General features: G+C 33.3%; 24 protein-coding genes, 1 long non-coding RNA gene and 1 other non-coding gene across 31 annotated transcripts in view; 13 read left to right on the top strand and 13 right to left on the bottom strand.

Annotated features, from left to right (window-relative positions):
* Window positions 1-3,050: 3,050 nt before the first annotated feature.
* LOC130653820 (uncharacterized) lies at window positions 3,051-5,580 on the top strand. The gene is made up of 4 exons (XM_057456326.1): window positions 3,051-3,057; window positions 3,171-4,417; window positions 4,517-4,678; window positions 4,751-5,580. The coding sequence occupies exons 1-4, from the start codon at window positions 3,051-3,053 to the stop codon at window positions 5,198-5,200; spliced, it is 1,866 nt and encodes a 621-aa protein (XP_057312309.1). The 3' UTR covers window positions 5,201-5,580.
* Window positions 5,581-6,697: 1,117 nt separating this feature from the next.
* Window positions 6,698-8,419, bottom strand: LOC130655389 (dnaJ homolog subfamily C member 22-like). The gene has a single exon (XM_057458140.1). The coding sequence runs from the start codon at window positions 7,813-7,815 to the stop codon at window positions 6,760-6,762; it is 1,056 nt and encodes a 351-aa protein (XP_057314123.1). The 5' UTR covers window positions 7,816-8,419; the 3' UTR covers window positions 6,698-6,759.
* A 3,175-nt stretch (window positions 8,420-11,594) lies between these two features.
* Window positions 11,595-15,328, bottom strand: LOC130655020 (thioredoxin domain-containing protein-like). Its single transcript, XM_057457722.1, has 7 exons — window positions 15,130-15,328; window positions 14,814-14,879; window positions 14,285-14,334; window positions 14,171-14,216; window positions 12,854-12,976; window positions 12,069-12,105; window positions 11,595-11,829 (listed from the first exon to the last, which is right to left on the bottom strand). The coding sequence occupies exons 1-7, from the start codon at window positions 15,285-15,287 to the stop codon at window positions 11,683-11,685; spliced, it is 627 nt and encodes a 208-aa protein (XP_057313705.1). The 5' UTR covers window positions 15,288-15,328; the 3' UTR covers window positions 11,595-11,682.
* Window positions 15,329-15,458: 130 nt separating this feature from the next.
* On the bottom strand, window positions 15,459-19,580 carry LOC130655019 (uncharacterized). Its single transcript, XM_057457721.1, has 3 exons — window positions 19,062-19,580; window positions 18,524-18,697; window positions 15,459-17,493 (listed from the first exon to the last, which is right to left on the bottom strand). The coding sequence occupies exons 1-3, from the start codon at window positions 19,521-19,523 to the stop codon at window positions 17,017-17,019; spliced, it is 1,113 nt and encodes a 370-aa protein (XP_057313704.1). The 5' UTR covers window positions 19,524-19,580; the 3' UTR covers window positions 15,459-17,016.
* A 4,827-nt stretch (window positions 19,581-24,407) lies between these two features.
* On the bottom strand, window positions 24,408-46,102 carry LOC130654308 (pre-mRNA-processing factor 40 homolog B-like). 3 transcript variants are annotated; one of them, XM_057456863.1, is made up of 26 exons: window positions 46,071-46,102; window positions 42,972-43,022; window positions 40,402-40,463; window positions 39,537-39,611; window positions 39,074-39,344; window positions 37,108-37,274; window positions 36,638-36,754; window positions 36,371-36,491; window positions 36,239-36,269; window positions 35,779-35,965; window positions 35,412-35,476; window positions 34,390-34,759; window positions 34,205-34,259; window positions 33,955-34,022; window positions 33,518-33,592; window positions 32,624-32,738; window positions 32,133-32,224; window positions 31,397-31,513; window positions 31,166-31,222; window positions 30,913-30,993; window positions 30,263-30,406; window positions 29,487-29,595; window positions 29,156-29,187; window positions 28,866-28,892; window positions 25,683-25,823; window positions 24,408-24,674 (listed from the first exon to the last, which is right to left on the bottom strand). In XM_057456863.1, the coding sequence occupies exons 3-26, from the start codon at window positions 40,402-40,404 to the stop codon at window positions 24,570-24,572; spliced, it is 2,625 nt and encodes an 874-aa protein (XP_057312846.1). In that variant the 5' UTR covers window positions 40,405-40,463; window positions 42,972-43,022; window positions 46,071-46,102; the 3' UTR covers window positions 24,408-24,569. The 3 variants fall into 3 exon arrangements, with proteins under 3 accessions (XP_057312846.1, XP_057312847.1, XP_057312848.1); XM_057456864.1 differs by lacking the exon at window positions 46,071-46,102 and having other exon boundaries at window positions 42,987-43,022; XM_057456865.1 differs by lacking the exons at window positions 40,402-40,463; window positions 46,071-46,102.
* LOC130654309 (uncharacterized) lies at window positions 43,543-45,494 on the top strand. The gene is made up of 2 exons (XR_008984392.1): window positions 43,543-43,801; window positions 45,363-45,494. It is a non-coding gene; the product is annotated as an uncharacterized LOC130654309 (long non-coding RNA).
* A 28,434-nt stretch (window positions 46,103-74,536) lies between the features above and the next one.
* Window positions 74,537-84,032, top strand: LOC130654686 (inner centromere protein A-like). The gene is made up of 4 exons (XM_057457302.1): window positions 74,537-74,780; window positions 77,899-82,386; window positions 82,776-83,213; window positions 83,412-84,032. Exons 2-4 carry the CDS (start codon window positions 77,956-77,958, stop codon window positions 83,457-83,459), a joined length of 4,917 nt encoding a protein of 1,638 aa, XP_057313285.1. The 5' UTR covers window positions 74,537-74,780; window positions 77,899-77,955; the 3' UTR covers window positions 83,460-84,032.
* A 4,955-nt stretch (window positions 84,033-88,987) lies between these two features.
* On the bottom strand, window positions 88,988-91,906 carry LOC130655031 (uncharacterized). Its single transcript, XM_057457732.1, has 2 exons — window positions 91,609-91,906; window positions 88,988-91,317 (listed from the first exon to the last, which is right to left on the bottom strand). Exon 2 carries the CDS (start codon window positions 91,182-91,184, stop codon window positions 90,816-90,818), a length of 369 nt encoding a protein of 122 aa, XP_057313715.1. The 5' UTR covers window positions 91,185-91,317; window positions 91,609-91,906; the 3' UTR covers window positions 88,988-90,815.
* Window positions 91,907-94,399: 2,493 nt separating this feature from the next.
* LOC130654987 (gastric triacylglycerol lipase-like) lies at window positions 94,400-99,715 on the top strand. 2 transcript variants are annotated; one of them, XM_057457687.1, is made up of 9 exons: window positions 94,400-94,782; window positions 96,097-96,218; window positions 96,334-96,548; window positions 97,420-97,512; window positions 97,818-97,915; window positions 97,988-98,133; window positions 98,210-98,440; window positions 98,854-98,922; window positions 99,001-99,715. In XM_057457687.1, exons 1-9 carry the CDS (start codon window positions 94,740-94,742, stop codon window positions 99,235-99,237), a joined length of 1,254 nt encoding a protein of 417 aa, XP_057313670.1. In that variant the 5' UTR covers window positions 94,400-94,739; the 3' UTR covers window positions 99,238-99,715. The 2 variants fall into 2 exon arrangements, with proteins under 2 accessions (XP_057313670.1, XP_057313671.1); XM_057457688.1 differs by having other exon boundaries at window positions 94,410-94,778; window positions 99,001-99,713.
* A 374-nt stretch (window positions 99,716-100,089) lies between these two features.
* On the bottom strand, window positions 100,090-102,149 carry LOC130654988 (dickkopf-related protein 3-like). Its single transcript, XM_057457689.1, has 4 exons — window positions 101,830-102,149; window positions 101,332-101,527; window positions 100,769-100,982; window positions 100,090-100,599 (listed from the first exon to the last, which is right to left on the bottom strand). The coding sequence occupies exons 1-4, from the start codon at window positions 101,959-101,961 to the stop codon at window positions 100,545-100,547; spliced, it is 597 nt and encodes a 198-aa protein (XP_057313672.1). The 5' UTR covers window positions 101,962-102,149; the 3' UTR covers window positions 100,090-100,544.
* Window positions 102,150-107,523: 5,374 nt separating this feature from the next.
* LOC130654896 (uncharacterized) lies at window positions 107,524-108,813 on the top strand. The gene has a single exon (XM_057457547.1). The coding sequence runs from the start codon at window positions 107,875-107,877 to the stop codon at window positions 108,517-108,519; it is 645 nt and encodes a 214-aa protein (XP_057313530.1). The 5' UTR covers window positions 107,524-107,874; the 3' UTR covers window positions 108,520-108,813.
* A 3,010-nt stretch (window positions 108,814-111,823) lies between these two features.
* On the bottom strand, window positions 111,824-118,254 carry LOC130653882 (activating signal cointegrator 1 complex subunit 2-like). The gene is made up of 12 exons (XM_057456381.1): window positions 118,108-118,254; window positions 117,712-117,876; window positions 117,240-117,298; window positions 117,056-117,164; window positions 116,294-116,457; window positions 114,558-114,800; window positions 114,002-114,163; window positions 113,603-113,674; window positions 113,381-113,522; window positions 112,748-113,115; window positions 112,385-112,475; window positions 111,824-112,167 (listed from the first exon to the last, which is right to left on the bottom strand). Exons 1-12 carry the CDS (start codon window positions 118,129-118,131, stop codon window positions 111,898-111,900), a joined length of 1,869 nt encoding a protein of 622 aa, XP_057312364.1. The 5' UTR covers window positions 118,132-118,254; the 3' UTR covers window positions 111,824-111,897.
* An 879-nt stretch (window positions 118,255-119,133) lies between these two features.
* LOC130653881 (uncharacterized) lies at window positions 119,134-134,206 on the top strand. The gene is made up of 23 exons (XM_057456380.1): window positions 119,134-119,536; window positions 121,947-122,008; window positions 122,085-122,541; window positions 125,665-125,747; window positions 125,841-125,903; window positions 125,991-126,104; window positions 126,178-126,256; window positions 126,348-126,429; window positions 126,711-126,812; window positions 127,051-127,120; window positions 127,373-127,534; window positions 127,765-127,832; window positions 128,164-128,234; window positions 129,121-129,227; window positions 129,308-129,402; window positions 129,672-129,766; window positions 130,173-130,258; window positions 130,421-130,522; window positions 130,638-130,685; window positions 130,811-131,266; window positions 132,356-132,541; window positions 132,869-133,177; window positions 133,318-134,206. Exons 1-23 carry the CDS (start codon window positions 119,401-119,403, stop codon window positions 133,864-133,866), a joined length of 3,582 nt encoding a protein of 1,193 aa, XP_057312363.1. The 5' UTR covers window positions 119,134-119,400; the 3' UTR covers window positions 133,867-134,206.
* A 536-nt stretch (window positions 134,207-134,742) lies between these two features.
* Window positions 134,743-137,632, top strand: LOC130653883 (thiamine transporter 2-like). The gene is made up of 3 exons (XM_057456382.1): window positions 134,743-136,275; window positions 136,576-136,717; window positions 137,279-137,632. Exons 1-3 carry the CDS (start codon window positions 135,155-135,157, stop codon window positions 137,423-137,425), a joined length of 1,410 nt encoding a protein of 469 aa, XP_057312365.1. The 5' UTR covers window positions 134,743-135,154; the 3' UTR covers window positions 137,426-137,632.
* Window positions 137,633-139,655: 2,023 nt separating this feature from the next.
* On the top strand, window positions 139,656-143,934 carry LOC130655616 (collagen alpha-6(VI) chain-like). The gene is made up of 4 exons (XM_057458382.1): window positions 139,656-142,405; window positions 142,551-143,255; window positions 143,372-143,656; window positions 143,761-143,934. Exons 1-4 carry the CDS (start codon window positions 142,336-142,338, stop codon window positions 143,802-143,804), a joined length of 1,104 nt encoding a protein of 367 aa, XP_057314365.1. The 5' UTR covers window positions 139,656-142,335; the 3' UTR covers window positions 143,805-143,934.
* Window positions 143,935-159,831: 15,897 nt separating this feature from the next.
* On the bottom strand, window positions 159,832-162,028 carry LOC130655236 (galaxin-like). Its single transcript, XM_057457967.1, has 3 exons — window positions 161,902-162,028; window positions 161,487-161,680; window positions 159,832-160,228 (listed from the first exon to the last, which is right to left on the bottom strand). The coding sequence occupies exons 1-3, from the start codon at window positions 161,978-161,980 to the stop codon at window positions 159,971-159,973; spliced, it is 531 nt and encodes a 176-aa protein (XP_057313950.1). The 5' UTR covers window positions 161,981-162,028; the 3' UTR covers window positions 159,832-159,970.
* Window positions 162,029-170,482: 8,454 nt separating this feature from the next.
* LOC130655994 (tRNA-splicing endonuclease subunit Sen34-like) lies at window positions 170,483-171,987 on the top strand. The gene has a single exon (XM_057458828.1). The coding sequence runs from the start codon at window positions 170,976-170,978 to the stop codon at window positions 171,975-171,977; it is 1,002 nt and encodes a 333-aa protein (XP_057314811.1). The 5' UTR covers window positions 170,483-170,975; the 3' UTR covers window positions 171,978-171,987.
* A 1,265-nt stretch (window positions 171,988-173,252) lies between these two features.
* Window positions 173,253-178,986, top strand: LOC130655993 (uncharacterized protein YqiK-like). 2 transcript variants are annotated; one of them, XM_057458827.1, is made up of 5 exons: window positions 173,253-173,421; window positions 175,045-175,283; window positions 176,163-176,247; window positions 176,391-176,488; window positions 177,833-178,986. In XM_057458827.1, the coding sequence occupies exons 1-5, from the start codon at window positions 173,418-173,420 to the stop codon at window positions 178,478-178,480; spliced, it is 1,074 nt and encodes a 357-aa protein (XP_057314810.1). In that variant the 5' UTR covers window positions 173,253-173,417; the 3' UTR covers window positions 178,481-178,986. The 2 variants fall into 2 exon arrangements, with proteins under 2 accessions (XP_057314810.1, XP_057314809.1); XM_057458826.1 differs by lacking the exon at window positions 173,253-173,421 and adding an exon at window positions 173,635-174,489.
* A 3-nt stretch (window positions 178,987-178,989) lies between these two features.
* On the bottom strand, window positions 178,990-186,011 carry LOC130655996 (uncharacterized). Its single transcript, XM_057458829.1, has 2 exons — window positions 185,571-186,011; window positions 178,990-180,627 (listed from the first exon to the last, which is right to left on the bottom strand). The coding sequence occupies exon 2, from the start codon at window positions 180,502-180,504 to the stop codon at window positions 179,629-179,631; it is 876 nt and encodes a 291-aa protein (XP_057314812.1). The 5' UTR covers window positions 180,505-180,627; window positions 185,571-186,011; the 3' UTR covers window positions 178,990-179,628.
* Window positions 186,012-186,152: 141 nt separating this feature from the next.
* On the bottom strand, window positions 186,153-199,227 carry LOC130655992 (zinc finger MYND domain-containing protein 10-like). Its single transcript, XM_057458825.1, has 16 exons — window positions 199,080-199,227; window positions 197,693-197,735; window positions 195,579-195,644; window positions 195,156-195,269; window positions 195,004-195,057; window positions 194,202-194,281; window positions 193,994-194,030; window positions 193,822-193,910; window positions 193,320-193,360; window positions 193,025-193,087; window positions 191,861-191,943; window positions 191,676-191,765; window positions 188,471-188,596; window positions 188,156-188,277; window positions 186,745-186,870; window positions 186,153-186,278 (listed from the first exon to the last, which is right to left on the bottom strand). Exons 1-16 carry the CDS (start codon window positions 199,175-199,177, stop codon window positions 186,215-186,217), a joined length of 1,296 nt encoding a protein of 431 aa, XP_057314808.1. The 5' UTR covers window positions 199,178-199,227; the 3' UTR covers window positions 186,153-186,214.
* Window position 199,228: 1 nt separating this feature from the next.
* On the top strand, window positions 199,229-213,442 carry LOC130655991 (pre-rRNA-processing protein TSR1 homolog). The gene is made up of 24 exons (XM_057458824.1): window positions 199,229-199,382; window positions 204,017-204,171; window positions 204,256-204,365; window positions 204,465-204,543; window positions 206,748-206,864; window positions 207,206-207,276; window positions 207,363-207,402; window positions 208,161-208,271; window positions 208,358-208,468; window positions 208,620-208,676; window positions 208,893-209,046; window positions 209,171-209,340; window positions 209,442-209,471; window positions 209,613-209,689; window positions 209,792-209,884; window positions 210,418-210,489; window positions 210,691-210,769; window positions 210,895-210,946; window positions 211,227-211,285; window positions 211,606-211,668; window positions 212,014-212,097; window positions 212,185-212,416; window positions 212,721-212,795; window positions 213,160-213,442. The coding sequence occupies exons 1-24, from the start codon at window positions 199,271-199,273 to the stop codon at window positions 213,333-213,335; spliced, it is 2,379 nt and encodes a 792-aa protein (XP_057314807.1). The 5' UTR covers window positions 199,229-199,270; the 3' UTR covers window positions 213,336-213,442.
* Window positions 213,443-214,600: 1,158 nt separating this feature from the next.
* Window positions 214,601-216,032, top strand: LOC130653818 (1-aminocyclopropane-1-carboxylate synthase-like protein 1). The gene has a single exon (XM_057456325.1). It carries the CDS (start codon window positions 214,601-214,603, stop codon window positions 215,843-215,845), a length of 1,245 nt encoding a protein of 414 aa, XP_057312308.1. The 3' UTR covers window positions 215,846-216,032.
* Window positions 216,033-216,284: 252 nt separating this feature from the next.
* On the top strand, window positions 216,285-223,809 carry LOC130654934 (histidine--tRNA ligase-like). Of its 2 annotated transcripts, none has more exons than XM_057457588.1 (15): window positions 216,285-216,441; window positions 218,174-218,266; window positions 218,345-218,464; window positions 218,678-218,773; window positions 219,038-219,163; window positions 219,291-219,398; window positions 219,603-219,701; window positions 220,158-220,251; window positions 220,426-220,553; window positions 220,747-220,852; window positions 220,940-221,022; window positions 222,533-222,598; window positions 222,760-222,876; window positions 223,129-223,275; window positions 223,706-223,809. In XM_057457588.1, the coding sequence occupies exons 1-15, from the start codon at window positions 216,325-216,327 to the stop codon at window positions 223,757-223,759; spliced, it is 1,554 nt and encodes a 517-aa protein (XP_057313571.1). In that variant the 5' UTR covers window positions 216,285-216,324; the 3' UTR covers window positions 223,760-223,809. The 2 variants fall into 2 exon arrangements, with proteins under 2 accessions (XP_057313571.1, XP_057313572.1); XM_057457589.1 differs by lacking the exon at window positions 216,285-216,441 and adding an exon at window positions 217,388-217,697.
* Window positions 223,810-225,367: 1,558 nt separating this feature from the next.
* On the bottom strand, window positions 225,368-225,499 carry LOC130656093 (U11 spliceosomal RNA). Its single transcript, XR_008984836.1, has one exon. It is a non-coding gene; the product is annotated as a U11 spliceosomal RNA (small nuclear RNA).
* Window positions 225,500-230,701: 5,202 nt separating this feature from the next.
* On the bottom strand, window positions 230,702-231,973 carry LOC130653817 (uncharacterized). Its single transcript, XM_057456324.1, has one exon. It carries the CDS (start codon window positions 231,971-231,973, stop codon window positions 230,702-230,704), a length of 1,272 nt encoding a protein of 423 aa, XP_057312307.1.
* Window positions 231,974-234,571: 2,598 nt separating this feature from the next.
* The window catches only part of LOC130655988 (dystroglycan 1-like), a 4,979-nt gene continuing 4,404 nt past the window's right edge, over window positions 234,572-235,146 (bottom strand). The window contains exon 3 of the mRNA XM_057458820.1: window positions 234,572-235,146. This exon is cut by the window's right edge and continues 2,008 nt beyond it. The gene's annotated coding sequence lies outside the window, so the exon portion shown is untranslated.

Genomic DNA, 235,146 nt, shown 5'->3' with positions numbered 1-235,146 from the left:
AAGAAAAAAAGAAACATAACGCAACGCGCTGTACTAATGTATCTGAGTAATGACATTCTATCCTCGTTCTCCCTGGAAAGGCAAAACGTTCTGGGGACGGGAATGATGAAATTCTTGATTATTGAGCACGAACGGGAGAGTTGAATGATACTAAATTTCGAACGCTAATCCGAAAATCGAATTTATAGTAAGTTTGATTTTCATGTTCAGGATTTGAAAAATTGATAATAAGTATATTACAAATTCAATTTTCGAACTAGCGTTCGTACCTTACGATTTAAATTTACCAAATATTGATGAAAAAAAGGCTAATATTTATTCTTCTACACCAATAAATCCTGAGAATTTAGTTGTCCTTTTTGTTGTACATTGTTCCATACCACATTAATTGTAAGTAATAAATGATATAACAAAGAGGTATAAGATCAGTGAGCTCTACAATAGCTTTTACCATACTGACTCAATCTTGGCACATTTAGGGTGGCAAGTAAATTACGTCTTTTTATCGCACATGAGAAGTTAAAAGAAGGACGAAAGTATGTAAACCTTAAATTCTTAGGTATATGGTAACTAGTTGGAAACATGTAAACATAAAATTAAAAATGTCATATATTAAATATTTTCGCAATTTTATTTGTTGTGCAAATTTCACAAGTACAGAATTTGACGTCAAATTGACGCAAGACAAGTGTCCTTTTTTGCGTCATTGTATAAAATACCGGGGGAATATAAAGGTGTTTGATACTAATGAAATTTAATACTAACTTTTTCTAAGCGTGCCTTCATGCAAAAATAATTGACCTATAATTGACCCAAGTGATCTGTTAAGACAAAACTGTTCAGGCATTGTTATGATTGCCCCTCATAACGGCGTCAGTTAAAATCATAACCTTAAACCCCCGTGTGCAGTGTTTTTTAAATGACGTATTATTTCTAAAACTTTTATAAATTTGAGTCACCTTCGTTTATGTCTTCATTCCAAACATCATCCTTTAAAGAGACCAGACGCGCATTAACCAAAGGAGTAAAGAATCACAGTTTTGGTGTATTACACATTGTAAAGTATGGCCGCTCGGCGGTTGCGTGAAGCAGTTGCGGAGACAAGAGCGGAAGAACCAACGCATACATTTATACGCGTAAAAGGTCTTGATGAAGATGACAGTTTGGAAGTAGATTCCTTGCAAGAAGCTCAAAAAGAAACGCAAGAAAGCGAGTTAGTAGTATTGATAAATGGTAAGAACAATTCTTACAATTATTTTTATTACTGTTTTAGATTTCGTTTCTGTTTTTTGTTAAGGCACAAACGAATTGTGTATCGTGTCTCATGAATCAGCACCTAGGCTTATAGTTTCAAAATTAGAATTGTTAAACGTTTAACAAGAGATGGCAAATTTGTGGCTTTAAATTCGTTGTACATCGTCACTTGTGCGGCTTTGTTGTGCATCATTCCCATAGCATAACTGTGGCTACAGCTCCCTTAAAGTGATTTATTTTTTGTCCAAAACTAGCTATGCCTTGATCTATCTTTTTACTTGTATAGACGCAAGGTTATTATTAGCAGAGGTTTGCACTAAAGCGAATTAACATTTCAACTTACTATGTGTAGTTCAAAATTTAATTTAAACGTCTTTTGCGAGTTGGTTCTCAATGATTTTCGATCGTTTAGTTTTTTGTTGTCGTATAATCTACCTCTTTGGCATTCCCTTATCAACTTTAACACTCAAAGCAACAGTTATGTAAACATTTTATTAGATATAGCTAGCTAGCTAACTTGTGAAAAACATTTCGCAACAACTATTTTGACTTAAACATTTTTGTGATGTTTTCCTTTTTTTAAAAAAATAAATAAATAAATACTTCGCTAGCTAAATACCTCGAAATCTTAAATTCTTGATTTATCTTCTTCTCTTGCTTGTCATTTTTCGCCTTAGTATCATGACAAAAACTTGATAATCCCCTTTTGCTCAGCTTTTCTGGCAACAATAGAAAAGTCTTTTCAGTATCTTCTTCGTCCATGGAATATATTTTCGCACGAAATCCGATGTTTTTGTTTAACTTCAAAAAATCTAACGTTTTGCACACAGAAAATTTGCATTTGTTTATTTTTTTGTACCTCTCACCCTTTCTAAAATTGTTTTTGATAAAATTTGAAATAAAACTTTTCTATCTTCACTGCAAAAGCTTTTGCACTTCTTAGTGGTACTTCACAGTAAAACCTTGCTTTTTTGAAAGCTAAAAAAGGATTTTCTGTTTAATTGTTTTACATTAAAACTGAAAGAAGTTCAATTATACCCCGCGATGGAGCGCATGAAATATTTTTAACAACGTTCGAAACACATTTTTTGGAAAATAGAATAATTTTAATGCTTCGATTAAATAAAATAAGGATAAATGCTTCCCTCCTCGAGTAAACAATGTCCCCCTGAAATAGTAACATAATTCTTAAGTGCTCAAGTCACTGTTTGGTTTCTTTTCTCTTGCAAATATCATTTGACTGATATACTGTACGAGTCCCTCAAATTTCACTCTATAGTATCTAAGCCAAAGAGGCCTTAATCACTATATAGAGCTCAGACTATCTCAATTTCGAAGTTATATAGAATCGCTTTTCTCGATTAAACGTCACTTAGCAACCTCATTCTCAGGATTTTTAGTTTCTCATCGGCACTGCTCTTATTGGAAAGGTCCGATATGCAAAAAGAGATAACAGGTCTTGGGATCGAGGTTGGTCCCTTAGTTAATTGGTAACCCATTTTTGGTTACTTTCCGAATGGCTGTAGAATCGCCAGTTTTCAAATACGTTTGCTAGATAAGTAAAGCGATTAAACGCACATTTTTAGCTTTATCAAAGTACTTTTCAATTCTCCCAATGTAGTATGAATCTGCAACTTGTTTTCAGCAGCGTCATTATGTACTAGCACGTAGTAGTGGAGTTTCTTACCAGTATTTTCTTTTCATATTGTAACAATCTGGTAATCTTAAATTTCAACATAGCACCTTGCCACTCACGCCGCAATGAATAGAATTTGGCCATTCACAGTTTGGTGCAGATGCTCGGTAATACATAAATTTATGAAACGAAACGTGGGACATTTTTAATCCTGTGAGCTAAGAAAACGAAAGCAAGAACCAGACTGGACTGCATCTGCAAACGATTTATTTATTTTTAGCTGTGCCAAAGCCCGAAAGACGACCCCTCCCACCTCGAGTTTTGCCACCCCTGCCACCACCCGTTAAAAAAGAGAGTAAAACTGCTGAGAAGAAGAAGCGAAAAACGAATAATCATAATATTGACTCGGAAGCTTCGAACGCGAAATTTGCTGCGATGGTGCGACGCCTGAAAAAGCTGGACAAAAATGCAACCAATAACGAACAGGGTGAACAGGAGAAGCCAGTAAAGAAAAGATTCCGAAGAATTTTCCGATGTTTACGACTGCGAAAAAAGGTTAACGAAGAAAGTTTGGAAACCCCCGAAGTAATCGCGCAAAAAGATAACAAAAAATTCAAGCTTTTTTCAAATTTTTTCAAACGAAAGAAGAAAACAGGCAAAGTCAAAGCGAAAGCAAAAGTTGTAGAAAAGAAAGGTAAATTGTTTCCGCTTAAAGGTGTGTCCAACAAGGTCCCTGGCAATTTAAAAGTCGAATGTGGATATTGCATGAGCAGAAAAGACAGAGTGCGAGAGACGTGTTACAATCTTATTGGACCATGCTTTGGAGTATTGAAAATAAACGTTGTCGATAAAAATGCACCAATTGCGATAACAGGAAAGAGTATTGCATTACATCAAGAAGATGGATCAAAGATGGTTACCAAGGGTAAGACTGGAAAGAAGAAGAAAAGAAAAGGTTTGAAACGTGCAAAGTCTTTTACAGCACTAAAGACATCAAAAAATGCCTCGGTGCATGATAACATCAATGATGAAGATCGTGCTGACAGAGAAAGTGATGATGAGACTGATAGTGAACTTCAGTTGCTTTTTGTTCAATCCCCCAACACACCTGTTGACGGCGAATCTTGCAACACATTTTCACCTGCATTAAATGTAGATTATGAGGATATTCCAACTGGTGCTAAGCGACATGTTCATTTCGAAATACCTCATTGGGACGAACATGATCGAAAGCCTGGTTCAAGGTGTGCTACACCAAAACCTAAAGAACCAAGTGCTGACCGAAGAAGAAAACAAAAGACAATCATGGAGTTACGATTGGAACAAATAAAAGCAGAGGAGGCCCGACTAAAAATGCAGCATGAGCGTATTCGACCAATCAGCGCACGAAGAGATCGCGTAAACAAAACAAAAATTGATTTGAAAGCTCTTGAAGCCGAGCGAAGAAGGGCTCAACTTGAGCATATAAAGACCAAAGAAAAGGCCATAAAGTTGAACAAAGATGTTTTAAATGATGCTAAATTGGAGGTATGGATGATATGTCTTTATGTAAACAATGGCTGTATAAGTTTAGAAGATTTATTAAAAAAATAGCTTGGTAAAAAAAGTACACATTTGTTTTTATAGAAAACGAACTTGATCAATGAACGCGCAGAAGCTGTTCGCGCTCAAAAGGAGAAAAAGGAGATTGAGGAAATGGAACGACGACATAAGCGTGCTGTAGAACTGCAAAGAAGTTTGGCTTCTAGTAAAGGTAGACGAAACAACAACCTGTCAGTCAAAGTTGAAGTATGTTCTTTAATTATTGTTGAACTTATGTATATTATTACATAGTTTAGCAAACAAATTTTGACTTCTTAGAAATTGAAAGAAAAGCATGCTCATGTGGATGCTAGACGTTGCCACAAACGGAATGACCTATCAGCTCAAGGTGCAATTCCACAAGTTCCACAAGTGGGTGTCGTTGCGGAACATGAACCAAGACCAGCTCCTATGCCACATGATGATATTGTATTGCCAGTTGTTGCAAAACGTCGAGCAAAAGACGTTGTTGCTCAAATTGCAGATAGCAAGAAACTTCGTGAAGGACAAATGCGAGGAAAAATCGACACAAGAGTAAACAGTGAACGAGATGCACTTGTACGACAACAGCCAAATCAAACCAGCGGTGGTGAGGGTGAGACTGGTCTGACTGCAGAAGTGCATGAAGAGCTTGTTGTTGGCCGACGTCGACGACGACGTCAAAAAAAACACACGACACAGGAGGGTGATGCTGAATTTGCAGCAGAGGTATTTAGATCGTTTTGTTAAGTCGTTGATTGAAGTTTATTACATCTTGTTAATTTTTATAACTTTCTTATTTTAGCCTCCAAATTTTCAATAACTTATTCAAGATTCAGTAACTTTCAAATTGGCTTTAAATACGGATTTATTTATTTATACTTGTACAGAGGACTTGATGCTGAGGCTTTGGGTTTGTTTATTTGAGTTTTTGTTTGAATATCAAATCATTTTATAGCGGCATTTAAAAAGTACGCTTGAAGTGTGTGTGTGGGGGGGGGATGGTTTAGTGGTTTGGGGTTAAGGGGAGGGGGGTCAAGATTTGGGTTATTTAAAAGCGTATAAAAACAAACTTGGAGAGGGGCATTTTGCACACGTAAGGGGAAAGGGGAATTTGCGAGGTGAGGGTGGGATGGGGGTTCTGGAATGATTATTATTTCATCAAATGTACTTTTTGAATGCAACCGGTTTTATTGATTAACAAGAATGCAAAAAAGTTAGGAAGATGTCTTGTCTTGTAACACTGTTTAGTCACTAAAAGGTACGTGATAAACCAACTTGCTAAGTACGTTACGTCGTGCGTCATTCAGCCAGCGTTTGTCCTATTTGAAAATGTAAGATCAAAAATGCAAAGTTACCATCTATAAAAAAAGATGCTGTTATAACTATTCTTGGGAAGGCGGCGCCCAATGATTTGGTTAAGACAGCGCCTCTTCAACGGGAAACAAAATATGGCGGCATATAATTTTGTTTCTTGTCTTGAAGATTTTTTATAAATTATAAAATGCATTTAAATGTTTGAAGAATACAGACAAACAAAAATGAATGATATATGACTGGAAAAAAAGGATTTTAAAAATAAAAATAGTTTTACATGACAAGATGGAAGGGTGTTAATCAGATTAAAAGTTTTTCGTCAATAAAATTAATAAGATGATTTAGAATTTTTAATGTTTATACAAAAGCTCAAATTTTCATTCCCATTGCTGATGTTGATAGGACTCTTTGTTTTTTAAAAGATATTTGCATAAAAATTAGTTGTCATTTTACATCCCTCACCTAATCCTTGGTCGCACAAGATTTGATATTCGGCTTGAGTTGGTGAGTGTGACAATCGCGTAAGTAGCGTAACCAGTCCATGCTTGGGTTAGGAATTAGCTGTCACAATTTTTTTTTTAAAAAAAGCTTGCTGATGTAAGACTTTAGCGTCCTATTTTATTTAAATTTTCAAAAATATTTTCTTTCCGCGAAAGTTAACTGACTTTAATTTGTTTTGTGTGTACCCGTGTTTAAATTATCCCGTATTAAGGATTATATGCACACAAAAAAGTGCAAACTCTTCACTTACTCAGTTTTGGACAATATTTTTGAACACTTAAAGGATGTTTTAGCACTTTGAAGATAAATGTTTTTGTAAATAATGTGACTTTTATTTTTAAATGTATATTTTGGCAATCTATCGAATAGAACAATGTCCGCCATCTCGGAATTTCACTACTTTTTATAAATAATTGATCACTAAAACAGTTCTACGAAATTAGAATTGATATTAAAATAAATACATTAAAAGGAGGTAGCTAATTACATATCTAGAATTCAGTCCTGTCCTTTGCTGTAGAGGTCTTGGATGATTTCTTTCGCTTGGTTAAGATCTCATATGCTTGTTGTATTTCTATAAAATGTTTCTGTGCAGATTCCTTATCATCCCCTTTGTATCGATCAGGATGCCATTTCACAACAAGTGTTTTATACATTCTACGAATCTCTGCCTCAGAGGCATTTGTGCTAAGTCCAAGAGTTTTATACGCGTTTGCTTCACCTGTGGGATCGAGAGATTTGATAATTTCATCGTAGAGGTTTTTCCATCCATTTTTACTGCCTTCTTCATATAACTGCCACATAGTTTGTTTAAAATTCAACCATGCTGGAGATTTAAAGAAATGATTGATCGAGTCACGTAGTTTGATTTTTTCCCCATCTTGGTACGTAATATGAGCGTTGAAATAAAAAAAGCAAGTCCAAAGTACAAAAATGACTGTTGCTCCAGTAGATAAATGCGAAACTCGAGTACAAAATGGCTTCCTGACAACTTTCTTTCGATACTGTCTATAGTAATTAAACATGGCAGCCGAAGCCATTGAGCAGTATATGTAATTAGGTTGATCGTTGGTTAAATGTGCAAGTAATGTATAACAAGCCAGTGCGGCCAAGTATGGCTTTGTGAAGGGACCCTGTTCTCTTCCAATGTTTCCAACTATGTACACACCAGCAGTAATACCCAAACACACAAGTAAGCCTGTGATAGACGCTGGCATCTCTTCTGGAATGGCGAAGATGACAAGTAAACCATAAAAATAACCTATTAACATTTCTCCAGAAAAACGCGAAGTGTTAAACGGAGGCTCCTTTCGTAGTTTCATTTTTCGCGTGAGCGTCTCCATATATTCCGGTTCTTCGTTAGCATCTTCGACATATTCTGGTATTCGCCAAAAGTCTCTTACCCATCCAATATAGAGGAAACCGCCGCATGTAGACAACCATACGAATGCCTGTTTGTCTCTCTTTAAATAAAAATGATGTGCACCTAACCAGCCGAAGAAGAACCACAACAAGTATGTTACACACAGGCTTTTGTCTCTTGCCATTGCGCCTGTCACAACAGTTTTTTTTTTCACAGTAGGAAATAAAAAAGAAAACAGTTATATATAGTGCGTCCTACAGATTCACCCATGCGAAGTGAACGATCAATCATTCTCAAAATGTAACTTGTTTTTACAAAGCACAGTATACAGAAAGCATGGTAGGTTTTGATCAGCTGTGTTGTGCTTTAAAGTAAAATATTTACACAAGTTTTGTTCAAATGTAAACAAAACTACAAATAGATAAGCTCGAAATATTTATCAAAAGCAAGAGTTTTTTCTATGAAAAATTTGAGAATAGCCTAATATTGTTAGAAGGAGTGTTCAAATCAATAAACAAGAAAACACACTTGGTTTTAAAACTCAACACTTCAGTTTAACAACGTCACTGGCGGCTTGTGTTTGCACATCTACCATAACCTACCTATACTCATTTTTAATACATTTTTTTTGTTGTAAAAATAAATTTCTTCACAAACATTTCAATTAAACAACTGAAATAGTGCTGCATAAAGTTTTGAGATTTTTAGTGTGTTTAAAACTTGAAGAATTGTTTTGCTCTACAGAATGTAAACTTTGTTCTCTTTAAATTGGCGGACAAAAAGATTGGGAAAAAGACAATCTGTTAACACTTCCCTAGGCTAAAGTCATAAAAACTAAGTGTTATCATGTAAATGAAAAATGTTGACTTTCTTGCCGAGCTGGTGATACTAGCAAAAAACATTTAATATATTAGCTATATTTTTTGCTAATTTTTTAATTTATTTTTTCAAAGAAAAATATGTATCCTGACATTTTTTTTACCAAATGATCATAACAACTTAATTTAATTGAAAGTGCGATCATATCGGCGTCTTTGAAAATAGTTAAATTCAGGAAGTCGGAAACTATGTTTCTAATGGAATTTTTTAGGCTACATTTGTCACACAGGTCTAAAAGGTATCATACGAAGTTTTAAGTTAATCTTTAAACTTAAGTAAAACATAATACTTATTTTTTCAATATAATATAATAACTCATGTCTAAAAGTATATTTATAAAAGTAAAACATTTTTTTATTCTGCAAAAGATCACAGGAAACAGTTTATCCGTTTAGCATCCCCTCGCTTTGTTCATTTACGTCACACAAGTTGGTAATTTACCGAACAGAAAGTCCTCATCGACACTATTTTCACCTTAATATTTCGAGAATCAAAACTCACAATTATAAAAAGTTTATATTCACACTTTAATAAACATTTTAAGTAGAAATTGATAGCAATCGTTAGTTCTCCTTTAAGGTGTGTCCGAGATGATACATTACCGAGTGGCTTTTGTGAAATTGCGACTGATATTTCGTAAAATTTTGGTTTCGCACGTTCCTAATATAGCAAATATTTCAATCATGAGAATTGCTTTTACTGTTTTTTACGCATGTACTTTTGTCAAAATTGACACTGTCAAAAATCCTTTATCAGCGTCCACGAAAAAGGCTAAAATAAAAAAATCAGTAATTATGATAATGGTAGAAATTCTTTCAGTCAATTTTATTAAACTGGTTTAAAAACATGCCACCACCAAGTTTCAAGTCATTATTTCAATTTCCACTGAAGTTGTATAAATTTTATTTTTAGCGAAAAGTACGATTTTCACTTTGGACTTGCTATGCACTTTTAGCTTGCATACCTCTCACATGTACTCACTTGTTTCTTGTTAATGTATCCAAATAAAACAAAAATTTTTAAAAAAAGAAAAATTACCCATCGAGAACTTTTAGGTGGGTTTTGTTTTGCGATATCCGCCATATTGAATCCTTTGTTTAGGGTGAAAAAAAAGGTTCTCATTTTGGTAAATAGATAAAAACAAACCTGTTTTAACATTGTGCAGGATTTGGTTTGCTTAGGTCAAATGGTTACCAATATATTGAAATAGGTTGATTTAACCAGGCCCGGATATACTCCAAAACAACCTTGCATGAATAAAGTTTTTATAAGCCAATGATATCGAATGTCGTCTCCTTTCCATGAAATCTTCGAAAATAATTTAAAGCAACGTATATATTCAAATATTCCACTTGGCTAGCTATCTAAGTTTCGGATATTTCGCGGACTAATATACTTGCTTTACAGCCGGTTCCTAACATTCAGTATGTATCTAGCTAGCTAGAGCCATAATGAAATTGCATTAGCTGGATATCACAAAGGATAAAAAGCTAGCTAGCTAACTGCGTTTAGTTTGGCGTGCGCTTACATTTTTATACCTTTTTTAAAAAAAACTATACACAGCCTGTTGCTTTACATCCATGTAACAGAACACGAAAATTTACTTTTATTTTCGCTCGTTGAGGTAATACACCCTCACGTTTTAATACACCTTTCCCGAATTTATATTTTGTAAAATATTGCGTGCATGAAAACGAGGCAAATCTTGGTAAACATTATTCGCGTTCATATAAACATGGAGGAAGACAATACTATGAGAGATATTTTGCTTAAAATAATTGAGGAAAATATAGATTTAGTCTACGATGAAACTCAAGAAAAAGCGTGAGGGAAAACATGGAGGGAATGCCAACGTTCACGATAAAAGAAAAAGTATCATCAATTAGTTTTTCTTTTAACATTGAATTCTCAGTTTTGATAGTTTCTAATTCATCAGGAGTGAAAAAACCAGGTTGTTCTTCAGTGATCTCAGCAGAATCAGATGAAAAACTTTCATATGTGCTTTCAGAATCTGTTTTGACTACTACTGGAAGGGCTCTTTCTTCGGACTTTTCCTTTTTTGTATTGTATTTGTTTGAACGTAAATATATTTGGCACAGAGCCATTGATTAATGTTTTCCGTTCACAACCAAAACCTAATTTTACACAGTGTACTTCAAAGTGGACTTCGCATACTTTTGTGTTCTTGTTTACTGTGAACACATCACACCTCCCCTTCTACGATATCTTGAAATGATACTTACCCATTGTTTTCTCAAACTTGGATCCGATGGAAATGAAAACATTCCAATGCCTGTTTAACTCTGGGTTTATTAAGAGTAAAACGTTTGCATAACGTTACGCAACAAAAGTTACCAGGTCGAGAGGTCGATATACCTGGATAGATTAAATTATGATAAATTTCTTGCTGACTTTTCTGATTGCTACTCGCCATCACAAATACATATTCTTCTTTTACAAGACAAGTATGTTTTTAAATACATTAAAAGTAGTTTCGTTAAGAAAAACCAGCAATCCTTTAGAAAAATACACAATAAAAGATCATTCACAACGCATAAAAGTATCACACTCACCAGTTGTATTTTTAATGTTTACAAAGTTTACTAAGAAGTGCCTCGTTTTCATGCCCATGATGTAATCGATATTTTAAATTCGGGAAAGGTGTATTGAAATGTTCATATAAATTTAATTGTGCGGATTGTTATGCATAATAGCCTTAGTTTTTAAAAATTTTCTTAGTTTTGTGTATTTTAGTAATTTTCTGTTTTGTCAAATTATAAATATTTTCCTTGTTTATTTTCTCTTTCTTTGTTTTACGGTTTGCCTTCAAAATATCGCTGCTTTATCTCCCAAAACTAAACCAAAGTGATTCGCAAATGTAGAATGTTCAGAATCCTAGCATTTCAGCCCCATTAGCAACCAATCACTGGCTGTTTAGTTTTGTTTACTGGAATATGCATTTAAACAAACGATTGGAATTATCGAATCCATAACTTGCAATGACCATAAGACACAATGCCAAAATTTAGAGAAAAAATCAAACGGCGAAAAAATCTCCCGTTAGCTTCAAACTAAAAACACACATTCAAATGTAGCCAATACTTCAAATTTTTTAAGATGATAAAAATACAAACAATAAGACGCTGCTACATATTATATATATAGAGTATATTTATCTTCGTTTTTTCTTAATTTTATCTTCTGTCTGCTTTGTTTTGGACGGTAGCATACAGCTTAACAAAACAAGACCAACAACCAAGCCAGCCAGAGTGACAAGCAAGGCGCTACGTTCTGGTAGACGACGTGCTTTCCATGCAGCCTAAAAAAATTGAACGCTAGCTGGATTTAAATGAACGCGTCAGATTTCGCATTTACGACGCCAGAATAGCAAATAAGTCAAATAGTTCTGAGCTAACAGACTAGCACTAAAAAAAATCTTCATCCAATTTTGTGACAAGTTCCTGCACAATTTTGTTTTTTAAAAACATTAAGTCAAACATGTCAAATTTAATTAGTGGTAATGGTCGAGAAAAAAAATTAAAGCAGAAATATCTTTACCTTCATTTCCTTCACGTAATCTTCTTGCCATACATCGCTAAAAAAAGTTTATAATCCATTTTATAATGCATGTTCTGATACATTGGGGTAAAGTCGTAGCTCATTCGTTTGGCAATCATTAGATCTTTCTAATTCACGTCGTATTAACAAAAATTCTTCATTCACGTCGCAAATTCTTGACGAGGCGATTTTTATATAAATTGAATGTAATCTGAACTAACAAGTTTTTCTCTTATTTTTCGTTTCGATTTAACTAATAATGTGTTTCATACCAGAGTATAAGCTGCGGTCGTGAAAAAAGATTGCATAAGGAAGGCTTCGTGCTGTCCTTCAATTTCAGACGACTTCAAGACGACTTCAAGACGACTTCAAGACGACTTCAAGACGACTTCAAGACGACTTCAAGACGACTTCAAGACGACTACAGACCGCAAACCAGTATGTATGTCAGACAAGGAAGTAATGTAACAAAGTCCGCGAGGATGAAGAACACTCGCTGGATGTTTTCATGTTTTAAAAATACTTTACACTAATGTTTTTCTTTTAATGTACGTAGAATTGCATACATTATTATATGTTGTTAATTCGAACTTCAGTAGTCTTTCTTTTATGATTTCTGCATAAGTCCTTAAAAAAGATCAACTTCTTTTTTTTTGAGAAATTCGCGAAATATAATTCTTGCAAAATATGAGTTCTCGCGAAAATTAATTTTATAAGGTTCGACAACGGCATGAAGCAATAGATGTCCAAGTTCTTTCGATCTAATAAAACTGGAAAGCACTTACAATCTGTCCAATTGTTTCGCCACTGGGTATGCATTTTCTCTAGTGTATCCTTCACTAACAAATCTGCTTATGTCTTGAGATGATATACGTTTGGTGTATCTCCATTGATAACCAAGACGGAAGCTACACGCAATAACATAATAACGGAAGATGTAAACAAAACAAAAACAAATGTGCTGGTTAATTTGGTTAATATATCTCGGTTAGGGATAGCTATGATTAACCTTAAAACATCTATATTATAATGCTCCAATACGTCAGTTTGCTTAGCCAAAGTATACCAAGTTTCTTCCCTAAAACCGGAGGATTTTTACACCTATAGTGGCAGTGATATGCCCCGTCCAGCTTTTTGAAATCCGTAGAAACATGATTGTGTGAGCCTATGTTTTTGTTGCAATCAAAACCAAAAACACTTTGTGGCCACTCTTTTTTGTCGAATGACAAATTTCAAGTATCTGGTAAAAACTAATAATTCCGAAGCGTTATAACTGATTATTGCATGTATCACATTGTATAAGAGGCTGTGTGTTTAAGTAACTTTGAAAAGTCAGTTCTTTTAGTGGATAGTTAGCTGGATTTCAAAACAAATAAAAAACTTTATAACTGTATAAAAAAACTTTAGATAAAAGTTAGCAAAAATAAATAATAACATTACTGGCTTTTGGAGAAACAAACCAGGCCTCAAAAATACTAATACCTAAATAATGTATTCGTTAAAAAATATCGCTGCACTAGGCTGTTACCGGTCGGGAGACTCACTCACTAGTCTCATAAAAAACACACAAGCCCATTTTAAAGTTCTGCTGGCTAAAGCTACAGAACAAAAATATTTAAATGACTTTTCCTATGGATAAACCATTCAAAACCAATTATAAAGGTTAGGAAATTTTGGGAAAATTTTTCAGTAAATTTTAGGGGACAGTGGAAATAGGAGAGACTTTTAGAGCGCTAAGTGTGTTGGGAAGGCTATTTAGGAGCAGGCTAAAATTACTTACTTTTGAATTGCACTTAATTTTAACCCTTTCCCTTATGTATGTTCGTTAATTTACCTTATTACTGTTTTTTATATTTTGTGGAAACATTATGTTCGTTTTAGAATAAAATCCTAAAAATTTTTAATTTTCCAATGGTATAAATATCTTCAAGGAATATTGTTTATAGTTTAACATTAAAGGGTAATCCTCTCAAGCAAGCAGCAGTCTTATTTGATAAAGATGAAAGTAGCGAGCAATTATTGTCATGTTAATAGAGATTAGTAGCATGATTAGAGAGAACTTCCTTGAATTACATAAAAAATATAAAATATATAAAACCTACAACAAAATCGTGGGTTTCTTTTGAATCTTAAATCTTCTTAACGTCACTAAAACAAATCATTTGTATCTTAGATCAATAATAAAATCCCAAACAAAAAAAAACTTTGAGACTTACATCTTGAATTTTCAGGATCTAATTTAGCAACATTCAATCGATTTCTAAATCTGAAGAATATAGTTTTGACATTAACATTGCCTTAAAGGACACATTCAGATTTCAAAACCCAATACAATTACCTGCACGTATTTCAAAGCTAAATCAAAAATAGCTGACTGGGATTGAAATTCTTACTTCAATTTTTTTGTAAATAAAAAAAAAACAAAAACGGTGAGTATGGCTGCATAGATCAGCTATCCATAAAAATATTGAAGAATAAAAAGTGTATTCTCAAAACAATTTGCCACCAAAAAAGTCTGCTAAAATACGTGTGTCCGTATCCACTTGTTTTTTTGGGAAAAATTTGCTCACAGATATGTCACAAATAAGACACGTAGAAAGTACAGGCATGTAATTTAGCCCCACCAACACAAATGCTTGGTTGTTAACAGCTTTTCTTGAAACTATCAAAATACAAAATTGTTAGTGGTTGGCTATAAATTTCATTATAAGTATTTACTACTTCAAATGAAACAATACAACTTACTCTACAGCTACTGTTTTTAATTCTTGCTCAATGTGCTCACATTCTTTGCATTTTCCACTCTTTACCCTGAAATAAAAATTACATTTGGAAAAAAAATGTTCAGCAAAAAGTTCTCACAACACAAAAGTTCTCCCACACAACAAAAATGATAAACCTTCTTTTTCGACCCAAAATATTTGCATTGCTTTTTAAGATTATAGAAAAAAGGGATCTGAAAGAAAAATCGTGCAAAAAAATCTCAATATCTGGAAGACAATAAAAGAAAACACAAAATATTGAAACACTTTATGTGCAACACAGATTGTTGAAAACTTACATGAAAACCAACCAATCACCTGTTGTTGCTCCAGTTGCAGCTTGTGTTAGATGCTCAAAGTTGTCGTCATTTAGAACAACCAAACCATCCTCATCACACAATGTGTGCAGAAGAAAGGTCAACAGCACGAACAGTAATCTGGATAGATTTTCTTTCATACTTTCTACTAGCGATGTATATAAAAAAGCATACAGTATTATGATTGTAAAAAACGTAAGTTAACCAAAACTTAATGACAAAGAGCAGAAATTTTACTATGCATCAAAATTTTCCGTTTTGTGAAATATAATTCAGCCATTCAGGGGTTAGTCACTAACTGGACTAAACTTGCTGTGTCACAGAAAACAGGAAACTTATAATAAGAAATCGATTTTCAAAATTACAATGTCAGTTTTGTGTGTAAACAGAACCTACTATAATATATACAAAGATACAAACTTTCACGCTTACAAAAATAAAAATAAATTAACACAACAAATGTTGTGGAGAAATAATTTTTTCTATCTCTACAACTATTGCACAATACGGATTTTAATGGGAACTAAGCTTTAGTTTGTTATTTCCCTGAACGATAAATAGGTATACTGAAAAAAAGTTAAGCAAATTTGTTATTGTTGTACTGTCTCGCTTGTGTGGTTGACCTGCTTAATTTTAATTTAGAACCCAAGTCTTGGCTCAGTTGCTTATAAAAATAAAACATAACTATTTAATACTAAATTCAAACTGTATTTTATACACATAAGAAATTCTCAAGAAATTCATTTTATTTGAAAATATATCTTAAAAAAAGATCTAAAAAAACTAAACAAAAAATATAATGGAATTTAAATTCACAAGCATTGAACATTATATACTATACTGTATTGTTTTACAACTACATAAACTACAAAAATCATAACACTAAAGTGGCAGAAAATGCTAAATTTTGTGATGGTCAAATTTTTCAATACATTTATAACACTATATATGTAACATTTCCCTAACATTTTTACTAGAATAACTCTACCACACAGAAGAAAAGTCCTTGTAATTTGGGTTAACCTCTATCTAGAAGCAAGTTTATGGAGAAAAATTCAGTTGTTACTTTCTCAGCACATAGATTATTGAAACGAGAATGAGAGTTTCGAAATAGGAAAAGAGTTCATAGTTCATATTCAATAGATACATGGTTTAACATAAAATTTTTGTTTTTCTCAAAAATGTTAATCAGGGTTTAAACTTTTTTAACTCAGTTTTCGGTTATTGGTGTTTACTTTAGGCAAGTCTGTTGTATTTCAAGATGCATTTACGTCAGTTGTAAGATAAATTTTGAATTTTATGTGCTTAACACACCTTCGTATTTACTTACGTTTTATATTGAAATGGTGGGAATCCTCACAAATAATTTTCATGCACTTTCAGATTGTATGTTTATACATTATGTACAATGACCCCCTCAAAAATTAAAGGTACAGTGTAAGTTTCAAATTATTTGAATATAAATTTTTTTTACTGAAATTAGAGAGTAGTTAAAGTAAAGCCAATATATACGACTTTCGGAGAAAAGTATATATACATTTTGTTTTGTTTTGAGCAGGTAAATAAATTTTATAGTCATATGTAAAAAATAAGAGATTTAAGCAATGAAAATGTGGTGTACAGTATTGCACATTGCATAAATTAAAAATATAAAACATTATATGAAAATTATGTAACAAATGGTGCCACAGAAAACAACAAACTAGTAACATAAACACAAACTGCACATAGAAAATTATATTATTTAATTTGCCTACCAAAGAGATGTTAAATAAATAAATTCTTAAATTATTTCTATTTCAGTCCCAACATAGTTTAACAGCAATAGTTGGTGATGGCCATCTTATGGAAATACAATACAGAGCTCTTTCACAAGGATTCACCATAAATTTTGTACCGTAACTCGGTAAGGCAGTAAAAACTTAAGGATCCTTCCTTGTAATCTCTATAAAGAGAAGTAATAAACAGCAACCCAAACATGGAGACTGGTCCAAACACAGTCCAAAACGTGTTTACAGTTATACTGAGTCCAACAGTAAAGAGCACTAATCCAGAAAGTAAAAAAAGCAAAAATAACAGCTGCCACCAAGATTTTTCTTTTAGTCTTTGAAAATAACCCAAAACGTTAATAGTTTGACTCCTTCCCAAAGAAGAACCATACGAGGAGCTAAGCTTTGACAGTTCCATTTCTGTAAATGCAGGTGTAATTGGAACTATTTCTTCTGTTGTCTCTTCAACAACGGTTATTCTCTCTTCAGGAGGGACAGAATAGTCCTGTGAGTCAATGATTGTGCCATATCTGATCTGTTGATGTTTCTTGACTACAGGTCTTGGATACCAAATAACCTATAGAGAAAAGACTTAGCTTAACCCTAGTAATACTTGGGAAAGGAGGGGGGAAATACCCTACCAAGCATACTTTTGTCAATAAAATCAGAACCATAAACGGCTCCTAGTAGCTGTGTTTTATCACTTTGGATCAGACATACAAAAAACACACCATTTTTGAAAGACATTGTTCTATTGTTTTTAAACAACATGATGTATGAATTATATGATGTACTGAAATTATTAACTTTTATATTTATATAGTATCTAAAATACTTTCCAAACCCATTACGCCTGTTGGCGTTGTTTTATTTTTTAGACATACCCTCTTACGCCCTTTTTTTACACTAAAACTTTGATATTTCCATTGCTAGTTGATTTTAGCCAATTTAGCATCTCATAATTTATGTAACTAAGAGCTGTAAATAAGCAAAGACGAACATAAATTCAATAGTAATTTGATTTTGAATAATATTTTGGTTACTTTGGTGTCTCAAAAAGCCTTAAATTAGGCAAAAACTAGTAAAATGCTATTTCAGTTGAAAAAATTTTTTTTTCTAATAATTATTAAAACAGAACCAAAAATATTTTAGGAAGCTAAACCAAGCCAAAATCTCAAAATCATGCTGACGTTAGCAAAAAATATTGCTGCCACTTATCATTTGAAGCATGATTTTTAGTTGCCATGTGACAGACATCATTTGTACTAAGTTTTATGACTTAAAATGCAATGCAAGTTATTGGGGTACTACACTCACAACCTATACCCCAGCATGAATAAGGAGCTTGTTTCAACATGCCATGGAAGTTTTAATTTCTATGTAGATAGGTTTCCAATTTAAAAAAATTGGTCAAATCGAACAATGTTAATCAAATGAAAAAGTTTGGTTGGCTTTCTACATTTTTATGTAAATCAATTCGACCATTTTTTTTAAAGTGGAAACCCACCTTAATTAAATTTTTAAAAGAAATAAATTTTTAAAATTTTAAATATTTTTAATAATTATATACTTTTTTAAACAATTTCTTTGAGAAAAATTCAAGGTACCTGAATAGCATTGATATATGCAAGTGACGATGATAGATAATGCATTATACGGTACTTTAAATCAACTTGCAGTAAATATGCTGATGTAAATGCAAATGATGATACCAAACAATACAAGAACACCGACATTGTTGACTGTCCAAAAGTTGTCCTTAACTGGATATTTAAAATCATCTATGATTGTACAAAAAGTAGTTAATTCATATCATGAAATTCATCACAAATATATTTATTATCAACATTTTCCATAAGGTAATAGTAAGGACAAATTAAAACATCGAAGTTAAGATTAGCAGAAGCTTTTTGGTTTATATAACCATTCTCAATGCATGAAATTTTACAATTCAACTTGTAAAATTTTATGCAATGAGAATGGTTACATAAACAGAAAAGCTTCTGCTAATTTTAACGTCTGTGTTTTTATTTGTTTTTACCATTACAAATATCTTTATTGCATGCAGGTTACACAAGTAGCCTGCAATTTTCAACTGAAGAATGTGGAAAAATGTTTAAGATGTTGTTAAAAAGATCAACTTACTTGTGGAAGTACTTTGACAGAATATATCACCACACTTATCCATTCCAATTGTTTTGGTCCATTAAGAGAGTTTACAGTTAGTTCAATCGTCAACAAACTAGCCCATAAAATAATACACATAGCAGCATATGACATCTTCCGTTGAGCATTTTTGTTGGTGAATATCCAAAACTCAATAACAAATATCATGTATAAAATAGGGTTGTAAATGGCCGTTATCTTAAAAAATGACCTGTCTTCAGTGGCAAAGATAAAGAATGCATTTGATATGGCTGCTGTTACTAATGCAGTGGGCCACAATACATGAAGTGCATCAACAGATTGGTAATTCCATATTTGGTAAATTTGTGGAAGAATAGCAGTAAATCCAATAATTTTTGAAAACAGAGCACAAATATTTCCCAAATCACAGTAGTGGTCAGACCATTCGTTGCGGCAGTTAGTTTTAAAAAAACTGCCCATTACTACAAGTCAGAATTAGTTGCATATGTTTTCCTAAAATGAAACACAAAAAGAAATAATCCATTACTAAAAACAAAGGATACAACAAAAGCTAAATTATATACAGTGCTGTCTTTAGAACATTAACACTGGGCCTGGCCGTGAATATTGTGCCATCCCACTCGACCACGCCCAGACATGCCATGATTGATGTATACAGTAGAAAGCATCACATGTATGTATTTTTAAAAATTTTTATATATATTGTATAGTATTTTGTCAAGTTGAGCATTTAGTTAATCAGTTATTACTTATTTTAACAAACGAAACACCATTCTTGACATAAAATAAGAACAAATACTTAACAAAGCATTATGTAACATGGAAGTACAAAAGGTTCTTTTATAATTTCTTAATAATTTTTTATTCATATTTATCCCAGCAATCACTGCGTGTATGATAAAATAAATTGGAGTAATGAGCAGAATATAGTCCATAGTGTTCCTTATTATTGTATTTCATTTTGATTTCATCATATTTAAGTGGCCACCTGTTCCTTGAACAATAATGTTTAACGATGGGTCAACACTTAACGATGGCTCAACGGTTACTGGCTGCCAAAATTTGACATTTCACCACCATGATACAAAAACTAACAGTCAATTTACAAAAAATGGTAGTAGCCGTAATTGAAGAAGAAAAAGTAGACAAAAAAAGAAAAAAAGGAGGAGGAGGAGGAAAAGAAGGATGAGGAAAAGAAGGAGGGATGAAGAAGAAAAAAAGGACATTGAAAAGGGGACTAAAAAATGGTCGTAGAGGGTGATAGTAATGAAGGAGAAGATAATACTGATACCGACGAACAACAGCTTGTTAAGATGTGCACAAAAATTAATCTACCAAAGACTGAGCATAAAGTTATGACAAGTTGGTAATGGTGCAATCTAAAGGCACCAGAAGAAGTCATGTATCTTTATGTTGATAAAACAACAAAATGATTTATCACAGATGAAGAGGGAGCAAAACTTTCTTTGGAAATTTACAGGGTGCATTAAAATTGATAGGAATGGACTCTACAATACCACTTTTTTAAGTCATTTAAGCCAATATGGCATGACGTCTATGCATTAGACTGGCATTTTCAAAATTATTGAAGCTATCACATTGCACTTTATTGCTTAAGGCCTAAATCTTAGAAACAGCTTGAAATAACTGACCTCATTTCTGGTGTGGGTACCTAGGAGACACCCAGGACTAAATTTGAAGTTCCCAAAAGCTGTACCACATGTTTTGGAACAGGCAGGTTGATGACATTATTAAATTACTCTTAAACCCCAATATCTTTTTAACTGTTTGTCAAAAGCATACTATTGCTTAGACCACTTTTGGTGTGACATAGTTGTTTTGATTTGATTTTGAGAACAATGGGCATGCATGCAGTTTTGTATAGGTTAAAAAGAAAGACTCACAGAGTAAAATGGCTATTAAATGAAGATTAAAGATTTTCCCAAAAGGAACTGAAATTAAAAATTAACTATATATATTTTTCTAATTCTGCTTAAAAAATTTCACTAACTTTAAGCAAAATTTCTTTTTTGTTTGGATTTCTTTAATTACTGTGGTTGTTTATATTTTTTACAGAAATGCTTGTATTACATGTGCAAAAAGAACGCAAACTTTTTAACTTTTGTAAACATTGGCAAGTCATCTATATATTAGTTTGATCAGCATTAAAGCTTTATACATTGGAAGATGTGCATAAATACTTAAGGGGCATTTTTAAGAGTACAATTGATCGTTTTTTACTATGATGATTCAAGATTGTTTGAGGAACATCTCAAAATAGGTTATAAAAACTACTGGACCAATATTATACACAAGATAGGTCTGGGACTTTTTGAATTCATTGAAGAGAATTGTTTCAGGCTATTATTTGAATCAGCCAGCTAGCTAGCTAAAAGTGTTACTGCAATCCCCATCGCAGAATGTTGTTGTAGCTAGCAGGTAGTATTCTTTTACTGCTGAGACTCTTTTTAGTTAGCTACAGCACAGAACTTCTGGGTTTATGCATTAAACATATTACTGCTGAATAAGAAAAAGATCTTAATCCTGCTGTTTAATACAAAACAACTTCTTGTTTTGTTTTGTCCTTGCTTTGTTCGCGTGTCCAAATTCCAAATCATTTTGGTTCATGTAACGTGTGCACGAAATTTTTGATTTGGCGCGCGTACTTCAATTTCCTGCAGACTAAAAACATCGAGCTAGCTCTTGGTTGCATATTTGAAAATACCTTGAAAGCCATGTTAGGGAAATTTCTGATTTCACTTCAACAGAATCTCTGAGCTAGTTGTCCACCTAATTATCGCAAAAAATCTCTCTCAAAATAATTTCGCAGGCACTAAAAAAAGGCGAACATATTTCCATCGCGAGTTTTGTGTCTATTTTAAAAAAAAACTTTCGTCGTGATCATATAGTTTAAAGTTTTAAAACCTAAATAAATTTTGCTTTTCGCAAAATGCTTTATGCCATCACTGTCGCCTTTCGCGAAAATATGTTCTCGCGAATTTTGAGGAATTCCGTCATTTCCGAAATGAAATTTTCGCATTTTTCATTTTTTAAAACCTTGTTTTTAGCAAAACTTGGGGATAAATAAATCATTGTGTTTGTGTAAATTTACCAATTTTTGATACCGTCTGTGCTTTGCTTATGTTTTTCTTTTTTCACCAGCCAGCTGGAGAAGTGAAGAGTCATCTGTCGGTGGTTTCTTATTCAGGTCCTGAGAACGACGACAATGACAGAGATGACGATTCCTCCGATGGATCTGATTCAATTTGGACAAAGACTTTAACTGTTGATGGCAGGACAAATGATTTTGATTATTTACAGTATAATAATCGTGAACTTGTGCCACGCGCCTTTTCTTTTGCAAAACATGCTTTATAAGAATATCAGGCTAGGGTTTTGAGTTAAAAACAATAGCGGTATTGTTTGTTGTATTTTTATAAAAAAAGCATGTAGAATAAAAACATTAAACATGATAATTTAGAAATAGAAATTGACCATTCGCTAAAATAAATTCTCGCGAAATTTATTGAAACTATTCATTTGCGAAATTAAATTCTGGCAAAATTTAAAAAACAACAACGAAATTTCTATTTGCGAAATGAAATTCTCGAGAAAATATATTCTATTAAAGGAGAGGCGAACAAGAAACTATTTTGTGGCAGCCAGAAAATAAATTTTAAGCGAGTGAAAAATATTTATAGATTTCTAAATCCTAAAATCTTCTAAGATAACTACTATAATACCAAATATAAAACTATATTTCACGACTAACTACCTATATATCTTTATAACAACATTTTTGCAGAAATTCCATGGCTGTATGGGGTGGAAATAAGTAGGTTTTAGATGTACTTTTTAGTAAACATCAAAAATAACATCTTTTACTTGAGATAACCAAGAATATTTCACATACTATAGTAGTAACAGCTTTTTATAACCTTCGTTTAAACTTCTTTGAACTAAAGAAATATCTGTCATAACCAACAACAATTATTTTTCATGTTTTGAGTCCCTTTTCCACAACATACTACAAATTTCGAACGATAAAGTTTATCATGAGATGGCGCCACATTTGAATAAATATACAGACCGGAAACCTTCAATAACAAGTCGAACGTGCAATATGGTGGCTATCTTTAATCGCTATTTTATTGGCAAGTTAAGTAGTGCAAAATAATAAAAATATGTTCTTTACATGTTGTTCAACATTTTTTGCCATTTTGATCTTTAACTTTTCCCTATTAAATCACTTTGTGTACATTGACCCCCCATTATATTCCATTGTTTTTTAATTTAGCCATCCGTTTCACAAATGCGTAAAAATACTCAATTATAAATAATCCAGAATACAAATGTGAGTCAAAAGCGGGAGAAAAGAACCCTTCACCCTGATGGTAGATCCACGCTACAGGAGATAGTTTACTTACCATTGAAACTATTTTTATGCTGTTTCTGTTTTTGGATACGATTGCGCAATTTTATCTTTTTTATTGTGACAGTGTCAACAATAGCAAGCCTGGTGGAGCGAGGACTAAATATTTCACATTCTCCATTTGCGTCCTAGGCTCGCTAACTCCAAATTTACCGTCAAGGTCTTCGAGGATAAAAAGTAAGATTTGAGAAATTTTTGAATGATCCAACATGGAATACATCTTAATCATGAAAAGGCGCAAGCTCCTATTGTAGGTTAGGGTTATGCCTTGTTAACTCCAAACGTTTTTAAAAGCATTTATACGACGCATATTTGCGATGACCCGTAGCTGTGGTAAAGAGTGTCTTTACCACAGCTAAACTCTATAACCACAAGGCCACGCGCCATAAAAGTTAGATGTGAGTGCGAAGAGTGTGTTCTTGAATGTTGTATTGACCGCCTATCCGTGTTTTTCTCAATGTGTAGACAAGGTAAGTTGATTTTTTTAAAAGTCATTTTTTGCACGAATCGAGATGTAAAATGTAAACTCGTAACATCGGTCCCACGAGCGAAAATTTCGCGTTACAAAATTGTACTCTGCGAAACTTTCCGTTTCCAAGTGCGCCAATTTTCTAATTCCGTAGTGCCGTGTTCTCAGAATAATTCGACTTCGAATTTAAAACTGGTTCTGGGCAAACTAAGTCCGCGTTTTGCTTGTTTTCAATGTAGTCATCGGTTTACCCATCAAACAATTCTTACACCATAAAACATCCCCGACAGTTAACTTCACTTTTCAAAACGCCATAATAGTGAAATTCTAACAAAACAAAAAATTGGTGAATTATATTTGCACAAATAAAAGTAAGTTGGCACCTTATGGAAAAATAGAAAGGGTAATCCGGAGAAGCAAGTGTTTAGATAAAACTACTATGGGATTAAAAACGTTGAATACTCCAAATAAATTCTACAACTAGAGTTTCCACTTCTTCATGGTAACACACAGCGGATATTTTACACACACACATGCTATCTCTCTGAAACTCTCAAAGCGTGTCTTTCTCTTATGGTGTTGATCTTTTCCAGTGCAGCTTTAACTAATCAGAATCAGCGTGGCTTGTCGACGCTCTTAACTTTCGTAATAATTCTTTACGACGAGATTGAAGTTCAGATTCGCTTTCGCTAGACGACTCCCACTCCTCCTAAGGTATATAACAAATTCAAGATTAAAAAAGAAATGTTCCATAGGACGTGACAGGATAATTGTGAAAACTCGTATTTTACTACCGAACAGTGACCGTATTGGGAAATCGGATCTGATTGACTGTACATGGTTTGGCAGTAACAATTGGATTTGCTCAACACTCAAACGAGTACGAACAAGTAATGGCACGGAAACTTGTAAACGAGGGAAGGTACGTCAAAGGACAAAATTATACGGAAGAAATAACTAATTCTATAATCAAAAAACTTCTGAAAGATAAGAGCATCTCAAAGCGTCACGAAAATAAATCACATAAACCATTTTTAAAAATGTTGAAATGAGGCTGAAAGAGTCAGAAGGTTAAGGTGTCTAAAGTTTACTTTTTTAAAGTTAGTTCCTTCTTCCCAGCTTATTCTAATGACAACTAGGTGGTAGGTAAGAATAGTTCTTCGTTCTTGCTGTATTTCAAAAAGAAGAAACTATTTCTGGCCAGTACATTTTCCCGCATCGGAATGTCGTGTATCATTGTTCGCCCGCCAAAAAGTAGTTTTCTTAGAAAAAAAACAAAAACATGTAAAAAACAAACTTTATGTTGTGTTTTTATTTCTTTTATTGTATGTTGTTTGCTTCTGGCGTGTTTACTCTAAGCATTTTTTTTTAAAAGATGTACAATTTATCCTATCATAATGACAGCGTCCACACATGATTTACACGTTCACAAGAACAAGATACAGAGTGAAGAAGTTTCGCAGGACAGATTTATTTTTTTTCCAAAGCACCTGGTTATTTCCTATCGGTAAGGGCACCTTTGTCAAATACGAGTTTGCACAAGCTCCCTAATATTGTTGACGCAGAGGCTTTACCCGCAACTATGACAAAAGCACATTTATTAAAGTAAAATTCGCTAGTTGTGTTGGCTTTGATGCAAACAAGATCTCATTGGCAGTTTAAATTGTTGTGCTTACAAAAAAACAACCGGAGAATTCATTTATTTTGTCTGTATAACCTTTTTTCTGTCTTTTTTTCCTTTTTTATGTGGAGGAGAGACAGTCTCTCCGTCTTCAGATTCGTCAGATTGTTCTCTTCGTTTTTCTTTTTTCTTTTTCTTTCGGCTTTCTACTTCTGATTCACCGTCGGATGGAGATGGCTATAGAAAAAAGTACTAGCAGATTAACTTCAAATGCGATTTGACTGATTCAGTGAGATTTTCAATCAGAAATATTAGAAAGTAAAATCCACCTATTACACAAAATCGCCTCGTCTACTGGTATCGAGCACGAATACATCGGCCGAAATAAACGTCCAATCAGTTTAGCATTTCTTTATCGCAAAGTTTATTTGACGAAATAAAATTTTGCTGTTTAACTACAATACCCACTACAGTCCAGTCGTTAAATGGTTTAACCAAGAAAAAAATAGTATCAAGCCAAAAATTGGCATACTGAACCAAGATGTTACCTAGAAACACCAAAAAGAAGGCCCCGCAAATCATGGGGAAACCCGATTTTTCGACTTTAATCCAAAATGGCGGACTAGGGTCATAGGGCAAATTTTTTATAACACTCAAATTACACGTTTCATAGCTCGTTGGAAAGATAATTTAAATCGATTTTAAGTAAGAACTATGCCTTGAAAATGAACCTATTTTAAGTTATGGGCTTAAAACCTGCCTTAGATGATAAGCTGTTCTCCATGCCTAGGAAGTTTTCATGTTTTTCAAATCAAGTAAAAAGTCCTAAATGCATTTAAAATGCATTTTTGAAAAGATTGTTAAGTTCTAAATGTATTTAAAATGCATTTTTATTTCTCTTTTATGATTGATGTCAGTGCATTGCATGGGAAAATCATTAAAAGAATTCTATTTGAATTTTAATAAAAACATTAAACAAGATGTATTGTTGATGAAAACATTTGTTTTGATGATGGTTATGATCTTTTTAGAGAAAAATATAACAAAATAATAATAATAACTGTTTGGGATTAGCATTGCAATATATAGGTATGTAACTGGCTTGAGGAAAATGGTGATTGTGAATTGTACACTTCAAAAGAAGCTGTAATGGAACTATCAGGTTTAACTTTGAAGTCCAGCGAACAACACATTGAAATGGGCCCTACAAGAAAAAATCATGATTATCAAGATGTTACAAAGTTTAGAGAATGGCATGAAAAGTACAATCCATTTTCATTCGAAGATGCACACCTACATTCATTGTCAACTGGATGGGTTTTAATAGTTGATGAAGATGGAGTAAACTGTGAAAAAGCTGAAGATTTGGGTCTAGTTATTCCCCAGAGGTTAGATAATGAGAAACTAGCAAAAGTCAGCATGAAACTTAAAGATAAGCTGTGCCCAATTGGGTCACTTGGAAATACTGTTAAGATTGAGAAGAAATCGATTTATATGAGTCCAACCATTCTCTTTACAAGACTTGCAGCTGTTGCACAAAGAGATGAAGATGTGGAACAGTATTTTTCTTATAAGATGACTACAGATCCTATGTCTTTGTTTAAAGGTGGTCTTACGCTCACACCAGACAAACCAGCTTTGAGAAGAGCTTTGTTGCCTGATGATGAAGCTATATATAAAGAACAATTTGATGAGACTTATATATACACAGTAGATGGAGGAGCCCTTTTACATAGAGTGCGGTGGATGAAGACATCTTCTTTCCAAGAGTTAGCACTGCTTTATGTAAATTATGTTCTCCGAAACTATGGATCTGTTTTATTAGTGTTTGATGGGTACGAAAATAAAACAACAAAATCGAACAAACATCAAAGACGAAGTGGACATGGCAAAATGTGCCAAAATGTGGAGATTGTTGAGTATAGCATTGTTCCCTGTTCTCAAGACGGTTTTTTATCAAATCAGTACAACAAAACACAATTTATCAGGCTTATTTCCAGGTACTAAAAAGACAATGGGCAGAATGTAACTAATTGTGATGGTGATGCAGATACTAAGATTGTGTCCACTGCGCTACATATTGCTTCAGATACATCAAAGATTGTTGTGGTGGTGGCAGATGACACAGACATTGCAATTATGCTGCTTGGAGATATCATCTTCTTCCAGGAGAGAATGCAGAAGGGTTGCATTATGAAGGATGCTTCTGGTAAAATAGTGCATATTCGTGAATTTCTTCTCTTTATCCGTCCATGGTCAGAGTGTCACACTGTTTCTGCACCATTCGGCAAAGGCAAAGCCAGAAATCAAAAAGTAAAGAAATCAGATGCACTGAAGCAAATAGCAATATCGATGAATGACGTTTGGGGGTAGAGCAGGATGAAATTGGTCACATGGCTATATCTATATACTGGGAAAGAAAGAAGACACATTGACTAAACTGAGGTAAGAACTGCAGCAGTTTTATACTTTAATCGTGAAAAGGCTTGTTCTTTAATACAGATAAAAATTGCATGGTTGTACTGTAAGTAAATTTGTTTTTGCTAATAAAGCCATATGATTTCGTTTTCCAATCAAAATATCTGAAAAAAATTCAAATGTTCTCGGAGCGAACTACAGGATTTCTGGTATTTGTGTGAAAATTCTATACTGTTATGTGTTATTCATTGTTGTTTGTGATACTATTTTAGATAATTGTCTTAGGTAATTTCCATTTACTATTTACTTTGTTAGATACAACAAATATATGGATATGGTGTGCAAAGGTGTGTTAGAACCCGAGAAGATGCCACCGACTGAACGTGCAGCATACTTTCATGGTCTTCGAGCTTATCTTCAGATTATAACATGGAAATTGTTAAAATCGATTCAGATTTAAATTATCTTTCTAACGAGCTATAAAACGTGTAATTTGAGTGATAATTTGCCCTATGACCCTAGTCCGCCATTTTGGATTGGGGTCGAAAAATCGTGTTTCCCCATGTCAGATTCACGAGGCTTCTTTTTTGGTGATTCTATCATCTTGGTTCAGTATGCTAAGTTTGATACTATTTTTTTTCTGGGTTAAGCCAATTTTTAAGCTTCAGCACTGGACTACTACTTCAACGTCATCCTTTACACAAAATAACTAAAAGATATACCCAAACCAACAAGTTTTCGTTTTTTTAAAAAATGAAAGAAAAACTATTTTTTCATCAGTCCTTTTGTCACAAACTATTTCTGAGTGTAAATCCGGCTTTATCCATAAAACATATAATTTGTAGGCAAAGGTCGACTTACACTTCTCTGTTTTTTTTTCTTTGACTTCTAAAAAAAAACAAAAAAAAATATTATGTTTTCTAAACAGCCATGAGTAAATTGAGCACGATTTTTAAAGTATTTTAAATTGTGAACAAGAGAAAAACACAAAAAAGGGATGAAGAGAAGCAACGACGGAAAGAGAAGTTCATAATAGTCACAGTAAAAGGTCTTTTGGACGAGAAATTGCAAAGCGGGAAAATTTTTGACAGAAAAAAGAGAGCTGGTGATGAGAAAAGGAGTTGTCAAAAAAAAAACAATAGATAACTCACCTTCTTTCTTTTCTTTTTCTTTTCTTCTTGTTCTGAAACAAAACAGCAGATACAAAAAGTAGACAACACACAACAAATTCTATTGCAAAAACAAAATAACAGAACATTACGATTCCTGTCACTTAGAACGAGTGCAGAATACTTAGTTTATTTAAAACTGCCTTAAAAGTGTTTTTTCAATTCATAGGTGGTGGCAATTTGTAGAAAAGAATCAACCAGTCTTTTTTACTTTTATTGTGTAAAAAAAAACCTCCTTGCACCACCGACATCAGAAGAACAAAATCAAGAAAAAGTATAGAAACACAAAACGCGTATTGTACAAAAAGCATACCTGGCGATTCATCTATATCTGACGGCGTACGTGATCTGGATCTAGACCTGGCTCTATGTTTCCTCTTCTTACTGCGAGACTCTCGCACTTCTTCATCTTCCTCTGAATCCTACCACACATATAAAATTTAACGTTCAGTAATTTTCTTGTATTGTAAAGTATACTTTGGGTGAAAAAGAAAATTTCGCGGGTGTAAAACGTTACTTGAGCTACGGTTCTAGTGAAAGGAGAAATCAGTTCTATTTTTATTTTATGCTACATAATCACGTTGAGGCGAAATTTTAGCTTGGGGAATAACCCATTGGCAAAACGGAAGAAGTTAAATAATCTAGTTTTGCAGGTCTTTCGAGGGTCAAAAAATTTAACACTTCGTGAGTATTAATTTTCGAAAGTAAAAATGTTTCAAAATAACTATGATAGAAAAGCTTTTTCTCAATGAAAAATTTACAGAAACACTCCTTTAATCATTAGAGTGAAATTTCCCTCCTGTTCTCTCTAGGTTAAAAATTGCCTGAAGTTGGTTTTTGTGATTTTTTTAACAGGTGTTAATTTTCGCGAATTTTATATTCAATGCTTGGCAGGACCTTAATTTCTTTAAAATTAAACGGGAAATATATATATCAAAAAAAATAAAAAAAATGACAGCTTCAAGTAACTAGTAAAAAGTCCTATTGGTTTAAAAACTTTTATAAACTGTGGCGCAGCGAAAAAAAAACATGTGGTAGAATTTTCTTCCTAGTAATGTTTTTATATCTAACGCTATGAATAAAGATTACCGAGCCAGATCTCTTCTTGTGTTTTTTCTTTTCTTTCTTCTTTCTCGTTTTATACGTTTCCATCCATTCTTTATATAACCGGACTCGTTCTGATTCCAAAACGACAGCTTGAAAGGCTTCTTCTTTCTCAAAACGCTTACGAACCTGAAGTATAGATAGAATCAAGTATTAAAGAACATCGCGCCGTATTTGAAAGCAGTCCGACAACTCTACTTCGAGTAGTGTGTTTGTCTACAGTTCTAGGGCAATATTATGTTCCAAGTAGCTCCCCAACTCTATTCGGCTTTACCATGTTCTTAATCTACATTGCTTGATATCAATATGGCAAAACAAACACACAGACCCTTTTAAAAGAAAGATTTATTGCACAGATCACACAGCGGGTTATAAAAAACAACAAAAATATCTCTGCAAGGTGCTTTTGCTATAGAATTCTATTGGGTGCGATACAATTTAAATGAATCCCCCCTTTGAGTGATGTATCTCGCGCTAATACAGTCTGTTAAGTAATGTTGATATAAATCTTTGTGACTAGTTGGTATCGCACTTTTGTTTGTCTGCAAGTAGCCCTATTGAACTGTTCAAGGTTAGTTTCCTTGTGTTTAAGATCAGTTTTGATTGGTTGCATGGGTCTCATGCGTTATACTTACATCTTCCCACTTGTCACCATTTTCCAGAGGTGGAGCAGCTTGTTTTAAAATGGCACGGAATGAACTCTCTTTGCGTCGTGACTATAAGAGAAATACGAGATATCAGAACACGCGAATGTGTGAAAGTTAAAGAGAAGTGAATAATATGCAAAATAAGTGGCGTGACCACCAGACGATGAAAAGAGTTTATTATTTATGCTGATGTCTTTATTTCACCGATAAATTAATAAAAGCAGACAGATGGAGAACAAACCTCCCGTTCTTCTTTCTTTGCTCGTTCTTTTTCGCGGGACTCGGCTTTTTCGCGCATCTAAATACAAGTTTTATGGTGAACAAACACAACCAATTGTAGAAAAATACTTTAATTACAAAAATGTAAAATCATCAGTATATTTAATAAAACACATATCCAGTGGTAATAAAAAGGCTTTGTGCGATTTTTAATAACGAGACATGTTAGATAAAATTTAACGTTTAGACTTACGCTATTAAATGCAGCCTTTATGTTGCCAGGATCTAGCGTTTCAGAGCGATGGTCACCTATTACGATGCTATTGTAATCTTCGAAGGGAGTACGGACATCGACAGCAAACTGTTTGTCCTACAAAACAAAGTCACAAGTTATGTCACTAATAATAGGTCATTTTGGAATTAGATATTATCTTGAATTTTCATCGTGGTTAGACAAGTTAAACTTCAACCCCTGTTCTTTGAAGCGAAGTATCTAAAAAGTGCTATAAGTAGAGGCTCTTTTTTGAGATTTATTGGGTATGTTGTTCACAATTGAGCATTAGTACTTAATGCTAGAATCCCTAGCCCGTGTATAGTTTTCAAATCATCTCTGATCCCACATGTCTTGAAACTAAGAGGCTTAAAATACGATAGTGAAGCATCGGGATAAACAAAAACATACCAAGGAAAGTTGTAAACCTCTCTACATTTTAACGCGTTTTGCAGTCTTCGCTATCAAAATTGGGAGAAGCACAAGAGAAATCAAGATGGTATCCAATTACGAAATCGTGTATTGTCGCAGCAGAGATTCGAAAAGTTAATCCCATCGAGGTTGAGAAAGGCTATATAAGTTAGTTAGAACATTCGAGAATAAAAACATATTGTAGAGGAAGGGCGCAGATTTACTGTTTACTGATATGATTAGAATAAAAGTCTACTATTCCACATACTGATGTATGTTAAAAAAAAAACAATGAATAAAATTTTACCTTAAGTATTTCTTTTATAATTTTCTTTTCGTCGCTGTATCGTGACTTCAAATCCTCTACAAAGAATTTGAAAAGGTCGAGTGGCGTAGAACCTGAAAAATAGCAAGGACATATTTTGATTATTACTGTCTTGTCAAATGAAGCACAAGATTGCTGGGCAAAGTTAATAGCAAGAAAGGCTTTCTTTACGTGGCACAATCTAAACTAGCTAGTTTTTTTAGAATAAAAAATCACGTGCATGATTCGGACTGTTTAAATTTTGTACTCCCCAAGTTAGTATTCTTATCTTTGCTTTTTAAAATATTCTAAAATATTTTTTGCCGTGGTTATTGAGTTTTTTGTTTACTAATATTTTAGTATATTTCGAGAAGGCTCCACTGAAAGTATTGTATTTTAAAGAAATAATCGTAATAATATGTAATAATATGTTAGGTTTACTGATTCTATCACAGTTGAAAATTAGATTGCATACAATAAAAGCAAGTAATTACCTGGTATTCCCAACATATTTGTAAAGCGGTCGTCAGAACTTATTTTAGGAAACAGATCCATCCAGCGTGACATGGAGTTGATATAACTTTTTTTATGAAGCTCATCAAGTAGAGTCTAAACATAAAAAGAAAAATGAAATAACAAATACAAATACATCAAATTTTCATCAATCTTAAATCGCTTATCAGGCAAAACGAAAATGAAAAATTACTTTTCAATATATTTTAACCACAATGTAAACTGTATTCTACTTCTACAATTTCCATCCAAAAGTTTTAATAGTTTTAACAGTTTTTTTTATGACACACGCATTCTCCACAAACTTATAAAACCTCTCCTAAGCATATTTACTTTAAATATGCTTAGGAGAGGAGCAAAATGTACACGCTTTTTTATGTTTGTTCCCTTTAGTGCTCTCCTTCAACTTGCATATTAGCACACACAATTTTCTCCAAGTATACCTTTTTATTGGAGGATTTTAGAATACTGGCTTTTGTAAGATACAAAAAATATTTTGTATTGCGTATTATAGAATTAATGTCAAAATTCTGTGACAAACTTTGGTACCGAATTAAATAATGTTGATTGTTGTTTTCACGCATACTGATTTATTTGTTATTTGTTTGTTTAATTATTTCGGCTTTCTCTTGCTGCAGCGGAATTTCATTTTAAAAAGCTTTTTTCCACTTTTAAGGTCTTTTTTAATCTCGTGCAAAAGATGACAAAGTACAAGCAAAAATAATTAAACTAAATTATTCTCGTGATTAGCAATTAATTGGCAAAAACAGAAATATAAAGACGTCATTTTTGTCACACCCTTTTTCAGACTTTAACATCACGGTATAAACACCATGGCAGCAGGAGTAGATAGTAAAAATCCATACACCACTTACGCAGAAAGCTTCTCTGTATTTCCGATGCTGACGTTTGACTCGATTTTTTTCATGAATACGTTCTTCTTCGTAATCCTATGAAGCATTATCACGGAAAATGAATTAGCATGGAAAAGGAATAGAAAAGTGTAGCATAGTTCAAACCAGACAACACCACAAAAATATTTTCAAGATGTATTTTATGTATCTGTATTTATAAAAAAACATTCTTATCAATGTTTAACATATTTGTTAAAATAAACACGAAGTTCCTTCCTTCTCATCAGGAGGTAACACCCACTGTAAATGGAGACACAACAATCCGAAAGGCAAACTTAATTTTTTGTTTGAACCTTGAGCTTCTCAAGTCGGGGTCTGGTACGTAAATATTAGTTATAAATTCAAACTAATGTTTAGGTACCAGAAATATAAACTGAAGAAAAATATTTGCACCACACCTTTTCAAGCTCTCTGATGAAATCAGCAAATGCAGCCAATGCATCCTCCTTATCTTCGATCATTATTTCTAAAATTTAAGAAAAATTAAAAATCAGTCAGGCGTAAATACATGAGATGTAAAACAAGTTTTGATTTTTAATGATAAAACCTTAGAAGGGGATGGGATTATAATTTGTGTTTGCTAAACATGCTAAAATACTCTCCATTCGTAAAGAGGTATTATGCAGGCAACAACACATGACACCATACCTTGTATTTTATCATTATTTTTGTAACGTGGGTGGTCTTTGATAAGATCTTGTGCCTGAAATAGTAAAATAAACAATAATATCCAATAAAAAAAATTCACAAGAGTTTTCATTAACTTTGCACAATAAAAAAATGCACAACCACAATCAATACACCAAAACTTTTTTTGATCAGTAATGACTTACTTCGCTCCACAAAGATCTGTAACTCAAACCCGGTATTTCAGAGAATATATCATACATATACTGCTTATTATAAATGTGCATTTTCTTTTCGTCCTCCTTTTCTCGACCAGCTAAATAATGCAGAACGTCTTGAAATAAGTCTTTGCGTTCTCTTTCTGGCACAGCGTTCCAAATTTTGTCGCTTTCAAACATATCACATGCTTTTCTATATCTAACATGAGAATGCATGCGAGGGTGTTCTTCAAGGTATATACGTAACTTTTCACGGTCTTCTTTTGCACGTTCCCTATGTTGTTCTTTTTCCTCGTTAGCTTTTTGTTGTTTGTATGTATTAAACACTTGTTTTTTCTCATTAAGTTTTTGCAAGGCCCTAAAAAACAACAATACTCTTTAAAAACGACTGCTAATTTTATTTTCCCTGCAGAATTCTAGGGTAATGTGTCACGGTATTTGAGGCTGCAGGAGCTGTTAGTAAATTATTTTTTGCTTTCAGTTGAACTTTTTTAGTTTTTAAATAAAAATTCGAACAAATATAAGAGGTCACCATGTTTATGAAGATATTTCGACAAAGAATACATAAGAGATTGAATGAACATTCAGCCCTTATGTAAATAAATACTTAGATGTGAACGTGGCTTCAACAGAACAATTCGCATAGACATTTGTCAGTAAGAAGAAGAAAAAAAGAGAATTACACAGTCAGATTCGAATAATATAGATCGCGTTGGAAAGCAAGTTAATCGATCTCTTTTTTTCCACATCAAACCTAATAATTTTATTTACTAACAAAGTAATGGAGAACCACAAAGAGCTTTCTGCAGTCATTCAAAAAAACCTGGTTCCTTTTTTGGAAAATCACAAATTGTTTCACCGAAAATAGTCAAATAACTTAGCAATGGTATAATTGTTGAGCAAATTTGGGCAGCTTTCCAAAAACATTTTTTTCTGGCTTTTAAAGATTTACATGTTAGTACTTCATTGTTAAAAATGTTGAAAAAAATGCGTTCAAGAAAAATACTCACTCAAATCTGTAATCATGCACTATCAGTTTCATCGCTTGTTCCCAAGTGGCTTGGCTAGGAACATTCTAGATACACAATAAAAAAAGGAAAAATCAGTTTATTAGTTCTTCAAGTAAAATTCAGTCAAACTATGAAGGAATCTACGAATGATAAACTTTATATTGAGGATAAAGGAGTAAAGCATATCAGTTTATTCATTCCCTTTAAGAATTCTCTGATTATTAATAACATACCAACAGACTGTATATCATTTCTTAGTTATTTTTTACCTGTTAATTTGACCTGGAAATATCACAGCTTTGTTACAAAAGAAAGTGCCATAGTAAAAAATTCAAATGAAGTTACACTATGTCGCTATAATACTCACCTTCTCTCGAAGGAGATCTTTAAAAGCTTGTTTAGCTTCTTCTTTGGATGTCCATTCTCTTTTTATAGTTTGTGCTTGTTTTGGTACTGTGTCATCTTCACCTCCTTCATCTGAGCCAGCTTTCTCCTCATCCTCACTCTCCCCATCATCAGTCACTTCTTCCTCGCTCGAAGATTCAGGTTTTTCCCTGTCAAACAGAAATTTAAATTTTTTTATGTACTGTAACATAAATTAAATAAAAAGAACAAATTATAGATATAGAATAATTTTTTTTAATAAGTTTTTATACGCTTGAACTCAATATGATCAACTAAATTTGCAGCTGGAATATGTAAAAAAATATGTTTTGCTTTTCTATTCTTGACTGTATTATAGGCTTTCTATACAAAATTTTCAACGTTACTGTAAATACTAGAAATATGTTTTTGAGTTTTAAAGATACACAGAGAAATAAACATACGCTAATACTTTCTTTTCTTCCTCTAGTCGCTCTAAAAAAATAAGAAAAGGTTTGAAAATAATTGTCCCATAAGAATTAAAAATACAAAGAAGGTGCAATAAAAAAGAAAATAAATTTAAAAAGATGCTATACTTTTTAATTCTTCTAATTCTTCAGGTATGGTCCACTTTGATTCTTTAGTTTCGGTGTTGTGATAGTAAGCTCTTCCTGAATCACTTTTATATTCTTTCCAAACACATGCATCAAGAAGTTTCTGAAGTATAACAAGTAATAATCATTACAAATGTTATGTACTAAATTCCAAGGTTACACACAGTAGAAATACTGACATTAATCAAGTGACCTTCACTAAAGCTTAAATACACAACCCTATTATTTTTTCCATTGCTACCAAATTACCTCAACTTCTGTCTTGAGATCATCCGGTTTAGTCCATAGTGAAGTTTTAGTTTCTGCATTGAAGTAGTATGTACGACCATCAGGAGCAGTATGTTCAGTCCAGGCTTTCTTTGGCTTCTAGTAAAAATACATTGTGTATTTTGGAAATTATTTGTGATTTATAACTGTACACCTTTAATTATTTGTTAATTGTTTTAGTCAGTCAGTGATAGATTTATTTAACCACTTATCATGCAAACAGCTTATGTAACAACACTGGCTTGCCACTCTTTTTATAGAACCAAATTTGAGATTTAAGGACTTTTGATGATAATGTTTTTGAAAAGATGACATTGTATTTGAGGACATTTTCAAATTCTTGATGCCATAAATAAAAAATACAAACTGTTGAGGAGATTTAATGACAGAATCCATGGGAAAATTACACAACAGAAAAAAGGTTCAAGAAAACAAATTTTTACTTTTCTTACTTTAACACGCTTTTTCTTTTTCGGTTTCTCCTTGACTTCTGCCTTTTTCTCTGCCTTTTCTTTCTTTTTGCTACTCGATTTGTCAACAAAACCCATGTGACTCATGATTGGTTGTTGCATTGCCACAGGAGGCATCATTGGGGCACCCATTGGCATCATAGGCATTCCTAAATAGTTTTGTGTTAATAAAAACTAAACTACAAAAGGTTAAAACCACCAGATTTCAGTTTTAGAAAACGAGAAAAATAATATTTGTTTGTTCCACATGATTACTTTACAAAATAGGATCAGCTTGGCATTCTTTATTGATAAAACTATAATATACGGCAAAACATAGCCTCAAACATCATTAGCTCTTGATTCAAGAACATTAAAATATAATTAATGTCTAATATTGATTAAAACCTTTAAAATTCTAAATAAATTGTTATTTTTCTCTCCATGGTGGTCATCATTTGCATATAAAAACAATCAATATGGTTTTGAATAAATTTTTATGTCACTCTACAAAACTGGGAGAAAAAATGGTAAATCATGGCTGGTACAAGCCACGAAAATTAGAAAAAAGCTATTAATGCTATTTATATTTGAAAGTTTGTTCATTATCATTTTATAGCTTCAAACAGAAATCCGGGTGTAGTACATATGCAGATATTTTGCAAATAATAAGGTATAACAGTCTTTTATAACCTATTCGGAATTTCAAATATAAATGGCCTAATATATAGTGACATAGCTAATCATTTTCTTATTTTTTCTGTTTATTTAAAAAACTGAAGGAAAATTTATTTTATGCATTTTGAGCTGTTAACAACAAGAGTTTCAAATCATAAATTATTTGAAAGTTGCATACTTATTCATTTTGTTTAAATGACTCTCCTTCATTGACTGTTTTTATTGTATGATAACTAACTAACATTAAAAACAAACAAAACCTCAGTTGGAAAACACAGAGAATTTCGAGACACATGCGAACACATGCGCTTGCTTCCACACACGCGCAAATGCAATATCCAGGTGTGCAAACTATTGCACGCTTAAAAAGTACACATTGTTCTTGAAAAATTGCAATGTTCACCTGCAAAAATATTTCAAAACATTTATCTTCTTTACTGAACAATTCAAAAAAATGAGCATTCTATTCATTAAAGCTTGGTTTGTGTCTTCTTGTCGTTTCACAACCTTGAATATTATTCTTGAGTTTGATTCTTATGTTATCTTTTTTACACAAATTCATAGAAAGTTCAAATTTTCAATTGTATAAAAAATGCTCCCATGAGAATTATTTTTTTTCTTCTTTTTGATAGAGAAATTTTACCAATAATCATATGCAAATAATGTTTTGACATTGCTCATTTGCAATTAAATTTTTGCCACAAGCTCTTGAGGGACCTGTTTTATTTTTAATACAATGTAAACACATGCTATACTATTAAATGAATCTTCTGCACATTCTCATTTGTTTTTTGTTGCTAAACTTTCATGAAAGCCTTTTTGTTCATGCAAAGCAAGTATCAGTTGGCAGTCAATTTGACTGTTCATTTTGTGAAATGTATACATACAGCAACCACATGCAAATGGCAGTGACTGTGAACCCTTAGGACTAACATTCACACTAGGGTAATTTTAAAGGTATTCTTTACAATAATTAAAAAAAAAAATTATGATGTTTGTTTGCCTTTACAAAAGGCAAAGGTTTTTTTCCAAATTTTTTAAATGAAAACAAAAATATATTGGTGCAACACTATTGACTCTGACTGACAGAAAGAACAAAAAGCAAGTAAAATTTATGCCCTGCAAGACCCTTGCTTGTAAGTTTACATATCGCATCTGTCACATAAAAAAATATAAAAAAGTAATGAAAATATTTCCTTAATTCAATTCCTGCACTGTATGATATCATCTGGCTTTTTTCTCATTGACTTATGGATACTTTTTATTCCTTGTTTAGACAAATTTATCTTACCTGGCATTGTACCCATTGGTAACGGAGGATTCATTGCAGATGGCATTGGTTGAAACGGCATATGTGGCATGTTTGGAGGCATTCCAGGAGGTACGCCTCCCATTTGTGGTGCTCCAACCATTTGTGGTCCAGCACCCATATGACCTGTGAACATTGGAGGCATTTGTCCACCTGGAGGCATCATTGACATTGAATTCTGTTGCTGTTGAGAGAAGAATCCACCCATGCTAGCAGGAGGCATGCCAGTCGGCAGTGCAGGTGGTTGTCCAGGCTAGAATTGAAAATGGTAGATGAAGTCTAATTTTAATCATTTTTCAGTTACATCAACGTAAATTATACTCATTGGATACAAATGATAGAACAGCAAGGAAATTGTTCAAAGAACAATTTATTAAATATAAAAATTTAAGGCAAAAAATAATGAAATTAATCACACATATCAATTTCAAGAAAAAAGTGTTACTTGGAAACCAGGAAACATAGGTCGAGGTGGTCCTTGAGCCCCGCCTGGAGGACGCATGGGACTAAAATTTCCAGCCTATATAAAACACAAAACAAGTTTAGTTACTGTTTACTATATTGTTATGTATCTTTAAAATGTAAAGTATATACCTTTTTGTTAATCTGAAAAGTATGCAAGTTTTAATAAGTTTTAATATTATATTAATTATTTCGCCCCCCCCCCCCCCCCCGACAGTTTTTTTTTAATAACTCCTTATTGCTATGTTATACGGCTATAAAACTTACCGAGTTTAATATTTATCTATTAGACACCTGCAAGCCAAATTTTTAGATTCCATACCTTTCACAGGCCTTAATATTGGCCATTACTCGAAACTACCCCTAAAAATTTCTATGAAATCCTTATAATGGGGGAAATTTAATAACTCCTGTTAGCATTATCTTTAGAACTTGAAACTTGCAACACAACTTTGTTTTATTAAGAAAAATCATTTCGCATCATTTGGACACGTGATTAATCCATTACCCAATTTTGTCGGATTTTACCCGATAGTATGTTCAAGAAGAAAAACCCCGGACCGAATAGGGTTAATAAGGCGAAAAGAATCTCAAAATAATTTATACTGATCTAGAAACATTTTTTTTAAAAAAAAGAACTTTAACAAGTGATTTTTTTAAGCTAGTTGCAATGAATCTTTACCACATGATAAAAAATATGTTTTTTATATAAAGAAAATTCAAATTCGAATTAGTTACAGTATATATACTCAAATTTCTGTGCATTTTCATTTCACCCTTAACAAAGTAAGTTGCCAAAAAAGCCAATTTCAAGGATTGTAAATGGAACAATCAAAGTGTATACATACCATTATGTGTTGCAGCTTACTAGCATAAAATATGTAATGTTAAGTGTTTATGGGTGACAATTCTAAAATAGAGAGACCATAGAAAAAATATAGCTAGTAATATGTAAGTAAGAACAGCTGCAAATGTGAAACTGTTGCCAATATTTGAAGGTGTGTAAAACCTCTTTAATTTTGCTTCAAAATATTTATCTCATCGCATTAGTTTAAACAAGGTCTTATCTATATATACATACACATTTTTACAAGCAATGAAGCTACTAAAGGAGATTAAGATTTGGGTCAAAGGTTAACCCTTAGACTTCAAATCATTTTATTTTTGTGTGGAAAAACTCGAAATATCCATGGTTTTTCAAAAACAACATTTCGTCTTTAAACCTGAATTCTGACGATTTGTTACTTCAGCGTTGAGCAATGCTGAATGGGAAAATTTATTCTCTTTTATATGGGCATTTATCTTGATATAAGTTCAGTGATTAGAAGTTATGGCTAATAGTATTCAGTATTCCGACCTTGGGTCTAGTTGAAGGGCTAAACATTTAGGAAGTTGAACAACCAAAGCTTAAACCTTGACAAATTAATAAGTAATCTATAAAACAGTTTTCTGATTGATTATTTGAGTAGCTATAAGATACCAAAAAACATTGCAGATAAAGATCTGAACAAGGTATCATCAGGCAGATATTTGTTCAATTTTCATGAGCTCTGCAGGTTGCTTATTAACCCAGGGGCATTATTCTTGATTCTCATATTTCTACATCTTATATATATATATATATATATATATATACAAAAAAGAAAATGTTGTTTAAATAAACATCAGAATAAAAATGTGAGGGTTTGGCTTGAAAGAAATTGCAGAACATGCAGCAACAATTTTATTCACAGCTTTGTGCACAGAATTAAAAACATTGTAAAAGAAAAGCAATTCCTATGGTGTCATGTTGGTTACTTATCTCAATTGTTTTGTATTTATTGAACAAGGCTACTGAAGCTCAACTCTAAATGCGAATTTAAGTTCAAAAGACGCTATATATAAAGTAATGTTTTCTCAAGAATCAACTCATGATGTTTCTTGCTAAGCTGTAATTCAGCGTAATTTTTTCTTACTTGTCGTGTTATTTCACTTTACCTGTGAGAATTGTATTTCAAAATTTTGATTTTCAAATTGTTTATTCTTTTTTTACTTCAAAAGTTTGTTCTTTTTAGGGTAGCCCATCTGGTACTAAAACACTTTTTACATACACATTTTAAAATTTTCAGATAACTTTGCTTTTATTACAGTTATTTTGTACACACTTTTTCTTGATCACATTTTGTTAAGAATTTATTTTGATTTGTTGATGTGCTTATCCAATACTTAAATTTTAAGGAGTCTCAGATTAGATATGCTGAAAACTTTTTGCCTATTAAAAAGGAAAATACATATAATAATTAACACCCAGAATTTTGTAGAAAGCTTTATAATGTTAGGGCACTGTAGAGCTAGGAAGAGCATCATTTTAAGCCAGTGAGTCATTACTGAAAGGAGAGTTTTATGACCTGTTTATGTCTGTTTGTTTTGGAGGGATCCAATAACAGGTAGGGGAGAAAAACAATCACAGTTCCCACAACAAATTATAAAAGTTCCCTTCAATTCCATTAGTGTAAGGGGCAGAGGGTGGTTGAGGTGGCATAATCCAAGTAAGAGTCACGTAACACACAGAATTAATTTAACTATGGTTTAATAAAAAGCTGTACCATAGTATAAGCATACAACATTTAAGGTAAATTTTACTAAAACTTTCGTGAACTTATACAACTTGACAGTAGGGTTCCAAGACGCACAACTGGTGCTGTGCTATAACAAAAAAGGACCAACTTTAAAATACATACAGAAAAAAAAAAAATTTATATAAAAGCTGCAACACAGATACGCTCTTTTAAAGAACAAGAAATTTTGTGCATCATAAAAAGCTGTAACGCAAATATGCAGATACAATTAGTGGGTGAAATCATAATTTTTTTAGTATATATTCTAAAATTTAGCATCAAAAAGTTTATTTTGAACTTTTAAATGGATGCAGTGCTTTTTTGAGAATACATTTGAATTTTTTTGAACGCAGATCTTAAAATTGCACACACTTTTTACGGCATATGCGGATTATCGGCACCCTTAATTAGTGTAAGCTAAAGAGTCAATTTGGCCTATGTGGTCCCTCTTTTCTTGGCTGTCAGGATACATGCACATATGTGGAACTTGGAAAAGTAGGTTTGATAGCAATAAAATGTTGTATAAGAGCGATAGGCGGAAAAAACATATTAATAGTATAAAACTAATTAGGAGAAATAAATCTTAGCCTTTTCAGATTATCATAGCCTAATTTGTAATTATCCCTCTGGCTGCTCGTTATGGCTCGCTTGTCCAATTCGGTTGGATTCGGGTTGGATGGTGGCTAGCTAGCTAGCCATTTTCTTTAAAGCTGTAGCTGGTAAGCTCCTACATTTCAGGAAATTTCCAATTATACATTTCATGATTTGTAAAAAAGACAAAGAATAAGTATTATAATAAACAGTATTATATAGCTAAGTACCTTTTTGCGTTTCACCTTTTGTTTGTTCTGTTCAATCTGATCTAAAGTTTTTGCGAAGCAATTGAGCTTTGCGAGCGAAGCGAGCGAAGCGCAATTGTGGAGCACGTTTGCTACACGCGAGGCATACCAAGAGAATTATTGAGATTCTCAAAATTTCGATAGAAAAAAAATCATATAAAATCAGCGTAAAGAAATAGGACTGATATTTTTGCACATAAAGCTAGGGTATTTTTTTTTCTAATAAAACAAATAAGTTTGGACCGAGGGGTTAAAGTATAAGTTTAGTAAAAAATGCAATAAGTACGGCTCGTACCCCCCCACCCCCGGATTTTGACCCCCCCCCCGTCTTTTGGTCCGGATTATACGTCCGCCGAACTTGAACACACAAAGAGGAATATGCCGTGAACAAGAAACGGTAGTCGGCTGTTTAGACACGTATATTTTGCAGACCCAAAATATGCCTTATTTCTTTGTATTATAGCTAATTATGGTATAAATAATTAATTAATTACTGCGCAATTTTGCTTCTAATACTATTATAGTTGTATTTTATTGAAATATAATAGTATTAAAACGGTTTTCTTCTTTTGAAAAAATTTATTGCTAGTCCTGTTTCTAATCGACTTTACTTGTGTATTTTAAGCTTTTTTGTTGCTGTGCTTTTTCTGGAGATTTTAGTTGGATTGGAAAGCTCCTGTGTAAGGTACCCTTTCCTAAAGAAAAATTGAAGTAATTTGTACAGTTATAACGCGCTGTGTTTTATTTTATTGTTTCTAAGAAGATGTAAGAATACAATATTATCAATTTTAATTGGTTTTATCCAAATCAAGGTAAGGCTTAATCACACGAAAGGTAGCTAGCTAGAGCTCAGTTTTGTATAAAAGAATTGAAAGTAATTTGTAGAATACATATGGAGAAGCTGTATTACTACCTAACTGATAGCCAGATATAGGAAAACCTGTAGCTAGGGCGCAGACAAAACAAATAGCTCTGGGCGCTAGAGTGAGCTGACCAACCGTTTTTTATCATTTTTTATTTATTATATAAGTAACCTGTTACAGTAATTAAAAAAAATATCCACTTTTGCTATCAAACCAACAGCATTGTAATTGTCAATAGGAATTAGTTTTCCGTACACCCTCCCTGAGAACAAGGTTTAAAACGACATTAAAACATTAAAACTGTCATTAAACAGAACTTCAAGGATGCCCAAGCCGTACCACGTCCTCTAAACGGCGTGGGCATCTTCGAAACTGCTTGTAATTTTAGAACAAGGGTGCTGATAAGCTGCATACGCCGTATAACGTGCAGGCCTTTTTGGGCAAGTTTAGCGTTTTGCAAAAAAATTGAAGTATTCACCCGAAAAAACCTGCATATAGACCATAAAGTATATAAACTATGTGGTAGTAAAGTTCTTAAAAGAACTGTTTTTGATGGTTTTTGATAAAATTTACTTGATAAATAACTTTTAATTTTTATTAACTTCTTTCTCTTAAAGCATCTTTTTCCAACTATAGTCCACAAGGTATGTTACATGGAATTGAATTTTGAAAATGCTCCAGGCAAGTTCGAGAAAGTGCAGGCGGTTTTGGAAGACAATCACTAATTTAATTGGAAAAGTTGCCCGAACTCGCCCTTATATATGTGGCTGTTTGCAGCTTATTGACACCCTCTTATTTTAGAATATTCTCAGGAATAATAGACCAAGAGAAATTACATCACAGTTTTTTGTCCACCGTCCACGTGTGTTTGAGAACAACCCACATAACAAAGTTCATTATTTTTTAAATTATTTGTGTAAAAATTACTATTTCATTCACGATGCACCATTTGTCAGTCATTTTATTTGCCCAACAAAGAATCCTATCCAAGGTGCTTTTCTATTAGTGCTGAATTTAATAATTGACATGGTTCAGTATAGTTTTTAAAAGGGTCTGATTGCAAAATATGATTGCCAAAGTTCAGCACTTGTAATATTTGTGTATTTGTGTACTCAGCTTCTAAAACACACACAAGAGACATTATAATTTCCTCTGGGTGATTACATTAATGTTGGTTGAAAAAAAACTGAATGATGAGAAGCATATGTTTTTAAATGGGTCTAGGACAATAAACTTATTTAATTTCCCTTGGCCTTGCATCAATCAAATTCTGAAAAAATAAACACTTCTAAAATGATTTTGTCAGATTTGGAAACTGTTGGTATGGTTGGAACTTTGCGTATAAAATTAGTAAAGTTGCCAAATTGTTTAGTTTTTTTCTTTTATACTTTTCCGAATTAGCCTTAATTATTTATAAGATGAAAAACAGTGCTTTCAATTCCATTGACTTGGCCATCCCTTAAAGGCACTGGAAGCTTCACTATATGAAAATGTTTTCTTTTTCTTTTAGATTGTGTACAATGGGAGTGAGTGATGTAATCTTCTAATGCGTGTGGTGAAAAAAAGGCGAATCCGTTATTGTTTTTCTGCCCAAATTTGAAGCTATTTAATAAATCTTGATAAAGTTAAAAAACTGTTTTGATTTGTTTGTTTTTGTTTTAATTGTTTCCCGTGAGTTTTCGAAATTCGTTCCAGCAGATTCTGTGGCTTCTAGTGCCGGTATTTTTACGTGAAAAAAATACTGTTTTGTTGTGAGGTTATTTACGAAATCGTTACGTTAGGACCAACTTCTGCGGGTTGTACAACTCGATGTATCACATATCTTTCGGAATACTGCTAAAAGTGTAATTTTGTATTGCGCTCTTTACTTTTACCATTCTGTGGGAAAAGGCGGTACAAAATTTTAACACGCGTTATTCGTTTTTGTTAGTTTCGCGTAATCTAATTTTCTCGCACATTTTGAAAAGAATATCCCACGTACATCAAATACTCGCGCAGTCTATTCGCAAAAAAAACTGTTTTTGAGCAACGAATTGTTCCGCAGAGCGTTCATTTTCCTACCTCGTCCCCAGGGTTCTTCTATATGATATTCAATTTTGATGTATTTCGGAAGATGTTAGCGCCAAAGAAACAAGAAGCGCTGGGGACAAAGTATTGGATAGTTTAATTTTGCTTGCAACTTGCGAAATGCTTCGCAACCTTTTTTTTAATTTCTAGTACCATGTTGTATGGTTTTTGTCTTGTGTGCTTTCCGTCAACACGCGAAGTCAGCCTTGGAAATGAAAGCTTTTGGTCATAGTTGCGGATCTTTGCGAATCAACAAAAGTCGAAAATAAATTAATTTAATGAGTTTCATACCGCGCAGGTCTGGGCACTAGCAATTATCAGGTTTCGAGTGAATTGCTTCGCAAAAATTTCCATATTTCGCATATTTTGTCCTATTTCTCGAAATTAAGTCCCTGCGAAAATCTGGAAATTAGCCATACACGAAAATTTATATCGGCGAAATTTTTGAATAATTGTCTAATCGGCGAAATTTATATACATAACAAATTTCCCGAAAAATTTCAATGGTCGCATTTTCCACTTCCACAAGCGTTCGTACTTTCCCCTACTTCCTTTGTCACCTTTTTAACAATTAATCCTCGCAAAAATTAATGATTCAGACTGTAATGGGTTGTGGCGTGAATAAATGTTTTGATTTTGCATCCAGAACAATAATGGCGGACATATGGCGCACGCATGATGGATTTTTATAACTATATGTTTCAACTTGGAAACAAACTAACCGTGACAAAAATGAAAGCGCAAACTTTTTTTGTCATTTTTCTTACATTCCTTCATTATTATGGAGTGTTGATCACATAATCCATTTATACTACTAATGTCCAGAAGTTTATGAAAACTAATACGGAAAACGCCTATATTGCATAAAGAGTTTTGCATGAGATTTATTTGATTTCGCTTCATACATGGAGACCGGTGTATATTTTTTAGAGTACCAATTCATATAATACTAATTGACAATCTCCTTCTGACGTAGCAAGCTACTTCGCCTTTTTAGTGCGGTGCCTCTTAAAGGATATCAGTCAAGATATTTTTGACATGACTGCTAATATTTCCCTGGATATCCAATTATTGCATGAAAAGAAAAGCGGTGTATTCGAAAATAATTTCCTTTCCATTGGTTGAAGCAGTGTATTCACCTATAAGGAAAATTCTTGTTTGTCGAGTGGTAAGTTCTGATTATTCATTGGTAATGCAGATAACAATGCAGAGAGGCCATCACTACATGCTATGTCATTGGAATTCAGTTGAAATACTTCGTGCAACATTGGTTTGGAATAAAGAGACATTGGGGATATGGCTATTGTGTTGGAGATGGCACCAATACCAGCATCTTTGTTGCAGCTTTCCATTTTACTTTCAGTTATAATTACATTTTAAAGAAAAAGTGCAAAAAGCGCATTGAAAATGTGTTGGTGAATCTTGTTCAGTCTTTAAGAAAATTTCATAGTTGCTGAAGACGGTAAAAGAAAATACTTAGGAATTAAGGACTCTCTGTTACAATCAGGTCTCCAATAGAAGAGGGCAGGTGGAATAGAAGGGGATGAACTTTCCGTTAATGAAGATTTTGTTAAAAACAACAGCAACAGTAAAACAAATAAAGATAAACCTACACTGTTTTTTTTATTACAAAAAGATCACGTTGCGTAACTAATTTGACATTATTGTTTCAAATATTACCTTAACTAATCGAATTTTTATTATCAGCAGTACTGAAGTAGCTGCCATAAGTTTGTAATTCTCACTTCCCTTGTTCATTAATCTGTCGTGCCAATTTGGTCGCGATCATTCATCATTTGGTCGTGAAAATCCATTATTCATTTGTAATAATTCATCAATCGGTGGTAACAATTTGGCCGCGATCTTTCATTATTCGGTCGTGATTATTTATTATTCGGTTGTGACAGTTCCTTATCCGGTTGTGACAATTCATTATCCGGTTGTGACAATTCATAATTCGGTTGTAATAATTCAGTCGCGATCATTCATTATTCAGTCGTGAAAATTGTACATATAATAATAAAAAAGAAGAGCGTTAACAAGAAATACCGCGCAGAAAAGAAAAATACTGAAACAAACAGGAAATAGTTAGGGAACTAACCTTACCAGACTATGAGTATCTTGGTTTAACCAATCGAGCTGAAATTGTGGCTCTCAGAGTGGAATGTTCAGTCTATGATAGTGAAGATATTGCAAAATAAACAAACGTGTATGTGGCGCATCAAAATTTGTGATTCAAAAACAAATTCCTCCAAATCTTATTGAGAAGATATTTTTGATTTCTGAGATATCGAACTGTCTGCCGCCACCGAATGAATGAGTACGGCATTCACAGATCGCCTTTTTGTGATATATATGGTGAAGAATTTGACAACGAAGTACAAAAGGGTTATTTCTGAATTCCTTTATTTTAAAAAAAGTAACTGTTGTGCGAAAGTCGCAGTTTTTCTCCCTCCCGAGCTATCAAAAGACGAAAAGAGGAAAGCCTTTATCGAAGCTCTTACTGTTGCTATTTCCCGTTTATCTTATTGTTGCCCTTGAACTCCCGACACGTTTCTCTTAAACCAGTTGTGTATCTGATAATATAGCTAATAAAGCTAATACTACATTCCATCCGCTCTCCTTTAAATCTACGAAAATATTTTTCGATATATCTTCCGCCATTTTGGTATACTCCGCTTTCACGCAGAACTAAAAATTCGACAATAAGAATAGTACATAGTTATCAAATAAAATTGTTTTTTAACCAAAAGGAATTGTGTCGGTTTGAAGAAAAATGCTCCTATACAGTGAACTTGTAACTTTCCTTCGAAAAAGTAATCTTATTTCTGATTGTCTTTGCATTTCCTTTGTCGTTTCCATCCCTTACCGAGAATAGAACAAAATTTGCAATTTTTTGTGCAGAATAATGTTTTTGTCTATCCCATTAATGTAAGTATGATACTGAAAATGAGGTTGAGAATAACGGAAATTTATTTAATAATCGACGTCATACGTCTAAACCCGCAGAACATGGTTTGACATATTATTTTGTTTATTACAATGTCAGGATTTAACTAGTTTTCAAACGATTAGGTATGTTTGTAGTTAACCCTTCTCAACAAAAAAGGGAATCCAGCTCGCTCTTCTTTTTTTTTTCATTACTTGTCAGCGAGAGATATGCTATCGTGGATTTCCACAGACTTACAACTAGCTTCAAAATCTCTTTTATGAAAGTTGCTAAAAAGCGGGTTGTTGCTCTTAATATAAAAGACAAATTTAGCTTTTCGTCTCATGCTGCAACAGAAAAATTGTCTTGGAATTCTGCAGACATTTATTAGTGTAACGTTTTCTGGCTTGTTGTACTACATTTCATCCCCAGGTAGTTAGTAAACATTTTTCTCACCAAAAAACATTGTTAAAAACATAATTATAGGACGTTGTATTTTATTAATAACATTTTTTCTTTCTTGTTTCACGTAAAGAAATATTCACGTTTGTTTAAAATATTTTGCAAAAAATTATTTTCGTAAGGCTAATTAAACAGAAAATCTCACTTATGCGAAATTCCTATGAAATCTTTCCATCTTTATTCTTTCTCGGGAAACGTTCGATTATCTTCTTTGCTATTTGGATGAACTATCGATATAATCGAAGCTGGTCACGGTGTACAAATTATGTTGAAAATGCAACTTCTTATGCTCACCAACTAGAATCACCACCATCAAGGAAGACCATTTTTGTTCGCAGATATGCATTATGTATGGAGAAATTAGATGCATTATACGTGCACCAACAACAAATAAAATTTTTTTTCAGTTACCAACATTTGAAGTGCATGGGTTTAATTATGGAGAGAAAAAAATTGAATTCCGTGAAAGATACATGGCCTACGCATATACACCAGCTGCACCAAAAGAAACCAAATAGAGAAGATCTCTTGCGAGGGAAGAAAAAAGTGTTTTAACTTGTTCCATTCTTTTTTGATCATCATGTTTTTTAGGAACTACGTTTAGGCTTTGAAAAATAATCAGGTGTAAAACTGCTTGCCATATCAGTATTTCATTCGACAAATCTGTTTATGCTTGCCAGACTTATTTCAGAGTGGTTGCATGAAATTGATCTAGTGCCTTGGATTGCGTTTCCCTGTATCCCCTTTAATCGACCCTTTGGATAAATTAGCTTTTGTCTTTTTACTTTCCTCCCAAATAAAATTTTCACTCCTCAAAGTTTGCATGGAATCCTTGTTGTTTTGTAGGACGCAATACACATACACAGTATTTTTTTACGATATCAAATGTAAATGGAGCCTCATCAGTTAAGTCAGGGTGTTTGAAACTAGTTCCAATTTTAAACAAGTAGATATCGCGAGAAGTCCTATGGTAGAGTTATCATGGTCAGCCTGCCATTTCAGAAAGTTTATTGTGGAAAAGTATTTTTAACATCGGAGTAATATTGCTTGACTCCATGGTTGTAGCAAAAAGCAAATCTTGCGATATTTACCAAGTTTTATGGTTGTCTTTGGCTTGTAAAATAGACAAGCGATTTGGGAGACTCAAAATGTAATATTTCTTTTTCTAATTACTTCATTAACAAAACCCATTCACAATGAACTCATATTCACAATGAACCCATGCTTTTATCTTTCCTTCTAAACCCCTAAGCCTGATTTTGATATTCTTTAGACTTTTGAGATTCAGAAGCATGTTCAAACAATGTTTATTTCTGGTGTAGATTCTCGAACTATTTGACCAAGACCATTTGTTAAATTTTCAAGTTACAAGGACTTATTTGATTTTGGACTGTCTACTTTGTATCATCATTAGCAACATAAAATGCAAAGGTCGTCTTTTCTTTTTAAAGGCTTATACTTTTAGTCAGTCCACATTTGCACATACATCCTTATAGTTTCCAAACAACAAGTTTCTTTAATTAATCTATTATCAGCCGACGTTTTGTTTCTTATTTGTTCATGTAAGTTTGATGAGTTGGATGCAACACTCTTTGACTTAGTTCAGCATTGTTTTAATCACAAGTAACTGTTTCGATTTGCATGGCTGTGGTGATGAGCATTCCTGAATTCGCGAAAGTTTTTCACCTTGCGAAAGTTTCTCCGATTAAAGTATTATTCTTGTTGTCAAGATTCTACAATTCTTTTGTGACATTTTAGTTTTCAAAGAAAATATCAATAGTCCCGACAAGGCAATCAATAGCTTTACTGCTTTGAAGATTAACCCAGAAGGACCCAAAAGAAGGACCCAAAAGGAACTGGTACAACCAAGTTTAAATTTCTGAGATAGTAACTCCGTAACTCTATCGTATTATTTGGCTGCTATTAAATCCACTCAATCGACAAAAAAACTGAACGAGAAGTGTATTTATTAATTTTTTATTAAACTATTTTGTGAGAATCTATCAAAAATTACAAATTTCTATAAAAAGGCTGTACCGATTTTTCATCTATTTTAGACGGATGCTGGCCGGCTTTGATGTTGTACGGTGAAACATAAAGATTTAAAACACCAAAAATGACTCATCACTGCGAAAATACAAGTGTAACAATACCTTGTGTTTTATTAAAAGCCATTGATAATCTATTATTAAATTTTCTCATATCTCTTGTCTGAGAATGTTTTTGCATGTGTAATCCGTATATCAGACTGTCTGGTTTCTTCAACATACGTGCAAGCTCCCTGGCTGGTTTGTATAGAGAATCACTCGTCACCAGAAATTAGTTTTTTTTTGCAGAACAAATTGCATTGAAAGAAAACCTTTTTTTATAAAATATACAAGAATATCAAAGAAGAAATTAGAAAAAAAGTCAGGAATGTCCTACAAATACGATCATCTGAAAATTCTTCTTGAACGATTATGATCGTTCGGTTTTTTATTTTTTGTTAACTTTTGTAAACTTGTATCGTGTCATTCTCGTTACAAAATCTAGTTGTCTGTCTGTCAGTTGAATTAGAATGCTTAAACAACAACACACCAGAGGGTAATTTTTACACCAGTTTGCATTCTCAGATCTTTTGAACTTAATTGGGTTAGGAATATATTAGAGTGATTTATATTGACAAAAATAAAGACGATTCTTATATTTAAAAAAGCGTGTATTCAAATAAACTTTCTCTGGGTCTAAAACTACATGCGATTGAACATAATGACTGCATACGAGTCACATATGTATTGAAGTATAACATACATTTTCAGGCTTTATCGTTTACCGAAATTTATTTAAACTTTTGCCTTTTTTTTAAATTTTGGTCGCGTTGTTGCCTGGCAACATCATGAAGCCAGTGTTTTTTTTTTAAATGACCAAGTGCGATCGAACGAATACTATTTTTAAACGATAAAATGACCAAGTGTGATCGAACGAATACTATTTTTAAACGATAAAATGTAAGCAGAAAAGATGTATCGATCTCCAATTTTATTTAACGATAGGGTAGTTACAATTATGTTAAACAACATTCAGTCTGCCTCATAATTGGCCATCTGATATTGTTACAAGTTTGCAACGATTTTGGACTTTTTTGACGCCCACACACGCCAACATTCAAATGGCAGATTGAATTTGCCTAGGATTGTACTTTTCGTTTAGCTATCGAGGGCGCATGCATATTCAAAAACGCTCAATTTTCAAACATAGTCCTTTTTTCCATAAGGAGTATTCAGTTCAAAAATTACTGGAAACAGAGAAGTCGATAAAGCTTCTTAAACACTGACTGACGAAAAACGCCTTATATTCCACCCCTATATACTATTTTTAGCATCTTTTGCATAGATTATCGAACATTTAAACGTAGGTCTTTTTCGCATAATATTTGGAGTATAATTCAGAAAAACGTTCCACTCCTGCAATCATGGGCACGTTTATTATAAAGATAAAAATATCATATGAATATCGACATTGCCAAGAATCTTCACTCAAAGCGAAAGCGAGAAAAGTAAGGCAATTAGTGCAAATGTCAATTGGCCAATATATTTGCTGAGTGTTCAAAAAAGCAGAAAAAAATAACGAATAACATAAATAGTAATAAGCTTGTAAAGTACTTTTATTGAGGAAGAGAGAAAAAAAAACTGTTTTTAACAAAAGACTTATTTTTTTTGAATTGACCTTTCCAAAAATTTTCGCGCAGATAAATTTTCTCGAAATTTATTTTGATATATAAGAGTGTTCTTATCACATAAAAACATATGTTTGTCATTAAGTTCGATGCAAAATCAAAACAAACAAAACTGCGCATGCTCATATACAATTCGCCGTCGAATCCGCCGTTCAATTCGCTTCGTGAAAATCCCCCTTTAGTTCTTATCAAAAAAGTGTGCATAACGTGGGTAAGAACCGAAGATTATAAACCTAAATTTGTCCTTGTTACGCAACGGGAATTGACGATTACATAGAGAAAAAAACTGTGTAGATCCTTATAATACCTGTTTACTAGCAAAGTTGTTCGAAATATTTCACATTGTTAAATTAAGCTGCGTTTTTTTTCATTGACGTAAAACAACTTTAGTTTGTTTCAAAAGGTAAACATTGAAGCATGGGCTATTTGTCAACTATTATCTACTGTAATTAAATTAAAAACAATCTTATTTGCAATCCTTTCCTGATTTCTTATATTTGGGCAAGCTGCCAACATTGTTATTTTTTTGTTTCCAGTTGAATTAGAATGCTTAAACAACAACACACCAGAGGGTAATTTTTACACCAGTTTGCATTCTCAGATCTTTTGAACTTAATTGGGTTAGGAATATATTAGAGTGATTTATATTGAAAAAAATAAAGACGATTCTTATATTTAAAAAAGCGTGTATTCAAATAAACTTTCTCTGGGTCTAAAACTACATGCTATTGAACATAATGACTGCATACGTGTCACATATGTATTGAAGTATAACATATATTTTCAGGCTTTATCGTTTACCGAAATTTATTTAAACTTTTGCCTTTTTTTTAAATTTTGGTCGCGTTGTTGCCTGGCAACATCATGAAGCCAGTGTTTTTTTTTTAAATGACCAAGTGCGATCGAACGAATACTATTTTTAAACGATAAAATGACCAAGTGTGATCGAACGAATACTATTTTTAAACGATATTTTTTAAATGACCAAGTGCGATCGAACGAATACTATTTTTAAACGATAAAATGTAAACAGAAAAGATGTATCAATCTCCAACTTTATTTAACGATAGGGTAGTTACAATTATGTTAAACAACATTCGGTCTGCTTCATAATTGGTCATCTGATATTGTTACAAGTTTGCAACGATTTTGGACTTTTTTGACGCCCACACACGCCAACATTCAAATGGCAGATTGAATTTGCCTAGGATTGTACTTTTCGTTTAGCTATCGAGGGCGCATGCATATTCAAAAACGCTCAATTTTCAAACATAGTTCTTTTTTTCCATAAGGAGTATTCAGTTCAAAAATTACTGGAAACAGAGAAGTCGATGAAGCTTCTTAAACACTGACTGACCAAAAACGCCTTATATTCCACCCCTATATACTATTTTTTAACATCTTTTGCATAGATTATCGAACATTTAAACGTAGGTCTTTTTTGCATAATATTTGGAGTATAATTCAGAAAAACGTTCCACTCCTGCAATCATGGGCACGTTTGTTATAAAGATAAAAATATCATATGAATATCGATATTGCCAAGGATCTTCACTCAAAGCGAAAGCGAGAAAAGTAAGGCAATTAGTGCAAATGCCAATTGGCCAATATAATTGCTAAGTGTTGACTGAATTGACCTTTCCAAAAATTTTCGCGCAGATAAATTTTCTCGAAATTTATTTTGATATATAAGAATGTTCTTATCACATAAAAACATATGTTTGTCATTAAGATCGATGCAAAATCAAAACAAACAAAACTGCGCATGCTCAGATACAATTCGCCGTCGAATCCGCCGTTCAATTGGCTTCGTGAAAATCCCCCTTTAGTTCTTATCAAAAAAGTGTGCATAACGTGGGTAAGAACCGAAGATAATAAACCTAAATTTGTCCTTGTTACGCAACGGGAATTGACGATTACATAGAGAAAAAAACTGTGTAGATCCTTATAATACCTGTTTACTAGCAAAGTTGTTCGAAATATTTCACATTGTTAAATTAAGCTGCGTTATTTTTCATTGACGTAAAACAACTTTAGTTTGTTTCAAAAGGTAAACATTGAAGCATGGGCTATTTGTCAACTATTATCTACTGTAATTAAATTAAAAACAATCTTATTTGCAATCCTTTCCTGATTTCTTATATTTGGGCAAGCTGCCAACATTGTTATTTTTTTGTTTCCATGCAAACAGTTTGATTCTTACTCGATGATTAAGAAAACGTGAGAGAAGTCACGTGATGACCCGCGATTTATTAGATATGCAATAGAAACAGACTGAAGTGAAATTCTACAAAATAACGTCTACCAAGAAGTGCTACGGAATAAGGCGGCCGGTTTTTTGTAACATAAATATCATTGGAATATGATCTTTTGGTAAACAAACTAGCTTTCGTAAAAAAACAGTTTTTTATATACAAAGTTTAAAAATAAACTTCTGTGATCAGACTTTCACTGGTAACACGGTATATTCAGACAATCGTAGAATCATAGAAATTGAGAATACTGTAGAAAGACGCAAAGTGGGTGACACTGGGATGTATCATTTTAAACAAGAATAAAAAACAAAACAAAACCAAAACGTGGACTTTTCTAATCTTTGCGCAGGTACACAGTTAAAAATCGAACAATTGCTAATCAACTGGTGAAGCTACAGATTTGGAAATTTAAGCAATTAAAAGCCTTTTGTTTTAATAAATAAATTACATTAACTCTTTCATGTCCCGCGACGCCATATAGCACAAAACAGAGATTGTATGGCCAAAAGAGTAGCTTTCCAATGGGAGTCAAATAACTCCTGGCAGCCGTCGAAGATAAAATTTGTAGTTCAAATTTTTGGGAAGAGTTTTCCAAAAATTAAAAAAAGCCTGAGCGTTAAATTTTTGAATTTGGTTCAAATCAAAAAATTAAGTTCTGCAAACAAAAATTTAGTTATTTATTTAAGTAACTTCCGCATAACAAAGCATTTTGGGACCCTCTATCCGCAAAGATCATTTTTGCAAATAATTTGCTTGCATAGGGTACTCTCCAACGCGCTCATTAGCTACCGTCGTATTCTCAATTTTTTTTAAGATTCCCAACCATAAGAATTACAACGTTTTTTTCAAAATCATGTTTTTGTTAGTGTCAGATATAACGTTATCAAAAGAAAAAAAAGAATAAATTACACGTGCTTCATAACTAAAATCCTTTTTTCAACTCTCACATTTCTTATGATACCTATCCTTAATCTGTAAACTGTGAGTTTTTCTGCACGCTGACACATAATAAGACGTACAATATAAGATCAGTCCTGCAGTAGCTTCGTTTTCCCATTAATTTAACATCAATTTTTTTTATCAAAAAACCAATTAGTGCGGTTTCCCTATTCCTTGAATAAATTTTCAAATTATTTCTCTTTTCTAATATCATAACAGAACACCTGTCGCGATTCGTATTATTTCTCGTTCGAATTTGTAGCAACCTTTTCCCGCAATTTCTAATGATACCAAGAAATAACTCTCCATATTGAATATAAAGTAAACCTGTTTCCCGGCTTTTTCTGAATCAATAATTTTCTGCTGACATCATCATCATCTCTTTGCATGATGTATCGATTATGTTATCGTAACTAGCTACATTATGTATATTTACTGATATTATTAAAATGCGGTGTCACAGAGCGATCACCTCGACCACATTTGCATTCTATTCACTGGACTATACATACTAACAGAAAAAAGGCTCCATCCTTTAGACAAAATATTTCATATACAAAAAAAGTTTCAATATTTAATGATTATAATTTATCGAAAAATTGATATACCGAAGGTTCAGTTTTATTTATCTTGAAAAATATCAAAAACGCGTTTGTACTCCTTAATATTTCCTGAGATATTTAGTACTCTGGATATAGTCAGTAAAGCTTAGTTCCCACTAAGCGTCTATCGCAACCTCAGTTTAAATAAAGACACAGGAAACATCCTGTCGTTAACACAGGACTGAGCGCTTAGTACAACCAAGTTAACCAAGTTGCACATCCGTATAGGCATATTACCCCCCCCCCAAAAAAAAAAAAAAAAGTTTAGATAGGAACACATCCCGTTGTTACCCCGTCTAGATTTTGTTAATTGGTGTTACTTTTTTTTAAAAAAAATCATCATAATTACTGTATTAGGTATTAAATAAAATGCCATAAAATAAAGTAATGTAATAAAAGTAAAGAAATCAACCCCCCGTTTTTCAATAAGTTTGCGGCAAGATTACAGAAATATAAGCTACCATTTTGAACACAGACAAAATACGGGCATTATATTTATAGAGACTAGTTGATAACCCGTGACAAAATCCATGAGGTTACCCGTCTTTAAATAACGCACTATTTCGTGTGACAGTTTTCTTGTAGACAGACAGACAAAATACGGCTATTATTAAAGAGACTAGTTGTTAGTCCGTGAAAACCACGGGAATTTGTCTGTTACAACAAGTCGATAAAAATGCATCTCATTTTTTATTTGAAGCTCGAGAATTCCGTGCACGGTTTAGCATGGACCAGTTATGTCCGGCAGATAAAATACGGCTATTATAAAGAGAGTGGTTTGGAAATGATATTTATAGTTGTTTGTTTGGTTGATTGTATAAAAATTATTCGAAACTACAAATCAAAGTCTATAAATGTTATGGAATTTCTAAATAGATCCTCTGATTTGACGAAAATTCTTTTCCAATTCTCTCCTCTTGGCGGATGCGACAATGACGACAAATTAAGTTATGTGAGCTGTTTGTGGGTATGGTTCATATTGACTTGTCTTTTCGTGTTTTGTTTCGTTTAAAAAATCGTCATACTTCATAGGAAAAGATTTATTTGGAGGAACTGTTAAAATAACATATGAGCTGTAGCTTAGGTCAAGGTTACATAGAAAAAAAAGTAATGTAATGAAGACATTTTTTTTCGTGGTTTTTGAAACAAAGAATAGAATAAAATTAAAAAAAAAGTTTCATTTCTCTCTCTCTCTCTATATATATATATACCCACTCCAGTGCATAATCGCACAAAATTGTATATACTTTCTAAAAGTAAAAGCGCTTTTATTTGTACAGGCGGGGTCAGAAATTGTTTTTTTTTTTAAAAAAACACTGAGCCTATTGACGTAATCTCTTAATTTATGGTTTGCATGACGTCAAAGCTGTCACGAATATTAAATAACATGTCAAGCGTACGCAAACAGTTTCAGATTATCTGTCAAGAGATGCATTCTTCACTGAATAAAACCAGACGATATGTGACACCATATTGAGTAAAATCAACAACATGCATGCAGGCACTGTGCCATAAGTTACAGACCCGTAAAAAAAACAGCACGACTTTATATCTTACATTACGAGTTAGCAACCCTTTAAATAATACAATCTCGACACAGTAACTCCTTTGGTTAAAAAAATCATAAACACCATGTTTATTTTAATTTTTTAAATTTAAATGATCAATCCCTTTCAGGTTAGATGGCAGAAACCAAAAAAAATTAGTAGGGCTAATAACATAGGAATCATTTAGAAAACAAAATTCACATTCAAGTCAATCTAATCAGCTCATAATGGTCCACAGTGAAAACATGTGTTTTTATCAGAATGATGATTTTGTCCCCACCAATAAATTCCATTTATGCTAATTATATTTCTACTGAGTTTCAACAATATAGCTAAAGACATTTAAAAGGTTATTTGCAGTGGTTAAATTCACCCTCATCTCTTAGAATGTGATAAAAAAAACACAGTATAAATAGGGTTAATATCGGTGAAACCGAGACCAAAGAGGTACTTACCATGCATGGTCCGATGTCCGAATCTTTACATACTGGCATAGAAGAATTGAGTAAAATGATTATTTATTTGAAGTGAAATGACAATCTTTTAATCTTCCATCGATTGCAGATATTGAAATACCATTATCAGAAAAAATATTTCGTGTGAAAAACGCGATATTTCTTCATTTTAGCGGAATTTATTTTCACAGATGATCAAAAAAAATTTATCTACATTTATCATAAAACAGGCTTTTGAACACGAGTGTATAGACCTATTTTAAGTTCAGAGACAATTCTAATTTGCCAGCGAAGTGATGCACATATAGTCCGTTTACCTTTATTGTTTCTCAAATTAACTTGTCAAATTGGCAAATTATGAGCTTTTGGTAAAAGAAATAGAAAATGGCATTTATTTTATACCCATTGGGCTTATTAAAGTTGCTGTTTTACATTTTATAATTAGCTACACTAGCACATGCCTTCTCAATAAGTAGTATTTCTATAAGTATTGCTAGATTGTTATTCCACGTCAGTTGTAACTATGGGTTTTGTAATATATTTGTACCTAAAAGCAAAGATCAACAACTTATGTAAAAAAAAATTTAAAACGTGCTCCTCTTAGACAAATCTGATAGAATTAACATAAAAATTTTCTGTATTATAGTTCTTAAGTTTCCCAATTTAGGCTAGCAGGAGAGTGCGACAAAAATAACGAACGTGCTGGGCAGCACATCATCCCTGTGTACATAGCTAGCTATAACATCCTACCTGTAATATCTGGCTAGGATGAAAAGCTAGGTAACTATTTTAGGAAAATAATTATAACCTATATAATTATAATATATATAAATTATAATTATATAAGTTCTATGAAGTTTCAGTAAACTAGGTAAACATTTTAAACCTTACAGTATAGAATATAAACTTTTCGGAGGAGTAAGGAACAAGATGTTTAGCTATAGCTAGCTAGCCAAAATTAAAGTTGCCATAAATACACACTTAATATCAATAAATATTCATAATTTTTGTCACACTCATAATTTTTGTCACCACTAATACCCTCGATATACTTTTATCCACTACGATTCTTTTAATATGGCAGTTAAAAATTATTGATAACTAAGGTCAGGACAGTAAACAACTCAGCGTTCTAAACTAACCTCGTTTTCATGCAATGTTTTGATTTTTCGCCATCACGGCTGATCATGAAAAGGCGATATTGAAAAAGGCTTATTGGCAAAGGCTTATTGACAAAGGCTTATTGAGAAAGTCTTATGTTTTCAAGCATTGGACTCTTTTGCGTGGCAAAGAACAGTTTATAGATGCTAAAAACCTGGCCATAACTTTTGCAAAAATAGCGAATTGATGATTTAGCGCTTTTTCATGCTTGTTTCTCAACAAAAGTTATGTTTTCAAACCTTCAGTCACAACTAGCTGAGAATTGAAAACTATTCTTTTATATCCTACATGCATCACAATTTGTTTCCATTTCTGTTTTGTATTAGCTCATACATGGGCTGTAATCAGCTTGCTATCACTAAAAAATTACAGAAATTGACCCGCCGCTACCGTGTTTGGTTTACAAACAGAAAGTCGGACATTATAATATAGATTCAAAAATTACAGCCACCAAGACAGTAATATACAAAACATCAAAATGTATATCAAAACCTTCACCTAGAAATTAACTTTGTAAATGTTATGATCGTTTGATATTAATACAAGATGAACAATGAATTTATTCAGACTTAATTAAATATGTATGTAGACCATCAATAGTCATCTGTATAGACATTCTCTATCAAGAATGGTTTAACCACATCGGAACTATATATGTGCAATCCAACCAGGTAAGATATCCGCATTCGTCATCAGCATATTGTTGCTAGTTTGTTTGACTGCGGTTTAAAGATCGGCGTCCAACTGCTACTCATTGTCAGACAGTTTTCTGACGATGCACAAAGTTGTAATGTTTTAATTTCATTAATCGTTGCTGTTTAAATTGACGTCAATAAGAATCTAATTTAATTAAACTTGTTAAATAAAAAATACAGTTCAATTGAATGCTAATTTTCAATAAGGTATAGGATAGCCCTGATGCACGTTCAAGTTGATAAGATGTCACCATGGGTTACTCGAGTTGCTATTGATGTGTTGTTTATGTGATTCCACTTTTTACTTCAAGTAAAATAAACACTCCGGCTAATAGTACCGTACAAATATATCACACAGCTTTTGCAGATTCTTCCATCACAATTCTATCGAACCTGTTTTTGAAAACGAATCATGGAATGTTAAACAAGATAATATAAGTTGAATTAAATTAAAATTTTGTATAAATGGCAAACAAATCAACAAACCTGTTACTCATTCCACTTCTAATTATTGTTTACTGCATGAAAGATTATGGCCTGAGATTATCTATCAAAAACATCATTAATTATTATAACTTGCAAAAAATGTACGAGATTTTAAGCGATTGTAATGATAGAGATAATTGGATTAAATCTAGAGCTATATTTGTATATGTATGATGATGCAGCGTACGTTTGTCAAGAACACGTGATGCAATGCACGTAACCTCTTTCTTCTAATCCTTGGAATTTCTTTTGGTAGGTGCGTGTGTTTGTGTGGGAGGGGGTATGAGTTCTTATAACCTGTAAAATCTTACAATTAAAGCAGACTATAGAAAACAAAGGATAAAAGGGAAAATCATGTATTATGAAATTTAATTTCAAATCTCAATTATGATAAATAACCTAATCATAGCTTGCTTTCCAAAATTACATACAGTACAACAGGATAAATAAAGAAAAACTACATTTAGCTATGGTCCAGGACAATAACTCTGGTAAAAATATTGATATTGACTCAATATTACTATGGTGTGTCTTCAGACCTGTCTGGTATTATTAATTAAAAAAATAATTTTGCATTAGCTATACCTTTTGAGTTTCAGAATGTAGGCATTTTAAAAGAGGATTCAACAGTGACAAATAGGTAAACTACCTTTTTATAAAACAGTTGTTGAGAAACTTATGTACATCTCAAAAAAATTAAACATGAAATGAACCACTTACTTTTTAAGTCAAATCCCTTTTGGCACGCAAAGCGTTTTTAGAATCTTTTAAAGAAAGAGATGGAATACACTTAGAAACAAAAAACATAATCAAATGTTGTTGATATAGTCGGAAAGGTTGAAAAACTGGATTAAGAAATTTATGGTCACTAAATCTCACTAATTAATTACCGATAAGCAAATTAAAATTTAGGAAAAATGGGTAGTACAATCCAAAAGCTGAGTTCAGTTGGTTAATTTGAACTAAAACTTCTGCGATTTTTTGGTAGCTAGCTACCAACGTTAATGTAGCTCTGCAACTAGTCAAGGCAGGCAGACTTGCAACAGGTATCCAGCATATCTACTGGCTTGCTATTGAATCTTTACCTGATAATTCTCAGTAATCAAGCGACACAGTCTTTACAAATCAATCAAGTTCCTCTCATGGGAGTCTTACATTGTGTGCTTTTAACCACGGAACTTTCCGGGCGCTTGATTGATATGCTTTATTCGTAAGAGGCCGTGAAATTTAGATCATTTTAGATTGGTTTAAAAAGATACGAGGCATTCTCATTGGTTGCTTTAAAAATTTAAAAAAGTCCACCCTGAACGCTCTAAACATTTAAAAATGCGAGAATCTAATATAAAAATAGCCAATTTTAAAGAATCTGCTCCGCGTAAATCTATCAAGCGCAGGTACATATTCTCATTAGGGAATCCTTACTGATGAAAATCATTGATGCAGATGAGAAAGTCCCAAGTCGCTGTTATTAGCAGAGCAAACATGCCAAAGCAGAAAAATGTAAAAAAGGTGATTGCTTTCGATATCTGCTTATTTTCGTACAAGATAAGCGATTACTAATGGGCCACACGGAGAATCTTCATGCAAAAATGTATTTTTGTTTACTGATAACCAAAAACAAACAGTCTGTTTGAAGAGGGCTTAACTGAGAAATACATGCAAATCCGAGAGTCCAGAGTTCAACCAATGTTAAACTATATAAAACCTTTCACATTGTGCAACAAATATTTATTTAGGTGAGAAAGGCTAGACGAGGGTTTAGCCGTTCTATATCTTGACGTCAAACTTAAACGAATTCATAGATTTTGAGAAACATTTTTGATATCTTAAACATAATTCACGTAGAGAATCAAAAAGTCTCCACGGCTGACCTGCTACATTATGGTGTAACACAATTAGCTTATAAGTCCAGAAAGCGGTTGAGAGTAAAGGTTTCTGATCAGCAAACACAAATCTACCACATCAAAAACAATACAAAACTAGCTACATGTTACATGTTTCAACAAACACCCTCTTGACATTTGTGGTTGTAAATATTTTCCGCAAAAGCTGCATAGGGAGGCTTTCAATATGTTAATCTACGATAACTTGCTATTCTAATGGTAGCAACGATGCTTTGACTCCACTTTTGATTTAATAGCACAACTTGAATTCGCTATTATTTATCTCGCTAAGCGACCATCTAGTTTTTTTTTGAGAAAACACATATAAACGGAATATAGCTAGTTGTTTTAGATTTTCTTATGTTTTAAATATTTACTATCACAAGAATATTCACAACAGAACATCTAACAAAAACTATTTCGTTAAGATTTGAAAGATACTTGTCATTGGCTCATGTGTGTTTCCTTCTATGTCATAAATAGAAAGACAATATAATCTAATGTTTTAATCTTTTTCTTTTGATCTTTTCTATGGCCATTCAAGATCTTGCCGTTTATTGCAAACGAAGTCACCGCCAGTAAAAAGTATTATCGTATCGTTTAATAATACAGCTAGTTGTATTAAAATACAGAATTAGTAGAGATACATAAAAGCATCAATATAAAAAAAAGGATTTTGGCTTCTCTATTCATCAAATGACAATAAGGCTGATCTATACAAGTTTACTACGAACAAAAACAAAGTTATATACCTGAACAAAACAACCACAAATATTTAACTTTTTTGTTTTCTAAAATAATATAAGTATAATATTTTAATTACAACTATTTTTTTAACATTCCATTTACATTTTTTTTTATTCAGCAAAGGTTACAAGTCTATTATACGATAGTAGCTAGCACATAAGCAACCTTATCAATTACGGAGACATAATTTAATGCTTTCACCAATTAAGTTTATTATGATGCAGTAGTCCGATTTTTTCCTGCCGATAAAGACAGCCATGCTGGCAGCTGTTTTTGTAAATACGTATCAATTCTATTTCGACATCTTATATTCTTTTATTAAGCTTCTTTTTATTCTGTGGACTATTCGCCATGGTAGCTTGTTTTTCTTGACTTAGAATAATGTTTAGACTACGCATTGAATTAACAAGGCATTAGAGTTTATTATTTTATTTGAGTGACCTTATCTCTCCATTGTTTTTGTCATATAAAAAGCAAAGATAGGGCAAGATTGAGTCATTTCAAGAAACTTCTCGCTGTGAAATAATATTATGGTTAGTTTTAAAATCTGTTTTCAAGAGAGGGGTAAAGGTGCTAATGTTTTTACATAGTTTTTTTGTACTTTTATGTGTTTTTTCTTTTTTCCTTGCACTCTCTGCTTTTATATTTGTTGTTATTTCTTGCATATTTTTTGTTATTTTGTTACGTCAAGGTGGTGGCTACTAAAAAAGATGTTCATTTATGTTTATCATTTTTTCAACCAACAATCACAAGAGGGCTAACTTTGGCATCACAGTTCTCTTTTGAAATGCATTCATATTCTGAAACCATTAAAGAGTAACTGGTCACAATGAGTGGCATTTTAGTATGAAATGGAAATGAGACATTAGAATGAAACTCCTGTCTGTTGTTACGAGATGCGTGTTATAAGGCTAGCTAGCTACTTTTCCTTGTGCGTAATACATTTTCTGTCTCTTTTACCTTTAGTTCCCATGGAGGGTGGGATACCACTATTTCTTCGGACAACACGTACACACACATATATATCTTCGTTAAAATTGCTAAGAAAAAAATAAAAATTGCAATTTGTACGCATTTATCTCTAACGTTTGTAGGATAAACTATGTCATGCCCTGACATCAGAGTAATTAAAAACAACAACAACAACGCAAAAAACCTTAAATACGGAAACGGACCTTGACGCCAATATATATTTCACAAATTTGGTGCACTTTTTTAAAGGGGAGTATAACAATATTGATAATTAAAGGGGAGTATAACAATATTGATAATTAAAGTGTAGTTGGAAGGCGCAATAATAAATTCGAATATTAATAAGTGGAATTCATCAGAATTTTCTTACATTGCGATTATGCAAGATATGAAAAACTACTTAAAACCACTCAGACACGCTTCCATGTATGGTCAAACGCTAAGTTTATATCATAACAAAAAGAAATACTAAGATAACAAACGGTTTCGTGTTCCACCCCTACTTCAGCGACCGCTATATGGCTTTTGAGATACGCAAACAAGTTACCGCCGCAAATATTGCAGGGTAATGTAACTTACTTTGTCTCCTTCACGCCCGACTTCAAACACTCATTACCCTCTACCATTACTTAAAGCTGCACAATTTAGGCCATAGCTACAATTAATATTTCTTTTTCAGCCATTACACATTGTCACATATAATTTTCCTCGGTTTGTCAAATTTACTTTAAACGCTCTGAATAATTAGGATGTTTCCACTAGATGATTATTGCACTACGGGTTACTTGTATTCGATTGCGCAATACTTCGCTATACATGGAGACGAGGCTTGAAATGGTAAAATGTAAACACAGTAAGTAGGCGAAATCAATATCGCTTTTTAACACCTGATCTTTAAAAAGTTTTAAGCACAGTAAAAAGTTTACCTAGACAGTGCTAGAGACACATCTTGTTTTTCTTTCTTCATGCTTGCCTTACACTGACATTTTAAATAAAAGCATTGTTCATCCCATTTTGTACTCACTAAATCTGAAGTTAAATATCTCTCGTTTTTAAACTTTCTTCCACGATCAAGAGTTTTCAATAATTGAACTTTCTGACGTTTTTCCACTTCTTAAACAATGTGCTTCAATGTCTTTTATTGTGAACGCAGGAAGAAATGACAAAGGCTTTCCCCAAGTATCTAATTTAGTAACTTGTTTTTTTAACTTGTTAATAATTACAATTAGTAAATCAATATCTCTTAATAACAGTTCCAACAACTCTTGTTTACTCACAGCACTGCTCCTTCCACTTTCTGCAGCTATTTTGATTTTATTCTACTATTCAAAGCCTCAGTTCTAAGGTAACTTAAAAACGAGTCTAGGAATACGAAAAACCCATATTGCATTGCTTTTTTTAGCATAATACACGAGTTCAGAGTTTCAGCTATCCATTGTTTAAATGCATCTTTTCTTTTGTTACAACGTTCTTATTAAAAAAAGAAGAAGCAAAAAAAGGAAGTAAACTGTTATCAATTAAGAAGGCTCTGACATGAAGAAAAGTGAAATGATTTTCTGGGAAATATTTTTTTAAAAAAGTGCCCATTGTCAAAGCTTTATTAAATTCACTTAATACAGAAAATGAGGGAACATCTTAAACTGTGAAGAGGTGTATTGCAACAGGATATTTGTTTTTTTACATAATGCCTTGACAGTTTAACGAAATGGGTAATGCGAGTTTAGAAGGTTTTTTTGAGTAATTATAGAGAGTATTAAACATATTTTTTTTCGTCCGTGTAATTTATAAACGTTTTTACACTACGTAAAATAGAAACAAAACTTTTCTCTCGCTTTTTCTTTTCGTTGTAGTATTTATTCGGTACATGTTAGATCATGTTTGAAATCGCCACACGTAGTGAAAATCTATACAATCTACGAAACCGTCTGTCTGAAATATAGGTTTTAATTTCTCTGTTTTTAAGGACTGCCTGCTGAAAGATACAGTAAATTTATCATAGTATTTATACGCTCATTTCACAGTTAAAATTTGTATTGATCACGTGCCTCCCCCCCCCCAAATGTGTAAATTGGCCTGACCTATATTGTCAAAAATCATTTTTTTGTATCTAAAATTAGGGCTCTGTGATGATCAGGGTAAACCCTTGGTTAGTTATATTATCTTGCTGAATATTATGAAACACGACCAATTATAGATATGATCGAACAGAAACTTGTTTAGGGAAAATAAGAAAGTTAATATTACTTAAGACCTTTGTATTAAAATTTTTTTAATTGATTATATTCTTATTTTATAGGAAACCAGGAAAATTCGGTTTCGTATGAAAGGCAAGTGTAATTCAGATAATTTATCTCAGTCTACCCTTGTATAAATTCATTCTAGGAAAATGTGATTACTGGTAATTCGATGTTTTAAGAAGTAGAAACGTTTTCTTTTATAAACAGACTTTCGCTTTCCTGCGATTCTCTAGATACTCCTGCTCTTTACAAGCTCTAAGACTTCCTTTAATCTGTGATCATATGCGGGGAAAATTTAATGCTGATTTATTCGTCAGTCTTGACTTTGTATTTTATTATTACTTCATCTTTATTTATAAATAATTTTAAGTTCATTTTTATCTTCTTTTCTAACGATTACTTGCTCTCAGACGCTCTTTTACTTTTTTAACAGATTCAGTTGATTGTTTGAATGGAAATGATTAAGGTATATCTCCTTCTCCTTTAAACCTCCTTTTAACAACGCAACAATCTCGATATGTTATTGCGGAAAAACATAAGTGGATCTTTTTTTGTCACCCGAGAAAGATTCTTTCGTTTTGTCATTAACATTTTCCACAATAAATTTCCCAGCAATTATATTTTAATTTTGAAAAATGTGTTTACTACCTGATGCAATTAAAGGTTTTAAATCCAACTGTTCGTAATTGAAAGTTAGGACAATGCGAATCTCTTGGGACAATCTGTGATAATAAAGGGTTTTACACAAAGCCTAATGAATTCTTTGTTGTGGATGAAGGTATTTAAGAGTCAAAAGCAAAGCTACGTTTAGTAGATTAAAGACCAGTAGAGATGTACGTGGGGTTTCAGAAACATTTAGTTCACATTTTTTCTTTTAATAACACTATTTAGCCAACACTATTTTTCACTCAATAAACATGTCAGAATAGAAATTCCTTCACACACGTTGGTCAGCTAAATGCGAGAATTTGTGAGCGCAGATCAATTGTTGTGGCCAAGGACTACGTCAAATATCATGCAAGAGGACACGCTTAGAAATGATTTCCCTTGGGGTAGATTTATTTTTTCCTTGGTTTATCGAACGGTAGAGAGAATGGGAGTAAGGAGATTTGCAATGGATATAAAGTGTATATTAAGTGTATCAATGTTTCAATTATCATCAGCTATTAATTTTCATTTTTTTCTCTTTCTTTCACGCATGCGCGTAATTTCTAAACCACACAAGATTAGATATATGGTTTAGCATGACAAGATTCTTTAAATTTTGGCAGGGAGCCAATGTACTAGATTAAGATGCAATTAACTGACGTGAAAAATACGCATTAAAATAATTAAAAACAAAAAGAAGATTGTCTTAAAATGTTCGAATAATACTTAAGAAAGGACGCTGTGGTATCGCTGTGCAGTAAAAACAGCCACCTATTGTTTTTGTGACAGTTTATCACATAAACTAATTGTGTTACCCCTCTCTCCTTTTTATTCCTCATACGCCTATGTTTAAAAAAGGACAGGCCTAGCATATTCAAGATCGGTTTCTACATAGCTATTATTTTCTCGTCTATAAACTTACCCTCGTGTCGCTAAAGTCAATGCAGAGATATTGATAGTGATCAAATGGCTATTTACTCCTGTTTAATCTCATTGCTATTAATTATCTGATGAGAAAGGAGATATTTTTTATATTGACGGAAATGCCGAGGAAGTATGAAACAACAACGCTCCTCTAAAGTTACAATTAAAATGACCATGGAAAGCGACCATTATGACATAAATATTTACGACACTCATCAGTGTATAATTGTTATGAGATTTTAATCAGTTATTTGACGCTATTGCCAATTAATTTATAATTGTTGTAGATCAGCTAAAATAGAACAATAAGTTTTTTTTTATAACCCTGTACGGTTTAATTACGTAGTTTTTACATGGTTACGTGACGAATTGCTATGATATAAAAGAGAAAGACGAAGGAAAACCTACATTCGTGCTGCAATGTTTGAGATGGAAACATAAAACAAATTTACTAGTTTAGTAAGGATTTATGATCTATTTTTTTGTTGAAAAATATTTTAATATTTTTAATATAAATTAATTCTCTTGTAGTAATAAATAATTTCCTGTTTTTGTTTTTTGGTAAATTAACTCGTAATGTTGCCTTAATATATGTAAAAAGAAGTTTTTTAACATTTATTTGAAAATTATTCCAGGCAGAAGTCAAATAAAGAGTGTAGCAACTCTGTCTTTAGGTTTTTTAAAATCCAATGATGCTTATATAGATTGCAACCTATTAAATGAGAAAAGAGAAAAAAGCAAGCAAAGGAGTTTAAAAGAAAATAACAACACTTTGTTCAAATGAAGCTATCGTGACATTTGTCACTTTTTATAATCAGATGAAGGGGATCTTATCATCATCAATGTCTTTAGCTAAAAAAGTCAGTTCCCTGCTGAGCAACGTCGTTGCTTGTTAGATTGCTTGTACAAACTTGCCATTTCTTGTTTAACTCCGCTTTGGCCTACCTGCCAAATTAATTTCATCATAATTTTTTTCAAATAAAACAGAATAAAATCTTTAAGGGCAACACTTGCTTACAACTACATGCTTTTTAATTTAATTGGGTTCTGGCGAAAACATATCCTTTTAGGAGTTTTACACTGCTTTGTATTTCGTTAATTAACTCCCGAAACAACTAAAAGATATGGGATAAAAACGTCTATAAAATAGATCGTAGTTGCAATTGTTGTATAATATAAAAAAAGGCGTCGGTAGGTTATTGTCTTTTAAGGTGTGAGTCTGTTACCATAGCTAGTCAATTCGTATTTAATTTTTTGCTTCTTGCTTTTTTATTAAATTTTTGTCTATTTAAGCCTATCATCGTTCTAATCAGATTTTCTTGGATCAAAATTGCATCATCGTAAATAAAATTCTTATGATTTTTAGCTGTTTTTGTCTAGAGAATAAGCTTGTGATTGATCTGTGTACAAAAATAAAAAGGAAAAAACTTAACTACTTTAATTCTTGAAACTTAACAGTGGAATCTGCATTTATTTGTACTTCTGAAGAAGAATTTTTCCAATGATCAGAACCTTTTTAAAATTTTTTCATTCTGCTTGTAGCTACATTGCAGATTGATAATTCTGATTGATATGATACCTCCTAATAGATAAGGGGTTCACATTTACCTACTTGCTTAGTGCAATTCTTTTGGTATTGACGCTATTAGGTGTCTTCCAATGGAGTTCCTGGTACATATATAATGTACCTATCCGAATCAATGAAACTGCATAATCATGTCAACATCTCAATTATAAAATGATAAAACTCCATTCTGATTTAAACAAAGAAAAGAGTTGATTTTATAGTTATCGTTTTGGTCTTAGTCAATTTCTTTGAAAAAACTCGCGTGCATTTGTAAAAGGAATTCGCCTGAAGTTAATTAAATACTACTTACTTGGTGTTTGATAGTCTTAAATTTTGTTTTGAATTTTCTTGTTTTGTTTTTCTTCCGGAAACTTTTAGCTTTAGAGTCACTTTCACTTTTTTTTCATTTTATCATCTGTTATGTGTTAATAAAACCGAGAAGGTACAGTTAATGTTTCTCCATGGTTTAAGGGACGGATAGATCTTAACTGTAAATATCGTAAAGATATGTTTAATTAGAATAATATTCGAACTCTTAACTCTTGTAAATATCACAAAAAGGAAAAGCTTGTGAAAAACGGAAAATTAAAGACGGAAAAATTTTGTAGCTACTTAGAGAGTATATGCTGTACATAACATCTCAAATGCCGCTGTATAATCCCAAACAATACTAATTTCAAACGCCTGCAGGAGATAAAGTGACAAACAAAAACAGTTTTACACAACTAGATTCTAATTAATCAAGCTTTTTCTTTGGTGGGCTTCTTTGTTGGTGGAACCATACGCTTGCAGCAAAAGGTGTAGCTGAAATAACTAAGCTAATAACTAGATGTGGACTTTTATATTCACGTGTGAGTTTATGCATAAGATTTTCAAATTGTTTGAAGCATCATCGTCATATCAGCTGACTATACGTAGACGCTTTATCTTTATAAATTCACAGCTATACAAACCTGTTTGTTGAAGCTACGATAGAAAATCGTACTATCTCTTCTATACAATAAGTGGCTGATGTACATTTTCGAGTTATTTAAACTTCTGTTTAAACTAAGTTTTGAAAAATCTCATGAAATAAAATAATTTATCCAACACCTCTGATTTTTAGAATTAAAACAAATCACTTTCTGCGCGTATAACGTTAGAATTTTATTCTCGTGTCGTCTTAGGTGGCAACATCCACGCTTTCAGTAATTTTTTCAAAACATTTCCAAGTGGGTTCAAATGTGATTTTGGGAACACGAATTACTCCTACCTATAAAAAAAGAAAATTGTTTTGTTTTTTGTTATTTTCATTCATTAAATTGAAAATGGAAAATTAAAAACAAAAATGTACTTTTTTTTAATAAGGAATTTGTCTATTTCTTTATATAACAAAAAGCCCCAACAAATGTACCAATATTTCGTGAAATTCTGGTACATTCTAAATATTAGGCAGCGGGAAAGTGTTTTAAACAGCCTAAATTTTGCATACATTTTTTAGACCTTATCTATGTGACTTTAATCATGAGAATTACTCTTAATGTTGTTTGCACATGTATCTTTGTCAAACTTATATACTGTCAACGCTTACTAGCGTCCCTGAAAAACGGCTAAAATTAGAAACTATAATGAAAGTAACATTTTTTTCGACTCAATCTCATCAAATCGATATAGAACCATGCCATAACATTTTTCAAGTCATTATTTTAATTTTCACCTAAGTTATATGGATTTTATTTTTAGCGAAAAGTACGGTTTTAAATGAATTCAATTGATTATCAACCTTTCTTGATTCAATTCCTTAAATTTACCATTTATAACGGAGAGTGTGGTTAGTTGTAATTTGTTGATTAGTCAACGTCTTTTGAATCCATTCACCTTTTGAACATTCAAATTCAACAATTGGATTCAACATTTAACATCATACAGCATTCAAAATAGCTACACGATCACATTTGTCGGATTTAATAAGACAAGGCGTCATTTTGCGACACATTTTAAAATAGGGTGGTAATATTTTTTTGGCAGAAAACTATAATTTTCCACAAATGGGAAAACTATTTTTAGGAAATTCGCGAAGTCCACAAGAAACTTTAGGAGTCAACAACAACAACAAAATTCTGTTATGCTTCAAAAATTATTTCTGCAAAGAGCGTGAGGAATCTAAGCAGTTTCGCAAGAGAGTATTGTTTTGTGACAAATATCTTTTTACCTGTAAAAAAGTAAACATGAAACACTTTGTAACATCCTTACTACATTTGGTCAGCTCTACCATAGAGCATATTTTACTTAAAACTTATCTGATAAATTTTCTGAAGCAGAATATGAATACAGGTTATTTTTTTCGAAATTTAATTACAGTTTTTTTATTTACAATAATATTAAAATTTGTAGATAATAATTAAATGAGATAAAGATTTGATGATTAATATAATCAAGTAATATTTCATTAAAACCACGTTTCTGCAAAATGTATATATAGCTAGACAATCACGAGGTAAAGAAGTTATTGGAACTACAGTTATCTTATTTGCAAAATCGCTGCATAAAGATAAACGAATTTTTTTTTATTATTTTTTTTTTATTATTTTGTTTATCCAGATGTACTTTTGCGCCATTCAGCTGTGTCTACGATAAACTTCAACTATATTTAAATGTAAAGTTCTCTTAGATCAAATAAAATGACGAAAAAACCACCGAAAAATCACTGGCAGATATGTCAATATTGACACACGCGTGTTCAATCTTACAGGCAAATACTAAAAACACGATAATTATAAGCGTACGATAACTCGCTAAGAAAATGAATTTTAAAGGTAAGGTTTTTTTCTGTATTTCCTAACTTATCCACAGTTGCGAACAATTATTTTTTTAAAATATAAAATTTTTTAATAAAAAGGGGTGTGCTACACCCAACCGCTGTAAGATGAGGAGTAGATTTTGGCTTTATTTATTTTTTTCTTTAGTATAAGAAACTGAGTTTTCCTAATTATTGGCTGCCAATTCTTCAGTTTTTTGTAAACATATTAAAACGTTAATCCACCTTTCCCGAATTAGTTTTCTTTGATGTACCGCTGCTATTTCTCAACTTTCTCAAACAAAATGAATGTGATTGTTGAAAACTTCACATGAAACTTGATAAAATGTGAAATTTCTATATTCATGCAGCAAACAAACAACCTGTTAAAACAGGTTTTTAAATTTTGTACTAATCGACCTTTTCTTAAAACCGAGTCTTATTAGTACAAGTAGAAAGGTTTTGACCGTAACATTAATACCACCAAAACAGCATTTTTGTATGTCGGATTAAGTTAAAAATTTACACACACGCTATTTCTATGATGCTGAATATGATTCTGAAGTCAAAGCATCAAAATTCTAAAATTTAAAAAAAACAAGAATTCGGGAAACGTGTTTTTAAAACAGTTTTCATCCACACTACAAAAGCATGCTTTCCTTGTAAGAACAATTTTTGCGTAAAAAATAAATTATTTAGAAACTTTTAGAACAAACATGGAGCATAAGAAAATTTTGGGACTGGTGTACCTAAAAAACCTACAATCATGCATCCCTGCAAAAATTGCATGCTTAGATAGAAAATTCATGCATGCAATTTCAACGTTTGGAATCTCTTGTTATTATTGACATGATTCATTAGAAAAAAAAAAATTTAAACAGGTTAGCAAAACATTGGATCATGAATACATTACATGAATGCCTGTGAAAAGACTTTAATTTTTTATAATTCATAGTTTTTAAAGCCAATTGTGATTTTAATTAATACGTAATTCGATTCTTTTTTGTGACACAAACCACAGCGTAATTATGTTACCCGGGCAAGGCAATTAAAACCGATTACATGTCGCTTTTTTTTAAGCTAGATACCATGTATGGAATTCCGCTAATCTCCTGCTTTTCTCTTTAATATGTCTTCTTTGTATTAAACGACAATAATGACATGACGTAATGCTTTGTTTGAAAAGCAATCAAGCATGGTATTGTAATAAAATAGCCATTTAAAAACCGAGACGTTTCATTTCGGTTTTACAATCGTCTATTCAAAGCTCGCTTTAGAAGTGGTGTTGTCAATAGTATACACATATATACAATTACTTAAATAATTGACAAGGTTTTTTCTTTTCTAATATTTATGAATTTATGTTCTTAAAAAAAATGTTAACATCATTTATAAATGTTTTAGAGGAATCCATTTTCTGTCCCACAGGTGCACAGATGTTTTCAAATAAAATGGCCATTCACTATTTCAATGGAGTTTCTCTCTCTCTCCTTCTATTGTGGCTATTTATTATTAGTGAATTATTAACCGTGTGTTAGATTTTCAAGTCAGTAACATTGATAAAACGTGTTATTCTATTTATTCGGAAGACTTCTGCTTTAAATTTCAAACAGATATTTATTAATATTACTTTGGAACTTTTAACAGCATTAGCAATGGGTGACGACGAGTTAATTGAATATTCTGAATGTTGATATAATATTTGTATTCGAAAATTATTGCACTGGAATATTTTGGAAATTGTAGAAGTAATTTTTTGGTTTTATTATTATTGTGTATATCAAATACTATGTAGTGCGAGCAAAGACAGTGATAACAGCAACAACCATATTAAAGTTTATTAACCAAGATAATAAATTGCGTAAGTTTGAATGTTTAACTTCACTTTTTAACGCTTAGACAGCTATTTAACTCATGTAGAATAAATCTATGATTAAATAAATTGCTTATGTTAGGTGAAAAAACCACTACAATTTTTCTCCAAATATTTGTAATTTAGTGAGATTGTCATGAAAATGATCTAAATTAGTATGTGCAAATTAGAATATGAAAGTATACATTTAACGCCTAAATAAGAATCTAAAACTCGAGATAAGAAAAGAGATGACATGTGACTATTTTTTTAATTTCTTTCCTGAACTTACCAAGAAACTTCCCTCTATCGATTCGTCAGTTAATTTTATAAGTAATTGACCATGCGTGTAAGTGGTAAGATTGTCTTGCAACAATGCAGAGTAATAAACAATCTGACACTGGGTCGTCATTTTTGTCTTTCGCATTTTCTATTAAAAATGAAGAGACGAGAATGTTAATTTACATTCAAGATTTTGTTTTCTATATGTTACGTCATACTATTTAAGCAGACATGAAAAGGATTAATTATTCACGAGAGATTTTTCATCAACTTTTAAGCCAGTAAACTCATCACATCTTTAATGGTGACTTATATGTGTGGATATGTAAGTATAAAGGAAAAACAGAATTAATTATATAAATAAAAGGATTAAAAAATACAATCGTTATTCTTCAAGTCAGGAGGTCCCCTGACAATAAAGTCAGTTTTGAGACACTATTTGTTGAGAAAAAAGACTCGTTTTATGGTCAAATATGCACGTAAAGAGGTTAAAAGTTTAAAGGGAATGTTAGGTTATCTACGATTTCGAGTTTTACAGATGTTATATTTTTAGTGTATACATTTTGATCTTATAGGTTAGGTTCTTATTAAAATATCTTACTCCAGCTTAAATGCGTAAAATACTTGTGTTACCCCAATTTTTTTAAAAAGAGTTTTAAAACGTCTCCTGTGCAAAAAATCTCTTAGCAATTTTACGATTACAGTGTTTCGACTTTTTGTAAGCTTTCCAACAACAGATTGTTTTTTGCTCCTTTTAAACACTTTCCTCCCTTACTATAAGTGGTTTTGAAGTAAAAAAATAAATACAAAGAACGATTTTTTTTTTACTTTTTGTATATAACAGTGATATTTCGGTCAGCACTGTTGGGCATTATCAGACTATGTGCTTCACAGCAAATTAAATTTCTACGTAGCTACACTTTTATAATTTTATAATTTGAAGATGTTATAACTAAATTGCAGGATATTTCAGACTGTGTTGTGGTGTATGTCTGTTTAATGTTTGTATGTTTGTCTAGCATCTGTTATGGTCTCGACATCTTCAGCTTATTCTGGTTTCTAAACCAGGGTGATTAAAAGTCCTGAATCTAGGTTGTCCTTTATACTCTCTGTGCGTTATTAGTCATACCATATTTATTCTGTAACTTCAATTTTTATTTCTTTTATTTACTTATTGTGCCAAATTATAAAATTTAAGAATGAAATAGAAATTTATTCTGCTACAAAATATATAGTCTGATGATACTTGGCAATGGCTGAGCGAAAAATCACTTTTTATAAAATTTTATCGCTTCTTGCCTATAACTTTCTTAGTTTCGCAAAATGCAGGAATTAAACGTTTGTTGCTACTACCATTACATGGAAGACAAAAAACATTTTATAACTACAGCTAATGGCGCGGATGTGAAGCTTTGCAAAGTAATCAGAGAACTTTACAATGACCTTTGTCGTCTTTGCTGGATACCTAAAAATATTTTATCAGGAAATGCTTGTCATTAGCCTTGCTAAAATTAAACCAACGTATTTAAAAGAAGATATGTTTTTGTATCTGCAAATAAGTGAGAGGTAAATACATATTTTATATGAAGGAAATTCAATTTAACTCCCCTACCGACTTTTCAGCGGAGGCGTAGTATGTTCCAGAAACCGCGAACTGAATAGAGTTAATGGATATAATTTTAACTCATAAACAAAGCTTATGAATATGTAAGAACCAGTGAATTAATTTTACTTATAAAATAGTTTACTTGATGTCTTTGGGACATTAAAATGTACAAATGCTGCAAAACTGGCTGCATTACCAGTGGATGTTTATGCGCAAGCATACCAGCATTGTTTGTGGTTGTTGTTGTTGTTGTTTTTATCAAATCTGCTTAAACCATTTCATCATATCGGACTACGACTGTCATTCGCTTGACTAATTCTTAATTAAAATCACGTTTATTAATTTTAATTAGCAGATAACGCGTTATGAGCTCAAAGCCTATTTGTTTCTGCTGCAATTTCTGGATAGAAAAAACTAATTGACTCTGAAAGCATGTGAGGTGCGGTTATTAAAGACATATTAGGTTTGCTAAAAAGGAAACTATAGGATGTCATGATGAAACACAAGGATGTAAAATCAATATTGTATATATACCTGCTCCTAGGATTTATTATTATTATTATAACTAATACTATATATTGTTAACTTTGACATTGTGAAGTTATGGAAAGCTATTGAACTTTTTGTTGACGTTTCTCATTGAATCTAATTTAATTATTATAGAGCTTATGTTTTGATATGTTTTTTTCTTTTATCAGTATTTATCAGCATTTAAGCTTAATCCTATTAGCTAGCTTTTGTACGCATCTTTGTTTTACTTGTTTATTTGTTTGCTTATTGTTAATTGCTAGGTTGTTGTTGCTGTTACTGTTTTTAGTATTAGACTGGTTTCTTGAGGTAGTTTATCCACAATAATGCTAAAATTAGCTTTGTCTTGATCATTACAAGTTAAAGTCATTCAATATTTATCAATTTTTAATCCGAATTCATATTACACACAATGGAACTTTTTATCTGAGCAGTGATAATAAATAAGCGCAAGTTGCTAAACAAAGGAATGCCCAGTGCTAATTTTTGTCTAATTGTTTCCGTCAGTTGTCATGGCAATGCTAATAAAAAAGTATTTGTCTAAACCGTTTGTCGTCATAAGGTATTGTTTTGGGATATAATTGACAATGCACTGTCAAATGAGATTTAAATACCTAACCTTTTGACCTAACTTTTGATATATACTGCAACTTCCATTGTTAAAAGTGTTACCACACTCGTCGTCCTAATTATGAGTGCTTTAATATTTAGAAAATAGACAATAATTGCCAATATCAAAAAAGAATTTTCAAAAATGAACACTGTAATATGATTCATATGGCGAGTCGACTTCCAAATACCGATGCGATATTGCCATCGGAACAAACAGCTCCTTTGATGACACCAAGATCAATTCCCTACATACCAGGTATCGAATTGCCGCCTGCTCATGCAGAAGAAATCATCCGAAATCATGAATTTGCAAAAGCGCGTGAAGCTTTTCAACGTCCACCAGAATGGCTTGACGCCAAAAGGCATGCCCAAATGCAGAAGATGCCATTAGACATTCAAAAAAGAGAATGGCTGGCAAGAGCAGAGCAGCGTGAGCAGGAATATAATAATCGGAAACATATGGAACAAGATGCTTATTACAGAGCTAACCAAGAGTATGTACGTTTAATGACTGATGATCAAAATCGACAATCATTTCGTGAAAAACAAAGACTAACTGAAGATCTGGAAAAACAAAAACGTTTGCTCATTGAAGATTTGGCACGTGATCAACAGCTAAGGCAGGACAAATACAAAAGAGACCATGATGCTGCTATGGTGAATGATATACGAACAATGCAATATGTGAATAAAAAGCCATTTAGAAATGAATTTTTAAATGTAAGAGGAAGACCAGAGCACGCCGTTATGCACCCATTTCCTCCCAAACATCACCCTTATAATTCACGAATCGAAGGAAGAGTTGATCAACGATTAAGCTCACCTCATGATATTTATAACCTATCAAGGATATCAGACGTAATAATGCCAAATAAGGCAATGGTTATGGCCATGAAGGAACAAAGTGCTGCCGAGTTTAATATGAAACAATGTAAGCATTCAGATCTACCACCCGGACAACGCTCCTTGATACCAATAATACAGGAAAAAGAAAAAAAAATCAAGGAAATGGAGAATCGAATTTTGGAATATACTCGAGAGTCACGGGATAGAAGAAGTAAAGATACACTTAGTATCATGGATGATCAGCGAGCTAAAAAAAGTAGGGACGTTGCTGTTACTCTTAAAAGTTCGACTACGTTACAAAAAGAGAACATGCAGAGGGATATTCCGTCTCCAGATCTCATAATTGATGTAACCAACGATGACAGTGCGCAACAGCCTGCAGCGCCACCTTTGCTTTCTGTTGCAAACGAGGAAAAACCTGCCAAAAATACCGTTGAAAATGAAAACAAATTTTCCGCTGAAGGAAAAAGTGTTAATTTAAAAACAGAAGATGAAGTTGAACTTATAACAGAAAGTCCTGCTACAGTGAAAGAAAAAACAATCGAGAACAATAATACCGAAATGGAAGAAGAAAGTATTTATTCAGATTCAGGTCAACATGTGCCAGCTACACAAGTTAAAAATTCCCCAACCAAAAAAGAAGAATCAGAAATTACAACTGATGCCATGGATAGCACAGCAATATGCCATGAAGAAAGAATAGGCAGTAAAGAAGGAAATCATAATGCTAACACTACTTGTAGCGATACAGAAACAGTAGATCATAATATGAATATCAAAAGTCAAAGAAAAAAGCAAAAGCAAAAAAACGCTAACAAAAAATCAGAAGTTAGTACAGACTTTAAGGCAAGTCAAAATAGATTGGCATTAGATTTACCGAATCATAACTGGCTTGTAGAACGCTTGAAGCAACAAAATAAGTTAGTTGAAAGAGATGTGTCAGCTTCCAATCTTAACAAAAATCAACCTAAAGACACAAAAGATGAAATCAGAAATACTTCTGATGTAAAACAAAGAAAATATTCCCTACCTTCAGAAAAACCATCATCACCATCATTACTAAACCAGAAAGAGGAGCAATCCAAAGACGATGACATATGCACATCGCCGTTGCCTAAGGAAATCTCAGAAAAGACTCAAGAAAATCAGGAAAAACAAGCGAAAAGCGAGTTACTATCCCAGGACGCCCCGGTGGTGTCTCTTTCTACGACCATGATGAAATCACAATTAACAGCACAAAATACCGAAAGGAAACAGGGGAATTTGGCGATAGAAAAACCCAAACAATGGTTACATCAAAAGAAAGAAGAACAACAAAAGGAGCAACAACAAAAAGAGGTCTATCAACAACATAAACATTCAGAGCAGGAAACAAAACAACAAGTTAAAATAGAACAACAGCAACTTCAATCACAACAGGAGCTCCAAGAACCGCCACAAATGTCGCCGCAACAACACAAACAACAACACCAAAACCAACACCACCAGAAACAAAAAAATCATCAACAACAACAACAACAACAACAACAACAACAAAAACAACAACAAGCACAAAAACAGCCGTTACGTCAACAGCAACTGCAACAGCAACTAGAATATGGAGTTCAGAAACAAATTTACATTCAGCCACACAAATTGACAGAGAAAGCAGTGCAAAATCCATCACAGGAGGAAAAAGAAGTGCAATCACAGATAACAACACCGCCTCCGCCATTGAGCCAAAATATTGCTGAAAACAAAAGAAACCCTATTGTAACTGCGTCTGGTATAAACGAAATAAAAATCCTGTCAGTTATGTCTCTTAGCGAAGCTGGACATATGAGCGATAAAAAAGTATATGTTAAGGATTCTAATGCTAACATTGTAAACGTTTCTTTACAAAACGAGGGCAAAACATCAGCTGTGAAAAATATTGACGACGTGAAAGTTGAAAGTTTTTGTAACAGAAGCAACGATATCAATACCAATAATGCTAAATCAAAAATGGAAAATGACAGTACAATTCGTAGACCGAACGAAATTAATGACATAAACGAAAAAGAGGACAAAATGAGAAGAAGAAATGTTGAAATCGAAAACAACAGTTCAAAAGATTTATCGCATTCTAAGCTGCTGCTAAGGATGTTAGATCCCAAGTCTTCAAATCCCCAATTAAGTAGCCCAAATAGAATTAATCCTCCTGAAGTCGGACACAAAATGCAACATGTTCTGCCAAAAACTTCATTAGCAACATCACTTCCACCGGCACTTTTAGCCAAAAAACTAAATAATCATGAAAAGGTAGTAGTTGAAGACACTATTGCTGCGTCAGTGAAAATTCAACATAAGCACCCTTCGCGTCCAACAGTCTATCGTGGTGAACCCCCAGCGTTGACATCATCAATATTGCCAGTACAGGAGGGATCTCAACGTCATTCTCACATTCATACTGCTTCTGCTCCTTTAGAAAGAACATATGTACAATACCCTGAACGATCGCCAGGTGTACAAAGAGCTCGTTCTGAAGATAGTGCACAACAATCACCATATCAAGTGTTACCATCTAACCTTGTAGTGATGACACGAAAAGAGTCAGATAGTCAACCGTTTACGTATCCGCAACAATATCCGTATCCTCATCCTACCGTTAGTCAAATTCCTTACAGTAAATATTTAGTAGAAGAGCGCTATAATAGAAAGAGACCAATAGAAGAAGAGCAAAACAGAGCCATATTAGAAATGGAAAGGGTGAATCGAATGCGACAACTAAGTGATATGCAAAAACGTGCGAGCGAAGATAGAAGATATCTGAGGTCTGCACCTCCTCTAGAAATTTCGCAAATTCCCAAGGACGAAATACGAATATCTGGAGATATTGCCAACAGGGAATACAATTCTTTATCTCGAAATATTGAAAGTCGTTCTTATAAAATTAATGAACCTTTACATCCCTCACCTGTACGAGTGAAAATGAATGACTTACTCGAAACACAAACCCATTATGCACGTGCACGTTACTCGCCTTCTTCTTATGTTCATACAAACACTGACGAAAGGCTCCCTGATAATCGCATCCATCCATACCACAGACGCCTGCCACCAGAAGCAGAGACAGTAGGGAGTGCTGATGCGATATATGAGAATGGATTAAAGCTGAGTCCCAGAGAACTGTTACGTGAAAATCCTTTATACAGTAAGCAGATGCGTGAAAGAGAAATACATTTGATACAAGAAGCTAGAAAGCGGGAAGAAATACAACGTATAGAAAAATTAAACCAGTATCCGGGACATGCTTTTCGTGATCCGAAAACAACGATAGTTGATGATGCAAGGGTTCCATTAAACGAACGAATACGTACAGTAGATGATCTACGGGTGTTACAACTGGGATTTCCCTTGGGACATACTGTAAGACAACCCAACAGGCAAGTAGTAAGGGACGATAGACTGACAGAAAGGGAAAAACTAGCTCTAAGAGAAGCAGAAATAAACAATACACAATCCTTACGGCCAGATACTATTGTACCTCGGCCTGGAACGCACGAAATATTCCTGGAACAGGCACAGCGTGAGAGAACCGCCCTTGGTAAGCCATCTCCTTTATCCATACCGAATGGAATACCAAGACTGACAAAGGAACAACTGTTGGCCATACGAAGGCATGAAGAAGAAGAACGGTTAAGGTTTCGTGCGCATCCGGTTGTGGGTAGAATACCATTACAAGAACCTAGGGAACCAATGCTAATACCAACACATAAAGAGGTATAATCATTTGTATTCTTCTTATAATTATTAAGCATAAAGAATTGTGTTGAGTTGTGTTATTCATTGTTACAATCGTAATTAAGCCGAAATATCCTTCAATTTTGTACTACTTTTTTCATAAGCATAAGAATAATATCACTAGCCCTAACTCTTATATATCACACCAGGGGAATATGCATAAGTTCCAATCGATCCTATTCCCTATAACAATTTACTAATGAACAATGTCGTCTAAAATGCAAATTGAAAATCACTTTCTTTTTAATGTCACACAACTTGTATATAATGTATTCAAGCTAAGCGATGGACATAGCATCTAGAGATATGTCTAGATGTACAACCTTTTATCTCCTTGGTAATAACATAACAACAACATTACTTTCTAGATGCCACACAGTCATATAGACGCGACTGTACCACGATTTTACAGTCACAAAATTCCACGTACTAGAAACGGTTCATTGGACTTTGGACGATCAAAACCTGTAGATTACAGTTTTCTGGATTATTCCGCAAGTATTAGAGAACGCGAAGGACTGCCAACACACGAAGAGATAAGTTTGAAGCGGGCAAGCAGTACTAATCCACCTGAGCCATTAAATAAATTTTCAAGGCGTTCTCCACCGCAGACGTACGTTTCTGCTGAATTATACAAAAGACTTTCTCAAGATGAAATTAATCAAAAAGAAAAAACAGAACAACTTAACGACAGGCACAAAACGCAAGAGGACACTGAAAAGAGACATTGCAAAATATGCAGCAAAGACGCCCAGTACTTGTGTTCTGGATGTCGAAAAGCATGGTACTGTAGTCAAAAATGTCAGGTAAGAATATTAGAGACTCGGTAAAGTTATTTGTTTGTTTGTTTTCTAAATGTCTAAGTACACTAAAGTAACATGATAGACGTCATTAAAAATTTTCTGATACTTCTTAAAGATGTGAATCTTGCTATTTCCAAACGAAACCAAACTTGATAACTTAATGTCTTAAACTAATATTTTTATTGATCATTTTTTTTTCAGCTCAGCGAATGGCGATCTCACAGCAGAACCTGTGCAGGAGAAATTTAAAAAACTTTTTCAAAACATAAGTTTTATAGTTTTTGATTGTTCTATTTCAAATTTAGATAAATTTCTTAGATTTTATAGTTAAACGAGAGATACTCTTCTCCCGAATGTATTTTAAAAACTTTGTTTACAAATGCTATGCATCTAAAGCATTATTTTTTAGCGTCAATTTTAGCGAGTTACTTAGAAAATACACTCCGTAGTTTTCCTAAAATAATATTTAAGAAGAATAATTCCAGGAAAGGCACATAGCTTGCCAAAAAATTGTGCCTATTGTAAATTTTATCCATATTTTTTGTCGTGATACTTTTGAAATATAATTTCAAACAAATGTGATATAAACTGACTGTAAATATTTGTAAATTATTATTCGAAATCATTTCATTCGTACGAACTTTTTTTTTTATTTATTTTACGACGTAAGGATATTTTTCTCAGGAAAAAAATCTTATTCTACAACGAAATATTTTGTTGTTGATAATACACATTTTCTTAAAAAACTTTAAAATGAGGTAATTCCATAACGTCAATACCCAACCTCCTGAAAATAAGTTTATTGGGATACCTCATGTACAATGATAGACATACCTCAATGTCAATATTTTATCATTGATCTCTGGTGCTTTGAAGCGCTTAAGATTTCCCAGTGTGCTTGTTTTGTTGTTGTAAACTTTTTTTCACACTGGCCTTCAGTATATTTTCTATGGGAAATTGAACATTTCTTGCGACATAAATCAACGTATAATTCTTAACCTTAAATTCCAGTTGTAAACCTTCGTATATTATTGACGAGTGGATATTACCATCGTAATAAGCTGTGTTACGTGACAATAACGTACATAATTAGCGTTCTTCTGGATACTAGTATATTAAAAGAAGTATGATTATGGCATATTAAGATCCACACAAGACTTTTGATAACGCCTGTTTAATAGAAATCTAATAGATTCTCACAGAATGCTTCGAGTGATCTACCTTATGAGGGAAACTTTCTGATGTTCAAAAACTTTCCCAATGGCGTTGATAGGAATAATCGCGATACCCTGCTAGCTCTAAAAGAAATTAAGTTAGCCAAAGAGATTATAAAAGGACGGATGCAAGGCGGCCGCTGGATTAATTTTAAACATTTTTTTTTTCATTCTCTCTGAAGATATAATATCTAAAGCACCTTTCGTCAAAATGTATGCAACGGAAACAACAACTTTTAAAATTCCAATAAAAAGTAAAAATAGTTATCCATAAAAAACAAAAACACAGACACGCACAAAAAGACAACACTAGCACGCGATTTAGTAAATGTTAGGACTAAAGGTACTTCGAAAAAAGGGTCCTGTGTCAATTTCCTCAGTGAAAAAAAAATTGCGAAGATAGTTTCTGTTTTTATTTCGTAAGTCCCTAATGATAGGATCAGAGCTTTATCACCTGTATCTTGTTGTTTTCCACAACACTGTCTCTGTTGTTGATACCTTGTGGAAATGCCGGCAAAAAGTTTTCCCTTAAAATATTCCTGTTCTCGGGAATTCAGCCTAAGCCGGATTTCCACTTAAAATATGATATGCGTGTCGTACCAAAATCAGTTGATCTGATTAGACAAGCTTTATCTTTCGATCGATATGAGTTGATACATGAAAAAGTGTGACTTAATTCAACTTTTTTTTGCAGTGAACCAATCATTGAAACCAAAATAATACGTTACATTATGATACGTTTTAATTCTAAGTGAAAATCTGGCTAAACACTATTTATTAAATATAGGCAAAGTTTAGCAACTTTAAGACTCCTAAAAAACACCGCAATATGCACGGAAGTTCATGTCGTTTTTACATTGAGGGGTCAGTTTTTGAAAAAAAAAATGTTATCTTTAACCGAAAGCTAATGAGAATATCTAATATCGCTCAACAGGGACATGAATAATGGATTTTAATTAGTACGAGTCAAAGTTTTGCAATGAAAGCTCCTAATTACGAACTCACTGTTATTTACAAAAGTTACGGTTTTCTTTCGAGCTGATGAATTTGTATATCTTTAAATTAACCATTTTTTTTAAAAACAGGTAATAATGTATTTAAATGTTTTGCAAGACCTTTGACCTTCAAATGTTTTATTAACACTTGTGAATTTGTATTTGAACTGTATCTTATTTAAAGACATACATCTATGTGGAGTGTATTCACTCTGAATGGTTAAACAGAAAACGACATCAACACACGAACATACGAACACGTAAAAAAATAAAACATGTCGTCAGGTCAAATGTGTTTGTCTCAAGTTTGCACCAATATTATAAAAAATTCACCTGATCGCGTTGTCGTGGGCAATCACATAGGAATTTACTTCAAATGGTGCACACAAATTGGCTAAACACGCAGTAGGCTAGCTTTAATTACAAAGAAATAAAAATAATAAATAAAAAACTACGGAGTAAATTCTATATTTATAAAACCGTGTGTCAAACCATATATTGAATAGTTCTTAATATTCCAATTTTATTATTCAACGGAACAAAACTTCACGCTAATTTAACTTTTGTTTTGTTTTTACTTGCAATCAATTTCATGTTGATTTCAATCATTCAAATCATTCAAGCATCAACTTATTTTATTTTTAAATCTAATTGCTATACCCGATTGGTTGAAAGTATTCTAAAATCATTGAGGAACTTTTTTAACACTTTAAGTTTTGTGAGAAATTTGGCAATTTGAAAATAATTAAATCAAGATTTGTTTAAAAAATTTTAGTGGATTTTTCACGGTAGTCACGTTTCGCGAGAAAGGCCAAAATCGCGAAATTTTCTTTGAATTATCATAATATAGTATAACTAGTCGTTAGCCCGTTGAAAAATCCACGGGTTCGCCCGTCGCAGCTAAGCTACCATTTTGCGTGACAGACGGACGGACGGACGGACGGACGGACGGACGGACGGACGGACGGACGGACGGACGGACGGACGGACGGACGGACGGACGGACGGACGGACGGACGGACGGACGGACGGACGGACGGACGGACGGACGGACGGACGGACGGACGGACGGACGGACGGACGGACGGACGGACGGACGGACGGACGGACGGACGGACGGACGGACGGACGGACGGAAATTTGTGAAAAATCATTGACGTCACCACCTCGTTTCCAAGTTATTTGGCCCCAAAGTTTTAGGTGCACTGTAATGGCTTCATTATTTAATATATGATATTGACTTTAAAGTAGTGTTATTGACGTCGCGCCGTAACGTCAGAAAACTTAACATATTAAACATGCATTTTTCGGCAACATCAAAGGAAAATGAACACACTTTGCCTGTTACGGACAGACACAGTCTCCGTATTATTATAAAAAAAGGATCAACAAGAGACGTTTTTAATATAACAAGCCATTGAATTTTAAGGGACGCCACATTTTGGTCGAAAAATTTGGAGCAGAAAACATTCTAAGCATGCGCTATTTATCTATTTATGTATTTATTTAAATTGTGTATTTATTTTGTTATGCAGTAATTTAAATAAAATAGACTGACCGAAAAATGAAACGAAATTAATAAAGAAGAGCCATGTAAAATTTATCATCATATATTTTTGGCAAAAATATGTTTATTTCATTTAGGCGGGAAAAATAATATCAACTTGTTAATTTCATTTGAAAAGTGGGATTAAAATGAATAAATTGGTCTCCGAGATAAGTCTTGAAAATTCAGCTAATCCTGCGGAATTATGACATCATCGATTAAATGCTCAAAAACAATTGAATGATAACCAGAATAACTGAATATTTTTATTTATGTAAATATGTTCAAAATATCTAACTGGATAGGTAAAAATATATTTACATCACCACATACCTTGAAAAAAAACTTTTAAGAGAGCACCTTATTTTTTATAATACATGATACCATGCATTAATTAGCATAATTATCAAAACTTTTAAGTCGAAAATCTTGAAAACCAATCAAAATTGTTCGAAAAAAAAAATAAAAAGATTCATAGACAACTTTTCTTTCATATGAAGCCAACTTGTTTTCTCGTAGAAGAGAAGCTTTAAAGACTTTATCTTATGAAAATTATTAAGACTCACGTCTGCTTTTGTATTGATTTTATTGTATCGATTTTGCTGGTATTCTGAAGCTATGCCCAATTTAAAACATAATTTATTCAAATAACGGAATTGTATTGAGCTGGTGAAGAGTCTTCCACCAGGACTTCCTTACGAAACTGTCCACGTGACCATAGTATTAAGAAACTGTTCGTATGACCACAATCTGATGAAACTACTCACGTGATTAAATGACTATGATGAAAAAAACATGGCGGTAAGACCAATAAGCCGACATGATTACAGTTTAAATATAACCGCTAAAACCGCTGAAAACCAATTTATGATCATTCTCTCTTCTAAAAACGTGCTTAATTTTAAAACGTGAAACGTAATTGCTTTAACAGCAGTCTAATCGAGTTATTTTTTGGCATCGTGGCTGCTAACTTATTTTTCCGGACGTCTGTGACACAGTATTACGTAATTCGTTTGTTCTTTTTCTTACCTACTATGGTTGGATGGTACTTATGTCTCGTCTTGTGGAAACAAAATCATGTGGCTGAAAATTCTTCAGACACAAAGTATTTTGTTGCAAATAAATTTATATTATTAAAATTTTTAAAATAATTATAAGTTTTTTGAAGAATTAGTGATTTAGTTACAACGCTACTTTATAGCTAATAGAAAATAGGATACCCTTGTTAAAATTTCTAGTTTTAATTTTAGATTAGATTTTACTTATTGAAGATCAAAAAGCTTATATTAACGTAATGAATCAAAAAATGTTTAATACTTTGCCTGCTATTTTAAAGGTGAACACTAATTATAATGGAAGGACCTTAGAGATGATTCGTTTTGTTAAGATTTAGACTTAAGAGAAGAGATACTTTGTCACCTATTTATCACTTCCGTGTGCCATCAAATGGGATTATGTGTAAGATCGATTACCTCATCAATAGCTACAACGACACCGCCATGACTTATTCATTACGTAAAACTCACTATTAAGAAAAATTGATTGCTTTGACATGCATGTGCTTTGTTTTTAATTGGTTGACAAATGTCTCATTGTTTGTTAGTTCAGTACTCATTTTTTCTGCGTTTTTTCACTGACTATTTGAGCTTTTAAAGCATCAAACAACAACACCATCTTTTCTATTTAAAAACTGTTTCTTCATTACCAACACCATAAGAATTAGCTACTTCATATTGAAACAAGGGTTTTCTGGAATCATAATTAGGTGAAAGTCAGTAGGTAACCTTTGCTGTGCCTTTTCGTGTTGCATTGTCTTTTCCACAATTTGTCAGAATTTTTGCGCGAGTTTAATTCACGTACATTTTTTTTTGTGCATTTAATGTTCACGCACAAAGTGCGACAAAGGGATTACAAAGTGCGATAGGTTTGGAATTACAAAATGCGACAGGTAAAGGGATTACAAAGTTCGATAGGTTTGGAATTAAAAAGTGCGATAGGATTGCAAAGTGCGCCATGAAAGGATTACAAACTGCGATAGGTTTATGATTACAAACTGCGACAAAATGGGTTGGAAAGTGCAATGGGATTACAAACTGTGACAAGATTGGTATACAAAATGCGATGGGATTAGAAAGCGCAACGGGATTACAAAGTGATACACTACATACCAGGAAAATATAACGCTTCTGTCGCTATTTTATTAATTATGGTTGGATTTTAGAAGCTTCTGTACGAGAGACTTGAAATCCAAATAACATTGATAGTAAGAAAATAACCCGTAGTAGTGAGATGTTTCTAAAAGTAAAAACGTTTTTAGAAGATCCTAAACTTGACGAAAGCAATGAAGAAAAATTATAATGATAATGAGTTCTTTCCTGCTGAAAACATTTGTAAAACAAGATACAGAAGTTACGCAAAAAAAAAAAAAAAAAAAAAAATAAGAAAGGAAACAGCACTTCATGAGTTATTGATAATTAATTTTATGAATATTTTGTGAAGGAAAAAGTATTATCTCGTTATTTTTTTCACTTGCGCGCCAAAATATTTTCGCGCAGCTAAATACGCAAAAAATTTGTAATTTCGAGCAACTAAAAGAACACTTCGCGCTTCGGCTTTGTGCAAAAATTTCATTAATTAAAGTAATTGATTTAGTGAGGCACATTTCGTGAAAATCACAAATGCCACGTCGTAACAAAGTATAATATCAACACCACGTAAGTTATACCACCACTACGAAATTATAACACCACCATATACCAAAATCTCACCACCACATAATAAAATTGGACTTATCAACTGTTATACGCAGCAAGAGAATTACAAAAACAAACTTAAATAGTATTAGTCCATGAGATGGGGACAATTTTTTAGAAAGGCATTTTGGTGAATAAACAAGCTATAAATCGATGGAAAGCAACTTTTATGCAGAAAATCACATTGGTGCAGGTTGTAGTTCTGTCATCTTTAAAGCCGTATTCACATTGACGTAAGGGCTTACAGGAATTGTTGGTTTTAGTTTATAATGACTACTTAATTGAAATTTGGATAACTCATTCGAAATAATATATAGATATACTACATGATGATTTAATACACGTTATGTGATAGAACCTCCTTGTACTTATACTCTATCACACAACACACACAACATTACACGTAGAGATTGAACCTTTGTTTGTAGACACTTCCAGACTTGATCGTTACCATACATTTACAAGGTACTACTTTCGGATTCCTTCACAGGACTTTTAGGCTTAGTTTAGCGATCTTTTTAACGATAATGTTGCCAAAACAATGCCTTACCAACTCTTATACTTTAGAGAGGATCTGATTGTACTTAACCAACCATCCAAAGTAGTCGCTTAGACGGAACGAATGGTTAACGCAGAGCCCTCAGAATATTGGGAGACACCATGGGAATGGAGATTTTTTGGGATCTTATCATTAGTGGGGAGCACTTGTCTTTACCCCGGTACCCAATGACTAATCTCTCATCCTTACCTTGGTTTGCTGGTAGGGCACTAGGTTGTCGACGTTCACATTTTCAATATTATGTGCAATAGCACCACTGTAAAAGTTATTTACTCTTATGTTTTTATTTCTGAATTTAATAGACACCATCTCCACTTTATAATTTTCAAACTAACATTAATGGACAGGACACAACGCGTCAATATTCGACACTTACATGTGTTTCATCAATGTTCTAACTCCACTGACCAAGGATTCCTTCCTTCCCCAACTAGGGTGAAAGATCGGAATTTGATAGCAATTTTTTACAGCCTTAAAAACTAGAAAAAACTAGGCAAATATTTAATTATCGGGTCGTATCGAGAACTTTTCGATGAACTTAAATCTTCAGCGTCGACGTTACTAAAATTAACATTAACCTCGTCATCGCAATCTTCTTCGCTCGATTCTGCGATATCATTTTTTCCGTTCTCGCATTTAATGTATTACACATCTTTGTACACGAGAGTTCATTCTTTAAACATTTGCAACTTCTTTTTTTGCACCCACTTTTGCATTCACAGCTGATCAATTCTTTCAGCATCTCTACAGCACAATCTGTATCCATCCAATATACAACAATTTTGTCGATGTTCCAGCCATGATTATTTACATCAGGAGCATTGATAACCTGAGAGTCACTTTTACCAGTTGCCCATACAACAAAGTTATACACCAACGGTGGTATTGAATCTTTTACAGTATTCATATTGAATTCTTCTGATGTAGGTGGCCATGCTTTAGCGAATTTTGGAGCACTCTCGATAATTCATGCAAATTAAGAGCAGCCAAGTACAACTCACATTTAATATTAGGTTGACACTGTTGATCGTTGATGATCTCTGTTAAAAAATACGACAGTATTTTTTTACCAAAGAAGAACTATGCACTCTTCATAACAAGCCTGCGGAGTTCTTCTTACAAGTATATATGAGTATATACTACAACTACTGTATTTTCAAATATACTGGTAAAAATTAGCAGTTTCTAATTATGAACATATATTCTTTTTCTTCCTTTGACCATAGCTTAATTTTATGTATTGAACAAGTCTTTTTTAATAGCAGACTATTTAAGACTTCATTCTAATTCCACAAATTTTTGGCACATTTAGCAACCCTAAACAATATTACCTATTTCTTTCTTTCTTTTCACATCTTCCTGACAAACACAAAAAACTTATTTTTTGGTGAACATTGGTATTTCGCGCTGGCTGAAATCCGTTTCGCGTTGGCTAAAATCGTTGACTCCGTCGTGAATAATGTGCAAGTACGAGTAATACAAGTAAAGTTTACAAGGAGAACTTCAACGTGATATCATTTCACGAAGACGATTACTTTTATTGTAATCGCCTCCTACTCCAGGATAAAAACCACCGTACTCTGTAATAGCCAAACTAGAGGTTCTTATCGCTTTTTTCGGTTGAGAAAACCTTTGAATATTCAATGACGACGTAAGCAATTACTAACATAATTTTCTATTTAACAATGTTTAGACAGAATAATTAAATATTGAACTATCGTTGTTTGTTGCGTCATTCTTTATCTCCAAGATTTGTTTTGGAAGATGTCTCTTGCTTTTATATTGATTAGGTGGTGTCTTGTTTCGTCGAGTTCGATATAATATATAAAAGAAAGAAAACAATTGTTAAGTACTGAAGTTAACAAAAAACAGCTTGTTGCGAGAGAGAAAGAACAGTATTTAACTGTTGAATATATATTAAACGCGCTCTAAACAGCGCATGCGTGTGATTTACGCACTAATTTAAAGAAATTTTGTTTCCCGAAATCTTTGAAATCGGGAAACATCGCGATTCTAAGTTACTAAATTCTACTAGATTTTCTACTAGAACTGCTTTCTTTAACAAAGTATATACAAATTTTCGCGAGGATTTATTTTTGCGAACTAAAAAAATTGCATTTCGCGAGGATTTATTTTCGCGAATCAATGGTTTTCGAAATTTTCGAGAATCGAGGCTTTTCAAAATTTCGGGAGGATTTATTTTCGCTTAAAAATCAAAATATGGTATCAAATATATGTCAAATGAGGCTTAACAAGACCCTGGTACAGGCTGCTTTTTATAACCAATATATTAGTTACTAGAAATAATTAATTAGTTCTCTCGATGTTACAGATTTTCAGCCCAGAAAAAACAATTTGATCTAGTCCTCATTCTTCACGTGCACACAGCGAAGACGATGGATCTTGGTTGCTGATGTTTTTCAGTTCTTGATTTTGGAATGTTTTATTTCAAACCAAGTTACAAGTTATCTGTTCACCTTGAAACTAAATTTTTATAGCGATAAAACTTTAAAGAAGCTGACTTCAGCGCACTACAGGAGATCACCACTTTTTCAAGGAGTCTCGAGATTCCTTGTATCATCACTGTTTCCATACCCGCAAGTATCAAATGTCATATGGTTTTGCAGCGCTACCAGAATATGGTTGATGAACTATATTGTCAGCCAAAAGAAGAGATTACAATAGGATCTTTTCTTGAAAAACAACATGTCCAACTGCCTATAGAGTCTGTACGGCCAAAGAAAGGAAAACTCCGAAGCAAGTGGAAAAACCATAAAAAGATGTAAAGAGATACGGAACTTCTTCCAAAGAAGGCAAAGGAAGTTTTTGTACCAGGACAACGTTCCGCAAAGTTTTTGTAGCAGTGTAGCATGATTTTGATTTTTAAAAAGGGCGGCATTAGAAGTGAACGATAAAACAGTAAAAAAGTAACACGTTTTGTAAAAAGTAAAGAAAACTGCGGGGCCTTGGTAACATTTAAAATCTTGAAGCGAATCTGGTCTGTGTTTTACAGGCATTTCTGCCATAGTTAGCTGCTTCAGAACACGCACACACCTAGCCAGAACACCTGACGCAATATAGAGAAATAAATTGAAAGATAGGGGCTTTTTTAAAAATAATGGATTTGTTGACTCATTGTTGGCATAATATTGCTTGAGACATAAAAGTATCATTACATCAAGGCGTCATTTGGCTCCTTATCAGCTAAATCAGATAAATGTAATAATAACGAAGGCCGTGTAAACGTATCTGTGTGAGGATTTCGAAGTGTGGGTTCTACTCTTACATCATTAGCTACAAACTCAATTTAATAACTCTGCGGATATTCATACTTCATAATGGCGCATCGTCATAGAAAAGATACAAGATGCTCTGGGGACTAGGTTGTCAGCTACCAGATTCGTAAGCTAGTTCGTTGGATCGAAGTTGAGCATCACTGACTACAACTCGCAATTCATTTTGGTCCAAAATACGCTAAGGACGTTATACAGGCTAAAGACGTAAACTTCTGTATGGAAGCTTTTTTAAACCAGATTCAGATGTATTTATAACGTTTAACAAATGCAAAGTACATGAGGGGAAGTTTAAACTAAACAAAAATTATAATTGAACATAAAGCTGACAAACATGTGAGAAAGACTAAACATATGCCAAAGTGAAATAAATATAAATATCTTACCAGCTTGTCAAAACAGGTTGAACAGAAAGTTAAGGGGCTTATGATGGGGGTAGGACTTTTTTATTGATCCCTGATTCGGCTTCCTAGAATTACGACGACTGTAAAGATCATACCGGGGGGGAAGAAAATTTTGTATTTTTTTCTGTTTAGTTAATTTTGTAAAATTAGTATTAAGAAATTGTTCACAAAACTCTCATAATAAAAAAATATATATATATGCAGTAAAAAATGTATTTCTTCATATAAATCGACTAAATAATATATATATTATTGCTTGTATCAACACCCTCTTGGCATGTCACACCTCGGTAGCCTGCCCGACCCTGAAACCAAACGGAGCAAAATAACCTACAACCTTCAACTTACATCTTGCTGGCTAACTGGCTATCTGGCTGGCTGGTTAGAGCTAGCTAGCTTTTTAGGATTCTTTACCACTTTTTATATTCTCCTTTTGAATTATACATTCACTAGCTACAGTTAACTAGCTAGCTAGCTATATTTTTTCAGACAATTTGAGATGCTTTTGTTAGTAGTATTAGCTATTAGCTAGCTGGTCATTAACTGCAATGTGTATTGATCTTTTTGATCAGAATATCAGTGCTGTGTAAGAATTGTGTGAATTTTAGCCCTCGTAAAATTTATGAGGAACAAAACTAGGAGCAAGAATCTGTGTAACTGCAGGAAAAATAATATCTGAATGCGACTAGTAAAGTGAATACAGATGGGGCTAAAAAGCAAGAAATAGGTCACATGGTTAATTTATATACCAACTTGTAATGCATCATGGAATGGCCAAAGGGGGATGTCTATGATGAGCACATGGTAGGTGAGACAAACTTAATGTGGTATTTATAAAAGAAAAAATTGATTGTGAAAACAACTCTTCACTTTTTTGTTTTTACCATCAATAAGTAATAATAATTTTTTTTCAATGTCATGTGTGTGGATCTGTTCTGTCTGGTTTGTCATCTCGATTTTAAATACTTTGGTTGGCGTATTTGCAAACAGGACAGAACATTTGTAAACTGGTCAGTAAAGCAAAAGATGTCCAAAGGATGTCCACCACCTATTCATAAACAGGACAGCAATATGCCATGCCCGTCAAGCTGCACGTCCTGTTTGCAAACAGGATTTTGTCACATACCTGCTTACTTCAAGGCAGTTTGAAAAGAAGAAATATTGATACAATAAAAAAACTTTGTGCCACCAACTTTTACAGACATATATTTATATATAATTTTTCGTGTCATCACAAGTTTTGTATTCAAGACGTCCTGCTTTAAAACCGGAAAGAACTTATATCGTCGTTTTACACTGTGATAAAGTGTTCTGAAATGGAACAGGCCTTTAAAATTAGGGTGTCCTGTTTGCAAACAGGACCCTATTTTTGAATGGGTTAGAGCAGATTTAATGCTTTGCCAGGTAAAGGGTTTTGCTGCAAGATTCATGTGACTTGTAGATATATATATGAGTGCTTAAATGCACACATAGATCTTCTTTCCACTCTGGTTTGATATTGCCCATAATAAGTTTACCATTTATCTATGTGCCTTTTTCTGGTCAGCAGCATATATATTGGTCAGCAGCCTGCTAGTATTTAAGTTGTAGTTGCCTCATGGTTTTCCTTTTCAGTTCTAGTAGTTCGTCCTCCTCCCTCCTATGCTAATATATACCTCTATGCTTTCACATATTTTACGTTGTGAGCTATGCTATGTATATATTTTTTTCACACTTATTAATATTATATAGAGATGTGTTTTTACCTTGGCTTTGTTGATGCTTATTATTATATATGTGTTCTACCTTCATTTTATGCTTTGTATATATATATTTTCAGCTATTACTCTCTATATATTTTTTGTATTTTTTGTCCTATCTACAGCAATAGAACTGCACTCTGCAATGATAAGTTCTTTTATGTGCGAGTTTAAATACAAAAATAGAGAACAGATTTCCACTGAAATCTACTGAAATTTGGAAATTTGTAGTAAATTTTTACATTCTTCAAAATATGAGGTCAAAATTTTTTGCACCTTTTATTTTGCTAAAATTCCGGCTAGGAAGTTGACTTCCAGAGCCCTTTGGCTGAAAGTAAGAACTTCAGTTATGTAATTAGTATGCATTCTTTTACTTTTTGTAGTGTATGAAATGCTGAGCACATACCACTTTTTTGTACTTGGATTGCTTTGTATCCAAATGCTGACAACAACAAGTGAAAATGTAAAACAAAGAGGATACTTTCCTGAAGAACGAATGAACGTTGTAAGGTTTTGTTAAAAAATTTATAAAATTTAAAAATTTGTCTATATTATATACACTATATAATATATAAAGTTAAACAAAGAAGTGCAAAATGTTTTTTTTATTTTTTATTTAGAGTTCAATTATTCGATACTATGGTTATCCATGTGAAGTACATGAAGTTATTACAGCCGATGGATATGTTTTAATAATGCAAAGAATTCTCCCTGGTCTTAAACATAATTTTAAAGGACAAACGGTGTTTCTTCAGCATGGCTTGTTGGATTCAGCTGCCACCTGGATTATGAATACTCCAGATAAAAGCTTAGCCTTTATACTGGCTGATGCTGGGTAATAATTTAAATTCTAAGCCTCTGCAGTATGGTTTTTTATTGATTTTTTTATCAGTACATGGAGAAAGGTAGAAGAAAGAAGTTATGACATCTTTTGTTTCTGCCGTGCGAATTATCATTAATATAATTTTCACAGCAGAATTTGTTTTCGGGTTGCCATAATCTTACAAAGCGTTGAAATTTAAAAAAAGTAATGTATGTACATTACTATACAGTAAAACTTGTCATTTTGTTTTTAAAATGCTAATCGTCCTGGAACTGTAATATATATTTATTATTCAGTGTCTGGTATAATTTTTTTTTTTTACTTCTCGTTTTTTTTCCACAAAGAATTTATACCTTAATTGCATTTAGCTATATTTTAGTTCGTCTGAATTTATTAAAAATAAAGATTGACAGATGTGGTAGCTCCTACAGTACCGTTTGAATGCAACTTTGCATGTGTGCGAGTTTAACGAGATCGCGTAACGACCTCGTGTCTACAAAAAGAACCTCCATATATCTTTTGATATGTTGACGAATTTTTAAGCTTAGCATGGTTCTTTTTCTCGTTATTCTGCAACGAAATGCAGCGATTTTTAAACTTTGTGTGGTTTTCTCGTCATTTTAGAACAAATTACGGCAAATTTAAAGCTTCAAAAGAACGTGTTTCCCCTTATTTAAGAGCGAAATAAAATGTATATATTAAAGTTGTCGGGGGAGTAACGCATTGATTATAACGAAACGATGAAAAAGTACATTCTTCGTTTTCTTTGTTGCCTAAAGTTTATTCTTTACTGGCTGGTAATAAGATTTTAGTCGTCTCTCGCCAACCAACTAGTCCACGATTCTTTGGCATCGTTTATTAATTTTTCTTGACGTTCTTTTAGGTATGACGTATGGTTAGGTAACAGCCGAGGGAACACATATTCCAAAAAACATTTGAAATATACAACAAAAGATAAACAATTCTGGGAATTTAGGCAAGACTACCTTTTGTTTATAGTGTTAATGATAAGGCTAGATTCTATTTTTACATGTAATCCATTATCCATAGTATTTGCCTCGCTTTATACTGAAAAGATAGTACATTTTATAAGTAAGCGTTGTTAAACTTTACGGAGAATGTTATTTGTCACAAATCCTGCTAATTTAAAATGCTGGTTTATATCTTCATAGTGGACTCAGTAAAACAAGTCTGGCTCTACCTTTGTGTGATTATTTCACTAGAGCTACCATGATGAGCAGAGAGTATTACTTAAATTAAATGAATTGGTATATATTTTAGTTTTGATGAAATGGCCAAGTATGATTTACCCGCATCTATTTACTATGTACTTAACGTCACTGGCGCCCAACAAATTTACTACGTTGGACATTCTCAAGGTACGAAAATTCGACAATCTGCACACGGTTTTATTTCATTCTTCGTTAATCACTTTTTCCTGCTAATTTTAGGCACTACAATAGGCTTCATTGAGTTCGGTCGAAATGTTAACCTAGCCAGAAGGATTAAGACATTTTTTTCACTTGCACCTGTCACAACCGTTGGTCATATCAAAGGTGCTTTGAAGGTACTATCACCTATCGAGCCAGAGATACAGGTAAAAAAAACGCACCAATCCACTTGCACATCAAAACGTCCCAAGAATTAGTCTTTGCCAATCATATTTTTTTTAGTACATGATTCAACTACTTGGGATAAAAGAGTTCCTACCATCCAGTGCTGTCACCAAGTTTCTTGGCGAGGCTGTGTGTGGTGCTGGCCGCATTATGGAAGAGACATGCGGAAATATTTTATTCCTGATGTGTGGCTTTGATACAAAGAACTTAAATAAAACTCGTGTACCTTTGTACTTGTCTTTATATCCAGCTGGTACTTCCGTGAGGGATGTCATCCATTTTGCTCAGGTTTTGGAATTTTTACTACACTACTTTTTATTGTTTAAATCCGCAGTTGAGGCATTTAAAATGCATTTAAAATCTGGTTTCTCGGGTTTTATGAAAACTCGAAAAAGTGCTGTTTCAGCTAACTTTGCAATACTCAATGATTAGCGACACGTGTTAGCAAGTTGACATTACAACAGACAAACACTTTTCTATCTTTCATATATGCGACTTGCATTTGCAGACGTTGTTATTCTCTTTCAATTTTACTGACGATTTTTAAATTTGCCAGATAATGTGTTGTTTAAATTAGCTGGAACTGAAAATTTAGGTATGAAACAAGTTAAGAGATTGAGTGAAAAAATTAAGGATGTCAATAAATTTGACTGATATAAAGAAATCATTCATGATATGTTGTTTTTTGTTTTTAACTACAGATGGTACGGACTGGAAAGTTTCAAATGTACGATTATGGAGAAGTTGGGAATATTCAACATTATCACCAGGTAAAGTAATTTTTATATAAAAAATAGATTCTAAAAAAGCATTGACATTTAAAGATATAAGAATCTTTTTAATTTTAGCCAGTGGTTCCGAAGTATAATGTTAGCTCTGTGAACACACCGGTTGTGATGTTTTCGGGAAGCCATGATTGGCTAGCCGACCCATATGATGTTAATAATAACCTGAAACAACAGCTCCCGTATTTGGTTTACTCGCAAGATTTGCCGGGTTGGAATCATTTAGATTTTGTGTGGGGTATGCGAGCCCATGAAATGATTTATAGTAAAATAGTGAAAATGATGAATGATGCGGTTTGAAATCGCAATGTGGGTGTTTGTTACTTTACTTGAGTTAAATGTTCTGTGCCGAAGTTTTACATATTTTATACTTATCTAAATTCCAAAACGCAATCACAACAGTAAGTAATCGACAGTACTCACAACAGTAAGAATTAAATTTGCATTAATTTAAATTTGAATTAATTTTGTAAAGGTAAGAAAACAAAGCGAACCCATGAGGTATTCTTACTAATACGTAAATGTCTTGTTGTTCGTTCTACGAGGATAATTTTATATTTTAACAAATATTTGTGTCTAAATTTTTATACAATTAGTATTCTTATATATATATATGGAAGATTATGATACCTAGAATATAAAATAATAATTATCAGATTTTTGAACATTTGTAATATCGGAGGGGCAAATTCTTGATATTTTCTTTAAAGATAGTAGCAACTCTACCAAACTTATTTTTTCTTCATGTACCTCTTGTCGATCGTTTGGGTGTAGTCAGCTGTTTACTGGCTTATATTGAAAGGTGTTTTATTTGAACATGAGAATGTAGAGATATCGCACTCAAAGCAGAAAGAAATTTTCAACGAAAAGTAGTGTGCTATAATGTCAACATATGAGATCCTTAGTGGTAAATCTAGGAAAGTTTTTGGGCGAGGTTGGGATTAATTTTTTATTAATATAAATAATTCTTATTTTCCAGCTAAAATCCTGTGTATTTTCATCAATTTGACAATGCAGATTTAAAATAGTGCAGAGACGAAGAAACTTATAAATTGATAAGAATTTGCATGTAGTTAAATACTAAACTTGCGATGGTGAGTAGCAAAATTCTGCTACAGGCACAATGAAGTTACATCATAAAGAACTCCCACATTTGGTTGTTTCTACATAAAATATATTTAGTATTTACGTACACACTACAGTAAACAAAATGAAGAAATGTATCTGCATCAAATTGCGTTGGTGTTGTTGTTGTTATTATTACAAAATATGTGAGAATAAAAGAAGTGCATGCAACGTTGAAAATTAGGACTATAGACCCAAATTAAAAGATAGTATAAAAATAAAAGAATTCCGTCTAAACTTTCTTAATCTCTGTCTTTGCTCTTTCCTTCTCGTCGCTATTATAAATATTAAAATAGATATTATGGATGCAGTTTAGGAATTGAACACAGATAACCGTGAATTAAGTTTTCTGTGAATTAATGTACATATCTTCGTCGTCTTGGATGGAAATTCTTTTCTGGTAGTATAAAAAATTCGGTCTGGAAAATATTTCCATTGGTTAAAAAAAAGTCTCATTGCTTTTTAAAGTTCTTTTTGGTCGTTTATTTCTTTCCTTTTCCTCCCGTTGGTAAGCAGATTTCATGGACACCGAAGATTCTAAACGTAAATATAACAATGGGTATAGAACAGTTGTCACCGAATGAATCGTTGGAGTCTGAAAATTCGTTAGAGTCTCCAGAACACAGTAAAACAAAAAATTCTCTCATTGTATTTTCTCTGTTCTAAATAGTGAAGATTCCTAGAATAAAATACATGAACTCCTTACCCGACTTGCTTACAGACTAATCCTTGCTTGCATGGTCCACAGACAGGCTGCACAGTACCACCGATATAAACTGTTCTGAACTGATTGTATGGTCCACATGTTTCATGCTCATCTAAAGCTGGTTTGCAAATACTGATAACTGGATTAATGGCTGGTTCACGAACGCAACACAAATCAGCTCCCTGACAATCCTTCTGACGATCACAGAATGTCCCTAAAGATGCATTTGCGTCGAAAATTAAGGCAAACAGTTAAGAGTATTCAAATACAAAATAATATTACAGGAACTTTAATTTAAAAGCATGAACAGTCAATTGTGGATCAATTGATTACGTTAATGTTAAATGTCGGTTTTCATTGAGATAAGTGTCAAGCAGTCCTTGTTACGACCTTATTGGAAAAGATATTGAAAAATAAATGATGTCGAGTTTTTTTATATCAACAATAGTCGCACAACAACTGTTACAAAACAATTACGAATTTTATTGAAAACCATGTTTAATGTACAAGAACATTGTAATTAAAAGTCAATAAACTAAAAAAATTACTTCCTAATTACTCACCTGCAGAGCCTTTGGCTGCTCCTTTTTTACATCTTCCATACGTACATTCCGTTCCTGGACAACATTGTCCATTTTGTGTGCAAGCGACATTCTCTTTCAAGCAATCAACACATAAAAACATGTGGCAGTACTTTGTGGCGTCTGGACAGGGCTTGTGTACGTTGCATTCTTGAGAGTAATATCCAGGAGCTATCATCTGAAGAAAAATCAACATTGATGCATAAAGGTAAATTGTTAAGTTTGGAGGCCATTTTTTTTCATGGAACGTATAACTTTTAAATCTTATTTGAACTGGCAGCAATTGTGGCGTTTAATAAACAGACGTAAGTAAAATGTAACTAATGAAATTTCCTCATGCTGTCAACAATAGTCCGCACAACTATCAACGAAAACGTACCGAATCGATATTTAACACCCCCTATACTGTTTTAGCGAATAAAACATTTAATTTTATGTACGGTGTTTCACAAAATCAACAAAATATCTTTAAGGCGTTACCTTTTTCACTTTGACGTTGCTATTCTCATCAGTTGAATCAGATTTGTGAACGGTAACTCTTTCACCAAGTTTAGCTCCAGAACTGGCAGCTAACATTGCTCCCATAAGGAGCAACAGTTTAATGTAGTACATTTTCGTATGTGTGTGTTGAACTTTTTTATATGAAATTTTAATCACACCATAAACAAAAAATATACCATGTATTATTATTATTTTCAGTGTAGAAATAAAGTGCCGATCAATGCCGAAAAATGGTAAAAAGTATACGGCTCGATGCTTCTCAGTGAAATGAAGAGATGAATAGTTAATTAACTGTGTTATTCATTCAGCATGATTTGAATTCATGGTCAGACTCGCTTCGCTGAGTTTCATTGTTTTTTATACAAACATAAAGCTCTTAATACACAACGGTACAACTTTATGCTCTGCACACAAATTATAAACAATTTGAAATATTATTTCGCTGCTGCTAAGACCTATTACTTATAGTAGTAGTGAAATAATCCTAAAAAAGATATGCAATCGAAACAATGAAGTCTCTGTTTTAGTTTGACTGTTTATTTTCCAATGTTGGCAGATATTCTGCTACCATAAAAAAACAACATGTCTGTCATTTTATGCATTTTTTCCAAGATGACTGTCTATGTACAAAACAAACAATATGGCGTCGTAGATTTGAAAATAAACATCATTATTGCAATCAAAAATCATAAATGGAACCGACTTCAACTAACACCAAAGAGCAGAATGTTGCGAAGGGTTGAATGGTATGACTGCAATCATATTGTCCAGGTTGTCAGTCAAATGAGCTTCCTAAGAAATCTGGAATTTTTATGAAACTTTTTAATCTCCTTCAGAAAAATCATCCTGATGTCGTTTGCATTCTTTTGTTGAGCGTTTGTGCCGTTCGTTTTTTCTCGATTGATTACTAGTCGGTGGCCCATGGGAAAATGCACGGGTTTGAATCGGATCGATAGCGCAGTCGGTAGAGCACTCGGTCCCTCATTTTTGCAGCACTTGGGAAGCTAATGTGCAGGGTTTCTTATAGTAATATATCTCGGATATGAACCGCTGTTCCCATAATTTAGGCTTAGGATAGACTTAATTTCGAAACCGGGCTTCGTTGGGCAAGTGCCTCTCCCGGGTGTAAAAAGCTTAACAAGTACGGAAAATTTTATTGGTCGCTTGGCACTTGAGCTCTTGTTGTGCATCATTCAGTGATATCTCGTTGCTACGTGTTAGTAGAAATTTATGTCGCCAGGAAGACATACGCCTCGCCTTTGTTTTATGTCGCCTCGTCTATTTCATGTGCTAGGTAGATAGCATCGGAGATGTCGTTGGTTCAAGTGCCACTCAAAACATCATCTTTGCAGGGCTTGGGAAGCCAACGTGAATATTTACTTATACCAATATCATAAGAAAGGTGTCAGAGAAAGGTATGAAACTGAAAAAAGTTGCGGCAAGAAGCAAGAAAAGAAAAAGTGTGCGATATCATTTGTGAAAAATGTTTTAAGACGTCAAAACGTAGTCCTGATTTTGAACATCCATCACAGCATCATTTTTCTTGTCAACCGACTATACAGGTATCGCAACTCGCTCCTATTAACACACAACTTCCAACACCACTTTCTCACTAAAAATTACTCCAACGCAACCAATGATAGCCAATCTGTATACTCCACCAAACTTCAGTTCTATTGGTTCTATGGATCAGCAATAGCATTCTGGTATGAGTCCTTATAAGTATTATTTTATTGAAAAGTCGAGCGATGTATCGAAATGTTATGGTTGTGGAGCAGTATTAGCCGATAAGTATAACCAGCATCCGAATAATTTGATAGTCAGGCATAACGATAGAAGTATGTCTTTCTCGACAGTAAACATTTCAGGATCAGGCATCGGTTGATGAAGTGTCGTAATCACGAAATTGTTTTTGAGTTTTTTTTGTTATTCAATATATTTTGACTTATAAGCACCAAGAATGTAGAGGTGAATATATTAATTCATGATACTATTATTGCTAATATTAGTGATCTGTCAAGGATGTTTTATTTTGTATTATTTTTTACGCACTTCTACTAAGTATTCAAATAAAGCCAGTATTATACCAGTATCAGTATTATATTGTTCGATATGCAAAATGCTTCACGGTTTATTGGAAGGCTTTTCTTCACTTGAACAATGATTGAGCACTTGCTTGTTGAATTCTTAACAGAAGTAGGTGAAATATCCATGTTTGCTTTGATTTGCCTCTCCAGTATTATTTCAAAATCTGGCTATGGCTGTGATGGGAAATCTTCGAAAAACTTTTTGTAACCTTTTTATGCGCCCATTTTTCATCTGCGTCGATTTCAGCTTTGGACATATAATGCGTTTATTCGATGCAATTTTGAAAGTAATCCCCTGAAATGATATTTTTTCACGGAAGAATTTTGTAATTTTCTCGGCTTTGTGCTCTTTAAAGTATTTCGAAAATATGTTAGATGGATTATTCCTAGTGTTTCCCTTTTCAATGTTGTCTCACTTTTTCACCAGGGAGGCTAAACTTTGTTCAAACTCCTCGCCCATCACACAGTTTATCATACCAGTATCGCAGAATATATCCGTTATTATTCCGGCTTAGACCTCACTGCGTTTGGTCCATACGTTATGACCTCGGTCTATATTTTACCGTATAGATCGGCTAAATGGATAATTAGCCACTAATAATCACTTCAAAAATCTCTATCCAAACGCACTTCTGATTTAACTCACTTTTCTTGTTTTCACAGACAGGTGTTATTTGAGTGAGATCACAGAAGCGTTTTCAAATAATCTTGTCAGATGTTTTAGCATAACAGCATAGCACCATAGCAAGGACTCACAGGAACTCGCATTCCTACTTTTAGTCAGTCGTAGTGATTCGTATTCTGACTCGTTGTCACTCGTAGTCACTCGTAGTCTCATTCGTAGTCACTCGTAGTCCTATTTGTAGTCACTCGTAGTCTCATTTGTAGTCATTCGTAGTTCTATTCGTAGTCACTCGTAGTCCCATTCGTAGTAACTCGTAGTCCCACTCGTAGTCCCATTCGTATTCCTATTTGTAGTCACTCGTAGTCCTATTTGTAGTCACTCGCAATCTTGTTCGTAGTCACTCGTAGTCCCACTCGTAATCTCATTTGTAGTCACTCGTAGTCCCACTCGTAATCTCATTTGTAGTCACTCGTAGTCCTATTTGTAATCTCATTTGTAGTCACTCGTAGTCCCACTCGTAGTCCCATTCGTATTCCTATTTGTAGTCACTCGTAATCTTGTTCGTAGTCACTCGTAGTCCCACTCGTAATCTCATTTGTAGTCACTCGTAGTCACACTCGTAATCTCATTTGTAGTCACTCGTAGTCACACTCGTAATCTCATTTGTAGTCCCACTCGTAGTCACTCTTAGTACCACTCGTAGTCACTCGTAGTCACTCGTAATCTTGTTCGTAGTCACACTCGTAATCTCATTTGTAGTCCCACTCGTAGTCACTCTTAGTACCACTCGTAGTCACTCGTAGTACTCGTAGTACTCGTAGCCCTACTCGTAGTCCTACTCGTAGTCACTCGTAGATCGTAGATATTCGTCTGTCTTAATATAACTGATCCTTATTTTACCGCCAAAAAGAATACTGCAGGGAAAATTTTTCTTTTTTTAGAAAATAAAAATAAAAAAGTATCAAATTTAGCATAAAAAATTAACTATTCATAAACAGGTTGTCTAGAAATCTATGTGGTTTTAGAGTGTGTATCATTTCCTGCACCTCAACCTTTTGAGTAGTCTGTTTATTACACGCGATTCTTCGGAAATTGCGGAGATTGAGCTTATTAAATCGTTTCGTAGCCCAGGAGATAGTACACGTTAAGGAATAGCGAAAAGGTTAAATTTTGCTGCATCTGCACATCTTTTAAACAAGTACCCATATTTGACATGTAATGTCATTTCCCTTTATCCAGTGATACAAGTATTTTTAAATAGGGTGAATTTGAAATTTCACATGTACATAAAATTGGTCTACCTCGATCAGCGCACTTATACTAACCCAAAAAGCAACATATATTACCTTGCAAGCACCCTAAAACAAAGTTTTAATGCTTGGGAGCATGAAAAAAGCAACGAAAATTTAGGGCGGGCATTTTGCCTCTGTCTGATCTAATTTCAATTTTCGCAAAACGAATGAGGTACATTTCGCGAAAATAAAATTCACATCGAAACGACGAAAACCTGATGATTTCTGTTACTTTTGGCAACTCTTCACATACAAAAAAAATGTTGAAATCCTATTAGGGAGTTACCATGGCAACTTAGCCACGCGCATGTTTTAATTTACTTCCTGCTTTTAAAGATATCGTCATTAAAAATAATTTTTTTTAGCTAAATGTGGTTGGATAAGGATATGACAAATTTAAAAAGCAACAGATTTTCCAATACAGTCCTGCTTAAACGCAGTCTGTGGATCCGGCGAGCGCTGACACAAATTGTGCATGCAATACGCCTCACTTTTAAATATTTATTTTTATAACATATTATATTTATATTATGAGCTTCCGCTTTGCAATACTAGGCGCAACGAGTTAATTCCAAAGATCATTTACCAGCCCTATTTGTTTACAACAATAGAATTTGTTGTGTAGTATTTTCCACTTTATGCCAATCGTAATTTTAATTACTAGCTAAAGAACGGACATTTTCCTTGCAGAGATGGAATCATAATAAAGCGAATGTTCATAATGTAAATAATATGTTATAAAAATAACTCACTGATTTAAGTGGTGTGCCAAATTGTACAGTACCAACTACACAGATACGCAATCTCATGATTTAAAAAATGTGGGGAAAACTTTATCAATACGACCTTTTTTCTCGAAAGTGTTTATACTCAAAAAAGTTTAACAAGTTATATTAATTAAAAAACTAATTTAGCGTAAAGTAATAAACGCCGATATTTTATGCGCCAAATATCTGCATGCCACTCAGACGAATGTGGTCGAATCGATCGACGTTGTGCACAACACATCACAACCTGGACCTAGGTTTTTTATATTCGGAAGCTGTTCAAATGTATAAAAAAAAACTGATTTGTCATAGGGACGAGATTGACATTATAATCAAATGGTTAAGAAAATCCGAAATTTGGATTACCTTCGAGCGGACGTTTTTATTCTCGGATAAATAATGTGCCTAACTAATTGTCCGAAATTTTTAATGCCTTATTTCTTTAATTGATTTTCTTAAATTTCAAAATGTTTTTGAGTCATCATTTTTATTAAAATAGTAAAGAAAATAAAGACAAAAGTAATTGACAGCATACTTATATTTGACGGTACGATTTTTTATTATCATGGTCATTAATATCATTTGCAGATTTCGACTAAGCACTAAGCATCTATCAGATTTCTTATTTTAGAGAAATTATACAGAAAGAGTCTCTGAACAAGTATTGGTGTTTTGTTTGGAATAAATTTGTCCGAAATCATGTCATTAGCCCTCATATGCTTTGATTTATTCGACTTTTTTTTGTGTTACTTGTGTACCTAATTCTAGCAAAAATTCTTCTCAGTTTTTTTAATTAGGTGTGAGTGGGTTTATAAAATGGGTGGTAGAAATTCATTACATTTGGTGCTCTCCTCCTTTACAATTAGGTTACCAAAGAGTACTCTGGTTTTTCAATTCTTGCGATGATAAAGAAATTTAAGATTTTACGAAACCTTAATATCGATATCAAAGCTTACAACAACGCGTTCGCATCGTTGATAACATATGTGGAAAGAGCTAAGTAGACGAAAAGAGAAAATGATATACCTTCAAGTATTTTAGCATAGCAACAGAACAGTTGTGCAATGTAAAAACACAATCATTAAGCATTTTGTGAAAAAGATTTAACTAGCTGAGCAAACCTGGTTTTTTTGTGTACATTTGTTTACATTTGAAAATATCAAAACTTTAAAAAAACAAAGAACGAAAAGAAAGAAAGAATTTTCTTCTTGAACTTGGTTCCAGTCTTTTTTCTGCGACTATTAAATCTCGAAATGCGCTTTGGGCAAAACAAGACAAGCTCCATTGGTGCAACAAACTGTATAACTGAACGCAGTGTAAAATCACAGAAAGTTGAGAAAATGACGAGCGGTTTTCACTATTCAGAGACCAGTGCCTTCTCACCTATTGCATACGATGTGTACGAATACGTACCTCAAAGTGGCACCGTTAGTGTAGATGTCTTATCTCCATACTGTGAGTACGAAAACAGACAGCTACAGCAGCATTTTATCGACCAATGGGTTACAAGTCTTTATCCATCAAACTACGAATCTAGCTATAACGTGCTACCCTACCCATATTTACACGACTACTTAGGAGAACCTGGATTTATACGTAAACGAAACGAACGCGAAAGAATGCGCGTGCGGAATGTGAACGAAGGCTATGCACGTTTACGAGACCATCTTCCTCTTAAACCAACAGAGAAACGTTTGTCTAAGGTAGAAACCTTGAGAGGGGCGATAGAATACATCCGCTTGTTAGAGACATTACTCAAAGATCAATGTGAAGACGAAGGAAAAAAAGAAAACATTGAAAGCACAGAACATGAGAGTGACACCAAACATTTTATGAAAAAAGATTCTGTATATAAACATGAAGAAATTATTGTCACGCACGAAGGCCACCAGTCATGATAAAGAAACTTAAACGACAAAAAGGAAAATTTTTTTTATAATCTCGTGGTGGAGGTTCACATGCGAACTGAGATTTTGATAATAAACTGAATTGAAGTATTCAAAATATACAAGTTATTGACAGTTTTAGATTAATTTTTATTTTTCTGTTAGTAGTATTGTAATGTGGAGCATTTCTGCATTCACCATTTTTTGTCATATTTTCACCACTATGTAAATAAGTTCAAAAATTTTCACGTGTGTATAGAGAAAAACATCAAATATTTTTTCATTATTATAACTACTTTAATTGCAGTTATCTTTTTCTTGTACTCTCTCCTTCCCTCGTTTGCAAAACGATGTAAAAGGATTCCATCTCTTTAAATTACCCATCGCTGTTCTCACTAATTACTGCTAATTACGTTGTTTTATTTTATTTTTCCGGTCGTTGATATATTTGGGATTGGCTAAATATCCCTTTTTTTCGTAAATAAGTCCAGGTCAGTGTTCTGCTAAAATCCTTGGCAAAACTTTAAAAAAGGTTCTGAATATTTTATTTAAGCCTGATCTTCATGGAACATATCTGGGAAAATAGCAAAGGTATGAAAAGATTGAAAGTCTGCCAAACTGGATGGCAGCTAAAATGGTATTCCAAGAGCAAAAAAATTTTGCTCGAGAAATCAAAGTAAAGTCCAGTGTTTGAGGGATATCATAAGTTTACTTTTTAACATATAATTATTATCTGCATGAATTTGAGTACTTTTTTATTATTATAAATTCAGGGCCTAGGAAAATATCCTTGTTTTTTTTACTTTAAAAGGTTAACAAGACAGATTATATTTTTTCAGTAAGATCAATAATTTGACATTTTCTTGTAGCCTGGAGCTCACTAGAAAAAAACACTCGATTAAGATCATTTCTATGTATTTGCATTAAAACAAATTATTCTTGTGAAGCGTTTTACCATAACATTCCCTATGACATCCAGGAGTAGGAAGAGCTTCTTTGGGTCTGAAAAAGGGTCTGAAATCTAATTTTGCATTCGCATCTGTTCACGTCGAAAACCGTGTTGCTAACCCTGAATTTCAGCTAAGCATCTGCATTAAAGAACATTGTGTTAGGGCCTAATGGATCCCAAAATATTTAGGTCCATTTCCAAGATATTCTTAAATTGTAGTGCTTTTGAACTTTACAAGGGGGATTTTCATGAATATAGAAAGGGGGTAATCTGAGCCAGGAGTTTCCAATAGATCAATTTCGTCAAAACAGGCAATTAGTTGGAGGGGGATGGGGTTCGATTTACTTCATGCGTGACAAATTAAATGTAGAGAACAAAACAAGAAAGTCTATTAAATTATTTGATTGGGTTAATTCTCTAGACGTTAGCAAATAACGAAAATTTCGATTGCGTTTTTAAAATGTGTCAAAAATAACACGCAAATACAAGAAGCAAACGATAAGTACACACTATTCGAGTTTGGTTACTCGTTCGGTTTAGGTTGCAAAATGACTCACATTGTCTTTTTTGGGGAATGTGTAAAGAAAAGAAGAATAATTATTAAACTTTTCTTTTCAATATATTTTGAAAAATTTTCAAATAAAATAACTTTATTTTAGAAGAATTCAAACACAGATGTGCAAACAAAATTTTTACATTTTTAAGCGTTTACTTAATCTGTTGTTCTACCGCGGTCACACGTGCCAAATGTTTTTGTGCCTTTTATCTTACTACCACAAGTTCAGTAACATGTCAGCGTGCCAATGGAAGCCTAACCATCCTTTAGTTGGCATCTCTTCCAGTAAATTAACTTTTGTAATTAATTACGCATCCATAGACATATGAACATCTTCTGAGCACTGGTATTTATTATAAGTACCATATTTCGGTATTTCGTGTCCAAGTTTTGTTTGTGGCAAGTTAACTCGCAAGCTAGAGTCACGATAATAAACAAAATAAATCGAGGCTAGCCAGGTAAACTAAAATGCGTGACACCTGAGAGGTTAGACACTAACGCAAATATTTCGATTTTAGCTTAAATCTTTGCTGTTAACGTCAACCCCCCATACAAAAGTACAGATTTAAAGAGGTCGCTCGAGCTCGAAGACTTCTTTTTACCGGAATGCAGTCTTGGTGTACTGTGTAATCACGCAGCAACGGCGTAAATGCTACACCGGATTTGGTAATTTAATATTTCATTGAAATTTGAATGTGAGAAAGGGTTTATCATACAAATTCCTATACTTGTAATGGCAGAAATCCGATTAAAATGGTTTTTCAAAATGATCTGCATATTACTTTTTTCATCAGGAGAATTAAATATTCGCCAACTATATAATATGTAAAACTTTAGTTTTACTGTAGCATTGTAGAGATGTTCGAAGCTTTGCCTTAAGTCCACCCACTCCTTCTCCTCAAAATGTTATAAAATTTAAAACAATCAAGAAAATAAGGAAACCTTTGCTATTGTAAAATAAATTTTATAAAAACTAAACCTTGACAACTATAGTCTGTATTTGGTTTCTTGTAGAAAAGAAAACGTGTATTCATTTTCACAGATCTGAAGGCTCCATGTTTTAAAATAACACAACTGTCAGTTTCACACAGTTTATTTGTGGCGCGAGTTCTCTTCACGCTACGCCTTCATGTAAACAATTCACCAAAAATGTTTTACGCAACGACAGTATATAAACTTCGTTTGTATGAAAAAAAGGAAGTCCCAAGTTTAATTAACTAAAGAGAAGGCACGTGCCAGCGGAGAACAAAAAAATATAATAGATGTTTATATAGAAAAAAAATCGAACAACACTTCATTTTCGATTGTTTATCTTTCTCTTTATTTATTTTTTGCTCGCTTTTTGCACGGATTATATTGTGTATTTGCCTTGCCTGTTCAAATACTTTACTGCAGATCATTCTAATATACGTGCATTTTAAAGAAAAATATTACCTGAAACAAGAACGAAATTTTTCACTCGCCGATATGTGGAATATTTTCGATTTTTTCTAATAATTATCCCTTAGTATACGGAAAAACAAGAAGATATGTTGTAGGCCACCTTACTAACAGGAAAAGTGAAATAAATGTCAAATAGTGGCCAGAATGTTCTCAAACCAGTATTAAAAGTTTTCGGAAAAAAAGAAAAGGATAGTGTTCTGTAATTCTGAGCTTTTAACAACAACTTTAGGCATTTAATGCTACAACTTTTAGTATAATGATTCATTTAAATGGGTTGTGATGTGTTGTAATCTCACTTAGTTATCTTACTTTTTCTTGGTTGCTACCTGTAAACTTGGTTTACATAAACTTAAAAACAAAAACAACAATTACCAGAACCAAAAGATATATTGAAATTTAATATATAAACAAAATTAATAATCATTACAAATTTATAAAGGTTTTAAAACGGCATCATTCCTTTAGATTTTTTCTTATCAGCAAGTCTTCTTCGATTGTGCTTGTTGCCTCTACCACGACCACGGCCGCGGTCACTTCCTTGGTCATTATTAGATGCACCCCTGTTTCCACCGCCCCTGTTTCCACCACCTCTGTTACCACCGGAATTTCCGACATGTCCCCGGGTACGCCCTCTATTTCCTCTGTATCCACCGCGATAATTTGCATTCCCTTGTCTCTGGCCATTTTCAGAAACTTCTCTCTTGTTTTTTAGCTAAAAACAAAAATTTAACAACTGCAACTGACGGCGAAAAACTTTTAACAGAACAACATAACACAGAAGCAAAGCTGTCTCAATGTTTTTTGGCGGGAAATTTTTAACATGTGTTAACCATGAACACAGATATCTGTTGAATGATGAAGGTCTTTTTCGGAGATTTTTATTCATCTTTCATTAAACGTTTGCTAAAACAAGCAAAAAAAATACATACTTCCTCACTACCCCCTTTTTCTTCTTCTTCTTCTTCAGACTCACTTGAAACATCGCCAATCTGTCGTAGCGCTGCAGGGATGGTAAACTTTCTAACGTAAAAAAGTGAATTAAATTGTGGGTTGAAAAAAGGTGTATTTAAAATAATTAGAATGACGATTTGTGTTGTGATAAAGAAGAAAAAAGGAAAAGTACGGCGAGTAACATTCTCAAGTTCTTCATCTGTCGGCTACTTTCCCCACAGAATTGTTCTTTTGTCATATAAAACTGTTCGTAGTCGTTCAAGGAGAAATACCGCATTGCCTTGTGATCATAAGACGAACGCACTACCAACTGATTTGCTTCTATTTGGCTTACTACTCACCTTCTGGACGTCAAGTCTTTCAATTCATCTGCCGAGTCAGCATCTGCAGCGGCGACATTTTGTGAATCATACGTATCATCATACTCGTCATCGTAAACATTGTATCCGTCTTCATCAGTGCTGTCGTCGTCGAGTGGTGTCAACAGCTGCGACTTCAACAACGCAACATGTTCCTTGTCTTCCAGCACATCTTTGTTTGGTACGCTGATCTGCTTCTTTGTGCTAACTTCCGTTTTTTTCTCTTCGGGCATGTTACCCTCCAGTACATTGTTGACGATGACGTCAACATTGGGTCCGTATTTTTCCACGCACTTGCTTAGATATTCTTCTCCTTTCATTGGAAGAAGTACTCGCAACTGATGCAGAATCTAAAACAGTACATTACCTTATTATGAAAGTGCATTACCTTATTATGGGCAATAACATTTCAGTTAACGCGTTCTCGAATTGAACATCACATGTTAACTCGAACCTTTAAGTACTCTATCTCAAACTATTATACTGCTTCCTTGTTCGAATGCCAAACTTTTTACACAAGAATTTGATAGACAGAATAATGCATTTTGCTTTTATGGAGTTTGGCGATAAATACTAAAACGCTGCATACACCAAAGCGCAAAAACAGCAACTTACAGAACTTGAATCGCTTTCAGACACAGAACTTGATATCATACCACGAACATACTTAAGACTAGACATATCGATACAACCAACTTCTTCGATCATCTCAAATATATTTGATATCTTTCCTAACTTGCAATAACACACTAAAAAACTATAAAATAAAATAAAAAACGAAACATGTAAATTACGAATAATAATATAAAATATTCCATGGTAGGGTAGTTAACTTACTTCGGATACTGAGCTATCGTATCCATCATGCTGATAAACGCAGTTGTCAAATCCTCAGTAGTGACATCTGTACTACAGAAAAAAACAGAACCGAGATGAATAATTGATATACATGAAACAAAATAACCGTGATTATATTGTTTTCAATAATACACTTTCAACTTTATATGGTATCAAAGTTATAAATGACCGACTAAGCTCATATAACAAAGCCGAATGATAATCCATCTTAAGTCTATTGTGGAGCTAAATAGTTATTTACACTATTTCAAACTTTAATATTCTGGATAGTAGATACCAAGAAAATATTTACGTTGCTACATTGTAAACGATGTAAACGAAATTGGCAGGTTACAAAATTCATACTACACGAAAACATCAACAGTTATGTCAAGCTACCTTTTATTTTGAAGATTTTGAACATATCCTTCTTCAATGATAGTGTCGATTAGTGTAGTAACGGATTTTTCAATTTCGCTCAGAATGTATTTATACTTCTTCCTGTTAACTTGTATCAAATTCAAAAGACATGGTAGAATATTTTCACAGGTCGTCACAAGCCTACAAGAAAAGTACAAATGAACGAATTAAACAGTTTTGGACATATTCATAGTTTTCTCCCTCTCAAGTCTGCTGGGAGGCAGGAGTAAATTTGGTCATAATTAAAGTCTGAGGGATTGCAGTTTTTGAGGGGGGGATATATGGGTTTTGCCTGGGGGTAAAGGAGACAATGTTATGTTTTTCCTCAGAGTCTAGTCCGGATTTAAATCAAAAACTGTGGTTTATGCAACAATGTCAATTGCATGTATATTTTGACAATAATTTAACATAGTTAAAATTGATGTAAAAGATAGGGGTTGTCAAACGTTTTATCCACAATCATGCAAGCACAAAACTAAAAGATAAACACACTAGCTTTAAAAACAATTGCTTACAAGAAACTCGTTTTATGTACCTTTCCACAACTTTAACTTTGAACATAACTTGGGAAACACTGGGTAGAACACGTAATAAGGATAAGAACGTGTTTACCATGTCGAAACTAAACAACATCATATCTTGTGCTTCTCTTCCGTTTACTGAATTGCCTTTTAAATGTTTGCTCGCGTTTAAACTCTCACAGATCTTTAGTTTGTCTTCAATATTACTGACAGTGAAGATCATGCTCTCCACCGCATTGTTTATATCGTCAAAGTACCTAACAGATAAAAACAACGACAGTATAATTAGTGAACTTGGTGAGTTTCAGTGGCACTTCCTTTGGTTTTCAATAATGCTATTTAGTACCAAGTCAAGGAAATCGAAATAAAACACGGTGCATAAATCGATGTTTTCTATTTATTTATTTATTATGACCAGTCGCGCCTGTGCTAAAAAAAGCTTTAACTTTTTACAGTTAATAAAATTTAGTCAATCAAAGCTTATGTATTTTGTACTTTAAGGTACAGCACACACACAGTACTTCAACAACATCAGTTGTGACCAAGTGTTTAAATAAGTAATTGCTACTTTAAGGTAAGGAATAAATGTGTAAAAAAAGAATGCAGAATTATTGTTTGTGAATTTGCTTTGTTTTCTCAAACTCAAATTCTACATTTTTTAGACAAAGACAGGCATTTTACCTGTTTTCTGGTTCGTTTTTAACTTTCCTGTACATTTAGAATAAATCTATTTTAAACATTTAGATTTGATTTAATCAAAACAAAAGCTATTTGAGGTCACTGATATCACATTCTTAAATAAAGTACAAACATAAAACTGTGTAATTTTTTTTTATATTTGTGAGCTTTGGTTCTTAAAATATTTACAGTCACAGTAGTACTACAGTTGCCGCCATGACAGTGTCGATGAGGCCTTTTTGTTTAGCAAATTACTTACTTGTGTGATGTAATTCCATAGGGGATGTAAACAAACGCATTCTGAATGAATAAAGCGAAGGAATGCTAAATGGGAAAAACTGTGCTTTCTGTGATTGTCTGAAAGTAATATTTTATTCATCATGTTTTGAAATAAATATCTTTTGCAGAATAAAATAATGTTTCGTTGTCATAAATATAGTTTTGGACATAAATTTATCACTTGAAAAATATAAGTATTGTGTGTATTCAAATTTATTATGAAATTTTTTCTTGTGTTATTTTTTTGTATTAAAACATCTTGAAAGACAACTGATGCTGTAATTTCCTAGTTTCGAAAACAACAGTTCACAATGAAGTGTACTGGAAGTGATTTTGTGAGAGAAAAGCAAAACAAAAACAGTGTTAAAGTTTTTATTTATTCTTTATCTTTTTTCACATGTCAAATTCTTGGAAATTATTTTTTAGAAGGATGTTTTTCTACTATCGAATTTAGCTTATTCTTTGTCCCTCGAACTTTGTGATGAATTTAAATCACTCTGAGAAACTGAAGAAGTAACTGAATCTTCATCCATTCTCTTACAAATCCTGTTAAGCTATGTTTGCCGTGTGACGTCACAAATTAACAAGATATGTACAAACCAAGTTGGCTTTTGTTTGATAATGGTTGACCGTTAATGTAATTATCAATTTTGGGGCACAAAATATGGACACAAAAAAATATGGTATAAAAAATTATATTTTTATAGTTTTCAAGATATGTAGTAATGTTTTAATTAAAAAAACATATAAGGATTTTTGGTAGTTTTCCTAAAGTAATGCAAAGTTTGCATACTTTGGTTGTGCTGTAAAGATATTATGGATGATTTCTTTCACTACACCACCAACGGTGCTTCCTGGCCTGTAAAATATACTGCAAATGTCCAACAGTTTAGCTGCATCAAACAAGTAGTTCTCATAAATAATATCTGCAAACTCTTCTTGAGAGAAGCATAACATCTAAACAGAGTGAAACACAGACAAGCTCATTATGTACACGCATTTTACAAGCAACTCCATTTTTGAATTTCAGCCTACGGACAAACTTTCGATTTCACCCTCCTGGGAAAGAAGTTGCTAATCATTACATTTAAATTTTACAACATTTTTTCTTGTTACTTGTTTAATATTGTTATTGTAGATTAGCTCTCCAAATTTTAAACCTGTAGCCAGTTGCTAAGCAGCTGCTTAGGTTTAGGCTAATTTTTCAGTATCAACCATTAGCAACTCAGCTGATTATAAAAAGGTGTGTATCAAAAATCATTTTTTTAACTATCTAATTTTCATGAAGGCTGATTTCACCCACTATTTCTTTTAACTAACATCCATATTTTTCAATTCATAAAAAGTACCCTTGTGAATACCAATTCAATACATGCAGTAACACAGATTGAACTCATGATAGTAGCTACATTTTAAGTGACTAGTTAAGTCATTCTAATCTAAGTAAATGACAAAGATCTCAGATCTTTATAAAACACTTCAATAATAAAAAACCAAAAAAGAGAGAATAAACAAAAAAAAAATAATAATAAAATTAAAATAACTTAATACATACAGGATCTTCGTTGTATAAACTCATTCTCTTAATCGCAAGCAGGAATAGTTTACTGATGCGTATCAATGCTGTTTTGCAACTTTCTAAGACATTTTTCAAATCATAACTCCTAAAAATGGATTTAATTAAAAGTAAAAGATAGTCCAACAAGCAACACCTAAAATGAGGTGCCTAGTATATATACCTTGGTGAATTAAATAGAAACGAATCCAAACAAACATGCCAGGATGTATCAAATGTCACCTAAAACAAAATAATGAAGGGTGCTTGTCAGTTTAAATGTGAAAAAGCATTTTGGGAATCTCAAAAGTTGTTTAACAAGAAACAACTGTAACCTGAAAATAACTCTTTTTTTTAAAGTTTCATATTTTCTGATGTAATTATGCTACATAAATTATGAAGTCATACTAAACAAGGAATAGTAAATTCTGAAATTTCTTCAACCAGTAATTCTGGTTCTGCTATGATGAATCCAAACTTTATCAATGTTAAGATACTATCACGGTAAATGAACATTAACTAATGGGATGCATTTTCTCTTGAATTTTTCCTATCGATGTCATTTGTGATCTGTATATCGGTTTTCAATAATGGATAATCAATAATACACAAAACTAACATATTTTTTACTTAATAATGGATTGAAGTTGACAAACCTGGTTCCAGAAAAAATCAACTGGTAGTGACAAAAGCCATTTCAGATCTTCATACAGAAAAACCATCCGTTCCATCCATTCACTTAAAGCACTTTTGTCCTCTAATTGGGCATTTGGTGGAAAGGAGAATGACAAGAAATGTCGTGACTCCACATTTAGAGGATCCTAAAAAATATTTTTTTAAATAAATAGCAATGTGGAATATCAAAATCAATTATCAAATTTATAAAATTCAGCAAAATTAGTTTGGTGGAGAGGAACTTGCAAAAATGTGTTTGTGATTTTCTATAAATTTCTTAGTGCATGTGGGTTAATAAATGTAAGATGTTTGTGTAGCCATACATGCATCAAAGATTATATAAATAAAATAAAGCATATAAAAATAAAAATTCTTACCAATTTGGATGACAAACTCATCATTAAAAAATTTTGAAACTATATATCACTAAAAATACTATGAAAGAAAAAAGATGAGGATGCTAGGTGAACAAAAGTTATTTTTAGTCCATTTTGCACACAAAAGCATTGTTAGGGTTTCAATGAATACACCTTTACGATAATTTAATTGTACATGCGTTCCTACGGCTCTTCATCATTTCACAATATCAGAAAAAAAGAGGTAAAAATCGTGTTTTTATGAGAGTTTGTTAGAGACGAAAGCGTGTTTTCTCCAGTTTTTTAACTTCCGTCGTATCAATTTCTTTCAAATTTTCAGGAAATGTTAATAATAATAAGATACAACTCATGTGTACTTTTCATTAAAAACAAAATGTGGCAAGAAAAGTTATCACGAAAAAACGTGTTTTCTCCTTAATAAACTCTTATAAAAGTGTGATGTTTACCTCCTCTGATCGCTAAATAAGCTGCTATGGAGTGTTAGTTTTCCCGAATTATCGTAAAGGTGTATTCAAGAAATCCACCAAGACCTCTCTTTGCCAAATTCTGGTATCTTTTTCCTGGCACACAAATGCCAGAGTCAAACTATTGGCAGCAATGTTGAAAACAAATTTAGCCCTTCTACAGAAGCATTGGCCAGTCATCTATAATAAACAGTTTCCAAACCTAAGTCAGAAACTAATTTCTGTTTTACAAAAAAAAAAAGAACATAAAATCTGCTTTCCAAATTCAAACACTGTTTCTCTATTCTTGGGGTTTTATTATACGGAAATTGATTTCCTATCTGTACCTTAACCCAAACCGGAATACCGTCGTCTCTGCGTCATATGCAGAGAGACGACGGTAGACTGGAATTGAGGTATTATTAGCTACATTCAGCCTATTATATAGTAACGTAGTATGAGAAGGCATCCCTGATTATTATCGGCAAATCATCTATTTGACAAACAAGTTATAAACAGCTACAGTAAACTTAATGTTTTCATCAAAATACATTAGCTATAAAAAGAAGAAAGAGGGAGATATACCCCAGGCACATAAAAAAAGTGTTTGATCGCAATACGAATTATGGAGAGTCATGGGGAGCCATTATCAACTTAAAGTTATATAGAGCGCACATCTTTACTTTATTTCAGAAACAAAAATACTTGCGCATGCGTATTATGTGCACTTACGTTTTTATTACTTGTGGTCTACAACATGGTTGCCTCGAAAAAAACGTTTTGTGACCAAAACATTTTTCTCACCAGGTGTTAGATTTTAAATAAATACCAAAATTTACTGTAACCTAAAATGAGTCTCTCTGAAAAAGATCGGGAAATACTACTCCATGAAATACAGCAGATCCAGCAGACTCTTGAATCAACTGGCCGTTCCTTTGGAACCTGTGCAAGTGATGAAGACGAAGAAACAGTGCAAAATTGGACTGGTATAAACGAAGCTTCGATTTCATTATTTTTTTTAATTTGATTTGCATAACCTTCTTAAACTATTTTTTAGGACTGACAACCGAAAAAAATAATAACACGAATTCTTAGAATTTTGCCCTAATCGCACTTTCGTTTTTGACAAAAGCAACATGGAAGAAACGATGAGTTAGCTAGCTATTGTACCTACGTTTCTTTAGTTCTCATCCCATAAAAAATAGTTAAAAATATATATATTATAAAACCTCTTTTCCCTTTTTATATAATATTTGAAGCCCCTATTCACTTTTAATTTTTTTTAAAAAAAGGGTTTTTAATTTTTTGAGTTTAATAAATAAAAAAACATAGCAAGACAACATAGCTAGCAAGCTATATATCGATAAAAAGTGAATTAGGATGTTTTTATAGCAAATTGAGTATACAGATTTTTATGCATTTTTACAGGTGGACACATTATATTTCCCTTTACTCTGGGGATTTAAATTACAAAATTTACCTCAACTAATTTTGCAGACATGTTATTTATTGACAACTTTGACTTTGTTTTCCCTAAAGGTCTAAAATAACTTAAAATGGAGATTCTACGTAAGATTAAAATGGAGTGAAGTGGTTTACAAAAAACGATGTATTAAAAACTTAACGTTAATTTTTTCTCTACATCCTTTAAAAAAAGTTGGTTCTGCCAACGTTATAGAGAAGTCTTCTTGGCATGCTGCCCACACATAAAAAAACTGTGTCCTTGATGTAGTTCAATGTAGTTCTGCTTTCATGTTGGCAATTCAACATGCCAAAATGAACTCACAGGGTTGATACAGCTAATAGCTATCAAGGTTTGACTGTGCAGGGTGTGGCATAGTGAAATTGCACAGCTATAGCCTCGTTTCCATGTTACTTAAGACAATTCATAAGGAGAAAATATGACATCAGAATTTTCTGGGAAAGGGAAAGCTTCCATTTTAATTTATTTACATTTAAAAATAATTGTACTAGCCTTGTTTCCATGTTATGTGGTCGTTGACAACACAACATCTTACGCAGAAGTTTTGCTATAAGAAATTTGCATGGGAAGTCTTGTTTTTGAGTTATGTACTTGAAAATTATCATTATTAAAACCATTTATTGCAAATCTTATGGGGTGGTGTCCATCTGCAAAACTGGTCAGTGGCAGTGGATAGGACATAGTTATTTTGTCTGCAGAAAAAAAAACTACCACCCTATAATTTCGCAAGCAGTTATTTTTAACTAAAGAGTGGAGTCACTAGGGATGTCAATATTTTCCAGTTTATTGTGTACTTTCCTCTGGTTTATAATGACTGATGACTCACTGGACTTGACTAATGACTCACTATTTTCAGGGAGTCAGTATAATTTGCTACACCGGTCATTTAGGGTATAGAAAATCATTGATTGGCTACACGACCTAAAAAATTGACTTTTTCTGAGCAATCAACCACAAAGCTTCTTTTTTGCTTTTTGATTTTGTGCTGGGGCGGACGAAAGAAGTGTACCTTAAGGGTATTAATTTTCATATGGACTTAATTTTTCAAGGCCAACTTTGCAAAGATTTTCCCAAAATTTGTTCAAATAAATTTAAAAATTGATTTTTGTAAACAGAAACAAAAGCAGCCCCCCACAAGGAGGTAAAATTTCTAATAATCTTTCTATCTTTTTTTGCTCATTGCTATAAAATGTTTCCTCTAAATAAGGGTTTTTATATTTAATATTTGAGGACTAGTATGTTAATTTGTGTATGTTATTAGATTCACATAATAAAGTCAAATATAAAATAATGTAAAATACATTCTGAACATTATTATTTATATACTTGTTGTCTCAAAAAACTTCTTATATTTTTGTGATTCAATGGTTGATGATAGTCTAAGATTGGTCTTTAATAGCCCTGAGTTTCTGAATTAGCTGAAAATATACGAAGTGACTTTAAATATGGTTTTTGTTGGTTAAAATAATAATAATAGATTGACAATAAAACTGTGATTATTTTCCTGTATGTATGATTGTCACGTTTGCTCTGCTAAACTTATGGTTGTAATTTAAAATTAGCTTAGTAAAACATATGCCCTATGCAAGCTCAAGCTTGATTTGCTATATTTTACTCGACTTATTTTAAATTACAATTATAAGTTTAAAATCACTTGTCGTATCATGATCCCACTAAGAGTTTGGTCATTCAAAAAATATTTGTTTTTTACTCTTATTTTTATTTATTGTTTACAAATAGGCAATTTCAGTTTTTTTAAAAAATTGTAGACAAAAGTATAGATTGCGTTGCATGAAATGAGGTTTATTGTGGTATATTCTTTTTAAACAACTTGGACCCAGAGTAAGACTTAACCCTTGGCCTTGATTTTAACCATTAAACCATTTTCAAGTTTTACATTTTGTTTACTTTAGAATCAGAGTGGGGTCAGGATTCGAAGGGTTTCTTTCATGAAACTAAGGATGAAGAAGATCAGGTAAATTATTGCTGTCTTTTTTTTTTGTTCTTTAATTATTGTATTTTGATAAATGGTTTGTTTTATCCAATAACAGGAGGCATTTACAACTGTGTCAATTGCATATGACCCACCACAAAGGATCTCAAATGAAGAAGAAAACCACGACAACCTTATTTCTGAAACTTCTAACTTGATGCAAAACGATCAACCACTAGTGACAAATTTTTTACAAAACCTTGAAGAGAATAAAAGAAATTCATCAAATTCAGAGACTGTTTCAAATATACCAATCAAAAACGAAAATATAAAAAGTGGTCTGACAAGAAAACTTAAGAAGAGATTGGCACAGGACAGTCAATTATGTGGCAATGCATCAAAGGAAAAGGGTGTCTATGAACAGTCAGCTGATAATGTTAATCTGTTGCCTCTGGTAAGCTCAGCAGCAAAGAAGAAAACAGAACAGATCAATATGTCAAACTTGTATGTGGAACGCATCTTTCGAGATTACCGAAAAGATAAACATAAGCCGTCACCCTCAATTGCTTCAAAAGGTAACTGAACATTTTACGTAAAATTTAATTATTAACATGTGATGTTATTTGCAAATATTCTGTGTCTCTAGTCATGGTGTGTATCTTATTTTCCAAACAACATCTGTAAAAAGAACATTAACTAAGTTCACTGACAGTGCTTGTCAAATAAAACTCGACCTATTGTAGGAAGTGTCTTACCCTAGGTTTCTTTCCAAGTGAGACAAAAATAAGAGTTTTAGCAGCACTTAAAAGGCCCACTTTTACTGTGAGTAGTGACAGGGAGTGTGACAGTTACATAATTACAACAGCTGGTACTGAAAATATTTATTCTAAATACCATTGCACGCAAAAAATATTGAAAATGCTTTGTTGATTACTTTGCAACTAAGCCATAGTTACAGCCCTGAGAAAGATATTTGGGAAAATCTGATAGGAGAATGTGACCTTGTTCATTATTCTTAATGTTAAAATCTCTCTTTACTGTCCCCTCCTGTTCCTCCCAAAGCCAATGTTACTTACCTCTAAGGTACTTCTGTTAGCATCATCCTTAACATGGGGTAAGGAGAGGTCAAAATAAAATTCCCAATATAGTTTTTCAGGTTGTAACTTATGCTGCTGTCTGACTACTAGCAAACTAATTTTTTTTTCTGAACTAGTCAGATTATATGAAGCGTCACTGGGCATTTGTAAACTGTACACTTAGTTTTAGTTAACCATTCTTCTTTTTCATCAGGTTTTCATAATTAATTGGATATATTTGTTATCATCATCATTCTTGATCTAACGTCCGTTTTCCATGCTAGACCCTCTTCCAATCTAATCTAGACTGTGTTAGATCTAAACTCAACTTCCTCTGTATCAAGTCTGTCCTTATAACCTCCTGCCGAGTCTTTCTCGGTCTGCCTCTGGGCTTTGCCCCAGGTACTATCAAGCCTCTACACTTTCTTACCCAATTATCCTCCTCCATTCTTTCCAAGTGCCCCAGCCAATTCAGTGTTCTTATCTGGATAACATCTTTAATTCTACGGATACTTAGCCGGCTTCTTAGCTCATCTGAACTCTTTCTGTCTCTCAGACTTGCGTTACACATCCACCTAACCATTCTCATATCATTCCTTTCTAAACGGTCAAGATCTGCCTGCTTCACTGCCCATGTCTCACTACCGTACAACATAACACTTCTTACACAGGCCTCATACAATCTACCTTTTACCTCAATTGACAAGACTCTGCTAGTCAACAAAGGAAGTAACTCTCTGAACTTTTTCCAAGCAGAACCTATCCTGCAAGTAACACTTCTTCCAACACCCCCTTCACTGCCCAACATATCACCTAAGTAACAGAAGTTCTCATCTATCTCTAACGAGCCACTGTTGTACATCATTAAAGCTGGAAATACTTCATTCTCTATAATCTCACCTTTGCAACGCTTGCATACAAACTGAATTTTAGCTCTTAACCTTCCACTAATACTACTGCACTTCTTATGTACCCAATGCTTGCAAGTATGAAAATTGAGTTACTACCAACCCCTTTTCTGCAAACTACACAAAGCCAGTTTCTAACTACAAGGTCACACTTGGCTGCAATGCTACTAATCATGACTTTAGACTTTGCTGTGTTCAACCTTAGCCCTTTCTCTTCTAGTCCTTTCTTCCACTTTTCAAACTTTTCAACTAATTCTTCCATCGACTCTGCTATGAGAACCAAATCATCTGCCTACAAAAACTCCCATGGACAACCTGTTCTGAACTCCATCAACAGCGCTTCTAAGACTTCTAAAACCCTAACAAACAAAAAAGGACTAAGTACAGAACCGTGATGTACACCAACATTTACACTAAATTCATCACTATGTGAATCGTTGATCCTGACACGACTTCTAGCATTGCTGTACATAGACTGTACCATCGTAACTAGCCACTCATCCACACATAATTTTCTCATAGCCCACCAAATAACTTAACATGGCACTCTATCAAAAGCTTTCTCAAAATCTACAAAGGCAAAATAGAGATTCTTTCTCTTTCCTAAATATTTTTCCTGAAGCTGTCTGAGTAAAAATATTGCATCTGTAGTGCCACGCCCCGGAACAAAACCAAATTGCATCTTATCTGTATCAATTCTTTCTCTAAGTAACTTATCAATCACTCTTTCAATAACTTTCATTACTTGATCAACCAACTTCAAACCTGTATAGATACCTCTTTCTAATGCATCACCCTTGCCCTTGAAACAATTCACTATTACACTTGACTACCACTCACTCGGAATAGCACCATCCTTTATAATCTGATTAGCAAGACTTGTTATAAGCTCAACTCCAATATATCCAGATGCTTTTACGATCGCTGCAACAATACTTGATACTCCTGCATCCTTGTCAATCTTCAATCAACAGAATGGGTATTGGAGGCTATTAGGAAATAGCCTCCAATACCCATTCTGTCTTGATCTGCATAGCTGGCCCTTCTACAACATCATCATCAGACAAATTATCCTCATCCCAATCAAACTCAGTGTTAAGCAACCTCTTATAATAATTCTTCCAAGCTACCCTTTTCTCCTCCTATGTGCTAGCCAAAACACCTTTATCATTACGTATACACTTCTCATCTACAACATCTTGATTAGTCTTCTTCATTTGCTTTGCTATCTTGAATTCCTCATTGTGCTGGTCTTCCCTTCTTAATACATTTGCAAATCTGTTTCTCTCTGCTTCTGATTTTGCCTTATACACTGCTGTACGAGCGCGACGCTTAGCTTCTAAGTAAATATTTTTACTATCACCTGACTTCCACTCTTTCCAAAGTTTCCTCTTTTCCTTTATACACTGGTCTACCTCATTATTCCACCACCAGGTCTGTCTATGTCTAGCTGGTCCTTTCGTCCACCCACAGGTATTATCATAAGCTTCTAGAAGACAATTCTTCAAAGTAGTCCAAGTACTTTCAACATTGTCACATCACATTAACCATTGTGATAGTAAACTATAACTTCTATCTTTGGTCCGGCATGTATGCTATAGCTAGCTTTGACGGTGTAACCAAATTTTAAAATGAAATGAAATAAATGTTATTTACATCTCTGATTGCATTGCTTAATTGTTTTGTCTGTTTTTTTGTTTTGCTACATATGTAGGACACCATGAAGGTCGCCTTGTAAAAAGTAGTGCAAGTTTGAGTACGCTTGAAAATTTACTTCAAGTAAACAGACAATATCAGGTATGTGTATTATCATCACGTTTAAATGATGTGTTTTTTGATATGAAAAAATTTGAGTTTTTTGCTTATATTTTTTAATTTTATTTCTTATAGGAAGTTTTAAAAGATGAATTAAAAAAAGTTGAATTGGCGGTAACAAGAAATAGGAAAGCCCAGGTGCACTTTATAATTACTCTTCCAAATGTGACTTTTGTATTCCAAATAACTTTATGTATAGCATTGTTTCTTTTTTTGTTTATTTAGCACGAATTAGCACAGAGCGGTTACAAAAAAGACAGTGCCTTAACAATCAACCAACTGTCTAGAGCTTGTATTGGTCGGTTTGGTAATCCCTATTTTAAAGACTTTGATGGTTTGGTAAGTGTAGGGTCTTATAAACTTTAAATTCCATATAACTTGTTTAAAGTGTGTGGTTAATATTGATTTTTAGGGACCACCTGATAATGAAGATACCAAGGAGAAAAAACGAAATATGCAAGCTGGTCCTTTTACCAAGCCTTCTAAACCATGTATAAACTCATTTTTTACACTTTGTGCTGGCGTGAATTTAAATTGTATTGTTTTCTTTTTACAAAATTATACATCTGTGTTTCTGTTTAGGGAAGCATTCAGAAACCGTGGAGCTACAAGATGGTGTATATCAAAACAACTTGGAAAAACGTATTGAACATTTGATGCAAAGGTATACACGGTTGATTTTATGGATTAAAAATGTTTATATTCTCAATCCTGTTTGACCATACACACCGCTTGTGTGAAATGATGCTGCAAGAAAAAGAAGAGTGATTGATTTCTGTGTGTATAATTCTTTGAATGCTCGTTTCTTGCTTCCAGTATCTGTGCTTCTTCATTCTTTTGGTTTAGTCAGTAAATTTCCAAAGATTAGTAGTTTCTACATTTTACTGTAACCAATTATGAATCTTCATTGGTATTATAAATTATTCTGAATTATATCTTCCATAGGCTAAAGAAAATTGAAAAAGATTGTAAAGGAAAAACAAACGACGAAAAAATGCTAATCCGTAGACCTCGTACAGAAATATTGAAAAAAATTACAGAAATAAAGTATAGTTTTTTTTAATCATTAATTCCGCCATTTATATGACAACCAAAGTTAAAGTGTAGAACAGTCAAAAGATAATTTTTTTTACTCTCACAAAAAACATAAAATCAGTTGAATCAGACCTGATTCAAAAATCTTTTAAGCTGTACTTTTAACAATGTTTTTTTTTCCAAAACAGAATGTCTGTTTTTAACCAACCTGGAATTTGTGCCTAATCTTTACTTATATTTTACTATTTAGATCTCTTCCACGTGACGAGTTGTTAAAAGACGTGGTTGATATTGACTTTTTCAAGATATCAAAGCATTATGTATGACAAAAAATTTCGTATAATTTTATAACTAACTATTGCAGAGACAAAATGTTTTTTATCAATACGTTCTCCTGGGGCAGATTTATTCTTCCTTCTCTAGATTTTACATACGGTTCAGGCGTTTTTATATGCGCCCACAATTGTACTTGTTCCCTAAACTTTTGGTAATTTCCTACTTCTGTGTGGTTACTTTTCACGTCTTGTGTCACATGGCAGCTTTTAACGTATTGTGTTCAATCTGTATTTTAGGTGCCCACTCGAGAAGATTTCGAATGTCGTTTACAGTGGTACAATGTTATCCATCCTTCTATCAATCAAAAAAAGTTCACTAAGGAAGAAGATGCCAAGCTTATCAAACTAGCAAAAAAATATGAAAATCACCACTGGGAAGCTATATCGAAGGAGCTGGGAGTAAGTCGTAAATAATGTAAAATTTTGCGTTTTCCAATTTCTTGAGTGTAAACATCTACAGCATGATAGATTTTTTCTGTCACAACCAATTGTTTTTATCAATACTTTTGAAGCATAATTAGACAATTGAGTTTGTTCTTTTGAGAGGCAATTATCCGATGAAAGGTACTGTTTTACCATTGGTTGTCAGTATCTTGATTTGTCTTAAAATCTGCAATATATTTGTTTAGACTAATAGAACACCGGTGCAGTGTTTGCAGAGATTTCAGAGAACTTTGAACAAAGAAATGATAAAAACGTAGGGTTAATGTGTTTTTATACTTACGTGACCACCCTCGGCGGTTGCATGTTAGACTTAACTAAATGACACGAAATAATGATAAAATTCTCTGAGAATTTGATTAGGCCATGCATGCATAGAAAGTGACTTGAGCTACCCAAAGTAAGATAGGAATGGGTAAGGGGCGTATTTTTGGCGGGCGTTATAAATTTTGACTGAGCTTGCAGTATGTTTTGAATATAATTTTTGTTATCAATGTTGAAAAGAATGGTGGTATTTTTGAGGCCCTATTGATCCTGTTCTTCAATTGTTTGAAAATAACCAACTGTTTCTACTTTTGAATCTGTAGAACGTGGGATGCAGAAGACGACGCGAAGTTAAAAGAAGCTGTGCGGATATATGGTAATAACTGGGTAGCAGGTTAGTGATGTCTGTTCGTAAACCGAACGTCTGTTTTGTTTTAATACGATGTCTATTCGTAAGTCAAACGTCTGTTTTGTTTTAATACGATGTCTATTCGTAATTCAAACGTCTGTTTTGTTTTAATACGATGTCTATTCGTAAGTCGAACGTCTGTTTTGTTTTAATACGATGTCTATTCGTAAGTCGAACGTCTGTTTTGTTTTAATACGATATCTATTCGTAAGTCGAACGTCTGTTTTGTTTTAATACGATGTCTATTCGTAACTCGAACGTCTGTTTTGTTTTGTTTTTCTTTCTGAAACTCAGTTGCTATTTTCATATTTTATGGCCAGTCTCGACTGTTTCTAAGCCTTTTATCGAGTAAAAATTTTGGAGTATCCTTTTTGAAAATTTAAGTTGTATTATTAATTTTAAATAATTATTTCAACGTCCACTCTCTAATTAGGCCTTTTTATTTAACGACCCCTTTTGCGATACACAATGGTTTTTATAAACAACTTGTTTATAAGCAACTAAACTAGAGTTAAAAAATTATTAAGCAACTTCAGTTCTGTACAAATATAAAGATAACCAACACAGATCAATTAGTAGACATGCTTTCGAAACAAAAGAAATAAAACTCCAAGAAAAGAAAAGTACAATAACTTTTTTGTTGCACACTTCACAGTTTATTTTCAAGTTGCTTTTTTATTAATAAAATTGTCTTCGTTTTCACTTTTCCCTTCTTACATAAATTACGAAAAATTAGATAAATAGAATTAGGAAACTATTAAGCAACTTTAGATACAGATATTAACTAACTATAAATTCAAATGTGGAAAATGCGTAAGATAACCGATGGTTATGACCGATGCATTTAAGATGTTGTTATATTGTTTTATAGTGGCAAATCATGTTGGCAATAAACTCAGTGATCAGTGTCTTAATCGATGGGAGAAAAGCCTAAATCCGAATATAAAAAGAGGGAGATGGACGGAAGACGAAGATAAAGTACGTAAATATGCCTTTTTGTGCCATTTACGTAGTGTAATTCTAACCAAATTCTGTTGACAAATGTGTGGCGCTTTTAGGCATTAATAGCTGCTGTAAAAAAACATGGAATGGGAAATTGGAAGGCGATTAAACTGGTTGTACCAGGACGTACTGATGCACAATGTCGTGAAAGGTCAGTCTATTGTCTTGATAACTATCACGATTATGCCGGCGGGTAGTAAGTTTTTTAAAATTCCGATTGGCTTAGCCCTTTTGAAAATGGTCATGGGTTTTGCCCGTCGTGAAAAATTAAGAGCTTAAGACGTAGAAAAAACATAGAAATTTCAAAAAGCATCGTGGGTAATTATATAGCTATTGACTAATTTCGTACATATAATCATGTAGTATCTGGTTATATCGTTAGCGGACATATATCATTATATAGTTCTTTATATATTGCAGGTATGTATCATCGCTTGACCCAAATAATGATTTTTCTCCATTCACAACAGAAGAAGACAAAAAATTAATTGCAGCAGTGAAAACGCATGGGACAGGTAACATTTTTTATACCATATGTTACGTCCAAGAACATGTGTTGCACTAATATTGCATTTAGCTTGCATCACGACGCATCTCGAGGACATTGAATCCCCCTTACTTATTCATTCGAGTCTTTTATTTAAAAGTTCTCTTTTGACTGCTTTTCGCAACAACGTTGCACAACTAAAACAGCTACATTATAGTAGACAAGCATTATTGTCCTCGTCGAGTGTCATTGTAAGTGGGGAATGTTACTTTACTCATTATGTCTTCGCCCAAAAAGATTTTGTTGAGAACTGGAAACCAATAAATTAATAAATCAATCAGAAGGTCCGTGCGACAATTGCTGTTACGGTTATTAAGATTGTGTTCTCACAAAAAGTTTCGCTCCAGGCTCATATGTTTGTATTGTGTTTGTAGGCAAATGGTCTCAGATAGCAAAAGAGTTTCCTGGGCGACGTGATAGTCAAATATGGCGAAGATACACCCAGATAAAATCAGATGAGGTAAACACTCCGTATATTTTGTTGTAGACTCTGTCTTTATTAATTTTATGTATTAATACCGTCACATGCATTATTGTTTTTGTCAAATTTTAATCCTTCCTTTGTTTCCACCCGAAGTATGATTTCGGAAATACAGGGCATCAGTGTCAATTTCTTTTTTAGTATTTTGCATACCGTCGGGAAACCCATTGGAAGAAAAAATCTGTGATAAATTACTTTGGAAAGTTAGGCCGCAGAAGCGAAAAAAGAGACTACGAAATTACGGTAATTTTTTTCGTTTAACGTGTTTTTGCTTTTTGTTTCCAAACTCTCTCTTGTCTTTTCTTAATGTTTACTTTTTTCAAATAAAGCACAATTTTGTTTTGTATTTAAAATTTAGGATTTAGAAGTTAACTACTCGCCCTCTGTTAACCCGGCGGAAGCAAAGGTAAGGTGTATATGTTGATTATTATTTGGCTGGTGTTGTTGTTGTTGTTAAATTTTTAGTGCTGTTGTTATTGTCTGTTTTAAAAGTTTCTTGTCGTTGTTACAGAATTTACTTTTTATTGTTAGAAATTAAAACGAGCGAGAGATAAGTTGTTGGATGTTGGTCTAAATGAAGAGGAAGCTACTAAGCATCTTGCTCGTATGCACTTCGACGGTGTGTTTTCAAAATCAACCCTCAACTCCAATCCTGTATCCAGGGTTAAGGAGACAACAACGTTGGGAAGGCAACTGAAGGAACCCGTTAAAATTACGCGGAATTCTATTGTAAACACGACCGACCCGGGCAACTCCTCCGCAAATGAGGAACTTAACATTGCAAAAGATATAACGCAAGTAATATCCTCTGTTGATAATCCCAGGAAAGATCTTCCGTCAACGAAGCCAGCTTTGCTGCTGAATACTAAAACGGAAAATTTAGTTACAATACAGATACCGAAGGGAGTGTTTGGTCAGACTTCTCGTCAGAAAGTATTTGTGTCAGGTTCTGATTTGAAGTACAGCCAGGTGAAGAGAAAATGTGAAGTGAGTGAAATACTTGTTATTATTGCAAGTGACTTCTCCGTTTGCTTGAATTGCATAAGCCCCGTTTGAATTAAAATCTACACACTTCTTTTATATAAGAATAGCACTTTTTGTTTAATTATTTGCCTTAATTATTCTTAAAAATAATTCTAAGATAGTTGCTACTATATTTTGAATATTTTAGATTATTCGATTTTAAGACAAGAAAAAATAGGGTGTCTGATGATCGAGCTCCAGCATTTTTTTAATATCTTAAATTTCAAAAATCGGGCCTTGAAGAATTCTTAAAAAAGAAATGTGTAACCTCAGCGTTCATATGATTTTCTCGGCCTTTTAAGATTACTTGGAGGGGTTGAGTACCTTCTAACACCATGAATATTTGCGATTTTCTGTTATTGTTGCTCAGGGTGACCACTCCTCCTTAAATTCCTTAAATAACCTTAGAAAAAGAAAATCTCCTTAAAAGTTCTTAAATATACTTATTCTCCTTATTTGCTCCTTATTTCTTAATTTTTCTGATCGTAACTTTTTTGGAAATGTGTTCATGGATTGTTCATCACCAGTGAAATAAGACACATTTCTCTGTTACTTGAAATCCTATATTTTCTATCTTTCGGGGCATAATTTATATGTATATTTGTATAATATGTATAATTTTCTGATCATAGAACATTAACAGTATGTAACATTAAAGATAGAGAACTAAAATTGGTTTTCTCCTTAATTATCCTTATTTTTTTATATTTCTATTCTCGTTCGCAGCAAAATATCCTTAAAAAATGTCAAGTTGTCTCCTTAATTCTATCCTTACTTTTGTTCTCATTTTATTAGTGGTCACCCTGTTCCTGCCTTAATTTTGTGGGCGATTTTGTTGGTCACATTGTCTCTAGTAGTGCGTGTTAAAATGAATTCTAGTGCATACTAGTGCAAGTTTAATGGATTTTAGAATTTTTACATTGTGGTATCGAAAGTCTTCACATGTTAGATTAACATCCTAATAAACAATAAGCGATGAAACAGTTTCTGTCTTTTAGAAGTATGTTTATTGGAATGGACATCATGTAACAATGTTTGAAATTTCTGTTTTAGAGTTTAGAAAATGCACATCGAGAGATGAAATTATCAACGAGCGCTCTACAAAAAGAGTTGAACGACTACAGAGTCGTAATTACCAATGCAGTTATTGAAGAAATAAAGAAAAAGAAGTTGTTGGAACTTATCGAGACGTGCGCAAAACAGGTGAATACCGTCGATAATGATAGAACAGATAACCAGGTAAAATGTTTATATGCCATGCACCTTGTCCTGGGTAATACGCGTGTTTTTTCCATAAAAAACTACTTTATAAGCAATTGTACTAAAATCTGCAAAATTCTAACCAACCTTGGTGTAAGCAATACCGAATAAAAAACAATAAACAAATTTTTTAACCGCCGTTATAAAATTCATCACAGGGATTACATTGATGTCGACATTGTGTAACCCTCATTCCTTTAAAAATAAATTTTTCTTAATGTTTATAGTTATAATGTGTATAGTTAAAACATAAACAAGATGCTGTAGCAAATGATATATGTGAAAATTGCATTCTTATATATTTAGAACGCAATCCTTAGTCAAAGTGAGTTTGATATTGTCATTGAAACAGACCAGACTGTCTCCATAAAACAAGAACCTGAGGATATTGACAGTATCGAAAAAGACTTTATTGATTTCGACCTTGGATCAAGGAAAAGAAAGAATACCGACTCGACTGTACTTGCTGGAACTCTGATAAAGAAGGAAAGAGTAGAGAGCGTTGGTCCTACTTCCCGGCCTTACGCAGTCACGCAGGTTGATACGGAGAAGAATGCAAATACAAGCGGAGTCGTGATGAGTGATCAGCTGAAAACATTTACTCTTTTGTTACAGGTATTTTTGTAATAATAACATAAATATTATGTAAATTTATATGATCCGTGTTATGCGCTCATTTTTTGAAACAACATTTGTAAACTGTGAGTGTGCGATGTCGAAATCTCTTCAGTTCATTGTTTTGATTCTTCTTGTAGGCGTTGCATGTCGACACAGCTGGTGTAATGAAAGCATTACCACGAAATAACCTGGCTGGTTCTTGTCCATCAAACAACTCACTTTTATCAAACGCGCCATTTCCTACATGCTATCCTTTATCTCCTACGGAATCTTCCTTGCATGGTTTCAGGACATTGCTACTACATAGGCGAGTCTTAGGAGACATTGTTAACCGGCATTATGAGAACACCCAGCGTGACCTCGCATATCAAAGAACAAGATCTTATCAAGCTCTTAGGAACAGGTTTAGAAGTATTTTTATGTGGCCTGCATTTTTAGCTACCTTCATACCGAAACGTGTTGTCGAGACAAACACCGGTAACACAACTAGTGCTCAATCCAGCAGGAGTCGACCAGGCTTAAACCCAATAACAATTATTGAAGATAACAGCAGCGACGAGGACAATACAAAAGATTCAATTCAAATATATATAGAGAAAAGAATGCGGGCAACGAATAGGAAGTATTTGAGGAAAAAAATATCGCTTTTACAACAGCAGAAACAAACTATATCAGATACCAATTAGCAGAAGCAACATTATCTTTGAATATGTAAATACAAGATGAAGATTTTTTGTACAAAGAAAATACTTAAATTATACACGATACCACACACACACACAGTTTTCCATTTCTACCGCTGTATTTTCTTTTTTTGTTTTTGTTTTTTAGTTTTACTCAATTTTTGTTAATTTTCATACAGAAGAAATGCAATTTTGTGAAATTATGGCAACTTATGCGATATTGTTGATGTTAATTTTTTTGTTTTTTTGTTCGTATATCTTATTTATTAAACCATAAAATATTTAGACAGCGTTTGTTCGATAAGAAAAGCTATAGTCAGAAATAGATTATATATTATTTGTACTTTCAATTTTAATACACTTTCTCCAACTGTAGTTGTAAATGATCGTTTCCACTTGACTGCTTTTTCGCTATAGCGCCAAAATCTAGCGCGTGCGCCATTCAACGAAATTGGACATTTTAACCATGTACCAAGCGCAAACAAAAAAGTTCGCGCGCTTTTTGCACTACAGCAAAAAATGCAGTCAAATGGACAGTCAAGTTAGAACGTTTCTAACTCATCGCTTTGCTGTTTTTCCTGTTTTATTCTATTAAAAACTTGACACTTTTTTGCTTTCATCGTATGACTAGTGTAAACAAAAGAAAAGAAACATCCGCGAAAAAGAACTAACAACACGAGGGAGAGCAACAATGCATTATTTCTTTCACGTGTTCCTCACGTGAAAGCTTTTAGTCGTATCAATAGTTAGCTGCGGTTGTTCAAAACAAAGTTTTTAAAAATACTTTCCTTATTAATATTCAAGACAAGTTTCGTATAACTCCAAAAAAGGATCAGGTATTTAATGCTTTTGCGACGTGGTGTGTGAGAGTGCGTGTGATACGTGTGATGTTAAGTGACGCTGGATTGCGAAACGCAAGAGAACCAGTATCCAATCTTGCATTAAGGCCCATTTCCATAAAATCAGTAATTGTCGTGCAACATTTGTTTTGTAGAAATAAATCTCAACGATATTGTTGGGCGACATCTCTTGCGTTGCTTTATTGTACAACAATAAAGTCTTTACGGCGACTGTCGTACAACCGTTACTCAATTATTTTATGTTAATGAAGAATAACTTAAGATTTTAGGATACTAAGCACATTGCAGTTTCTTCAACCGGCCTTAATTCTCCAGGCATTTTCCATTGCATTTTCTCGTTTCAAAGCAACGCATCAAAATATTACAAAAGATGTTAACAAAGATAAATTATCACTTTCACTTTTAGATTTTTGAGTAAAAATTTAAGAAACATGGAATCACGAAGCTGGCTGGTTCCTACATCTACGTTGTGCTTGTATGGCTTCTTCAAAGATATGAAACCATCGGAATCCTTCCTAACACCTTTCTTGAACAGTTCATACAAACACCTCGATGAGAAAGACATTTCAGATAAAATCTACCCGTACTCGACATATGCTTACTTAGTGTTTTTGGTACTCATGTTTCTGTTGACAGATTTTCTACGTTATAAACCGCTCATTGTCATTGAGTCACTCGCGTATCTTTGCACAAGGATTTTATTGATATGGGGAAACGGAATTCCCATGATGCAACTGATGCAGGTCACATACGGTTTGGCAAGTGCTGCAGAAATCGCGTATTATTCTTACATATACGCAGTTGTGGTTGAGAGTCGCTATAGACAAGTGAGCAGTTACACGCGCGTCGCTACGTTGTTGGGGAAAGGACTTTCTGATGTAATAGGACAGATTTTGATTTCGACTGGCACGACAAACTACTTAGTCTTAAATTACATTTCGTTCGGTAGTGTATCCGTCGCTGTGATAGTCTCATTTTTCCTGCCTAAAGTTGGCGGTAACGTATTTTCACTTAGTGAAAACACGTACCAAGTTTTTGAAAACGAAAGCAGTAGTAGCGCTAATGTTACTGAAAATGACCTGGTCGCTAACCGTGATCAGCTGGATGGCTTAGACTCTTCTATTCCTAAATCATCCTGTTCTGTTTTGTGGAAGTTAACGTTGAAACGAATGTTTACTGCGTTCAAGACGTCGTATAGTAACAAGTATTTGCTTATGTGGTCATTATGGTGGGCGTTTGCTATGTGCGGTGGTCTGCAAGTCGAGGACTACGTGATGAACTTGTGGTCACACATCACCGGTAGTCACTCTAAAAAAGTTTACAACGGAGGAGTGTTTGCGTGTGGAACTCTCTTTAGCGCGTTGCTTGTTTTTCTGTTTTCTTTGATTAAAGTGCAATGGAATGGCGTCGTTTCTGAAGTTCTGATTGGTTTAATTTCGCTGCTAGACACAGGTCTGCTTTTGATAATGGCGTATACAGAGAACGTGTGGATAGCGTATGTGAACTACGTCATCTTCAGAGCATCTTATGCGTTCGTATTGACAGTGGCTAGGTCAGTATGGTTTTAGATTGCCTAAATTTTTTAGTGACTATATCATTTGCTATTTTGTTAAATAATTTAACCATCGTCCCTTTTACATTTCCCATGAATCCGATATCGACATTACCTAATAAGAAAATTTTAACCCATGTGAAATAGCGTCACTTGCATTGGATATTTTTTGTGTGTACACATGCGTTAAAGTTGCTACGCATGCGCAGTGCAACCTATAAAATGTGAATCGCTTGTGAGGTGAATTCTATACGAGGTTCCTTAAAAACTCGGCCTAAGCTTCTTTTTTCTCCTATTTAGTTATCAAATTGCTCTTTACGTGGAACTTAAAGGTTATGCTCTTATTTTTGGTTGGAATACGTTTATTGCTCTCGCTATGCAAAGCCTTCTAACGTTTATTGTCACTGATAAAAATGGTCTTGATCTGGACATAAGAAAACAGGTAAGACTATTTACTGTTCATTTGCTGATCTGTCACTCACGTAAATCAAACGGCATGGGACTTTATGTTATGGAACCCGACATGTAAAGATAGTACTGAAGTTCATGATTAATTTGTTGTTGTTACATTGTTTAATTGACCCATCTGGCTTATTAGTTGCTTAAAATTTATAAAATTTAAGCCTCACGTTGCTTATAAAAAGAAAGCTGCAAAAACAAAAAACTTAAACGTTGCTTTCTGGATTAAGATGAAATGGTCCTGTTTTTTTACCGACAAAACTAAAGGTATAATTACACGAGTCATGTTCAGACAGTTAATTGTGATGTGCCCTTCTTTTTATCATTATATAAATTTGACCTATTTTCATCTAAACTTTAGTTCTAAAAAAGGAATTGATTGAAGATAATTTTGTCTTCTTGACAAATGATGACAGATTAAAGCTTCTATCGAGAATAATAACGAAAACCTTATCGGAGTAGACATAAAAAAATTCAAAAGGTGAAAAGTTTCACCTTTGCATTCAAATTGACCATGTCCCTTAGTACAAATATTTTATTTTAGTTTGTAGTGTATGGTTGGTACTTTGGTGTAATTGGAACTACTTTCATTGCCCGACCGTTTATCGTTTTCTTAAAGAGATTTTGTTGTTGTGGAAACGCTAACCAAACGAGAAACAACGACGAGTCGACACCTAGTAGTCCAATTTGATGTCGTGTGGAAAAATTGAGGAGCGTAAATGCCATGCAAAACTGTTTTTTAGGTACTTCTTAGTATTTTTTAATGTCGATGACTTTATTTGCATCTTAAATTGTGAGTCTGTCAAAGAGATGTATGGTGGGACACCAATAATTCGTGTTCAATTTAAAAATGGTAACTAATGATAAGTTGTACATAAATAAAATTTCCTGTCAAGCATTTATTTTGTTCTTTGGTTGTTCTTTGATTTTTAACTGACGTAGTTAAAATCAAATCATTTCGCAAACCCATTTCAGGAAGCGTACGTTTTTTTGTTTTTTTTTTGTTTGTTTGTTTGTTTGCTGTGTTGCTGTTCTTTTATGCTATAAGAACTATAAATTCGGTATTTTCATTTATTTATTTTATTTTTATAGCAACATTTTATAAAAAAATTATTAGAGAAGACAAATTTTGTAATAACAACATGATTGACTTTTGTTTATAATAACTTGTTAAGAGACGCCTGAGAGAGATCACAACGAACAGTTTACAGGGACAATTTTTAGTATGATAAAGTATGTGAGCTCTTGGTAAACTTACTGTCCTTTAAGTTATGCCAATTTAGCGACACACTGCTAGACATGAGGCGAGGCACAGGTGGAATAAATGTCCAAACAGTGTGGAGAATAGGGATTCAGTTCTCTCCTAATTGAGCACCTCTTTATTGTCTTTTTTTATAATAGCCACAGTCCGTCTGTTTCTCTGTTTGCAATGGTGTTAACTATGCACGAAATCTTAAAGCTCCAAAAACAAATGCCATACAGTTTTTATCGACTGTGGCAGGTGAATTCCTTTCCGTATGATTTGCAAGAAAATGAAAAATGGGGAATTCTTTCTGCCATGTCTTCTTTCTTTAATAAAACTTATCTGATTTGGTTGTTTTAGTGCGTTTATTGCTAATCTTAAGGTATCTTAAGTTCACATAAAAGGCATCTTGCCTTTACGCGAAAATGTATGAATGGCCTTGAAAAAATCTATTGAAGCGTGTGTTTTTAATTTTTATAGCACTTAAAAAGGAAAAAGCAGGCTAAAAAACGGAAAAGCAGGCTAAAAAAATAAAATACCTTATCGGACAAAACTTAGTCGGACAAAAGTGACTAAATTTTTTGGAAGTGACTAAAATTATGTCCGACTATTATTTTCGTCCAACTAAAATTTTGTCCGACTAAGTTTTGTACGATAAGGTAACGATTTAAGAAGTGAAAAGAAATTATCTTTTTTAGACAAACTTAAGGATTGTTTTATAGCAGTTCTAGTGGGCAATGTAATTTTGACCTTGATATAACTTCTACTATGAAGATGTGTCCGCTATAAGGTGTCCAGTTGTGTATGTTTGATTGTCAATTTATCAGTTCCTCAGAGTTTACAAATTTCTAATTTAGTTATTCAAGAAATTTAGCAATTTAATTCAAATATTGTAACGTAAGTAAAATTTTTCCCTTTTGATCGAGAAATAGTGTGAAGCAAGGGAAGTGTTTTTCTTAAAACATCGTTAAATACACATCGTAAATGACGCCTTTTGTGCGCATGTCATCGATGTGAAGTGAAGATGACAGTTATGTTATTAATTTAATTAGGATTGGCAATTAATATTATCACAGTATCTTGTTTTAAATGGTTTTGTTACTGTTTATATTTTTCCTCAAACCAATTAAAAGACGGAGGCTGGTCATAACTAATTGATTAAAAAACACGGTGACTAACAAGTTGACACTGAGCGTCATATAAAACCACATGTTTACATTTTTCTTGTGAATATATATTGAAGTTTCAAACTTCGGTGTCTTTCATAATGCACTTCAATTTGAAAATGCTGACTGTCGATGACCGATCTTGCTAATTACAAAAAACACTTCAGATAGACAATCACCTAGTGTATTAATCTTGTATAACGCCGGGGTGCTAAAGTAGAATGCTCAACTTACTTCTTATAGCAGCTTCATCTACCTTAATGAAATAAATTTTCGCGGGAATTAAAATTCACGAATTTTTGTGCTTTTCGCAAAATGCGTTAATATCCGCTGTCTCAATTTGCGAAGATATGTTTTTGGGAATTTTTGTTAATTAGTATTGACAAAATAAATGGCTTTAACTACACGTTTTTCTTTTATAAGAATATCAGGCTGGGATATGCTTATTGGGAACGTTGCTTTGTGAGCTATAGGGATAAGATTAAAAATGATCCTGTTTTTTACCTTTTAAAAAGCAGTCGCATCACTTTGAGATTAATGAGGCCTGAAAGACTGTCTAATTAAAATACCCATAAGAAAAAACACACATCTATATTTTTTTTAAAAAAAACATGTGCAGCTTAGTATATGCTTTTTACCATAAAGAGTCAGATTTTACTGCTCGGCGCTGTTAAAACAGCTTAATTTAAAAGTTATACGAGCATTTATGTGGTGCTCAGAATGTTTCATCAAAAAATAATGAAGTTAAAATAAATTTAAAAAATGGTTGATGCCATCTTATAGTTCTTTTAAAATTAAATACAGTTTATTTCAGGGAGCATTGCATAACTTTCATCGAATTTTGAGGCTACTATTCGGCCTTTTCCCACACTTTACGTGCACCCTAATTTTAACTTTACAAATTCTCAACTCGCTTGGGGGAAACTTTGTAGAACAGCCTGAAAAATAGCACACACAACACACGTAAATATTTCGGGATTACAACATTATGCAAGGATGGTAGGGAATACGTGTTTGGGGTAAGGTTAAAGGCAAACAATTACCAAGTATTGACAACACATGTGTCCTATAAAGGAAACGGTGTTTGTTTTATGGTTCTAACATGTGAAAGAAAAGGGTTACGAGGAAGGATACGTCAATATTCATATATTTTATTCAATTGTTGTTAAAGTCAAAAATATATGGAGAGTAATTATTATGTTAGATTGACAGAAATTGATAATTGAAAATTTGACAGAAGTAATCTAAAGTAACTGTTAAAACTGATATGTTTTAATTTTGGAAATGAACTTTCTTTTTATCTCACCTTTTATTTCATAATAAATAAAACAGAGTGAAGAAACCGTTTTCTCACCACTTTCTCATAGTTCAGCATCTCCTGCGTAACAATTTAAATTACACAGATTATTACGTATGCTTTTATAAGATGCTACAAACGGCGGTAAATGGCTTTTGTTCTACCAACATATAATTTGAATCCTGCAGGACATATCTTGTTAATGTTTTTTTTGCCTGACCTGTCATCCTGAATACATATTGAACGTAATTTGGTTTGCTTAAATACATCCTATAATAAAATAAATCGAATTTCTGTGGAATTACTCTTCTTTCCTTCGATGATATGTTAAAATTATGTTACTTTTCACATGTTAGTTGTTTATTCCGTCGATAAAACTTTTGACAAGACATCAAACACAGAAAGGATCTTTGTTATTATTTAAAAATTCATGCTACCCAAAATTGTTTCCCATCATATTATAATGTCATGATGCTACTACATTGTCTTTCACGTACACATCATCGCCTGGAGTTTTTCTGAAAATGAGCACTATTTAACGAGACTAATTAGAAGAAAGTAAGAGTCTATACAACCTCGTTCCCAGAGCATTTTGCCTTGTTGATAAAGCTGATAGCGGCATTGTTAGCCACTCCGTAATAACGGCCCAGCGGCAACAAGACCCTGGGTACGAGGTTTGGGTCTGTACTCTGAGTTCATTTCATTTTCATCAACCCAACATAAGAGTTCAGTTGTTAATATTATAAAATATAAAAATATAATAAAAATATGTAAAGAATCAAAATAAATATCAATTTCTGCACATTTGTTAGAATCGTGTTAAAATTAATCACCACCTGAGTTCAACTTTGTCGTGTTTCTTAAATTTAGAACCACGTTAAGGTAGATTTCCACATAAAAAGGAAATGGAGCAGATCGAAATGAAAAGGATAACTGTATATTTCGTTCCGATCCAAACTAATAGTTGAAATTGTTTCAACTTTTCTTCCGGACAGGAACAGTAAAAATTAAAACAAAGGAATAATTAGCAGATAGCCAATCAAATTTAAGTATTTTTCTTGTTTCATTCCAATTTGTTTTACTTTTGAGTGGAAATCCACCTTTACACTTTTATGCGTTCTGCAGCTAACTATTTTTGTAGTTGCACTTTGTCTTGAAACTAATTTTTTTAAAACTATTTGTGCAAAATACAACACGTTTATTGACAAATCTTCAGCAGAATTGATGTGGCGCATGTTCGCATACAAAATTTGGAAAACTTGTGAACTCCCTGACGAGAAAAAGCGTGCCTAATGAAAACTAAATTTGCACATTAAAAACGGGAAGATTAAGCCAGTTATTTTTGTGTTATTTTCACTGAGGTACCCAATTCATCACCTTATTCTTTATAACCCCCTTCTCTTTGAAGCCTAATATTCTAAGAGACTAAAAAAGTGTGATATTTACTGTTATAATTTAGGGTTAACAAGATTTTGTATTTAGTACTTTATAAATATTGTTATACAGACGTGGGCTGTTCTGCTCTGTCGTAACACTGGAAATTTGCACAACAAAAAACTGCAAAATAGTTCAAATTTTTGCAATTACATTCTTCAAAGAAGTAGCAGTTTCATAACCTGAATCCATAAAATCCTATCTCTGTGAAATTCCATCGTAACAAACATGTATTCAGTCTAATACCGGACACAGCTATAAATACAACAAATTATAGATTGAGTATACACATCAATTATAGCTTATTACTTTGTCTCGCTTGTTATATAACGCTCTTTACATAACAACGGGAAGTTGATTGGTTATAAGTAGTTCTTTTTTTCTTTTTATCTTTAAGATCGTCGATAGAGATCAGTAAATAAATATTAGGAGTAGATAGATACAAAGGTTAAAAAACAACTATGGACGGACGATGGATCATTTTGTTTCTTTTTGTCAATTTCACATGCACTATACTAGCACAGCGACCACGTATGTATTTATTTTTATATATTATATTTATTTTTATATATTATATTTATTTTTTGTTGTTTCATATTTAGTATAGGATGACTGTTATTTTGATGACACAGCCAACGTCGGTTTTTTAGTATAATCCCTGTCTGTATATTTTTAGAATGTAAATTTAATGAAGTCATAATCGTTCTTGACACATCTGAAACGATAAGTGACTTACATTTCTCAAGAGCGAAAAGTTTAACAAATAAAATTGTCAATGTACTTGCAAAGAATGACGAATTTGGCCAGCATCGAGTTGGGTTAGTTACATATGCTGATGCTGCAACAAAAAGAATTCACTGTGATGAACATTCCACTAGTTCATCAATGAACACAGCCATTAACACCCTGCAAAGAATTGATGGCAAACTCACAAATACACAAGATGGACTGGAGAAAGGAGATGAATTGCTGAGAGAGCGAGGATGTGGCGAGCGAAACCAACCACATCACAAAATCTTGGTTCTTATTTCAGATGGCAAAGCCAATAGGGGAAAAGACTTAAATGGACCGAATGCAACTGCAGCGGCTATACGAGCCAAAGGAATTTCTATAATCGCCATTGGCGTCGGAGATGTTACTTTCGCAGAACTTGTTGGAATTTCAGGAGATGCCCAAAATGCCTTTTTGGCACAGGAAATTGATGATGTTCTTGAATCTAGTGTTTTAACTCAGTTCAAACGCAGTATTTGTGGAAACAGTGAACCCGATATCTCAACTACAACATCAACAACAGTCGGAACATTATGCAGTTGTAATGTTGATGCCCATCTATTGAAAGTGTCTCATTTCACCAAATATGAAATTATAAGAGAATATAATGGTAAGAATATAAAGAAAATTATTAAAGGTCCATACTCTATATTTTTACTAGTTTGTTTCAAATGTCTAATTGTATTTTTGTTCAAATATTTACAGCTTCGTCTATTTTATTTGTAGGAACGTGCTACACCGACAAATTAAAGAAAGCAATCGAACACACTGGATTTAAACTTTACGCACTCTCTCAAAGGTTAAACGAAATAAAAATCTGCAAATCAGCACTGGCTTATAAAATCCAACACGGGTATAACAATGACAGATTGTTCAAAACTTACGATAGTTGCGTTGTCAGTATTAACTGCAATGTGAAGAAAGCTATGTGGATGTTGCAACAGAAGAAAGGTTACATGGAGAAGGAACTGAAACTAGAACAAGCAGGATATGGCAACCTTCAAGTGACAGGTAATAACCATTTTTAACAAAAAAGGACAAACACTATCCAGGAAAACTGACACTAACATTCTAGGAAACTTCACCTTAATTAATGTTTTTTGTTTATTTTTTAGGATATTTGGAATGGTTCTCAAAAAAATTTCCAAACTTATGGTGAAGAAACATTTTAGGTGCTAAGATCATTATTAATGTATATAGGTGATGATTGATGAGTAAAGAAAATTATACTTTTATCATAAATGTATTTAAAAATTTTGTTAAAAAGGAAAATATTTTGTTCAGCTGTAGTAACTATCACCTTCCAATCTGATCCCCTTGAAAATAGTTTCCATTTTTTTAAAAATCAAAAAAATTCACTTGTTTACCTGAAAAACACTTTTTGTTGTTGTCTGATTGCATAAAAAGATGCAGAAAAAATAAAATCAGGTTACCCTGCAATATCTGATGTTAGGACCTGTCATCTCAAATCAATTGAATTGTCTGTTATTTACCTGGTAAAGGACATATATTGGCAGGATGCATGACGTATTGTATATTAATACAAAATTGTATACAACAAAAATCCTCATCTTCCCATCTGGCGCTGAGGAGGAAACGTGATCAGGATTCGAAAGAATTACCGTCATTAATGAGTTGCTCGTCAATACTACCGTTTAAGGAAATATTGTCATCATTATTTGTGAAACAGCATAATTTATCTTTTCATTCTTACGGAAGAGTAGTGGGAGAGCAAAATATAATGACTTACTTTTGTGTTACAAAGTCCGATTATCTGTTTTTCTTTCACTGCTTTGCTCATAGAAGATCAGGAGAAATAAGACCTTTTAAACTTTAATAAAAAAGGGAAGAAACCATAGCTTACTTTTAAGTGATTAGCTATTCTTTTTGATGAAAATATTATCTGTAATTAAAAACTATGGGATATGTTAATTTTAATGGGCGATAAGGAACCCCCTTTTTTGAATGTCATTTTTCTCGTATACAAGACATTAAATTTTGTTAGTGAATGCGCTACAACTCATGTCTTTCGACGATAACTACACATTTTAAAAATTATTGTTAATTGCCGTTTGGAAAATTTTTTTAGAATAACCTTTATGTCCTTTATTTATACGCGTCTCTTGTGTGTTTAAAATGGCTGTGCATTTACACACTTTATTGCCATAGTTTAGTTTGTTATCCCCTGGACAAATGAAGGTTAAAAGGTTTTCTATGCAGGACGTGCAGTGGACTCAGATTGAGCTCATAATAACGTTGTAAGTACAAATACTGCTGCAGAGAACTTTTTTTAATATAATGTTGTCACTCCATTCAGTGGTATTGTCTGACTACTAAACGACTTGTTTAACAAGTAGTTAATTAGAGCGATGCCATATATATTTCTGACAGACAAGATAACTTAGCAGTTACTATTAAAATTCATTGGAAGCCGTGAGTTCAGATATTTGTCTAACATAGTTCACAGAAAAAATTAATATAATGTTGTCACTCCATTCAGTGGTATTGTCTGACTACTAAACGACTTGTTTAACAAGTAGTTAATTAGAGCGATGCCATATATATTTCTGACAGACAAGATAACTTAGCAGTTACTATTAAAATTCATTGGAAGCCGTGAGTTCAGATATTTGTCTAACATAGTTCACAGAAAAAATTCACTTGTATTAGGCCCTAAAGAAAATCTTAGTACAAAGAAATGAAAAATTTTGCGGTGCGGTTACAAGAAATTTTACCCAAAAAAAATTTAACGAATGATCGAATTCTAAAATTTTTAATTAAATACTAGTTCCGCAAAAATTTCTTCCGCAAGAAATTGTTCAAAATTTGTAAGTCGACCAAGTATGCAACTTCATCAACTTGACAACATCTTTATCATTTTCAACCTCATACCCAGGGCTTGTTAGGTGTTTTATAATTGGACAGAACTTTTTTCAGATTAACAAGGCTAACCAACACCTGGTGACAAGGTTGCATCATCTGCTTCACTGTGCACGTTAGAAAGATGGTATTGATTCTACGTAAAAAGATTGCGCGTCTTTATTTTTGTTGTGTGGACTGGATCGATTTTTCGAATGGCGGGAATATTTAAGAAAAAAATCGACCATAGTTTTTTAATGGCATGAGCAGTATGCAAAGTTTAGTTGTACTTACGTCTTCTTGTGAGGGGAGTTTCTATGCTTTTATATGGGTTAATTTTGTTACTGGATTTAGATTTGATATTGGAAAAGCAAAAAGATATAGATATGGTTTGTAAGCATCTTTTTCAAATTTATTTTTTTAACTCTCCCGTTAGATATTGCTATAATCTGACGAAAAATGTCGAACTCACTAATCAAAAAATTCAAATTGGATAAATAGTCACAACATAAAAGTCTGTTGATTTAGTTCATTTCGAAATGAATAACTCTAAAATAAACGCAACCCCTTAAACTTGGTACTCGCAGGTTCTCACAAGTCGTCTATCCGTGTCTAATTATGTCTAAAAATTTGTTCTAGACATGAATAAATCCTGGTGGTCGCGTTGTTTTTTTTGGACGCGTGAAACAAAAAAATTCATTTCTCGCGACAAACGTTCAGTGAAAAACAAGAAAAAACAGTTCCGAAATATGCTTGAGCTATGTAGTGTTGGCCACATGGAACAAGGTGCTGAAAACAATTAAGAGTGATTCGATTGTAACAACTCCGCAAATGAAAAATTGAATGACTTATTAATTGCTCGTTGACTAAATATATTTCCTACCGCTAAAAAAGTTTATTCTGTCGTTTTTTTTTCTTTGCTTAGATTTAATATATTTAGAGCAATATTTCTGCATATGTACTCGACCTCGTCCCCAGGGCTTTTTGCATCTCACTAGCCTCGCCGTCAGATATACTGAAAGAGACAACTGGTCTTGAAATCGAGGTTGCCTAGTAGGTACCAAGTTTTAAATAACTGCGTTTCATAGAGCTAGATTTTCTAATAAGAGAACTAAGACATTACAGAAGTTTTATTAAAAATACAATCAATGTTTGAGCCTTCTGGAACATGAAAGTATTGCTATACTGCCATATTTTTGCTTTTTTAAACTTTTTGTGCTTTTACGGCAGAATTTGGAATTTGGTTGTTTTGTTTAATTCGCAAGCAATGTCAATTGTTTTCAATAACATTAATAATGGTCCTTTTTAACAAGTCATGATGTACCAGAATGCGCGACTAACATGTTTTAAAGGTTGGTGAACTTATTTACGCATCTTCAAAAAAACAAAAGCTTTTGAAACCTACCGGCTGTAGAGTATCAGCCATTTGGTTTTCTTTTCTTTTTGCTGGATTAAAAGCAGCCAACAGATTGCCGTTGTTTTAATAATATTGACCAACTTTGTAGTTTCAGAATTTAGATCTTCTTTTAAAATAGCTGTATGCGACAATTGACCCTTGTCAACAAGCAGTATTTCTCTCCAAGATACATGCGTTTGCAGCATTGGAGCCGACATAGCTGATACAACCACAAAAATTCCCGTAATAGAGATTGGAAGAATACCAAAAAGGTATTCTGCCTTGTCCATCTGTAATGTCTCTAACAATGCTGCTTTGCACAAATATCTAGGAGGTAATTATGAAACTGAAGAATTTATACATTATAAATAAAAAGCGATAAATTGCAACGTTGCGAGATATTTGAAACATGCTCATTTCCGATTTACTATGGATAGTTTCAAATACCCTCCCACCACTAGGAAATGTTACGTTCAAACAAGGATACATGTAAATGCGATTAAAATATGTGATCAGTATGACATTTCGCAATTAAGATGAGGTAAAATATCGCCAACTCAAATGTAATTATTGTGACACATACCTGACGTTTTCATATTTTTATTCAGTTTCAGCATTTTTATATTTAACTGTTAAATTTTATCAAGAGCGGATCCACTGTAGTCAGTGCCGTCACACGACTAACAAAATTATTAAGGGTGAGGAACATTAGGATACCATGGTCCCTCAGCCCTGCGACCGTTAAACTGTACTTCACGGACCTGAGTTTATGAATACGGCAAAAAGCGAGCGACATGCTATGAATTTTAATACAAATTAATTGGCTGCTTGGCTGAAATAACGTATCTTGGTTGGTTTACAAAAACTGACGACTTTGTCCCATGTTTACGATATTCAAAGTGTGACACTGTTTGTATTTCCTATAATTATTGAAGTTTTCCGTAACCAATACCGTGTAATTTATATTTCGAACCAAACAAAAGCAATTAGGAGGTTTTTTTCGGACTAAACAAAAACAATGAAGGGATTTCCGGACCAAACGAAAATATGCAATACTTTATTTAGGAAATAATCGGGGAATATATTTTCTCTTTTCGAGAAGGTGTGGTGTCTCACAACATACTTTGTATCAAGTCGAGCAATATGTAGCTAGTTATTTAGAAAATTCAAGACAAAGGGTTGTTGTTGACTAAAGACTTAGGATGTTCTGTAATTGTGTTAAGATTGTGCTTTAATATTCTAATGTAAACACTTATATGTAATAAGTAGTAATATATAGATAGTCTTACTAAACACACAACAAATTTATATTACAGTGAAACCTCCATGTAGCGGACAACTCTATATAACGGACATCACTTCAAGGTCCCGAACTGACCTCTCTACAGCTGACAGGCTTAAGAATGGGTCATACAAAACAAATTTTTGTAAAGAACTTGTTTATATTTACTTAAGACAATGTTTAACATTGTTATTTAATAATTCTTCAATCTTTTGTATGTTACCTTTCAGCCAGGGCCATAAAAACGAAAATTTGCAGGGATTTCCAGGCCGTATTCACCTCCGCGATTAACGCGTTTCCCAGTCACTATAATTTCCATTGACAAATAGGGAGAGATAGAAACATAAACACGACTTTAGATATATTTTTACGCACATGAGCAACCACCACTTGGTTTTTAAAGAAATTTGAGCTAATTTTGGGAAGAACCTCCATGTAGTGGACACTTTTTTATGGTCCCGGTGTCCGCTATAGAGAGGTTTCACTGTAATTTCATTGCATTGATCTAAAAGCACAACTTAACTTTCGTTAAAAAATCCTTTTTGTACTTAAGTTATTCAATTTTTGATTTTCACCAAATGGACCCAGAGCACGCGAAATCCTATTTTTTGGCACCACGTTGTTAAATTGTGAAGTGATATTTTTAACTGCTTGCAGAGGTTAAGTAGCTTACCGCTATGATATATCATCTTTTAATACTAGCACAAAGCTGTAAACATTCACATCCTTGTGAATGCTTACAAAATTGATCTGTTGGAAACCAAGGATCGCCTGCACTTACTAATTTGGATAAATTTTCTATACAGCCGAACAGGTACATGGAGATTGTCATTTGCTTGATTTCTTTAACCATCTTTTGCTGCCTACCAAACCGTATTTTTCTGCTTTCAATAAAAATGTCAGACAATGTGGATTTGCTTCTGAGAAGTTCCCAGAAGCAAAGAAAACGTAAACGCAAGATGAAACAGAGGATTTGGTGGCTAAATTCTGTCTCCGTGTTAAGTGCCAGGAGTTGAATTTTGTCTGAGGAGAATCCATCAATCATCTTAGAAGGGACTTTTCAAAATCAAATATACCGATTTTACTGGAAACTGCAAATTTCTGAATATGGCAGACAGCAGCCAAGTTAACAAACCGGACCTAATTCACCTTACCATATGTCGAATACAAAACTTATTACCAGAAGGTTTCCTGCTCTGCAAACAAAGCTACAGAACTGCATTTGATGAAATCCCTAACCTCAAAAATACCGTGTGTGATTAGGGCCATAAGCAATGTTTGACTAATCAATTCTTGGGGTGACAAACCGATAGAGGATGTCGAGAAAATTTCACTCCAACGGCTCTATAATCTTCTTTCACTTCCTGTAATATACTATATCTCTGATCACTGTTAAAGAACTACCATCAAACCACCTAAAACAGAAATTAAATCCAACAAAGAAACTCTTGGCATGAAAGAATGTCATACAAATCACCGTTAGAAACTAAAATGTCTACAAACAACTTTGAACATAACACTGAGCCTGACTTTACTACCTTAAGCTCGTATCCACTTCGACAAAGTCACTTGAACGAAATCAACAGAAATGAAGAAGCCGCAGAATCAAAGATTTTGCTTCTTCTTTTGTAAGGGAAAATGTAAACATGGCATAAAGGGTGCAACATGTAAATTTACCCACCCTAAACTTTGCAAAACGTTTATACAACATGATACTCGTAACCCAAGAAGGGTAATCTTGGAAATCGATGTGAATACTGTCATCTAAATATATATACATATATATCATCTCTGCGGAAAAGTGAATGTTTTAACGAATCTTGCCCCCCTTGATCATGTGAAGGTAATTAAAAGGCATCCTACAAATATAACATTTAAAACATTTATCCAAAGAGTCATCCATATCAAGATATCTCAAATAGAAATATGAACAGAACATTGAACAGAATTGACGCGATCACTAGAAGAAAAATTTCAAGCACTTGCTGCAAAAACTCCCTCATTAAAATTCATTTTGTAGTCAAGAATCCCATCCATCTTGAATGTGGTAAGCACAACTAGAATTTCCACACACACAACAGCTGAATCACCCTTCGAATCTCATGGAAAATCAAAATCAACAACCCAACCAAATATACTATTCCCAGCAATACAACCAATACAGCAAGTCACTTAGAACAAAGTGTTTAAATGACTTCACCTACATTAATATACAAAGTGTCTTTGTCCACAAAGATGTCCTCGAGAGTACCGTATCGTAAGTATACGATACAAACGAGTAAAAGCAACTCATTATAGCACTAACAGATAATTGTATTTTAACAGCCATAAAATGCAAAATTGTATATTGAGGGTTCTACGACATACAGAACATACTCAATTCGTAAAAAAAAACAAAAATAGGCCGCCAATCCGGTGGTGTCCTTACACCACCGGATTGGCGGGCTATGTCGTCTTTATGTTAGAGACGACATAGCTTGCTTATGTGAGGAGTTATTTTCATATTTATCAGAAGGTATTTAATTTTATGGCTGTATTCCAAAGAAAAAAACCTTATCATCAGAGTTATGTATTGCCAACCTAATGACAAAGTGCATGGAAACCTATCCACATCAGTTGATTTAAAAATTTCATTGAACAAAATGGCAACCAGCATTTTTAATATCCACAATGTGATTTATTTGCGGTGGAGACCTCAACTTACTCCACACTGTGCGGCTGAAGAAAAAATAATGCTCAATGTTGTGAAAGAATCTTGATGTAAATTAATGCTAACACAGATTATTGCAAAACCAACCTATAAAGATGGAAATACACTTGATCCAGCATTTCTAAATAATAATGATATGTTTCATGACTACCAAGCTATACCAACACTGCTCAGTGTATCACACCATAGTTTTGTCAAAGTTTTCACTCCTTTTATGGTTAAACAATGCTTGGACCCCCTTCCCCTAAAGATTTCTCGCATCATTCATGCCGCTTTAGATATAAACGGGGACAAATTAAATGACAATTTCGTAAAAAAAAAAAAATGAATGAAGTTATCAACGTTCTACTCTGTATGTTCTAAGATGTCACTACCACTTGTTCCAAGTGGATCAACAAGAAAAACTGTGGACCTTAACCTCACAAAAAGGAGAAGAATAATCCACAAAATATTGAATACTGCCACATCACCTGCAAAGAAACACAAAGACGACTAGGCTTTACAAGCAAAACCAAAATACGGTTATTCTTATGCTAAAACTATTAAAAATAAAAACAAAAGTTGGTCCACACTTAAACTGCGACAAGAAATTAACAAACCAAAGCAGAGGTATGGCTGAGATCGTATCCCGAAAACAGTATTCAGCGAATCATCACTTTTGGAAGATATTAGAATCGATCAGCCGCTACACATAGAAGAAATTACAGAGTTTTATTTCTCTGAGAAAAAGATGTAAAAGTTTTATTTACGAAAAGTTTCGTGTATTTTTATTGTGAATTTTGTATGTTGTTTTATATAATAATCTTACTATGGCGAAGAAAACAATTGTAATCCGAAAGCATATTGCCTGTTATCCTGAAGAAAGCAAGTTATTGAATGATAATTTAACACGGATTTTCGCTCTGGCCGTACAGCCAATTTCTTGAATACCTTGACAATATGTCATATTTTGTAGCTGGAAACGCGAACTGCGATTTAGTATGTAGTAGTTGGGAATCAAAGGCAAATTGTATAACTTTGTTGAAGCCTTTCCCATGAACCTTATCCAATAAGTCATTGTTGATGGAACCGAATCCAATCCTGTTACTGTTATTTCAGGAGTTCCCCAAGTAGCGTACTTGGTCCCGTCATCTTTACTATACTCCTTAGGGATATAAATTTCAACGTCTCTGTTAGCATTGTACGATCATTTGCTGACGATACAAGAGTCATTTGCTGACGATACAAAAGTTAAAACCATTGACTCACGCGGAGACATGGGTAAATTGCCAAATGACCTCCAGAGAATTCATTAATAGGCAGAAAATTTTTACTTAAAGTTCAACAACTCGAAATTTGAGGTTTTGCGTTACGGTCCAAATGACACCTTGAAATTGTACTTTATATCCTTCGTCCTCTAGAACAATTATCACAGAGCGAGACATTTGTGTCATATTATCTACTAATTGCACCTTTCACTCTCATATTTTAAAATTTGTTGATGACAGTAAAAACATAATGTCCTGGATTTTAAGAACATTTTATACTAAAGCCAAGGATTTTCTCATCACCATGTGGAAATTACTATTCCTTCCACAGGAGTGCTACTCATTCCTATGGAGTCCCTACAAAGTTGGTGAAATATAGATGCTGGAGTCTCTTCAATGGTCATTCTTTCGGAAAATTTAAACCACCATAATTACTGGAAAGCCTTAAATGAATTAAAACTGTTCTCATTGGATCGCTAATGGGAATAGTACCAAATAATATATGTATGTTTCGTAAATCATGGAAAACCTCGTACAGAATTTCAATTTAAAAATCTAAAGTTATCAACACATCCGACATAAAAAAAGAAAAACTTCCCAGTGACCCACTCAGTAGGATGGCGGAGTTCAACCTACCAATACAAGGAGAAAAACTATTCATTGTGCTATCTAAATAAATCCAATGAATTCCTTCAAGCACAGCCTTAAAAAATATCTATTTTATATACCGGATGAGCTGCTACTGGTTGGATAAACAACACTAAAACGAGCTGATTCAAATTCATTACTACATATGCGCACTCTAACTCCACCAATGAGGATTGTCAGGTCACGTCTAAAAGTAGCTAATATTTATTCCGAAATAATTTTTCTTAACATGAAGTAATAAAACAGGATTGTCACTCTTTTATAGATTGAAATTTGAGGAGATTTGAAGACTTTTTATGAGAATTTTTTTAGGCAGATGACCGTACTAAATTTAGATGTGGGGAGATTTTTATATGTTTCTAAAGAAATTGAGACTATTTGAGAAGATTTAAAGGTAATTATTTCTGTATTCATCATTCTATACAGTTGGAAACAAGAAAAATAGGACGAATCATATAGTTTAAAGGAGAAAGTTTAAAAATATTATTTTGGAGGAGATTTGAGGAGACTTGGCAACCTGTGTTGACTTCTTTTGTTCTACGAAATATCAAAAAATTATTTTCCGGTTAACTTCCATTTTAAATGTGAAGAATGTATGGTAATGGGTATTTATGCATATTTATCACAATGGTATTATAACGCTCGCTGTTTTCCTGTAACAAATGTGCGGTTATTGGCGGGTGAATTTCCATGGATTTTGCAAAAAATGAGATCCAACAAGATTGTACACGCAGGCGGGATGAAATCTCAACCCGGGATGAAACTCGTCCCGGGATAAAACGAAAAGTGCTTACACGCGAGCCTTATCCCGGGATGAAATCAGCATATTTTATCCCGGGATGAGTAATCTCATCCCGGGATGACATTAATTTTGCTAAATTTGCGTATGATAATTCGAAGTGATATTTCTTAATTTGTAAGTAAAAAAGTCAAACGAAAAACGCAGAACGATGGCGCCTGAGAGAAGAAGTGTAATATTGTTAATCACAATTATATCGACAAGTTTAAGTATAGCTTCTTTGCGTCGGTCGTCGGTGTGAAAAGTGTATATTAAGGATTCTCATCCCGGGAGGCAAAAAATTATTGTGTTTACACGCATTTTTTTCTTAATTTTATTCCGCCTTGAATGTGTAAACGTTGTGAGGACTTTCAGTAGATACAGGGATTAACTTATCCCGGGACTAAACTCACCCCGGGATGAGATTTCACGTGTAAACGGCCTCTATATTTAAATTAGCGATTTTAAGCATGCTGAATTCAAAAATAAATGTTACCAAGCTGGTAACCCCGTAGTTTTCCAGAAATTGAGCATCAAAAATACATTATTCGTGTGTTATCGTGTTTTATCGTTATAAGTGCTTTTCAAAGTATTTCTTTGTAATATATAGTTTTAAAAATTCAAAAATACATGTAAACACAATAAAAAAATTAACACACACTTAAAAATTTTTTTACAGCCTTAAAAAACTAGAAAAAACTAATCTTAGTGTAGCATTATCAACAGTTTCAAAACACCACCTTATATTTATCTGCCGAAAAGTGTTGCAGAAATGAGAATAAAACCTATTAGCCTATGACTAGGCTGCATAGACGGTATTCATATCAAAATCAAGAGAAAACTCGCTAGATTATTTTAACTATAAGCAATACTTTTTCTTAAGAAAAATATTACTTTATTTTCCTACTAATTCTACATTACATCCCAATATATGAGGCAAGTCGTCTGTTATCTGGTCTTTGATTTCTATTCTGCTGCCACATAAAGTCACCTTGCATGAACGGCTGCTGCATTGGTGGCTGGCTCCTGACGAATGCTGGCGCCAATATTTCAATAGAACGGCACAAGCTATTGCCTATGTTACCAATGGTATAGGTCATCACCAAAGCATTAACAGTGTCGTGGAAAAATTCGCTTAATACTTCGAGTATGTTCTTGCGAAAAGCACGGTCCTCTATGTTCTTTGTGACTAACAACTAGACTCTCTGAGAGACATTTTCGCGTCTTTTCATGTGCCTCCTCTTTTTCTCGATTAGACGCACGTATGCGGTGCGTCTCTAGAACGTTTATTATTTGTTAGTGTTACCGACTCATTCGCCGGACGGACAACAGAAATTTCCAACTCAGTACTTCCGCCACAAGGTTGGGTTTTAGGAGTTAAATCATTATATGTTTATTCGAAAAGATAATCATTATTACGACATGAAAATATTATGTCGTCTTGTGTTATTCAATCTTCATCAAGTGTCAATTGCTGCAGCCAATGGCAAGAAAAATGGAGTTTTACCATGAACTTCAATTTGCCTCTTTTGGTCATAAAATTTTAACACAATCTACCCGTGGCCACTTCTTCTAGCTACTGTCTCTTACTGAACTGCCATAGTTTTGCTGAATTCATTAACGGGATTACTTTCTTTTTGATACGACTATATCCTTTCTTTATCAAGTCGTTATATTGTTTGATAGAGGCAATTTTTTCGGCTGAAATTAGAGTGTTGGAAGTTTGGGAGCAAGATTCCTCAAAATATTTTCAATTTAACTAAAAATAAAAGAGTATAGCTTTCAGTAATGTCTAACAGCATGATTTTCTTAATAAGAGTAAAAAATATATCTATATAAATATATCATTAAAAATATAAAATTTCCAAAGTAATTGTTTTTTCAAAATACTGAATTGTCTTTAACTAGACAAAGCAACGTTTTTTACTTTATCAACTGCTACTAGGAATTAGCTTCTGGTCTTTTTTTATCTCAAGACAAGCCTCTTGATACATTTTTTAAACAGAACAATTTTCCTCTAAAATTTACTTTACCCTAACCCTTATAACAGGTTCTTTAAATAGTCCATTTTTTAACAACAGACACTCCCCTATATTAAAATCCCTTTAAAGTTCTGGTAGTGTCAGCCATATTTACTATACGTTACTCAATAAAAGAAAAAACAGCGGCACATCAAACAAATCAAATGCGAGAAAGATCTATACAAATATTTGTATTTACTTTATTTCACAGTTATTTATACACCCAGTATTTTTGTCCGTTTACTAAAAGCTTTTATAAATCTCCAGGGGATGTTCTTTTTTATTTCGCTGGACTAATTATATATGCCGTGTGATTTTTTAAAAACAGCTCTTTTAAATTTACTGTTAAGTGTTCTAAGAAAACAGAAAGAATTTATTGCTGCTAAGTGAAAATAGTTTTTTTGGAAATTATATAATTTGATGCGATCAATTTTTGTTTTTTGTTTTTAAATATAAGTGTAACTGCAGTCTAACTCCAATAGGATGTTTATTTTTTTTTTCTTTCAAGAAAAACTGTCAGCCTGCATTAAATAAACATTTAGTTTATCACTGTTGAACCATGTGTGTAAATTCACTTTACGGTGGAGATTGTAGCGAGTTGCATGAGCAGAAATTCTGTTTTGTAAGAATTGTTGTTTTTTCCAGACTGTTTTGTCCTGTCGGATTTTTAACTTGATTTCTTAAATGCTTATATGCAGCATTTATGGAAATTACTTTTTCCGGTGTAGCTAACAAACAAGTTTATTTTTTGGAATTGCGTTTTCAAAAAAAATGAGCAAAATATTGGTTTCGTTGTGTTTGTGAGCGTGATCTTAAACATGCGAAGGGAGGCAAAACAAGTATTTCATGGCAGACAAAATAACCTCCATAACACAAAAAAAGACACAATAATTGCTTTATTTATAATTAGATTATCCAATATTCTAAATAAGATAACGCAGCCTAAACAGTTTCGTGGACAAAAACACGAAGTGGCTAATCATTATCCGGATCTGGATTGCTTGTAATAACTTAAACATCTAAAACTGTGTTTCTAGCAGAGACAAAGACAGCACTTCACCTGTGTGATTCAGTTACATCACCATTTATTTAAATGTGCTTACGATGCACGTTATCGTTTAAAATAATTATATTTGTATTGTTTTACTTTTAGACAAAGCGATGGAGAACATAAATATTACTATTCAGGGAAAAAGGAATTAAATGTCTATGTTTTCATGTGTAAACTTAACAGTGAGCTTATGTTGATGTGTTCGAAAGAGAAAACATACTATTGATTTTAAGTAAAAATAACTACTCGTTACCTTGAGAGAAGTAAGTTGGAATATATTTGCTTTTAACAAGACATTCTTTTATGCTTGTGTGGAATGAATGAGTTGCCTTTTCACATCACAGCAATATGCATTCAAGTGCTAGCCTTTTGTATTCATGCCATTGGTATACATTGTTTGTACGTTCAGAAACGTCATAAATTAGTGTTAATTAACTTGAGCGTGGTCGAGATTTTCATGACACTAAATTTACTAACCTTACGACTTCTTGATATCACAAGCGTGGGTAAAGAAGTGAAGGTTCACATTTTAGCTTGGGATGGTGGAATCGATATTATGTTTTATTTGACAATGTGTCTAATCTCCATCGATAGGCTATTATGTGTACTGTTGCATATCAAATATAATTTTTACATGACGAAGAAAGTGTTTAAAACTATTATTGGAATAATATGGATCACAGGCTTCTTGATTGCATTTCCTTTCCATTTTATGAAGCATGAACTCACGTACGAGTTCTTCTATCATTATCTTTATCAGATATGCGATAACATTTGCATCGTCGTCGCTGTTGTATCGTACTCGATAATCGCGTACATGTTAAAGAAGGGTAGAAAGAAACGCAGTGAAACGTTGACTGTTATAGAACCATCAAAAAACCCAGCAGCAAAAAGACGCGTCTACTACATCGCTGGATGGATAGTTTTAACATTTGTTTTGTTTTACTACATACCAGATTTATTTCTTACAGCTTATCCGCACTCAGAAGTTGTGAAAATTGCCAGTCCTATTTGCTGGTCTGTAGGATTGATGACAGATCCCCTGATTTATATTTTTTTTGATAAACAATGCAGACAGACAGTTGTTGAGCTGTTTCTCAGGAGGAAGAAGTATAACATTCATAATTACTCCGACAGCATTACAGAACACCAAAAGTTTCTTATACGTCATCGAACAGAAACTGTTCCAATGGATGTTGTCAACATTAAGTAATAGTCACCGTGTTGTGCATACATGTGTAAATATTTAACCAAAACAGAAAAAAAAAGGATATAAAAACGTCGGTTTGTTACGTTTTTTGTTTCAAAAATTCTTTAAATGTTTTGTTTGTTTGTTCTTCTTGTTATTGCCATGTCTTAGGAAAAATCTTCCAGTCCCAAAAGTTTCTAAAATCTAACAAGGTCTCGTATAAGTTCCATATATCAATAGCTACACATAATGTCAGTATACCTTTATAATTGCAGCACATAGATAATGTTTCTTTTTGGAATATAAATTCGTTCTTTTACAATCCAATATTGAAAATCTTTCACTCTGGTAACCATGGTTTGGCCTCGCAGAGACACTACATTTAAACCCCGAAAACAAATTTGTTGCTTTCAGGACTGTTCAAGCATCAAGTATACTTTACGGAATAAGTTCAAATCCGATCATTGCACAGTACAAGTTACGCTTTCTTAACCCAAAATAAAAAGTAAATTTATTTTCTCAGCTTTTAGCTTAATTGACAATATTTTTTACTTCATAGTTCTCAGTGATAAACAAAATTTACCACTTACTTTCTAACGATGATTTGACAGCCGTTATGTTCATTCATAATTGTTGTGGTTTTAGCAGTTTCGTAAACTTATTATCTTTGTTTTTTCTGTTGTTAATTGGTAGACAGGTTAGGACAGTTAAATCTAGTTACAGCGCGTGTCTGCCACGCTAACTGTATATGATACGTTACAATGTTTCAAGTAGTCTTTCCATACGTTGTTTACATTCTGAAACATATAGCTTAAATAATCTGTGTAGAAGTGCACAATTGTTGTGATCTCTGTTAAAACAGATATTGTTTTAAACAAATACACGCTTTGAACCTTTGTAGAATAAATTTTGTGAGAGCGATTTCCGAAAATGGCTAATGAGACTAATGGTGCCGAAGTTACTAAAAAATCCCATGAATCTTTCGCATCTGTTTTCTTTCCATCAACTTTTTATTGCGTATCTTTGGAGGCAATTGTATTAAATAGATGAGGACATCTCTAAATGCATTAACCTTACTGTATGTGATAGAGCGAGTGCGATTTCTATAATAATAATTTCCTACAGTATCAAAGGTAGGCTAAGTATTAGCTAGTAGAAAGTTGGAAATAATTTTTACGTTAACTTTAGCACAAAAAAACGTACACAAAGGTTGTCCTTATCTAATTTTGCAAAGTATTTTCCCTTCATTCAGGTTACACTTCACAAAAGAAGTTGGAAAAAATTCACGATATTAAGATTCAACGATGTTAAGAAACACCAGAGTTTAACTAAATGTGTTTCAAAAGCATTGCCTAGATCTTCATGATTAGGCTCATTTTTTTAATTTTGCGGCAACTAAAATTTTCGGTAAATAGGATAGAACTAAAAACCAGTATATCGACTGCAACAGATATTCAATTAGCGCTCTGAGAATAATTTTGTCTTAAGAAAACGCATTTAGTTTTTTTCTACTAATTCTAGCATATTCTGGACGCATAAATCAAAACTTTTATTACAACAGGATGTCGTCATGTCATAATTGAAGTCAATATTACAACGCACCAATAAAGTTTCTTTCAATCTCCTTGATTGCACACAGTAAAAGATTTGAGTTTTTGGGAAATGAAAGTATTTTTATATTACTTGTAAAAAGTAGCGACAAAAAAATCTGCGAAACCCTTCTATAGAACATCGATACGATCTTTATATTGAACAAAAATTAATTTTGTTCGATTGCTATTACCTAATTTTAACGGTAGAAGAGATTATCGAGAAAGAAAATCCGAAAAATAACAAAATGCAAATGTCTAAAGTAAATGTAGAAACTGAGTAAAAAATGGGAGTCCTCTCAGGGTCTGTGTAACCGCTTCTTTCTTTTTCTATTTCAGTCCGAAAATACGAAGGACAAGTCAGTAAAACTCGTGGAAATACGTTACATAATTTTACAAGCAAAAAATATGCAAGATTAACGCTCTTTAAGTCCATATTTTCTGTAGAATAAGGTATATTGTTTACATATCATACAGCATCAAATTAAATTGGATTAATTAATTTGGATAATTATGACAGCAGACTTTGCGGTATGATTCATGTGTGTTTTGACACTAGCATCGTCCTCTCACTCTAATTTTAGGAATTGACGGATCGCAGCATTGATAATTTCTGCCAAAGTTTTTAGTGCCACAACAAAAGCGACCTATTACAACATCATTTATAACTCCACCACAACAAACGTTTGAGCGAGGATTAAAATTCTTGTTTCCACAACAATATGTACCAGAAACTTTGCTTCGTATCACACCATCACAGCATATATCAGCTCTCGTGTTAAATCGCTTTCCATTGCAAAGATTTCCATTTCCCTGGAATGGAACATCGAAAGGAAATATTTCAGTAACATGTAACACTAGATTCTGAACGAACGAACGAACGAACGAACGAACGAACGAACGAACGAACGAACGAACGAACGAACTGTGTTAATTAAGTGATACATTAATTTTCAGTCCTTCTTAATTTATTACAATTTTCTCAAAATTCAATATATAAATTGTTTTGTTGTCCTTGGATCTAACATAGAGAAAGTGCCACGGCCAAAGCCTTAATTCTTTTAATAAACATTTTTTTTGTGATTTTGTCTTATTATTCTTCAGTTTTACTCAGAAGGTGTATGAAGACAATAAACTTGCTGATTGAACATTTAATCAATTCCTTGATTCAAAAAAACACCCCTTCATACAGAGGAGATATATAGTACAAGAGTATTATTACTTTTTTGTTTGTGAGTCTAGACTCGTATTTGGTGTCTTCTTTTTTCTACTACTTTTCCTTTTCTTCTACTTTACTGCCTCAAAACAAATTTAAGAAGCATATATATACCATAAAACCACAGAAACCATAAAATGTGGGTATCATGCTGAAATCATAAGGATTCCTGCGTGTCTTAAAAAGATTTCTCGTCAAGTTACTGGTTGTACTGGTTGCGGAATCTTTAAAATTCATAATAATCTTGAAGCTTGACATTTTTGGAGATATTAGCCATCTGGGGACACATAATATCATTTAATCTGGTTGATGATTTGTAAGTGATTCTTCTTGCTTCAAAATATAGTAACAAAACGTTCTAAGCAATTATTTACAGTATATGGCTTTAAAAACATTTAGGGGTTATCAGAGTTTTTGGTAAGACATTTGAACATGATTTTTTTTATCTATCTATCCGATATAAAAATTCCTGTAAAAATATACTTTTCGAAAAACGTTTGTGTGAACATATATCTTAGCATCAATTCACGAAACTAATGATTTTTGCACCGGAATGCATATATATGATTTGTTATTTAAAAACCAGAAACTGACCAACTTTTCCAAGGAAAATCTGCAAACAATTACATGACGAATACATTTGTAAATGCATCCTGTAAAGCATTGACCATAATCGAAGTTAAAAGTGACTTCTCAGATATTCGCGTTTGTCTCTTAACTTTGCTTTTTGTTTATAAAAGAATGCATTAACTTTCCGTAATGTGGTATAGATGGAACGGCTATCAAATCAACATGGCCACTCCTCTGTATTTTTATTGTAAAAAGGAAAATATTAAACTATTCGTGTTCACTCACGGTCGTGACCTTCCTGCAAACGCGATCCATCTGATGTCCACAACAATACTCTCCAGAATTTGAGTCCATCACTTCAGAACCACAACATCCATTCCCACTTAATTTTGAATGTGCTCGACAAGTCATGCCTCGGTCAGAGGAAGCACAACAACATATTTGGCGGGAAGTATCGTAACTCTGATGTCCACACATTGCTAAAACAACAAAAGTGCTTTAAAGGAAGAAACCTTTGCGAGAAAAAATGTGTCGCAAAATTTGAGAATAATGAGCTTCCACAAACAGAGCTTTATCAAAAAATTATTATCCAATCTCTATGTTTAGAACTAGCCTTTACTTTATAGGAAACTTCAGCGCATTGCATAGGTTTCGCTTAATGCACTAATTTGCGCTAGCAGTGATGGAACAAAAATCTCACCTGATCTTGCAAAATAAGTATTACAAAGTAGAATTAGAAAAACACAAACCAACGCAGAAGACATCATGGTGGCGAACATAGAATTTTTTTAAATAAATTTCTAACTTTGTTGCTACCATTATTTAAATACAACAGAAAAAAATTACGCTTGTTCAGCTTTTCGATGTATTTACATGTTTTATTTTTTTATAACATATTGTTTTTTCAGCCTGAATTTGCTTATTTCAAGTACGAATCTAATAGGCTAAAATATACTACATTATACAATACGCTTGTATTCTCATATTAGTATTTTTTTGAAATTCCTATCGCCGACGTCGTTGAACTTCTACATGTAGCCCGTGAATTTTAAATAACAACCAACCGACCAGGACACTTTGCTCTTCTTATAATATTTTCATCAAAACGAAATGTCGAAAATAAAATTTTCTCTTGCCTTGCAAACTACAGTTGATTCTCTAATTGGTGTACACTTTCGTGCGATCAAATTTTGTCCGCTAATTATATGTGTCCGTTATTTCAAGAGTCTCGTTTTCACGGGCTTTAACTTTACAGAATTTCTAAAAAAAACCTTTGCCAAAAAAAAATAGGTATCCCATGGTCAATTTAGTGAGAGGTGTGTTGAGAATGATGCAGGGAGTGTTTAAAGAACTGTTTAATAGAACTTTGTTATTTTAATTCGAATCATAAGGTTTATAAACTTTATAGGAAGCGGTAATGAATAATGTTGATATCGCTAGCGGAACGTCCGGCGCCAACAAACTTTATGTTTAGGTCAGCATTAGCTTGTTTTTGAGAGCTACCTATCATATCATCGCTGTCGTCACTACTGCTGGAAAGTCCCGTTTCCCTGTCATTCTCTTGAAATACCCGTTAAATATTTTTATGGACACTAGAAAACACTAGGGTAGATGGGAAAGCAGTTATTATGTGCGATGCTAATCCAACTTTATGCATTGAATCTGGAACATGTTTGAGACAGCTGGTTGAAAGTCGATACAGGTTCATCTGTACTTTGCACGGCCTTCACATTAAATGATTTTAACGATTTCATCCGGTGATCTACTCAATTTATTTAAATCGATCTCAACTGGAGTGTTACCAAGGCGATTAACGTTTAAAGACTTATCATGGTCAAAGTTTGGCATATTCCGAGGCTTCTCGTCAGTTGAAACATTAGTTTCATATAAATGATTTAAGGGATCAAGGTATGGTTTTAGTAGGCCATCCTTGTATTTCTTTTTCAGTACAACCCCACGTTCGTTTCACAATCTTAAGACCTTTTTTTGAAATGCTTTTTATAACATATGGCCCTGTTTATTTGTACGAAAATTTTGTACCTATTCTGTGTTTTGTTTTTTTGATTTTTTAACCAAACCTTGTCCTGGGCTTAACCGAAAACGCCAGTGTGGGGAGGCAATTATAATCTTTTTGCTGCTTTTCTTGTGCTTTGGTTATGTTATCACTAATTTCTTAGAGCATTACTTCGCTTAAGGTTAGCGTATTGGAAAGAATGGCATTGAATGTTCCCGTATTAAAAAAGTTGTCAGCACTTTCACAAGAGAATCTTTCAGTTATAGCGTTAAAGACAATTTACTTAGAATGATAAGCAGAGATTACACGTTGATCAACGATAATAATTTCATGGAGTTGTGTAATGACATTCTTAACAAATTCTCTGCCTTGGTCGTTTATCTGAATTTTTATGCAGCCGTGTCTACATAAGATTTCGTACAAAAAAATGCTACTGATTGAGCTTATGTTTGAGTGGTTTAGCCTCCAACCATTTTGAAATAGTCAATTCTGCTTCATAACCGCTGACAGAACAGGAACACTCTTCAATTTAGGGGAAATCAACTGTCGCCTTTACCATGTTTTTTTGGTATAATTCACATCCTTTTTACAAATTCACTAATATCTCCAAAAAATATTTTTGAATATTTTTGGTGAGGATACTACTTTGTCCCCGGTGTGACACCATTGCGTTAGCTTTACAGCTATCCCCTTTATGCCCTGGTGGATAAAACTCATAATCTGTTGTCTTTTTAGATTTGATAACAAGCCTAAAACCTTATACATAAGGTTCTCATGAAGGTTCTCAAAGTTTTTTGCACGCCCTCCTCAAGTTTTTTTTCTTTCCCTTTGTCACCTTAAAAGGATATTTAGGTCAGATATATCAAATTTTTGTCAAATCTGAAAACTTCGTATGAATACGATTCTATTCTATTCTCGTACAATTTTAATAAATAAATAAGTATATATTAGATGAATATTAGATGCCAACACTACAATGACATTGTTTTTATCCACTAGTTTATAATAACTCTCTCTATCTCTGATTTGTTAGGGTCGTGACATTTACACTTTTTGAGGCTTTCGAAATCACACGTGCATGTATGGTCTGTATATCGCAATCACCCTCCACCATCGAATCAATGTTGCTGAAAAAGTCAAGACATGATAGCTTTGAACCTTGTTTAACTTCTGCCTTGATTCCTGCCACCTCCTATCCTTTTAAGAAAACCTTTCTAACCTCGTTCTATGTCATGTCATTGTACATTTCAATCACTAATTTTGCGTGTAGCGGCTTTATATTGGATAGCGAAGAATGAGACCTGTATGGTTTCCAGCCCCTCCCCCTCCATGATCTGGCTTGCATAACAATCAGGATATTTTCTTTTTATAAGACTCTGTACAAAGTCATTTAGTCCTCCCTGAATAGCAAGGGGTTGAAAAAGGTATGCGAAATTAGATGAAACGGACTGCAATCATTCTATAAGACTTTCAAAATTGGACTAGTCATTTGTCCCTTGAAGACATCCATGATTAATAATGCCTTTTGGTCTTCCTCCATTCCCAATCGTCCCCTCTCTTTCTTCACATAAGGAATGATGACTTCTTCCAAGACTTTTATGGATTCTTGTTCATTACTGTAATGTTTGGGATTGGAGCTAAGTGAAAACGACTTAGGAAAATTAACTCCTGAAAGACGATTTGAGGTCTTTTCTTTATAAAAAAGTTGCACTGGTAAGAAATGCTAGTTGCTGTTATCATCGGCACGTTTTTTGAACCTTTCGGCGCCATGTTTTGTTTAATACTGGTATGTACTTTGAGGACGTTTGGTCAAGATAGAGAACAAAAGATGATGGGAAGTCATTTTCTTTGATTTTTTGACGATGCCAAGCAGATAGAATTTTTCGAGCTCCTTTTAAAGAGAATCTGGAATGGAAACTTTTCCTGTAATTCCAAGCCTCCCAACAAAGCCTAATTCCTAAACAAGCTCTGCGCCCAGCACGATTGTTTAAGAGTAATGTGATAAGCTTTTCCTCGGGGTATCGCTTGATCAGGGAATGGCGACTAACTCGGACTCGGACTCGGACATGCTTTGACTGAATGTTTGAACATCCTATAATGAAAATTTTGTTTGACAAATGAAAATTCTGATGTGCTGTAAGGTAACTCCGTGAAACAAATAATACAATACTACCTGGATTTTCACATTTGTATGTTTAAGAAACATCAATGCAAAAATTATCGCCTCTTCTTAACGTTGATATGAAGTAAAAAACAAAGACAATTCTGTTATTTTTCTTTCATAAGCGAAAAAAGTAAATCAACGACTAACATAAAAAAACGTACCCGTATGTAATTTTGTAACCCCAAATCGATTTTTATAGCATCAATAGTCTTTCACCTTTTGCGGTAGGCAATTTAGTCTTCTGTTCTCGTTTTTCCTTGAGTGACTGACGAAATTCATTTTCAGATTTCTACAGAATTGAACGTTCTGTACTCGGAGACATGCTTGCCAATTTCGTACTTTTGAACTGCCAAAAACTTTAGGTATTTTCCTTGTTCATTAGAGACATTCCTCTCTGCTTCCTTTGCAGATCCATGATCAGGCACGGCTAAAAAACTGAAAAATCTAAAAGGATAAAAATATCAGAAACTTTTTTTATAAAGTACTGGTAGGCCTTGCAGTAACAAAGACAGTACAAAAACAATAGTCTTTGATTAAAAGATATGTCTCATGTATTTTATATGAAAAATAGAAGAAGAAAGAAATTCAATCCTTACTTACTTAATATTTTTATTTTCGCGAATTACTAAATTCGTTATTTATCGCAAGGAAGGATTTAATTTCACGAATTGCACATTTTGAAATATTTCACGTTGGCTTAATTTTGCAAATTTGACCAAAATTCGCGAAAACCGCAAAATTTAATCCACGCGAGAATTAATGCCCTTCTTAAGGTAATACACCATTCTCCGATTTCAGCGAGATCATAATTTTAAAATGACGTAATCTAATAATGGCGGATTTCGTATGTAAACAAACCCTTAACGTGATCGAACACAGTAAGCGTTACTATTTCTTATGGTAAACAATTAATTAAATAGACCTTTAAATTATTTTAAAATAGTTTTTTAGTAACATATTCACTTTGTTTATATGAAAAGATGCAATATGTGTTTAAGAGTCAAGTTGATGTGCTAAATGCCATCAATTTCTCAGCGTCATTTTTGTAAAAATAGTTTTACTACGCTTCTTAATATCAATATAGAAAGGGTTGCGGAGAGGTTGCCAAGGCAAAGGCATTAGGCACGGCAATGAGACAGGAATGGGAATCAGCAAGGCAGGGGTAGGCAAGGCATGGGAGGCACAGGCAAGGGCATAGTAGTAGGCAGGCACGATAAAAGGCATAGGAAGGGTAGGCAGGGGCAGGAACCTCAACAGAAACTCTCCCCCTACAACTCAAAAATTACGTATAATAATGTACAATACAACAATATAGAAAGGATTGCAGAGTGTGGGACTGGCCCCCCTAGGTTTTCAAGCAAAAATATTTAGTGGTCCTTATTTTGAAAAGATTCCTTGGCAGGACAAACATGTATAATTGCCTTTTCTAAACATGACATTTTTGTGATATGTAAATGAAAGTGGTTATTGTTGCCCTGTCCAGGATTTGAACCTGGATCTCTCATTTTCATGAGTGTCTTAGCCATTAGACCAACAGGGCATATATATGAAAAACTTTACTGGTGCATATGCTTATGGATTTACAGCACATATAGCCATTTAATTCTTCTTGTGGATAATAAAATTCAATTTTTTCTACTAAATAGATGGGGAGACCTGGTGTTGAAAAGTTTGGATAAGGAACTATATTACCCAATATTAAACATATGGTGGAGCAATTAATAGGAAACTGTGCCATCATTCATGTGGAGCGCTTTAGTAGAAGCATGCAGTATATCATAAATCGGGTGAAGCACACACACAGCATTAGGGAGTTTTAGGTTAATATATTTTTCCAAAAATAACTTTCCTGCAAAAATACAGTTTACATGTCGTGTCCATCATAGCAAATTTTCTCAAAATGTTTGCGGAAAAACTTAAAATATGAATTGTAATCCACGGTGAGCGCTTAGTACAGGTAAACAATGTCGCACATCCATATATATATTTTCATATATTTCATCATGACAGTAGGATTAAAAAGCTCTTATTCCAAACTGAACAGAAACCTCAAAAGTATAGCAATAAACTAGGCTAGCTTGGTACTTAAATAGAGCCGGGCTTAAAAGGATTCCTGAATTGAAAATGTTATTTTGTATGTTATAGAGGATAAAAAATGTTAAAAATCTTCCTTCGTTCTCAAGTTTATGTCAGCAAAATTGGTAGTTTTATCACAGCTAAGTAGTTAATTTTATGCTAGCTTTGTATAGCTAGTTTTATGCCAGTTTTACGCTACCTATATATTTACATACTTGCTCTATTTTATGCCAGCTAAAAGCCTTAAAAAGTGTTTTTTTTTACTGTTGGAAAGGTGAATAATCTTAAAAAACGTAATAAAACAGTACAGCTATCCGCCATCAAACTGTTCAATCTTCTTTAAAAAAGACAGCAAGTTAGCGTTATATTTCTCACCAGAACGGTGGTTCACACGAACACATTCCTAAAACACGAGTTGTGGAACATGTGTGTGAGCTCCTTCATCTTTCTAGTGCATAACCTTCATTCCCACATACAGAAAAAGCACAACGTCTAGCCATGTTTTATATTCGAAGACTGTACGTCGACTGTTGAACACGCTTTGTTTACATACAAAAATGTAGATTAGTGCCGAGGCCCCACGCGGTAAATATGTATTTTACAGAACAAGCTGAAATCGGAGAATGGTGTATTCTTTCGTCGTGTTGGTCGTCATCAGAAGGCGAAAAAGAAGCCCCGGGGATAAGATTGGTTGGTAAACACGTGTTTAGCTTCTTTTTTAGTTTCGTGCTTGTTTATATTTCGTGTATGGGCTGCACGAATACTTTCTGCATAAATTATTTTTTGACTTGTGATGATTGGTAAAGTCTGCAACCGGTTTTTACGAGGCAAATTCTGTCTATTTCTCCTTTGTTCTTTCTTATTACTTAAATTGTTGTATTTTTAAAAGACTGAAGTCTGTTTCCTTTGACTAGGTGCAATGGCATAGTCCGTAGCCTATACTATATAGGAAACGAAAGCAGTTATTCCTGAACTTCTAACCGTACCCAAACCAGACGTTAGCTAGTCTAGTCCTGTTCTGCCTGGACTATGAATGCTGCCCAGATTATGTACGGCAGCTTGCCCTGTTATTAAACAGGGCAGAAAATACATAATCCAGGCAAATTACTCAGGGCGGACTGACGTCCCGTCTCCCTACTGTTCATTTTAACATAAAGAGATTAGTCTACAGAAGCAAATGACTTTAAAGTCATTTGCCTCGCCTAAGATAAATAAAACACTGTTTTTACAAATCGAAAGGGCATAGAAGAAGAAGAAGAAGAACAGGCCGGCTTATGGACGACACTTTTTATATTATTTGACACTTATGTACGACAGTTAAAAATATTATTTAGCACTAATAGAATGAACATAATCAGGGCAGCCGGTTTATGTATGACAGGCTAATATTATTTCTCACTCTTAGAATGAGCATAATCGGGCTTAAGCTTAATAATTGATAATTTAGGTCATCCCCAGAATTAAATTCCTGCAAAAAATAAAAATGAACCAACCCATCCGCAAAATCTAGTTCCGTGAAATTTAGTTACTTCAAAGTATATTATGTTGAAATGTACTCACAAGAGAAGTTTATACTAAGAATAACATCAAAACTTTTTTTTTACCCTGTCTAACTTCAATGGTGTTTTATCCTGCAGAGAAAAATTACATACTTTCGCCATGCCTAGTTTTTAATGGTGTTTCAGTATCTTGCAGAGAGAAAAGGCATGGGACAATAATTTGTCAATGGTTTATTCACAAAAGTTTGAAGAAAATGCCAATCACAGCCTGCCTAAGTCAGCCGTTATATATATCAGCGCTAAAATCTAGTCAGCACAACATCATCAGGGCAAGAAAAACATAACTGGGTCATGTGTACATATTCGGACCGTCTTGTTTATAAACAGGCCGTTTTCGCAATCCAGGCAGAACAGTCTTATTCTCTATAGCTAATTTTATCATCCTGTGAAATTCTTTAGTAACAGATTCAACAACTTCCATCTTAAACCTATGTAATAAACCTTGTTACCATCATGTGTACTGCTTATGGGACACTATTTTAACTAATACTGATTTGTGGGATCCCTCAATTACCTTTGCAAAGGTGCAGTTAAAGCTTCACTAATAAAACTTAGTCTGTTAAGACTACAAAATATAAATCACCACTACTACTATTACAGGAAGAATTATAAAAAAACTAGTTAGCTGTATATTACTACCAGTTAGGCTCAACTTGCAAACCAGGGATCCTGAGTTGTAGAACATTTAACTTGTCTAGGAGGTCATGAGTTAATCCCTACAAGGTTGTTGTTTAGTTGGCAATAATTCCAAAAATAATATCATTTGCTGCAAAGGGTTAGCATTGCAAATTAAGTTTTTTATGTACAAGGTTTTGTGTGCCCTACATGAGTTAATGAGCACATTTGCACATACTATTTTTATGCATGCAAACCTTTTACTTTAAATTATGTATATAACTTTCATTACTCACAAAATAAGGAAAAAAGAAAAATGTTTTTTAGCCAGTGCTTAAAATATAACAACCATCATTGACTGCTAAAATTTGACATTTGACCGGATACAAAAATGAATGGTCAAGTTGATCAGCAACTAATTGTGCCTTCGATAAAGAAGAATACGCTTCCGAAATTTGCATAACAAAAAAATATATGCACATTGTTTATCAAGAGCATAGCTATACCTTTTATTTCAGAGCCCTGATAAAAAGTTAATACTGTCAAACAAAAATTAGGGGTAGCCAAAACATAAAATATTATATACATTTTTGGAAAAAAAATTAAATTTAGACTTTTTTCGCTCTCAAGATATTGAGCTTAAAAGATTTTCAGCTGACCTTATGACATCATTATTGATGATGTAATAGGGTAGTAAGCATAACTTAATATTTGGAATGTCTTGCAAACTTTCAGAATATCGATACTTTTAAGCACTGCGTAGATTTATGCTTTTGATGATATCTTGGTATGTGTAAAGTTTTGTAGTTTAAGAATGATCTTATCTTTATTAAATACAGGTAGAAATATAACATCATAAGATTCTGGAAATTCACCAAAAAAAGCAATTTGGCTGGCCATTTTAAACTCTTGGCAGTCATGGTGACTGCCAGGGATATAATAATAATTTTTTAACGCTTGGCACAACCTCAACACCGTATACTTTTACATTAAAAAATGGTATATATGTCAAAATTGTTGAGAGGAAATAGTTTTATCATTCAATTCTTAGATGAGCAAACTAAAGAATTGTTATATTTGTTAAAATTCAATACTGGGAGATTTCCTAAAATCCCACAAAATGTAGTAAAATACTCAAAATTTGTCACAAAAGTTATTTATGGAATTCACAAGTATTTTGGCCAAAATTGATGTTAAGAAAATTGATTTTTTTAAAAAAAAATCCATATGACGTTTGGGGCACTTAGGGAAGGCCTTTGACCAATATTTACATGTATTATGTTTATTAAAAACCAATGTAGCGTGTTTTTTATTTATTTATTTATTTAGACTGGTTGTTAGATAGTATGAATCTGCAAAATCAATCACAAAAAGAGGACTTGATTTTAATAACAGAAATCTCTGGAAAATACTTTGTTTGGAATGCAGACCATGTGTACAATTTACGAACCCAACATAGGATATGTGGTGCATTGATTGGTTCATTACCTCGAAAACCATGGCAAACCAACATTACTTCTTTGCCATTAATTTTATTACCCGAAGAAGTGCATTTATGTTGCACGATGGGAATTGCAAAAATCGCTACAGCAGAAAATTATTTTGAAAGGAAACAGGACAGGTTTGTTGATGCAGTGCAATTTCACAAACAACGCGAAGAAAACGAAAGAGATCAGATTAGATTGTTTAAATTTGAGAAAATGAAAAAAGAAAAAGTGTTTTATGGATTTAGTAAAAAAACGAGAAGAAAAGAAACAAGGACACTACAAATGCAGCACAATGATGAATCAGACACTACTACAAATGATGGTAATAACGAAATAAAAAACACAATTTCGGAGACTAGTAAAATTTTAAATAATGCACGTTCTATAGAAAATGCCACAAGTTTTAATACACAATCAGACAATAATTCTGAAGATGACTGGACCTCTATTACTTTATCTGATCAGGATTTAGTTTATTACCAGCAAGCAGTTCGTGTGCATATACCAACGTGTGCTGCAAATGTAAATCAAATTGCTCAACACGAATTTAATTATCCTCGAACATGGCGCGAAAAAGCGTGCTATAGCGTTTTTAAAGATTTCTGGACGAAAGGTTATTATGTCACTTCTGCTTCCAAATTTGGTGGAGACTACCTTGTCTACCCAGGCGATCCACTTAGGTACCATTCTTTTTATATAGTACTTGTTATGGACACAGACAGGCATTTAACTTCAAAAGAGACAATTTGTTATGGGCGCTTAGCAGCATCTGTAAAGAAGACTGTTGTCTTGGCAACGGTAAACAGCGACTGTTCTTCTGTGTCGTTTGTATCTTTAAGTTGGACCCACATGAAGACTTAATTTCTTGCTAGATTCTTTTAATTTAATTTTTTTATGTACATTTTAACCCGCCTCTATCGCATCGATTACGTAAATACTGTACTCACATATTCATTCAGTTGGGTATTGTGTAAGGGTAGCGCAATCGGCTTGTAATCATAATGTTTAAATGTAGTATTGTCAGCCAATTTGGTGCTAATCAGCTTGTGTGGTAGGCAAGCAAGTTAGCAATTCTATACGTATCTCTAGCGGTAATGTAACATAGTTACAGTCGGAGGGGAGGAACAGCCATTCGTTAAAACTTCCCGTTACGTACTTGCATTCTTATATCTTATGTATAGCATATAGCAAATTGGTCAGGAATAGTTTAAGAAATATTTTTATGAATTTTCTTTTTACGATTTTAATATTTTTAATAAGCTCATATGTAGAATTCTTGCGGAACTTATTGATAGCTAAAAAAAACAGTGAAAAGCTAAATTTAGCAGTTACTCCATTTATTCTTCACAAAAGTAAAAAAAATAGGAAACTATAATTTTGGTGGTTGATGACCAAGTTGCTGTAATCCCTAGAACCCCCGCATCTCAGTTTCCTCCCGTTCTATGGACTACTTGACCCACCATTCTTCAATACGAGAACTCCAAATTTGAATAGAACATCCGACAAAATCTGATTTGATTGGCGCACCAGCTAACTGATCCACAAACCATGTGAAAACAGAAATCTAAGTAACATTGAAGCACAGTTTAAATTTTGTGTTGTTTATAATAAACATGCACTACAGACGAATTGCTTTGATAACGCATCCAATTACCTGGAGACACAATGATTATAGTATCACTACACGAGGTATTAAAAAGATAACTTTATCAAAAAACAACTCTAAAAGTGAATGCCTATTCCATAGGAACTAGTGGACCACTGTTGTGGAACACAATTTTAGATAATAATTTTAAAGTGAATATCAGTATATACTAAATGACGTAACTTAATTTTTGGAATTTTTGAAGCCTTGTGTCTATGTTTAATTTTATATTTTTCCTTTTTTTATAAAAGACATAAACTGTGAATAGCTTAAGTATTAACGGGGCCTGGTGATAAGACGATATGCGCTCTCACTTCCCCCGGCCAATTTATTTTTATTTTATTTTAGTAACATTGTACTTGCATTCTTAACGGCAATAATTATCTTATCTATCTAATGCATTTGTTGACATTACACAATGTGCGTTTATCACGTGAAAAAAAACACATCACCATATTGGACGTGACAAAACTCTATTTTATTCTCCTAGGACAAATATATAATGATCTTGACTTTGAAAATGGTGTGAATTGAATAGTTGATAAAGCAAGAATGACATTATTAAATATATACTGCATTTACAATGGACTTTGACGAAAGGTGGCTTACAGGGATGTCACAATTACCTACTTCCGCCTGACAGCTTCCTCCTCCGTATGTGTACGTTAATTTTTATACATACAACTCCATATCCTCGTGACATGATCTGTACTATATCTGAAGTTGTAGCCTCATCAATAATTCACTTTCCCTTATCAATGGCAGAGTTAATTCCAATCATATCTGATTTGTTTTTGTTATGCGCAAGTTATTCTTCCCCAATGTCGAGGTACGCCTCGGTTATCCAAACAAATGAATTTTTTTTTATTTAAGCTGGTGGCTAGAACAAGCAAATAAAAATCATCAAAGTTCTGAAGTTTCCCGCCAAATATCAGTGTTTCACTTTTTACTAATATTTTATATTATTTCTTATAACTTATAATTTTATATGAACCTTCAAAATTGCAAACCTTTTAAAATACGAAAGAATTCACCTTTTTTTAGTCAATGTAGTCTAGGTGTCTTGATACTCTTGTTTGGTTAGAAAATGGCTAATTCTTTTTTTCGGGCGTCTAAAGAAAGTGACGAAAATTCCTTTAAGTGATAAAAATATTGGCTGATAATATATCCCGTGTTTTGGATTAAACCGAACCGTTTTAAAATCTTTGATGTGCAAGTTGTTTGGGTAATCGAGAAAATGTCCTACATGGCAAGACTAAAGGCTTATGACTCAATTCAGTTAAATGAGGACATTCCCAAGGATTTCCGCACCTAACATAATAAGCTTTCTCATACACGTTGTCTTGTGTAATCCGCCACGATCAATCTTTTTTCTTCATCGCAATAGGGAATCAGAGCTAGCCCACTTCCCCGTAGAGATCATTATGATTAACTACTTAAGATCTTATCACGTCTTTATTTGTATACCCAGAAAGTGCTGGAGTTTTAGCATCATTAAAAAGAAAAACATAGCATACTTATTGATTCTTATTGATAAAAACTATATGCCACTCGAGAATTCGTAATTTGATCGTTTAATGTTGATGTTGTAAACCGTGTTTTTGCTCTTTACACACGTCAAAAAAATTGGAGATCAACTGGTGTAAACTTACACGATTTCCACATAACAAATGGCAGTTGGAATGGATTCAAGTATATTGTTAGTTATTTTAGCGTGTGGGATAACAGGTATAATATCAATTTTATACATATTTTAATTGTATTAGTACAATTAAAAAAATATTACTTTAGTCCAAATTTAGGCGTTGTGCTTCGTTTGTGTGAGTTTTAGGGCAAATTTCCCTACGTGGATATTGAATGCATGAAGCTGATTAGGCAACACGTTTTTTGTATAATATAGAATGTTCCAGACAGCTTTAATACTAAAATATTTAAGCAATGACATAATTTTAGTATTTACACTTTTTAAAGACTTCCTTCCCAATGATTTGAGGGGAACACTAGGAAGGAACGAATATCTACGGTGCAAACCTCATTTTTTCGTTTGTACCCTTTTCCTCGAATGTTTCGAATGGGAAACTATAATAATAAAAAATATTAATTTGTGGAAAATTTCCACGATAACTTGGACCATATTTGTTATGCTAAAAACATATACTCGCCCTTAGAATTCTTAATTATCTATTAAGAATGAGGGGTACAAAGGAATACTTTATGGAGAAGCTGAGAAAGATCTTTGTTTCACTTACGCTATTATACGACTACTGTGTGTATCTTCCATAGCTGCTATCATACCGAAAAGTTGTCCAAACCTACGCTTCAATAGTATCCCTAAAGATCATGTGTACCATTCAAAAGTAAAGCCATTGATTATCGCACATCGCGGGCAACCCAAATTGTACCAAGAAAACACATATGACGGTATTCTTAGTGCGGTAGACGTCAAAGCTGATGGATTTGAGTTGGATATTTACAAAACAAAGGATAACAAACTTGTTGTCTTTCATGATGACAATACTGAGGTAGAACTTGAACTTTAAACTTATTATTGGTGTTACCGTTGAAAAACTTCACTTCGAGGACTTAAATTAACCCTAAGGAATTTTATGTCTTAAATGTTCAAACAAACAAAAATTGTGAGCCCACTAAATTATCAAGCATTTGTTTGAGTCATTCACTTTTCCTAGATTTTTCATATGCGTTTAAAAAATTTTGTTATTTTACGAAATATTTCCGATGTGACATTTGCACACCTGATGAAGGACATGTTACATAAAAAAAGAGTGTCTGGTTCTCTGTACTTATCTGGAAAGGTGTTTTGTTGAAGATTCTGATGCTCAGTTCTTTCTTTCTTTGGTGGATGCACCCTTGTAGGTTGAACTCTTCCAACTATTTCAAATATGATTTATTTAACCTAAGAAGTCATTTTGCGGAGTAAAAAATTATATTTGTGATAATTTTAACGAAGGTGACGTAGCCATTTTATTAACAATATCAAAATGCGAAACGAAGCATTTTTAACAAAATTAAGTGTACATTTTTTTTTATAATTGACACAAAATTATTAATATAGCTAAAGCACTCGCAGTTTCTACCAAAATGTTCACTTCACTTTTTATTAGAATCACTTTTATTAGACTAAAATTGTAAACATTTTAAATAACACTAAAGGCCTCCGTTTATCAATCCTTTATACAACCTAGACAACTTTTTTTTACTTTATAAACACACGAAAAAAAATATTAAAAACTCAATCCTTTTATTAGATTCTTCATGTCTCTGTGAATTGACTTGTTATGTGGAATTAGGGAGCATCGAATCGACAAATTCTTAGGCAACACAAAAAAGCGCTGTTTATAAAAAAGACGTGTTATAAACATAAAAAATGGGTATTTTTATAGAAATTGACGGGAGTGAGCAAAATAATCTGGGAAAGCACATATGAAGAATTACAGCTACTTAATTTAACAACAACATATGTCGCAGGTTGGTGGTTTATATTTTTTGCACATCAAGCTTTAGCTTGAAAAATGTTTTGCGTTTACACAGGTTTTCTCATCTCCGGATTGAGAAAGTCTTTTTATTTCCAAACTTCCTGCAATTCCTTGATTTTTATTTTTATTCAAAAGGTGGAAAAACATACACTTACGACAAGCCAAGAAAGATTCCTTTGCTAGAAGAAATTTTAAAGGCTACAAAAGATACTGGCTTGTTGCATTATTTAGAGGTTTGCCTTATCTTTTTTATTTGTTTTTGCTTACTACCATTTTATCTTAACTCGACATGTCCTGATATCATGTAAGGCGCTTTCTCTGTATTAATATGGTAGATAATTGATTTTAAATGTGGGAAGCACCAATCTGTGGATATATTTTCTTTGCATTAATGACTACAAAATTTATAATGTAAAGTTAAGAGCACATTTATTCAATGTTTTGCTTTGTTTTGGTTTCGTTTCGAAACATGCCTCACCCGACACCAACAGAAGGTTACTAAGAGTGGTGAACCACACGGACAGTGTGGTTCACTACTTTTGACCACTCTAGTAACAAATTCTGATCTATACTAGCATGTTTCTAGGGCCCCTAATGTTATAAAATGTTTACCCCTATAAGATTATGAGGTACATATTAAGAATCGTGGTACTCCCTGGTGCGAGTAAACTATTGAAAGTCGTATATAAAACATGAAATAGCTATCTCGTTAATAAATGTTCACCCCAGCATGTCAAATTTGGGCTGTTTTTAGGCATTTAACAGGCTATATTTTACACATTTTTTTTATATAGGAACCTAATTTATAAGAACGTCGAGGCTGAGATTTTGCAAGAAATTAAGATATTATTAAGAACTTACTTAGTCTGAATTCCAACTTTCATATAGATTAAGAACAAAATAATGCGACTAAAAAATTGCCAGTTTCGCAACTTTTTCGGAAGAACAAAAAAATATGAATATTTGAGGCTAGAAGAGTGTAAAAAATAAGGACATCCAGTCTTAGGCGTTCTGATAAAAAAGACGTGTAGTACATGAACAAGTAAATTGAAACATTTTTTAATCCTCTCGCCAGTAATATAATATGTAAAGTCAGTTTTGTTATTCGGGCTGATTTTTTTATGACCAGGTATTTTAGTATAGATCAGTGCCAATATGGTTAACACTCACAAGCCCTAAACGCCATCTACTTTTATTCTAGGTGATCATATTCTAATTTAGTTTCGACCGCTGTAGCTCATCAACTGAATTTGCAGCATGATTTGAAATTTTTCATAATTTTTCTCTAATTATTAGTATTTTTTTAGCATAATTAAATTTCAAATGAAAATGAAAATAATAATTACAACAAACAAAAATATTAGTTATAAAAAAAGCCTTGAATATGCGGCCAATCGAAAAGTTTAATCCAAATATTTTGGTTTGGTTTACAATGGTAGAATTTCTTACCTTTTTTAACAAGACTTAGATCTAACCACTGTTGCCTAAGCATAATTTTTCCGCATCAACAGAAAAAAGTTAAAAAGAAGATTGCATGTTCGTCTATTGCACCCGTGGTTTATTGATGCTTTTTTTAGATGAAACCCAGTACATTCTTCGCTGGAGACTCGAATTTGGTCAACAAAACTGGAGAACTAGTTGCTGATATGATCACAAGACTTGACCTAACTCTTAAGAGTATCGTGATCTCGTTCGACTATCGAAAAATTGCTGTTGTAAAGTCACACAACCCCAATATAGTTGTTGGGACGTTGTATTCGCAGAAATTCAGCGCTTATCCAAAATTGCTGTGCGCTCGAGAATATTTTCCGGCTTTATCAAATTGTATTGCTGATGCCCCGACTGATCCTTTCGGCTACTTTAAATTTACTCTCAATTCTGGTCTTCTTTTTAAAGCAAGCGGAAGTTCGTCTATCGATTGTGATATTACATTGTACAATAACGTCAAGTACTCTAATGATACGATAGCCATGATGCGTAAAAACTACAGTCCAGATATAAGTACTGGTTTTTACACAATTTATAGTTTATCTAAAACTGAAAAACAGAATAAGCAGGACGAGATCAAAACAAAAGAACTTATCAAGCAAGGAGGAGGACATCGATTGATTACAGATGACGTACCCAGACTTCGTGTATTGGTCGGAAAAGACTCGACGGGAAGATGGATTAAGGCTACGACGAGTGTTGTCTTCTTGTGTTCGCTCATTTGCGCCATGATGTAACTTTTCAAAAACTTGAACGTTGGTTGAAACTTTTAATTTTGCGAGGAAAGATATGATTTTTAAAAAGATAAAAATTATAACGCGATGCTTTTCTTAAGGGATCTAAACATCTCGAAGTGATTTTCCGTCTGATTTATTTTCGTCGCCGGCCGACGTATTTTGATTTTATGAGTTAGATCATCAGGTGTTTACTTCAACCTTACATACTACGAAAAATCAACAAGAAGAAGTTGAATTTATATAAAAATCATTTTTTAGCTTTCAACTTCTGTATCAATCCCCAGAAATCTTTCTAAGCTCTTTCTTCTGAAATTACTCTGTTTTGTTTTTCATCAGAAGCAGGCTTACGTTTTTATTTTAATGTATAAACTTTATTTAAACTTTTTGTAGATATATTTGTAGCTCCGCGTAATTTCTATGAGTTCCATAAATCGCGAAATGTGGCGTGTGCCGCAAACATTTTGTAATTTTTTAAATTAAAAATAAGATTAAAAATATCAATTTTATTTGTTGATCCTTTTATATACATATATTTTACGAAATAAATAATTCTCTATTTTATTCACAAATAATAATAATAATAACAAAAAATACTTATAGCTTTTTTGCCTTTAATATTAGTTTCACGCATTGGCTCATCAAGCCACTACAGATTATGTTTTGCTAAACGCCTGGGCCCAATAATTAAGGCTGCGTTTTCTGCGTAGCACAAAAAATCCAGGAGTATTGTAATTAACGCGTGCGCATTTTGGCAAAATTGAGGACAAAATTATAGCACGCGCTATAGCGGAAAATGCAGTCAATTACCCAACCCAGGCTTCAATAATAGTCTGGGTTGGGTAAAATGATAGCCTGGTTAGGTAAAAATTTATATCAACTAGCACCAACATAACAAACACTATTTTCTCTCTTCTAGTTTAATTTTATATCCTTCCCTTCAACGTTACCCACTCGCATTTCACAATATCGCCAAACAGAGATTCGTCATAAAAGTTGCGTTTAGCCAAAATTGCAAAAAAATAAATAAATAAAAAAAATAAATAAATAAATAGAAATCATTCCTGTGTCCACGTAAGTATTATTTTAATCCAGTCATGTCAGTTGTCAACCATCCATGACCGTTGTCAAACAGGATATGCATCAACCTGTCAGTGATGACTGCTTGTCTCCGCTGACCATGTTGTGGCTGGATGTACTACTGCTCGATGCGGCTTGAACATTTTCTTCAGCATCGTTCGATTTCCTTTTGGAAAAAAGATGTATATCAACGCATCGCATATAAATCCAATCACGTATAACGTCAAAATGGCGTCTAACGCCTTGTTACTTCCGGCGTCGTATAAGTAAAACAAAAACAAGTGCAGCTGGTCGGGTATAATAGCAAAGAAGAAGAAAGTCACAATAATCAAAGTAGGGACGAAAAATTTTCTTCGTTTGAAAGTTCTCTTTTGCAACGATGTGTTAGATCCTCCTTTTGCTTGCGATAAATTCGCTTTGCGATATTTTTTAAAGATGTAACCGTACGTCAAAACTGCTACGGTAAAAAAGATAGATTCAAACGTTGGAAACAGTATAAGGAATACAACTCGAAGTGAGTCTATATTGATTGTATACCGCAAAATTACAAGCAGAACACACAATGTAAATCCGATAATCCAGCATACTGCAAGACAACGTGACACGATCTGTCGGGAGAAATACACCGGGTATGTGATGTTTAAGTAAACTTCAAAAAACCGATCCAATGTCAATACGATGAGGATTAAAAAATACGATATAACAAAACACGTGCATTGTATCGTGTAAAAATACTCCGTCGTGTTTTTATTAACGTTACTGTGTTGTAAGATATTGTACGTAAAATCGAATACGCTCATGAAAATCTCAGCAATGCTGAGATTTAATAACAGTGGAATTTGATTGGACGTGTTTAAAGTTTGCTGACGCAGCAAATAAATTCCAAGTGTATGTAATAAGATAGAAATCACGTGAAGAATGAGAGGTATAATACGTAAAACGTCCATTCTCGATGGGAATCGATAAGGGCAAATTATGCTATTTCTCTACTTCGTCCTATAATATTAACGATATTGTTGCGTGTGCGATCTGGATAGTTTGATATCTTCTACATACATTTCTATTACAACCTAAAAATTAAAGAGAAAATTATGAAGAGTCAAATCAGAAACAACCGCAATACTAAGTGGTCTACATAAAGTTTTTTCTTCACTTTAACGTCTAAGATTAAATATTCTTCAACGGTGACTATTTTCCTTCATTCGGATAATCTGAGCAACACTGTCTTAATTTTATTTTCTGTTTTCGTCATTTTAATTACTTTTCTTTGTTATATTATTTCTTTTTTCCCTCTCTTCTTATTTTTGTTTGTTAAATTGATAGCGCTTTTTTTCTCCTGAAATGTCCCGCAGAGGCATTTTTATGCAGGAAAAAGAGAATTAGCAACAACAAATAACTCTTACTTGTTACGGAGTGTTTTCTTAAAACTCACCATATCAAGTGTGGAAAACACAAGTTGTAATGATATGATTTCTTATCATTAGAAATAATTTTAAAAAAAAACAGTGTTTGCGTGTATAAAGAAGATTGGGAGTCTATTTATCAGAAAAATTAAAAAACAGGAAAATAAAAAGGAAAAAAATATTTTATTTAAAAAAAGGCGAAACTAGAGCTTCGAACCAGGCCAGAATTACGATGGAATAATAAATTGCGAACGCGAATGTGAAACCTATATTTGCGATTTTGTCTTGGATTTCGCGAACCTATTATATATCTTATTTTTTATATTTAAAAAAAATTATATCTTCGAAAAAATTATACCCACGGAAAATTTTATGTACGGATAAAATTATATTTACGGAGAAAGATCACTACTTTGAAGTTTTAATCCTGTTGTAAGTTAAGTAAAAATATAAATAAAGATATTAAATCATAAAAGAAGTAAACAAAATTAATACCATATGTCAGTTGCATGCAGTTATGTATCCTCATGCACTCTTAGTCGAAAGTTATTTTCTGCACGGACTTTTCAGTTTCAATCCCTTATATAGTCTCTTTTATAAACTTATTTTCCTTTCTATGATATTAATTGCCTATTTGCCTGTGAAATCAACATCAATCATACGTTCCCGTTTGTGATGTTTGTGTCCATTAAAAGATAAAAGAAATTGAACAAATCCGAAATTTCATTAATTTTTAATGTGTGAAAATTCTATGTTTTTTCCTACACTTTGGTCTTGTGGAAAGAGGAAGGGGTGAACGAAAAGACTTTTTCTCTCACGTATAGAAATCAAAATCAGGTGTTTTTTATCATGCAAAGTTGGACGTTTAGCTACGACAGTTTGACCACGATTACATCAATTGCATTGTTAGACACATTTTCTAGATCAAAAAGGGGGTTATGAAAAACATTTGAATCACTTAAGTTTATAAAAAAATGATAATTTTTGATAACATTCAGTTCAAGCTAGGAGGATAGAAATTATACTATGAATTTTGGAATATAAATAAAACACCTTTTTATGTGTCCAATAAAGATTTTAATAAGATGATTTACCCTTTCTTTGGAGAGAAATTTTAATTAATTGAGCGTCGTTCAAATTTTATTTCATTTCGCGCGAAATTTAAAATAGTCACCAATAAATTCGTCACAAATTTAATCGTCCGATGGATGCTTATTTTTAAAAGAGATAATTTTCTAATATTTACTTTTTCCCTATTACTAGAAGATGCAGAAATTTTTATTTCGTTATTAAAATAAAAGACGGATTTTTTTTTACATTTTTCGGATCTGGTTGGAAAAATTTTGACTAGAGATGAAAAATTACTTTTTTCATTATAACCCATTTTGGTTAGATACTATTTAATGAGGGTGGTATTACCCCCCTCCCCTACTAAAATACCTCTAAAATAGTTTTAAAAGATGTTTTAAAGTCCGCTGATCATTTAAAATGGTGTTACAGAGAATCACAGCCTTTGAAATATTATTTTTGTAAAGATTTATTGGTGAATATTTCGAAGTACCCTGTTAACACTACTGGTGTTAATGTGGTTACTATGGTTAAAAAGCGTGTTCGACATAAGAAAATTTTATCGGTGGTAAGGTTGTCAGTCAAAATCGGAAAAATAAATCAAGAAATTTTGCCCGCCAAAAACAATTGATCCAGTGTACTTAGGAGTGATTCACAAATCGAAGTGTTACTCTGAACGTCAATCTGACCTCATAAAGAGAGGGGGTTAAATCTTTTGTGGTCTAAATATTTGGTTGGGTTAAAAAAAAGAGAAGCGTTGCTCACAGTGATTTTGAAGATTCTTGATACTTTTAACTTTTCGGACAGGAAGAGAGAGGGTATAATTCAAACGTCGAATGAACTCTCATCGTATTCTCACTAAGATAAAAAGAATTGGCATAAAGAATTCAAATGAAGAATTGGCATGACACCAACGGGGTAAAATTAAGATCCTAAACAAGGTCTTCGAGGAAGGCCTGACACAGTCTTAGGAACCAACTTTTCAATAAGCCTTAACAATTTTTTAAAATTAGGGTAACTTTAGGGAAATATGGATCCAAACGCCCCTAAATTGGGTCAGCTGACGATGTAATTTTAATTGTCCACAATGCTACCAACCTATTTGGAGGGTCCACTGTTCTGTAGAACATGGGACATATGAATTCCTGGACCTTATAAAAAAGATCGGAATCTTTAAAATCGCCTGAGGAGATACACAGATAGAGAGAGATATAGATAGATATAGACAGCGCAGCTAGGCTGGACGCCCAAAACTTATCCAGGCTAAAGCCTGAATCCTTGTTTTAACAGATTTTTTTTGAGAACGAGGCTAAAATTAGTTTTAAGCCAATAAGAATCCTAACAGTGCAACAAATTATTTTATTATCCAATGAACAATACTTTATTTTAAAGTTTGTATGCTATCGAAAGTAAATGCTCGTGCAGTGTAGCATAATGAAGATCGTCTTATAATGCGCCATCTTTGGTGTTATTAACTTTCCCTTTAATAATTGGGTCGTTCCTTCTGTACAATCAAAAATTGAATTTTAAAATCTTAGAATATTCAAAGATTTTGTTCCCCAAATTTGTCAGTCCTCTTCAAGTTCAGTTCTTTTTCAGATTATTGCTAATGGCGGAAATCTTTAAGCCGCAGGGCTTCTTGTTCCAATTGTTCATAAAAAGGACCTGGAAATTATCTTGCTTTACATTCAAGGCCAATTAACCCTAATTAGCTTTGTTAGGGCAATCCCTCATAACATTCTAGTAGGGACAATTGCTGACTACACTAACTAAAATAGAAATAATTTGACGTCAAAAAATTAATGCTGACGTCATTATTTTTTGCCGATGCCTTCATTTTTCGCCAAGTAATAGCTTTTCCTGATTTTTTCATCTTTTCAATTTATTTCTTCCTAATTTTTATTATGTCGAAGACGACTAACTAGATCGGAAGAGATGTTTCCTTATAAATATTTTTTTTCAAATAGCTTCATAAAATGTTTTTTGCTTCAAGTAATGAAAATATAAGCTTTCACATCTTCTCGTCATAGAAAAAAAAATAAAAGTCATAAAATTACTAGCCTATGCCTTATCTAGAACAGAGCCATTCGAAATAAACGAAATAGGGTGGTAACATTCTCTTAACAAAACTGCATGTCACGTGCACGATTATAAGTAAGAAAGTGCTCACACAAATTTCAACAGTTCAAAGATACCTAGCATATTAAGCCTTTCATTTTTAACACAAGAACCAAAATATTGATAACTGCGGAGGAAAACTAAATGTTTGCATTTTGTAAAAAAAATTTTCTTCTCACAACTGTGAAGCTGAAGATATTTCTTGCAAACGTATTGAAAAAGCTCTTTTCTTTTTTGTTAACACGTCACAACAATCGGTTGTCTCCTCCTCCTCCTCCTTCAGCGCAGATTTTTTCACGCTTTCTAACATCTAAAGCCAACCCTTATACCATGTCTTCTTTATTTTACTTGAGATAATTTCACGAAGAAACTTTCAAGGTGACATCATAACCTTTTCTTCTTTAAACAACTTTTGACTATCGATAGCTTTACGTTTATTTTATATTCGGCCGCAATGCCAAGAGCATGAAAAATTTACAAGATTATAATTTTCCTTACAAGAAGGAAAATCGTGTTGAAGAATAACGAGTCTTTGTAATATAAAATGCTTTCAACAAAATCAAAGTAAACTAGCTATATTTGAAAAACTAAGCGAATAATTAATCACTCGGAATGCAGAAAGTTGTATGTTCTCATTTTAGCGCCCATTGCTGTGCTACTCACTCCACTCTTTAAAACACTTTTTTTCATTTACGGCGTTTGAATTACAGTATAAAAACGTAGATATCTAAATCTAAAGAAAAAGTAACAAAAGCAACACAAGCGGTAACTCATTTTGACAAGAGAAAAATTGAGGGCAGGTGCATATACATCATGGAAGAAAATCATTATCACACCAAGCAAAAATTTTTCTTTTAAAAGGTTACAACACTAATTTTTTGTAAAAAAAAAAGGGGCTTATCTGACTTTGGGCTCTCTGACTTTTTATAGCTTGCGATTGCAATAAAAAAACTAGTACAAAAACAACAACGACAACAACAACAACAACAACAACAACAACAACAGTCTTTAAACAACTAGCGCTCGTGTGTTTCAGCATTATTTATAGTTCATAGCCAAATATATGAGCAATTCTTTATTTTTGATTTGCAGGAAAGAAAGCACGCTAATTAATTCCAATTTATAACCTTAGGTAGAAATTCCTGATTTTTAACACATTATATATACCTCGTAATAAAATTGATGAGGATCAATACACCTCTTTAGTCCCACCCTTTAAGTTTTTTTGAGTTACGCCGAGACTTTCTTCTTGTTTGTGGCTAGCGTTTGCAAACATAATACCTTTTTAAACCTTGCACCTTAACGAAATTCTTAAACTGTCTACTTCTGTAAGAATTACGTCACCGTTAACAACAACTTGTATTTTAAACATTTTAAAATTAGTAAGCTGAATCCCTATAAAAAACATAAAAGAATTAACAAACCTTACTACAAACGCTACTTTTACCATTTTAAAAAATCAAAATCAAACATGGACATATATCATTGTATGAGCAGAGAAATATTTCTCGATTGTCTTTCCCAGATCAGCGTGTGTGTTTTTCTCCTTAATGAATATTTACAACACGAAACATCGACTAGATTGACATCATCAACAATCACTTTCAAATTGTATACACAATCGTCCGAACAATTAAGTATACTTAACCTTGATTAACTACGGAGGAAAATTATAATTAGAATCTTAATTACATTTCAGTAATACCACCGTAACGTCAACGCAGAAAGGTTACAAGGTTGAAAGCTTGAGACAAAAATAAATTTGATCTCCAGTGTGGTGTATATTGATACCGCATCATGGAACAGGACGAACCGCATTCTTTATAAGTTCATTATGATCCTTTTTCACGACGTGTAGTCCCCCCTTACCTACCTCTTCAAATTAAGAACAGGTGTAATTGACATGCAGAGCGCAAGATGATCAGACATCAAAACAATCCATTTAACATTGTATAATCTCCACTGGACTTATTATTTGAGAATTCAACGCAATTAAAAAACCAAAGTAAATGATCTTTTTATTTGAAAGATAATGATATGTACAGATGCAACTGAGATTCATACAAAGCTAAGGTTTTGATAACATTTTGCAAAGTTGTTTGTGCTTGCTCCAGTGTTGGACTTGACAAGGCCTAAAAAACAAAACAAAAAAACACTTCTTAAAAACTTGATAAAAAAATAAAATTCGAACTTAATTAAACTTGTTAAAAAGAGACTCCTAGAGATTAATTATTGGAAATATCTTCTAAAACAGCACTTCTTACCTAAATATGTGTTATTTAAACGTAAGCCAAACTTAGTCCACAATCGTAAAACTAGATTAAGGAGAAAGTAAAGTTGTTGGCCTCTCAGCATGAAAAATACCACAAGAGGTTAGACTTCACCAGAACTGTGGTTTGATGCTTAGTTAATCTGCATCCACGATAATTTGAACACACAGTTGCAACATGGCATACATAAAAAGTGTCTTACGAATAGATAGTATTCATCCAAGCAAGAAGAAATTTCAATGACTATATGTCGATGTTAAGCCCCGTGTTACAATCCTGATTAGACTTGTCAAGTTTTAACTTTAAACCAACGTTAGAGAGTCCTTACCGCGAGCAATACCATTCGTTTTGACAACTCGAACATCTTTTCATAGCTTCGCTATGGCAGTTTGCGCAAACAGGTGGCTCGTCCAGTAAACTTTCTAACACGTCCAAATTATATGTTGAGGCTAATCTAAAAAAAAAAAAAACAATAAAAAACGTTGCTCCATCAAAAAAAGCTACTTCAGCTGAGAATACGTTTATATCATATGATGAGAACCATTAGATCTATATATACACGCCAATTGGAGGAAAATGGCTTCGCTAGATGGGGCGTCTTATGTGGTGTAATGGCTTCGTTTACGACTCGCAATTTTGTGGAACAAATTCTGGTCACTTCAGATGCACAGTGCTTCAATTTCATTAAAAACTAGAATATCAAACAATTCAAAATTTTAATAAGCAACCGTGGTTTTGTCTTTACCGTTTAGCTTTGTTGTAATAAAACGTACAATAATTCGCACATATCCATTAATTTGCTGATTTTCATATCCCATCATGTACAACGGACGATACGCAATGACGTGATAAACCGACAACGCATAATCACATCATAACATGCCGGTCAATAGCGATTCCTGAAAAATCTCATACCCGTTGTTTCTTGTAAAAGCACTCAACTAGATAGATCGATAGATGTGCATATTTTACATGGCTAGCCTCACAAATATTGATAAACATACACTGTCTATTATCTGCAATAAAAGCCATGGCTTTAGATGGGGAGTCCTAGGGTATTAAATGCTATTTTTGAGCTACGCAGACCCAATAGGGTCTGCGCTCTGCCAGACAAGACCCTGCAACATCAAACGGACCACACAGTGTGCCATCTCACCCATTTTCCTCACATGGCTGCGGTTAACCCTGGGCTATGGTAACATTCACTCATACATATTAAATCGCTGTGAAGGGGAATCGAGCCCTGGTCTCCCGCTAAAAGTGCGAGAGTTATAACCATTAGGTTTGTTTGTTATTTGTCCTTAGAAAAAAATGCGAACACGTGTAAAAATTAATAGCACGTGATGTTTAACACGAAAATACCCTCCTCCCTTCATGACTATACTCCTCCCCAACTACACTCTTATCGTGGTATTCCCATATCATATTGTAGTTAATTTAATATTTCAAATTATAAATCTGTTTCGGCGTAATAATCGCTTGGTAATGGCTGATGATGATTTGCTTGAAAACAATATAATGCTATTATGTTGTGCTATTAAAAATTGTTGAATAACGCTTTGTTCTGCTAAGACTGACGTCGATATGATGAACTGAAGATAAATTACCCTTTTTGTACTAATTTTGACGTTGATGGTTTTTGCCAACTTTGAAAAAAATGCCTAAAAACTGCCGTTGCGCCAAATTTCACTGGTTATAGATAAATATTGAGAAAGTGTCCTTAACGAGAATAACATCACCTTTGAGCATGTTCTTTCATTTCGTGATCAGATAACGTGAAATATTCTTGCGCTTGCTTCCCAGCTATATTTTTCCACTTTCCACGATATTTCTCCTGCAATTTGCTTCGGATTTCGGGCATCTAAAGAACATCACGTAAACACGTTTCGAACTATTTCACAACATTTTCCAAAACATTGCTCTTATCCAATTGATGCAACATTTCAGAAAAAATGCAGCCAATATGCAAGCCATCGATAAAAACCACAAATCCACGAAATATATAGGTTGTGGTTAAGAACAGACGACAAATATAAAGTCAAATTACACCAGACCTGTTCAATGACGAGATCTCGTTTCGTCATAGGAGGTTCCATGACAGCTAAGTGTTCCAAGAAACGTTGCAAGTCAGTGAGACACGGTAGCTGATCAAGCAGAACTTCATTTAGATATCGGCGTAGCTGAATAAAAAATTATTCATATACGATACTGTGAACATGTCAATGTAACGTATAGACACTTTAGGGTTTTTGACTTTCTCGATTGGGTGCTAACTCAAGAGTGGGTTATCTATTTTTCAAAGATAAACTGGAATATAAAAAGTAAAAATATAAGATCAATATTTATCACCTAGAACTTATTAGCAAGGACCCTCATTTTTAAAAGAATATTTTTATACAGCTGGTTTATTTATTTATTTACTTTAAATGTTTTGGCTATTTGTAGAAAAATATTGTTTCCGTTGTTAACTTTATTTTGAAAACGAGGTATGGAATGGTAAGTCGGTAAAAAGGTGGGCTTTTGTATACTACGGTCTTCCTGAGGTCGAATCAAGTTAAATTTGTACACATACCAAACTCATCTTTCTGCACTCGACTACAACAATCCTGATTATAGAAGAAGTCATTAAAGACATTTTATACATTAATTTAACACGTCGTCAATATCAACGACTCTTGAGTTTCAGGAATTTTATTACGGCTTTTAACTAGGAAGCAACGACAGTAATAAATCGACTGCTTGACCCCAAATGCTTTAATAGGAGTTCAATTTAAACCGCAGCATATACCTACATGATGTTGTGTTGAATACATAACCATATTAAAAGGAGAATTATATTGACTTTACGCAGTGTAAAAACTTAAATAAGCCCTGAAAGTTGATACAATTTTGTAATTTTTACCTAAGTGCGTGAAGGGCGTTGATATAAAGGGGCGGAGGCGGGGGCGTTATTCACAAAAATGACTCTTTAAACTTTTTTAGGACATACTTTTAAAAATATTTTACTTCTTTTTTAACTGAAGACGTCATTGTTATCACACGGATAACCTGTTTGTAAGATTTCACAGGAGTGGTATAATACTTTTTTATTTTGTTTATTCATCCATTTACCGTGACTCAGGGTAACATAATGACTTCCTGATAATTGTAACTCGATTAACTGTAAACTCGGAAAAAACATATTTGAAATATGATCCTCTTACTAGTAAGAATATTTATGGAAATTCTTCAACCTTTTTTACACGTTAGAATACTGACAATAAAAGGAATATTACATCGATCTTTAAATATTTTTCATGGTAACACACGGAAGAATAGGAGGCGTTAAAAAAGTCTTTGGGACAACCCACGAATAGTAGCCAAAAAAACCATTGTTTGAATATTCTTCTTGAGATAAATTTATTCGAACCCTAAGCTACTTGAACAATGGCTATATTGGTGCGTTAAATTATTCTTTCATACATGGAGGAATAATACAAGAATATTACCTAAATTAAAAACATTTCTCTCATTCTTTATAAATATTCTTACATGCATCTTTATCGTTTAATATATTCCTGGTCAATCATACCAGATCTAATTATAAAGCACGCAAAGGACTACAACATGTGTCTGCGCACAGTAAGCAACCTGTCAATCATACGGTACAAGTGACACTTCCAAAAAAATTAATCTTAATAGACAACCCATTAACTTGTTAATAGCCTCAAACTTCGTCTGTGCAAACACCAGTCGTCAAAGCGTACATAAACCCATTAAACTTATTGAATAGTGAAAGTAGAATGGAAAAAATAATGGAAAAAATAATGTCCATCATTTTAAAAAGGGTAGTTTTTCAAATATTTGCGTATATTCTCCTGGAATGGAAGCTGTTCTCCACCTAAAAGTGCACACACTTGACACAACTGAACCCACGTAGCAGCAGTGAATATTTTCATTTTTTTACAAAGTTGCTAGAGCTTTTAAAGTTTCAGGCAATTTTAGGAAGTTTTGACGAAATTTTGATTGATATTTTTGGTCTAAATTCTAGTTTATTGCGGTTTTAGGAGGGTCTCTATTTTTTTAGGTTTAAAAGAACTTTGGATATTAATCACAGTAAAGCCAGCAAGTGCACAACCGTGTTTAGTTTTACAGCACATTAAAAACAGACAACAATACGATTAGCTACACCCCTTTCCGTTGACACACCGTCTATTGCCAAACTTTTGACATGTAAATACCTGTTTTGTGTTTTTAGAAAAACACAAAACCTATTAATAGCCCTGATATAAATTAAAAATTCATTGTGTAATTTTTATTGCTCATAAAAATAGTGGCACACAGCTATAAAAAGCTCAGTCCATCTATTATACACTTTCAATTAAAAATATTTTAATAGATGCGTACGTGGGAAAATAGGAATCATGAAAAATTTAATTTCACATGGTTGCTTCTTCCGGCCTCGAATTTATGTTCATCTTTTTCTTTCACAACAAATGCGTAATCAATAAATTTTTAAAGCATTTACCAATCCGGTTATTAAGAACAAGTTTTTAAGGTTGCAATTTTTTTGAGCTAAGAGAAACAGGAAACAGGACAAACGTCCAAGCTTTAGCAGCTTCGTGTTATTTTGTTTTGTTTTAGTGGCTCTGGCTTTAGTTTCTATTGAAATCATCCATGATGCGATCAGTTTAAAACCTATTTATGTCGTCATTTTTAAATGCTCTGACAAAAGTTATGGTGCAAGTTAATTTGTTGGAAAAGGCGAATTTTAATTAAACTACTCAGAATAAAAAAAAAATGAACGAAATAATTTGGGTACATTCGTCCTGGATAATGTTATCTAAATAAATCAGTCCTTTTGTAAATGGAACCTCGAACGTTAAGGAAGGGGTCAAATTTTCTCTATCTTGTAAATCTTTGTTGTTTTTTCATTTTAATACAAAAAACTTATATCAACCTATAGAAAATGATGAGACCTTTCCAAATATTCATACGTTTTAACATAATATTGCACGAAAAGAAAATATCGTGGTTTAAAAAATCATGCTCCCTCCCCCCTACAGTATCCTTACACCCATTGAGTAATATTTGCAGTAAATAATTTGTGATTATTTAGTTGATACAAATCAACGACAAAAAACATAACATACCTATAAATATGCAATACAAAGAATACAACAAATGAAAAAGAAGACAATTTGAAGAAACATATCACAGACTGACAAAAAATAGTTTCTTATCATTCAAAAAATTTATTTCAAGAAGGGGTAAAATCACCTTCAAGATCTGCGTTTTTCTCGATGTGTTAAACTCGTATTTTCTTTGAGCTTCAGGATGCATCAAAAGTTGATATAATGTTAACCAGACCTGAGAGAAATATAAAGAAAGGCTTGATACACATAGAAAATGATATCAAATGATATGATATCAAAAACATAAGGAAAAATAATGGTAGCTATTACCTGGCCTTGTAATTTACTAAGTAAATGCTGCTCGTCCTTTTCAACACTACACCATTTATTGTCATTATAAATCTCAGGGTTTCCTAAAAAAATTATTGTGGTGTGAATTTATTTATTTATGATGAATATCTATACAGGATAAACACTTTTTTTGTATATCAAACACTGCTAGCTATGTAAATGTGTCCTGTGTATAATAAAATCGGTAAAATTTCGTAAAAAATTTGAAAACTTAAAAAACCTAAAAGGAACACACACATGAACTGGAAAATTAAGACAATGAAATGTTTCTGTGTAGGAATGCCAAGTATGTGACTAAAAAAAAAGAAGGGAAAACAAGGAAGCATGAAAGGACCAAGATGGATAGACTCGAAAGAACAATTAATAGACTTCAATATACATAAAACTCTCTATCACAGTACGTGACGCATATCTTCTTAAAATCCCTAAAAGACTCTGTCTATCTTATCTCAATAGGCAAAGAATTGAATTTTTTTACACCAGAACAAGAAAACTCAAATTTCACTCTAGGATTTTTTAGAAATAAAATATGACACATGACTGAACTATGCTGAATATTGAGACAGATAAGGGGTTACTCACAAATCACTCAAGACACTCGACATCAATCAGACGTGAGAAAAGGAAGAGGTTAAACCTTTGATGTTTACATATTACATATTAAGAAGCATTGGTTCCTTTGAGAATACAAAGTTTTTCGGCATGTCATCCACGCTTAACAGGAGCGCAGGTAGGAATGCCTATATCACATTCCTTTTGATTATGGCGTTTAGAGCAGGAGAGGAAAGGGGTGGAATGTAAACGTCAAAAATATTGATGTTAAACGTGTACCTTACTTACTGGGGCCACTCACAAAACGAAATTTTGTGAGTAACCCCAATTACTGCAGCTATTATCCACACAAATTACTTTTATGTAACGAGGTAAAATAGTCCTTCGAGAAAAACAATAATGTATCCATTTCAGTAAGAAAAATTGGAAACAGGCAATGTTTACAAAAGAGATGTAACTAACCTAACTGTAAAAGTAACAAAGGAAACCTCAAAATTAGTATTCAATACCCAGGCATTTATTTCGAACTGGAAAGTGAACGTCTAAAAAACACTTAGATGGTAATGATTTTAGTAAATCACAATTTTTTACCTTTTTCATTTATTCTTTTCCATGGAGAAGTATCGAGAATATTGACTAGTAAACATGGTATGTCTATAAAAAGTAAATTGACTAATACAATCGATCAGCAGCAATTTTAGGTCAGGTTAAAGTTAGTGCCCACAAAATAAATTTCCTTATGGTAAGCAAAATTTACAAAAAAACCTAAATCACCAAACTTAAATCACCACTAGCTCTTGCTCTTACAATATAATTTAAAAGTCATAGTCTATCAAATATAATGACGACATTAGAGTCAAGTGTAATTCCATAAAAAAATTTTTACCATGTACATTTAATATTCTGGTCAAGGCACTCAATGGTAAGCTAAAATGAAAAAATACAGTAGTCCTTGTTCACTTTTCTAATGTACGTTTGTTGTTTTTAGTATTTTACATTTCTCATCATGAATATTTAATTGATAATGCTCTGATATTTTTCATGTTTAATCTCATTGTAAATACGTTTTCCTGCAAATAATGAATATATTACTGCAAGCAGCAATAGTTGTTACAGGAACGTAATGCAATAAGGATATTGCTTACTTCCAGACAACCCTCTCTTTACTTAAAAGTCTACAACACCGACAAAAGAAGACAAAATTCCTCAGTAATTAATCTAACAGGTTATGATATCGCTTACTTCCAGACAATCCCCTCTTTACTTAAAAGTCTATAACACCAGCAAAAGAAGGCAAAATTCCTCAGTAATTATTTTCTCTCCCTTGACTTATTTCCTGGGTGTAATTCAAATTTCTCAAGTCTTCAATCGTGATATGATTTACTTACCATTCTATTGAATCTGATATGTATCGTAATATAGACAATGACTTCATATATATTGTAAACTGTATACTTTCATGTTGAAACATTAAATCCTGAAAAATATTTTTGCTACAAACAAATGAACTATAGATCTTAAAAATATATATGTCACCAAATCGTAAAATAAATTACTTACATCATTCTCATTGTGAGTCTTTTTGGGTTTCTCTTGTCTAAATAACATCTCATAAATTGTTAGTTTTTCAACATTCACTTTTCAAAATTTGCACTTAATACGTAAAGTAAAAAAGAGTAAATGTTCAAATTTTCCATTGTACAGACACTGTTTTAAGACGCTGGTAACGATTCCAAAATCTATAGAAAGAAAATTATTATCACCATACTTTAAAAGTAACTTTGTTAATTTTCGATTTACAAAATCTATCAAATCAATAATTGCGTCTCCAGCAGCTTCGCATGCTTCCTAAAAAAGAAAACATTCCAATGAAAGAAGACTTTTTCGCATGGGAGACATTTATATATCCTTTTTGCAACTTTAGGGAGGTGTTTAATAATTTAGTGTTGTGAATTTCTTGTTAGTAAATAAAATACCTGGTCTTTTGAAATGGTACATTGTTTAAAAACTTTGTCCAAAAAAAAGGACAACAAATTTTCTTAATATATAGCAAGAACTTTTTGGTACGTAACCATCAGTGCTATAAAAATGTCTTTACTTCTACTTTTTTATATCTTAATGTTTTTGTTATACATCATACTGTTTTATATCCATATTGTAATGCTTTCTGCTTGCCTGCTGGCCTGCCTTGCCTTTTGGTCTGTCTGTCTGCAATCCAAAGATCGTATGGCAAATTCCCATAGATTTTTCCGAGTAGTAAATTACCATGGGTTCTTCATGGGCTTACGAGTATTTAATTATAATTATTCACTAGTTGCCCATGGAAAAATACACTCAGGCAGAAGAGCAATTTTAAGATAGTTGATTTAAAAAAGATAATGTTAGCAATGAACCGTTCATATTAAAAATTTTTGGGAATGTATTTTTTGACAAAATTAAACCAAAATGAAAACATCTCATTCATTTGTACCATACATAGTTAGTGTATTATAAGGGTTATAGCACATATGTCATATTATAATTTGTACTTTTAAATCATTGTGAAATCATATTCATGTAAAACTAAGTACCTTGTAATATAACATGGTCTCCAATAACCCAACTACCGTTGCTTCATGAAATAACTAAAAAAATAATTAAACAAAACCAGTTTACTTCACATCAAAAACACACTAATATGTGTGTTTTTGTTGTCAAAAAAAATAATTTTCTACAAACTTACTGCCATGTAAACTGGAAGAGTAGATTTTTCCATATTGATTCTTTCTTTGATGCAAGGAAAGATTTCTTCTGTCCATAACTCTGAGACCAAAAGATCGTAAATGAGTGTAATGACCTGAATAGCAAAGGGACATATACTATAGATGATATCCTATATACAAAATTTTATTTTTATTTCTAAATTTTTATAGCTACAGCATAGCCACGTAAGTGTTGTAACACTGTCATCAATGTGGGTACTGTCTTCTAAATGTATACACCAGGTATACATTTGCATTCCGAACTTCTCTCACATGGCATGTGTTGACCGATGATAAGAGTACTTTCTAAATGTCCCAGCACTGTGGACTGAACCATGGACATCGTGATTATGAAGCAAACCACATAACTGCTCAGTCATGCACCCTTATTAGTAATAACTTACCTTATTATGAGATATGCAGAACTCTTTGACAAATTCATCTGTATTTGATGATGCATTTACAACAGCCTAAGCAACAAAAAATGAAAATACTAAAGAAACCAAAGCATAAAGTTTTAAAAATTGTTACTTCATTTTAATTTTATAATCATTAAAAAGGGTTCTCAACAAAAGATTTTCATCTTTTTTTATTGTTGTATGGGAGATAATGGGGGGAGTAGACATGGCAATAAAATTAAAAAAATGAACAAAATCTTTTTAGAGTTGTTTTCGACTAAAGTAGTAACAAAACATTTGATATATAGTATATATATTATATATTTATAGGATATAAATCTAAAATATATATGAGTTAACTACAGTTACTGACCATCATTAAGATTGACAAAGGCAGAACTCAATGAATTGTTTTTGTGAAGAAAGTCTGAGTCAACTTTGATGAAAGAAGACTTCAATAATTAGTAAAACAATCAAGGACAAAGTTGAAGTGCTGTATCGAGGTGGTTAAGGATTGTTATAAAGCAATAACAAAATGTATATCGCGATTATTATGATTATTATTTACCCAGGATAGCCTCTTCAGTTCCTATTGGTACTGCTATCAACGAGGGTCCTGCGAAGGGGGTCCTAGCGCATTTAAAGCTCCCATTTGAGCTACGAAAGTCGTGGAAGCACAGCAATCGCTTCACTAGACAACCGCCTAAGATATCAATCCTATTCTCATGCTGAACGCTAAGCAGAAAGGATAGATTCACACTTTTATAGTCTCTGGCATGACTCGGCCAGGGTTTGAACCCAAGACCTCCCGCACTGAAAGCGAACGCTCTACCACAAGGCTATCAGTCGGTCGATAATATATATATTAGTTATAAAGTGAAAAAAAACGTTATTTGCTATAAAACCATTTTCTTTTTGACACAACTTCTTTTTTAGGCCAATGATACTTGCTGTAGATGCCATGATACTACTTGCTGTGAGCCTTGGCACTACATTGGAACTAAACAATGTTATTATCTTTATATCCTCAAAGTGTTAGCAGATTCCAATTTGATTCATTTCCCACCTTCCTAAATGTTATTGTAACACCATTCTGCACCGTTAAAATAGGGAGCAAATCATTGACATCAGTCATGAAACTGAAAAGATCAAACATGCAGGATCTCAGTATTTTCATCAATGGATCGCCAACAAGATTCTTAAAGTGTTTTCTTTCAAGTCTTGGGTGCAATGGTTTTTGCAACAATATCTTAATGACAAAAATTGGTAAGCTCGTACAAATTAATAATATCGTCTACTTCTTTGCCAGTTAGGCAAATTGTAATTACCTATGTCAGGAGTGTCATTGACAATAAAAAATGATTTGATTGGCGATAAGAGAAACAGCTATTGTAGGTTGTATCCTCAGTTTATTCATATTGTCATTACTATAAAATCCATACTCATTACTGTGACCTCCCCTCTGTAAGGAACGCAGGAGAAAAGCCAGTATTGATTTATGTTCCTCTCTCTGTATAAGGTTCCTTTTCCCTGGGATTTTGACAGATAATGATTTCCTAAATGTTTGGCTTTAAGTGTATTTTTTATGGTGTGATGCTCTTTGAGACCTGGCACTATTACATGGCATTTTCTAATTTCAGGCAAGCTTGTGCAGGAATGATTATCTTTGTCTGATGTGGGCTGACAATGAATGTGCTTTTAAAAATTTAAGTGCGATTTGTGATTTCAGTTGTGATTTGTGTTTTCCAACATGAGATTTACTGGAATTATTTCTAAAGACTATTTTATGATTTAAATGGTTGAAATACTTGGCAACTTGTCTAAGATTTACCTATTGGCTGCTTTATCAAGTACCTTTCTTTGTGACATTATGAAAACTTGGTAAAGCAAATTAACAAAAAAGATCTGTGAATGAGAGCAGGATTTAGGATATCATGTCATCCAGTATTGTCTGTAGAACAGGACAAGAAAAGTGAAATCACAGAATTAAGACATTCACAGTATACGACTGTATACACCTAATATTTGTGGCATTCGCCTAGGAAATAATGAATGAAAAAAAAGAATTTAAATTAAAACGATCTATATAACGCATTACTTATTTTATTGGTTCATTATACCTGTATATTCAACTTTTCGATGATATCATGCCTTGACCACCATCTAAACAAGACAAAAAAGACAACTGCAATTTGCAACCTGCAAAGTGATAAAATTAAAAAAAAATGATAATAAATTTTCCTGATTTTTAGCTAGCTAGCTATGCAGATAAGTATTAGGCATATGTATTCTTTTAGGAGCTAGGCCAGAGGGTAAAGCAAGATGAGTGCGAGCCATTTTCCATTTAAGCAATCATGTAAGGAAAACTTAGGGTTTTTTTTTGCAGGAAAACTTAGGAAAATGTTTTTTAAAAAATTTTTTGCAATGTGGGTGCCTTTATAATAGATCCACGTTTTTTATGATAACTTGCACAGAGCAGAAGGGCTTTGCACCTGTACCTCTATTCTAAAAAGAAACCCTGGAGACCTGTAAACCTTTCTAGCTTTAATAAAAAACTTTTTTCCTCAATCAGTCAGGAAAAACAGCAAATTAGGTTATGTAACCTAGGGGGCTCCGTTAGTGGGATATCGCCGCTAAGGGGGGGAGGTGGTCTGAAGTTTGAAAAAAAAATCCGCTAAGGATTGAGAAATTTCAAAAATTTGTTTGTGGCCAGAAAATTCTTCGTCGTTCGTGAGCATAATTCCTCTTGTCATCAATTCCGAGAACTTTTATCTACAAAACACGCCCCTGAACCTTCCAAGATTTATCCGAATGTGTGTATTTCACGGACGGAAATCCGCTAAAAGAGGGGGAGGGGGGCCGAATCTTAGCAGCGGTATCCCGCTAACGGGGCCCGAAAAAAATTTTCAAAGGCCCCTAACTCATCAAAATTTTAACGAAAACTAATGACGGTTTGACGAAATATTTACATTTATTTAAATTCCTGCAAAAATGACCTAATTAGGATATCAAATAGCTTAATAAGGATGTTGAATGAATGTGGTTTTCAAAATGGCGGTTGCGGAGAAAGACGATGTTTGGTCAGAAAGAATCTCAAAGTTAGGCCATCATAAGCTAATTAGACTATGCGCAAAATATTTTGGTCAATATTTTTTAGTTCCGTCGTACAAATGCGACGATTTTTTAAGTATCAAAGTTTTGGAATTTGGCTGCACGAGAGTGAAATAAAGATGCGGATAGCGCGCATTAACAATGTTTTTTTGCTTTTAAAAAAAATTCAAATCCTAATTAGGATAGCATAGACAAGTTAGGTTAGAAATTCCTCTCCTAATTTGGCAAATAGCCTAATTAGTTTATGATATCCTAATTTGCTGTTTTTCCTGACTGTCAATTACACCACCGTTGAGTATAATGATTTGCCTGCAAACATAGAGGACATGTTCCCATTTCGCAAACCTTTTATATATTGATTCAAACCATAATTAGAATCTTAAACTGATAACGTACTTTTTACTGCCAAGACTTTCTAAGTTGCTAACATCTAATGACTGAATCAACAGCTCTGCTTCGTTAGGCAAAAGAACATGCGTTGTGCCCTCCGCCATATTTGTTTACATCTAACTAGCTAGATACGGAATTCGTCCGGATTTTGTTTTCATGTATCGGGTAAAAAAAAATAAAGCACATTTCTTTTCAAAATGGCTACCGAAGCACAGCCAAAACATAAACCAGGACCACTTAAGCAGAAAAACAAACAACATAAACATGGTCGTCATCGGACAAAGGGGCAAATTGAAAACACAAATAAAGGTATATTACATTTTTATCATAATCTTGTATCGTTGATTGCCTCTGTAGTAATAGTGTATAGCCCAGTTCACGGTGGAAGACATGTCCAAAATCTTAAAATTTTTATGATCTCTTTTAAAAAGAATAGACCATTTTTCAATTCCGGTTCATGTTATGATTTTTTTATGCAAGTTAAACGAGTTGAACTTTAAAACATGCCCTTAACAGTCCACAGTTTGGGATAAGAGGGTGCCGATAAGCTGCAAATGCCTGCATATATACGGGCGAGCTCAGGCGACTTTTCAAATAAAATTGGCGGTTGTCCCCCGAAACCGCCCGCACTTTCCTGAACTCGCCCGGAACATTCCCGAAATGCAGTTCCTTGTAACAAACCATGCGGACGATGGTTGGGAAAAAGGCGCTTGATGGGAAAGGAGTTAATAAAGTTTATATATAAGTTATTTATAAAGTAAACTTCTTCAAAAACCATCAAAAACAGTTCTTCTAAGAACTTCGCTACGACATAGTAAGTTTATTTTAATTTTTATAGTTTTTTTGAATCATATATTAGTGTCTGTTTTTTTTTTCTTTCGGGCATTGTTCGGGTCTATGCGGGTTTTTTCGGACGAATAGTTGAATTTTTTTCAAAACGCCGAACTCGCCCGAAAACGCCCGCACTTTTTACGGCGTATGCCGCTTATCGGCACCCTCGTGTTGGGATAAGGCCACCATAAAAAATATGTTATGTTCGCATCCTGACAGTCTGGGTAAACACCTAATTAGGCGGCATGACCTACTTAGGCGAGTCGTTTAGTTAGGCGACGTGATGTAGTTTAATTAGGCTACCCGTAGTCTAACTAGGCGAACATAAACTTTCTGTTGTAAATACATCTAAATCATTGTGTTTCGCAATACAATATTTATGTGAATCAAATCTGTCCACTTTGCAGATAATTTTGACCAATTATTGTCTTACTTGCATCGCGCATTGGTAACATATGGCCCAAACCTTGTGTGGCACTATTTGTTGTTTTAAATAATGGATTTCAGCCATTCACGCCACAGGGAAAAAATAAATATGGTGGACAAAAACGTGGCAGTGTTCACCTAAATAGGCGACACTTAACCTAATTAGGTTATATAATTTATTTTAACATAATTCTTACTTGCGCGCGAACATATCGAGGCACGAGTGACAATTTTGGAATCATGGTCGCGTAGACTATCCATTCTGAACAAAGATTTTTTGCGATTTTTTCTTAGGAATGTGTGAAAAGCTATTAAATATTGTAATGTCTTAACTAGGTTAAAAATATCTCGCGAAATTTTTTCCCCGTCTTTTTCCGACTTACCGAGTCAAGTTTTTTTACCAAAGTGAGTCGGTCGGAGGACGCGAACACAACATATTTTTGATGACGGCCTAAGGCTGGAAGGAATCTGTACCTCGGTTTACCGTTGTCTACATCTCACGGCTGTTTCCCAGCAGACCAAAATGCTACGAAAAAATAATTCGATTTACCCTCTTAAAGCAGGATATCTCAAGAACAAAATAAGATTTTTTTATTCTGTATAAAGAATAATAATCTCAAAAAAAATTTTGGACACCTGTCCAAAATTGGTAAATTTAGGCCAAATGTCTAAAAATGACTTTAAAATTATCATTTAGATGAATGTCTTCCACAATATCTCTGGAATAAAGTTAAGAACATGTACATTGAAGTAGTTTACTGTTTTGTCCCTTCCCTCGTGCTCTGCCAACCTTTAGCTAGCTTTAAAATTGCCAAGACACCGTTGTCTCGCTTATTCCAACATAGGCGAGACTTATTTGAAAAATTCTGGTTTCGAACTAGGATTCCCGGGTTGAGCAATCAAGTCCAAGGTAAACACCACGCCGCCATAATTTTTTTGTGAAAAATCTTACCTAACAAAACATTAAATGGCATCGCTATGTCTCTCTTAGAAGTTTAGATACTTAGACAGAAAAGTAGATCGTTTTAATACTTTTTTATTTCAGTAAAATTAAAACAATAAAAAAAAGTTTCAATAACTTAAATAATGATAAAAATACAAAATTTTAAAAAAAAATGTGGAAACCATTTTAATTTTGTCAGCGGTTTGACCGTAGCGAAACAGACTTTGGAGACTGGGACATTTATATCCAAATGAGGCAAGGTTCAAACATAGACCCTTCAAAATTTAAAGTAACACAAATCGAATATAATCAACGACAGTCAAAAAAATGTTACCAAAACCAAAACTATATATATACTATAAAAAACTGTTTCGGGGTGACTTAAAATCGGAGGCTCAGGAAATAAAGCATGACATGCGTCGTGATTCTAGTTGTTGTTGGAAATCCTCGGTGATGATGGTGCGATGGTGTGCAAAGGATGTCGGAGGGGTTTATTAAGGTATTATTTTAGTGATTACTTCATATTTTTATTCCCTGGAGGGAAAGTGAAGACAATGAAATTCTTTTAAATAATGAAATTTTTTATGTGGTGGTAAATACACATACGGGTGGGGTCAACTGTAAACTGAGGTACGACATCCTTCGGTCTAGCGAAACACTCAGAAAAACAGTTTCCAAATTCAAAAACCAGATGTTTTTTTCTGTAAACAGAAATTGTTTCCGACTTTGGAAACTGTTTTTTCAGTTTGGTTGCGGGTAAAATAGCTTAAGACCGGGGTAAATTTGATTAGAATTCTATCTAGTAATAAAAGAACCCAAGTACACCCCAGTTCCAAATCATATTTTTAAGTTTATTGGTAGGACTTTCTATTGGCTAGAAGGTTATAATGTAGAAACCAAAAGTAGTTTAAGTGTCACGATTGGGGATCCCACGTTTAGTGGTTTTCTTCGACTGTAAATGATAATTTATCATGGGACATACTGTGTATATGTACATTATGCAAGATAGGACCTTTAAGCAGGTATATAATGAATGTAGTCATAGAATTCATACCCAACCTGGCCATCCTAGCCAATTCATCGACTCCTGGCCGTTGGTAACCAGGTCTTACACAAGAAATCCAGCCATGCGTTTCTTAACTAACTCGGTGGTGAATGTCGACGGAGGCACGGATGAATTAAGTCTGCAAAACTACACTTACAGGCGGAACAGACATTTTATCGTGGATTTAATTGAAGATAATTTCTTCATTTGACAAAGCAATTGGAAATCATAGCAGGTCCGAATTTAAGGGATTTTCTTTATGCTGCAAGTGTAATTCAAAAAATTTTAAAAACGAAACCTGTGCGTGCGTTAAAAAACATTTCTTTGCATAAATTTTGCTAAAATGTAGCTGAACTTTTTGAATAAATTTTATTTAAGCCACATGGATAAAGATTTTTGTAATTAGAAAACGAAGCATATGTTTGCTTATTTGCTTGTGGATAACCTGAAAAATAAACAATAAATTTATAAAAATGACAGTATAGTCATGCATACTATTTCGGACATGTCGCTATACGTAGACGCTCGATCATCGTGTTTGGGGTTCACAAATCAAAACGTCCCCCACTTTTCTACCGCAAAATGAGCATGCAGCAAAGATTAGCCTTATCAGTTTTTTGACGTTGCAAAATAAAATATAAATATATATAATTTCGAGGGCTGGCTGATGTCATCGAATTTGCTGAAATGGGTGAAAATTAGCTTAAATTTAGGATTTGTGAAATATTTGTATAATTGATTTGTGAAGAAAAAAAACAAAAAATAATATAGCAATATATACTTAGAAGGCCCCTAAAGGTTATAAAAAGAATTCAAATTTTTTTAAAAAAAAGGCTGAAAAATTTCACTTATTTTTACACTTTACTTCCACAAAAAATTTAGCTCACTGCGACATTCATTACTGTTTTTAACAAGGCCATAAATTCCGACATTTCTTCTGTGTTACGAAACAACTGCTCTAATAATAAAAACGTTTTGGAATTTTAAAAACAGTTTTGAGCTATGCATTCTATTCTATGCGCTACTTCAGTTATAAGAAGTTAATAATAACAATTAAAGTATATTTGCTGATATTGATACTAAAAACATTATAATTTTGTTAAAATTGTGGTTTTATATTAAATTAACATGAAAATATTTTTATACACTTATTTATAGTGAGCTGTGCGTGATAAATAAGGTTTTAATAACATGTAATGAAAACAGCTTTTCAGAAGCAAGTAACCTTACCAATGCATGACTGAAATGCACTAAAAGGATGTATTATTTTTGTTAACAGCCTAAAATAATCAAGCAAAACATAAGAATTAAATAAAAACGCAAAAAAAGAAGGAAAAGTCACTGCCACTTAACTTTACTATCGGAAATAAAGATAGAAGCAATAATGGAAATGAATTTTAATATTTTGTAGAAATTGCATTTTAATTCACAAACTGTAAAGCCTGTTGATCTTTGGGACCAAATAATGGAAATATTTTTATTGAAGACAAAGTTTTGATTTGCAAGTATAGAGAAAAATTCTAACATCTGCCTTCCATTTACCTTTTTAGGTTGTCTGGTTTCTAATTGTAACCAAACCAAATAGTTTTCTTGTCCTTTATTGAACCAGACCCTGTTTGGCATTGTAAATAATAATATATGTTTGTTAAGTGTGTTTGTTTTGAAAGTACTGAACCAATTTTGGTCTTTTACTTATAGGAAAGGTTGATGTAAAAGCCTTGTCAAAGAAAAGCAAAGCTTTAGATAAAAAACAAAAACGACATCAAGCAAAACAAATCAGAAAAAATAAGCGTGATGAAACCATGGAAAAGAAACGCCGTGTAGGAACTGAACACACACCACCCCATGTTATTGTGAGCTTTGTTTTTTGTAAGCACAGGTTTTTAGTGTTTTTTTCTTATCTTAATGTTTTTTATCAACTAACCTTTGTGTTTCAGGCAGTGTTTCCACTTTCACAATTATGTAACTGCGAAGAGGCTGTAAGTAATATTATCGAAAGTGATGACTCGATTCTTTCTATCACAAAGGAACACTCACAAACAATAATGTAAGAATTGTATATGATTTTTTATTATTTTTGCAAATCTGTTATATTTCTAGCATTGTCTCGTTATATGGAACTATTCGCTTTTTGTTTTTTATTAAGATCAACAAGGCATCGTCAAAGATTTACAATTTTAACTCCTAACCCAAGAGATTTATTTGAAATCCTAGATGCTGGAAAGGTACATGTTATGCAAAACTGAGGAACTTGCAAAAAAATCTAGTATAAAGTTTGTTAGGCAACTCCAACTTAATTAGTTGTTCTATAGACCTGACCGACCCTAATTTTTTGGAAAACAAAAAAATGATAATAATATCAAGCAAAAAGTTTTAAAGAAAAATAGAAGATAGAATAGAAGATAATCAATAATTTTTTTTTGTTAGTTGAATGTCAATCTACAATTACACTAAACAAATCAATGACGTTACATTAGGACCAACATTGTTAAGGTCACTTGCAGTTGATTTTTCATTCATGGTAATTTGCTGCGGTAAAAATTTACATATTTCTTGTGGTAGTATTTCTAGTTTTCGTACCACTCAAAGTTTTAGAAGCCAATTTTGTAATCACAAAAATAGTTACAAAAGTTAAAATTTTTATGTGATTTATAACAAAAATTAGTTATTTTCGCTAAAATAGTACAAGTGAAAAACAAGACAGATTATTATTGTCATAACACCCTCCTTTGTTATGATTATTAAATATGTTTGAAAATACGCTAGCTAAAATGTAATACTGCATGACTTTTAGTCGATACCATTTAGGAAAAATAATAAAGACAAGGTAGAATACGCTTGTTGTAACACTCTTCTCCGTTATGAATTTTAAATATATAATTTTAATGTTGTGAAAGACTTTATGCAGTAGACTCTCAGTAACTTGAACACCGGTTAACTTGAACTTTTGTTAGCTCTGCGGTTCCTTTGGAAATTTCTTAATACTTCCTTATAAAAACTACTTGTTAACTCATTCCCCGGATAACTCAAACATCCCTTTTCTCGAAAATGAATACTGGTATGTAATGTAGCCAGAAATTTCGTAAAAGTTGTTCTCAAATGATATCGTCTCTGCTGCTGATTCTGTCATCAACACTGAGGCAGTAATAAATAATAATGAGATCTTATCAGACAATCCTGCAGAAGAAGACACCTGATGATGCTTCATATGAGCCAATTAGCCCGCAATCTAATAATGTGCGTCAAGCTCTGGAGTTACTGCGGAAGTATATGTTGTTTCGTGAAAACGGAACCTGTCGTCACAAATACATCAACCTAATAAGTCGAGTTGTTGAACCAGAACTATCAACAAGTCAAGCCGACGTACAAAATTTCTTTCAGTGTCTGAAGAAAAAATTGCCTTTACTCAAACTAATATCTCATTTTTGTCTACGTTCAAATTAACGGGAGCTTTGCTTAATTCATTAAGTCGAACTGTTTTCTCTGGTCCCTTGGAGGTTAGAGTTACTAGGAGTTAACTGTATATTATTAACTAAACTATAGTCTGTAAAGAGATTTTATACTTAGATTTAGATTTTCTTATAAGACTGCGCAAAAAATATTAAAAGAACACTAATATGTTTTAAAATAAATTTCCTGATTTTTTTTATTATTATAACTGGGAGGAGAATAACTTGCTGTATAAATTTCGAAACAGTGCAAGTATAACTTGCCGTATAATATTTAAAACAGCACTAGAATAATACTGTATAACTTTTAAAACAACGCAAGAAATTTTTTGCTCCATAACTTTTAAAACAAGTTTTTAAGCATGCAAGTATTTTTATCTTTTTACCTCAACAGCTAGTTATTTTAATACTTCAAAACAAGAGCACAAATTTATCCCAACATTTTTTTTTTTTTTAGTGAGACAAGTTACTACTATTTTCCTTCACAACAAAAAAATATTAACTGCATGCGTGATGCTAAAATACATAGTAGTAGATACTAATTGAAAAATTAAAAAAAAAACAACGAAGGGAGCCACAATGCTTTTTTAGCGAGCATATAACGTGATTTAATAGTTTTAGAATCAATGTAATAAGTTCTTTCTGCGGAAACTGCCACTATTTTAATTTTTTTAATTTTTTTTTTGTAATAATGAATCAAAATGTGCTATTATTTTGCTGATGGTACAAATGCAGCGATTTACCATAAAAAAGAATCAACTGCAATTGGTCTAATGTGTATTTTTTTAGTATTTTTTGTTGTTGTTCCAACCATACATTCTTGATAAAAATTATTTTTATTTTGCGGGCCAACTGACTGTAAGCTACTATTAAATTCACCCATAAAACTAATTAAGTTGGAGTTGCCTTATTGTAAATTTTTAAAATACTATTATGAAATATTATGTTTATGTTGCCACATGTTTAAGTTTAATTTGTAGGCATCTGATTCTTTCTTGTTCATTGTACCCGCGGATGGAAACATGGGAGAATATAATCAAAAATGGATGACCTACTTAATTGCACAAGGTTTGCCATCAACGATATTTGCAATACAGGTAAAAGACAAATTAACATATGTTGTGTTGTATGCATTGCTTTAATCAGAAATGAAAGACTTACAGTATTAATGCTAATTAAAAAATTGTTGTTGTAGAGTGTCCAAAAGGTTCTGGAATTTTTTGAGTGCAGGAAATATACTAAAAAATCTACTTGTTAGGTTAGCCTGAGAGTAGCTGAAAAACACCTGAAAATTTAAATTTAATATTGTGAGTCTTCCTGTTTGTTTGCTTGTTGCCATGGACCATGTTCGTGAAATTTTCTAGGGATGTTTTTGAATTGTTCTAGATTTTTGTAAAAAGTTCTGTTGGCTTGAATTCTTCTTGACTTTTTTTTCTAGGGATTAAAACATGTGCCAATTAAAAAACAAAGTGATACTAAGAAGAATATAACAAAGCAGTTGGAAAAATGGTTGTTATTTATGTATATTATTTTGCTCTCTCTCAAAAACAATAATCTTTATGACTAAAATTTATTTCTGTTCCTTTTATTTTCAGGTTTCCAGAGGTCAAATTGCATCCTATAGATAGTCAAAAGGTATTTTTAGATAATTTTTGTTGACTAAAATATTATGTTTCCCCCCAATTTACAGCAGGAAATATTTTTGAACCAGTCTTTAGCCCATTGCCCATATTTTCACATAGCTATTTTGTACTTGCCATCTGTTTACATGAAGTAATGCCATTTTCTTGGATAGGGTTATTACTATAATAAAAAGGTGAGATTATAATGACATTTTCGATTAGAAAGCCCAGGGTTTTTAAATTGGCTCCAAGACAGACAGCGAGTATTACATTCTTAAATATAAGCCCAATGTGCATGAAAAAGACATGCAGAATAAACAAGAATCGCAATTGAGTTCAAGATTGAAGAGGTCAAAAATTTTAATACATGAGTACAAACTTATGTAAAAAATAAATACTATTTAAACATTAGGATGGGGTAAATTATATAAATACTGATTCAAGTTCAATTCTAGAAAAGATTTGTTGGTTTCTGTCATATGCATGCAACACAAAACATAAGGAACAAAAGCACAAGAAAATAAGTTGTTTAGCAATAAAGTAATGGAACTCATTTTTCAATCCTCTTAGAGGACTCTAGTTGACGTTCCAGGTTAAACGACTTGACAGTTTAACAATTAGTAGTAAGCAAACTGTAGTTGTTGTTGTTATTGCTGTTATAGCTTGTTATTTTAAGAAATCTTAGTAAGCAACAGATAAGAACTGTCATGTTTCTTTTTTTTTCTCCTCCTCTTTTTAGGTTTTAATGATTATTTTGTTTTCTCAATTTAGGATGCAGGTCTAGTGTTAAGGCTGTTGGCTAACCAAAAACAGAAGCCAATATTTTATCGAGAAAAGCGTCCTTACATGTTGGTAGATCATGTTCAAATGGACTCTGACGATGTAAGTTAATGTGATGAAATTTTTAAGGACGGCAGTTTAAGCTCCATTATAACTGATCTAATTTGTTGACATTTTCAATTTCACAGGCAGAAAATGAAAAGGGTACCCTAAAAATATCTGGATATATCCGTGGAAAACAGTTGTCAGTGAATCGTTTACTTCACTTGCCAGGTCTTGGAGATTTCCAAATGAAACAGGTAATTACAGTGTAAACAGACAAAGAGTAATCAGTCTGATTTTAGGAAACATTTTAGGAAATCTTTCATGAAATTCCCTTTTTGGATCTGATGACCACTGTTTCAAATTTTTGGATTACACCCCGATATCATAACATTATTTTGCAATTAGATTGATTTACCATCAGATCCTTACACTATACGAAAAAAACAAGATAAAAACTCAATGGTAATAATTTTGTATACTTCATTTTCAGTACTTATATTTCTTTATATTTTTTGCATGAGATAATACTTTGATACAGTCTGCATTAAAATGTTTCACACAACTTGTATGCATGCGTTAAAGAAAACAAATTACAAGTCCTATAACTTTTTCAAATCTTCTAATAACTAGGTCTTTCATGACAAAAACTTTACATGTTTAATCAAACTGTCTATACAGGAAGAAGAAGATGATAGTTTGATGGAAGAAGACCTTAAAGTTATTGCTACCTCTGACCCATCTAAGCAGATGTCAATTGTAACTGAAGCAGAAGTTGACCCAATGGAAGGTGAACAAACATGGCCAACAGAAGAAGAACTACTGCAAGCCGACGGTTGGTAATGTTAGATATATTGCAGTGTTTCCATTACGTTGTGCATTTTGCTGAAAAAAAAATATATTTTAAACAGCGTTCTTTCAATGGAAGTTTTACTGTGCTCACAACTTATTTATTTTAGAGGAAGCTCAAAAACAGAATGAAAAAAACCCAAAAAAAGTACCAAAAGGCACATCAGAGTATCAAGCGGCTTGGATTGTTGACGAGAATGATTATGATGAAGAAGAAGCAGACGATGAAGACAGTGATTCCGAAGATATGCATGAAATTGCAGATGCTGAAGATGAAGAGGTATGGGATGTTTTTTTCGTTCTAAATGCAATATGCTTGATACAAATATTTGTAAGAACTGTTGTTTCCACTCTGAATAAAATATTTTATTCTCACTTTAGGAAAGTGAACATGGAGATGAATTTGACACAGTAGGGTTAAATTGATTGTTTATCTTCTGTTTCTGATGTATTTATTTTTGCTTTATTTCGTTTTTTGAAACTTGTGGTTATAATTGTATATGTATTGTAAACAACGCTTCTTATTTAGTAAAACCCTTAACTTCTGTTCAGATAAGCATTGCGGCATCCACAGTTATAAATGATGCAAAATATGATGAGGACTTTGATATGGATGAAGAACAAAGACAGTAAGTTGGATATGAATGGTTACAAACTCATTCGTGTTACCATACAAAAACGAGGGTTGTTTGTAATGCATCCATGATGAGCGATGCTTTTGTTTTTTCCAGGTTAGAAAAATATAGACTAGAGCGGGAGAATGAGATGTTTCCAGATGAAGTGGATACACCTATGCATATGCCTGCTAGTGAAAGATTTCAACGGTACGTTATATTGAAAGAACGTTGTTCTTTGCAGAAAGAAAAAGGGAAAAATCGTTGAAGAGGGTTGGGCTAAGTTTTTCTGTTCTGTGTATATCAAAAACCTGAAACTATCCACATTTGAAGAATTCAGAGTTATCTTATTTTAACTTTTATTAACATTTGCATATTTCTGGTTTGTGCTTTTCTTCATCAGGAGGAACAACTAAAAATATAACATACAGTGGACTCGGTTATTTAGAACATCTCTTCCCGAACGAATTTTCTGACCCCTTGCAAGTTCGGTCATAAAATTTCTCATTTTTTTTGTTAGGAAAATGTTTCGTCGCAAACCTTATTCATTATTCCATTTTGATTATAGTTATAGCGCTCTACCATGTGCATGTTTTAAAACATATTAACAGTTTCCTGGTTACTAAGTTGGCATTATAAACTTTAACTAACCTTTTTTAACTAACTAATTAATTGTGCACAACCGACTGCTCTCTGTATTTAATAAGTTCTGCTTCACATAGTTTAATTTATTATTTGCACAGATATCGTGGCTTAAAAAGTTTCCGTACATCACCCTGGGACCCTAAAGAGAATTTGCCTTTAGATTATGCAAGGTATGTAAAAATTAAGAGTTGGTAATATCAGAGATTGCATTATCTCAAAGGATCGACTTGTGTGTGTTAATTTGTGTTTTGAAGTTTAAAGAGATCTGTAGGGTGCTGGTTTGTTACTGTTTTTTATGAGTGGACGTTCTTTTGAGGAAGTTATACTTTTTTTACTTGTTATTGTTTAATTCTGTGTTTTTTTCGATCTAGAATTTTTCAATTTCAAAATTTTAACCGAACTAAAAAGAGGATTTTGAAAGAAGATGATGAAGAGAGTGATAGTGCATTGGTTAGTTTTACTTTTGATTTTTTTTTATTTCCTATTCCACTTATTGCGTTGTGTTTTAAAATACCATTAAGAACCAAAAAAATCTGGTCTAGAGAGGCGCATGTTAAATTATATTTTAATTATAGCCTGGATGGTATGTAACGATCCATGTTTGCGGTGTACCGAAAACATATGTCGGTAGGTGGATGTGTTTCTTTCTAAGTTATATATCCTTTGCCGGTGTGGATTATCGACAGTTTAAGAGCGTACTCCTTTTTTGAATGGTTTAAGTAAAAAGTAAAAAAATCTTTTAAATCTGTCGCGTCACTTATTAACAGTCCTTTTACGATTTTCTTTTTTGTGTAAAATGTTAAGCATATTTATCGGAGTAAAAGTTATTCCAATAGAAAGAAATTCGCTCTACTGTTCTTAGTAACATCTTTCAGTTTTTTTTCAAACATTTTTAATGTCGTTATAGAAACTTGGAATCCAAAGCACGCAATGCTAGTGTTCGGCCTACTGCCACACGAACAAAAGGTATGATGCACCTTACGCCACTTATGGCTGGCCCATTGTACCAAACTGTGTCTCACAAACAAGCAGAGTGGAACATTCAAACATATATTTACATAATAACTTTTTGTATCTAAAAAATCCGCGCAAATTTGAGTTTCACTTGTCTAATCAGACATATAATTTTCAAGGTGCTGGCTCTTTTGCTGAGGAATATCGATTGCGCCTCTATATTAAACGGACGTAAAATTTTAGTGAAGTACACCTATTTTCCTGGGCTTCTCTTATTGATCTCTTATTAATAGTTCGCTCAAGCCTATTTTGAAATTTATTTACTTCTGCAGATGACAGTGATGAATTTCGCCATCAAAAGACATCCAACTTGTAACTTACCGATAAAAGCAAAAGTAAGAAGCAATCTTTTGTTTTCTTTTGTTTTGTTAGTTATTTGTCGTTGATGATAGTTTGGGTTTAGACGCACTACTAACGTTAAGACAGCGTTTAACATCAGAACGGAATAAAGTTTGATTGGTTACTCTGCTAATTATTCTTTTGCCTTATTACACTATCCTGTTACCTTTTGAAAACATTTTTGAAACGATTTTCACTTTTTATCAACCTATTCGGAAGTGACAGTTTTTTTGTTGTACTCCAATTTGTGGACACAAATATAATTCTAGCGTGACAAGAAAAAGTGTATGTTGAATATTCATTATTTATTGCAGCATATTTGAACTAACCATTTTTTATAGGACCGACTGATCTTTCATGTTGGATATAGACGCTTTATTTCGTGCCCAATATTCTCGCAACATACAACTGGAGATAAATTCAAGGTGAGTTGACCGAAAAGTACTTTGTAAATGATGCAATGAATGTGAGACAAGGATTTGCGTATAATAATTTACCGACTTTCTTTTTAGGCAGAGAGATTTTTACCTCACTCTGATGTTGTTATAGCAACGGTGTACGCACCAATTATGTTTCCTCCTGCACCTGTTCTCGTGTTTACAGAAGAGCATCAGTTGGTTGCCACAGGGTCGGTGCTGGGATCGAATCCTGATCGAATAATAGTCAAAAAGATAGTACTAAGCGGTCATCCGTTCAAAATAAATAAAAAGTCCAGTGTCGTCCGATATATGTTTTTTAATAGAGGTGAGTTTGACCACTGTACTTTGTGAAATTACTGCTTAAGTTCCGTGTTTTTTCAACTTTGCAGAAAACATGTAAAAATAGTTTTTCTTTTCGTTTGTTGACGCAGCTTGTGGGATTGGAATGCAATTTTTTTCAGGGATCAAATTTATATGTTATAGTTTATCTGGAGATAAAGTCAATGATTCTTTTCATAAAAACATTGACGCAAATCAATGTATCACGCGAGGCAGGACAAAGCATCATAACATTGGATTGGATGACCTTAATTTTCGGTTATATTGTTTATTATTGTTTCTATTTTCAGAGGACATTCTGTGGTTTAAACCTGTTGAATTATTTACAAAATACGGAAGAAGAGGTCATATTAAAGAGCCGTTAGGTAGGAAAATTAAATTTTTGTTATTTAATTGCCAACATATTTTTCATGTAGTGATCCATTTACACGATCATAAACGCGGGTGGGTCGCGTGTTCGACTCTCGGCCAAGTCACGCCAGTGCCTTTTGAAATTTTCTTTTTTTTCTTTCTTTGCCTAACACGCAACATTGTATAGAGTTGGTTTTTGAAGGTGGTTGACAAGTAAGTCGTAGTGGCTTTCATATTGCTCAATTAGAAGCTCTACAGGCACAACCAGGACCCTTTTTATTTATTAACTGGTAACAGTATGAAACAGTAGAAGCTCAAGAGAAAGTGAATAAGCAAAATAGTATTCTTTTCATTACTGCATAAAATCTTATGTTTTAGGTACGCACGGTCATATGAAGTGTGTGTTTGACGGACAGTTAAAAGCGCAAGACACAATTTGCATGAATCTTTTTAAACGAATTTACCCAAAGTGGATATATGAGCCATGCGTCGCTGCGCACGTGAGAGTACCGTTCGAAGCGATATCTGAAGAAATTGAAGACACCGATATGTAAACTAAAATTTTGAAAATAGGATCGAAAAAAATTTAGAGGTGTTTTGTTTTGTGTCTGTAAAAACTGATATTTTTTGTATCATTGTCAATTCTAACTGATCCCACAGCACGTGTTTAGTCAATTATGTTCTAGTATCGGAAGCAAGGTTGAACTAAGGCTAATTGTGCATTGCTTGACGCCCCCGTTGCTTGAGTGAATTTTTGAACTTGGTATGTATTTACTATTTCGGTGCGGTAACAACGAGACCTGGTCACAATTGATATCACTTCAATGCAATGACTAATTACTGTTTCGATAATAACTGTCACGTGTGAAGGACGCTGTAATACAGTATCTTCGTCGTCTGATGAAACACTTTTGCTTAGTAGTGTTGAGTTATATTCAATACTTTTTTGCTACATCGAAATTCTTTCTTATAAAAAAACAAATGCGAGAAGTCGTACCGCAGCTGAATTTTTGGTGATTCCATATGATTTCCCTTCACGCCGCATGGTCGTACGCGCATGCGTTAACGGAGCCTCATAAATTTGGATAAGGTGAGTGCTTAAAGGAGAATGCGGAAAAAATAGCGGTGATATCAACATTTATTTTAGGAAGTGACATTCTGATTAAAAATTGAAAACGACTGTTTGGGAATATGAAATGAGAAACGACTGTTCGGGAACAAGGATGATTGCTTCTTCATAGATTAACATATATCGATCAAAACATATTTTCATGCGCTTAAGGACACGCCTGTTCGCGAAAAAAAAAACAAATACGCGAATTGTAAGGTGTATTAACAGTTAAAACAACTATTTCTTGATCTGTATACATGTATTAAAGGGAGAGGCTCAATAAGCCCAGTAGTAATCTTAATTCTGGCCTTTACTTTACACTAGACCATCTAACAAAAATTATTAGCATAGTTCTCAGTTATTTTTAAAATGTTCTTGTTGCTCTGTCAGAGTTTCTTGAAGAATTTTATTTAGGAAAAACGAAAATGTCTGTTTTATCCGTCAGATTTTGAGAATGTTCAGGAGAATCCGTTATTTTAGTTCCGCATTATTTTCTTCCGCATTAATTTTTCCCTAATTTGATTCATCAATGGATATAAACATGAACAAGTAATGATTAGGAAGCGTTACTGATTTTTTTTTTTACATGACATCAATGTCACAGAGATCATAGTAAAAAATCTAACGAGGTTATAATTGGATCTGGGCTGGACGCAAAATTTATATAAATTGATGTGTTTTGTCATTTAATACTAAGTTGAATTGAAAATGTTGTCCAAACGTGCCGAGAAGAGTTTGGGAATGCCGAATCTGCTATATACTTCATGGAAAAAACAACAAGACAACCCTTATGATGCAGAGGCAAACCCAACAGGTATTATAAATCTGGGTACTGCAGAAAATAACATCATCTATGACATCATCAACAAGAAATTGAGCGAAATTAACTTGGGAAAAATGGAAGAGTCCTATACGCACTATTGTAAGTTTACTGGTATGGACGTATTTCGAACTTCTTTGAGCAGATTCTTTCAAATGTTTATGAGCCCTCGCGTAAGTGTCACACCAGATGAGATATTTGTTACAAATGGCGGCGGTGTTGCTATAGAAACATTGGGACAAATTCTATGCGACGAAGGAGAGGGAGTCCTTACTCCTGCACCTTATTACAAAGCGTTTAAAACAGATTTAGAGCAAAGATTTGCGACTAGATTATGCCCTTTTCATTTTTCTGATGATTTCAAAATAACTATGAAAGATTTAAAAGCAATACACCAAAAAGTAACGGAAAGGGGGATTAAAATCAAAGCGTTATTGATATCTCACCCTATTAATCCTCTTGGAAGTTTTTACACGAAAGAACAGCTATTGATGTTATTGGAATACTGCTGGTCCAGTCAAATTCACCTAATCTGCGATGAAATATATATGTTATCAGTTTATGATGACAAACATATGTCATTCGTTAATTTACTCGGAATACACAACATCCATAAGTACCTTAATATTATCCATATTGTTTGGAGTTTCAGCAAAACATTTGCTTTGTCTGGATTTCGTTGCGGTGTCATCATAACTTTCAATGCATTGGTTCAAAAGGCCTTGCTTTCATTGTCGTATTATACCACTTCATCGACTCTAACTCAATATGTCGTCCAAGAAATGATATCCGATCTTGATTGGGTTAAAGTTTTGAAATCAACCACTCAAAATCGATTGTTGAGATCACGTGGTTTGGTTGTTGCGCGACTTAATGAAATGAACATCCCTTATATTTTACCCACAAGTGGAATGTTTATTGTTTTTAATATCTCGAAATTTCTTCGGGAAAAAACAGAAAAAGCAGAGTTGGAGCTGTTTGATCGTTTCATGAAACATGGCGTGTATGTTGTTCCTGGCACAAATTTGGAGTTTTCTGAGCCAGGATGGTTCAGATTAATAATATCCAACAAACTGGAAATTATCGAAGTTGGGATATCGCGAATAATAGACGCTTTAAATTGCAACGATTGAAATTCGTTTTTGGAGTGACTTGTATTTTTTTTTATCTCTGTGAATAGTAAAGTTGTTTTGCATTAACTGTAAATATTATTTTTGTGCTGGATTCTGTGCCACGGTATTTCTATGTAACTTTTAGCAGAGAAAAAACTAATTATATCTTTACTTTATATATACCACAAAAACACAGCCGTTTTTGTAATTAAAAATTCACATATTTTTAACAACATATTTTTTTATCGGAACGAAGTACAGAAAAATAAAGTGTAACACCGTTGAAAACATGGCGTACTGACTGGATTTTTAAAAAAATATTAGATAGTGTTAGCTATCTTTGTGCATTAAATAAAATGCGTATTTATATACCTGGATTTTTAAAAATAACCCAACAGAGCACGACTACGACGCGACAAAAACGGTTCCGCTTTTTTGAGGAAGCTTCAAAATACAACTTTCGTGAGTACTTTACACGGGGAAAATTACATCACGTCAAAATGGCTGCCAATGGTATTTTGACTCGGGAAGAACTTCAAGAAAAAATTAAAGAACAGGGAGAAGTTGTGCGAAAATTAAAGTCGTTAAGTATACAGTCAGATGACACTAAAACTCAGGTATTTTATAAAAAGTGTAACAACAGACAGAAAGCGTAATTGAATGAAAAATTCGCTATAAAAGTGAAAATGGCTTTACAGCAAAACAACCAAAAAGTCACGTTTTTTCATTCTTTGATTTAATGAATTTGTAAATTCACGAGACTCCATGCTTAAATATACGACTATTAGACTACTTATAGAATTTTGTCGGATTGGGTAATGCTTTATCACATGCACCAACTTGAACACACGCTACATTGTCTTGAGCATAAGGCTCTGATCAAATAAAAAGGTAGATGATCATGTGATTTCAACGAACCATTGAGGAGGTATTAGAGATAATAAAGATTTATCAATGTACCAAATCCTTTTTTTTAAAAAAAGTTGCTTCCATTAATTAAAATTTTTTATAAGATCATGTCCTTTTGATAAGCAGTTGCATGGCTAGATATCAAGGTTTAAGAGTTCATTGATAACAACAACAACCCAACTGCTCCAAAACAAGTGGCTTGACTCAGGTTTAAGAAATTGGTCTTATTTTGGTTCCAGGTGGTCCCTAGTTACCCACACAGCAGATAACATCAGTTATTTTCATCGTTTCCAACTTATTTTGCCTTAAACATTAAAGCCAAATGTACTGGCTTCACTAATCTTAATATACTTTACTTTGACATCAATTTTGTTTTAACAAGATTGGTAAATTAGCTACAGAACAATTTTATATATAGGTGTTTTTTTATAGACTTTGTAAAATTGTGATAAATATAATTCACTTTGCACATATCACTTTCTTATTATTTTTTAGATAAATTTTCACTATTTTTCTATATCAAAACTATTTAAACATTTGACGATCGATCAGCCATAGTTTTTTTTCATACTTTTTTACCCAACGTCGGTTTTTCATGCTAGCATGGGTTGCAGTGGAAATCCCCAAATATAAAGAAAACAATCTAGCAAACTTTTTTTAAAATTGGCTATATTATCATTTTGGATCCCTTCACAAGTTGAGCTAAATTTTAGCATATGAAAAGTTCAAAGAATTATTTCTAAGTGTCGCATTTTTTATTGTTCTTCGAAGCAGATTATTTCAGCCTCTTTTTGTTTTCAAGCTGTATCATTTGCTGGTAAAAAGCAAATTAGTCTTGTTTCATTTATAACTTCTGTGTTGTAGAAAAAGAAACAAAATGAAATATAATATACTTTTTATTACAATGCGGACAAATTTGCTTCGAAGAACACGTTGTGGTTCAAAGACAATCTTTTCCAGAGAGGTAAATTTTAGTATGGGGTCATTCAAAAAGTATACTTTGTCTTTATATGAGAAAAATAGTTTTACTTCCTGAAATGATTAATATTATTCAAATGCTAATGCAAACTTTCAAGTTTGTAAAGTAATAATAGAACAAAAATCAAAATCAAACTGGAGAGTAGAATACCAGTTGTTGATAACTAATTAAAAAACTTCTTTGAAGAATTAAAGTTAATGATATGATACTTCGAAGTTGAAATACCATCAACGAAGGATGTTCTTTGTCTGAACAGAGAAAAAATATTGATTTATGTGGTTTCAGGGTTATAACAAACAGTAGGAAGGAAGCTCACAGATGTACAAAAAACAATTGCGGGCCACAAGTGTGTGTACTTTGTGAATGGCCCCTACAAGTACTTGTATTAAATAATGACTAGCCTGTTATTTGTTTGCAATAGCATATATAATGCTGTTTAAAATTTATGTTTTTTTTCTTAGATCAAAGATGAAGTCAATAAATTGTTGGAGTTGAAAAAGCTATTGGGAAATGAGCCTACAAAAAATAACAAATTTGTCTTAAAAACGCCTAAAGTAAGGAGGATTGGTTTATCCTGATGCGATGATTCTCTCTATTTACTTGATATACACTTTATTTTATATTTTTTACAGGGAACAAAGGACTATGGTCCAAAACAGATGGCTATCAGGGAGAACGTTTTTAAAACTATAATAAGTACATTTGAACGGCATGGAGCAGTTCAGATTGATACACCTGTCTTTGAGCTAAAGGTTTGAATTTTTAATTTTTTATAAGCAATTATTGGTCAATAAATCTTTGCAATTGTATAAGTTAATGGATCTGAGCCTTTTACTCAATCCCTCTAACGACTGAGCTCCTGTTGTAATGTTATTGCAACAGTCCTAAGTAGATGATGCGAGTACATAAAAAAGTTTTTAATATATACATATAATATTTTTCTTATACTTTTCTTTTTTTTGCAGGAAACACTAACTGGGAAATATGGAGAAGATTCTAAATTAATATATGATTTGAAGGATCAAGGAGGAGAAATCTTGGCTCTTCGCTATGATTTGACTGTATCTTTTAACAAACTAATTGAAGCCTAAATAACGAGTCATTGTTTTTTCTATTTGTGGTACACTGAAAGAACTGTTGCCAGGAACGATGTGGTAATTGTATTAACTAAAAAAGTTTAAATAAAGTTGTAAATTATAAATGAAAAATTAAGTATTCCTTTAATTTGTTCTTAATCATCAGCCTGTTCTCTCATTTTGTGCCACTTGTCTGATTTTAGTTTGAATTTTTTCTAATGAACCTTGTTCCTTAATTTGTAATTGCAGGTTCCATTTGCTAGATATGTTGCAATGAATAAAATAGACAAAATAAAAAGATTTCATATAGCTCGTGTTTATAGAAGAGATAATCCAGCAATGACAAAAGGACGATACAGGGAGTTTTACCAGTGTGTAAGTACTTACCTAAAATGCATATACCTGTAATTACTTGTAATTATTGTTTTAAGTATTTGATTCTTTAATAAAGTGATGAAAGTTGCAATTAACAACCTTAATAATCTTAATAACATCCTTTTAGGATTTTGACATTGCTGGACAGTATGATCCATTAATACCAGATGCAGAATGTATAAAAATCGTTTCAGAAATCTTATCCCATTTAAAATTAGGCGATTACGTTATAAAGGTATACCAACTTTTTTATGTAAGAAAAAGTTGAACAGCCAAAACGTTGTGAAGTGTAGCCCTTATTGCTTTTTGTAATGCCACACACAATAATTGTTCAAACTTTTTTATGTTCTGTTAAAGTCGGTAAAAGAACTGAACATTGCTTAGGGTGATTGGGGATGTGTGCTAATGTTAATATAAACATTGATATCTTTACACCTAGGTAAATCATAGAAAACTATTGGATGGTATCTTCGCAATTTGTGGTGTGCCAACAGATCAATTCCGTACAATTTGCTCATCAGTGGATAAATTAGATAAGGTATTACCTTATGGTATTATTTTAGCAAAGAATTTATTTTCATGGTTTTTGACTAAATTCATGATATTACATAGCATCAAAATATTTTTCAAGATATCATAAGCGAAAAAAATCCTGAAATGTCAATAATTCACAATTTCGTTTACACAAAGAAAAAATATGAAGTGCTGCTACGAAAGTCATAATAGGGAATCATAAAGTGTACTTTTTTATGTTGTATTGAGAAATATATTTGGTAATATTTTGATGCCATTTGCAAAAATTATAATATCCACAAAATGTTTTACAAACAATTATCCCTGAAAATTAATACCAGAAAAAAAAATTTTCTTTGATCCGCGAAAATGCAAAAATTAGTACCTAAATTAAACCATTATTAGTATAATACAGAAAGTGCCTGCAATAATAATAATAAAAAAATTGTGCAGATATAATTTTTACTTTTATTTTCTACAGACACCTTGGGAGGAAGTTAAGAAAGAGATGGTCACTGAAAAAGGATTAGCAGAAGAAATAGCAGATAAAATATATGAATATGTACAGTTAAAAGGTAAAACTGTACTCAATAAGAACTCTTTTTACCTTACACTCTTCCCTTCCATTTTACATATCATTCGATAATAAGCTGGGGCACTTTCTTCCTTAGTAGTATTAAATATTAAAATTGTGTTGATTGGAAAAAGAAGCATAAAAATACCGTATACTTATGTTTTTTTTTCATTAGGTAAAAAGGAGTTGATAGATAAACTTCTCAATGATCAGAAGTTACCAAATAATAAAATAGCCAAACAAGGCATCGATGACATGAATTTGCTACTGAAATATTGTGAACTGTTTAACGTGCTTGATCATGTAAGAAATTTCTCCCCGTCACTCCATGAACCAGTAAATGTTGTAAAAATAATTATTTGAGGACGTTTTTTAAGAAAAATAATTTTTTGAGGAAACTTTTTGTACAAAAAGTAATTTTTTACAAAATATTTTCTTTGACACTTTAGCATTTGTTTCTTTGGCTTAATATTACATGTTATTTTTAACATTTCAGGTGTCATTTGATATGAGTTTAGCTCGGGGACTCGATTATTATACTGGAGTTATTTATGAGGCTATTTTAACGTCTTTACCTGATGAATTACTCAAAGCAAATCCTGGTAGGTATCTGCACGCAAAAAAACTTTTGTCTCTATTTTTTGTCTCTATAAAACAGTATAAATGACAGTATATATTAATTTCTATAGGGGAGCAGGTTGGTATAGGTTCTGTAGCAGGTGGTGGCAGATATGATGAACTGGTTGGCATGTTTGCTGCAAAAGGAAGGAAGGTACAGTAATACTGTCATGCTTTAAATCTCTTTTAATAATCATTCTTGATACAACAAATTTTCTGGAGTGGCTCTTCACAAATTTATCTGCATAAACTGTGTTTTTCAATGCATTTTTATTTAAGTCAATGTTTCAGCATAAGTTTGACGGTATCTTGGTTTAAAAAAACAACTTTTTTTGCAACAAGTTCATGTAAGCTTTCGCCCGCTTCATGCGAGCATGATTACACAATATTTTAGCAAAGCCATTGCTTTTAAAAAAAAATAAAAAGTAATAATAAAATTAATGACTCGTATCAAAATTATATCAAAAAAGCTCAAGAGGCATAGACTTAACCGATTACTTAACTTATTAAGGAATGGTCGATCTCGCTCTATGAGCAGACTCTCCTTCATTTTTATTTCATTATATTTAGTTGTTTTTCAACTTCACCTTCGTTTTTATTAACTCATTACGTATTTTGAAAGAATTTTTACAAGTTGTGAACTTAAACGCAAATGTGTCCTACAAGTATGGAAATTTTTTCCTCTGTGAGCACCGAAATGGGAGTAGTCGTGTGTTCAAATCTCATATTGGTAACTATTTTTCCCTTTTTTTTTTTGCTGGTGTAAATTTTATTTTTTAAAAAGATAAGATAAGTGCTCAAAAGCATTATTTAACTAACTGGTAAAGTAAAGGTGTTTCAGCCTAAGTTTTCAAAAGTGAATGTAGGCAGAATTAAGGTCTCTCCAAATGCCTGGTAAGTAGTTTACGAAAAATAAAATTTCCACATTATTATGTAACAGAGAAACGAAGATGCTCCACCATATCAAGTTATTTAATACATCGATTTTACAAAATTTGGTTAAAATGTAAGCAAAAGGCAAATTATATTGTAAATAATGACGAGAACGGAATTCTTTTCGCTACGCTAATGACACTCAAAGAACGTAAATTTTCTGATTCCGTTCTTGTTATTTGTTTCCGAGCCATAAGCTCACAGAATTCTTTTTAACAAAGTTTGTTGTTTGTGACAGTTCTGGTAATATATATTTTTTTAACTACAGCAATTTCCTTTTTCGAGCAATTAAGATTTACTCGTATATTATTATTTTTTTCTCACTAAGTGACTTTCTTATACTCCGTTATTTTATGGTCTTTCTTCTTCCTGTCAGTCAGTTTACCCCAGAATTGCCCATTGAAATTTTGAGGAATTTTTCGTTCAAGAAGATCTCACAAATCAATTTTAAAAAATAACTGCATAGTGTGTAACAAATACTATTGCCTATCTGAATAGCAAAATATGTCGTGTCTAACTTCGTAACAGAAATCACAATCTGATAGACAGCTTTTTGTAAACTTTATTTGCAAGGTTGTTTATGTATATCATACTTCTTGTTTTTTTAACCGTGTTAATTGATAGTTTTCTCTAATCTGTAGATTTGAAAATATGTTTATGGTGTATGAAGCAGTTTTACTAGAAGTGTAAATGGCTGATAATTTTTTTCTAATATTTTTTATTTAATTCAGGTTCCATGTGTTGGTGTCAGTATTGGTATTGAACGAATATTTTCAATCATGGAAGCCAAAGCTGAGGTACACTCCAATTTTTCCTGGCAAAATATTCACGCATTTTACGACATTTGAATTTTACAGAATGAGTCAGAATTTTTTGTCTATCTGCATTTAATTTTTTGTCTACCTGAATTTAATTTTTTGTCTACCTGAATTTAATTTTTTGAATCTTTTTAATTTAGGCCAGTTCTGACAAAGTTCGAACATCTAAATCGGAAGTTTTAGTCGTTTCTGGCCAAAAAAATATGTTGGAGCAGCGTCTGCAGTTGGTGAATGAATTATGGGACCAAAATATTAAGGTAGTTTCTATAAAGCTGAAAGAAATTTAACTTGTTCTCCAAGCTAATTTTAGATAACAAAAAGTATCAACTTTTATCTCAAGCTTCATTTGTGTGTCTTTTAGTGAATCAATTCAACAGTAATGTTTGTAATAAAACATGTGCAAATTACCTTTGCGGATAAAAAATCCTAATAAAAAAATGATCGGAACTTCTTCCGCATAAAATTCTTTTTTTAACATTCTACAGTTTTTGTTTGCACTTTTTCTGTAGGCAGAGATTTCGTATAAAAACAATCCGAAGCTGTTGAACCAGTTTCAATATTGCGAAGAAAATGGGATACCATTCTGTGCAGTTATTGGGGAGGAGGAGCTTAAGAATGATGTTGTAACGTTAAGAAATATGGTCACGAGAGAACAGGTAACCTTTCAATGCATTGGTGTTTTTTCTTTTCTTTTTTATAAGAACGAAGAGGCTGGGATGGTTAAAAATAAGAACAAAACAAGAACAAGGCTAAACTTTACTGATTTTCTTATTCTAAAAAACACAGCAATTATGAAGAAATATCTTTAAAAGAGACTTTAGGTCACAAATATCTGCAATGTGCTGTTTAATAATTTTTTTAAAAAATGCGTAAGTTATAAGTACAAAATAAGAACAACATGTGGAAAAAATAAAAACATCCCAGGTCTGGTCTGTATAGCTTATTTTCTTATATTAAGAAGTGTGTACACTTTTTCGTGTAAAATCTCTTGATATAAAAAAGGAGCAGAAACGGCAGGTGCTCATTTAGAAATTTTACAATGAATCTAAAGTACAACATAATTCATGTTTTCCACTTTCTGTTTAGATACAAGTAAATCGAAAGGACTTACCAATGGAGATATCAAAAATACGCCAATAAAAGTCTTTGTAATTTTATTTATTCGAAATATAGAAATTATATTTACAGAATTCGTTATCAATGAAACATGAGACGGATTATTATCCGGACTATGTGTTTTAACGCTGTCCAACACGTTATTTGCAGACAATTTGCTTAACCAGGACGCAACGTATCAAAAGGAACTTTAGCAGTTCGCGGAAAAAGCCTTTTTTGCTTCAACACCTTCGTAATGACATGGCTTGTCAAAAAATTTGATAAAAGATTCTGGCAAATTGAAAGCTGATAGATAGCTTAGAATGGTTTTTCCAATTGTGGACTTAAAAAAAATTAACGCCCCTAGACTACCTCGTAGTTTGGCGTTCATGTTAAATTCTGTGAAATCACAAAAATTCGAAGTGAGAAATCTCGCTGTTGTTGCACAACCACAATGAATGATAAACAAGAAGCCCTGGGGGCTCTAAGAATTTCCGCGCGCTACCAAAATTTTTGATGAAAACCTGCTAATTCGTTGTGTTATTGTGCCAAACATTCGAAGGGGTTCGGTGCATGAACCTCTGAAGATAAAGCACACCACTGACATTATATCTTACAACAAACGCAAACAAATCGAAACGTGTCATTAAACTCACATTTTAAAAGAAATTGCTAACAAAAAATACGGCCTATCATTCATGGTTGAAAGTCTTGCGATTGAAACGTTTATGGTCTTAAACGGCATTAGTTGACAAAAAATCAAAATTTTGATGTGACCATCATTTTCAGCATACTTTTTTATTAACTGTGTCAATTTTTGTCGAAAATAAAGCAGTTTTAATTTTTGGATAAATTTTGTCCTGAAATGACATTTAGGTGACAAAAAATCAAACTATTGTACCATCATCATTTTCAGCATACTTTATTTGTTAACTGTGCCAGATTTAGCCGAAAATGAAGTGGTTTTAATTTTTGGACCAATTTTGGCCTAAAATAGCATTTAGGTGACAAAAATCAAAATTTTGATGTCACCATTATGTTCAGCATACTTTTTTTGTTAACTTTGCCAATTTTTGTTGAAAATGAAGTAGTTTTAATTTTTGGACCAATTTTGGCCTAAAATGACATTTAGGTGACAAAAATCAAAATTATTATGTCACCATTATGTTCAGCATACTCTTTTTGTTAACTGTGCCAAATTTTGTCGAAAACAAATACCAATTTTGGCCTGAAACGTCAATACGAGACTTCCCAGTAGTTAAGGAGCTTGGGTACGAAGTTTACATCTGTGACTGAGCAAAGTGAAATCCCATGGTCGATTTTTTCTCAAAAAATGCTCCGAAAGAAAAAAACGACGGTTTTAAAGAATTTCCTACGCCTTCGGGCGCGGAAATTCAATAATTAAACGATGTTCACACAGTGCAGATATAAATCATTTCAGAATATAATATGCATAGGCTAACTTGAAAGGCCAGCTGTAAAAGGTAACCAGCTTATTTGTTGAGTAAAGGCAGGTCACTTTTTTTGTTTACATGATGCTGTTGCAGCGAAATCCGATTAGTCTAGTTTTCGTCCGGGCAGATAAAAATCTTTCCACAATGGTCAACCTTTGATAGATTGAAAACAACTGAACAATTTTTCTCTTTCTTACCGTGGGGCGTCAATTTAACGAAATCAACTGCCCTCATGTCCAAACATTATGCACCCGAAATCTCTTGATAGCGATTCCGCGTAGTGCCCGCGTTATGAGACGCCTACGTGCCATTGACGGCAAGTGCCCTTTTCAATTAACATGACGTACTCATCATTGGTGCACTCATTATGCTTTATTATCACTTGTGGCTTTTTATTAAAAATAACGGGAAGCGATTGTGTAGTTATGATAATTATAAATTAATTGTTTATTAGTTATACGATTTATATTTAAATATTTTTAACTAAGACATGCAAGAAATTCCCAGTTTTAAAATACTAAAACCAAAGCAAAGCGTTCCGTTTTCCTTTTTTAACAAAAAGCCTTTTTTTTATAAAAACATGTTTTATAAGAATATTAGGCGGCTGGGATATCCGGATAAAAAGAAAGTTTTGTTTGGGCAAAAAAAATGATACCAGCCTGGTCAAAAATGTGGTATTCTTATAAAAAGAGTATAAGTGTCCACCCTATATAATGCGTGCAATCAAATGAGTATATAGACGCCTGGGCTGTCTTTTGACTTCTGCACTAAACTTTTCAGGTAATTTGCATGCAAAAATATCGTAGCATACCTAGCATCCTAATCCAACGAAAGAAAGGCGAGTTTATGAAACATGAAGAATAAGATAATGAAGAAATATCATTTGAAAGTGCCGAGACCCAGCATACCGTCATTCTTCTAATTTAATCCTCCGGTAAAAATAATTATTTTGAAGGAGTCGTACTAATAATAAGAGGAAATAAAATACCTTGGAAATTGAAGTTGATTGTCGTACTTATAATTAGAGTAAAATAGGAATCAAATCGTATTAAATTAGGGGTTGAAAAATTGAAAACACACTTTTTGGTACTTTTTCTTTTTTTTTTCTTTCTTTTTTAAACTCTTATTTATACCAACTTTTCTTCTCCCTTCAAAGTTTTCCAGTTCCTTGAGAACTTTCTCTCTCATTTGATTGTGAAGTTTTGCATCGACTGTTTTGAAGACAAAATCAGCTGGTATCTCCATACCTCCTTGTGGAAGATCGAATGAGAATCTTCGCTCTCCTGTTACCTTTATTGATAACGTGCCTTTGTATTTAAGAAAAAAGAATATCAGTTGCGAGAGAAATTTAGGCACATGTCCAATTGTTTGTCCATTATCTAATACAGCAATGGAATATTTATCTTCAACCAAAGCACCCGGTCTCACTTCTGGTTCGCTCGTTAAAATTGATCCTATTTCAGCTTTCCATTGCTTCCATCTGTAAATATGATAACCTCTGATGCAACAAGGAACAGTAAATTCTTTTTCCAATGGTATTGGTATCTCTAAATCAAGAAGTAGTAATGGAGTAATATCGTCGGTCATTTTTCTACAACTTTTCTGAGTACGTCGAGGTAGAAGCTAGCATCAGGCAAATACGGACGTCTTTGCATTTCGAATCCAATGTTTTTGTTCGGAGGAAAATCCAAATGATATTGCGAGCTCATTGCATTGCAAATCGAATGTTTCTTTTCATAGAGGAAAACCCAAATGATTTTACAAATTCAAAACAATCGATTTGGAGCACTCTTTTCTTTTGTCAGTGCTGTTAGTCTGTCGCGCGTGGTATCATCATGTCAACCCAAACCAAACTGTTTGGCTATTTTCAAAGCAACGTTAAAAACCAACGAAAGCGTCAATCAACAATATCCTCTTATTTTGATCCTGGAACTGCAAAAGATGACGACGTGGTTTATTTAGGCAGTAAGTAAAACTTTAGTTTAATGTGAATCAAATTATGATTTCAACTTTGAAATGAAAGTGACAGAATAACTCATAGGGGTGATTTTTTTTCTCAAATACTATACATTTGAGTTTAAGTTATTATTTGCTCAAGGATTCTTTCTATTATTATTTTCAGGAAAAATAGCGCCTCCTCCAAGTAAGAAGCCTGTTGGTAGGCCACCCAAACCGTACACAGGTGAACAGATCGAGCGAATGATAGAAAAAAATCACGACTTCAACAATCTAAAGCAACAATCTCAGCATTTCGAATCGATCATATGTAATTTCTATCTACACCAACGAGCCAATATCGTCGGTGGAAACGAACACACAACACGTAAGAGATTCACTGAAAAAACGAAAATCGAAATGCGAGAACACTACGCACTCACGAAAAGTTATACCGAATCAGCCAAAGCTTTCCATGTGCACGAGTCAACTCTTCGAAACATCGTGAAAACTCCAGGCAGAGCAGTAAAGCTGAGTGATAAAGGGAATCGTTCAGGAGCTGGTCGACCAATAACATATTCGTTGGAAGTCGAGAATGATTTGATTCGATGGATTCTCGAACTTAGAGATTTGCATGTCCCAGTGTCTGTTCTTGCGTTACAAGAGAAAGCAAAAGGTGTCGTCCAACCTCACAATCCTGATTTTAATGCTAGCCAAGGCTGGGTCGCGAAGTTCTTTCAACGACATCGTTTGTCACTGCACAGTAGGACATCAGTGAGCCAAAAGCTTCCACGTCAATTGGAAGAATCGATTTCGAAGTTTTATGCAGATGCCGGTCGTTTCATGAGAATTGGGAAATATCCCAGATCATTGGTGGGAAATATGGATGAAACTCCAGCTTTTTTCGATATGGTCCCAACAAAGAGCATCTGTAAGATCGGTAGCAGAGAATGTGTTGTTCGAACGTCAGGGAATGACAAGAAACATATCACCATCGTTCTTTCAGCTGCTGCTGACGGTACTTTGCTACCGCTGATGCTGATTTTTAAAGGGAAGACTGAAAGAACTATCGGAAAATTGCGTGTTCCTGAAGGGTTTGTCGTAAAAACTCAAGAGAAAGCATGGATGGATGAAGATCTCATGATTGTTTGGCTGGATGAGATATGGGTCAAATATGTGAAGAAAATCAACAAAGAGCTCGGATTGGAAAACTAAGTAAGCTGAACGAAAACAAATCAGATGCCTTAATGATCCCAGCCGGTTGTACTTCAAAGTGTCAGCCAATGGATGTATGTATTAACAAACCATTTAAAGCAATTCTACGAAAATGTTGGGTCGGGCATTTCAACAAAGCAGTCGAGAAGATGCCCACACCTACACCTAGCGATTATAAGCTACCTCCGCCAACCAGACAGGACATGGTGGATTGGGTTGAAAAGGCATTCCAAATTATTTCAGATGACAAGGATATGATAATGAAATCCTTTGATGTATGCGGAATAACTACCACAGATCCTTCGAAAGTCCGAAGTGGCGAATTTTATTCAAAATGCATGGAAAAAGCTAAAACCATCCTAGACAGTGACGATACTGAAGACAGTGACGATACTGAAGACTTTGTAAATTAGATTAAAATTTTTCATGTTTTTTTAAAAAAGAAAGTTTGAAACAAAAAAAATTACGTGTTTTTTACTATTCGTACTATAATTAGAAGAAAATTTGACCTTTAGAGGAAAATCTGAAATTAGTAATTATGGACTCGTACTAATAATTAGAGTTAAATAAATTATTTCATTTTGCCAAAATAATTAATTCGTACTAATTAGAGGACGGATTAAATTAGAAGAATGACGGTAATCAAAACAGTAGGTGGCATTCTCTTGCCCCTGAGCCGTTATTACCGAGCGGCCAACAAATTAATCAGAAATGTGGAGGGTAATGTGACAGTAAAGCTAAGGCGCCACGAGGAACATTTTCATGCGCGTGCTATGCAACATTGCTGCATAGCACGCGCATAAAAAAAATTACTCGTGTCCCATGCCTATTTTTCACTGCAATGCAGCAAAAAAATGTTGCATGGAGCAAACATTTTGCTCCACAACTTCGGGGACAAAATAGATCTGAATCTATTTTGCTCCCGTGCTCCGGGGACAAAATGTGCTGAAAAATTTGTTGTGGAGCAAATGTTGCACGTGTCCCCACCTTCTGCAACAAATATTTTACAAAATTATTTGAGGCATTATTTTATTGACCAATCAAATCACAGAAAGATATAAACAAGTTTTTTTCTTGAGAAGTTGAACTGCAAGTGAAGAGTAGCTAGTGAGAAAATAGCGAAAATGGCGGATGAAAAGAAAAAACTATCAGACGAGGAGAAAGTTACTTTAATAAACTTTTATAAAGCGAACCCAACGTTATGGGACAGTGGGAATATATATTACAAAAATAAAGACAAAAAAGAAGCTGCGAAAATAGACCTTGTCACTGAATTTGAGGGGGCGTATAGCTGTGATTTTCTAGAAAAAGCATTCCATTCTCTTCGTTCATCGATGCTCCGTGAAGTTAAACGTAATGCTGGAAGCGAAGTTCCATCGAAAAAGTGGAAGTTTTATGAACAAATGGAGTTTATCGTAACTGATCTAACAAAAGAAAAGAAAAAAGCGCAACTTTCGTCCGACGAGTTGGAAGAATTGATTGATTTTTATCGTGAAAATCCCGCGCTTTGGAACCACACTCTACAAGATTATAGAGACAGAGTGTTGCGCGAAGCTCTGATGGTCAAACTGAGTGAGCGTTTTGATGGGAAGTATACCGTAAACGAGCTCAAAACGTCATGGCATAACGCATTGACAAAGTATAGAAGTGAGCGCAATAGGGAGATTGGATCAAGATCCTCTGGTGCAGGTGTAAACGAAGCATATTTTTCTACCTGGGACCATTATAATCAAATGGATTTCGTTGAGATTACTTGCGATATGGATGAGACCGTCGATACAATGAACGAGGATGAACCACGTACCCCTGCTCCTAAAAAACGACGGGAGAAGAAGATGACGGAGGAGCAGTGTGCCAAAGCCGAACTGTGGAAAGCGTTGACAACTTCCATCACACAAAGGGCTGATCACCATGAAATCCGGCCGCAACAAGCTTCTACATATGGATGCGAAGCGCAATCTGCTGTCGAAAAACGTGCCCAAATTTTTGGAAGTACAGTGGCCGACAGTTTGGTCCAGTGCGAACTAAAAGATTGGCCAAGGTTGAAGAAAAAAATCATGGATATTTTTTTCGAGTATGAAGAGCAGAAACAACACCAATCTATGCCTACCAACCGTCATGCTCGTATGTTCGCAGCTTCAACGTTTACTCCATACACCCCATCATATCCCATGGCAAATACATATACTGGTATGCTGCAATCGCCACCTCTACCTTCTCAAAATCAGCCGTATTCACCCGCAAATTCATCCTGTTCGAACGATACGTTTTGATACGTTACGTTATGGTTGGCAGACATTTTCTGGAGTAAAATAAATCAGAAAAATATATTAAACGTTCAGTAAATCTTATCATTTTTTATTTATCCTCGCAAAAAATAAAATTAAATGTCAACTCTAGCGCAATGCCACTGCCAGCGTACAGCACCTTCCATTACGAAATACTCCGTGAACTCGTCTCTTATTGCTTTGGCTTGATTACTAGATCGATTGCCGTAAATGTCATTGGACAGTGAAAACCATGTGCCAGTAGGAGTATCTTCTCTCCAAGCACCTTCGATAATTTCACCACGCTCATTCTCTCGGTCGACAAGACCAATTGGTAGCTCAATTTTGCCCACAGAACTTTTGCTCCTCTGCCAGTTATGCAATGCCACTGTTGCCATTGTGATGGTAGAAACCTTTTCTGGTTCTAAGTTTATAGGTCGACGAAAAATGCGCCACCGATTTGCCAATATCCCAAATCCGTTTTCAGAAATTCTTCTCTTTCGTGACAGTCGATAATTGAAGATGCGTTTGTTTACTGTCAGATTTTTTTGTGGATAAGGCTTCATCAGGTAATTCTTAAGAGGAAACGCATCATCTCCTGTTATCACATACGGCACTTTGTTGTTTCGACCTGGTAAATTGCAAACCTCTGGTAAATTTAGCGATCCACTGTCTAGCGCCTTCTTTAAATTACATTGGTCCCATATACCTCCATCAGAATTTCTACCGTTCGCTCCAACTTCCACATAAAGAAACTCATATTCTGGCCCGACAAGAGCCATGAGCACTACACTGTCTGTCCCTTTATAGTTTCGGTAATGAGACCCTGAATTTGGGGGCTGCTGAATGACGATATGCTTCCCATCGAGAGCACCTAATCCATTTGGGAAGTTCCAACGCTCATTGAACTTTCTGGAGATATCTAGCCATTCCCCCTGTGTTTTCGGAGTTGAAAGGAAGGTTGGACCCAACCTCTTTATGATAGCTTCAGATACCTCCATAACAGCTGCTGAAATTCTTTTTCTTGACACTCTGAATTGAAATTCTAAAGACATGAAAGTCTCACCAGTCGCTAAGTAACGTAGGGCCACGCAAACGAGCTCAGCTGGTGTGATAGAATTCCTCATATTTGTATCTTGTTTCTGCAAATCCTCAGAAAGAAGACCGACTAGGTATTCGAATTGAGCGTTATTCATACGTATATACCCTCTACATTTCTTCTCATCGTTTTTTATTTCGTTGAAGATTGTATGAAAAGCGCCAAGACACTCTCTATTCCCAAGCCACGGTTGCACCCAGCAATTTCTTGGTGGTTCTTCACGATCTTCCTCTTCTTCTTCGTCCAACAAAAGTAAAGCTAAAATAACTTCTCTGTTTATTCCTGCCATATTTTAATCACACATGAACTCAATAAAAAACTTAAGGATACGGTATACCCTTTGAGCATGATTTTTTAACTTCGATTTTCGAAATAATCTTGCAGCAAATAAGATGTGGCGCCACGAGAAACATTTTCATGCGCATGCTATGGGACATGTTGCATAGCACGCGCATGAAAATGTTCCTCGTGGCGCCTTAGCTTAACTCGTATGAGAGAACTCAATTATAAATTAACTAGGATAATAATAAGTTTTTGTCAAAATTCCAACGCCTTTCCTGCATTTGTCTGTTCATCAAGAGCTATGGGGAAAAAGTTGTAGGAAAGTTTTTTCCTTAGATTTTAGAACGGCACGTCCCAACAGGTCTTTTTGCCGCATAAAAATTATTGAAACGATCTAAATTTTGCGGGATTTCAATCTAACAAACATAAAAAAGGCACCACCAAAGCTCCTTCAGGTAAACCTCGAGGTTTATCTAAAAGAGTATGGTGACAAGAATGGCGCTACATTTTTTCTGCGACAAAATTTCCCTAAATAAAGCGCCTAACAACTCCGCTCTGTCAACTGATGCAACTCTCATTCTATGTTCTTTAATAACTTCCACGTTCCCAGGGCATATTGTTACTTACAGGGTTGTCACCCATTTTAGAGACAAATTTGAGATTTGAGATATTTTTAGGCTTTTTGTAGATGCTGAAAATAAAAACATGTATGAAAGTTGTTAAAAAATCTGCTTCTGGAGAGGGGACTTTGTGGCTACCCTGGCATAGGTTGAAGCAGTATACAACCCAACGAAATGAAAGCAATGGAGTACGTAAACGAATTGAAAGCTGAAAACGTCATCGCTATAATAAAATTAAGACTGAATATGATAGATGTAAAAAATAATTTTAAAGGAAACATGCCCACTATGCCAAAAAGCAGAGGACACCATCACAAAACATGTATTTTCTTGCGAACAATCAACAAAAATTTTACAAAGAAATTATGAAAATATAGACGATCTATTGAAAAAGACGATTCCGCAATTCTAGAAGAACTTTTCAAATACTCCAAATAAGTAATACAACAAAAGCGAACCATAATAGTATATTAAAGAAACGGAACTTGCAAAATATTTTAAAATAAAAAATGTTGTTATTTTTTGGCCACTGAGGTGGAGTGGTTCAACTTAATAAATAAATAAAAAAACACGATATGAGAAAAGTGCGATCGAATTATTTTGCCTGCTAAACACAGACGATTTACCGTGCAAGAAGAAAATTCAAATTACTAGTCGTTAGCCCGTGGAAAATCCACGGGTTCGCCCGTCCTTTTTATGCCGCATTGCGTGCTTCTCGCTACTTGCGCAGCTAAGCTACCATTTTGGACGGACAGACGTATAATATATATAAAAAATTAAAATTATTTTTTTTTGTTCTATTTCAATTTTAAACTACCTTATTCCATAAAACTAATGAGTCATGAAATTAACGCGGTTTTTTATAATTCGGGTTAATTTAATGACCGTTAATTAAACGCAGATTTCTTGACTTGTTAATTAAAATACTGTTAATTTGGTGACTTGAATATATAAAAATAACATAAAAATACAATTTTTTACAAATTTTCTACTATTTCTTTCTTATCGGACGATAGCTCAGCGCTCTGTTTTAACAGCTTTTGTATAATCTTCATGGTCTAAGTGAAAAATTAACTAAAAGCACTCCTTTTTTTGTTTGAATTTTTAACGTTGTCTTTCCAAACAACGAAAACTTTTTTGATTTCCAAACTCCCTTGTAATAGAAGAGACCGCTTCATATTACCGAGAATTCAACTGTTGCCGTAATTTTTGCTTCGTGTGATATTGCATATTCTCAAATTCGCGTTAATTAAATGCATTTTTAAAAATAGAATGCTTAACCGCGTTAATTAAATGCCTTAAAATAATTTCATTGAACCGCGTTAATTTCATGAGCGTTAATTCTTGACGTGTTATTTTCGTGGAATACGGTATATTTTGAGTGCAACATAAGAAGGGTTGTTAATTTTCGAGTTCAGTTGATTACACAAAAAAAGATTAAGGCGACCAGAAAGTTGAACAGCGTTAAACCGTTGCTAATGCATCAAATACATTTCCATTTAATTTTAACAATTATAACAGATGTTCACCATAGCCCATCGCCCTGCCTTCTTGTGTAGTTGAAGCCCCTGGGAAAGAGAATTAGAATTTGGAGTTACTCGATCACGTATAACGGCGCTTCTTTAATTAGTTTAAGTGGACCGAAAGAAGCAGACAAATAAATTTGTGTGAAATTAAGTAAATTTCAAAAAAGAATCCGAATGTCGGAGTCGCAAGCGCAAATGGTGACTTTATAACTAAGAAAGTTACATTCATTCTCGTTCTGGCTTAAGACATGTTTATTTTAGAGCTCCAGGACAAAATTTGTTTAAAAGTCAGAACACGAATGAGTGGATAAATTGTTTTACATCCCAAAGATAAACATTTTTAAATTTTTTTTTTTCACTTTTTGGCTGCAAGTAATTCATGACGAATTCGAGTTGATCAAAACATATAACAAATCGGAGCTTCTTCAGAAAATCCAGATTCCAAGAAAATAAGAACAATGACAAAAAAACATGTTTACACTTTTTACAACGTTTATATGTACAAAATACAAACTAATAATGTACAGATAGAAAAAAAAGCAAAAAAAACAAGAAAAGCAAAAAGCAAAAATAATCTTGTCCAGCCTGTTGTAAAAGACTTTCACAGGTTCAAAACTCATAATGTAAATATAGAGGGCGTAAGCGTATCTTTCCTCAAGCTGTATAAATTGATGTGTAACATGATCAAATCAAATAAAACACAAAAACCACAAAAACAATGAGTAATAATATAAATATAAACGACATATGCTAATCGATGTCCGAAAAGCATGTATGTAAGTTGTTCTTAGCGTTAAGCACACAAGAAACGAAGTCCTGGTGAGCTAGTGATGGTGTCACAAGTCAGAGCTAGTGATGGTGTCACATGTCCACACTACCCATTAGACATTTTATCAGGGTTTTTTGGACAATAAGATAATTTGACAAGCTAACAGAAATAAAGAAATAAAACATCTTTCGGTGATTCACGTTTGTTAACATTTTTTTAGTTGTTAATGGCCAAAATGGTTTAAAAATCGACGCTATGAAAAAAA

This window comes from Hydractinia symbiolongicarpus, chromosome 8 (genome assembly GCF_029227915.1).
Source record: "Hydractinia symbiolongicarpus strain clone_291-10 chromosome 8, HSymV2.1, whole genome shotgun sequence".
Lineage (NCBI taxonomy): Eukaryota > Metazoa > Cnidaria > Hydrozoa > Anthoathecata > Hydractiniidae > Hydractinia > Hydractinia symbiolongicarpus.
This window is presented reverse-complemented; position numbering and strand designations above follow the sequence as displayed.

Coding starts and splice junctions, on each gene's coding strand:
- LOC130655991 (XM_057458824.1), top strand. CDS start 199,271: ATGGCTACCGAAGCACAGCCAAAACATAAACCAGGACCACTTAAGCAG. Junction 209,885..210,417: donor GCTAGTGAAAGATTTCAACG/GTACGTTATATT, acceptor TTATTTGCACAG/ATATCGTGGCTTAAAAAGTT. Junction 210,947..211,226: donor TGTACCGAAAACATATGTCG/GTAGGTGGATGT, acceptor ATGTCGTTATAG/AAACTTGGAATCCAAAGCAC.
- LOC130653882 (XM_057456381.1), bottom strand. CDS start 118,131: ATGATGAGTTTGTCATCCAAATTG. Junction 113,523..113,602: donor ACGATAGCTCAGTATCCGAA/GTAAGTTAACTA, acceptor TTTATTTTATAG/TTTTTTAGTGTGTTATTGCA. Junction 113,116..113,380: donor CTGAAAGCGATTCAAGTTCT/GTAAGTTGCTGT, acceptor GTACTGTTTTAG/ATTCTGCATCAGTTGCGAGT.
- LOC130654988 (XM_057457689.1), bottom strand. CDS start 101,961: ATGTACTACATTAAACTGTTGCTCCTTATGGGAGCAATGTTAGCTGCC. Junction 100,983..101,331: donor AGCAGCCAAAGGCTCTGCAG/GTGAGTAATTAG, acceptor ATGCATCTTTAG/GGACATTCTGTGATCGTCAG. Junction 100,600..100,768: donor TTAGTCTGTAAGCAAGTCGG/GTAAGGAGTTCA, acceptor ATTTACGTTTAG/AATCTTCGGTGTCCATGAAA.
- LOC130655389 (XM_057458140.1), bottom strand. CDS start 7,815: ATGGCAAGAGACAAAAGCCTGTGTGTAACATACTTGTTGTGGTTCTTC.
- LOC130655031 (XM_057457732.1), bottom strand. CDS start 91,184: ATGAATACTGTAAAAGATTCAATACCACCGTTGGTGTATAACTTTGTT.
- LOC130655993 (XM_057458826.1), top strand. CDS start 174,432: ATGGCAGTTGGAATGGATTCAAGTATATTGTTAGTTATTTTAGCGTGT. Junction 175,284..176,162: donor TTCATGATGACAATACTGAG/GTAGAACTTGAA, acceptor GTATTTTTATAG/AAATTGACGGGAGTGAGCAA. Junction 176,248..176,390: donor AACAACAACATATGTCGCAG/GTTGGTGGTTTA, acceptor TTTATTCAAAAG/GTGGAAAAACATACACTTAC.
- LOC130654896 (XM_057457547.1), top strand. CDS start 107,875: ATGCGCTTTGGGCAAAACAAGACAAGCTCCATTGGTGCAACAAACTGT.
- LOC130653883 (XM_057456382.1), top strand. CDS start 135,155: ATGGAATCACGAAGCTGGCTGGTTCCTACATCTACGTTGTGCTTGTAT. Junction 136,276..136,575: donor TTCGTATTGACAGTGGCTAG/GTCAGTATGGTT, acceptor TCTCCTATTTAG/TTATCAAATTGCTCTTTACG. Junction 136,718..137,278: donor ATCTGGACATAAGAAAACAG/GTAAGACTATTT, acceptor ATTTTATTTTAG/TTTGTAGTGTATGGTTGGTA.
- LOC130654987 (XM_057457687.1), top strand. CDS start 94,740: ATGGAATGGCCAAAGGGGGATGTCTATGATGAGCACATGGTAG. Junction 97,916..97,987: donor CTACGTTGGACATTCTCAAG/GTACGAAAATTC, acceptor TGCTAATTTTAG/GCACTACAATAGGCTTCATT. Junction 98,441..98,853: donor ATGTCATCCATTTTGCTCAG/GTTTTGGAATTT, acceptor TTTTAACTACAG/ATGGTACGGACTGGAAAGTT.
- LOC130654686 (XM_057457302.1), top strand. CDS start 77,956: ATGATTCATATGGCGAGTCGACTTCCAAATACCGATGCGATATTGCCA. Junction 82,387..82,775: donor TAATACCAACACATAAAGAG/GTATAATCATTT, acceptor ATTACTTTCTAG/ATGCCACACAGTCATATAGA. Junction 83,214..83,411: donor ACTGTAGTCAAAAATGTCAG/GTAAGAATATTA, acceptor TTTTTTTTTCAG/CTCAGCGAATGGCGATCTCA.
- LOC130654934 (XM_057457588.1), top strand. CDS start 216,325: ATGGCTGCCAATGGTATTTTGACTCGGGAAGAACTTCAAGAAAAAATT. Junction 219,164..219,290: donor ACAGGGAGTTTTACCAGTGT/GTAAGTACTTAC, acceptor ACATCCTTTTAG/GATTTTGACATTGCTGGACA. Junction 220,252..220,425: donor TGAATATGTACAGTTAAAAG/GTAAAACTGTAC, acceptor TTTTTTCATTAG/GTAAAAAGGAGTTGATAGAT.
- LOC130655019 (XM_057457721.1), bottom strand. CDS start 19,523: ATGGGCAGTTTTTTTAAAACTAACTGCCGCAACGAATGGTCTGACCAC. Junction 18,698..19,061: donor CTGTCAAAGTACTTCCACAA/GTAAGTTGATCT, acceptor GTACAATCATAG/ATGATTTTAAATATCCAGTT. Junction 17,494..18,523: donor CATATATCAATGCTATTCAG/GTACCTTGAATT, acceptor TTTTCTCTATAG/GTTATTTGGTATCCAAGACC.
- LOC130655994 (XM_057458828.1), top strand. CDS start 170,976: ATGAATCTGCAAAATCAATCACAAAAAGAGGACTTGATTTTAATAACA.
- LOC130653881 (XM_057456380.1), top strand. CDS start 119,401: ATGAGTCTCTCTGAAAAAGATCGGGAAATACTACTCCATGAAATACAG. Junction 126,813..127,050: donor AAAAAAATTACAGAAATAAA/GTATAGTTTTTT, acceptor TTTACTATTTAG/ATCTCTTCCACGTGACGAGT. Junction 131,267..132,355: donor AGGTGAAGAGAAAATGTGAA/GTGAGTGAAATA, acceptor TTTCTGTTTTAG/AGTTTAGAAAATGCACATCG.
- LOC130653820 (XM_057456326.1), top strand. Junction 4,418..4,516: donor TAAATGATGCTAAATTGGAG/GTATGGATGATA, acceptor TTGTTTTTATAG/AAAACGAACTTGATCAATGA. Junction 4,679..4,750: donor ACCTGTCAGTCAAAGTTGAA/GTATGTTCTTTA, acceptor TTGACTTCTTAG/AAATTGAAAGAAAAGCATGC.
- LOC130655616 (XM_057458382.1), top strand. CDS start 142,336: ATGGACGGACGATGGATCATTTTGTTTCTTTTTGTCAATTTCACATGC. Junction 142,406..142,550: donor TATACTAGCACAGCGACCAC/GTATGTATTTAT, acceptor GTATATTTTTAG/AATGTAAATTTAATGAAGTC. Junction 143,256..143,371: donor AATTATAAGAGAATATAATG/GTAAGAATATAA, acceptor TTTTATTTGTAG/GAACGTGCTACACCGACAAA.
- LOC130655992 (XM_057458825.1), bottom strand. CDS start 199,177: ATGGCGGAGGGCACAACGCATGTTCTTTTGCCTAACGAAGCAGAGCTG. Junction 191,766..191,860: donor TTAGTAAATTACAAGGCCAG/GTAATAGCTACC, acceptor TATTTCTCTCAG/GTCTGGTTAACATTATATCA. Junction 186,871..188,155: donor ATGAAAGAACATGCTCAAAG/GTGATGTTATTC, acceptor TTTTTTTTTTAG/ATTAGCCTCAACATATAATT.
- LOC130654308 (XM_057456863.1), bottom strand. Junction 36,270..36,370: donor AGAATTAGAAGAATTAAAAA/GTATAGCATCTT, acceptor TTATTTTTTTAG/AGCGACTAGAGGAAGAAAAG. Junction 34,260..34,389: donor ACAGATCTTTGTGGAGCGAA/GTAAGTCATTAC, acceptor TTACTATTTCAG/GCACAAGATCTTATCAAAGA.
- LOC130655020 (XM_057457722.1), bottom strand. CDS start 15,287: ATGAAAGAAAATCTATCCAGATTACTGTTCGTGCTGTTGACCTTTCTT. Junction 14,335..14,813: donor TTAAAAACAGTAGCTGTAGA/GTAAGTTGTATT, acceptor TATATTCTTCAG/ATTTAGAAATCGATTGAATG. Junction 14,217..14,284: donor AGATCCTGAAAATTCAAGAT/GTAAGTCTCAAA, acceptor GATTTGTTTTAG/TGACGTTAAGAAGATTTAAG.
- LOC130655996 (XM_057458829.1), bottom strand. CDS start 180,504: ATGGACGTTTTACGTATTATACCTCTCATTCTTCACGTGATTTCTATC.
- LOC130653818 (XM_057456325.1), top strand. CDS start 214,601: ATGTTGTCCAAACGTGCCGAGAAGAGTTTGGGAATGCCGAATCTGCTA.
- LOC130653817 (XM_057456324.1), bottom strand. CDS start 231,973: ATGGCAGGAATAAACAGAGAAGTTATTTTAGCTTTACTTTTGTTGGAC.
- LOC130655236 (XM_057457967.1), bottom strand. CDS start 161,980: ATGTTCGCCACCATGATGTCTTCTGCGTTGGTTTGTGTTTTTCTAATT. Junction 161,681..161,901: donor TACTTATTTTGCAAGATCAG/GTGAGATTTTTG, acceptor TTGTTGTTTTAG/CAATGTGTGGACATCAGAGT. Junction 160,229..161,486: donor TTTGCAGGAAGGTCACGACC/GTGAGTGAACAC, acceptor GTTCCATTCCAG/GGAAATGGAAATCTTTGCAA.